General features: G+C 44.2%; 3 protein-coding genes and 3 non-coding genes across 10 annotated transcripts; 2 read left to right on the top strand and 4 right to left on the bottom strand.

Moving 5' to 3' along the window:
* Positions 1–19: 19 nt before the first annotated feature.
* On the bottom strand, positions 20–157 carry LOC114811491. The gene has a single exon (XR_003759189.1). It is a non-coding gene; the product is annotated as a small nucleolar RNA SNORA7 (small nucleolar RNA).
* Positions 158–51,914: 51,757 nt separating this feature from the next.
* Positions 51,915–110,040, bottom strand: SLC25A24 (solute carrier family 25 member 24). Its single transcript, XM_029062032.1, has 10 exons — positions 109,731–110,040; positions 78,445–78,571; positions 77,734–77,821; positions 71,802–71,913; positions 68,388–68,546; positions 67,344–67,496; positions 63,440–63,547; positions 60,529–60,696; positions 59,535–59,685; positions 51,915–54,255 (listed from the first exon to the last, which is right to left on the bottom strand). Exons 1-10 carry the CDS (start codon positions 109,899–109,901, stop codon positions 54,077–54,079), a joined length of 1,416 nt encoding a protein of 471 aa, XP_028917865.1. The 5' UTR covers positions 109,902–110,040; the 3' UTR covers positions 51,915–54,076.
* Positions 110,041–110,043: 3 nt separating this feature from the next.
* FAM102B (family with sequence similarity 102 member B) lies at positions 110,044–226,710 on the top strand. Of its 3 annotated transcripts, XR_005659960.1 has the most exons (12): positions 153,747–153,922; positions 190,390–190,510; positions 191,323–191,352; positions 193,078–193,194; positions 201,056–201,102; positions 210,666–210,769; positions 216,442–216,537; positions 217,201–217,390; positions 217,481–217,608; positions 219,044–219,113; positions 222,412–222,535; positions 223,765–226,710. XR_005659960.1 is itself a non-coding variant. In XM_039911848.1 (11 exons), the coding sequence occupies exons 1-11, from the start codon at positions 110,100–110,102 to the stop codon at positions 222,452–222,454; spliced, it is 1,005 nt and encodes a 334-aa protein (XP_039767782.1). In that variant the 5' UTR covers positions 110,044–110,099; the 3' UTR covers positions 222,455–226,710. The 3 variants fall into 3 exon arrangements, 2 of the variants coding, with proteins under 2 accessions (XP_039767782.1, XP_028917863.1); XM_039911848.1 differs by lacking the exon at positions 153,747–153,922 and adding an exon at positions 110,044–110,158 and having other exon boundaries at positions 222,412–226,710; XM_029062030.2 differs by having other exon boundaries at positions 222,412–226,710.
* Positions 123,150–123,286, bottom strand: LOC114811636. Its single transcript, XR_003759332.1, has one exon. It is a non-coding gene; the product is annotated as a small nucleolar RNA SNORA7 (small nucleolar RNA).
* An 11,956-nt stretch (positions 226,711–238,666) lies between the features above and the next one.
* On the top strand, positions 238,667–238,804 carry LOC114811597. Its single transcript, XR_003759293.1, has one exon. It is a non-coding gene; the product is annotated as a small nucleolar RNA SNORA7 (small nucleolar RNA).
* Positions 238,805–242,282: 3,478 nt separating this feature from the next.
* On the bottom strand, positions 242,283–284,007 carry HENMT1 (HEN methyltransferase 1). 3 transcript variants are annotated; one of them, XM_029063908.2, is made up of 8 exons: positions 283,902–284,007; positions 281,782–281,964; positions 271,402–271,522; positions 268,883–268,995; positions 266,134–266,268; positions 263,490–263,672; positions 245,437–245,614; positions 242,283–243,010 (listed from the first exon to the last, which is right to left on the bottom strand). In XM_029063908.2, exons 3-8 carry the CDS (start codon positions 271,510–271,512, stop codon positions 242,567–242,569), a joined length of 1,164 nt encoding a protein of 387 aa, XP_028919741.1. In that variant the 5' UTR covers positions 271,513–271,522; positions 281,782–281,964; positions 283,902–284,007; the 3' UTR covers positions 242,283–242,566. The 3 variants fall into 3 exon arrangements, with proteins under 3 accessions (XP_028919741.1, XP_039767781.1, XP_028919742.1); XM_039911847.1 differs by lacking the exon at positions 263,490–263,672; XM_029063909.2 differs by lacking the exon at positions 281,782–281,964.
* Between the last annotated feature and the right edge of the window lie 4,351 nt (positions 284,008–288,358).

The following is a 288,358-nucleotide window of genomic DNA, read 5'->3' as shown; positions in this document are numbered from 1 at the left end:
TTCTGCCCATCTCAGGTGAATTTGCAGCAGATTGCCTTCCACTTACTAGCCACTGCCCAAGCTAGGAATGGAATGGATATGCCTCTGCTTGACTCTCCCTCCCATAGTCGAGACTGGTAGAGTATTGGAAACTCTCCAGATGCGACCTTGAGAGGGGATATTTACTATTTATTCCTATGAAAAAAGCCACCTTACATCCTGCATTCACTTTCCCCAAATCCCCAATCCCATCAGATGGCTCTTCCAAGCCCTCCATCATGCCCTGCAAAACGAACACTTTCACCTCAGCCAACCACAGTCCCCTCCCATTTCAATCATTCAAACAGCCAATCAATCGCATGCATTGATTGCCTCCTATGTCAAAAGCACTGTCCTAAGTGCTTGGGAGAGTACAATTAAAGTAAAAGACATGATTCCTACTCAAAAGGAATTTATGGTCTAATGGGAGAGACAGATTACAAATTATTACCAATAATGGGAGCAAAAGGAAGAACAGTATTACAACTATTGATAGCAGGAGTAGGCTGGATATATTTTTTTTCAAGTGCGAATTAACCTAAATCAAGATATACATAAGTGCCAGAGCTCATCATTGCAACAGAAGGAGCAGAGGCGTCAGCTTTGCTGGGAGGAGAGAGAGACCTCATCTCTCTGCCGACCACCATGTTTCTCAGTGGGCCCTCCAACTGGAGGCATCCCAGGATCCAGCAGCTGAATGGCAGGCGTAGTTGAAAGTAAATATTCTTGTCTCTGCTGAGTCAAAGATTGGCACAAGCAACATGTGAACATTTCCCTGAAGGAGATGAACAGGGTTCACCTGTGTGGGCAGTCTATGAGAAAAGTTTTTTCTAAAATAAAACAACTGTTTTCGGAGGAGGGCAACAGAGAAAAACTGATCCCAGAGGTAGCTCTTAAGTACTCCCCAGGTATCACTGTTATTTCTCCATGACTACTCGCCAACTGAGGGCTAGGACTCAGAGAAAGAAGTCAGAGCATCACAGAAGGATGGGAGGTAGCCTGACCAGAGAGCTTTTTCAGTTGAATCTCACTGTTTGACCTCTTCTTCCATTTATTCAAAAGGAAGGGACAAAAAGCAAAATAAAGGCCACTGTGGAGGTGATGTGTTAACATGTAGCTATTATGTCAGATCTGATTATCTGATAGCTACCCCAGTAGTTAGCACAGACAGTGCTTGGCATTTGAAAAAACTCCTGTCAATGTTGTATAATAGCGAATAATTGTGTGGCCTTAAAAGAATAGCAGTTTTAGAGTTTCTCCGTAGCTGATTGGAGACTGTGCTCTGGGTCTGGAATCCTTGAAGACTAACCAGATTAACAAAAAGGGAAAATCCATTACCATCAATAATTCAAGAAACCAGGATTTTCAACCAATTCAACCAATTCAACCAATTCAACCAACCAATTCAACTCAGTGGTATTTACTGAGTGTTTTAAGAATAATAATAATAATGGTATTTGTTAAGTGCTTACTATGTGCAAAGCACTGTTCTAAACGCCGAGGGGGTTAAAAGGTGATCAGATTATCCCACGTGGGGCCACAGTCTTCATCTCCATTTTACAGATGAGGTAACTAAGGTCCAGAGAAGTGAAGTGACTTGCCCAAAGTCACACAGCTGAACACGGCGGAGCCGGGATTAGAACCCATGACCTCTGACTCCCCAGCCCGTGCTCTTTCCACTGAGCCATGCTGCTTTACTGTGTGCAGAATACTGTATTAAGCACATGGGAGAGTGCAATGCAACAGAGTTGATAAATTGATAAGTTGTTGTTCCCTACCCACAACAAGCTTACAATTTAGAGGGGCAGACAATCATTAAAACAAATAAATTATGAATATGTACACAGGTGCTGTGGGGCTAAGGGTGGGGTGAATCCCAAATGCCTAGAGGGCACAGATACAGTGTTTCCCTCTCCCCTGCCCAACTTTACTGAATTAGGGGTCTGTAAGACCCAGAAGAGGATGCATTCAGATTGTGTACCAGAACTTCCCAACTACAAATCTTTACCTTTATGGTCCCTTCAGAGACCCATCAAATCCCAACCATTCTCCCAAAATCCAAACTTGGTAGGAAAAAGGGCTTGTCAGAGCAGCAAGCCCTTATGTGTCAGTTTGGATACTGGAGACTTAGGAGACAGAGAGGCTTGGGAAGGGCAGGAATTTCTCTGCCTCTCACCCTGGCTTTTTGTGGTTGGGTCGCCAGAGAATTAGATTGGTCAGATGAATTTGTCTGATCAGAGAAGCAACATGGCATAGTGGATAGAGCACAAGCCTGGGAATCAGAATGGGTTCTAATCCCAGCTCTGCCACTTGTCTACTCTGTGACCACGGGCAAGTCACTTCACTTCTCTGTACCTCAGTTACCTCATCTGTAAAACAGGGATTGAGAGTATGAGCCTCATGTGGGACAGGAACCGTGTCCAACTCAACTTGCTTGTACCCTCTACAGTGCCTGACACATAGTAAGTGCTTAAAAAATACAGTATTATCATTATTATCTTCTCAGAAAAAGGTAGGCTGTTTGAAACAAGGGCCAAGTTTGTTCATTTAGAATCACAGACATTCAAGCTACTCAGTCTCTTCTTCCAGCCTGTAAGCTCCTTGTGGGCAGGGATCGAGTCTATCAATCAACCAATCATATTTATTGAGCACTTACTGTGTGCTGAGCTCTGTACTAAGCACTTGGGAGAGCTCAGTCCAATAGAATTGGTAGATACATTCTCTGTCCACAATAATCTTACAGCCTAGAGATTATCTAAATGTACATAAGTGCTGGAGGCTAAGGGAGGGAGTGAATAAAGGGAGCAAATCAGGAAGACACAGAAAGGAATGAGAGAAGAGGAAATGAGGGCTTAGTCAGGGATGGCCTCTTGGAGGAGATGTGCCTTCAATAACGCTTTGAAATTGCATAGAACAATTGTCTGTCGGATTTGAAAAGGGAAGGCGTTCCAGACCAGAAGCAGGACATGGGGAAGAGGTCAGCAGCGAGGTAGACAGAACTGAGGTACAGTGAAAAAGTTAGCACTACAGGAACAAAGAGAGAAGGCTGGGTTGTAATAGGAGTGCAGTGAGGTGAGGTAGAAGGGGTCAAGGTGATTGAATGTTTTGAAGCTCATGTTGAGGAGTTTCTGTTTGATGCAGAGGTGGATGGGCAACCACTGGAGGTTCTTGAGGAGTGGGGAAACATGGACTGAATCTTTTATAGAAAAATGATCTGGGCAACAGAGTGAAGAAAGAGGGAAGCAGGGATGTCAGCAAGGAGGATGTTACAGTAGTCAAGGCGGATAGGATAAAGGATTGTATTAACATGATAGTAGTTTGAATGGAGAGGAAATGGCAGATTTTAGCAATGTCGTGGAGGCTGAACGGACAGGATTTAGTGATTACATTGAATATGTGGATTAAATGAGAGATGAGTCGAGGATAACGCCAAAGTTACAGGCTTGTGAGACCAGGAGGATGGAGGTGATGTCTACAGTGATAGAAAAATCACAGGAAGACAGGTTTTGGCTGGGAAGATCTGTTTGGGACATGTTAAATTTGAGGTGTCGGTGAGACATCCAAATAGAGGTGGGTTGAAGGTGCAAGAGTCTACCACCTCTAGTGTATTATACTCTCCCAAGGAGGAGAAGGACAGTGAGCCAAAGCAGGACAATGACTCAAGTGGAACCCTGTCAAGGCCTTGGTGACCCACAGGCTCCGGTTTCTGGCCGTATCTACAGACGGCACTCCAACAAGTGCAGGAGCTCAGGGAGGGCAGAAGCCAGCAGCTCATGGCCCAGAGTTAGTCCAAATTTTACATCCAGGGTCTATGGAAGCTGGACTATGGAGGGAAGCTGGAGAGAAGCCCAGCCCCTGGGGGAATCGGGAAGTAACATCAGTGACAACACTGGGCAGTTGACTGCAATGTATGCCAAGAATGACCCTTCCAGGAGCAGAAAAGATCATTCCCACATCCACGGCACTTATGTACATATCTGCAATATATTCATGTATTTATATTGATGTCTGTCCCCCCTCCAGACTGTGAGCTCATCCAGACAGGGATAGTTTCTGTTTATTTTTGTATCGTACTCTCCCAAGCACTTAGCAGAGTGATTTGCATACAGTAAGCACTCAGTAAACACAACTGAATGAATGAAAGAAACAATTTCTCCAACTGGGACATTCTGCTGCTCTGCTGTTGCTCTGAATGCCTGCCCTCTCTCATCGATATCTTAAGGCCTCAGAGGGCTGCTTGCCTCCATGGACCATTGACCAGTTCTGAGTCAATGTATTCTCTCCAGTGTTGATTACTGCAAGCCTTGGATGAAAATCATGACTACCACCATTGCTCCCTCCAGAAACCTCTCCAACCCAGTCAGTGCTGGAGTCTGCTCATTTGTATATATTTTTATTATCCTATTCATTTTGTTAATGAGATGTACATCCCCTTGATTCTATTTACTGCTATTGTTTTTGTCTGTCTGTCTCCCCCAATTAGATTGTGAGCCCGTCAATGGACAGGGATTGTCTCTATCTGTTGCCAAATTGTACATTCCAAGCACTTAGTACAGTGCTCTGCACATAGTATGCGCTCAATAAGTACTATTGAATGAATGAATGAATAGATATGGCAGGCTGGTGATGATTTGAAGCTGTGAAGCCGCACTGTTCTGAAGCTAGAAAATCCCAGGGCAAGCCAAGGTCCTCAAGGCAACAGTGTGAGGAATCATCTACTGACCCTCAAAGCAAAGCTAGATGCATGCCATCATTGTCCCACTCAATCTGTGTCGGCCAGGGCTAGCTCCTCCAGAGACAGAGCGGTAATGACAATAATAATAATAATAATAATAATGACAATAATTGTGGTATTAAGTGCTTACTATGTGCCAGGCACTGTTTGAAGCACTGGAGTAGGTACAAGATAATCAGGTTGGACACAGTCCCTGTCCCACAGAGGGCTCACAGTCTTCATTCCCATTTTGCAGAAGGGGTAAATGAGGCACAGAGAAGTGAAGTGACTTGCTCAAAGTCCCATAGCAGACAAGTGCAGAGCTGGCATTAGAATCCAGGTCCTTCTGACTCCCAGGCCCTGTGTTCTATCCATTAAGCCACACTGGCTGGCTCCCTGCAGACAGGGAAGCAGACTCAGGACACATGTGGCATTCTACCACTGCCTGCCCTCCTCCCCAGACTCTGACTGGAGAGGTAAACGGGGAACATGCCTTGGGTTAAAAAAATATCACTCAGGGCTGGTTGAGCAAAAGGTCATTTTGTGAATTTACATTTATTTGCATTACTTTCTGGTGTTTACAAAGCACAGACAACAGGGAAGCACTGTAGCAAAGAGATAGGGCACGTACAAGTCCACTCACCTCGATTGGTTTGGTTGACCGGAGTCATTAGCTTCCAAGAGGAGGCTTTTCCAGTAATGTGAATTTGCTGAAAGGTTATTACAGCAGGGCTTTAACACTTAACCCCTCTTCCCGTATATCTTACCTCACTGATCTCCCTAATCCAGGCTCCACCACCTGTCTGCTGTGAGAGCTTGGGCAGGTTGCTTCACTTCTCTGTGCCTCCTTTTCTTCATCTGTAAAATGGGGAGTGACTCTGTGAGCCCCACTTGGGACAGGGACTGTGTCCAACCTGATTTGCTTGCATCCATCCCAGGGCTTAGTAATGCCAGAATTATTATTACTATTATCTCCTACTGCAATCCAGCCTGCACACTTATCTCTTCTAATGGCCACCTAGTCTCTATACCTCAGGGTCATCTATCCCTTGTTCATGTCCTCCCTCTGGCCTGGGACTTCCTCTCCCTTCATATCTGACAGACCAACCACACTCTCTAGCTTCAAGACTCTCTTAAATCCATCTCTTCCCAGGATGCCTTGTCCAAATAAGCCATCCTTTCCCCTACCTGCCCTTTCTTCTGCATCACCTACAGGTTCGGATCTGTCCCCCTTAGGCACTGCTATCCACCACACCCCCACCCCCACAGCAGTCTTTATGCAAAGCTTTTACTCTGCCATTTCTCCCATCTGTAATTTCTTTTAGTAACAGTCTTCCACTCTAGACTATAAGCTCCTTGTGGACAGTGATCCTGCCTACCAACTCTATTCTACTGTACTCTCCCAAGCTCTTAGTACAGGGCAGTAAACCCTCAGTAAATACCTTTGATTTATTGACTGACTGGGAGAATTGGAGTCCTTTGGGATAAGAACCCAGTCTCTTCTACAACCACTAGAGTGTCCAACCATAATCGTTCCAGGGAAAAGTCCTGTTATTTTGGGTGATGGTTGATGAACTAGCGAATCAGCCCAACTGACCAATTTGGGCCAGAAAGATGGCCAGGAGGTTTACTACCAGGATTCAGATTCCACAGCATCAGGCTGACCGGTGGCCGGCTTCCACTGTCTAAATCCCAGGATGGGCAGGAAGCTGTCCCCCAGCTGGATTAAGGCATTGAGCATTTAAAAGGAAATGAGAGCTAGGGATGCTCAACTTGTAAAATTGCTAAAAGCCCAGTGAAATGGTTGAGAGGGAATAATCTCGGAAGTGGGGTTGCCTGTTTTTAGCAGATGTGTTAAGTTTGAATATGTATGCACTGTTGGCCACTATAGCCTACGGATTCAGGAGCAAATGATCATGGTTAGAAAGGAGATAGGCAATACAAGAGGCTCCTCCATCTACCCTCCAGAATCAATCAATTAATCAATCATATTTATTGAGTGCTTACTGTGTGCAGAGCACTGTACTAAGCGCTTGGGAGAGTACAATGTAACAATGTAACAGAGTTGATGGACACATTCCTGCCCACAGAGAGCTTACAGTCTAGAGAGGGAGACAGACATTAATATAAGTAAATAAATTACAGATTTGTTCATAAGTGCTGTGGGTCTGGGGAAGGGATGAATAAAGAGAACAAACCAGGGCTATGCAGAAGGGAGTGGGAGAAGAGGAAAGGAGACCTTAGTCAGGGAGGGTGTCTTGGAGGAGATGTGCCATCAATAAGACTTTGAAGCGGGGGAGTGTAATCGTTTGTCAGATATGAAGAGGAAGGACGTTCCAGGCCAGAGGCAGGACATCTGTAGGCAAGAGGTCGCTGGTGAGATAGACAAGATGGAGATATAGTGAATAGGTTGGCATTAGAGAAGCTAAGTGCATGGGCTGGGTTGTAGTTGTCCCACAAGAGGAGCCAAAACAGGAGCTGACCAGCTTGCTAAAGTCACTCTCAGGAGTAAACACTTGACTAAGCTTTCCTAAAGTCCATTATCTCCCTGAGGTACCCCAGCCTTGGTCATCAGAATGAAGGCAGGTCTGGGTGTCCGAAAACCTGGGTTGGAGTCCCGGCTCCACAGCTTGCCTGCTGTGTGATCTTGGGTAAGTCACAACCCCTGGGCCTCAGTTTCCTCACCAATAAAATGGGGATAAGATAGATTGTGAGTCCCGGGTGGAACAGGGATTGTGTCCAATCTGATAACCTTGTATCTACCCCAGAATTTACAACATGGTAAGCACTTAATAAATGCCATAATTAAAATGCCATTTCTTCTTTCCTTATCACGAACCCGAGGTCAAACCTGCAGGAGCCACAGAGCATTAAGATCTGGATGAGGAGGTGGGAATTCCAGTGCCACCAAGAATGCTCTTCCTCCTATTCTGGTGGTCTTAAACCTGGGGGTAGGCAGCTGCTGTTTCTTGCCGGGTGAAATTGGTGCGGACGCAGCTGTTGCTGAGCTGATTTTCCTGGCGGGCCCATGGGATCTGCCTCAGGAAATGAGAATTTTAAGATGATTGATGAGACGTCTCTCATCTGAGGTCTCAGTACTCATCATCTAGGTAGGTAAATGGGTCACCCTTGATTTCTATTTGACAGGTGGAGAAAGGGCCGTGTGGAAAGGCAAATGGGACTTGTCTCACTACGGCCTATCCTTTAACCTTATACGTTCTATCTTAAACATGTGAGCGTGATCATCTGTTCCTGTGTCCTGTCTTATTTCAGCTGCTTTAGCTGCTCAAATATGGTAAATATATTAGGGAATCCCACTGTCTAGTCCCTCTGCCTAAAGAGATAAAACAGCATTCAACCATGTGACAACTAAAAGTACAACTCCCCCAATTCCTTCCCTTTGGTGGAAGCGGACATTTTCTCTAGAATTCCCAAGAAACAGTTTTATCAATCAACCGACCATATTTATTGAGTGCCTAAAGTGTGTGAGACACTGTACTAAGTTGGCACTTGGGAGAATTCAATAGAGTTGGTAGACATGATCCCTGCCCCCAGGGGACTTACAGTTCAGTGGGGGAGATACACACTAAAATTACTGCTAGAAGGAAGCAATAAACTAGAAAAAATATATGCATAAGTGCAATTTGTGTGAGAGGGTGAGGCTTAAGTGACCCAGAAATGCCAAAGCGGCAGATTGAGAGATGAGTGGCAGGATGAGGAGATGGGACATTCATCAGGGACAGCCTCCTGGAGGAAGTGCAGTATCAGATGGGCAGGAGGAAGGAAGAGGTCGTGAGAGAGACAAGAATGAGGCACAGTGAGCAGGCCAGCTCGATTCCCTGAATTCTTACAGCCACTGGGGCCACACCACATCCAAAGAGACAGGGAGGGCACTGAGCATTTTGTCAACTTTGGAGGCCTGTGACCCAGGGCTTGGATTAGACTCAGGCTTCCCCAGAGAACTGGCACTGGGGCAGCTCCTTGCAGCTAGAAGCAGATGAACCCACACTTTCAACTTTGCACAATCATGTGGCACTGTGTGACTCATCTACTTTTCTCAGTATGCTACCCACGATCTCACCCAAATCAGAACCATGGTTGCGAGTGAACTCTCCAGTGCCAAAATAAGAGTTGCCTGCAGTCTTGATTTAACTACAAATGCACTAGGGATGCACGGTCATCTATCAACTTGTTCTTGATTCCCCTGCCTTCATAACTAGATGTCCTTCACATATGAAGAAGATGCCACTGATAGTCAAGTTCACCTAGAAGCGTGTGTGGCTAAAAGGCCCATGCAGGATAAACAGTCTGGCCACTTTGGGCACACAAAAAGATCGACCCTTAAGGTGGTGCTGTGTTTAATGTTTGTGATGTCTGTTGTTCTCTTCTCTTTAGCCTCCTTGTTTCTCTTTCCATTTGAAGTTCTAGTTCAAAGAGAGCCATTCCCTTCTTGATGGCAGTGCTCCTCCCATCTTTTGATCACACCCTTTCTCCTTCCTGGAACTGGTGTCACACCTCCTTCAGGAAGCCTTCCTTGGTTAATTTCTTTTGTCCCCTGATCATATGCTCCCAATTCCTCCTCCCCATTACCACTTCCACACTTATGTACCCTCACAACCAACTGAGACACTGGTCAACATATCATCTTACATACGTTTTAAATGCTTATTCATCCCCTTATCCATCTTTCCAATCTGTCTTTATCATCCTAACTGTAAATCACTCTGTGTCTGTTTCCCCCATTAGGCAATAAGCTTCTTGAAGTCAGGAATTACATCTTTTGATGCTATTAATAACTGTGGTATTTGTGAAGAGCATGTTAAGTGCCACGCACTGCGGTAGATACATGATAAGCTGGTCGGACACATTTCTTGTCCCACAAGGGGTTCACAGTCTAAGAGTAAGAGAGAATTGGTAGTGAATCCCCATTTTACAGATGAGAAGTCTGAGGCACAGAGAAGTGACTTGCCCAGTGTCAAACAGCAGGCAAGTGGCAGATTCAAGATTAGAACCCAGGTCCTCTGACTCCCAACCCCGTGCTCTTTCCACCAGCTCATGCAGCTTCTCTAGTACACTCTTCCAAGCTGCTAGTATAGTTCTGTGCATGGTGCTCAATAAACAACTGAATGATTCATATACCCCAAATCCCAACTCAGGAGAAAAAACAGGGAAACTGATTGGAATGGCAATTAATCTGAAGGCGGGTTCAACCTACTCTTGGCAAACTCTATACACATCCAAGAATGATCATCAAGGACACAGAATTGAATACTGGATCAATTTCCTTGGGTAGCACACTGTCCTATGATTCAAGGATAGGCAAGCAGGGAAAAAAACAAATCAAGAAATTCTGTGGGTTCCTTGGGTGATTCAGAGACAGAATGTGGGAAGCTGCATAATATCAAAATTCAGACCAAGCTGAAGATATAGAAAACAATTGAACAGCCGACTTTCTTTACAGCTGTGAGACTTGGTCTTATCTCTGTTATATTGTGCTCTCCCCAGTGCTTAGTACAAAGCTCTGCTCTCAATAAGAGCTTGATAGTTATGATGGATTGGTTGACTGATTGATTGATTATCACAGACACCACCTCCAAACTCTTGAACAGTTCCATCAACAGCCTCTTTATACCACACTCAGCATCAAAAGCAAGACAGAATCATAAACAAGAGGTCCTGAAACACAGTGAGACCTCCTGCAGCGGAGCAATGTTCCATCACAACACATCTTCATTGAACAAGACACATTCTCACATTGTAATAGCAGAATATGAGGTCATTGAAGAAAGGGTGAACAGAAGAAACCCTTTAAGACAAGTAAAGTCAACCCCCTAACAATTAGGCAGAGCAGCAGACGGTTAGGACACAGCTGCAGAATACAGGTAACTTGTATTCTTTGGGGAAATCATGATACCAATAGAGAGAAGCAAAGCTCTAATCGGTATGGATAACACAGGCAAAAGCACATCAAATGGTGGTCTTTGAGAAGCACCAGGGCCTAGTGGAAGGAACACGGATTTTGGAGTCAGGAGATCTGGATTCTAATCCAGGCTCCACCACTCACTTGCAGTCATGTAACTTCTTTGGGTTTCAATTTTGTCATCTGTAAAATGGGATTAAATGCCTCTTCTCCCTCCCCCTTGGACAGCGAGCCCCATGTGGGACAGAGACTGTGTTTGATCTGAATCTGGTGTCTATCCCAGCACCTATACAGTGCTTGGCACATAGTAAGTGCTTAATAAACACCATAATTATTACTATTATTCTTTACATACATACACAAAGAGAAGCAGTGTGGCCTTGTGCTTAGAGCACTGGACTGAGAGTTAAAGGACCTAGGTTCTAATCCCAGCTTTGCCATTTTTCTGCTGCACGACATTGGGCAAATCATTTTATTTCTTGGTGCCTCTGTTACCTCATCTGTAAATTGGGAATTAAGACTTTGAGCCCCATATGAGACAGGGATCCCAGCTCTGCCACTTGTCTGCTGTGTGACCTTTGGACAAGTCACTTTACTTCTCTGTGTCTCAGTTACCTCATCTGTAAAATGGGGATTGAAACTGTGAACCCCAAGAGGAACAGAGACTGTGTCCAACCCAATTTGCTTGTATCCACCCCAGCGCTTAGTACAGTGCCTGGCACATAGTAAGCTCTTAACAAATACCATTAAAAAACCACAATGCAGAAAGTCAGTCAAGCATTGGTTTTTTCAGTCATACCCACACATCCTTATAAAATCTCATCATCAACAGTAAGCACTTAACAAATACCATTAAAAAATCACTTTTGAACTTCAAGGACAACTAGCCCTGTGCATATTAGTGTAACTTACTGAATGTACACCTTAATTGCTTTAGTCATGATTTTAAGGCAACTCTTCGTGTTCTTGAACGAAAAACGAGAGGAAAGCTTGTCTTGGTTTCAGAGCATTAGAGGATGTTTTTCTAGAGTTTATTGCTTGTTTCATCTCTTAGTTATCTTAATTTAAATTTTAGTTCTTGTATCCACCTACTTCCTCAGAATAGCAACTGCCATAGGACTAGTGCGAGGAGTACATTAAAGTCAGTAGAATTGGTTTTTTTGTTTCTGGCTCATTAAGACTCACCATTGTTGGGTCAGTCTAAATATAAAATTCTCTAGTCGTCAGTTTATCCACCTGAATTAATAGTGACCTACTTAAACAGGATTATTGTTGTAAGGATTAACTAACTCAGGAGAGGAATTGATTGGGTGCCAAACCTTAGTTAAATGTCATTAAATGATTCTACATATGCATGTTGGAGTAATCTCTCTGTTGATTTATGGTTTTTTGATCTTGGCTAACTGTCTTCGTGTTTTGACTTGTTTCTCTCTTGTGAAACCCTAATAAGAAACCTCCCTGTCATGTGGTCAAGTCAGTGTCCCAGAACAAATCAAAACTTCTGATTAACTCTTGGGCATGGCTTTTGGAATTACCTTCCTCACCCGCTGATTGCTGGTGTCCCTTCCTGTAGAAATAGGGTCGTTTTCTCTTTTCTTCCTTTCTGTGTTTTTTTTAGAACCGTGTGAGAGCACTTTCTATTTCCAGAGAGAGTGATTGAGGCCAGTGAGCTTCCCCAAGGCAATGAAGCACATTTCTCATTGGATGCCTGACAACAGAGGTAATTGCTTTTTTATCTCTTAAACATAGGCAGAGAGCAGGCACAGCTGGCTCCCTAACTTCCTCTGTGCCTTCAGGGAAAGAAACAGAATGTTTTGGATCCTGAGCCAAAGGACTGCAGGATGGAGGACAAGAGCCCCAATAGGAGGTTCAGGTGACAAGCAACTAGAACCCCAAATACCGCAAATTATCCAATTGCCAACTCTGGGCCTTCTCAAAGTTTTACTGGCAAAAATGAGGAAGGCAACATCTATTTATAATAATAATAATAATAATGATACTTGTTAAGCACTTACTATTTGCCAAGCACTGTTCTAAGCACTGGGGTAGATACAAGTTAATCGGGTTGGACACAGTCCCTGTCCTACATGGGGCTCACACTCTTAATCCACATTTTACAGATGAGATAACTGAGGTCCAGAGAAGTGAAGTGACTTGCCCAAGGTCACACAACAAACAAGTGGGAGAGCCAGAATCATAACCCAGGTCCTTCTACTCTATCTCTCTATCCATACAAGAAGAAGATGTATTTCCTAACCTCCCAGCTCAGAAGCCAATCACACCCCCTGAGACCCAAGGTACAAAACTGGAATTCTTCCAAACTGCTCCCAGTTTAAGTCACACTCTCTCCCTAAACTCTGTTTCTATGTGGGGGAATGAAGTGGGACGATGGAGCTCCTGCATAAAAACTACTCTTCTGGCAAAGAAAGAACACGCTGGATAAATTAGCATCTTCAGAAATAACTAAAGAAGGCTTCACTGAGATACAATATTCTCTTTTCTGCTTTCTAAAATTAGCATAAGCATTCTTGGGCAGATTTACATTCAGTGGTTTGACCAGAGGATCCATCATAGATTTCTAACTTTTTGTTTCATACCTAGAGAACATAGAGGACCTACAGACCCAGGAAAATCAGAGTTTATTGGCTTTTCCCAGCAGGCACAGCGCTGCTCTAAAGATTTGAGGGATTGGTTAATGGATGGACATAGTCACTACCTTACAGTGACTTACAGTTAAACAGGGTTGTCACAACCAACAGACAAGCATGAGAAGTAGCATGGCATACTGGAAAGAGGATGGGCCTGGGAGTCAGAGAACCTGGATTCTAATCCCAGCCTTGCCACTTGTCTGCTGAGTGACCTTGGGCAAATCGTTTAACTTCTCTGTGCCTCAGTTACCTCATCTGTAAAATGGAGATTAAGACTATGAGCACTATGTGGGATGGACAGTGTGTCAATGTGATTATCCTATATCTTCCCCAGCACTTAATACAGTGTCTGACACATAGTAAGTGCTTAACAAATGTTATTAAAAATTAAAAACGGGAATTTAAGGACACAGCAATTTCACGAATGAGTTAAGGAAGAGTTGTGGGTCATGGGTAGTGCTGGTTTGGTTAGGAAATGGGGACGGTTAATGATAGTAGAGGGAGCATTGAGGGAGGTAGTATGGCAGCAAGGCTGGTGCTGGACTTCGGTGGTTACCAGAAGAACTCTGCTAGGCCCTAAGTTCTGCTTCAAAGTCCAGCAGTGAGATTTAAGGAGTAGGACTCCTTGCTGGTCCATTAACTCCTAGGTCCTCCTAATTCTAGGGCTCCTGCTAGATTTATTCTCCTTCCCCCACTTAAAGAGTGGCTCCAAGCAGCCTACCTAGCCCACCCTAGCATGGACTCTGCGTGAGGTGGTAGAAGAAAGCAATGCTGCCACTCCCAGGGACATCTTGAGTAAAGGCTTAGAACCAAGAGGTGTAGGGCTGCCTGAGTAACCAGGCAGACATGAGAAAATGTGTTTGGAGAAAAGAGATGTGTCGAGGAACCCTGGGAGATGGGACTGAATGGGGAGTTTGTGATCATGTGCTGGACAGCTTTGATCGCAAGGGTGAGTAGTTGATAGTATTTGATCTGGAAGGTCCCAAGAGTAAGAACAGATATCCCAATCCTCACTACCGGCCCCAGCTGGCAGCATATTAGCAGTGGTAGCGATGAATGTTGGGAGGAAAGGGGTCACAGCAATTTTTCAGGAAAAAAAAATTAAAAACTTTTGGACTAACAATGCAAGAAACCCGGGCATTGAAGTGTGAAACCTCCACTCCAAGCCCCGTGCAACATGGTAATCAATGTGCGTGGTAACTGGCACGAAAACCAGTGCAATAACCAACATGATAACCAGCCCACTAATTAGATTGGTAACCAGCACAATGACCAGCTCACTCAACTTCTCTGGCCTCAGTTGCCCCATCTGTAAAATGGAAATTAAGACTCTTAGCCCCATGTGGGAAAGGGACTGTGCCCAACCTGATTAGCTCGTATCTACCCCAGTGTTTAGAACAGTGTTTGACACATAATAAGCACTTAATAAATACCATCAGCAGCAGCAGCAGTAGCTAGCGTGATCACCAGCACAGTAACCAGGATGTAACCAGGGTGGTAACCAGAGGGGTACCAGCATGATGACCAGCACGGTAACCAGTATGGTAGCCAGAGCAGTAACCAATCAAACAACGGTATTTATTGAATGCTTACTCTGTGCAGAGTTATCGACTAGGCATGAGGGAGAGTACATTACAACAGAGTTGATAGCCTGGTAACCAGCAGAGTAACCAGTAGAGCAGGCTACCATGTGACTGTGCCAGCCCGGAAGTGAGCTTGCTCAAGGGTTGGCATGAGAACGTAGTCAGGTCAGAGAAGGATGTTAACTTAATAATAAGCGGTGGGAGGAGAAGGCTGACCATAGCTTGCTGTAAACAAGTTAAAAGGAAACATGACAGAGACAGATGTGCAATACCGAATTCTTATCACCGTCGATCGCTTGGCTGAAAGGAAGGCAAGGGTTCTTCTGGGTAAATGTCAAAGGGAGCTTGTGATGTAATAAATGTTTTTATAATAAGTAACAATTGGGTAATGATTTCAAATGTTCTAATTAATTCACTGAGGGGGCAGCAAGAAGCCTGGTGTCGTGGGCGTCAAATCCAACCCTGTCTGGGGATCGAGCCACCTGGGAGTTGAAATGAGGTTCTAACAACCACACGAAGGATGATTTTAACTGCCTGTTCAAACAAATTGGAAGTGGGAAGAAGCTGAGAGCCATGACCCGAATAAGGAGAAAGTTACAACAATTCCGAACGTCAGGTGGAGGCCACTAGGTGGACATGGGATTCAGAAGTAGGGACAGAATGGAGGCAAGTCAGGTTCAGTGATGTTGGCAACTGGCTGGAAGGTTGGAATAGAAGAAAAAGGAGCAGCTAAGAAACAGTGTGGCCTAGTGGAAAGAGCAGGAGCCTGCGAGTCAGAGGGTCTGGTTTCTAATCCCCACTCTACCACTTGTCTGCTCTGCGACATTGGGCAAGTCACTTAACTTCTCTGTGCCTCAGTTACTTCATTGGTAAAATGGGGATTGAAACTGTGAGCCTCATGTATGACTTGGACAGTGTCCAATGTGATTAGCTTGTGTCTGCTCCAGTGCCTAGTACAGTGTCTGCCACACAGTAAGTACTTAACCAAAAAAAAGATTGCTTTGAAGTTTTTGTCTATGGAGACAGAGAGGTCAAGATTTTTTTTTAGCTCAGTGTTTCAAAGAACTTCCATTAATTGTAAAAACTCTGGGAATCAAAACTCTTCACATCAGTGATCCCATTTTATTCATTCAGTAGTATTTACTGAGCACTTACTATGTGCAGGGCACTGTACTAAGCACAATTCAGCAACAGATAGAGACAATCCCCGCCCATTGACAGGCTTACAGTCTAATCGGGGAGACAGACAGACAAAAATAATAGCAATAAATAGAATCAAGGGGATGTACATCTCATTAACAAAATAAATAGGGTAATAAGACTATATACAAATGAGCAAATGAGCACAGTGCTGAGGGGAGGGGAAAGGAGAGGGGAAGGAGCAGAGGGAAAGGGGGGAAAGGGGCCTTAGCTGAAAGGAGGTGAAGGGAGCTGAGGGGGGTTTATCCTCCCAGTATCCACATGGAGCGAGAAGGGGTGGAGATTATTATACCTATTTCACTCATGAGGAAACTGAGGCCTAGAAACGTTAAGTGATTTGTTTGAGGTCATCCAGAAGGCCAGAAGCAGAACCAGGACTCCCACACCTTATTTGCATTTATCTTGTGCAAGAACTTTAAAGATTGCTAAATTAAATTAATCAGTTCTAGTTTAGACTGTCTCATTTCTCTAATTTAAGAAAATGAGTCATGTTTAGAATAGTTTTGTGCAAATATTTTCCCCCAGTGTTTTAACCACGGTGGTTGAAATTTGCCTCTAATTGCTGCGTGACAGTGCAACCCTAAAATGTTACAAGACTCCCCCCAGTCACCACTCTCCTATGTATGTCCTGTCGTGTATTATATCCTCTTACCCTCATTTCACAATCCCAAGGAACTGCCCCCAAACTCCAAGCTATTTTGGCTTGTTTCATGTAAAGGCACAGTGGCAGACCATTTAAGGGGGCCCCATTTCAGGGAGTTCAAAGTGAGCTGGGCTGAGTCTACAGGGACTGAGCAGAAATGGCAGGAAAGACAACAAGATAGAGAGACAAAAAGAGAAAGGGACATTAAAACTGATCCTGGGCTTCAAGGTTTCCATCTAGTGGAAAGAGCATAGGACTGAGAGTCAGGATAAATTGGGTCTAATCCCAACTCTCTCATTTCCCTCCTGGGTGGCCTTGGACAGGTCATTCAACTTCCCTGGGCCTCAGTTTCCTCATCTATTAAATGGAGCTTAAATACCTGTTCTCCCTCCCATTTGAGCTGTGGGCCCCCTGTGGGACAGGGACCGTGACTGATCTGATTGTCCTGAATCTATCCAAGTGCTTAGTACAATGCTTGTCACATAGTAAGCATTGAACAAAAACCACCATAATTATTATTATCTTCCACGATCCAGATGATGCCCTCTGCCAGCCAGACAAGGCTGGGAATTGACCACACCATCCAGTTTCTCCAAGACAGGACAAGTCAATTTGGGAGCACGATACTGATGTCCCAAAATCTCAACAAGAACTCAGAACATCACCAAGTGTTTATGAGAGTCGCAGCCCCAGAAACCTTAACTGTGTCCCCAATCTGTCCCGAATCACATTTGAAGCTGAACGCACTCAAAACACAAGCTTGTTTGTCTGGGGTTTCACATCCCAGAAGCCTGCGGGATAGGGAGGAGCGCACACTTGCACAGGCTGAGCTGGGAGCATGAGAGCGGATCGCAGTGTCAGGGCTGTGCACTTCACCGCAGGTTTCCCCATTTAATAGTTGCGGTATTTGTTAAGCGCTTACTACGTGCCAGCCACTGTTCTAAGCACTGGGATGGATACAAGCAAATCAGGTTGGACACAGTCCCTATCCCACTTGGGGCTCACAGTCCCAATCCCCATTTTACAGATGAGATAACTGAGGAATAGAGAAGTTAAGTGACTTGCCCAAGGTCACACAGCAGATACGTGGAACCCATTAGAACCCATGACCTTCTGACTTCCAGACCCACACTCTAAACCTCTGCTTATTTAGCCAGTCAACCCTGAGCCTTCTCCCACTCCCCCTCTACCTTCCCTCACTCCTTCTCGGAAACTTGCCCTGCTCCTCTTTGCACCTCATTTTCCCGGATTAGCCCCTGGTGACTCTGGGTTCAATCCCTCCATTGGCCTCCGATAGTATTTGTCATTCTCCATTTGGTTGTTTTGGGTGAATGTGTTTGATCCAGCTGTCGTTCATGATTTTGAATCTTTTTCTTGATTTCATTTTCCTAATTATCTATATACTAATATGGGGACTTGTTCCTGAATTTGAAGAAACATTTTAAATTGCTTTTTTTATTTCAATAAAATGATTTTTTTTTCCACAGAACAACGGTATGTTATCTAAAACAACCAACTGGCATGTTAAATTGGTTCATTCGGAACATTTAGCTATTTTTTAAATGAAGCAATATGGAAAATATTGACTAAATGTTTTTCTCTCTAAAATACTGGATTTTGTTACCACACTTGGCTGGAAAATGAATTCATTCTGCTCTAATCCTCCAATAAAAACTTCCCCTCCCTCCACTCCTTTCCCCGGCTCCATCCCTTTTCCTCCACTGCCATTACCCCTGCCTTCTCCAACCCTGGTCTCATCATTTCTCTTCAGGTGCCTGTCACCCGTTACAAGCCGATAATTAATTCATCCTGCTCCAATCCCTCAGTAACCCAACTCTCCCTTCCAGAGGAGTGAAGTCCCAGCTCAGTGAGGACAGTAAATGTGACAGCTCGCCTGAGTGACAGGAGCAATAATCCTCAGGAAAAAGTCTGCCTGGATTCACCGCCTCAGCATTTCAAAACTAGAATTGCAGGCGTCCTTGGGAGGCCGAGAGTGCAGGAGTGCGGACACTGTCAAGGCAGAAGAGTCTCCCCCTTCTGCTTGATAGCTGCAGTAAAGGACCCTGCTTTCTGTTGATAAATATGGTACTTGTTAAGTGTCTACTACTTGCCAAGCACCTTTCTAAGCACCGAGGTAGATGTAAGTTAATTAGTTTGGACACAGTCCATATCCCACATGGGGCTCACAGTCTAAATAGGAGGGATTGAAACCCCATTTTATAGATACGCAACTGAGGTACTCAGAAGTTAAGTGACTTGCCCAAGGTCACACAGCAGAGACATAGCAGAGCCAGGATTAGAAGCCAAGTCCACTGACTGCGAGGCCTGTGATCTTTCCACTAGACCATGCTGCTTCTGTTTTTTGCAATCCCGCTTCAAACTCAGATATGGAGCCAAGAGGAAGTGTTCATTGCTGCTGACAGAGACAGAATTAAACAGAAAAAATGACAGAAAAAGGCAGAGTCAGAGTCACAGAAGCATAAATGGAAAGAGAAACAGAGACAGGGTGACCATGACATAGAGTCAGTGACACATGGAAACATAGACTTAAAGGAACACAGATGGGACAGGGGAAGATGAAACTAGAGGCAAAAGAGAGGAAGAAAGAGTTGCATAAACAGACTTAAACAGAGAGTAGAAATAGACTCATAGGAGCAGAGACATAAAGAATCAGAGAACCGGATACAGACAGGTATTGAAATTCAGGGATCGAGATGGAAACAGAATTAAAAATAAAGAGAAACACTGAGAACCTGAGACGCAGAAACCACCAGAGAGGAGAGTATAAGAAAAAATGGAAACATTATAAGGAGAGAGAGAGAAGACACAGAGGCAGAAACAGAAAAGAGCCAATTGATGGTATTTACTGCATTTATTGAGCAGAGCAGTATATTAAACACTTTGTACAGTGCTTTGCACACAGTAAGCACTCAATAAATATGATTGAATGAAGGAACTAAGCACTTAGGAAAGTACCCTCTAAAACCATAGCTCCTTCAAAAGATCTTCCCTGACTAAGCCTTCATTTTTCCTACCTTCCCTCCCTTCTGTGCACACTGATATGCAGCTCAGCCCCACAGAACTTATGTAAATAGTTTTATGCTCCACTACTTCCTCTATTTGCAATTTATTTTAATATCCATCATTCCCTGTAGACTGCAAGCTCCTCCTGGACAGTGATCCTGTCAAACCACTTTATGGCACTGTACTCTCCCAAGTATACATAACTGACTGATTACAGTACAATAGTGTTGGAAGACATGATCCCTGCACACAAGGAGTTTACCATATAGAGGGTCAAACAGACATTAAAATAAATTTAAGATAGGGAGCAAGAATATGTGCACAGGTATACATAAGAAAGAGCTTGGCCTAGTGGAAAGAACATGAGCCTGAAATCAGAGGACCTGGGTTCTAATTCCAACTCCACCACCTGCCTACTGTGCAACCTTGGGCAAAACACTTAATTTCTCTATGCCTCATCTGTAAAATGGGGATTCAATACCCATTCCTTATCTTAGTTCAACCGTGAACCCTATGTGAGATAGGGGCTTGCCTGACCAGATTATCTGGGATCTAACCCAATGCTTAGTACAGTACTTGCCAGATAGTAAGCACATAACTGATACCACCATTATTATGATGATTATAAATACTGAGGGGCTGTGTTGGGAGGATATCAAGTGCTTAAAGGATTCGGATATCAGTGCCTAGGCAACACAGAGGGGAGAGAGAGGAAGGAAGAGGAAGTAAGGCCTTAGGGAAGACTTCTTGGGGGAGAAGTTATTTTAGTAAGGCTTTAAAGGAGGGGAGAGTGGTGCTCTGTCAGACATGAAGGGGAGGGATTTCCAGTCTAGAGGGAGGATGTGGGCAAGGAGCAAGACAACACTGAGGTAAAGAAAGTAGGTTGGTGTTAGCAAAGCGGAGTGCGTGGGTTGGGTAGCGATAGGAGATGAGCAAGGTAAAGTAGGAGGGGGAGAGCTGATTGAGTGCCTTAAAACCAGTAGTAAGGAGTTTCTGTTTGATGTGAGGGTGGATGGGCAACCACTGGAGGTTCTTGAGGAGTGGGGAAACATGGAATAATCTTTTCTTAGAAAAGGGATCTGTGCAGCAGAGTGAAGTATGCACTGGAGAGAGAGGTCAGGTGGCAAGAAGTCCATAGAGAAGGCTGATGGACAAGGTGAGTTATGATGTGCTTGGATCATCATGGTTGCAATTTGGATGGAAAGGAGAGAGTAGGTTCTAGTTATGCTGAGAGGGTAGAACCAACAGGATTCCACAGTATTGAATGGGCGGGTTAAATGAGAGAGAGGAGTAAAGAATGGTGGTCTTGTCTACAGTGGCGGAAAAGAGTAGGGCAGGATGGGATTTGAGTGAAGCGGCGTGGCTCAGTGGAAAGAGCCCGGGCTTGGGAGTCAGAGGTCGTGGGTTCGAATGCTGACCCTGCCCCTTGTCAGCTGTGTGACTGTGGGCAAGTCACTTCACTTCTCTGGGCCTCAGTTCCCTCATCTGTAAAATGGGGATGAAGACTGTGAGCCTCACGTGGGACAACCTGCTTACCCTGTATCTACCCCAGCGCTTAGAACAGTGCTCTGCACGTAGTAAGTGCTTAACAAATACCAACATTATTATTATTATTATTGATTGGGAAAATGAAGAGTTCTGTTTTGGACCTGTTAGGTTTGAGGTGTCTGTGGCAAGTTTGAGGTGTTGGCAGGACAACCAAGTAGAGATGTCCTCAGACATAAGGAAATATGAGACTACAGAGGAGAGAGATCAAGCCTGGAGAAATAGATTTGGGAATCATTTGCACAGAGAAGGTAGTTGAAGCCTTGGGAGTGAATGAGTTCTCCAAGGGAGAGGATGTAGATGGAGAATAGAAGACCCAGAACTGAGTCTTGAAGGAGTTCCACAGTTACGCAGTGGGAGATGGAGGAGCTCGTAAAAGAGGACTGTGAAGGAGCTGTCAGAAAGATGGTGGAAGAACCAGGAGAGGACAGTGTCAGTGAAACCAAGGTTACATAATGTTTCCAGGTAAAAGAGGTGATCCACAGTTTCAAAGGGCAACTGAGAGGTCCAGAAGGATTAGGATGGAGTAGAGGCCATTGAATTTGGCAAGAAAAAGATCCTTGATGACCATTTAGAGGGTAGTTTCTGTGGAGTTAAGGGAGCAGAAGACAGATTGAAGTGAAGGTCAGGGAGAGAACTAGAGGAGAGGAAGTAGAGACAAAGCAGGTAGGCAACTGGCTCAAGGAATTTGGATAGGAATGGTAGGAGGAAGATGGGGTGAAAATGGAGGGAGCCATGGGGTAAAGTGAGGGGTTTTTTTTTTAGGATAGGAGAGACATGAGCATATTTGAAAGCATTGCGAAAGAAACATTGGGAAAGAAAGCAGCATGGCCTAGTGGCAAGAGCACAGGCTTGTGAGTCAGAGGATGTGGGTTCTAATTCTGGCTCCACTACTTGCCTGCTGTGACCTTGGGCAAGTCATGTAACTTCTCTGTGCCTCATTTACCTCATCTGTAAAATGGGAATAAATAATAATACTAATAATTGTGGTATTTGTTAAGCACTTACTGTGTGCCAGGCACTGTACTAAGCACTGGGGTGGGTGCAAGTAAATCATTTTTGACGAAGTCCCTACCCCACATAGGGCTCATAGTCTCATGCCCCATTTTAGAGATGAGGGAACTGAGGTCCAGAGAAGTGAAGTGACTTGCCCAAGGTCACACAACAGACAAGTGGTGGAGCCGGCATTAGAACCCATGACCCTCTGACTCCCAGGACTATGCTCTATCCACTTGGACTGTGAGTCCCATGAAGGACAGGGACTGCATCCAACCTGATTCCCTTGTATCTATGCCAGTGTTTAGAACAGTGCTTGGCACATAGTAAGCACTTAGTAAATGCAATTATTATTACTATTATTATTATTAATAATAGCAGAGTTAAAAGGTGGGGAGAGTGATGTAGTCCTGGCCTGCTGCTTTCCTTCTCTCTCCACACACTGAACTGGTTACCTCCAAGTCTCCTTTTTATGGAATTTATAAGGACTTAGTATGTGCCCGGAGATCAAGGAGGAAATTGGAGGAGAGGAAACGGAAACAGCAGGTGAGGACAACTCACTGAAAGAATCTGGAGAGGAATAGTAGGAGGGAGTTGGGAAAGGAAGACCTGCAGCACAAGTGGCGGTCACATTCATTTTAAGAAAGAGATAGAAAAGTCATGGGAGAGCCTGAGGAAGGGAAGACTAAAGAGACAAAGAAGAAGCAGAGTGGTCTAGTGAATAGAGCATGGGCCTGGGAGACAGAGAATCTGGGTTCTAAACCCTGCTTCGCTACTTGCCTGCTGTGTGACCTTAGGCCAATCACTTAACTTCTCTATTGCCTCAGTTACCTCATATGTAAAATGGGGATTCAGACTGTAAGATACCTCATATGTAAAATGGGGATTCAGACTGTAAGACCCATGTAGAACAAGGACTGTGTCCAACCTGACTAACTTGTATCTACCTCAGTGCATAGTACAGTGCCGGGCACATAATAAGTGCTTATAAATTCCATAAAAAGGAAAGTGTGTGGAGAGGGGAGGAAAGCAGCAGGCCAGGAATGCAAGGAGGAAGGGAGGGGGTAAGTAAGGGTAGGCATTGGAGAGTGGAGGGTGAGCTTTATCTCAACAGGAGGAAGTCCATGTAGTATATTTTGCCCAACATTGCAGCCAAAGACACTGCATGGCCAGACATCTGGGGCCAGAACTTTCCACTTCAGTTTATTTGCTATGAAAGTGCCACGGATAGCAGACAATCTAATGAACAGGATTTATATGGCATTTCCTCGGTGGCCTACTCTCAACCCTCTCCCTCCTTAGCTAGCTGAAACAACAAATTAGTCCTGCCAGCCATCTATCAGCCCTAGAGCAATCCAAGAAAGCAGAGTTAAGGATGTACTGCTTAGTCCAGTGTTCTGCACACAGTAAGCATTCGATAAATACCACTGATGATGAGGAGGAGACTGCTTATTCAGGTGGTTGGTAGTGGAAGTGGTAATGATATCTACTGAGAACTTACTGAGTGTAGGGCTCTGAACTAAGTGTTCATTTCATTCAGTAGTATTTATTGAGCACTTACTATGTGCAGAACATTCATTCATTCATTCAATAGTATTTATTGAGCGCTTACTATGTGCACAGCACTGTACCAAGCGCTTGGAATATACAATTCGGCAACAGAAGGTGTTCAAGAAGGTACAAACACACGATGCCCTCAAATAACTAGTAGGGGGAACGATAGAAAAATATGTTTAAGCAATGGACTAAGAATAAGAGAATAATGAGAAGAAGCCAGGCTATTGGAAAGAGAACAAGCCTGGGAGTCAGAGGACCTGGGTTCTAATTCTGGCTCTCCCACTTGTCTACCGTGGGACCTTGGGCAGGTCACAACTTCTCTGGGCCTCAGTTCTCATCTGTAAAATGGAGATTAAGACTGTGAGCTCTAAGTGGAACAGGGATTGTGTTAACATGATTACCCGTATCTACCCCAGCACTTGGTACAGTGTCTGGCACATAATAAGCACTTAACAGATACTATAAAAACAAATAAAAAATAAATAAATCAAATGTTCAATCAAATATACACACATCCCCAAGTGCTGAGGTTATGTGTAAGTATTTAACTGTGGAATTTGTTAAGCATTTACTGAGTGCCAAGGACTGGGCCAGATAACTGATCCCACATAGGGCTCCCAGGACAAGTAGAAGGGAGAAGAGATATTAAATCCCCATTTTGCAATTGAGGGGACTAAGGCACAGAGAAGTGAAGTGACTTGCCCAAGGCCACACAGAAGCTATGAGGCAGAGCCAGGAGTAGAATCCAGGTCCTCTGACCTCCAGGCCTATGCTCTTTCAACTAGGCTATGCTGCTTCCCGGCAGTGTGCCAGAGGCAGCTATTGAATTGATATAGTTCAAGGTGATGGTACATTAATCAGAGAAGGCATGTTAGAAGAGGGGGGATTTTTGGAAGACTGGGCCAAAACCAAAGAGTTCTTTGTCCAGGGAATCATTAAAACTGAGGTCAGCCATGCCCATCAATAAGAAGTCTAGTTTCACCTCAGTTTAGCGTCCTTTCATCGCCCCAGTCGTCCTTCTGGAAGCCTGCAGAGCCTGAGAATAGAAAATAGTCTCTGACTTTACAGTTTGTAACACAGTTTGCTTAATCTGAAATATTTTCCCCAAATTTAAATGGCATCTATACAAATTAATTTGAAGACTGTTAGTAGCTTTTGTTTTTCTTTAGACTGCCGATCCCACCCAAGTGGGAGGCATAAAAATGAAAGCTAACTTTCCTTTAGTCCTTTGTCTTCCTTTCTTAATTCAACATAATTAAGGAAGTAATTTTTAAAATTAATTAAAACTTCAAGCCCTCAGAGGTACTAGGTTGATTATTTCCAAATCCTTCCCCGAGATGGGAACAAACAGCTGCTTTCACCAGTATTTGATTTATCCTGCTTAATGCAGTCTAAAATTCCCTGAGGAACCATGAACCCAGTTGGAGATAACCAAGCCTGACTAGTGAATGAGCTTTCGGGATTAAAGACTGCAGGATCGTATGAGCCCTGGATCAATGCTGAGACAGCTTCCATCTTCCTCAGGGTGAATTGTCTTTCCAACCTTCCAGTCTTCCCTTATGACATCTTCCATCTTCTCTTAAGATGTCTTCCTTGTCCCCTTGGGTACCACCTTTTCACCAGGAGTTCAGGGGTGAGAAGTGGGAGAAGTGATATTAGACAGGGATGGGGACTGACAGAGGAAAAGTTCGAAGAACTGGTTGACCAGAACACTGCCATTTGAGATCCCATCAATCCTGATTAGAAGCTCTCAGTTTCTGCCAGAGATCTGACAGTGACAATGACAATGACAATGGATGAGCAAGGCCGGGTGTCCAGCCCAAACAGCTGTGAGAAAAATGTCCCCACTGACCTCACTGAGCTAGCAATTATACTTGTACCACTTTAACCCTGCAAAATAGGCTTTCAAGATTATATTTTCTCTTCTACTTTAATTCCTCTTTTAATAAGAAGCAAGGGGGCCTAGTGGAAACAGCAAGGATCTGGAAACCAACAGAACTGGATTTTTATCTTGGCTCCATTTGCCTGCTGGGTGACCTTAGGCAACTCACTTAACTTCACTGTGCCTCTCTTTCCTCATCCATAAAAATCAGAATAAAATATCTGTTTTCCCTCCCCTTTAGACTGTGAGCCCTACTGTTTGATCTGCTTATACTGTCTCTACTCTATTTCTGAGTATAGTGCTCAAGACATAGTAAGCATTTAACACACTTCACTCTTCTAATGCTAATCTCGCTGTGTCTCGATCTTGTCTGTCTCGCTGTTGACCCATAACCCACATCATGTGTCTGGCCTGGAGCGCCCACCCTACCCAAATCCAACAAACTACTCTCCTTCCCTTCAAAGCCTGATTGAAGGCACATCTCCTCCAAGAGGCCTTCCCAGACTAAACTCCAGTTTTCCTCATCTCCCACTCCCTTCTGCATCATCCTGACTTGCTCCCTGTGCCTTTCCCCACCCCCAGCCCCACAGCACTTAGCAGAGGGATAAAGGGGGGAGCTCAGTCTGGGAAGGCCTCTGGGAGGAGGTGAGTTTTAAGTAGGGATTTGAAGAGGGGAAGAGAATTAGATTGTCTGAGGTGAGGAGGGAGGACATTCCAGGACAGCGGGAGGACGTGGCCCAGGGGTCGATGGCGGGATAGGCGAGACCGAGGGACGGTGAGGAGGTGGGCGGCAGCACAGCACAACCCCTCTGCTCCCTCTACCCCCCCTTCACCTCTCCGCAGCTAAACCCTCTTCTCCCCCCTTTCCATCTCCTCCTCCCCCTCTCCCATCCCACCCCCTCAGCACTCTACTCGTCTGCTTGACTGTATATATCTTCACCACCCTATTTATTTTGTTTATTTTGTTTAATGAGATGTACATCACCCTAATTCTATTTAGTTGCCATTGTTTTTACGAGATGTTCTTCCCCTTGACTCTATTTATTGCCATTGTTCTTGTCTGCCTGTCTCCCCCGATTAGACTGTAAGCCCGTCAAACGTCAGGGACTGTCTCTATCTGTTGCCGACTTGTTCATCCCAAGCGCTTAATACAGTGCTCTGCACGTAGTAAGCGCTCAATAAATACTATTGAATGAAGGAATGAATGAATTTAGCCTCTGTGGGCCTCAGTCGCCCCATCTGAAAAATAAAGATAAGATCCTTCCTCTCCTTACCACTTAGACTATGTTATAGAAGCTATGTGTAATCTGATTATTTGATATTTACCCCAGCCATTAATGCAGTACTTGGCACCTAGTAAGTACTTAGTGGGTATCAATACTACACACACACACACACACACACACACACACACACATCCTTTTTTAGATGGATTACCCTAAAAAGGCTCCAACTTCAAGCTGACTCTGGGGACTTTATAAATAAAGCAGAAAAAGTTACATAAGGAACAAGTGAAGTACCTCTTTCAAGTTTAACTCTGCCTTAGGCTTGGCAGGTAGCTCGTTATGGACAGAGAACATGGCAACTAACTGTCTTATGTCCTCTCCCAAGTGCTTAGTATAGAGCTATGCATATAGTCAGTGCTCAATAAATACCAATGATTGACTGATTGATTCACTGAAGCAGGTCTGTAGCCACCTTGGCGCTCCCATGAAAGACATAGGAGCCAAGGTGATTCTACTTAGCTACAACCACCAGAGTTCTAACTTCCTGTGTTCATTCCCATATGCCAAAGGGGTGCTGTATGTTGCCCCAGTAGTATTTATTGAGAGTTTATTCTGTACATATCACTGTGACTGAACGCTTGGGAGGAAACAGTACAACTGAGTTGGTAGACATGATCCCTGCCCAAAAAGGGTCTAGAGTCTACAGGGAGAGCCAGATATTAAAATAAATGACAGATAGGGGAAATGGCAGAGAGAAAAGATATTACATAAGTGCTGTGGGGCTTAAGTGGGGAATACTGAGTGTTTAAAGGGAGCAGATCCAAGTACAAAGGTGACACAGAAGCAAGAGCAAATAGTGGAAATGAGGGCTTAGTCGGGGAAGGCTTCTTGGAAGAAATGTGATCTTAAGATGACTTTGAAAGTGTGGCGAGTGATGGTCTGTCAGGTATGAAGAGGAAAGAAGTTTTAGGCCAGAGGGAGGATGTGGTCAAGGAGTTGGTGGAGAGACAGATGAGATTGAGGTGCAGAGATATGGTTGATTTTAGAGTGAGTGTGTGGGCTAAATTGTGGCTCAATCAATCAATCAATCAATCACTAAAATAATTATTTTTTTTGAGCACCTGAACTATACTAAGTGCTTGGATGAGCACCAACAAAGCAAGGTACTCTCCTGCCCTTAAAGAACTTAGAACCCAATGCATATTTATGAAGTTGTTACTATGAGCCAAGCACTGCATTTATGCTCAGGGATAGAAGCATGGAAATCAGAGATCAGCAACGGTCCCTGCCCTATGGAGGGTTCACATATATGTAGAGCTGGTATCTTACCCCTATTTTACTCTACCCCCTCCCGGACCCACAGCACTTGTGTATATATGTACATATTTATAATTATAATTCTATTTATTTTTATTGATGATGTGTATATATCTATAATTCTATTTATTTACAAGGATGCTACTGATGCCTTTTAACTAGTTTTGATGTCTGTCTCCCCCCTTCTAGACTGTGACCCCATTGTGGGCAGGGATTGTCTCTATTTGCTACTGAATTGTACTTCCCAAGGACTTAGTACAGTGCTCTGCACACAGGAAGCACTCAGTAAAAGTGATCGAATGAATGAATGAATGAATGTTAGCTACTGGGGCACACCTGTGAGCCCCATGTAAGTTGTGAACTGGGGCGAGAGAGGAGGAAGGGAGATCAGAGAGAAGGCTGATACAGTAGTCCAGCTGGGATATAACGAGAGCCCATAGCAGTAAGGTAGCCGTTTGGGTGGAGAAGAAAGGGTGGATCTTGGCGATATTGTAAAGGTGAAACCGTCAGGTCTTGGTAACGGATCGGATGTGTGGGGTGAACGAGAGAGACGAGTCAAAGATGACACCGAGATTGCGGGCCTGAGAGACGGGAAGGATGGTCGTGCCATCCACGGTGATATGGAAGTCTGGGAGAGGACCAGTCTTGGGAGGGAAGATGAGCTCAGTCTTGCTCATGTTGAGTTTTAGGTGGCGGGCCGACAACCAGGTGGAGACATCCTGGAGGCAAGAGGAGATGCGAGCCTGAAGGGAGGGGGAGAGGACAGGGGCAGAGATGTAGATCTGCATGTCATCTGCGTAGAGATGGTAGTCAAAGCCGTGAGAGCGAATGAGTTCACCGAGGGAGTGAGTGTGAATGGAGAACAGAAGAGGGCCAAGAACTGACCCTTGAGGAACTCCAACAGTTAAAGGATGGGAGGGGGAGGAGGCGCCTGCGAAGGAGACCGAGAATGACCGGCCCGAGAGATAAGAGGAGAACCAGAAGAGGACGGAGTCCGTGAAGCCAAGGTGAGATAAGGTGTGGAGGAGGAGGGGGTGGTCGACAGTGTCAAAGGCAGCAGAGAGGTCAAGAAGGATTAGAATGGAGTAGGAGTCATTGGATTTGGCAAGAAGGAGGTCATGGGTGACCTTAGAGAGAGCAGTCTTGGTAGAGTGGAGGGGACGGAAGCCAGATTGGAGGGGGTCCAGGAGAGAATGGGAGTTAAGGAATTCTAAGCAGCGATTGTAGATGACTCGTTCTAGGATTTTGGAAAGGAAGGGTAGTAGGGAGATAGGGCGATAACTGGAAGGGGAAGTGGGGTCGAGAGCGGGACTCGCCCAGCTTCATACATCAGGCTAGTGGCAGAACTAGGATTAAAACTCAAGTCTTCTGACTCCCAGGCGTGTACTCTTTCCTGTTATTCTCTCTGGGATTATGTAAGAATTTGTATCTTCTTAGAGAAGCAGGATGGCCTAGTGGCAAGAACACGGGTTTGGGAGTCAGAAGACCTGGGTTCTAATCTCGGCTCTGCCACTTACTGCTGCGTGACCAAGTCACTTCACTTCTCTGGGCTTCAGTTACCTCATCTGTAAAATGGGAATTATGACTGTTAGCCCAAGGTGGGACAACCTCATTACCTTTTGTTTACTCCAGCACTTAGCACAGTGCTTGGCACATATTAAGCGCTTAACAAATACCATAATTATAATTATTAGGGGAAGCAGCGTGGCTCAGTGGAAAGAGCCCGGGCTTCGGAGTCAGAGGTCATGGGTTCGACTCCCAGCTCTGCCACTTGTCAGCTGTGTGACTGTGGGCAAGTCACTTAACTTCTCTGTGCCTCCGTTACCTCATCTGTAAAATGGGGATTAACTGTGAGCCTCACATGGGACAACCTGATTACCCTGTATCTCCCCCAGCACTTAGAACAGTGCTCTGCACATAGTAAGCACTTAACAAATACCAACATTAGAGAAGGCCTTCTCTTAGATATGCATAAATACAACATTCTACACAATCTTGATTTTTTTTGTTGTTGTTTGTTGTTTTTAATGGTATTCATTAGGCATTTACTACATGCCAGGCACTGTACTAAGCCTTGGGGTAGATACAAGATCATCAGATTGGATACAGTAGCTTTCCCACATGGAGCTCACAGTCTTAATCCCCATTTTATAGATGAGGTAACTGAGACACCGAGAAGTGAAGTAACTTGCCCAAGGTCACACAGCAAAAAAGTGGTAGGGCTGGGATTAGAACCCAGGAACTTCTGATTGCCAGGCCAGTGTCCTATCCACTAGGCCACGCTGAGACATGCTGCTTGTTATTTATTAACTTATTTATTCATTTTTCCATACTCTTGCTCTTACCAGTTGTACTTTTATCTTTCTTTCTGATCCCTCTATTTGTAAATAGTTTGTGTCTTCCTAGCTCGCCCATTAATTTGTAAACTCTTTGAGTGGGGGGACCAGTGCTCTACATACACATGGTACAGTGCTCTACACATACTGGGTACTTAATAAATGCCATAAAATAATACCATTAATTGATTGGTTAAAGAGTGACCACCCCTTCTCTTTTTTTTAATGCGATTGTGAAAAATGAACTCTTTGATTTATAATGAACATTGACATAGGTCTGGAAATACAGCAGCACTTTTGGGGAGATTAAGAGCTATTTTCAAACTTCTCAAAATCAAGTTAATTACATCCCATGATCTTGTTGACATAGTACCATTAACTTCAAGATTGAGATCTCAGAATATTCTCATGAGAAATTTTTCCAGTGAAGGACAAAGTTATACATAGTAAGTGTTTGGAACAAGATTCAGTGTACAGATTTTCTTATCCCTTTTATTCTTTTGAGATTTAATTATAGGTATTCCCTAAGATACAGCCATGATGTGCTACTCAAAAACATGGATATACAGTGAACAGCTTTATAATGTGGCATGTTTTCCCATAGATTTATGGATTATAAATTGAGAATCATGTCAGGACTTCTGGAAAAATAATATGAAGTCCCTTTACTGTTGTATTAAATATGACTAAACTATTGAGTAACTATTACTTTGTTAGAGTAATTCAAAGCATAATATCATAGTACTAACTAAATGAGTTGTTAGTTATTTAGTTAGTAAATGAGTTGTGGTATGATTATGAGTCTTTGTGGGTTGTAAATGTTAGCTCTGTTGACTGTGGTAGTGGTTTTTCAACTTGAGTGAAAAATCAGTCTAATTAAGATTGACCAAGAGTCTTCTCCATGTCATCTTAAGGCATAGGTTACCTTCTCCCTCTAGACATTAAGTTCCCTGTGGGCAGAGAGCTTGTCTACCAACTCTATTGTAGTATACTCTCTCAAAAGCTTAGTAAAGCACTGTAAGCATTCAGTAAATATGATTGATTTGGAACAGCTCAGCACAACTTTGAACATCTCTAGGGTGTTCAATAATACTTTGTAAATTCATCTGCTTTCTTTAAAATTTATGCAAGACTTCTTAATCCCGAAATTTTAGCTGGTGATGGAAAGACCATAACTTCTTCATCTGTTTTATCAAATTGCAATGTTGAATTGGATTGGTGAAATTCAAGGAAGTCTTCATTGGATAACGATTCCTCCGGATGAGGTGAAATGAATCCATCTACAACGGCATCATTCTTTTCTAAATTTTCTGCTCAAGAGTCTCCTCTACATCTTGAAAATATGATGCAAATTCTAATCAGAGCTTTCTCCCAGATCCATTCATTGGTGATTGTTGATTGTTTTGCCTGGGGAGGGGGAAGGAATGAGGGGGAGATTTTCTTAGTTGTAAGGTCCAACCAAAATCTAAGGGCAGTATGGTTTTATAATATAGGCTGTATTCCTGGGAGTGATGTACTTCTCTGTGCCTCAGTTACCTCATCTGTAAAATGGGGATTAAGACTGTGAGCCCCACGTGGGACATCCTAATTCCCCTGTGACTATCCCAGTGCTTAGAACAGTGCTCTGCACATAGTAAGCGCTTAACAAATACTAACATTATTATTATTATTATGTATTGTGGAATGGCTGTAATATTTGATCCCTAGTTTAAATCAATGAAGGTCCTGCAGGAAAATATCCTCAATGTCAAGGAAAGGGAAGCACTAAATATCATCTAAATATTAAATATCTTCAATATTAAACACCTTAAATATTGTTTTAAGAGGTTTCGATGTTTAAGTGAAAAAAGCCCTATAAAGTAGTATGACAAATTAGGGTAGTAAAATCTGCTAGTACCCAAACCTTTCCCTCAGTTTGCATTGTTATGTATTTCTATTAATCCTCCTCTTTGCCCATAACTTGAGGCAAATTCATAGGGGTTTTTTTGTCTCCCTCTTCTCAATGACAAGTGAGCCACCTTCTGGAGAAAGATTTTCTCAAAAGTAAAGACAGCACGGACTGCCTGATCAATCTCCATCGTAACCTCTTCTGTGCCTCCCCCACTCAATATTCAGCACATTAGCCTTGAGGGTTACTTTCCTCATGGCCCCTTTATCATAACCTTTAACTTAAGTTCATTTATATGCAGTGATCAGACTGAAATGAATGAGAATAGGGTGGGAAGGGAGTGAGAAACTCAATTTACATTATCACAAGTGATTAGAAGCCAAGAATTACCCCTGAAATCTATATTAAATAAATCAAAAAGTTCACAAGGAAAAATAAAGCTGAATTTAATCTCTTAAAATCTATTTTCCCCTAACTGGAGATCTCAGATGCATTCATTTAACACAGTATTTAGGTCGGAATGGGAGGAGGGAGGCAAGGAAGGAGAAAAGCAAAGCCCAGGTGAGGAGAAAGAACTAAGGCTTTTTGGAAAATAAATTCCTACATTTATCAAAACCAAATATTTGGTGTGACCGGGTTTTGTTTCCTTACTGTGTATTTCTTCATTTCCCATTCCTCTTTCGCATCCTTCTAAATCTGGCATCAGTTTCCAGGATCAGAACTCTCTCTTCTGGGAGCAGGGAGATTGGGTTAAAGGTTAAAACTATCTTGAGTTTGGCAGGTGAGTCCTGAGATTTCTGGGTCTACCCCACCGCCTGCTTTAAGATTTAGGAGAGATGTTGATGTCTTGAGAACCAAAGTTAACATCTTAGACAATGAGGTGGCTAATGCTGGGGGGACCATGGACCTATCCCTGCCTTGACAGGGGATGGGAAGAGGGTTGAAGAGTATGGAGGTGGAAGGAACTGTGAAGGGAAGAAACCAGGGTGGGAGATAAGTTGAGGAGGGAACAGTAACGGAGGTCCTGAGCTTAGAAGCGATCCCGAAAGCTCCGCATCTGTGGGGGGTCTGGACCTCAAGCTGCTCTTGTGATGGTCCAGCACATGGACTCCCTGTGGCACTTTCCCAACCTGTATACTGTAAGCTTGTTGTGAGCAGGGAATGTGTCTGTTTGTTGTTATATTATACTTTCCCAAACGTTTAGTACAGTGCTCTGCGATTGACTGACTGACTGACTGACCTGAACCCGATGGGCCCCACTTGACTCCAACCAGGGCCACTGACCTCTGCTTCAGTCATCCATGCTGCCCCCCAAAACTACCCAAGATATTCTCACACTTAAAATCTGTTAGTGTAAAAGTGGAAAGGAAAGTCAAGGGAGTAAGACTAGGGTATAAGAAGGTGGCAGTGCAGCCCGTGGAACCACCGCTCCTTTATGGGAAAGCTTCCCTTCATCTTTGACCTGTTTCTGACCAAATCACCACTCCAACTTGCCCATCACTGGAACCTGGCTCTCTCCAGGTGACACAGTGTTCCCTGCTGCTGTTGGTAAAGGGGACCTTATCTTCTCCCACTCCACCAGACTCACTGGGAAAGGGGGAGGAGCCGACTTCCTTCTCGCTCCCCAGTGCCACTCTAGCACCATTCCACCTCCCCCTTCTCTTTCTTTCTCTTCCTTTGAAGCCCATAACATCGACTCTACCACCCACTCCAGATTCTAATCAGAGTTATCTACTGCCCCCTCCAGGCCTCAGCTCCAACTTTTTGAACCATTTTGATCCCTTTCTCACATTCCTTCTCTCTTTCTCCATTCCTTCAGTGACCCTTGGGGACTTCAATATCCACATAGGTGTTCCCGACAACCTTTCTCTCCACTTCTATCACTCCTCAACTCTACTGACCCCTTCCCCCTCACCCACTCATCAATTTGGACACACACTTGATCTCACCATCTTTAGTCACTGTACAATCTCTACCCTCACCAACACTGAAATTTCTCTATTTGACCATAACTTCCTCACCTGCCTTCTCTCCCACACACCTGGTCCCCAAAAATCTGTCCTGCCCCACAGAGGCCTCTAATATTTTGACCTCATGCAATTATCTCAAGTCATCATAACACATTTAGCCTCCCTACCCAAACTACCTTTCCTAGAGAAGCAGCGTGGCTCAGTAGAAAGAGCCCGGGCTTGGGAGTCAGAGATCGTGGGTTTGAATCCTGGCACTGCCACTTGTCAGCTGTGTGATTTTGGGCAAGTCACTTAACTTCTCTGTGCCTCAGTGACCTCGTCTGTAAAATGGGAATTAACTGTGAGCCTCACATGGGACAACCTGATTACCCTGTATCTACTCCAGTGCTTAGAACAGTGCTCTGCACATAGTAAGCACTTAACAAATACCAACATCATTATTATTATTATTATTATTAATGACCAAATTAATGTCTTCAACACCACCCTCTCTATTGAACTCACCTCACTTGCTCCCCTAGCCCTTTGTCTATCTCATATCATTATCCCACTGTCCTGAATCACCTCCACAGTCCATTTCCTTTGTTCCTGCACAAGAGCTGCAGACCACTGCTGGTAAAAACTAGATATCTGACTTTGTCCACTTCAAGTTCATCCTGGCATGCTTTTACTCTGCCTGGCAAAATTATTTCTCCATCCTTATAGACACCCATGCCCACTGCCCTCACCAGTTGTTCCAGATGCTTAACTTCCTCCTCAAACCCCACCTCCCAGCCTCCCCCATCTCTTGCCCCTAATGACTTGACCACCCATATTAATAAGTTTAAAGCCCATGTCCCAAGCCTGTGCTTTTTCAGCCATGTCATGCTGCTTCTCGACCCCAATGCTCCCCTAGTGCTCCTCAACCTCTCCGCTGCCTTCAACACTGTCAACCATCTCCTTCTCCTGGAACCATGGCTTCACTGATACTGTCCTCTTCTGGTTCTCCTCCAATCTCTAAGGCCATTTATTCTCTGTCTCTTTCATGGGCTCCTCCTCTGTCTCCCACCCACTAACTGTGGGAGTCCCTCAAGGTTCAGTTCTGGGCTCCTTTCTATACTCCATATATCCACTCCCTCGGAGAACTCATCTGCTCCGATGACTTCAACTATCACCTCTATGTAGATGATTCCCAAATTTTCATCTCCTGCTCTAATCTCTCTTCCACTCTACAGTCTCACATTTCCTCCTGCCTTCAAGACAGCTCTACTTGGAGAGATACCTCAAACTTAACATGTCCAAAACAGAACTCCTTATCTTTCTACCCAAACCCTGTTCTCCCCTTGATTTTCCCATTACTGTAGACAGAACCACCATCCATCCAGTATCTCAAGCCTATAATCTTAGTGCTCATATATTTCATTTAACCCATTAATTCATTTAATCACTGCATGCTGTCAGTTGCTAAAATCTGCCCTTTCCTCTCCATCCAAACTGCTAACACATTATCAGGACCTTCTGATTTTTTACATGGTATTTGTTAAGCGTTTACTGTTTGCCAGGTACTGTACTAAGCACTGGGGTAGATACAAGCTTATTAGGTTGGACACAGTTCCTGTCCCGCATGGGGATCACACTCTTATTCCCCAATTTACAGATGAGGGAACTGATGCACAGAGAGGTTAAGGGACTTAATCCAAGCATTTATTCTATCCCACCTTTATTACTGTATCAGCCTCCTTGCTGACCTCTCTGCCTCCTGTCTCTTCCCACTTCAGGTGATATTTCACTCTACTGTCCGGATCATTTTTCTATGAAAACGTTCAGTCCATGTTTCCTCACTCCTCCAGAACCTCCAGTGGTTGCTCACACACCTCTGCATCCAAAAGAAACTCCTTACAATCAGTTTTAAAACATTCAATCGCCTTTCCCCCTCCTATTTCACCTCGCTGCTCTTCTACTACAGGTCTAGCCACACTCTTCGCTCCTCTAATGCTAACCTACACACTGTACCTCGATCTCATCTATCTCACCCACACCCTGCCTTTGACCTGGAACACCATTCATCTCCATATCCAATGGACAATTACTCTCCCCACCTCCAAAGTCTTATTGAAGGCACATCTCGTACAACAGAGATATAGAGAAGCAGCTTGGCTCAGTGGAGAGAGAATGGGCTGGGGACTCACCGCTTATCAGCTGCGTGACTTTGGGCAAGTCACTTAATAATAATAATAATAATAATAATGTTGGTATTTGTTAAGCGCTTATAACTTCTCTGTGTCTCAGTTCCCTCATCTGTAAAATGGGGATTAAGACTGTGAGCCCCACAAGGAACAACCTGATCACCCTGTATCTTCCCCAGCGCTTAGAACAGTGCTTTGCACATAGTAAGTGCTTAACAAATGCCATCATTATTATTATTATTATTATTTACAGGTCTTCTCAGACTAAGTCCCCCTTTCCTCTTCTCCCCTTCCCTTCTGTGTCACCATGACTTTCTCCCTTTATTCAACCCTCCCTCATCCCCACAGCACTTACATACATAACCATAACTTATTTATATTGATGTCCCTTTCCCCTTCTAGACTGTAAGCTCCTTGTGCGCAGGTAATGAGTCTACAGACTCTGTTGTATTGTTATATTGTACCCTGCCAAGTGCTTAGTAGAGTGCTCTGCGTACAATAAGCACTCAATAAATACAATCAATTGATTGATTGATTGATTGGCAACAACATAGCAGAGCAATTGTTCATCTCCAAGTTAAATTTCAATGCAACTCGTGGTGCCATATATTCCTGGAGCACCTTTTGACTCCTATTGGTCTTGGTTAGCCCAAGGTTAGTCTGGCCCAAGGCACCTACCCTCTAGATTGAAAGTTCACTGTGGGCAGGGAAAGTGTCTACCAACTCTGTCGCACTGTGCTCTCCCAGCCACTTAGTACAGCTCTGCACACATGGCTCACCTCAGATAGAGGATGAAGGCTCATCCTAGATTTTCCCTAGGCCAGAGAGTAGAAGACCAGGATGGTTCTTGGATTTTCAGTTTCTTGTTCAGTCTCAATGACAGTCAAACCCATGAGGGATGAGGCAGTCAGCACTGTTCATTCATTCATTCAATAGTATTTATTGAGCGCTTACTATGTGCAATGCACTGTACTAAGCACTTGGAATGGACAAATCAGTAACAGAGACAGTCCCTCCCCTTTGACGGGCTTACAGTCTAATTAGGGGAGATGGACAGACAAGAACAATAGCAATACATAGAATCAGGGAGATGAACATCTCATTAAAACAGTAGCAAATAAATAGAATCGGGGCGATGTACATCTCATTGACAAAATAAATAGGGTAATGAAAATATATACATTTGAGCAGACGAGTACAGTGCTGAGGGGATGGGAAGGGAGAGGGGGAGGAGCAGAGGGATATTGGGGAGAAGAGGGTTGAGCTGCGGAGAGGTGAAGTGGGGGGTAGAGGGAGCAGAGGGAAAAGGGGAGCTCAGTCTGGGAAGGTCTCTTGGAGGAGGTGAGCTTTAAGTAGGGTTTTGAAGAGGGGAAGAGAATTAGTTTGGTGGAGGTGAGGAGGGAGGGCATTCCAGGACTGCGGGAGGACGTGGCCCAGGGGTCGACGGTGGGATAGGCGAGAACGGGGCATGGTGAGGAGGTGGGCGGCAGAAGAGCGGAGTGTGCGGGGTGGGCAGTGGAAAGAGATAAGGGAGGAGAGGTAAGAGAGGGCAAGGGGATGGAGAGCCTTGAAGCCTAGAGTGAGAAGTTTTTGTTTTGTGCAGAGGTCGATAGGCAACCACTGGAGGCTTTTAAGAAGGGGAGTGACAGGCCCAGAGCGTTTCTGCAGGAAGATGAGCTGGGCAGCAGAGTGAAGAATAGACTGGAGCGGGGAGAGACAGGAGGAAGGGAGATCAGAGAGCAGGCTGACACAGCAATCTAGCCGGGATATTACGAGAGCCTGTAGCAGTAAGGTAGCCGTTTGGGTGAAGAGGAAAGGGCGGATCTTGGCGATATTATAAAGGTGAGACCGGCAGGTTTTGGTAACAGATTGGATGTCTCGGGTGAACGAGAGAGCCGAGTCAAAGATGACACCGAGGTTGCGGGCCTGAGAGACGGGAAGGATGGTCGTACCATCCACAGTGATAGGGAAGTCAGGAAGAGGACAGGTCTTGGGAGGGAAGATGAGGAGCTCAGTTTTGGTCATGTTGAGTTTTAGAAACAGCAAAGGCTGGGAAATCTGTTTGATGTGTATATATATATAATTCTATTTCTTTATATTGATACCTGTTTACTTGCTTTGATGTCTGTCTCCCCCCTCCTCTAGACTGTAAGCCCCGTGTGGGCAGGGATTGTCTCTCTTTATTGCTGAATTGCACTTTCCAAGTGCTTAGTGGAGTGCTCTGCACACAGTAAGGGTTCAATGAATACGATTGAATGAATGAATGAATGAATGAATGAATGAATCAATCAATCAATCAGTGAAGTCAGAGGATCATAATTCTAACCCCAGCTCTGCCATTCTGCTGTGTGATATTGGGAAAGTCACTTCACTTCTTTGTTCCTCAATTTCCTCATCTGTAAAACGGAAATCAAATATCAGTTCTCCCCCTTCTGGATTCTGTGAGTCAGGAACTGTGTCTGACATGATGATCTTGCATCTACCCCAGTGCTTATTATCTAGAAAGCACTTGAGAAATATTACAATTAGAGCTGTTAAGTTTGTAATTGAACCATAACATGCTTACCATATATCTATCAGTGTCTAGCTGCCCTCATTCATCAATTCTATTCTTCAACCATTCATTCAATTCATTCAATCATATTTATTGAGCACTTACTGTGTGCAGAGCACTGTACTAAGCATTTGGGAAAACACAATACAAGAATAAATGCCGACATTCCTCTCCCACAATGAGCTGACATGCTTACTATGTGCAAAGCACAGTACTAAGTGCCTGGGAGAGGATGATATAACAGAGTTAGTAGACACTTTCCCTCAGACAACGAGTTTACAGTCTGAAGTCTGAGCTTCTGAAGTGAGGTTCTATCCATATGTGTGAGAGGGACTGGAAAGACCAATGTAGGACCTATATTCCCTCCTGCATTGTTTGCGCAGAAGGAAAGATCCTTGCAGGACAAATGGAAGTGTCCTGTGCAAGGCCTGTCTCTGTTTTAAAGCTACCCCCAAGTTTTCAAAGCCTTTGAGCCAAGAAAGCATCTCATTGCACTTTGTCCTCCTTCTTCTGGGGAATGGATCTCAACATTTGCCTGACGTCTGTAATCTGGAAGTCGATGTGGGCCACAGAAGCTTAAATTACTAGTATGCTGATTTGACTTTCAGGATGTGTCATTTCTATGGAAAAGAAACGTGTTGAATAAAAGCCATCTTCCTGGATGAGTGTTACACCGAGGAAACAGTGTGCCTTAGTGGGAAGATCATGGGCTTGAGAGTCAGAGGCCATGGGCCCTAATAATAATAATAATGCTGGTATTTGCTAAGCGCTTACTATGTGCCAAGCACCGTTCTAAGCACTGGGGTAGAGAAGCAGGGTGGTTTAGTGGAAAGAGGACAGGCTTGGGAGCCAAAGGTCATGGGTTCTAATTCTGACTCTGCCACTTGCCAGCTGTGTGACTTTGGGCAAGTCACTTAACTTCTCTGTGCCTCATTTACCCCATCTGTAAAATGGGGATTAAGACTATGACCCCCATGTGGGACAATGTAATTACCTTGTATCTACCCCAGTGCTTAAAACAGTGCTTGTTTTAAGCACAGTACTCTCATTCACCCCACACATCCAATCTGTTACCAAAACCTGCCGGTCTCACCTTTATAATATCGCCAAGATCCGCCCTTTCCTCTCCACCCAAACGGCTACCTTACTGCTACAGGCTCTCGTAATATGCCGGCTAGATTACTGTGTCAGCCTGCTCTCTGATCTCCCTTCCTCCTGTCTCTCCCCGCTCCAGTCTATTCTTCACTCCACTGCCCGGCTCATCTTCCTGCAGAAATGCTCTGGGCCTGTCACTCCCCTTCTTAAAAACCTCCAGTGGTGCCTATCAACCTTGGCACAAAACATAAACTTCTCACTCTAGGCTTCAAGGCTCTCCATCACCTTGCCCCTTCCTACCTCTCTTCATTCTCTCTTTCCACTGCCCACCCCGCACGCTCCGCTCCTCTGCCGCTCACCTCCTCACTGTCCCCCATTCTCGCCTATCCTGCCGTCGACCCCTGGGCCACGTCCTCCTTCCTCACCTCCAGCAAACTAATTCTCTTCCCCTCTTTAAAACCTTACTTAAAGCTCACCTCCCCCAAGAGGCCTTCCCAGGCTGAGCTCCCCTTTTCCCTCTGCTCCCTCTACCCCCCACTTCACCTCTCCGCAGCTTAACCCTCTTCTCCCCCATATCCCTATGCTCCTCCCCCCCTCCCTTCCCATCCCCTCAGCACTGTACTCGTCCGCTCAACTGTATATATCTTCATTACCCTATTTATTTTGTTAATGAGATGTACATCACCCTTATTCTATTTATTTGCCATTGTTTTATGAGATGTTCTTCCCCTTGATTCTATGTATTGCTATTGTTCCTGTATGTCCGTCTTCCCCGGTTAGACTGTAAGCCCGTCAAAGGGCGGGAACTGTCTCTATCTGTTACCGATTTGTACATTCCAAGCGCTTAGTACAGTGCTCTGCACATAGTAAGTGCTCAATAAATACTATTCATTCATTCATTCAATAGTATTTATTGAGCGCTTACTATGTGCAGAGCACTGTACTAAGCGCTTGGGATGAACAAGTCGGCAACAGATAGAGACAGTCCCTGCCGTTTGACGGGCTTACAGTCTAATCGGGGGAGACGGACAGACGATAACAATGGCACTAAACAGCGTCAAGGGGAAGAACATCTCGTAAAAACAATGGCAACTAAATAGAATTAGGGTGATGTACATCTCATTAAAATATTGAATGAATGCTTAGCACATAGTAAGCACTCAACAAATACCAGCATTATTCTTATTATTATTACAAGGTAATCAGGTTGTCCCACGTGGGACTCTCAGTCTTAATCCAAATTTTACAGATGAGGCAACTGAGGCACAGAGAAGTTAAGTGACTGGCCCGAAGCCACACAGCTGGTAAGTGGTGGACCGCAGATTAGAACCCACAACCTCTGACTCCTTGTTCCACTAAGCCAAGCTAACCCCAGCTCCGCCACTTGTCAGCTGTGTGACTTTGGGTAAATCACTTAATTTCTCTGTGCCTCAGCAGAGCAATGGTCTAGGCCCAGCAGAGCAATGGTCTAGGCCCAGAATCCAAATGCAGTTTAGGGGCTGCAGGATTTTCCAGGTGCTGAGAAAAGGCGAAGAGAGGCTTTAGGGAACCCTCATCTCTCAAGCAGTTTAAGGAAAAGGGAATACAGTCCTGGGAAAAGCCTGCCACCTTATGGCACAGCTCGGCAAACTCAGGCCGCTTCATTTGTCTTTGGACTCAATTATGTAATAATACCAATACTAATATTACTAATAAAAATAATAATAGCTGTGGTCGTTATTGTTGTTACATAGTCGAGTTCAATGGCAGATTAATATTATTATGGCCCTTGGTAAGTGCTTACTATAGGTCAGACACTATCCTAAGTGCTGGGGTTGATGCAAGTTAATCAGGTCGTAATAATAATAATGTTGGTATTTGTTAAGCGCTTACTATGTGCCAAGCACTGTTCTAAGTGCTGGGGGAGATGGGGGCAATCAGATACCACTGATGGTGAAGTTCAACCATGAATAATAATAATTATGGTAACATTTGTTAGGCGCTTACTATGTGCCAAGAACTGTTTTAAGCTCTGGGATGGATACAAGGTAATCAGGTTGTCCCCCGTGGAGCTTAATCCCCATTTACAGATGAGATAACTGAGGCACAGAGAAGTGAAATGATTTGCCCAAGGTCACACAGCAGACAAGTGGCAGAGCTGGAATTTGAACCCATGTCCTCTGACTCCTAAGCCCATACTCTTGCCACTAGGTCATGCTGCTTCTTATATAATATTTAAGTGCCTCCTGGCTGATGTCCCTGCCTCCTGTCTCTCCCCACTCCAGTCTATTCTCCATTCTGCTGTCCGAAACATTTTTCTTCAAAAACGTTCAGGCATGCTTCCCCACTCCTCAAAACACTCCAGTGGTTGCCCAATCCAACTCCACAACAAACAAAAACTCCTCACCATTGGCTTTAAAGCAGTCAATCACCTTGCCCCCTCCTACCTCATCTCACTACACTCCTACTACAACCCAGCCCGCACACTTCATTTCTCTAATTCTGACCTTCTCATGTACCTTGATCTCGTCTATCTCGCCACTGATATCTCACCTGCATCCTACCTCTGGCCTGCAATACCCTCCCTCCTCATATCAAACAAATAATTTACCTCTCCCACTTCAAAGCCTTATCTCCTCCAAGAAGCCTTCCCTGACTAAGCCCTCCTCTCCTCTTTTCCCACTCCCTTCCTCCTGACTTCCTTCCTTCCTTCATTCTCCCTCCCATCCCCACAGCATAGACATATATATATTTATTTATTATACATATATATATTTATTCCTGTATATATTTATGCATATATAATATATCTGTAATTTATATTAATGTCTGTCTCCCCTTCTAGACTCTGAGCTCATTGTGGGCAGGGAATGTGTCCATTCATTGTTGTATTGTGCTCTCCCAAGCCCTTATTACAGTGCTTTGCACCAAGTAAGTGCTCAATAAATATGATTGAATGAATGAATGAACACCACCCCCTTTTCAGACCAAATGGCAGTGGTTGTGGAGCACACTAAGCATTCAAGAAGCAGCATGGCCTAGTGGAAAGAGCACAGGCTTGGGAGTCAGAGGTCAAGGGTTCTAATCCCAGCTCCGCCACTTGTCCGCTGTGTGACTTTAGGCAAGTCACTTAACTTCTCTGTGTCTCAGTTACCTCATCTGGAAAATGGGGATTAAGACCTTGAGCCCCAAGTGGGACAACCTGATTACCTTGTATTAACCCCAGTGCTTAGAACAGTACTTTGCACATAGTAAGTGCTTAACAAATACCATAATTATTATTATTATTATTATTATTATTATCATCCTTTAGCAAGTCTTGGGACATGGCAAGAGCTTGATAAACCCCATTGTTATTTGGCAGGGCGAGGCAGACTTCAGCATCTGAGACTCTACCTTGTCCATCCTCTACCTCCCCTGCCGAGAAGACCCCCAAGGCCCTACTGCAACATCATTAGATTGCAAACTCCTTGAGGACAGGGACATCAAGTGAATTTTGTTTCTATTGTGTTCTTCCTAATTGCTGAATGCAGTGTTCTGCACACAGTAGGTTCTCAATAAATGCCATTGATGACAAAGAAAGCAACCAGCAAGGATAAGGAATTTGATGCTGAGGCAAGCGGGCAAAACACCCAGCAAAGAATGGTGAGTGCATTGCCTACGAGTTGTGTTTAGATTGGAAAACCAAGCCTCTTCTGTTCATTTTTTTAATGGTACTTGTTAAGTCCTTACAATGTATTATCAATCAATCAATTGTATTTATTGAACACTTACTATGTGCAGAGCATTGTACTAAGTGTGTGGGAGAATACAAGAGAATTAGCAGACAGGTTCCCTGCCCACAATGAGTTCACTGTCTAAAGGGGGAGATAGATGTTATGGGAAGCAGCTTGGCTATGGGAAGCAGTATGGCTTAATGGAAAGAGCACGGGCTTGGGAGTCAGAGGACACGGGTTCTAATCCTGGATCTGCCACTTGTCTGCTGTGTGACCTTGGGCAAGCCGCTTAACTTCTCTGTGCCTATTACCTCATCTGTAAAATGGGGATTAAAACTGTGAGTCCCACGTGGGACAACCTGATTACCTTGTATCCACCCCAGCGCTTAGAACAGTGCTCATAACATAGTAAGCACTTAACAAATACCATCATTATTATTATTAATTATTATATTAGTATAAATACATAATCTGTAATATTGCTTTAAGATACATATGTACGTGCTGTGGGGATAGAGGCAGGGCGAATATCCAGTGGCCAAAGGTCACAGAGCCAAGTGCACAGATGACGCAGAAGGGAGAGTGAACTGACATTGTACTAAGCACTGGGATAGCAGGAAGATCATCAGATTGCATACAGTTCCAGTCCAATATGGGGCTCACAGTTTAAATTAGGAGGTAGTAGGATTTAATCCCCATTTTACAGTTTAGGTAACTGAGACACAGAGAAGTTGACACACCATGGTTACACAGCAGACAAGTGGCATAGCCAAGATCAGAGACCAGGTCCTCTGACTTTCACACCTATGCTATTTCTACTAGGCCATCCTGCTTCTGCTTGCTCTTCCCCATTGTGATACGCCTGTGGAGGTAGGCCTGGGTTGAGTTCCAGTACCTTTTTTTTGGCACAGTAGGAGGAGACTCTGTCTTGCCATATATGTCAGGAGAATGGAATCAACAGCTCCTGGGGTGTCCCGTGGAGGTTGTACCCAAGATCTGTGTCTGTTACAGTGTTACGTTGTACTCTCCTAAGATCTTAGTACTGTGCTCTGCACACGGTAAGCACTTAATGAATATGATTGATTGACTGACTGATCATCCCTCTTGGTTCATCGGACTTCAGCCCTTCTGGATCTCTGGCCCTCTTCTCTCATCAGATCCTGCAACACCATTTCTCCCTGGCTCCTTTCTGCCAGCCCACAGCCTTCCCTCAGAGGGCAAAGACCCAGTAGGGCTCTAAAGGTTCTCTGAGCCCCATAAATAGGTCTTTTGAGCCCCACGCTTCCACTGTGACTAGTTTAGCAAGTGCATTCCCCACCCCCCGCTGGAAACAGCCAGCAGCCAAGGTTTAATATAAGTGGCCTGAGCCCTCGGAACTTGATCTCTGGGGATCCTGGTATTTTAGGATTCAGCCCCAGCTGATTTGTGTTTCCAACTCCTTTTTTCCAAGGAATTCACACGCTTTCAAAATATCCTGAAAGCATGCTTGGAGTAAAACTGAAGCCACGGGCACAGGAGCAAAGCTGGCAGCAGCCCTCAGACCTCTGGTCTCTAGAACATGGCTTCTGGTTTCTCTGGCCTTGCTGCTTGCTTATTTATTCATCCAGGTTTATTATTGGTATTTGTTAAGCTCTTACTATGTTCCAGGCACTGTACTAAGCTCTGGAGTAGATACAAGACAATCAGGTTGGATAAAGCCCATGTCCCACAAGGAGCTCACAGTCTTAATCCCCATTTTACAGACGAAGTAACTGAGGTACAGGTAACTGAGGCACAAAAGAGTTAAGTGACTTGTCTAAGGCCACACAAGCAGACATGTGGCAGACTCAGGATTAGAACCCAGGTCCTCTGACTCCCAGGCCCATGCTCTTTCCAGAAGCGCTTTGTTCAGTGCTCTACACATAGTAAGCGTTCAGTAAAATGATGGATTGACTAGACCACAGCACTTCATTTTATATCCTGAGAGTAAGTACTGAAGACTGTGATTGCTTCTTGTAAGAAAACAATGAGTTGACACCAGGAGCTCTATAGTCATCTTGTCCCAGATTTGCTTGATCTATAACTTGGGGATCTTTGGTTCAACTTACAAAAGAAAATGCTTTCCCAGGCAAGTCACTCCTCAATCGCTTCAACCCTCTGGTGTATTGATCAATTTATTGATTAATTTAGCACAGGAATTTAATATCTACTTCTGAATGCTTGTCATACCTAGGAAGTCTTCATCTGCTGCACCCAGCTTGGACTCTTGACCCCTCCTAAAGTCATCTTCTAACTGCACTCTTCTCCCAACTGTCCCATCTCCTACCTTTCCCTTCCTGCTTTCCACTGTCCTGTAATTGTGAGGGCTACTAAGGATTTTGGAAGCAGTGAGTGGAAGGCTATATATTTGAGCCATGAAAAGCTTTGTCAGGGTTACTCCTTACCATCAGATTCAGTGTTGCCAGGTTCTTGATAAGAAGACAGCAAACATGTTTCAAGTGTCTCACTATAACTGAAATAGTCATATTTTCTGAAGCTCCAAATGGGATGGAGATAAATGAAGCATAGGCCCATTGGTCTGTGAATAAGAAGAAATGAGAAGTGTGGCCTGATGGATACAGCATGGTTCTGGGAGTCATATTTATTGAGTGCTTACAATAATAATAATAATGGCCTTTGTTAAGTGCTTACTATGTGCCAAGGACTGTTCTAAGCGCTGGGGTAAATACAAGGTAATCAGGTTGTCCCACGTGGGGCTCACAGTCTCAATCCCCATTTTACAGATGAGGTAAAGTTAAGTGACTTGTCCAAAATCACACAGCTGACAAGTTGTGGAGCTAGGATTAGAACCCACAACCTCTGACTCCAAAGCCCATGCTCTTTCCACTAAAGCCACACTGCTTCTATGTGCAGAGCACTGTACTAAGTGCTTGGGGGAATAAAGTATAGCAGAATTAGCAAACACGTTCCCTGCCCATAACAAGCTTAGAGTTTAGCGGAGGACATTAATATGAATAATTAATTTATATTTTATTTAAAGATATGTACATACGTGTTGTGGGGGTGGGGGTGGAGCAAGTAGCAAATGCCCAAAGGTCACAAGATTGATGTGCAGAAGGAAGAACGAGCCAGGGAAAAGAGAGCTGAATCGGGGAAGGCCTCTTGGGGTGACCTTAGTAATGTTCTGAAGGTGGAGAGAGTGGTGGTCTGAAGGTGGAGGGAGTTCCAGGCTAGAAGGACGATGTGGGAAAGGGGTCGGTGGCGATATAGACGGGATTGGGGCACAGTGAGTAAACTAGCATTAGAGGAGTGGAGTGCACGGGTTGGGCTATAGTAGGAGATTAATGAGCTGAGGTAGGATGGGGTAAGCTGATTAAGTGCTTTGAAGCCAATGGTAAGGAGTTTCTGTTTGATGCAGAGGCGGATGGACAGCCAGTGGAGATTCTTGAGGATTGGGGAGCCATGAGCTGAACGAATTTGTTAATAAATGATTCGTGCAGCAGAAGAAGTACAGATTGGAGTGAGGAGAGACAGGAGTTCAGAAATGAGGCAGACACAGTACTCAAGGTGGAATAGGATAAGTGCTAGGATCAGCATGGTAGTAGTTTGGATGGAGAGAAAGAGCAGATTTTAGCAAGGTTGTGAAGGTAGAACCAACAGGATTTGGTGAATCTCTGAATGGAATGAGAGAGATGAGCTGAGAATATGCCAAGATTATGGGCTTGTGAGGTAGGGAGGATAGTGGTGATGTCTACAGTGATAGGAAATATACCAGGAGGACAGGGAAGATAAGGAGTTCAGTTTTGGACACGTGTAATTTGGGATGTCGGCGGGACAACAAAGTAGATATGTCTTGAAGGCAAGAGGAAATGCGAGATCGCGGGAAGGAGAGAGGACAGGGCTGGAAATGCAGATCTGGGAATCATATACATAGAGATGGTAATTGAAGCCATGGGAGAGAATGAGCTCTCCAAGGGCGTGGGAGTAAAGGAAGGAAAGAAGGGGACCTAGAACAGAGTCTCGAGGGACCGGTACTGTCAGAGGGTAGGAGGGGGAGGAGGAGCCAGCAAATGAGACTGAGAAGGCACAGTCAGAGAGACAGGAGGAGAACCAAGAGAGAACTGTGTCAGTGAATCCAAAGTTGGATAAAGTTTCAAGGAGGGAGGGTGAGAGGTCTAGGGGGATTAGGATGGGGTAGAGGCTGTCAGATTTAACAAGAAAGTCATTGGTTACCTTAGAGAGGGCTGTTTCTGTGGAGTGAGGGGGGCGGGAGCCAGATTGGAGAGGATCTAGGAGAGAATTGGAATCAGAGGACCTGGGTCCTAATCCTGATGATAAAACGGTAACTGAAGGATGTTGTGAGGTCAAAGGAGAGGGGTTTTTTAGGTTAGGGGCTAATAGGCATGTTTGAAAGCAGCTCTCCAAGCAAATACTTCAGAAACTAAAAACATGGATTTTTTTTAGTTTCCTAAGATTCCCAGGGCTACTATTCAGAAAGCCTCCGAGACAACAGGAATTTCCACTTGATTACCTTGCCTGCAGTCACACGGACACCCACAGGATGTTGGAGTAGTGGACAGAGGTGGCAATACACCGATGTCAAATGCCAAAAACTTGGCTGCTCTGTGAAGCCAACCCAAGAACTCTCCCCTGGGAACTTCCCCAGATAGTGTTTTGGCTTTGATTTGTGTATGTGGAAAGAAGCCATTGCAATTGTATGTTTTCAAAGCCCCTGGCAATTATTTTTCCAGCTAGATGTCTTTTCGCATATGGGATTTGATGATTTTCTTGCCCAAGTCATTTTTCATTTCAATTTTCATGTCTACAGCTTTCTGAGGCCAGGACACCCAACCAACTCTACTGACCTATGCTAATGATGAAGACTGTGGTATTTGTTAAGTGCTTACTATGTGCCAGGCACTATACTAAGTACTGGGATGGATACTAGCAAATCAGGATGGATACAACATTTGTCCCCATAAGGAGTTTACAGTCTTAACCCCCATGTTACAGCTGAGACAACTGAGACACAGAGAAGTAAAGTGGCTTGCCCAAGGTCACACAGCAGAGAAGTGGCAGAGCCGGAATTAGAACCCAGGTCCTTCTGACTTCCAGGTCTGTGCTTTATCCAGTGAACGGCCCATCCAAAACATTACCATCATTATGATATTTGTTCACCGCTTACTATGTGATAAGGACTATACGAAGCACTGGGGTATACGCAAGATAATCAGGTCAGACACAGTCCCTGTCCCACATGGGGTTCACAGTGTGGGTAACATGCGATTCTAAGGAATAACCTTTCCTCTTGTAATAAATTGTCAGAAGCTTTTCTAGGAAAGCTACTCTGGTCCCATTCAGTAGGGTTTCCTTACAAGCCGGGCATCTTCGGGCTTGAAGTCACAGAGACATCTGACATCCCGCCACATACCTCCTTCCCAAACAAGTCATTTCAAAATGTTTTTCCTCCAGTCTTACTCTACCTCTGTACCACTGCTCTGGGAGCCCCTGGCTAGATGGACTACGAGTGGTGGGTAATGAAATCACACAGCAGGGAAAGAACAGAGGAACTGCCATGGAACCTAAGAAAAAGATGAGCTGATTCAAGGTAATGGGGCATGGAACCAGGCTGGTGGTGAGGTGATATGAGTGGGGAAAAAAGAGAAAGGGGAGTGTGGAACAAGTAAATAAAAGGAAAATTAAATGGCTTATCTGGGCAGCTGGGGGCAGCATCAGGATGATTTTTCCCTTGAATTCACCTTTGGCAGCTTGCAAAAGATGTTTCCTTGACATCCATCCTCAGTGCATTCTAGATATTTTCCAGACAGCATTACTAATTCAAAGTTTTGAAATTAACAAATCCAATTGCTTCAGAGGATGTTAGACCTGAAGTCCTATGAAACCCAGTGCTTAGTACAGTGCCTGGCACACAGTAAGCGAGTCAGAGGTCATGGGTTCAAATCCCAGCTCAGCCACTTGTCAGCTGTATGACTTTGGGCAAATCACTTAACTTCTCTTTGTCTCAGTTACCTCACCTGTAAAATGGGGATTAAGACTGGGAGCCCCACGTGGGACAACCTGATAATCTTGTATCCTACCCAGCACTTAGAACAGTGCTTTGCACATAGTAAGCACTTAACAAATGCCATTATTATTCCCATTTAGACTGAACCCGTCATTGGGCAGGGATTGTCTCTGTTGCTGAATTGTACATTCCAAGCGCTTAGTACAGTGCTCTGCACATAGTAAGCGCTCAATAAATATTATTGAATGAATGAATTAAATACCATTTTGACTATCACCTACTGACCCTTGTAAGTCAGAAACTAAGTAAAAAACCCAAGAAGCCAAATTATTTAGGATAAATAGGAAGCAGTTTGGCCTACTAAAAAGAACATGGGCCTGAGAATCAAAGCACCTGTCTGCCGTGTGACCTTGAACAAGTCACAATTTTTTACGCCTCAGTTTCCTCATCTGTAAAATGAGAATTAAATCCCACAGATGTCATGGGTTCGAATCCTGACTCCGCCACTTGTCAGCTGTGTGAATGTGGACAAATCACTTCACTTCTCGGTGCCTCAGTTCCCTCATCTGTAAAATGGGGATGAAGACTGTGAGCCTCACATGGGACAACCTGATGACCCTGTATCTACCCCAGAGCTTAGAACAGTGCTCTGCACATAGTAAGCGCTTAACAAATACCAACATTATTACTTAGATTTTGAGTTGCATGAGGGACAGAAACTGTGTCCAGCCTGATTATGTGTACCTACCCCAGCACCTGGCATATAATAAATGTTTAATAAGTATCATAACAATAAAAATAGATTTAGGAAAGTTTAAGAGAAATTTAGACCGCCTTTATCCACATAAATACGTCAATTCAGGATTACCCAGCTGCATGAATAGCATATGAAAAAAGGACTCCACAGGACTTTTCATAGCAAACAAAGCCTCTCTTCTGAAATAAAGTGTTAAGGGACTACCTCCCGCCTATGAGCTCCTTGTGGTCAGTGCTCTGTACACAGTAAAAACTGAAATACCATTGATTACATTGGCACAGTTTCTGTTTACTTCTTGGACTCAACTTAAACCATAAAAACCATGGTCTACTTGCATAAAGCTCCATTCCAATCCAATAGGACCTTGGAAAAGATAGGTAACATAGTCTACAGTTCTGCAAGGAGTAAGAAAAAATATCGGGGAGGGATTTAAGTCACTTGAGTCCAGAGGTGATTGTGACAGCATCACTTACAGGACAGGGTTCCAGGCTTACAATCTGGAATGGCCATAATGGTTTATTGTTTTGTTTCTGTTCGTTTTTTACGGTATTTGTTAAGTGCCAGGCACTATACTACGCACTGGGGTAGATACAAGCTAGTCTGGACACAATCCCTATACCACATAGGGCTCACAACCTAAATCCCCATTTTGCAGATGAGGGGAAGCAGCATGGCTCAGTGGAAAGAGCCCAGGCTTCGGAGTCAGAGGTCATGGGTTCGACTCCCAGCTCTGCCACTTGCCAGCTGTGTGACTGTGGGCAAGTCACTTCACTTCTCTGTGCCTCAGTTACTTCACTTCTCTGTGCCTCAGTTACTTCATCTGTCAAATGGGGATTAACTGTGAGCCTCATGTGGGACAACCTGATTACCCTGTATCTCCCCCAGTGCTTAGAACAGCGCTCTGCACATAATAAGCCCTTAATACCAACATTATTATGAGGGAACTGAAGCACAGAGATTTGCTGAAGGTCCCACAGCAGACAAATGGCTGAGCCGGGATTAGAAGTCAGGTCCTGCTGCCTCCCAGGCCTGTGCTCTCTCCACTAGACCATGCTGCTTCTCCCAGTGTTCTACTTGGACCGGGGATTGATGAGTTGGAAAAACACTTCTGACTTTTCCATTCCATTCCCAAAACAGCCACTCTTCTCTCCACTCCCTAAAAAAGAATACCAGATAATGCCTTTTTAAATTGTTTTTATTTCAAGTGATTCTGAATTTGCTGTTGACATAGGCTGTTCTTTTACATGATGAATATAAACAGCATTGTATTGAAATGCATGAAGTATACAAATCTCTTTCGACTTTTACAAAATACAAATAATGAAATGCAAATATTTTCACTATTTTCCAGCAGTCGGTGAAAAACATTTACCTTATCTCTTTGAAACTCTATTGTCCATTTTAATGGCACTTTAGAAAGACTAATAAAAAGACCTACATTTTGTTTCCTGGAAAAATTTTGGTTGTCTGATTCTTCTACATTGTCTTCTCTTATTATCCAGATGAAACACTGAAAGGTAAAACTTCCTAAATCATACACGTCATAAAAAGCTATGTTAAGACAAAAACTATATGTAAAAAGATGCTATACTAGCACACAGTCTATCCAAGTAGGAAGGTAGAGGCATGCTAAAAGTACAAAATAAAAAAGAAAAAGTAAAACAAAAACTTGTTTCAAAGTCATTAGAGTGTCAAAGCATCAGGAATCATTTACAGAAGCCTGTAGTTAATGTAATTTTTAAGTATTGTTGCAAAATCAAGGGGAGCCAACTAGAAAACTGGCTTTTGTCAAACCAACCCTGTCTCTCTGGGTTCCTTCCCAGATTTCAAAATTTGATAGAGTACGAACAATGATTACATTCAAATGCCAACTATCCCTCAAGGGCTTTACCTCTTCATCTGAGAAAGTTACATCCACTCTGATTTTAATGGCTAAATTACATCCTTCTGTTCAACAACAGCTATATTCCACAGTCAGTCTAGGTACTATCTAAATTTTGGTGCGTGGGTAGAACTGAGGTTTTAAACATTATGCATCCAATCTGATTAGCTTGTATCTACCCCAGTTCTTAGAACAGTGCTTGATACATAGTAAGTGCTTAAGAAATACCATAACTATTACTAAACATTTAAAAAAGTTTATTTCAAGGCACTATAGGCATACAACTCTCAATGGGAATGAGTTTTAAGTCACTGAAATTGCCCTATCTGTGGCATCTAGGAGTGACTTGCAACTCACAAGTGATTTGAAATAAAACACGTTTTATTAAAATATAATCTTTGGGAAAATTCCAATGCTTTGGGAGTTCACTCTGCTCTGTCATTTATAGCTTAACCTCCATACTAGTATGAGTTCAGAAAAATGGAGCCAATAAATTTAATTCAAGAAGAATGAAGGAATCATTTATCCATTAGCAAGCATCTTCAATAATCAAGGAACATATTTCATAGGTTTGCCTGGTCACAACTGATTCACTACAAGTTGTTTCAAGAAATGATTCAATAAAACCTGCTTCAAAGAAGAACTTAAAGACGGGAAAAACAGATAAATTTTTAGGTTCTATGTGGATCTGACTCATTGTACTCTTTTTTTTCCACTCCTAGATCATACGCAATAATTCTCATACAATTAGTACACATTTGCCACATTGATGATTCCCGATTAAAATTCAGAAATCATACCTAAAAACAAAGACACTAACAATATTGATACTGCAGTACAAGTAAAAATGTAAGATCATATAATGAAATGAGCAATAAAATCACCACAACTCCATTAAAAACACACATCACTGATGGAAGACTGAGGTATCCTGGTGCACAAAAGATTGATCCTTTGCACTGTATTTAAAGACGAGCAAAAGTAGTACTTTTTTGGCTAGTATTAAATTCACATACGTTAATCAATCATTCTCTGCAAAATAGATTGCAAGGTTCAATTCTTTTAAAAAATAGTTATCTGCATTCAATAGTTCTGGACAAGAGGTGAATGTTTTAAAATCTTAAACTACAATCTAAACTCACCACCAGCCCTATCGCCTTTACATTTCAGGATGGTCCAGTGATCAGAAAGTTCATAAAGAGAGGTAAATGTACGTTAAAGATTTTAACTTGGGAAGAATTTCCCAAACCTCAACTGATATCTGCTTTTAATGATTCAATTGTCATTTTGGTTTATTAAAAAAGAGGAAATTGTGTCATGAGCTGTTACCTATCCATCCTTGTAGGAAAACATTCAGCAAATTTTCCCAGAGGTCTTGTTGCAATTTTAAAAACATGAAACTTGTCACTTTGCTTCAAGCCATCTCGCTGATCCCAATGGCTCAATCCTTCAAGCCTTCAGGCTATTCCCAGATTTTGTTTCATTTTCTCATACACCACATAGCTGATGCTGACTGCAGGGAGCACTTTCATGAAGTTGGGAGTGATGCCTCTGTAGAGCCCTAGGACTCCTTCTTTCCTAATTATCCGTTGAAACAGGCCAACCATATTCAGCTGGGGAGCTCCTTCCATCATGGCTAGGAAAGAAAATGTCAACATCAAACTGGAGTTTATGATTCAAAGTTCTGCATACACCCCACCCTCAGACCCACTGCACTTATGTATGTATCTAATAATAATAATGTTGGTATTTGTTAAGCACTTACTATATGCAGAGCACTGTTCTAAGCGTTGGGGTAGGTACAGGGTAATCAGGTTGTCCCACGTGAGGCTCACAGTTAATCCCCATTTTACAGATGAGGTAATTGAGGCTCAGAGAAGTAAAGTGACTTGCCCACAGTCACACAGCTGACAAGTGGCAGAGCCGGGAGTCGAACCCATGACCTCTGACTCTGAAGCCCAGGCTCTTTCCACTGAGCCAGACTGCTTCCTATTTAAATTAATATCCGTCTCCCCCTCTAGACAGTAAGCTCATCGTGGACAGGGAACATACCTACCAACTCTGCTGTATTCAATCAGCCGTATTTACTGAACACAATATGTGCAGAGCACTGTACTATGCACTTGGGAGAGTATAACTGAAATAGCAGACACATTCCCTGCCCTTAACAAACTTATTGTACTCTCCCAAGTGCTTAATACAGTGCTCTGCACACAATAAATGCTCAAATACTGACTGATTAGGTTATTCCATAATGTACAAAAGAATAAGTATCTATGACACATGGGGAATATATCACCCAGATCAATAGCTATATAACCCCCAAGCAAGCCTAAAAACAATAATAATATTAATGGTATTTGTTTTATATGTGTCAAGCATTGTTCTAAGAGCTGGGTTAGATACAAGCCAATCAGGTTGGTCACAGTCCCTGTCCTACATGGGGCTCACAGTCTTTATCCCCATTTTACAGGTGAGGTAACTGAGGCACAGAGAAGTGAAGTGACTCACCCAAGGTCACAAAGCAGACAAGTGGCGGTGGTGAAATTAGAACCCAGGTCCTTTTGATTTGCAGGCCCGTGCTCTATCCCCTAGGCCATGCTCCTTAATAATGTCCTTATTAAAATCTCATCTTCTCCAACATGCCTTCCCCAACTAAGCCGTTATTTCCCTTACTCCCTCTCCCTTCTTCGGCACTCTTTCACTTGGATTCGTACTCTTTATTCACCCCACCCCCAGCTTTACAGCACTCATCAATCAATAAATGGCTTCTATTGAGTGCTTACTGTATGCAGAGCACTGTAATAAGCATTTGGGAGACTCTTATACAGTTGGTAGATGTGATTCTCCCATCTTTTCCAATAGTAATTCAAGAGATTTTCTGCCTCCTATCAAAATCCACCCCCTCCACCTGCACTCAGAACCCATCCCTTCGTGCCTTATCAAATTCCCTTCTTCCCTCCCTCACTACAATCAACTGTTCCCTAACCCTAACCCTCTCCAAACTCCACTGCTTCAAGTTCTCCATCAACAGTCACTCCCTTTTGGAGACCTCATTTGCTCCCATGGCTTCAACTACCATTCCCATGCAAATGATTCCCAAACCCACATCTGGGTCAAGGTGAACCAGGACACCCGCCATCTCAAGGTCAAAACGCTATTTATTGCCATTGTTCTTGTCTGTCCGTCTCCCCCAGTTAGACTGTAAGCCCGTCAAACGGCAGGGACTGTCTCTATCTGTTGCCGACTTGTTCATTCCAAGTGCGTAGTACAGTGCTCTGCACATAGTAAGCGCTCAATAAATACTATTGAATGAATGAATGAAAACGCTAATCTGTGCCTGCCCGAACTAGAAAGGTGAGACTCGGAAACAAGGGTGGTGCACCACTCCCGCGACCGGAACCACTAGACATCCCAGGCCAGGAATGTGAAATAAAGTGCCCCTTGCCCCTCATGTCAACCAAATAAGGTATGGAGGAGCAGGGGAGGAGCGGAGGTTGGACAAACGGAATCTGGAATCTCAAACGGCCTGGAAGGACATGCCACAAATACCTGTTGCCTCTAAAATTCTAGGTGTTTCACCTCATGCGAGTAACACAGGAATACAAAGTGTATTCCTTCTGAGAGGGAAACATTCGTGGGGCTTTGCCGTGTGTGTAACCACATAAGTGTATTCCTTCCGAATGGGAAACATTGATGGGTAGATGCTAGGGGCTTCATCACCTGTACATTCCTTCTCAGTGGGAAGTGTTCGGGGGCTGGGAGTTAGGTTCTTCTCCATGTACAAGTAACACAGAAGTGTATTCTTCCTGAGTGGGAAGCATTCGTGGGGCAGGAGCGAGCCACTTTACTGAGCACGAGTAACAAATAAGCGTATTCCTCCTGAAAAGAGAGTTTAATTGGCCAAGTGGAATAAATTTCACACTGTTCAGGCTTTTTGACTCCAGTCTGTCACTCTCGCCGCACCGATTCTCAAAGCGGTCCCCGCATGATGGGGGACAACATCTCCAGCCCTGACCTCTCTCCCTCCCTGCGGTCTCGCTTTTCCTCCTGCCCTCAGGGCAACTCTACTTCGATGCCCCACTGACACCTCCAACTTAACATGTCTAAAACAGAATTCCTTTCCTTTCCACCCAAACCCTGTCTTCCTCATAACTTTCCTTTCACTGTAGAAGGCACCACCCTTTTCCCTCTTTCACAAGCCCATAACGTTGGCCTTATCCTTGACTCATCTCTCTCCTTCAACCCACATATTCAATTTGTCACCAAATCCTGTCGCTTCAACCTTCCCATCGCTAAAATCCACCCCTCCTCCTCCAAACTACCATGCTAATCCACACACTTATCCTGTTCTGCCTTGATTACTGCATTAGCCTCCTCGCTGACCTCCCTGCTTCCTATATCTCCCCATTCTAGTCCATACTTCATTCTGTTGCCCAGTCCAGTTTTCTAGACAACTGTTCAGTCCAGGTTTCCCCACTCTTCAAGACCCTCCAGTGGTTGCCCATCCATTTCTGCAACAAACTCATTGATTTAAAACATTCAGTCACCTTGGACCCCTGCCAACTTACCTCACTGCTGTCCTATTACAAACCAGCCCACACACGTCACTCCTCTAATGCCAATCTATTCACTGTTCTTCGATCTTGTCTATTTTGCTACTGACCCACATCCTGCCTCTTTCCTGGAACTTCCTCCCTCTTCATATCTCTCTACCTTCAAAGCCTTATAAAGAACATATCTTCTCCAAGAGGCCTTCTGTCTAAGCCCTCATATCTCCTCTTCTCCCATTCCCTTTTGTGTCACCCTTCCGCTTGGATTTGCTCCCTTTATTCGCCCCTCCCTGAACCCCATAGCACTTATATACATATATGTCATTTATTTACTTATATTACTTTCTGTCTCCCCCTCTAAACTGCAAGTTTGTTATGGACAGGGAACATGTCTACTTAGTCTGTTATGCTGTACTCTCCCAAGCACTTAGTACAGAACTCTGTCTACAGTAAGCACAAAATAAATATGGTTGATTGGTTCATTACCCATAATATATAAATGTCATGCGAAGAGCTGTGAGTTTTCAAGTGTGTGGAAGGCCCAGCGAGTGAAAGGCAATCTGCTACAAGTCAAAACTCCCCTGTGCTGGGCAGCAGCAGCACGGGAGAGAGTCGAGGGTGGAAACTCAAGTTGACTGAGCGGAAGAAGCCAATGGTAAACCACTTCCGTATTTCAACCAAGAAAACTCTATGGATACACTTCCAGAACAACTGCAGATGGAGGTGGGGTGTTTTGGGAGAGATGTGTCCATGGAGTCGCTATGGGTCGGAAACAACTCGACAGCATAAGATAAGACAAGACAAGGAGGCCCAGAAGTGCTAAGGTTGCAGTTATCAGGGAAAGCCTGCTGGGGATGTGAATTTGGAAGAGCTTGAAAGATGGAAGAAACAATGATAGGCGGGTTATGAACTGGTAGGGAGTTACAGGTTGGGCAAAGGCATGAGCCAGAGGTTGGCAGGAGAGATGAGAAAGATCTGTACATATCTTTAATGCATCTGAATGCCTGCCTCCCCCACTACACTGTGAGCAGGGTACATGTCTACCAACTCTGTCATACTGTACTCTCTTAAGAATTATGTACAGTGCTCTTCACATAGTAAGTGCTCAATAAATATCATTAATTGATTGATCACATGATAAGTGCTCAATAAATACCATTAATTGATTGATCACGTGACCTTATGACCCAATCTAAGACTCACCCCTTTCAGAGTCTATTTATTTCCTTTAGATCTCCCTAGTGGAAAATATTTTTACGTTTATCTCTCCTGTTTATCTTGCAGTGGAAGTTCCTCATAGGCAGGGAACCTGACACTCTGTTATTCTATACTTCCCAAAGGCCTAGTAAAGTGCACCATACCAACTGGATGCCCAGTAAGTGTTTCTATTACCACTTTGTCTGGACTTGCACCAAAGTTTATGAAAATCCACATTTAAAATTTTCTCTATTTCCCCCTCATTTTGAATTTTAAACATTTCACAGGAGACTTTTGAAATAATAAGAATGCATCTGCAATAAATAAACAAGTGACTGTTCTGACCCCTAATGGGGCAGACAGATAAGAAGCAATAGCCTTCTCTTCACTGCCAGAATTGCCCTAATTATCTTGAATCTACCCCAGTGCTTATGATAGTGCTTGGCAAACAGCAAATGCCAAATAAGTATCACAGTTAATATTATTAGTATTCATACAGTTGATTAACTGCTATCTTGCCTGGGCAAGCTGAAAGCTAGTGTCTGATGCTAGAAGTGTCTGCTCTACTACCCTCCCCGCCCCACAGCACTTGTGTATATATGTACATATTTATTGTTCTATTTATTTTATTAATGATGTGTATATATCTATAATTCTATTTATTTATATTGATGCCATTGATGCCTATCCCCTTGTTTTGTTTGTTGTCTGTTTCCCCCCTTCTAGACTGTGAGCCCGTTATTGGGTAGGGATTTTCTGTTGCCAAATTGTCTTTCCAAGAGCTTAGTACAGTGCTCTGTACGCAGTAAATTCTCAAAAAATGTGATTGAATAAATGAATAAATGGAGGCGCACAGCCCAAGATAATAATAGTAATAATAATAATAATAATAGCTGTGGCATAAGTACTAGGGTAGATACAAGGTAATTGGGTTGACACAGTTCTTGCCCTACTTGGAGTTCACAGCCTTAATCCCCATTTTAGAGATGAGGTAACTGAGGCACAGAGAAGTGACTGGCCCAAAGTCATACAGCAGACAAGTGGTGGAGCCAGAACTAGAACCCAGGTCCTTCTGTCTCTCAGGAGAGTGCTCAAGCCAGTTGGCCATGTTGCTTCTAACACGATGCTTTGAGTATCCTGGCATCCTTCCAATAAACCCACTCACCTTGAGCTTGCATGCGGGTTCTCACTAAGGCCAGTGGGTAACTGGCTAACTGCCCACACGTGCTGGACATGGTACCGCATCCCAGAAGAACAAGCACCCCGGGATTTACAGAGTCTTTGGCGTAACGGTCCAACCAATTGTTCTTCAGAAGCTGCCAGAGAAACCCAAGGATAAATGGAGAAAAAGCGTCATTGAACATCTAAACAGAACGATGTGACAGATCCTGCTGTCCAACTAAGAGTTCTGCAGGGCCCCTTGCACGGAACTAACCCTGCAGACCACCTGGAAATGGTAGTTGGGATAGATTGCAAATGTTGAACATTAAACAAGCTCCCGCAGTTAGGCCTGGAAGTCTTCTGGTTCCAAGTATAATCTGAGGAGTTAACCAAATACTCTATCAAGCTCCTAGAGTTTGGATCCTGGTTATTTGAAGAGGGAGCATGGAAGGGATGATAGTAAGGACAGGGTGTGGTGATGGCAGGAATACTCAATAAATATGACTGATTGATAAGAGCATCCACAACTGACTATTCCAGGGACATGAATCTTTCAGGGATCGAGCAGAATTTGGGGGCAAAAAGCAAGGGCGGGGAGACAAAGGAACGAAAGAATAACAATGTTTGTTCTTATACTGTACTCTCCCCAGAGCTTAGTACAGTGCTCTGCACACAATAAATACGAATGACTGACTGAGCTGCACTCTGAGGCACCCTACTAGTTCTCTTTCTCAGGAGCTTCCCAGCACTCTTAAGGCTATTCCTATCGGCTCAGCCTTGGTGGTGGGGAAGAGAGAGGGAAATGGATGTTTGCTCTGGTTGAGGGAGGAGGAGAAAGGAACAGGAAAAGAGGAGCAACAAAGGTGGCCAGATCAGGGCAGAATTTTGAAAGGAGGTGCATAAATTTTAATAAAATGAATGGGGGAGTTGGTGCAGAGATGTGTGTGCGTAGATGTGAGTAAAAGAGGATAAATTTCCCATCAAGGAAATACACTCACCTCGTAAACAGCCAGGTCTATACCTGCATATGGTATGATCCCCAGGAAGTTAGGAATATAGCCTTTGTAGAAGGCTCGCAAACCTTCGTGTTTCAATATCTTCTTGGCACAATCAAACATCCCAGAGTACTGGCCAGTTTTCCCGACAGCCAGTCTAGTCTTGAGGACCTGAGCATGACAGTAGATAACACCAAGTCACTGTCAGGTGCTCTCACAAAGATTACACTGTTGGAACAACCCTTTCACTTTTACCCTCTGATGACAACTGTGCAAACAAGGATAATTGTGGCACTTAAGAGCTTACTTTGTGCCAGGCACTGTACTAAGCGCTGGGGTGGATACAAGCAAATTGGTTTGAACACAGTCCCTGTCCCACATAGGGCTCACAGTGTCAGTCCCCATTTTACAGATGAGGTAACTGAGGCACAGAGAAGTGATCTGCCCAAGGTCACACAGCAGACAAATGGCAGAACTGGGATTAGAACCCATGTCCTTCTGACTCTCAGACTCATCTCTATTACGCCACGTTGCTAGTTCAGTCAGACAGAGTCATTCTTACACAAACCCTGGTTTTAGAGTTTGCATTTCACAAAAGCGAGCCACCAGGGCTGCAATGGGGATTGGAACTAGAAGATAGAAAAACCTCATGTAGGGGCTTTTAGATGTTTGAGGGAGAAGAACGGGGGGTGGGATATGAGTTGGAATCAGCAATCCATCAACCAGTGGAATTTATTGAGCGTTTACCACGTACAGAGCACTTGACTAAGCCCTTGGCAGAGTACAGCGGAATAGCTGTCCCAATCCCTTCTCTCAAGGAGATTAGTTGCCAGAGTGCAGCATGAGGTGGGAGGGTATAAATAACAGGAGTATGCACTGCTCCCCCGCAACGGCCCCACTGAGGCTCTTCAACGAATCAGAATATGGGCCACTTTGTTTTCCATCTCAACTCTCCTATCAAAGGGAGACTGGAGTCTCTCGTTCCTTCTTCAACCTTACTATGGGGTGTATTGAGGAGGATGAGGTGGTTGGGAGAGAGGGAGTGACACAAGATGCTCTGAATGCTCCAACGCTAGAGAGAATGGGTTGTGATTATTCTAAGATGATCTATGATTCATTTCTAAATCACTTGATACACAATTCTCAGTTCAAATTAAAGTGACCATGGTCAACACTCAAATACAAAACTCAATCAGCATGCACACCAAATTCAGAAGTGGGGAAAAAAAAAAGTTTTCAAAATAATTATTCAAAGAGCAGTCCCAAAATGTCCAAACCGGGCTTGCTCTTCCACTCCCCAGGGCCTCACTTCTCCTGTGGCAGAGCTTTCTCTGGCTTCAAAGAGTGCTTCTACCCAGAGGCTTTTCAGGCTGGAAGGACGATAGCCTCCAAACCATGAAAGTATTTTAACCGTGAAACTGATCTATGCACTCTGGCTCTGGGGAAGCCACTTGGCAGTCCCTACACTGAACAAGATAAATGCAGATTGGGGGAAAATAGTTGTGGTTCAAAATGAAAGTACATGGGACCTGAAGGAAAGCAGTCTCTATGTCCAAATCAGAATTCCTTATCTTCCTCCCCTTGACTTTCCCATTACTGTAGACAGCATCACCATCCTTTCTGTTTCATAAGTCCAAAACCTTGGCAATATCCTTGACTCCTCTCTCTCATTCAACCCACATTTTCAAACTATCACTAAATACCACTGGGCCCACCTTCATAACATTGCTAAAATCTGCCCTTTCCTTAAATCATCCGAACTGCTGTCACGTTAATCCAAGCATTTATCCTATCCCATCTCGATTACTGTATGAGCCTCTTCGCTGACCTCCCTGCCTCCTGTCTCTCCCCACTCCAGTCCATACTTCACTCTGCTGCCAAATCATTTTTCTACAAAAACGTCAATACAATGTTCCTCCACTCCTCAAGAACCTCCAGTGGTTACCCATCCACCTCTGCATCAAACAGACACTGGTTACCAATGGCTTTAAAGGACTTAATCACCTTGTCCCTCCTACCTCATCTCACTACTCTTCTACTACAATTCAGCCCATACACTTCACCCCCTCATGCCAAACTACTCATTGTACCTTGATCTTGTCTATTTTGCTGCCAATCTTTCACCCACATCTTGTTTCTGGCCTGGAACACCCTCCCTCTTCATATCTAACAGATAATTACTCTCTCCTTATTGAAGGCACTTCCCCTCCAAACAGCCTTCTCTAAGGCCTCATTTCCTCTTCTCCCATTCCCTTCTATGTCACCCTGACTTGCTCCCTTTATTCACCCCAAACCCCAGCCCCCACAGCACTTGGGTACATAGCCTTAATTTATTTATATTATGTCTGTCTCCACCTCGAGACTGTAAGCTTCTTGTGGGGAGGGAATGTGTCTGGTATATTATGGTGATGTACTCTCCCAAGTGCTTAGTAAAGTACTCTGCACACAGTTATAATGTTGGTTTTTATTAAGCGCTTACAATGCGCAGAGCACTGTTCTAAGCACTGGGGTAGATACAGGGTAAGCAGGTTGTCCCACGTGAGGCTCACAGTTAATCCCCATTTTACAGATGAGGTAACTGAGGCACAAAGGAGTTAAATGCCTTGCCCACAGTCACACAGCTGACAAGTGGCAGAGCTGGGAGTCGAACCCATGACCTCTGACTCCGAAGCCCAGGCTCTTTCCACTGAGCCACGCTGCTTCCCCAATCTTCCACAGTTAAGCGCTCAATAAGTATGACTGATTTATTTGCTGGAAAATTAGCCTAACAAGATTAATCTGATTCCAAAAGTCATTTTAGAGTCGATCGTTACAACTTGCTAAAATCCAAGCAGAGGAGCTGATTTGACAGAAATGTTATGTACAACTTGGATAAAAACACCAACTTCATTGAATTTTTCAAAATGACACTTACCTCCATGGGGTAGATAAAAGTCTGTGCAGTGGCTCCAGCCAGAGAACCAGAAACAAATCTTTCTACCGTTCCCACTTTGGCACCATCTTTAGTAAGCAGCTTCTTATACTGTGTAAATAAAAATATTTAACCACACATTAATACTGAAATGGGAGAGACGTACCAAAAACTCACAGGTTAGCATTACAATCAATTAATCAATGGCATTATTGAGTACTTGCCTTGTGCAGAGCATTATACTAGATGCTTGGGATGCTTATGTCTCCCCATCCTAAAACAAACCCCCCTTGACCCCACAGCTCCCTTCAGTCACTCCTCTCTACCATTCCTCTCCAAACTAACTTGGGCGAGTTGTCTACAGCTGCCGCCTCCACTTCCCCTCCTCCAGTTCTCTCCTTGATCCCCTCCAATCTGGCTTGCGCTCCCTTCACTCCACCAAAACTATTCTGTCAGAAGTCTCCAATGACTTCCTTCTTGCCAAATCCAACAGCCTCTGCTTCATCCTAATCCTTCTCAACTGCTCAGGTGACTTTAACACTGTGAATCACCTCCTTCTCCTGGAAACCACCTCCTTCTCCTGGAAACATGTTCTAATCTTGGCTTCATTCAATTATTCATTCGATCATATTTTGGAGCACTTACTGTGTGCAGAGCACTGTACTATGCTCTTGGAAAGTACAATTCAGCAATGAAGAGAGACATACCTTGCCCACACCGGGCTTACAGTTTAGAAAGGGGGAGACATACAACAAAACAAGCAAACAGTCATCAATATAAGTAAATAGAATTATAGATATATACACATCAAAACAAGTAAACAGGCATCAATATAAATAGAATTATAGATATCATATATATACAAGTGCTGTGGGGCGGGGAGAGGGGGGTAGAGCAAAGGGAGTGAGTTGGGGCAATGCAGCGGGGGGGAGCTGAGGAAAAGGGAGCTTAGTCTGGGAAGGCCTCCTGGAGGAGGTGAGCCTTTAGTAGGGCTTTAAAGGGGGGAAGTGTGATTGGCGGATTTGAGGAGGGAGGATATCCAGGCCAGAAGTAGGATGTGGCCAGGGGTCGATGGCGGGACAGCCGAGAACAAGGCACAGTGAGAAGGTTAGCACCAGAGGAGCGGAGTGTGAAGGCTGGGATATAAAAGGAGAGAAGGCAGGTGAGGTAAGAAGGGGCAGGGTGATGGAGACCTTCGAAGCCAATAGTGATGAGTTTTTGTTTGATACAGAGGGGGATAGGCAACCACTGGAGATTTTTGAGGAGGGGGTTGACATGCCCAGAATGTTTCTGTAGAAAGATAATCCGGGCAGCAGAGTGAAGTATGGACTGAAGTAGGGAGAGATAGGAGGTTGGGAGGTCAGAAAGGAGGCTGATGCAGTAATCCAGTCAGGATAGGATGAGCACTTTCTGTGTGCAGAGAACTGTACTTGGTAAAAGCGCTTGGATTTTACTAACGTGGTAGCGATTTAGATGGAGAGCAAAGGGCAGATCTTGGCGATGTTGTTAAGTGAAACCGGCGGGCTTTGGTGATGGATGGGATATGTGGAGTGGATGAGAGAGCAAAGTGATACTCTTCTTTTTTAGTTTTCCTCCTACCTGACAGCTTTTTCTTAATCTCTTTTTGGGCTCTTCCTCTGTCTCCCACTCACCAACTCAAGGCTTAGTTCTAGGTCCCTCATATTTTCCATCTACACTCACTCCCTTGGAGAACTCACTCACTCCCATGGCCTTAACTACCATCTCTATGTGGATGATTCCCAAATCTACATCTCAGCCCTGCCACCTCTCCCCGTCCGCAGTCTTGTATTTCATCCTGCTTTCAGGACATCTCTATTTGGCTGTCCCGATGACCCCTCAAATTTAATATATCCCAAACAGAACTCCTCATCTTCCCAATCAAACTGTTCTTCCCCGATTTGCCCATCACTGTAGACAGCACCATCATCTTCCCTGTCTCACAAGCCCATAACCTTGGCATTATGCTCAACTCATCTTTCATTCAAACCACATATTCAAGTGTGTCAACAAATCCTGTTGCTTCCACCTTCAAAACATCATTAAAACCTGCCCTTTCCTCCCCATCCAAACTGCTACAATAATCCAAGCCCTGATCCTATCCCACCTTGACAACTGCATCAACCTCATCACTCTCCTTGCTTACTCTCTCTCTCCACTCTAATCCGTTCTTCACTCTACTACCAAAATAATTTTTCTAAAAAACTTTTCAGTCCACATCTCCCCACTCCTCAACAATCTTCAGTGGTAGCCCATCCACCTCTGCAAACAGAAACTCGTTACCACTGGCTTTAAAGCATCCAATTACCTTACTCCTTTTACTTTTACCTCACTGCTATCCCCTATTGCAACCCAATGTGCTCACTTTGCTCCTCTAAGACCAATCTACTCGCTGTACTTCAATCTTGCCTACCTCGCCACTGCCTTCTTGCCATGTCTTGAAACTCATCTGACAGACCATCACTTTCCCCACCTTCAAAGCCTATTAAAATCACATCACCTCCAAGAGGACTTCCCTGAGTAATCCATCATTTCTCCTACTCCTTCTTCCTCCTGCACTTAGATTTGTATCCCTTTTTCACCCCACTCACAGCACTTATGTACATAGCTGTAATTTATTTTAATAACTGACTTGCCCTCTAGACTGTAAGTTCCTAGTGAACAGGGAACATGTCTACCAACTCTGTTATATTGTACTCTCCCAAGCGCTGAATACAGTCCTCTTCATATGCTAAGTGTTCATAAATGGGAATGATCGGCTGGCTGTTAGCCTCAATGTAACCACACTTATGTACACATCGTACTACTCTGCATTTCCCCTATCTGTAATTTATTATAATGTCTGTCTCCCCCTCTATTCTGTAAGCTCCTTGTGGACAGGGAATGTGTCTACCAATTCTCCTGTATGGTACTCTCCAAAGAACTTAGTACAGTACTCTGTATCCAATAAATATGATTGAATGACTGACGGATTACAAAAATATGAATAACATTATGGCTCTGTTCTACTTAGCTCTTCAGAAAGACAAAAGCAAAAAATAATTGTGGTATCTCTTCCCACTGTCATGAAAAGCAACTTTAAAAAGTGAGCCATTTGAGAGAGCAAGAGCCTAGGAGTCAAAGGACCTGAGTTCTAATGCCAGTTCTGTCACTTACCTGCTGTAAAATGGGGATTAAAAACCTCTTCTCCCTCCTACTCAGACTGTGAGTCCCAGGTAGGAGAAGGAATATGTCCAACCTGATTAATGTGTATCTACCCTATTGTTTAGTATAGTGTTTGGCACACAGTAAGAACTTAAAGATTTAACTGCAAAATCTAATACATTGTAAAAGTTACCATGTTGTAAATACCTTAACTGCAAAACAACAGTACTTTCACATTCACTCTGTTTCAGCTTCAAATATAACTATATAATTGGCTGTAATTTCCAAGGTACGAGATTGGTCTTGAGGTCTTTTATAAGTAAGATTAGGCCTTTCTATAACATATTAAAGCTGATTCAGAAATCGATTTAGCTCTGAAATACAAAATGAGGGCTTCTTACTGTTGAACAATGACTAATGACTTAAAAGGTTTCCTATGAAAGCACTGGTTTGTGGTGATCTAATAAAACAGGAGACTTTAATGGGTGGTTTCCATTAAGAATTCCAGTTGATTTCACCAAAGTTTTAATACTTCTTTTAAAGGGTTCTGCAAACAAAAGCACATGGGATTCAATCTATGAACAGTTTTGAAGCTACAGCACAATAGCAAAATTCAAACCAGACAAAGCGGTTCTTAATGTTTGTCAACTTGTATGCTTTACACTACCTTCAGTCTCACTCTTGGAATTTTATGCAAAAGAACCTAATTCAGTGTTGATCAAATGCGCAGAAAATAATACTTTACCTGTTCATATGCCCAAAATTTAACAGCTGTCTCAGGTGCAATTTTAAGGACATTCACTCCATTTCCTCTCCAAAGGGAACGGATACCTCCTTCTTTTACCATCTGCTTAAAGCCACTAACTATATTTATTTGATTGGACTTGGAACCATGAACCTAAGAGAAAAACAAAAGGTAATATTCTGGTAAGAAGGCACACTTACTAATATTGCCTCAAACTTTCGCATACCCACCACACATGTGCAACATACTTCATCTTTTCTACAAATTTCTCACTATCTCACATGTATATTTTCAAATTTTTGCTATTCAAAAACTGTTCAATCTGAACACCAAGAAAATTAAATTATTTAAACAATTTCTTAGGATATTATCTGCCCTCAAATGTGAATAGCTACTACTACCAACACACCAAATGAGGTCAAACAGAACTAAATGTTGCTCAGGAATTGTAAAGTTGACAGTAATTTCCTTCTTTAAATGCTATTTCAACATCACTCTGTGCACATCCCTTTTACTGCCTGACAACGAATATTACACAAGAAATAGAAGACGTTTGTTGGCATAGACATTTTATTCTCTCATTTTCTACACGCCTTTCTTAAACCCTATTATGAAGGGTTCACAAGATTAGCTCACATTACTTCCTAATGACAGTGACCATTTACTATAAACAATCCTGCCTTAAAGCAAAAAAAGATTATAAAATTCATTAACCTAGAATAAATTATTTTCTTAAATGATGTGAGGTCATTCTATTATTTCTTATTTTCAAACAGAAGATTGATTTAACAATCAGTGTCATTAGGAACGACAGAGAAGTCTAAGCATTTAATGCAGTATCTCTCCAATTTCTAAAAAGAAATAAGGTTACCATGTAAAAGAAGGAAAGAAGAATCTACAGAAAAAATATAAGGAAAGAAGATGCTAAGGGATTTGAATTTGCATGTTACTTATTTGGAGGAAGAAAAAGATGGCAAGTTTTTTAAAATAGCTAAAACAAAACACGCCACCATCTTCTTCCTAAAAGGAAACTGGGCCACCCACCTGCATCATGACTTTCAGCCGATCTAATGGCGCCGTGCCGGTTCGAGAGACAGCACCAGCAACACCTCCCGCCAACAGCTGTCTCCACCACTGACCAGTTGTTTTCTCCTCCTCTGTGAATTCATCGGGTACAGCTAAGCTTTCCCCAATATCAAATACCTGTTACAACAGAAATGAATATTCCATGATATTCGTGCAAAAAACTGGACAATTTCAGGTAGTTCTTCAGAAGAAAACCACTTTGTAGGACTCTTCCAGAGTGGGATTGTTACACTCTTCGCACGTATATGGGGCCCCCCTTAAATCCTGCTCAAATATGCACTGAGTGAAAACGTTTTAAACCACCCTTTCACACAGCAGATCTAGTGCAGAATCGGTTAAAATCCTCTTGAATTATTAAGAGTTTAGAAGGGCAATCCTCTTTTTCTTTTTAAAAAACCACTATGACAATTTCCATACACTCACCATTTCAAACCTGGCACTATAGATACCACAAATGATGGGCCAGCACCCTGAGTCTGAGGGGAGGAGAGGGTCATTCTGTTAGGTACAGTGAGCCTTCTCACTTATGCTTCAGTGCAGAAAAGTTACATGCCTCTGCTAACCTACATCAGATTGTGATCACTAGGAATTAGTTCGCTAATCTTCCAAGATGCTCTCTGGATCTTAATCTCTGAGGATAGTTTGTGCGAGCACGTGCATGCATGCCTGCGTGTATATGTGTGTGTGTGTCCTTCCCATATTAAGCCCCCCTTATCGCCTGCTCACCCTCTCCTCCCCATTGCCCCCACTCACTCCCTTTGCTCTACCCTCCTCACAGCACTTGTGTATCTATGTACATATTTATTATTATAATTCTACTTATTTTTATTAATGATGTGCATATATCTATAATTCTATTTATTTATAATGATGCTACTGATGCCTGTTTATTTGTTTTGATGTCTGTCTACCCCCTTCTATTCTGAGAGCCCATTGTGGACAGGGATTGTCTCTGTTGAGGAATCCAAGCGCTTAGTACAGTTCTCTGCACACAGAAAGTGCTCAATAAATACAATTGAATGAATGAAGGGAATGAGTCTACCAACTCTCCTGTATTGTACTTTCTGAGTGCTTACTACAGTGCTCTGCACTTAGTAACCACTCAATAAATACCATTGATTATATATGTATGTATATGCCTGTAAATATATATGTCAAAATAAAATGAATTTATAATTTGGCATCTCTAATTTATATTTCATTTTATATCTTCCACTATTTGGAAATAACTAAGCATTCATTTTCATAAAAGGAGAGAGAGGAAGGCGGTGGGGAGAGGGTGGAGATGGGAAAGAGGGTGGAGGTGGGTAAGAGTGAGATGAGGAGAGAGGGGAGAAGAGAGGAGAGAAGGGGTAGGAGAGAGAGTGGGGAAGGGGGAGAAGAGGAAGGGAATGTAAGAGGGGAGAGAGGTGGAGACGGAAAAGATATGAGCGGGAGAAAGAGAGAGAACAAACTACCTAAGACTTCCTGAACTTGACCTGGCTGTGAGGGTCTCATAAGATAATCAATCAATGGTATAGATAATCAATCAATGGTATTTATTGAGGGCTTACTGTGTGCAGAGTACTGTGCTAAGCACTTGGGAGAGTAATAATAATAATTCTGGTACTGGTTAAGTGCTTACTATGTGCCAAGCACTGTTCTAAGCACCGGGGTAGACCAGTTAATCTGGTTGGACACAGTCCCTGTCTCACAGGAGGTTCACAGTCTCAATCCCTATTTGACAAATGAGGTAACCATGGTCTAGAGAAGTGAAGTAACTCAGCCCAGGTCACACATCAGACATGTGGCAGGGTCGGAATTAGAGCCCATGACCTTCCAACTCACAGGCCTGTACCCTCTCCCCCGATTAGACTGTAAGCCCGTCGATGGGCAGGGATTGTCTCCATCTGTTGCCGAACTGCACATTCCAAGCGCTTAGACAGTGCTTTGCACATAGTAAGCGCTCAGTAAATACTATTGAATTGAATGAATGCCATACTACCATATAACAGAGTTGGTAGGCATGTTCTCTGCCCCCGAGGAGCTTACAGTCTAGAGGAAGGTGTGAAGGTTTAAGGAAGTGTACATTCTCCCAGTGTCCCGTGTCCCAGACAGAAGATGAGAAAGTGAAGGAGTGACCCCAGCCCAGAAAGTCTCCCTTATTTGGTGGGGGAGATGAGCATGGTCTCTTGGGAACCAAACATGCAGGGCCAGGCGAGTATAGACCGGACGCCATTAGGGACTGAGTGAGCTCAAGCATCCCTTGGGCTGTTGGGGAGGGTTAAATGCACCCTGACATATTCCCCTTCACTTGGGTTTATTTTCCCTGGAGAGCGATAGGCCTCAGTGGGATATAAAGCCAAAACAGAGGAGAGCATTTCAATCAATGTCCAAATCATGCTTGTATGCACATTCAGGGCAGGTATTTGGAGAGGCCAGAATATCACTCAGGCCCTGGGATGTCAGTTGAGCAGTTAAAACGTCTAAGGCTTGGATGGGTGGGAACCTGCATTTTACTGGGGCTCACAAACTCTGGCCAAGGAGAGTGTGAATCCCCCAACTTGAACGAGGCTCTCCTACCCCTCTCAACAGGAGCTGGACAGCACTTTCTAAAACATCTTCACTTTTCTTTTCTTAGCCTAGATGTTTGCTCTCCTGTACATCCTTGTGTTGACTATTATCATAAAATGAGCTCATACTAGGTGCTTATCAGCTCCCCTTTAAAGAGGGCCTCAGTTCTGGTGTCTTCCTTCAGGACAAGATGTTCTTGGAACACACCCACTGTGGCTGGCCTGACCATTCAGTAAAATGACTGTGAGCCGAATAACCATTAAAGAATATTAGTCAGAGGGGTTTCAAAATTTCACTGGAGGTGGGTATGACTTCATAACGTGCCACTCAGTTGCTACAAGCAGGAATAAGATTGTACCAAAAAGGGCCCAATTTGCTTATTTTAGTTCACTTCAAACCATCAATCACACTTAGGAAGGGATTATATTTCCTTAACAGGAAGGCAGAAGGCCACTTTTTGAGAAGCAGCACAAGGTCTGTGAAGGCTCAGAAGTTTCTGGGGCAAATGGGCAGAGAAACAAAAAGGTTCAGGGCCATAATGGCCACCCGTGAAATTGGGATGAGCCTTCAATACCCTGCTACTCCCCATGACAGAATTGGGAGTGGAGGGGCAGAGAAGGAAGTAGGTAGCTCACTGTGCAGGACACATTCATAATTTAGATAGAATATATGAATCATTGTAGTAAAGTGCCTTACAGAAATACATCGCCCAAGGCACATTAGGCACTATTACTTTTAAAATTTGTAAGACTTCTTTATACTCCTGGATACAGCTCACTGCACAAATTTAACAGCCAGGAGAACACAAAGGATACTCACAGTGGAATGTTTCCAGAAGCGGACAATTTCCTCAAGGTTTGCTGCAGGATTAAATAGAAAATGGTCCCTCCATTCGTTCCAGTCCACTGACATTGTGCCATCAGCATCCATGCTGAAAAGAAAAAGGAGCACAATAAAAACTAACCTCCGCTCATAACTGAAATATCCATTATGTCAGCTCTTAATGATCAACACTCTTCCAACATTAACTGCTCTGTCCTTACTCTCTTCCCATTTCAGTTACTGCAATCCTCTTAACGTAAATGGCTGGAAACACTCCACCTTTTCTGGTTAAGATGGGCGGAAGGAAGATTGAATAAGGAGTGTCTCACCGCTTGGAATGCAGAACACTCACTATGTGGCCAGGAGAAAGAAAGACATGGATGGGGGAATGAGACACAATTTGGTGCCCGCTAGCATTTTCCAAAATTACTCAAGCAGAGAAAAATCCTAAAGTTCAGCACTGCACAATCCATTAATGCTCCCATATAGGCTCCTTCTTTACTCTGCACTACTGATGTAGGTGGCAAAGAGTGTTAGTGTGTTGTGATACAGAGTGCCCAGCAGCAAATGACTTTTAAAAAATGTAATTTACAATATCGGGCTAATAGCACTTTCTCTCAAATTCCACTATCTCTCATTGAGTTTTATTAAAGAAAGAACTGTATCATCCTTGGTCTAAGCTTGTTTCTTTTTCCCCCCAAAATGAGGTGCCAGGGCAAACATCAGTGTCACCACCTTAGACTTCCCTCGTGTCTGTCTTCCAAATAACTCACAGGGCTAAACAGAGCTTCTTTTGTGAACTATAGGCTTTCTAATTCCACTTTCAATTTCCCAGCTTCCTTTATATATTCTGGTTCTTGGAAGTTGAGGCTAAAGAAATATTTTACCAACTAGACAGTGTGTACACAGGAGTGTGCATTGTGTGTCGGTGTGTATGAATGGGGAGGGGGGGCATCTGCACACAGTAAGCGCTCAATAAATATGACTGGAGTACCAGAAGAGTGCTCTCTCTATGCTGACTGCTGCTAAGGAGAGCTAACTGGTCATTTGCATGCAGTTTATTGTACTCTGGTCACTGGACAGCACAACCCTTCCAGTGATGAGTCAGTGTTGTAATGTTCAAACTCCTGCAATGAGAATAACATTGCCCATCCTCTCCCCACCATTACAAGGTCTAGGGAAACCACCTAGAACCCTGCCGTCCTCCCACCGGGCCACGGAGGGCAACTCGTCCAGACATGCCTGATTCATGCCGGGACAAGGGGGATTTCAACAGCAGCAGCAGATGAACGTTCATCTGCAAATTTTAGAAAGCCCCTCTTTACCCCCCGACTTGTTGGATTGCAAAATTTTTTGCCATGTCCCAAACTGTTCTGCACATTTATTATTTCATCTTTCCTACTGTGCCTGTCAGCAAGCCCTCCCTACCCCAGAGTTAGGTGGGCTGGGAAAGTGTCTATCAACTCTATTATACTGTACTCCCCCAAGTGCTTAATATAGTGAAGCAGCGTGGCTCAGTGGAAAGAGCACGGGCTTTGGAGTCAGAGGTCATGGGTTCGAATCCCGGCTAGGCCACTTGTCAGCTGTGTGACTGTGGGCAAGTCGCTTCACTTCTCGGTGCCTCAGTTCCCTCATCTGTAAAATGGGGATTAAGACTGTGAGCCCCACGTGGGACAACCTGATTCCCCTGTGTCTACCCCAGCGCTTAGAACAGTGCTCGGCACATAGTAAGCGCTTAACAAATGCCAACATTATTATTATTATTATAGTGCTCTGCATATGGTAAGTGCTCAATAAATAAGATGGATTCTCAAAGTATTTAGTGCTTGGGAGAGCACAATATAACGAAGTTGGTAGAAATATTCCCTGCCCATAATGAGATTACTGTCTAGAGGGATTGAATGATTGCCCCTGGAGGACCAGGGACTATGTCTCTCCCCTGTGTATTTTTTCTCAACATTTTCTACAGTGTTCTGCCAAAATAAGTATGAATAAGTATAATTGATAACAGTAACAAGAGCAGTGCTGTGGCCTAGTGGCTAGTGCATGGGCCTAGGAGTCAAAAGGATCTGGGTCCTAATTCCGGCTCTTTCACTCGCCTGCTGCATGACCTCGGGTAAATCACTTCACTTCTCTGTACCTCAGTTACCTCATCTATCAAATGGGGATTAAGACTGTGAGCCCCCTGTGGGACATGGACTGTGCCCAACCTGAATACCTTGTATATTCCCCAGCACTTAGAACAGTGCCTAGCATATAGTAAGCACTTAACTACCATACAAAGAAAAAATGACACAGCAGGGATAATTATATAATATTTATAATGCATAAAAAACACATTAAATGCCAAGCACTGTGCTAAAACCTGTAGCTAGAGACAAGATAATCAAGATGGGAAACAGTCCCTATACCATAATAATAATAATAATAATGTTGGTATTTGTTAAGCGCTTACTATGTGCAAAGCACTGTTCTAAATGCTGGGGTAGACACAGGGGAATCAGGTTGTCCCACGAGGGGCACACAGTCTTAATCCCCATTTTACAGATGAGGTAACTGAGGCACAGAGAAGTGAAGTGACTTGCCCACAGTCACACAGCTGACAAGTGGCAGAGCTGGGATTCGAACTCATGACCTCTGACTCCAAAGCCCATGCTCTTCTCACTGAGCCACGCTGCTACCATACTGGTTCACAATCTCAGAGGAAGGAAGAGCATTTTCACAGATGGGGAAACAGGGCACAGAGACACTAAGTGTCTAGAGAAGTGTCTAGAGAAGCAGCATGGCGCAGTGGAAAGAGCATGGGCTTTGGAGTCAGGGCTCATGAGTTCAAATCCCAGCTCTGCCACTTGTCAGCTGTGTGACTGTGGGCAAGTCACTTAACGTCCCTGTGCCTCAGTTCCCTCATCTGTAAAATGGGGATTAAGACTGTGAGCCCCACGTGGGACAACCTGATTCCCCTGTGTTTACCCCAGCGCTTAGAACAGTGCTCTGCACATAGTAAGTGCTTAACAAATACCAACATTATTATTATTATTATTATTATTATTATTAAGTGACTTGCCCAAGGCCACACAGTAGGCCAGGGGCACTGCTGGCACAAAGACAAAGGTTTTCTGACACCCTTCCCAATGTTCTTTCCTCTAGCCAAGGAGATAGACGCTACTTAGAAGGGAAAGCATTAACGCAATAAACACATGTAAAGAAATGTTCCCAGGGGTTGAGGTTTGGGGAGCTGGAGCCAGTTCACACCAATATCTGACAGCTACATGATTAAAGCAGCTTAGAATTGGTTACTGTCCTGAGCTGATCATTCTGCTGAAAGGATGGATCACAGATGCACAGCCAGAATTTCACATTTCTGCAGGAAGCCCCACAGGTAGGCTGGTTCCCTTTGCACCATGCTCACGATGGTTCTACTGATCATTTTTCCAAAGTGAATCTTCCTCAGAGAGAAGTCCCAGGGGGACCTGGACCTCGCAGAGCTCCCAGCTGGCTCACACTGAGGGTTTTCCCCAGGAAGAGAAGCAACAGCAGTGACTTGTTCCAATGAGGCCAAATGGATGCCTGGAACTCCCTGCCCTGTCACACCCAGCAAGAAAGCCCTCTCCCATTTTTAAATCCCTACAAAAAATGATCTCTCCTCGAAGAAGCCTTCCTTGACTCATCTCTCAATTCCCCACCTAATTGCATTACCTACGCACTTGAGTCCATAGCCACTAAGCACTTAGGTATGCACACTCCCTAACACAGCACTTATATACAGATCTTTATATTCGGTTGCTTCCCCTACCTGAAATGTATCTGAATGTCAGTCTTCTCTGCTAGATTGTAAGCTCCTTGAGAGCAGAGATCACATCTACTTACTATTTTGCATTCTCTCAAGCACTGATTACTAGACTGTAAGCTCCTCGTGGCAGAGAATGTGTCTACTCTCCCTACCTTCAAAGCATTATTGAAGGCACATCTCCTCCAAGAAGACTTCCCTGACTTAAGCCCCCCTTCCTCTCCTCCCAACTCCCTTTTGTGTCACCCTGACTTGGTCCCTTTATTCATCCACCCTCCAAGACCCACAGCACTTATGTACATATCTCTATTTTACCCTATTTATTTTACCCTAATCATTACCCAATTTATTTTGTTAATGAAATGTACATCGCTTTGATTCTATTTAGTTGCCACTGTTTTTACGAGATGTTCTTCCCCTTGACTCTATTTATTGCCATTATTCTTGTCTGTCTGTCTCCCCCGATTAGACTGTAAGCCCGTCAAATGGCAGGGACTGTCTCTATCTGTTGCCGACTTGTTCATTCCAAGCTCTTAGTACAGTGCTCTGCACATAGTAAGCGCTCAATAAATACTATTGAATGAATGAATGAATGAATAATTTATGAATTTACTTATATTAATGTCTCTCTCCCCTTCTAGACTGTATGCTCATTTTGGGTAGGGAATGTGTACTCTCCCCAGCGCTTAGTACAGTGCTCTGCTCAGTGCTCTGCACACCACAGGCACTCAATAAATACAATTGACAGACAAATTGGAGGTAGAGCCCTGGGATCTCACAGGGAATCACCAGGGTTGACAACCTGAATAATAACGATGGTATTTTTTAAGCATTTGTCACCAGAGTTGACAACCTGAATAACAAGGATGGTATTTATTAAGCATTTACTATGTGTCAAGCACTGTTCTAAGTGCTGGGGTAGATACAAGATAATCAGGTTGTCCCACATGGGGCTCACAGTCTTAATCTCCATTTTACACATGAGGTAACTGAAGCACAGAGAGGTTAAGTGACTTGCCCTAGGTCACAGAGCAGACAAATTGTGGAGGCGGGATTATAGCCCACACCTTCTGACTCCCAAGCCTGTGCTCTTTCCACTAAGCCACGCTGCTTCCCTATGAATACAAATGAATGAGTACAGCCACAACTGCTATATACTCAAAAGACAGAAGACAAATCCCAATCACTCCCATCAACAGTGACAAGGTTGAAAGAAAAAAGGGAAACAGTTACATGGCCTGCAGTTCCTCCTTCACTCCCCTTGTAATAACCAAAGCCTCTATTCCCCACTCCCCTTCATCCAGCCTCCTTCTCCTCCCCTCAGAAACAAAGAAGCCAGTTAACCTCAACTCCCCCATTTTCTGTGGAGTGTCTAGACTGTTGGCTCGTTGTGGGCAGGGAGTATTGTTACACTGTACTCTCCCAAGCACTTAGTACAGTGCTTTGCATAAAATAAGCGCTCAATAAATACGACTGACGGACTGAATGGGGAAGGCAGGGGAAAGTGAAGAAGCCCAGGCGGACTGGGAGGCTGCCTTCATGACCACGGGGAGCAGGTGGAAGGGAAGAACTGGCAGCTCAGGGTCTGGTCAATCTCATCACCGCTAAGAAGTAGCACACAGGAGGCAGTTGAAACCAACTGGGGGTTTGGGGGAGATCATATCCCAGACTGAACCCAAGGAACCTGATACACCATCTCCCACCTGCCCCCGACTTCTTCAAAGACAGACAGGTTCTAAAGAAAAGCTGCTACAGAAGATCAAAAACCAGAGGGGCATGCTCAGTATTTAAAGGTGAGTGGATCTGCAGCTCTGATTTCCTGCCAACTACATGATGATTCAAAGTCCTCCTGTAGACTGTAAACTCCCTGCAGGCAGGGAGCGCGTCGATCAACTTTGTTATAGCATAGTTTCCTAAGTGCTTAGTACAGTGCTCTGCACACAGTAAGTGTTCAGTAAATACCACTGAATGACAGAGAGATTTTGAAGCCTTGGGCTGGGAGAGCTTTCTGTTGGACCAAGCTGGGGAAGGAAGGTGTGGCTTAGATTGACGGCCAAAGGAAATACTGATACTGATTTAAATACTGATTTTAAAATACCATGAAACCGCAAAAATAACCAACAAATAGGGAGGAAGTCTTACCTCTGAAGGATCTTTTCCGCCTGTTGCTCAGAAATATCTATACCCAATATCTTGAGAGACTGAACCACTTCTGAAGCATCGATTTTTCCTTTCAAAGAATAGAAATAAAACATTCCCAAGTTAGGAGACAATGCAAACACGAAAAAAGTTTGAGGAAACTTCACAGGACACAAAGCTGTCAAAACTGTGTGAAGCAGCAATCTCACCAGACACAGAAATTGGTGGAAGGGCCATCTATGCCTAAGTATTTCACACAGTAATCTAGACTGTAAGCTTCTCATGAGTGGAGATTGAGTCTACCAGTTCTACTGTACTCTTCCCCCAAACCCTTGATATAGTGCTTTGTACACAGTAAGCGCTCAATAAATATTACTGATGGATTGACTGATGACTTACATTTGGTTTAATTAAAAATTAGGGTAGAAATTGAATTAGCCTAATTGGTTTTTATTGGGCCCTTTAAAAAGGAATTTAAGCTTGGCACCATGGAGCTGGTTATTCAAAGGAAATGGCTCTTCTGAATCCAAATTTGTTTGACTTAAATATGGGGAACAAACCAAAACTATTCTAGCAAGAAAGTTTGATCTTTAAAACAATCATTTCATTAACAAAGATGACAGGAAATAAATGGATTCAGAGCAAGTGGTTTGCATTTTTAGGGGCAGGAGAAGAACAACATCTTAGTAATACTTCTGAATATTTGTGGCATACCATCATTGTTTTTATCCAGACTCTTAAATGCCAGTTTCATTTTTTTCTCATGATCTTTAAGGTATTTCGTAAATTCTTCAAAATCTAGCTGTCCATCTTGGTTGGTATCTCCAGCTTTAAAAATTTTCTAAAAAAAAAAAAATAAGAATCAAACAATCAAGCTTATAAATCATGCTGATGCTACAACCTGGCAATACCATAGATTTTCAGACAATATTTCCACTGTTCAGAGTGCAATGAAAGGAATGAACACAGTCTACACATACCACAGATATATACACACTTATTATTTAATATATAATAATAATGCTGGTATTTGTTAAGCGCTTACTATATGCGAAGCACTGTTCTAAGATCTGGGGTAGCTACAAGGTAATCAGGATGTCACACAGTCTTCATCCCCATTTTACAGATGAGGGAACTGAGGCACAGAGAAGTGAAATGAGTTGCCCAAGGTCACACAGCAGACAAGTGGCAGAGTTGGGATTAGAACCCATGACCTCTGACTTCCAAGCCCGGGCTCCTTCCACTGAGCCAAGCTGTTTCTCTCTTACCCAGGTTACAACAACCCGGAAATACAGTCATTATTGTTTAATACCTTAAACTCGGTTACAACAACTGTAGAAATACAAACTGTATTGTTCAACTGTAAGCTCCCCCTACACTGTAAGTTTGCTACAGGCAGAGAACTTGGCTAGGAATGTCGTTGTACCATACTCTCCCAAGTGCTTAGTACAGTGCTCTGCACACAGGAAATACTCAATAAATTCCAGATAGCTCTGACATTCTGGCTGAGTGCTGTAAGTAAATTCCTCCATGCCACAATCAATCCATTAATCAATAGTATTGCTTTCTTACTCTGTGCAGAGTATTCAACTAAATGCATGGGAGAATACAGTGGACTTCAATGACATGAACCCTGCCCTTTTATGACCATGTAATGCAATGGGAAGGACAAACACAAAATAATTTATAGAAAAGAGGAAGAAGAAAATGGAAAAATGAATCTGTAGCAAACAAGTGCTTAAACAGTAGTAACTGTGTTGTTGAGTGGGGTTTGTCTCTATCTGTTGCCTAATTGTACTTTCCAAGCGTTTAGTACATTGCCCTGCACACAGTAAGTGCTCAATAAATAATAATAATAGTAATAGTAATAATGATGGCATTTAAGCACTTACTATGTGCCGAGCACTGTTCTAAGCACTGGGGGGGATACAAGGTAATCAGGTTATCCCACATGGGACTCACAGTCTTAATCCCCATTTTCCAGATGAGGTAAATGAGGCACAGAGAAGTTAAGTGACTTGCCCAAAGTCACATAACTGACAAGTGGCAGAGCTGGGACTGAATGAATGAATGATAGCTGATTTATTCATTCATTCAATCATATTTGAGTGCTTACTATGTGCAGAGCACTGCACTAAGCACTTGGGACAGTGCAGTATAATAATAAACAGACATATTCCCTTCCCACAGTGTGCTTACAAACTAGAAGGGGAGACAGACACTAATATGAATGAATAAATAAATTATAGATAAATGTACTTCAGTGCTGTGGGGCTGGGAATGTGTCTACCAATTTTACGTACTTTCCCAAGTGCTTAGAACAGTGCTCTGCACACATTAGGCATTCAATATATACTACTGACAGACTGAGGTGGCAACTGGGAGGATAAACTGCAGAAAGCCCCGTGAAGGAGGTGAGATTTCAGTAGGCCTCTAAAGATGGGTAGAACAGTGGTCTGGAGAATTTGAAGGAAGAGGGAGTTCCAAGCAGGAGGCAGGACATGAACAATCAATCAATCAAGGCTGTTTACTGAGCATTCACTGTCTTAAACCCTTGGAGGAATGCAATACAATACAGTTAGTAGACATGATCCTTGTCTGCAAGGAACTTAGTCTAGAGGTGGAGAAAGATATTACAATAAATTGGGACAAGGCCCATGCCTAATTCCCACTTGCATATTGTCCTCCAGGGCTTAGTACAGTGCTCTGCACACAATAAGCATTCATTTAAACTACTACTACTAAAAATAGGGGAAGTGTGAGCAAGTCATTGGATGCCCCAGAGATGAAAAATGGGAATCTGTGAGTTGGTTAGCTTGATTAAGAAATCTGGAGGAGGTCTTGCCAGTTTTTCAAGATACAGAAGAGATCCCTGAGCGGAAAACCAAAGTAGTTGAACTGGGGAGGCAACTTAATTTACAAATGGGTGATGTTAACTGCATCTCACGCAAAGGAATTGTCATCCAAGGAGAGCCTTACAGAACTTTCACAATCCATTGCAAGATGCCAAAACAAAGTAAAGTCTCTCTACTGTCTGAAATCTTATATCAATTCTCAAGAAATTGACTGACTTTATAAAAATGATTGAAGACGACCCCAGTGGCGGGATCGAGATGCAAAGAGATATTTAGATGTAGTTAGCTTGCTACAAGATATATTTTAAAAAGACTGCATGACCCAGTGGAAAGAATTTAGGACTGGCAGCTGGAAGAACAGATAATGCCAGCAAAGTGATTTTGATGCAGAAGCAGGCATAAGCATCAGTCTTCTTTATTTCAAAAATAGGTACAAAATTTGGAATAGCTTTTTTAAAAAAATTTAAAATAATAATGTTGGTATTTGTTAAGCGTTTACTATGTGCAGAGCACTGTTGTAAGCGCTGGGGTAGATACAGGGTGATCAGGTTGTCCCACGTGGGGCTCACAGTTTTAATCCCCATTTTACAGATGAGGGAACTGGGGCACAGAGAAGTGAAGTGACTTGCCCACAGTCACACAGCTGACAAGTGGCAGAGATGGGATTCGAACCCACGACCTCTGACTCCCAAGCCCATGGTCTTTCCACTGAGCCACGCTGCTTCTCATATACCACTTCATATACCATATACCACTTCATCTCCCTCAGGTAGACAGATCCTAATAATCCTTCCAGAATAATACAATAGCTTCTCTAAATCATCAGAGCTTCTCTATCACAATTTTAAATTATGCACAAAGAAATTTTAACTGCACCTTTTGGTCTTGAGGAATTTCATGTCTCCAGTTCCTCTAGTGAATGTTTTTTGCCTTTGTAACCCATGCTATTTTCTTCCTCTCCTTTCTGCCTGAAGAAACAACTGCACTTCATAGTCAAAAGAATTTTTGATTGGCTAATTGTAGATTTGACTAATTGAAGGTAAAAAAAAAATTTGAATAAGTAGTTCAAATAGTAACTTTAGTAAACTGTCAAAATACTTGGAAAACTACCTGGTCTTAATGTCACGTGACTGCCAGTATAGTAGAGAGTATTTTAACTGGAAGTTACTTAATCAGGAACACCTCTGAGAAGTAATAAAGGCTCTTTCTTTTGTAATATTTAAATGAATACTCAATAGAACATTTCAACATTTTTAAATAAAGATCCCTGAAGTACACCAAAGCATTCTGGAGAATAGTTACTGTTTAAAGCTTGGAAGAAAATGTGTTTAAAAATAATATTTGAGAATGGAACTCTAGTTTTTCCCTATTACTTTCCTTGAAGCAATTAATTCTCATTCTCCCCTATCTGGAATTTATTTTAATGTCCATCTCCCTCTTTAGATGTAAGCTCTTTGTGGCGAGGGATCGTGTCTACCAACTCCGTTGTACTGTACTCTACCAAGAGCTTAGTACAGCATGCTGCACACAGTAAGTGCTCAATAAATACCTTAGATTGATAGACTCCCCCCATTCCAAGTTAACTGCATAAGGCCTTATGCACACTACCCAGAGGTTTCCCCAAATCAGCCGGCCATTATGGAAAGCTCAAAGCCTACGCTTGCCACAAACAGCTGAGGGTGGGCTGGAGCCTAGCTCGCCATTCTGGGTCTCCCACTTGCCAGTTCATTCATTCATTCATTAGTATTTATTGAGCGCTTACTATGTGCAGAGCACTGTACTAACCGGTTGGAATGTACAATTCGGCAACAGATAGAGACAATCCCTGCCGAGTGATGGTCTCACAGGTGAGCACCACCAGCACTAAAGGGGGTGCCAGGCTAGTTCATTCATTCATTCATATTTATTGAGCGCTTACTGTGTGCAAAGCACAGTACTAAGCGCTTGCAAGAGTACAACAGACACATTCTTGTCCACAACGAGCTCACAGTCTGCAGGAGGTCACAGACATTAATAAAAGTAACTTCATAAATAAATTACAGTTTTCTATATGTGTATATATATATATATATATACACATATGTGCTGTGGGGATGGGAGGGAGGATGAATGAAGGAGCAAGTAAAAGCAGCACAGAGTGGGAGGAGAGGACGGCTTAGTCAGGAAGGCTTCTTGGAGGTGATGTGACTTCGATACGGTTAGCTGCATGCTGTTATAAGGGCTGAACCAGGCTAGCCACACTTAGCACTAAGGATAATAGTACTAGCAGTAATTACTGAGTGAAAGCCATCAAACTCAGAATTTGGAGAAGTTCAACAGAAGCATTTGACACAGAATCTGTCTACAAGGAGCTTATAATGGATGAAATGTGACAAAAATATCAACAAGTATAAGAAGAAAATAAATCATCAATATAACATACATATATGTATAAAAGTCGACTAGTAGCTGCAGTTATAATTTTTATTCAGTGCCTGTGTGCACAGCACTACATAAGCACTGGGAGAGCATTCACAGGTAGGAATTAGACAGGGTCCCTGTCCCTTGGATGGGTAAAAATAAATGCATAAGTACTAGAAGCTAGTACTAGAGCACTAGAGTACTAGAGCACGGGCTTTGGAGTCAGGGCTCATGAGTTCGAATCCCAGCTCTGCCACTTGTCAGCTGTGTGACTGTGAGCAAGTCACTTAACTTCTCTGTGCCTCAGTTCCCTCATCTGTAAAATGGGGATGAAGACTGTGAGCCCCACGTGGGACAACCTGATTCCCCTGTGTCTACCCCAGTGCTTAGAACAGTGCTCTGCACATAGTAAGCGCTTAACAAATACCAACATTATTATTATTATTAGAAGCTGCTAATGGGTTGATATGATTTGGAGTGCTGATAATTATCCAGCGAAAGCTTGCTGGAAGGGGTAGAATTTAGGAGGGCTTTTTAGGGGGGCTGTCTAGCAGAGTTATAGAGAGTTTCAGGCCGAGGGGGCAGTGTGAGCAAGGGGTTGGTGGTGGGACAGGTGAGAGTGGGGTACACTTACGAGGGACTTAGAGAGGAGTGAGAAGTGCAAGCAGGGGAGTAGCAAGTGAGAAGAGTTGATTTGTACTGGGGTGAGAGGAGTTGGTCTGCACCAGGCACTAAGGACCGCATCAACCTCGCTGCACTCATTCATTCATACATTCAATAGTATTTATTGAGCGCTTACTATATGCACAGCACTGTACTAAGCGCTTGGAATGTACAATTTGTCAACAGATAGACACAATCCCTGCCCAGTGACAGGTTCACAGTCTAAACGGGGGAGACAGCAAAGCGAAACAGAACAAAACAAAAACAAGACAACATCATCAAGATAAATAGAATCGGCATTAAGGGGTACACCAGCCTCGCTGCACCCACCACTGAGTACACCCAGAACCAAGGGGTGCACATACAGGCTAGCTACACACAGCCCTAAGTGCACCCAGGCTAGCTCCAACTTGTACTTGAGGATTGCAAGCACAGGACAGCTACACCCACCACTAGAACCAAGCCCATGGCTTCACCCCCACAAGGAACAGAAGGGGAGGTGCCCTGGCTCTATGGTATTTATCCATATCCCACCTGTCCTATCCTGTTTTTTGACACTCACGCTAGGGAAAGATTCTTGGGGCTTTCAAAAATCATGGTGAGGGCCTTGTCGGTAACTCTATGAATTTCCAGGATTACAAACTTTCCTTCACATTGATTTCTGTAAAATGCGAGTCCAACATTAAAAATGCTTCAGGGTGTCTGTCAGCTTCAAATGCATAAACCTCCATCTCATCTCTCTCACTGCTGATCTCTCGCCTACATCAGTATGCCCTCCCTCTTCACATCCAACAGACGATCACTCTCCTCGTCTTCAAGCCCTTATTGAAGCACATCTCTTCCAAAAGGCCTCCCACATCCAACAGATGATCACTCTCCTCGTCTTCAAGCCCTTATTGAAGCACATCTCTTCCAAAAGGCCTCCCCTGAATAGGCCTCCATTTCCTCTTCTCTCACTCCCTTCTACAAAACCCTTGAAGTTGAATTTGCACCCTTTTTTCAACCCTCCTTCAACCCCAAAACACCTGTATACAGGGAAGCAGCATGGGTCAGTCAAAAGAGCCCGGGCTTGGGACTCAGCGGTCAAGGGTTCTAATCCCGACTCCGCCACCTGTCAGCTGTGAGACTTTGGGCAAGTCACTTAACTTCTTGGTGCCTCCGTCACCTCATCTGTAAAATGGGGATGAAGACTGTGAGCCTCACGTGGGACAACCTCATTACCCTGTATCTACCCCAGCACTTAAAACAGTGCTCGGCACATAGTAAACACTTAGCAAATACCAACATTATTATTATGTAGAGCAGCAGTGTGGCTCAGTAGCGAGAGGCCAGGCTTGGGAGTTGGAGGTCGTGAGTTCTAATCCCAGCTCTGCCACTTGTCAGCTGTGTGACCTTGGGCAAGCCACTTGACTTCTATATGCCTCAGTTACCTCATCTGTAAAATGGGGATTAAGACTGTGAGCCCCATGTGGACAACCTGATTACCTTGTATCTCCCCCCAGTGCTTAGAACAGTGTTCAGCAAATAGTAAACACTTAACAAATACCATTATTATTATTATTATCCACAGTTCATTTATTTATATCAATGTCTGTCTCCCCCTCTAGACTGTGGGCTGGAAATGTGTCTTCCAACTCTGTTGTATCATACTCTCCCAAGAGTTTAGTACAGTGTTCTGCACACAGTAAGCATTCAATAAATACAAGATTGAGAATTTCAATCTACTAACATTCACTGGAATTTGACTAAATAAGATAATTCACCTTTCCTCATTAATGCACTCACAGTCAAGCTGGTGTGTGTTCTAATTATGTAACGCTTGGTGTTCCTAGTATCACCGCTACCATACCCCTTTGTAAAAAACACTAAATACAAAATCCTACAACATCTTTCATCTGAAGAGCTCAAGCTGATTGGCAACTCTTAATTCACGTTTCCCAACACCTCCAGGAGGCAGATTATGAGAAGAACCAAGTTGTTTATTCACTTCTGAAACCCTGGTTGCTCAGACTTAGAAAGCAACAGCTGCTTAATTGTACGGGGGAGCTCTGCGAAGCCTCTAGATTTGAGAAAAGAAAAATGCTGTGTCAAAGAAAAACTTCAGGGGGGGATTCATGGAATCTGAATGTAATTACGTAGTGTAATATCAATGTGGAATTAAAAGCACCTGCCTTTCAAAGTAGATATGGAGCCTAAGGGACAGGAATTTGGTCTAATTCTACATCTGATAGTTCTGTGTTCTTTGTTGAACTCAAATGTACATAGTAACAAACCAAACAAAATCCACACCTAGAAAGACTCCATTCCCAGCTCCTACTCCCTCCCCTTCTCCCACTTCTCAGCAAACACAACTGCTATCCTGGCGTCCAGGGAAGCATAAATGGACGCAGTAGTCAGCATTTTACTAAAGGAGATGAGAGGCTCTATTTCACTGTTTCTCAGTCTGGGGGTCAGGACTTAATAATAATAAGTGGTATTTGTTAGCACTTACTATGAGTCAGGGCCTGAACTAAACATTAGATACCAGGCAATCAAATCAGACACAATCCATGATCCACATGGACCTCACAATCTAAGGAGACAGATCCCATTTCACAGGTGAGGAAACTGAGGCACAGAGAAGCTAAGTGCCTTGCCCAAAGTCACACAGCTGACAAGTGGTGGAGCTGGGATTAGAACCTACTCCCTGAGGTTCTCCTCACGCCTCATCCCCATTTTTAATGGTGAACTCTTTGAAGTCAGGAACCCGGGCTGTTAGTATTCATGGAATCTTCCCAAGTTCCAAGAACAGTGCTTGGTGATCCTCATAAATCATTGTGACAGGAAGCGTGATGTTGGGCAGGCTCAGGACTCATTCTAAATCAAACTTGGTCAGTGATTGATGGACTGAGTTCCACACCCCCCAGTAATAGCGGCAGTAGTAATAAGTAGTAATATTATTACTCATATAGTAATATATAATATAGTAATATAAAAGTTTCCACTGTTTTTAAATTTGCTTTTGTTATAGTAATATAACAGGGAGAAGACGTCAATTCACACCAAACAAGTACGCTAGTTAATCAAGCACATATGGAAGGCACTCAAACAGATTTGCTACCATTAGAAGCAAATTATTATTATTATTACTGCAGTGGTAATTCTCAATTGGACCGGAAAACTAAGGCAGCGGTCATATGTCACGGGTATATTTTTAAAATACAAATAGCATATACCCTTAGGAACTGATACGATCTCCCTAGCAAAATGCCAGTATATAATTAGCTATTCATGAGCTTTATACCAGCTATTTATACAATTTAAAAAGCTATTTGCCTAATAGCTGCTCTCCTTTATTATCAGCTTTTTTTGTTGTCTTGGCTCCATCAATCATCCTATCCTCCACTAAGATCTTAAAGGGAAAACTGTCCTAATAACAAAATTTTATTCTCTGAGAATCAATCACCTTGAAGAGATGCGCACCTCCCCTGGGCAATTTGCTAACCATCTGGAGGATGGAATCTTCTTTAAGATTTTTTCTGATGTACAGAACAGGCAAATGGAAAGTGGAATGGAAATGTATTTTGAAGATAAAATATAGCCAAGTTCTTGGGCTCAGTAGACAAGGTCTCTGTGGCTAGGCTGTCCGGCTGGGGGGTTGGAATTACTTCAGAAACTACTATGTGAAAATTAAATTTCATTCAGATTAAGACTTGGCCACTATTCCCCACCCACTTATCCTACCTTATCTACTTGCACTCTCCAGACATTCCCCAATTCCCCAATTATTCTTGACTCCTCCTAGCTTGAACTTCTAACCAAACCTCGCTCTCTACTCTCTTCCTCTCAACCCTCCTGTCTCCATCCCCTCACTCACACAGATCCCCCCCGTTTCGGAATCCCTCCTTCCCCAAATCTGATCAATCACAGCTCTCCCACAAACCCCAAATAAGATCCCACCTCTTCCAGAAGTCTTCCTTGACTAGTTCCCAGCATTCTATATCAGTAAATTCTAGCATTTAGGACCTTATTTATACTCATCCTCACCAATACTATATGTTTATTAAATTGTGTAGTCAACCACTTATTGGGACAACTCTCTACTCGTAAACATTTTTGTGTCCGTCCACCCTGTTAGAGTGAAAGCTCTTTGCAGGCAGGGAACATATTGCTTCTTGTTTTGTACTTCGTAAGTGTTTAGTACATTCATTCATTCATTCAATAGTATTTATTGAGCGCTTACTATGTGCAGAGCACTGTACTAAGCGCTTGGGATGAACAAGTCGGCAACAGATAGAGACAGTCCCTGCCGTTTGACGGCCTTACAGTCTAATCGGGGGAGACGGACAGACGAGAACAATGGCACTAAACAGCGTCAAGGGGAAGAACATCTCATAAAAACAATGGCAACTAAATAGAATCAAGGCGATGTACAATTCATTAACAAAATAAATAGGGTAACGAAAATATATACAGTTGAGCGGACGGGTACAGTGCTGTGGGGATGGGAAGGGAGAGGTGGAGGAGCAGAGGGAAAAGGGGAAAATGAGGCTATAGCTGCGGAGAGGTAAAGGGGGGATGGCAGAGGGAGTAGAGGGGGAAGAGGAGCTCAGTCTGGGAAGGCCTCTTGGAGGAGGTGATTTTTAAGTAAGGTTTTGAAGAGGGAAAGAGAATCAGTTTGGCGGAGGTGAGGAGGGAGGGCGTTCCGGGACCGCGGGAGGACGTGACCCAGGGGTCAACGGCGGGATAGGCGAGACCGAGGGACGGCGAGGAGGTGGGCGGCAGAGGAGCGGAGCGTGCGGGGTGGGCGGTAGAAAGAGAGAAGGGAGGAGAGGTAGGAAGGGGCGAGGTGATGGAGAGACTTGAAGCCTAGAGTGAGGAGTTTTTCTCTGGAGCGGAGGTCGATAGGCAACCACTGGAGTTGTTTAAGAAGGGGAGTGACATGCCCAGATCGTTTCTGCAGGAAGATGAGCCGGGCAGCGGAGTGAAGAATAGACCGGAGCGGGGCGAGAGAGGAGGAAGGGAGGTCAGAGAGAAGGCTGACACAGTAGTCTAGCCGGGATATAACGAGAGCCCGTAATAGTAAGGTAGCCGTTTGGGTGGAGAGGAAAGGGCGGATCTTGGCGATATTGTAGAGGTGAAACCGGCAGGTCTCGGTAACGGATAGGATGTGTGGGGTGAACGAGAGGGACGAGTCAAGGATGACACCGAGATTGCGGGCCTGCGGGACGGGAAGGATGGTCGTGCCATCCACGGTGATGGAGAAGTCTGGGAGCGGACCGGGCTTGGGAGGGAAGATGAGGAGCTCAGTCTTGCTCATGTTGAGTTTTAGGTGGCGGGCCGACATCCAGGTGGAGACGTCCCGGAGGCAGGAGGAGATGCGAGCCTGAAGGGAGGGGGAGAGGACAGGGGCGGAGATGTAGATCTGCGTGTCATCTGCGTAGAGATGGTAGTCAAAGCCGTGAGAGCGAATGAGTTCACCGAGGGAGTGAGTGTAAATGGAGAACAGAAGAGGGCCAAGAACTGACCCTTGAGGAACTCCAACAGTTAAAGGATGGGAGGGGGAGGAGGCTCCAGCGTAGGAGACCGAGAATGATCGGCCAGAGAGGTAAGAGGAGAACCAGGAGAGGACAGAGTCCGTGAAGCCAAGGTGAGATAAGGTATGGAGGAGGAGGGGATGGTCGACAGTGTCAAAGGCAGCAGAGAGGTCAAGGAGGATCAGAATGGAGTAGGAGCCATTGGATTTGGCAAGAAGGAGGTCATGGGTGACCTTAGAGAGAGCAGTCTCGGTAGAGTGGAGGGGACGGAAGCCAGATTGGAGGGGGTCTAGGAGAGAATGGGAGTTAAGGAATTCTAGGCATCGATTGTGCACTGCAGTGCACTGCACCCAGAGGGACTGCAATACTACAACTATACACTACTACACTTTCAATCTATTGTTTGGGAGCGCTTTGGTGAGTCACTTAATGACCTTAATTGAGCTTAGCCATAAAATGAGCAGTCCCTGGGGCTTATTAAACAATTGGTTCCTGAAAATCATCTCTTAAATCAAAAAATTGAAAACAAGAACTAATTTTTCACAGGAATGAAGTATAAATGGAAGATAAGTCATGAACCAAGGTTGGCTACCCTTTTTTTTCCAAAATTTCCAAAAACTATGTATCACAATTAAACACGGGTAATACACAACGTCAGTGAGTTTATACTGGGACAAGGACTGTGTCCGTCCCTATTTGCTTATAATAATAATAGTAATGATGGCATTTGTTAAACGCTTACTTTGTGCCAAGCACTGTTCTATCCACCCCAGCACTTAGTACAGCACCTGGAACATAGTAAGTGCTTAACAAATACAAAAATTATCATTATTATTATTAGTCAGAGGGGTTCCATACGGGGTAACCAACTTTCACTTCATTAGAATAATTAAAATAATGAGGGAATTTGTTAAGCGCTTAGTATGTGCCAAGCACTGTTTTATTCATTCATTTAATCATATTTATTGAGCACTTACTATGCGCTGAGCACTGTACCAAGCACTTATTAGTGTTCTATTATGTTCTATTAATATTCTATGCTCTATTAATAGCTGTGCTGTGTCTTCCGAGTGACTTTGCCACCACTTGTTTTTGCCTAATTCCTACCAAACCCTCCAATCCATAGCATGACCTGCTATTGCTTTCAGATGACAGTTGCCCATTTTTATTCTGACTGAATGGGGAAAATGATAAAAATGGAGAAAGTGGAGAGAATGAAATCCTCTATTCCTTAACTTTCCTTCACCAATTAGCAAAGGGATGGCATTCCCTCTATAACCCTCCTGTGCATGCCTAATAATAACTGTGATATTTGTTAAGAGAAGCAGCATGGCTGAGTGGAAAGAGCCCGGACTTGGGAGTCAGAGGTCATGGGTTTGAATCCCAGCTCTGCCACTTGTTAGCTGTGTGACTGTGGGCAAGTCACTTAACTTCTCTGTGCTTCAGTTACCTCATCTGTAAGATGGGGATTAAAACTGTGAACCCCAAATGGGGTGACCTGATCACCCTGTATCTACCCCAGCGCTTATAACTTGCTCTGCACAAAGTAAGTGCTTAACAAATACCAACATTATTATTATTATAACTGCTTCCTATGTGTAAGCACTGGAATAGATGCAATACCATTAAATGAGTCAACAGTCCCTGTCCCACATGGGCCTCACAGTCTAAGGAGAAGGGAGAATAGGTATTTAGTCCTCATTTTACAGGAAACTGAGGCATAGAGAAGTCATGTGACTTCTCCAAGGTCTCAGAGCAGGTAAGTGGCATAGCCAGGATGAGAACCCAGGTCTCCGGGCTCCTGGGCCTGTGCTTCTTCCACCAGGCCAAGCTTTTTCTCCACTGCATCTCTGACATTCCAGCTCTGGCAAAGGATTAGTGAGAGGCAGTAATCTGTAACGTGACCATGGCCTGAACCACAAGTCAGTCAATCGTATTTACTGAGCACTTACTGAGCACTTGGGGGAGTATAATATAACAGACTCATTCCATGCCCACAGTGAGCTTACAGTCTAGAGGGGGAGAATAGATCATCAGCGACCAAAGTGAATACCTGAAAGTACAACTGGAAATGGTCAGTGTACGCTACAGCACACATTTCTTAACCAGTGACTTGAAAAAAAAAAAAATTTCAATATGATTTTGCGCCAACTAAAAATCTTAGTTGGAGTAAAATCAACTCCAACTAAGCTCCAGCTCCAAATCAACTTGTAAATCCAGCAAAAGTCAGACATAAAAAAAACCCTCACTCCTAACTGCTTAATGCCATGTAAGAAAGCATTTAATCTATATCCTAACATAGTCTTTATTGTATTCCAGGGATATTTTAATTCTTGGTTTGCCTGTTAAATTGGTGAACTAGTCAGCCACACAGTACAAATAGATTCCTAATATATTCGAAGAGAAAGTTGACAATTCAAAATGGAGAAAGCAGCTGATCACTATTTCTGACATGCTGCTGCAAGTAAAGAATGTAAGTTAAACTTGTTCTGCTTGAATTAGATTTTTTAAAAATCAGAAGGCTTTGGTAGCATTAGGAAAACATTGGAGTCAGAAGAAAATAAAATGAGAAGACTTCTTTGGTTTCAAAAAAAGATAACCAGGAAACATAGGAAATACACATTTTATTCCTGAAAATGACTTCATATTTAGCTAACTGAAGTGGAGTTGAGGGGGAGGAAGAATGGTAAGGCAAGCAACCAATCAGTGATATTTATTGAGAGCCTAGAATAACTGTGAAGCACTGTACTATGCACTTTAACTTCAAGTTACAATCTAGAGCTACTCGTCCAGGACGCGTAAACTGTTATCAGTAACACACGTCTCTGAGACAGAGAGTAGATGTGGAGGCCTTCAATTCAGTACACACAGTTACACCGATGGCTACTAGAAGAGGTCTCGCAACAGAGAGCCATCCCCAAAATGCACAGTTAAGCCTGGATGGAATGCAGAGCAAAGCAGTTCAGCCGTCGACGATGCAATTATATTTAGTGAGCACTCACTGTACGCAGAGCATTGAACCTGGGAGAGAAAATACAACAGAATCGGTAGAAGCTTAGTCCACACAACAAGGGAGCAACTTACACTAATAATTGTGGTACTGGTTAAGTGCTTATTATGGGCCAAATACTATGCTAAGCACTGGGGTGGATGCAATATAAGAAGATTGGACGCATCCCCTGCCTTACCTGAGACTGACAATCTAAACAGGAGGAAGGTGGGGTACCACATAACTGTCATACAGATAAATAATAATAATAATGTTGGTATTTAAGCGCTTACTATGTGCAGAGCACTGTTCTAAGCGCTGGAGTAGATACAGGGTAATCACATTGTCCCACGTGAGGCTTACAATCTTAATCCCCATTTTACAGCTGAGGGAACTGTGGCACAGAGAAATTAAGTGACTTGCCCACAGTCACACAACTGACAAGTGGCAGAGCTGGGATAGAACCCATGACCTTCCGACCTCCAAGCCTGTGCTCTATCCACTACGCCATGCTGCTTCTCTAGCTTCTCTAAATAAAGGAACTGAGACACAGGGAAGTGAAGTGGCATGTCCAGAGTCCCACAACAGCGAATGGTAGAGCTAGAATTAGAACCCAGACCCCCTGAATCCCAGGCCCACTAGGTCTTGCTATTTCTCATATTAGTTGCACATTAGAAATATGAAGCTATTACTATTAGAGAAGCAGCATGGCTCTGTGGAAAGAGCCCAGGCTTGGGAGTCAGAGGTCATGGGTTCGAATTCCAGCTCTGCCACTTGTCAGTTGTGTGACTGTGGGCAAGCCACTTAACTTCTCTGTGCCTCAGTTACCTCATCAGTAAAATGGGGATCAACTGTGAGCCTCACGTGGGACAACCTGATTGCCCCATATCTAGCTCAGTGCTTAGAACAGTGCTCTGCACATAGTTAGCGCTTAACAAATACCAACATTATTATTACGACACACACACACACACGCACATTTGTATAGGCATCCCCCAGTCCTCTGTCTTCTTAGAAAATGTGGAGGTAATGTGAACCATCATTCTGGAGGACTCATTCATTCATTCAATCATATTTATTGAAAACTTACTGGGTGCAAACCACTAAGCACCTCATAAGTACAATATAACAATAAACAGACAGCTGTCCTGCCCACAATGAGCTTACAGTCTAGAGGATACATTTTCCCTTAGAGAAATGCTGTGTGGCTAGTGGATAAAGTACTGGACTGGGAGCCAAAGGACCTGGGTTCTAACCGTGGCTCTGCAACTCACTTAACTTCTCTGGCTCTCCTTTTCCTCAACTGCAAAATACAGATTCAATACCTGTTCTCCCAGCGTGGCTCAGTGAAAAGAGCATGGGCTTGGGAGTCAGAGGTCATGGGTTCGAATCCCGGATCTGCCACTTGTCAGCTGTGTGACTGTGGGCAAGTCACTTCACTTCTCTGTGTCTCAGTTACCTCATCAGTAAAATGGGGATTAAGACTGTGAGCCTCACGTGGGACAACCTCATTACCTTGTATCTACCCCAGCGCTTAGAACAGTGCTCTGCACATAGTAAGCGCTTAAATACCAACATTATTTTATTATTACCTAGTCTGTGAGCCTCATGTGGAATGGGAACTTTATCCATTCTGATTAACTTGTATTTCCTCAGCACTCAGAACAGTAATCATCATCATAATGGTGTTCATTAAGCACTTACTATGTGCCAAGCACTGTTCTAAGCACTGGGGTAGAGACAAAGTAGTCAGGTTGGACGTAGTCCCTGTCCCGTGTGGAGCTCACGGTCTTAATCGTCATTTTACAGATGAGGTAACTGAGGCACAGAGAAGTGAAGTGACTTGCCTAAGGTCACACAGCAGACAAGTGGCGGAGTTGGGATCAGAACCCATGACCTTCTGACTCCCAGGCCCGTACTCTATCCACTACACTATGCTGCTTCTCAGCACTTGACACATAGTAAGTGCTTAACAAACACCATTAAAAAAACATATTGTTAGGGTTGGTTCCAGACCCGGCCACAGTACGACAGCCAGCCCCACAGGCAATTAAAAATTATACTGTCGATCACTCCTTCACCGAACTCCTCTCAGTTCTCCCCTCCATCATACCCTGGGCCTTTCTTCACCCCGTACAGCAAACACGGCCCTTTCCATATTCTACCCAACACCCTGTGACCTCACCCACCCACCCGGCTTGGTTTCTTTTAGAAAACTAGAAGCTCGCATATCCCTACTCAAACAGTGAGCCACCGCCACTTTCAGCACAGGGAAGGAAAAATATATTCAACTGGGATCAATCATGTTTATTGAGCGCTTACTGTGTGCAGAGAGTATACTAAGCACTTGGGAGAGTGGTTCCCTGCCCACAACGAGCTTCCGGCCCCCATTAGCCAGCTACTTGCATCCAGCCCTGCCTCTTGTGCCCCAAATGGCAGGGAGCTTATTTGACCCAACCTTGTTTCCTCTTGCTGCTCTTTGATGGCTCAGCCCTAAGTCCCTCCCTGCAGCCTCCATTCCCTACTCTTAGCTGCTTGTCAGTGTCCATCACCATGGAGACCAAGCATCACTGCATCACTTGATCCCAGGGGCATTTCCAGCTGCAAGAAGGGACGGTATTTCCCGACATTTCTGCCACCCCCTCCTCCCCCGCCTTGCCGAAGGCAGCATGGGACAGAAGAGATCTCTGCCCCATCCCTGCTGCCTCCCTCAAATCCTTGCAGAAACAGAAAAATGCTTGAGCATTTTCTTGAGCAGTAGCATGGCCAAGTGGAAAGAGCACGGGCTTGGGAGTCAGAGGTCCTGGGTTCTGATCTTGACTCGCCATCTGTCTGCTGTTTGACCTTGGGCAAGTCATTTTACTTCTCTGTGCCTCAGTTACTTTATCTGTGAAACGGGGATAAAGACTATTAACCCCATGTGGGACAGGGAATGTGTCCAAACTGAATATCTTGTATCCACTCCAGTACCTGGCATATAGTAAAGGCTTACCCCCAATTAAGCTTGACTGATGGAGATAAGGTGAAGGGGATGGACATTTGTCTGTTCTGGGGATGAAGAAGACTGATTACCCCCAACTCCATTCCGTGCCTCTTGTCTCCTGTTGCTCCTTTTCCCTTCTACTCCAGACTGAGGAGGGTCAGGGAGAAGCACAGAGAATGTGACTAGTAGAAAGAGTACAGTTCTTAAACCAGCAGAACAGTGCTGATTGGCAGACCAGATCTGCCAATTTCCTGTTGTGTGACCTTGGCGAGTCACTTCTCTGTGCCTCGGTTTCCTCATCTATAAAGTGGAGATAAGATTTCTGTTCTCCTTCTCCTTCAGACTATGAACCCCATGTGGGGCAGTGACTGTGCTCTATGTCCACATATTGTATTCTACCTAACCACTGAAAGCAGCGGGGCCGAATGGAAAGATCATGGGCCTGGGAGTCAGAGGACCTGGGTTCTAATCTCAGCTCCGCTATTTGTCTGTATTGTGACCTTGGGGAAATCAAGTCACTTCCCCGGGCCTCAGTTCCAGTAAATTGGTAAAATAGGGATTCAATGCCTACAGTTTACTTAGACTGTGACCCATGTGGGACCTGATTATCTTGTATCCAATCAGTCAGCCAAACATATTTATTGAGCGCTTACTGTGTGCAGAGCACTGTACTAAGCACTTGGGAGAACACAATAACAGACACAATCCCTGCCCACACTGAGTTTACAATCTGGAACTTCCAGTCTATCCACCCTAGGGCTTAACAAAAGCCACAATTATTTTAATTTCTTAGTATACCGCTTATTGTGAAATAAAAGCTTCACAAATACTATTATTAATTATTATCCTCATTATTTTGAGTTTGGAAGGAGGAACAGGAGAGAGAAGCAGAAGTCCTGCTACTGTCGCTGCCATCCTATCGGGCTCTGGGGAGTGTTCCGTGCCCAGAGGGATTGTCTCCCTCCAGAAGGCACTAGCCACCCCTCCAGCTCTACCCCCTCCCCTAATCTTCCCAAAAGGAGACTGCATGGGGTTGTTCTCCTCAAGACTGAATAGAGTCCAGTGGCGAGGCGGGGATGCAGAGGTAGGGCAAGAGAAATGCAGGTCAAGGGCACTTGCATTGGAACCTTTTATTCACCCCTCCCTCAGCCCCACAGTACTTATGTACATATGTACAATTTATTTATTTACACTAATGTCTGTTTCCCCCTCTAGACCGTAAACTCATTGTGGGCATGGAATATACTTACCATAAGCAGTATGGGCCTAGTGGAAGTCGGAAATCGGTTCTAATTCCGGCTCTGCAGATTGCTCGCCGTGTGCCCTTGGATAAGTCACGTAACTTCTCTCTGCCTCAGTTTCCTCAAATGTAAAACGGGGATTCATTACCTCTTCTCCTTCCTACTTAGACTGTGAGCTCCATGCAGGGCAGGCGTTGTGTCTGACCTAATTAACCTGTACTTACCCTGGAACTTAGAAAAGTTTTGACACATAGTAGGTGCTTAATACCATAAAAAGACCTCTTTTTCATTGTACTCTCTCAAGTTCTTAGTAATAATAATAATAATGTTGATATTTGTTAAGCACTTACTATGTGCAGAGCACTGTTCTAAGCACTGGGGTAGTGAAGTGACTTGCCCACAGTCACACAGCTGACAAGTGGCAGAGCCGGGATTCAAACCCATGACCTCTGACTCCCAAGCCCGGGCTCTTTCCACTGAGTCACGTTCTGCATACTAGTAAGTGCTCAATAAATACCACTGATGGATTGACAGGGCCCCTCCTCAGTTTGGCCAAGTCAGACAGGACCTGGAACCACAGTGTTTCTTGCTTCCTTCCTCCCTTAATCCCCAGTATGATGGGAGGTGGGGGACAGAAAGTGGACTGAGGAAGCTGGGGAAGCAGCATGGCTCACTGGAAAGAGCACGGCCTTTGGAGTCAGAGGTCATGGGTTCGAACCCCGGCTCTGCCACTTGTCAGCTGTGTGACTTTGGGCAAGTCACTTAACTTCTCGATGCCTCAGTTACCTCATCTGTAAAATGGGGATTAAGACTGTGAGCCCCACGTGGGACAACCTAATAATAATAATGTTAATAATGTTGGTATTTATTAAGCGCTTACTATGTGCCGAGCACTGTTCTAAGCGCTGGGGTAGACACAGGGGAATCAGGTTGTCCCACGTGGGGCTCACAGTCTTAATCCCCATTTTACAGATGAGGGAACTGAGGCACAGAGAAGTTAAGTGACTTGCCCACAGTCACACAGCCGACAAGTGGCAGAGCTGGGATTCGAACTCATGAGCCCTGACTCCAAAGCCCGTGCTCTTTCCACTGAGCCACGCTGCTTCTCAACCTGATTCCCCTGTGTCTACCCCAGCGCTTAGAACAGTATTCGGCACATAGTAAGCGCTTAACAAATACCAACATTATTATTATTATTAGAGTGAAGGCACGGGGTTTAACAGGGAGGCTGGCTATAAGAGAGGAGGTTGCCCAGCCCACCGTGAGAGATGTCTTCTGCCTGGCTCTGCCCTCTCCAGGGGCAACAGTACGATGAACCCGGGCACGGGCCATGCTGCCTGCCACCCCCAACCTGCCTGCCAACTGCGGTGACGAGCAGCGGGGAGGGGGAGCCAGGCCGGGGCCGGGACAACCATCTTGGACTGTATCTCTCTGGTCCCCACGGGACATCACAAGCCCCAGCTCCAACCCCGCTCAGGCTCCTTCGGGGAAAGTAGGAGGCGAACGTGAGATCTGGGTTCCAACGCCACAGCTCGGACTTCTATTATGTGGCAATGATTTCTCGGATTCTAGGACTCGGGTACTAATCTCACTGGGCTTGTGACCAATTCTAGATAGAGGCCAGACATTTCAAATGATCATTTTTAGAGTTAGAGATTTGTCTAAACACTAAAATTAGATGCTTATTTTTCTCCGCTGAACAGAGGTCATGAGGAATTAAGCTTTGCAATACTGCAACCATAAAAGGTATTGAGAAGCAGCATGGCATAGTGGATAGAGCACGGACCTGGAAGTCAGAAGGACTTGGGTTCTAGGTGGCTCTGCCACCTTGTCTGCTGTGTAATCTTGGGCAAGCCACTTCACTTCTCTGGGCCTCTGTAACCTCACCTCTAAAATGGGGATTAAGATGGTAAACCCCATCCGGGACAGGGACTGTGTCCAACCTGATTACTTTGTACTTACCACAGTGCTTAGAACAGTGCCTGGACTCTATCCTAATCCTCCTCGACCTCTCATCTGCCTTTGACACTGTAGACCATCCCCTTCTCCCCCACACCTTATCTCACCTAGGCTTCACGGACTCCGTCCTCTCCTGGTTCTCCTCTCATCTTTCTGGCCGTTCATTCTCGGTCTCCTTCGTGGGCTCCTCCTCCCCCTCCCATCCTCTGTTGGAGTTCCTCAAGGGTCAGTTCTTGGCCCTCTTCTGTTCTCCATCTACACTCACTCCCTCGGTGAACTCATCCGCTCTCACGGCTTCAACTATCATCTCTATGCAGATGACACACAGATCTACATCTCTGCCCCTGACCTCTCCCCATCCCTTCAGGCTCGTATCTCCTCCTGCCTCCAGGATGCCTCTACCTGGATGTCTGCTTGCTACCTAAATCTCAACATGTCCAAAACTGAGCTCCTTATCTTCCCTCCCAAGCCCCGTCTTCGTCCTGACTTCCCTATCACTGTGGATGGTACGACCATCCTTCCCGTCCCTCAAGGCCGCAACCTTGGTGTCATCCTTAATTCGGCTCTCTCCTTCACCCCACACATCCAATCTGTCAACAAGACCTGCTGGTCTCACCTTTATCATATCGCTAAGATCTGCCCTTTCCTCTCCACCCAAATGGCTATCTTACCGGTACAGGCTCTAGTAATATCCCGGCTGGATTATTGTGCCAGCCTTCTCTCTGACCTCCCTTCCTCCTCTCTCTCCCCGCTCCAGTCTATTCTTCACTCTGCTGCCCGGCTCATCTTCCTGCAGAAACGCTCTGGGCATGTCACTCCCCTTCTTAAAAACCTCCAGTGGTTGCCTATCAACCTCCTTGATTCTATTTACTGGTATTGTTTTTGTCTGTCTTCCCCTATTAGACTGTACGTCCATCAATGGGCAGGGATTGTCTCTATCTGTTGCCGAATTGTACATTCCAAGTGCTTAGTAAAGCTCTCTGCACATACTAAGCACTCAATAAATACTATTGAATGAATGAATAGTAAGTGCTTCCTAAATGCCATTAAAACAAAACTGTAAAGCATCATGCATTGACTGAGTATAACAACATACCCTCTGGACCTATCAAGACGAACTTGTAGGACAAAGTTTACATAAATTAAAGCAGGTAAGAACAATTTCTTGTTACCATAGGAAGTTGGTGTAGCGGATAGAACACGAGCCTGGGAGTCAGAAGGTCATGGGTCCTAATCCCGGCTCCGCCACTTGTTTGCTGTGTGATCTTGGGCAAGTCACTTAACATCTGTGGGCCTCAGTTACCTCATCTGTAAATTGGGGATAACTACTGTGAGATCCAGGTGGGACAGGGACTGTGTCCACCCTGATTATCTTACCCCAATGCACTGATGCTCACCCACAGTACTTATGTACGTATTTTTACACTTTGCTATTTCCTCAATCTGTAATCTATTTTAACAACTTTCTCCCCTGTAGACTCTGAGCTCCTTGTGGGCAGGGATCTCATCTACCAACTCCATCGCACTTTACTTTCCCAAGTGCTTAGTACGGTGCTCTGCAAACAGTAAGCACTAAATAAATAATATTGATGGATGGACTACAATTCTAAGATGGAATATTGCAAGGTAAGGTGATTTCCTTGCTCCATCAGGAGATAATTTGTTGGCCTTATAATAATTATATAATAACTATAATAATAATTATGGTATTTGTTAAGACCTTATTATGTGTCAAGCACTGTTTGAAGAGCTGGGATAGATACAAGGTAAGCAGGTTGTCCCACGTGGGGCTCACAGTCTTAATCCCCATTTTACCGGTGAGGTAACTAAGGCACAGAAAAATTAAGTAACTTACCCAAAATCACACAGCAGACAAGTGACAGATTAGAACCCATGACCTCTGACTCCCAAGCCCGGGCTCCTTCCACTAAGCTATGCTGCTTCTCTTCCTTATCTCCTCCAATAGGGCCTCCCTGACTAAGCCCCCATTTCCTCTTTTCCCCGCTCCCTTCTGCATCACCCTGATTTGCTCCCTTTATTCACCCCTCCTTCAGCCCCACAGCACTTATGTACATATCTGTAATTCATGCATTTATATTAAAGTCTGTCTCTCCTTCTAGACTTTGAGCTTGCTGTGGGCAGGGAATATGTCTACCGACTTTGTTGTACTGTACTTTCCCAAGCACTTAGTACAGTGCTACGCACACAGTAAGTGCTCAGTAAATATGATTGACTGATTGGCTGTTGATCCCTAGAGAGAAACAGCTATGAAACTAATCTCAGCATTGGAGAAGCAGCATTGCCTGGTGGAAACAGCATAGGCCTGGGAGTCAGAGGACCTGAGTTCTAATTCCAGCTGCGCTCCTTGTGTGCTAAATGACCTTGGGCAAGTCACTTAACTTCTCTGTGTCTCAGTTACCTCACCTGTAAAATGGGGATTAAATTCTCCTCTCTCTGATTTAGTCTGTGAGCCCCATGCAGAACAGGAGCTGTGTCCAACCTAATTATCTTGTATCTACCCCAGTGCCTAACCCATAGTAGCACTTAACTAGTACCATAAAAAAAAAAATTGGCAACTCATTCACTCATTCCCATGCTAGCAACTGACAAGAAAGTAATAACCTTTCCATAGTTCACTGGACATGGGGGCTCTAAGAATTTCACATCCAACCACCAGGACCAGCATTTTCCTACTGAAAATTAAAACTTCCTAAAACCTTTACATATCTTGTGTAAGCATTAAATCATTTTTAAATGGCCCTAATAAAAATGGAATTTTTAATACTAATTTCTCCATTCAGAGATCCACTTTATATTAATTGTCCCCATATCCTCTGTGTAGGACCAAGAGTTTAAGATAAGCCCCGGGGGGCCGGAGACAGCCAGGAAGGGGGAAGAAATTCATGACTATGCTGGAACTTTATCGTCACCATCAACGACTGAAACGGGACCGCTCATCCCCATTGTAAGTGCCACTTCGAGAGAACTGAAGCAGAGTGAGTGGTGTGGGCCAACGCAGAGATAACCACACAAGCTTACTCTTTCCTCCTTCTGCCCTCAAATAATCTACACTCGCCCCCCGCCACCATCGCTGTGGGGTTGGGAGGGGGGATGCATAAAGGCAGCAGGTCAGGGCAACGTAAAAGGGAGCTGAAGAAAAGGCAAACAGGGCTTAGCCCAGGCCCGCCACACTCCAGCAAACCTTCAAATGTCAGGAGGTTCCCAATATAGCCTATTCAACGGCTCTACTCTTTCCTTCCGCGCTGACCTCGTCCAGACTCCTGCTCCAGTCTACAGACAGCTATGGCGGTGCCGGGGTGGAGGATGGCAGGGGAGGGCAGGAATATGAAAAACTGGGTTATGCCCTGTCCCCTTGAAGAGAACACATTTTATCCTGGAGGCCTCCTGGTTTCCACTCCTCAAAGCCCTGTCCCACACACTGACCCCCAACACACTAGAAAAAAGTCCTCGGAGTTGAGGGAGGAAACTGAAAATGTTGGGACTGGAGTTCACAAAAGGATGGTCTCCTTCGACTAATTTACTGATTCAATCCAAACCCTAAGCCATGAGTTCTCTTGCCAAATGTCTCCCAAATCTTCTCCGACTACACACACATCCCTCCGGCGGGACTCCTCGGCCTTGATCTTTATCTTACTTTATCTTACTTTTTCTGTGACAGTTTCATTTTCAGCAAATTAAAAACCAGTTTTGATCTTGACTCTTTCAAGAATATTTAAGTTCTCAGTACCCTGTCTTGCACTCAGTAAGAACTCAATAACTACCTTGACTAATTCTATTTCTGACCTCTCTGCAGAGGTCTGCAAATATTTAGCACAGAGGTGCCTTTTTTCTCCCAAGTGTATTTCCAAACGTAAAATGGTTGGTGTAAGTCTGAACTTTCCTTGTTCAGTATTTCAATTTGACCTTTCTTCCCCTCATCAGCGGCCCTTTGAAAATGGCTTCTCTACACATTTGGAAATATTTAACCACTGTCAAAAATAATAATATTAATAATAATAATAATGATGGTATTTGTTGCTCAGTGGACAGAGCCCAGGTTTTGGAGTCAGAGGTCATGGGTTCTAATCCTGGCTCCGCACTTGCCAGCTGTGTGACTTTGGGCAAGTCACTTAACTTCTCTGTGCCTCAGTTACCTCATCTGTAAAGGGGGCATTATTACTGTGAGCCCCATGTGGGACAACCTGATCACTTTGTATCCCCCCAGCGCTTAGAACAGTGCTTTGCACATAGTAAGCGCTTAACAAATACCAACATTATTATTTGTAAAGCACTTGCTATGTGCCAAGCACTGTTCTAAGCACCGGGGTAGATACAAGGTAATCAAGTTGTGCCCTGTGGGGCTCACAGTCTTAACCCCATTTTACAGAAGAGGTAACCGGCACAGATTAGTTAGTGACTTGCCCAAAGTCATACATCTGACAAGCGGCAGAGCCAGGATTAGAACCCACGACTTCTGATTCCCAAGCCCGGGCTCTTTCCACTGAGCCACGCCGCTTCTATGCATCATATCTGATTGATTTGCTTTGCACACAGTAAGTGTTCAATAAATATGTCTGAAGGAATTGATTGATAGCAGCTCTACTTGAAGAATGTACCAGGCAAGGTGAAACCCCTACAAAAATAGTCACACTTTCATTTGCTGTCCTCTGAGATATGCAAAATGCAACTTTCTTATAAGGACGTTTGGGGTGTGGGGGAAGGAGAGATCAAATCTCCAAGAAGTTCCTGTAGACAACACCGCCAGGCTGATAAACATCACCACGGTCATTCTCCGAAATCTGTAGCCTTGAGATCACAGTGGCCGAAACACGACTCAAGGGGAGGTAAAGACAGTTTCCAGTTAGATGAACTAAGACCTTCCGTTCGATACTAAGTCTGCTACCAGCTATTGAAATTTTCTACTTTAATTGAAAAGACACAGATTCTCATTTTTTGGGCTGACGCTGAGCAGAGGCACGGCACTGCCGCTGCTGCTTTGCAACTCTGACTCACTTCCTCTGGGAGGAGGCTGTGAGATGAGGAAGAGGTTGCTACGGCCCAGGCTGGCCTAGCGGACACAGCTGGACGCAGCCCCGCTGCATTCATTCAATAGTATTTATTGAGCGCTTACTATGTGCAGAGCACTGTACTAAGCGCTTGGAATGCACAAATCGGCAAGAGAGAGAGACAGTTCCTGCCCATTGACAGGAGAGAAGCAGCGTGGCTCAGTGGAAAGTACATGGGCTTTGGAGTCAGGACTCATGAGTTCGAATCCCAGCTCTGCCACTTGTCAGCTGTGTGACTGTGGGCAAGTCACTTAACTTCTCTGGGCCTCAGTTCCCTCATCTGTAAAATGGGGATTAAGACTGTGAGCCCCCCGTGGGACAACCTGATTCCCGTGTCTACCCCAGCGCTTAGAACAGTGGTCGGCACATAGTAAGCGCTTAACAAATACCAATATTATTATTATTATTAATCGGGGGAGACAGACAAAAACAATAGCAATAAATAGAATCAAGGGGATGTACGTCTCATTGAAACAACAGCAATAAATAGAATCAAGGTGATGTACATCTCATTAACAGAATAAATAGGGTAATAAAAATATATACAAATGAGTGGACAAGCACAGTGATGAGGGGAAGGGAGAGGGGGAGGAGCAGAGGGAAAGGGGGGGAAAAAGGCGCTTAGCTGAGAGGAGGTGAAGGGGGGCTGCAGGGTGAACACCTTTCTCTGCGAGACCCACGGCATGTGTATGGAGTTTTCATGCTTCCTAATCCTTCTCTGGCCTCTGCCCATTCCTTTCCAAAGCCACAAGCCCAGTCCCCTCCTAGCCTGCTCTCAAACCTAACCACCTTAGAGAAGCTCCATGGCCTAATGGCTAGAGCACGGGCCTGGGAGTCAGAAGGCCCTGGGTTCTAGTCCCGGCTCCTCCACCTGTCTGCTGTGTGATCTCGGCCAAGTCACTTCACTTCTCTGTGCCTCCATTACCTCATACGTAAAATGGGGATCAAGGACGTAATCCCCATGTGGGACCTGGACTATGTCCAACTCGATTACCTTATATCTACCCCAGTATTTAGTGCCTAGCACAGAGTAAGTGCTTAACGAATACCATTAAAAAAAACAACAACTTCTCTCTTCTATCTCCCCAGCTAGCAGTTTCTCTGCTGCCTCCCCAAGAACCAACTCAAACTCCCCACCACCCATACTCAGTTCATCTAAAAGTCGACCCTAGGGTTCGGTTATGCCCTAACTGCAAACCATGAGCTGACAGCCAGCTCGCCGAAGAACCCTAACAAGTTTTTACATTGTTACAGGATGCAATGGTGAAAATTCTGCCCTTGGCTGAGTTTTATTTTTCTTGGAACTGAACACAATAGACGTTCAATAAATATAATTGGTTGACTGAGTGTTAATTACTCTGCTTTATGCCTCGGCCCCTCTCAGAACCAATGCAGTCTATCATTTTCAGACTCATTCCGCTGTATATAAATAGACTTGAAGGGTGGGTCACCATTTCCTTATATGCACTGAGTCATTTACAATCCAGAATTTCAGTCCCTTTCATCTCAGAACCTTTCTGCCCCCTCACACCCTTTAACCCTTAGGGGAGCAGCAAGCCTGGCCTGATGAAAAGAGCATCACCACTTGCTTCCTGTGCGACCTTGGCCAAGTCACTTAACCTCTCTGCGCCTCAGTTTCCTCATCTGTAAAATGGGGATTCACTTCCTGTTCTCCCTCCTGCTTAGACTTGAGCCCATGTGGCACAGGGACCGTGTCCAACCTGACTAACTTGAATCTACCCCTGAGTTTAGAACAGGGCTTGATACAGAGTAAGGGCTTAACAAACGCCATTATCATGCACAGGATAGAGAAATCAACGCGTTGGCATCAAGGAGGAGAGCAAGCGGCCCACGCCCTCTGCCCCTGCAAACAGTCTCTGTCCACCACTTTGCAACTCCACATGAAGGCCGGGGGCCCCACCTTCCGATGAAGAGTAGAGGGGATAAAGGAGGATAAAAAGCAGGAATGGTCGTGGGGTTCGGACCAGGACCGGGATAGTTAGGGGCCCCCAAATCATTCCCTCTCAGCAGCAATGTACAGCTTCATTATTGAGGGTTGTTTTTTATTCTTTCCACGAGAGTCCCTCCTCTTTCCTCTCACACCCTTCAGTCCATGTAATAAGAAGTGTCTTTGTTTCCTTTTCTCCAGAGCCTTAGTACAGCATCCTATGTAGAGAAAGGGCTTCCCTACAAGCAAGAAAACCTAAAAGGATCTAGACTTGTCCTGACTGAAAAAGAAGGGCTGGAAAATGGGTTTTAGGGAGAGGCAAAACGGGTCTGCATAAAGCTGTAGGTGCTGTGCATTTTATTTAGCCGTCTTCGTGCGCTCAGTCAATGCCTAATTTCTTGCACTAAGAATTTAAGAGAGACTTAGAGGAAGCTTTTTGCTTGCTTTAGACGGCAAGCCCCCTCGTGAGCCGGGATAGTGTCTAACCGCTTTGCTGTATCAATAAGAAGAATAATAATGGTATTTTTTTAAATGCTTGCTATGTGCCGGGCACTGTATTAAGTGCTGGGGTGGATGCAAGCAAATCAGGTTGGATACAGTCCCTGTCCCAAGTGGGGCTCACAGTCCCAACCCCCACTTTACAGATGAGGCAACTGAGGCCCAGGGAAGTGAAATCACTTGCCCCAAAATCACACAGCAGACAAGTGGCGGCAGAGCCGGCATTAGAACCCATGACCTCCTGACTCCCAGGCCTGTCTTGTATTGTACTTTCCCAAGCGTTTAGTACAGTGCTCTACGCACATTAATCAATAAAAACCACAGCTTGATTTTTAGACTCTTGCGGGTGGACGTCTATTCTCAGGAGCGGCTCAGTGGAAAGAGCCCGGGCTTGGGAGTCACAGGTCATGGATTCTAATCCCAGCTCTGCCGCTTGCCAGCTGTGTGACTTTGGGCAAGTCACTTCACTTCTCTGTGCCTCAGATACCTCATCTGTAAAATGGGGATTAAAACTGTGAGCCCCACGTGGGACAATCTGATCACCCCGTATTGCCCCAGCGCTTAGAACAGTGCTTTGCACCTAGTAAGCGCTTAAAAAATACCATCACCACAGGACAGACTGCTTAAATTAAGAGCAGGGGTGGTCCACCGTGAACTGCACCTGGGTCTGGGGCAAGGAGGCGACTGGGGGGGTCCAGGAAGGTGAAGGAAACAAATAACTGGTCGAAAGAGAGGGGGTGGGTGTAAATTTAAGCGCTTAAATCCAATGCTCTGCATGCAGTAAGTGCTCAATAAATATTCATTCAATAGGATTTATCGAGCGCTTACTATGTGCAGAGCACTGTCCTAAGCACTTGAAATGGACAATTGGGCAACAGACAGAGACCATCCCTGCCCAATGACGGGCTCACAGACTAAACTGTGAGGAGACGGATGGCAAAGCAAAACAGAAGAAAACCTAACAAGATACCATCAAGATAAATGGAATCATGGAGATATGCACCTCATTAACAAAATGAATAGGGTCATAAATAGTCTTTACAAATATGCACAGTGCTGAGGGGAGGGGAAGGGGGAAGAGCACAGGGTGCGGGAGGGGAGGAGGAGCGGAGGGAAAGGGGGGGCTCTGAGAATATTGATGATAATAATAATAGAATAAATGGGGTAATAAACAATAGATATAAATAGGCACTAGTGCTGAGGGGAAGAGGGAAGAGCAGAGGGCGGGATGGGGGAATAATAATAATAATAATAATGTTGGTATTTGTTAAGTGCTTACTATGTGCAGAGCACTGTTCTAAGCGCTGGGAGGGATACAGGGTCATCAGGTTGTCCCTCGTGAGGCTCACAGTCTTCATCCCCATTTTCCAGATGAGGTCACTGAGGCACCGAGAAGTGAAGTGACTTGCCCACAGTCACACAGCTGCCAAGTGGCAGGGCCGGGATTCGAACCCACGACCCCCGACTCCCAAGCCCGGGCTCCTGCCACTGAGCCACGCTGAGGAGGAGCGGAGGGGAAGGGAGGACTCAGTCTGGGAAGGCCTCCTGGAGGAGGTGAGCTATGATTGAATGAATATATTAATTTGTGTTTGGTTGGCGGGGTGGAGGGGCATTTTAGGGCTGCTCCGGCCCCGCCCCGGCCTCAGCCAGTCCACGACCTAGAGGACCAACCCTCTGCTTAACAAATACCAACATTATTATTATTATTATTATTTACCCCCTAATTTTAAGCAGGGAAAGAGGAGCTTTTAGCAAACCTAGAGGACCCAGTCCCCCCACCCCTCCCGGACCCCTGGACCCACCTAGGAGCCCCCCAGCCCCGATCCTCCTCCTCCTCCTCCTGATGATGGCATTTTGTTACGTGCTTACTATGCGCCAAGCACTGTTCTAAGCACTGGGGAGGACACAAGGTGATCAGGTTGCCCCCCGTGGGGCTCACAATCTTCATCCCATTGAGCAGCGTGGCTCAGTGGAAAGAGCCCGGGCTTGGGAGTCAGAGGTCATGGGTTCGAATCCCGACTCTGCCCCTTGTCAGCTGTGTGACTGTGGGTAAGTTACTTCATTTCCCTGGGCCTCAGTTCCCTCAGCTGTAAAATGGGGATGAAGACTTTGAGCCTCACGTGGGACAACCTGATTCCCCTGTATCTCCCCCAGCGCTTAGAACAGTGCTCTGCACGTAGTAAGCGCTTAACAAATACCAACATCATTATTATTATTATTTTACAGCTGAAGGTCACTGAGGCCCAGACAAGTGACTGGCCCAAAGTCACAGAGCTGATAGGCGGTGGAGTCAGGATTTGAACCCATGACCTCTGACTTAATTCTATTTATCTTTATGGTGTTGTCTTCTTCTTTTGTTCTCTTTTGCTTTGCTGTCCTTCTCCCCCCCTTTTAGACTGTGAGCCTGTTGTGGGGCGGGGCTGGTCTCTATCTGGTGCCCAACTGTCTATTCCAAGCGCTCAGTCCAGTGTTGTGCACCTAGTAAGCGCTCAATCAATACGATTAAACGAATATTATTATTATTAAAGAGGCCGGAGCAGGCGGCCTCCCCGCAGGCCGCGTAGCCCGTTGTGGGGCGGGGCGGATCTCTCTCTGGTGCCCCACTGTCTGTGCCAAGCGCTCAGCGCAGTGCTTGCACATAGTAAGCGCTCAATCAATACGATTAAATTATTATTATTATTATTATTAAAGAAGCCGGAGCAGGCAGCCGCCCTGCAGGCTGCAAAGCCCGTTGTGGGGTGGGTCTCTCTGGTGCCCCACTGTCCGTGCCAAGCGCTCAGCGCAGTGCTGTGCACCTAGTAAGCGCTCAATCAATACGATTAAATGAATATTACTATTATTAAAGAGGATGGAGCGGCCGCCCGCAGGCCGCGCAGCCCGTTATGGGGTGGGGCTGGTCTCTGCTGCCCCACTGTGCATGCCAAGCGCTCAGTCCAGTGCTGTGCACCTAGTAAGAGCTCAATCAATACGATTAAATGAATATTATTGTTATTATTAAAGAGGGCGGAGCGTGCGGCCTCCCCGCAGGCCGCGCAGCCTGTTGTGGAGCGGGGCTGGTCCCTCTGGTGCCCCACCGTCCAGACCAAGCGCTCAGCGCAGGGCTTTGCACCTAGTAATTACTCAATCAATACGATTAAACGATTATTATTATTATTATTATTAGTTATTAAAGAGGGCGGAGCGTGCGGCCTCCCCGCAGGCCGCGCAGCCCGTTGTGGGGCGGGGCTGGTCCCTCTGGTGCCCCACCGTCCGTGCCAAGCGCTCAGCGCAGGGCTTTGCACCTAGTAATTACTCAATCAATACGATTAAACGACTATTATTATTATTATTATTAAAGAGGGCGGAGCGTGCGGCCTCCCCGCAGGCCGCGCAGCCCGTTGTGGGGCGGGGCTGGTCCCTCTGGTGCCCCACCATCCAGGCCAAGCGCTCAGCGCAGTGCTTTGCACCTAGTAATTACTCAATCGATACGATTAAACTATTATTATTATCATTATTATTAAAAAGGGCGGAGCGTGCGGCCTCCCCGCAGGCCGCGCAGCCCGTTGTGGGGCGGGGCTGGTCCCTCTGGGGCCCCACCGTCCAGACCAAGCGCTCAGCGCAGGGCTTTGCACCTAGTAATTACTCAATCAATACGATTAAACGATTATTATTATTATTATTAGTTATTAAAGAGGGCGGAGCGTGCGGCCTCCCCGCAGGCCTCGCAGCCGTTGTGGGGCGGGGCGGGGCGGGTCCCTCCGGGGTCCCACCGTCCGTGCCAAGCGCTCAGCACAGTGCTGCGCACCTCGTAAGCGCTCCCTCAATAGGATGGAATGACTCTTTCGATTGTTCTTCGAGAGGCCCTGGCTTGGGGCTGAGCCCCTCGGGCCCCGCTTCTCCCACCTCCTCGGCGTGGCGTCCGAGCGGGATGCGCAGGTCGAGGAGGGCTCGGTGCAGCTCGGCGATGTCGATGCGGCCGTCGCCGTTGCCGTCCAGTTTCCGGAAGAGGGTCTCGTAGCGGCCGCCGCCGCCGTCGGGGTCCGGGCGGGCGGCGCCCGGGGACCGGACCGACATGGCCGCGGGGATCCCCCAGGGGAGCGGCGGCCGACGCCTAAGGGAGCGGAGGCGGGAGGAGCCGGGGGCGGGGACTCCGGAGGGCGGGGCCCAGGGCGGCCTAGCGGGAGCAGCCTCTACTAGGCCATTCCCCTTGCCGTGGGCAATATTCCAAGAAATTCAACGGGCAGAAGCTGAGGTTGCCTCCCCACGGGTCCCATGTGGGGCTGGTGGTCTGCGGGTGATGCCCGTCGCTACCCAAAAGCTGCACAAGTCAGGTGGGGCCTGGGTTTCCGCCGGTTACGTGAGGGCGGGAGTGGAAGCCGCAGACTGCGGGAGCGGGTGGGGCAAATGTTGGAAGGGAGTGTACCCTCCCATCAATGGAGGGAGACTTGGAGAAGAGTCCGGAAGGGATGGGATTAACTGGAGCAGGACCTGTGGGTCCACAGATCACTGGTATGTTGGAGTTGACTGTTCTTTAAAGGCGGTTGGAGAGTCCTTGAGGGGACTGTAAGCCCCCTGATTATTCATTCATTCATTCAACAGTATTTATTGAGCGCTTACTATGTGCAGAGCACTGTACTAAGCGCTTGGAATGGACAAATCAGCAACAGATAGAGACAGTCCCTGCCCACTGACGGGCTTACAGTCTAATCGGGAAGACAGACAGACAAAAACAATAGCAATAAATAGAATCCAGGGGATGTACAGCTCATTAAAACAATAGCAATAAATAGAATCAAGGTGATGCACATCTCATTAACAAAATAAACAGGGTAATAAAAATATATACAATTGAGCGTGGCGCAGTGGAAAGAGCACGGGCTTTGGAGTCAGGGCTCATGAGTTCGAATCCCGGCTCTGCCACTTGTCAGCTGTGTGACTGTGGCCAAGTCACTTAGCTTCTCTGGGCCTCAGTTACCTCATCTGTAAAATGGGGATTAAGACTGTGAGCCCCACGTGGGACAACCTGATTCCCCTGTGTTTACCCCAGCGCTTAGAACAGTGCTCTGCACATACTAAGCGCTTAACAAATACCAACATTATTACATTATTACGAGCACAGTGCTGAGGGGAGGGGAAGGGAGGGGGGAGGAGCAGAGGGAAAGAGTTGAGGGGAGTTGAAAGGGGGGTAGAGGGGCAACAGAGGGAGCAGAGGGAAAAGGGGAAGCTCATTCTGGGAAGGCCTCTTGGAGGAGGTGAGCTCTAAGTAGAGCTTTGAACAGGGGAAGAGAATTAGACTGTGAGCCCATCATTGGGCAGGGAATGTCTCTATCTGTTGCCGAATTGTCCATTCCAAGCGCTTAGTCCAGTGCTCTGCACATGGTAAGCGATCAGTAAATACTATTGAATGAATGATTGAATGACTTTTAGATTTGCAATGAGATCAGCCCAGAGTATAAAAGCAGTAAGAGCTAAGAGATGGTTAGAATTCTCACTGTGGTCACTCTTATCCTCAGGCTCTAGGCATGGGTTGGGGGCTAGGCAAGCCCGGGACTGAATCTCAGCCCCAGTCCGGGCTTCCCTGGGAAGGGAACTGGATCAGACTTGCTTTTTGCCTTTGGGCATATATGCAGCGTATGTGCACGTAGTAAGCGCTCAATAAATACTATTGAATGAATGAATCTTTGACAACCGGGGCTGGGGGGACCCCAATGATAGGTTAAATAATAATCTTGGTATTTGTTAAGCGCTTACTCTGTGCACTGTTCTAAGCACTGGGGGAGATACAGGGTAATCAGGGTAATTCTCTTCCCCTCTTCAAAACCCTACTTAAAACTCACCTCCTCCAAGAGGCCTTCCCAGACTGAGCTCCCCTTCTCCCTCTACTCCCTCTATCGCCCCCCTTCACCTCTCCGCAGCTTAACCCTCTTTTCCCCCCATCTCCCTCTGCTCCTCCCCCTCTCCCTTCCCATCCCCTCAGCACTGTACTCGTCTGCTCAACTGTATATATTTTCATTACCCTATTTGTTTTGTTAATGAAATGTACATCGCCTCGATTCTATTTAGTTGCCACTGTTTTTACGAGATGTTCTTCCCCTCGACTCTATTTATTGCCATTGTTCTTGTCTGTCCGTCTCCCCCGATTAGACCGTAAACCCGTTAAACAGCAGGGACCGTCTCTATCTGTTGCCGACTTGTTCATTCCAAGCGCTTAGTACAGTGCCCTGCACATAGTAAGCGCTCAATAAATACTACTGAATGAATAATCAGGTTGTCCCACACAAGGCTCATAGTCTTAATCCCCATTTTACAGATGAGGTAACTGAGGCACAGAGAAGTGAGTGACTTGCCCACAGTCACACAGCTGACAAGCAGCAGAGCTGGGATTCGAACCCATGACCTCTGACTGCCAAGCCCAGGCTCTTTCCACTGAGCCACGCTGCTTGCGGCACTGCCGGCCTAGAACCGGTTGTTCCACAAGCCTCATGAATTAATCCCAGGAGGGTCAGGAAGGACACACTTCGCTCCTCTAACACCAGCCTATTGCGCCGCCATCTCAACCCTCTCTGAGTCGGCCCCCTGCTCGGATCCACTCTCCTTCCTGGAACTCCATCACCCTTCGTATCTGACAGACTATCACCCTCCCCGCCTTCAAAGCCCTACTGAAATCATATCTCCTCATTCATTCATTCATTCAATAGTATTTATTAAGCTTTCACTATGTGCAGAGCACTGTACTAAGCGCTTGTAATGGATAATTCACCAAAAGATAGAGACAATCCCTGCCCAATAACCGGCTCACAGTCTAAACGAGGGAGATAGCAAAGCGAAACAGAGCAAAACAAAACAACATCATCAAAATAAATAGAATCATGGAGATATGCAGATAAATAGAATCATGGAAATATGCACCTCATTAACAAAATAGGGTAATAAATAATATATAAAAATACGTACAGTGCTGAGGGGAGGTGAAGGGGGAAGAGCGGGGGGGGGGGAGGGGAGGAGGAGCAGAGGGAAAAGGAGGGGCTCAGTCTGGGAAGGCCTCCTGGAGCAGGTGAGCTCTCATTAAGGTTTTGAAGAGGGGAAGAGAGTTAGTTTGGCGGAGGTGAGGAGGGAGGGCATTCCAGGACAGCGGGAGGACGTGGGCCAGGGGTCGACGGCGGGATAGGTGAGAATGGGGGACGGTGAGGAGATGAGTGTCAGAGGAACGGAGTGTATGGGGTGGGCAGTAGAAGGAGAGGAGGGAGGTGAGGTAGGAGGGGGCAAGGTGATGGAGAGTTTTAAAGCCAAGAGTGAGGAGTTTTTGTTTCGTGCGAAGGTTGATAGGCAACCACTGGAGGGTTTTGAGGAGGGGACTGACAGGCCCAGAGTGTTTCTGCAGGAAGATGATCCAGGCAGCGGAATGAAGAATAGACTGGAGTGGGGAGAGACAGGAGGAAGGGAGATCCGAGAGGAGGCTGACACAATAGTCCAGTCGGGATATTATGAGAGCCTGTACCAGCATGATGGCCGTACGGATGGAGGAGAAAGGGCGGATCTTGGCAATATTGTGAAGGTGAGACGGGCAGGTGTTGGTGATGGATTGGATGTGTGGGGTGAATGAGAGAGCAGAGTCAAGGATGACACCCAGCTTGCGGGCCTGTGAGACGGGAAGGATGGTAGTGCCGTCCACAGTGACAGGGAAGTCAGGGAGAGGACAGGGTTTGGGAGGGAAGATAAGGAGCTCAGTTTTAGACATTTGAAAAGCTCCTCCAAGAAGCCTTCTCTGACTAACCTCTTATTTCCCCCCCACCCCTCCAATCACCCTCCCTTGAGTTTTACCTATCCCTTAAGTCTCGACCCCCTAAGCACTTTGATGCCCATCCTACCTCCATCTCACCACCATAACACTCATGTACGCATACTTTGCTGCTTCTCCTATAGGTCATTTATTTAATGCCTTGCAGGCCCTGAACCACTCTGAAGTAAACCCTAGGCCTCAGGGGAATGAATGGCAGATCCCAGGAAGAATGGGGTCATCATCACTATCATTACTATCACCCCAGGGCAGCGGGAGAGCCCGCAGAGACTGGGCCATGAATTAGATGAAAATATTCTTCCATTGAACACTGACTGAGTGAATAAAAATTCGGTATGTTCTTGTGAAAACATGATTAGGAAAGAAAAGAAAGGATTTATTGCTGGCCTGGACTTAAATCATTTATATTGTAATTTTAATCTTGTTAGGACGCTATTAGATTTATGCACTCCCTTTGACTGCTGCAAATTCTCTTCTCCCTCCTTCCCAGTCACAAAGACCAGGGCAGAGAATTTCAACAGATTTTTCTTGAGGCAACTCTCTCCATCTGGCACCCTGGCCTTAAAGACATGGGGTGGAGATCATCTAAAGAGGCTATAGGAGATTAAACAGAGTTTCACATGAAGGAGAGTCCTCCTTTTCCACTTCAAGTGTTCATTTTTCACTCTGCCATACTTTGGCCCACACAGACTGGAAGTACTGAAGGAGACCCAAAACAGTTTCCTTTTAGCCTACTGCATGATTTTCTTCAACAGGGAGGGTCGTCTGATTTCCACTGGTCCTCTCTTCTGTTCTGAATGTTCCATAGAATCTTTCCATATCAAGGCTGGCACTGAAATGGATCAGAAAATAGTGTCAAACTCTTCATTATGGGTATACACGATGAGCTAGCATTTAGGTTCAGAATTGTTGTTTTGAAACTTTTTCTCCTGAATATAATTTTAGTTCATTTTTATTACCTTCATTGAGAACTAGGACCTGGTGATGGGCCAATATTACATTCCACTCAAAGTAAAATCAGAGCAAAAGAAAAAGATAGAATTAACAATATTAAAATCTTGTTTCGGTAAGTTGTTCTGTTTCATTGAACCTCTTCACAAGTATCCTATCCTGGAAACAGTTTCTCTATTTATAATAATAATTGTGGTATTCGTTAAGCACTTACTATGTGCAAGCACTGTACTACGTGCTGGGGTAATCACAAAATAATACTACCTGACTACTCGTTTTGTTTTGCTGTCTGTCTCCTCATTTTAGACTTTGAGCCCGTTGTTGGGCAGGGATTGTTTCTATCTGTTGCCAAATTGTACATTCCAAGTGCTTAGTACAGTGCTCTGCATATAGTAAGCGCTCAATAAATCTGCTTGAATGAATGAAAATAATAAGGTCCCACATGGGACTGGGAGAAGGCTTTGAATCCCCATTTTTCAGGTGAGGGAACTGAGTTACAAAGAAGTTAAGGCACAGAGACTTGCCCAAGGTCACACAGCCATCAAATGGCGGAGCTGGGCTTAGAACAGAGGGAAGCAGCATGGCTTAGTGGATTGAGCACGGGCCTCGGCGTCGTAAAGGCCCTGGGTTCTAATCTCTGCCCCGCCATATGTCTACTTTGTGACCTTGGACAAGTCACTTTACTTCTCTGTGGCTCATTTACCTCATCGGTAAAATGGGGATTAAGACTGTGAACCCCATGTGGGACAGGGACCGTGTCCAACCTGAATCGCTTGTATCTAGCTCGGTGCTTAGATCAGCACTTGACTGTTCTACCTGTACTTGTACTAATTGTTGTTCTACTAAAGAAGCAGTACTTGTTCTACTTAACGAATGCCATCATTAAATACCTCCATTAGGTCCTCTGATTCCCAGGCCTGTGATCTTTCCACTAGACCACACTGCTTCTATTTGTACCCAGCACACATGTTGAAAAATCCCATCCCCTGTTTCCTTCTCCTTGGGCTTTTCAAGAGTCAGAGCTGAACCTTCCTTGACTATGCATCAGTAAAACAGTCAGGAAGAGTCATTAAAAGACAGAATGGTACCAAGGATCTGCAAATCTACAGATTCCCTTAATTCAGAAAAGAATTAGGGAGAAGTTAATTGCACCAAGGCAGGCAAACCAAACTCACCATTTTCTCCTCAGAAACCAACTCCATTGGGTTCTTTTAGCAAGCTGGGGGTCAAGAACATAGGTCTGGGCTTCTTTAGTCCTCTGAGTTCATACGTATTAACTGGAGATAGTTCATGCAGGAAAACAAAACACATGCTAGAAAAGGAACATTCCTCTCTCAACTTCCGCGGGGGAATCGGAGGTGAAAGGTCTTACATGGTGTTCACTGTGCAAACTACAAGTTTTGCAAAGATCTGAATTATATTAAATCCATCAATCAGTGGTTTTTATTGAGCACTTGCTGTTTACATAGCACTGTACTAAGTGCGTGGGGAAGTACAATACAATCAAGAAGGTAAATATGATCTCTGCCCATAAGGATCTTACTGACTCGAAGGGAAGACGCAGATTAAAATACATTACAGAGACATGTACATTCATTCATTCATTCAATAGTATTTATTGAGCGCTTACTATGTGCAGAGCACTCTACTAAGCGCTTGGAATGTACAATTCGGCAACAGATAGAGACAATCCCTGCCCAATGATGGGGTCACAGTCATAAGGTCTGAAGGGGTGAGATGAAAATCCTAGTGTGTAAAGGGTAGAGACCCAAGTATATTGGGAATGCAGAGTAAAGTTTTGTGAGTTAAAAAAAATTGACTTTAGCATGTTTTTTGAACATCATCAGTCATCCAGGAATACCGGGACCAACTCTCCCCCAGGCCCACTCTCTGTCTTATCAATTTCAGTAGCACAGAGGCTGAGGAGCTTGGAATCTTTGTTCATAGTAAGAAATTGGAGTGAGAGGACAGTCATTCATTCATTCCATCATATTTATTGAGCGCTTACTGTGTGCAGAGCACTGTACTAAGCGCTTGGAATGGACAATTCGGCAACAGATAGAGACCATCCCTGCCCAACGATGGGATCACAGTCTAAACAGGGAAAACAGACAACAAAGCAAAACAAAACAAGTAGTCTGGCATCAATATCGTCAAGATAAATAGAATCATAGATATATAAACATCATTAACAAATAGAGTAATAAATAATATATACAAATATGGACAAGTGCTGTGGGGAGGGGAAGGGTGAAGAGCAGAGGGCAGGAGAAGGGGGAATGGGGGGGAGGAGGAGCAGAGGGAAAGGCAGGGCTCAGTCTGGGAAGGTCTACTGGAGGAGGTGAGCTCTCAGTAAGGCTTTGAAGAGGGGAAGAGAATGAGAGGATAAAGCCGAAAGCTTTTCCAGAGAATATGAAGCAATTAACAAGAATATTTTTTCCTTGGCACCTCAAACACACCAGGCCTTGAAGAACTAAACTAGAATTAAGTGGAAAATAATTAATGAAGGAAATTTCTCCTTTTCCACATTAAATATACTTTGCTCACTTGAAGAGATAGGCCTTGTAGACCAAGAAGAGAATTAAGAGGGAAATATTGCATGAAGCAAATATCTCCTTTCCAGAACAGATATTCTTTGCTCCCTCAAGTAGCTAGGTTTTAAAGCCCCAGGAGAGAAGAAACTGGAAGATAATGCATACAGCAAATGAAATCTCTCTTTTTCCTACTCAAATATTCCTTCTACTCCCTTGAGGATTCATTCTGTGAGACCCTGGAGAGAAACAGCATGAAATGAGGCATGAAGCAAATCTCCCCTTTCCCATTTCAAATATTCTCTATCCTTCCTCAAGTAGAAGGACAGGAAGACCCTGAAGTGAATTCGATTGAAAATATTACAGCAAGTATATCCATCTGTTTTTACATCAATTTATCTCTCTGCTCCCTCCAGATGCTAGACCTTGAAGATCAAGGAAAGAATTTAGCAACAGACTGCTTGAAGCAAATAGCTCCTTTCCAATTCAAAAATACTCCGCTCAGTCTCCTAGCCAAGCATTAAAGACACCAAAGAGAAATAGTGCTAGGTATTGCACACAGCAAATTCATTCTTTCCCTTTCCTTCTCAAATATTCCCTCAACTTTCTCGAAGAGTTAGGCCTTGAGGACCCAGTAGAAAACTAATTGGATGAAATTAAATGAAGCAAGTTTATCCTTTTCTACCTCAGATTGTGTCCCTGCTCCCTTCAGATACTAGGCCATGAAGATCCAGGAGGAAATTGGGTCTCAGGTGGGCACCCACCATCTCAAGTTCAAACACTATACCGTGACTTCCCGAGCCAGCAAAGCGCAACTCGGAAACTTGGGTCGGGGGGAAACTGTCGCCACAACTGCAACTGCTAGATAAACAACCCAGGCCAAGAATGCAGAAGGTGTCCCTCTCTTTCTGTGCCAACCGGGTATGGAGGGGCGAGGGGGGATAGGAGATTGGACAAGCAGAAACCAGAAGCCCGAACGGCCTGGAAGGACAGGTGATAAATACTTGCCGCCTCTGACATTCTGGGCAACGGATTGCAGCAGCCGGCTGTGTGTCACCTCTGCCCAGACCGTGGTATACCCACTCTGTCTGCACCAAGTGGGGAGCTGTAGAATAGGTGAGTGTCCCGCTCAGTACTGGAGGGACTGGAAGCTAGGGCACTTCGCCAGTGAGTGTAACGTGTAAATGCTTTCCTCCCCAGTGAGAATCGTTCATGGGTGGGAGCTAGGTGTTTCTTCATGGGTGAATAACACATAAGTGAATTCCTCCCGAGTCGGAAGTGTTCGTGGCTGGATGTTAGATGCTTCACCAAGTGCAAGTAATGTATCAGTGAATTCCTCCGGAGTGGGAAGCGTTCATCGTGGGTTCTAATCCCGGCTCCGCCACTTGTCAGCTGTGTGACTGTGGGCAAGTCACTTAACTTCTCTATGCCTCAGTTACCTCATCTGTAAAAATGAGGATTAAAAAATGTGAGCCCCACATGGGACAATCTGATTACCCTGTATCTACCTCAACACTTAGAACAGTACTCTGCACTTAACAAATACCATAATTATTATTATCGTTGGGGGCTAGGTGCTTCGCTAGGTGCGAGTAACACTGGAGTGCATTCCTCTGGAGAGGGAAGTTCAATTTGTCACGTGGAAATAATTAAAATAAATGTGTTCCTCCCAAAAGGGAAGCGCGATTTGCCACGTAGAATAAATCTTGCATGATTCAGCCTTTTTGAGCCCGGTCTCTCCCTCTCGCCACACTGATCCTCAAACCCGTCCCTGCCTGTCACGTGACAAGATGTTACATGAAGTAAATTTCTCTTTTCCCTTCTTCACTCTCTCCCAACAAAGCTAGTCCTTAAACACCGAACTGAGAATGAAGCAGGAAATATTGCATGACACCAGTCTTTCTACTTGAAGTATTCTCTCTGCACTCTTGAGGAGATAGGGCTTGAAGAAAGATCCAGCAGACAATTGAGTGGCAGAAAATGCATGAAGGAAACGTATCCTTTTATACCTCAAATATTATCTACTCATTCAAGTAGCCAGGTCTTAGAATCAAAAATGAGGGGTAGATAGTGCATTCCGCAAATCTAATCTCTCTTTCAAGTCTCAAATAATTTGCCCTTCTTTCTGAAGGAGAACAAAGCTATTCTTCTCTATCTCAAATTTTTTTTTCTGCTCCCTCCACTGGGTGGAACTTGAAGATCCACGAGAGAAATGAATGAAAGATATTGCGTGAAGCAAATCTATCCTTCTCTATCTCATATTTTTTTCTCTGCTCCCTTAAGGTGTTAGGACTACAAGAGTCAGGAGAATACTAAGCAGCAGCTATTTTGTGAAGAAAATCCCTCTGGTTTCTTTCAAAATTTCATACTAATTTGAAGAACCAGGCATTACAGACTCTGGAAAGAAGAAAAGACAAGATGTTTCATTAAGTAAATATCTCCTTTCCACCTGAAATATTTTGTACTCTCTCCCAAAATAGTTAGCCTTAAATACCAAAGTAAGAATTAAGTCGGAGATAATGTGAGAAGCAAATCTCTTTCCATTTCAAATATTCTCTCAGCACTCCCGAAGTTAGGCCTCTGAGACTCAAGAGAGAATGAAGCAGCAGATATTACATGAAGAAAATCTATTCTTGCATACTTCAAATTGCCTCTCTACTCATTGGAGATGTTAGCCTTGATAACCCAGGAGGACATAAGTAAGAAACAGATATTGCGAAAGCAAATCTTGGCTTTTGGATTCAAATATTCTGTGCCCCTTAGAGGGGCTATACCTTGAAAACTCAGAAAAGAATCAAGACACAGCTATTGCATGAAGTAAATCTCATCAGTCAACTTTAATATGCTTTGTTAATTGAACTATCCAGGCCCAGTAGAGAAGTAAATGGGAGATTATTGCATGCAGCAAATCAAATCTCTTTCACTTCACGAATATGCCATTTATTTTCCAAGGGAAGCAGCATGGCCTACTGGAAAAGGCACGGGCCTGGAAGTCAGAGGACCTGAGTTCTAATCCCAGCACTTGCTTGCTGTGTGACCTTGAGCAAGTCACTTAACTTCTCTGTGTCCCAGTTTCCTCTACGGTAAAATGGGGATTCAATACCTGTTTGCCCTCCTACTCAGCCTCTGAGCCCCATGTAGGACAGGGACTCTGCCCCGCCTGATTAACTTGTATCTACCAATTAGAAGAGTCTTGACTTGCAGTAAGTGCTTAACAAATACCCTAAGAAAAAAAGAGTTAGGCCTTGAAAACCCTGGAGAGAATTAAATTAAAGATATTGCATGAGGCAAACCTATCTTTTTCTAATCAAATTTTCTGTCTGCTTCCTCAGTAATCTGGGCCTGGAAGACCATGAATAGAATTAAGTGGATGATATTATTTTGGGCAAATCTACCCATTTCTACCTCAAAATTGTCTCTCTGCTCCCGCATAGTGTAACTTTAGGGATCCTGTAACTTTAAGATCCAGGAGAAAATTAATTGGAAGATATTGCATGAAGGAAATGTATCTTTTTGTACCTCAAAATGTCTGTTCCATCAGATATGTTAGGTGTGGAAGACTTAGGACAGAATTAAGTGTCACATGTTGCATGCAGCATTCATTCTGTCATATTTATTGAGTGCTTACTGTGCGCAGAACATGTACTAAGCGCCTGGAAAGTATAATTCAGCAACAAATAGAGACAATCCCTGCCCAACAAAGGGCTCACAGTCCAGAAGCAAATCTCTCCTTCCTAATTCAACTTTTCTCTTCTCATTCAAGTAGCCAGGACTTAAAGGCCCAGGAGAGAAGTGAGAGATATCAGCCACAGCCAATCAAATTTCTTTTGTTTCCAGCTCACCTATTCTCTCTTCTTGCTCAAAGGGTTAGACCTTAAAGACCAAGGAGGGAACTGAGAAAGATACTGCCTGAAGGAAATCTTCCTTTTTCTACTACTAATTATGTCACTGATCCATTAAGGTTTTAGGCCTTGAAGTCCCTGGACTGAATTAAAACACAGATGGAAATCTTCTCTCCCCACTTTAAAAATCCTCTGCTCGGCTCCTCCAGAAGCCGAGCAATGAAGACCCAGGAGAAAATTGGAAGACATTACATAAAGCAAATCAATCCTTTTCTACCTCAAAATGCCTCTGTTTCTTTGAGGTTTCAGGTCTTGCAGAGCCTTAACTGGAGCATTATCTGGAAGATATTGCCAGAAGGAAGTCTCTCCTTTCAATTTCAAATATTCTCTGCTCATATGAGTAGACAGGTTTTAAAGGTCCAGGAGAGAACTGGGAGATATTACATGCAGCAAATTAAATCTCTCATTGTCCTTCTCACATATTCTCACTGAAAATTTAGGCTTTAGAGAACCCTGGAAGAATGGAAGGAAAGATACTGCCTGAAATAAGTATCTCCTTTCCACTTCAAATATTCTCTACTCTCTCCCAACAGAGCTAGACTTCTAAAACCCAAGTGAAAATTCAGCTGGAGATATTGCATGAAGTTAATCTCTCCTTTCCATTTCAAATATTCTCCCTGCATTCCTCAGCAGATAGACCTTGAAGACTACTGAGAGAATTAATGGAAATACTGCAGGAATCAAATCTTTTCTTTCTGCTTCAAACATCCTCTGTTCACTCAAAGAGCCAGGCCTTAAAGCCAAAGCAGAGAAGTATGTGGGAGGTAATGCATACATCAAATCAAATCTGTCCATATCCAATTCAAATATTCTCTCTTCTGACTTGAAATGTTGAGATTTAATCACTCTGGAGAAAAGCAAGCAAATGATACTGCATGAAGCAAATCTATCCTTGTCTCATTAAATTGTCTCCCTACTTCCTGGAAGTGATAGACTTTAAAACCCAGGAGAGAATTAAGCATTAGATACTGCATGAAGCAAATCTTTTCCACCTCAGATATTCTCTGCTCACTCTTGTAGTCAGGCCTTAAGGAACCTAGAGAGACAAGTAAGTAGGACTGCAACAAATCAGTAGAACATGGTAAGCACTTAACAAATGCCACATTTATTACTATTAATTTTCTCCTTTTCCTTCTCAAAAATTCTCTACTTCTGAGATGAGTTAAGCCTTAAAGACCCAGGAGAGAATTAAGCAGCAGATACTGCATGATGCAAACCTATCCTTTTCTACCTCAGATTTTCTTACTGTTCCATTGTTAAGTTAGGCCTTTTAAGACCCAGGAGAGAATTAATTGGAAGATATTACATGAAATGAATCTAACCTTTTTCTAACTCACCACATTTCTCTCTGCTTCCTTCTCCCAAGCAAGAATTTAGTGGCAAATATTGCATGAAGTTAACTCTCCTTTCTACCTCAAATATTTTCTACTTTCTCCCAGGGGAGCTGGACCTTAAAGACCCAGGTAAGAATTAAGCAGGAGTTATGGCATGAAGCAAATCTCCCCTTTCCATTTCAAATATTCTCAAGGAGTGATACCTTGAAAACCCAGAATAGAATTAAGGGCCGATACTGCATCCCTTCACCTCCCTTCTCTCCTCACCTCCCTTCTTTCCTTCTGCATCCCAGCCCTCACGCTCCGCTCCTCTGCCGCTCACCTCCTCACTGTGCCTCGTTCTCACCTGTCCCGCCGTCGACCCCTGGCCCACGTCCTACCTCTGGCCTGGAATGCCCTGCCTCCTCAAATCCTCCAAACAATCACACTTCCCCCCTTCAAAGTCCTACTGAAGGCTCACCTCCTCCAGGAGGCCTTCCCAGACTAAGCTCCCTTTGTCCTCAGCTCCCCCTCCCCCACCTCACCCCGACTCACTCCCTTTGGTCTAACCCCCCATCCCCACCCCACAGCATTTGTGTACATGTGTTGTCGTTGTTGTCTTAAGCTGTCAAGTTCTGTCCAACCCATAGAGATCCCATGGACACATCTCTCCCAGAATGCTCCACCTCCATTTGCGATCATTCTGGTAGTGTATCCATAGAGTTTTCTCGGTAAAAATACGGAAGTGATTTACCATTGCCTCCTTCCACGCAGTAACCTGAGTCTCCATCTCCCATGCCGCTGCTGCCCAGCACAGGTGAGTTTTGACTTGTAGCAGATTGCCTTCCACTTGTTACCCACTGGACAAGCTAAGAATGGAATGGTTAAGCCTCTGCTTGATTCTCCCTCCCGTAGCCGAGACTGGTAGAGTACTGGAACTCTCCAGGTGCGACCCTGAGAGGTGATGTGTATATGTACATATCTATAATTCTATTTATTTATATTAATGGCACTTTTACTTGTTCTGATATGTATATATATATCTCTAATTCTATTTATTTATATTGATGCTACTGATGGCTGTTTACTTTTTTTGATATCTGTCTTCCCCCTTCTAGACAGTGAGCCCATTGTGGGCAGGGGTTGTCTCTCTTTGTTGCTGAATTGTACTTTCCAAGTGCTTAGTACAGTGCTCTGCATATAATAAGCACTCAATAAATATGGTTGAATGAATGAGGGAATAAATAGAATTGAATGAATGAATGCATCAAGCAAATTTACCTCTGATATCCTCTGCTCTCTCCCAGAAGAGCTGGGCCTAAAGACCCATATTGCGTGGAGCAAATCTCTCCTTTCTATTTGAAATTTTAACTGCAATCTCAAGGAGCTGAGACTTGAAGACTCAGGAGAGAATAAAGTGGAAATATGGCATAAACCAATCTTTTAAACTTCTCATATTCTCGACTAACTTGAGTACTGGGAGGCCTTAAAGACACAGAATAGAATCATGATAAATATTACATGAAATAAATTTCTCCTTTCCACCTCAGATATTTCCTTTTCCACCCCAATGGAGCTAGCTTTAAAGACCAAGGTGAAAATATACTGAATAAAGCACATCTCTCCTTTCCGTTTCAAGTATTTTCTGCTCTCTTGAGTTTGAAAGCCTTGAAGACCCACGAGAGAATTAAGCAGGAGCAATTGCATGAAGTAAATCTCTTCTTTCCCTTTCAGATACTCTCTGTTTACTCTAGTACCCAGGCTTTACCAGCCCAGGAGAAAAATAAATGGGAGACGTTGCATGGAGGGAATCAAATCTCTGTTTCCATCTTAAATATTCTCTCTTCTGGCTCCAGAGTTAGAGAGGTAGCAGGGCCTAGTGGAAGGAACAGAGGTCAGGGAATCAAAGAACCTGGGTTCTAATCCCAGCTCCCTCACTTACCTGCTGTGTGGCCCACACTTCTATGTGTCTCAGTTCCCTCATCTGCAAAATAGGGATTTAGGGCCTGCTCTCCCTCTTACTTAGACTGTGAGCCCCATGTGAGACCTTATTACCTTTTATCTACCCAAGAATTTACAGGACTTAGTACATAGTCACCCCTTAACAAATACCACAATCATTATTATAGGCAACCTTCTGCCCTACTTCCCCATTCCTCCTCGCAAGTGCCACCTCCTCCACCTGTGCTTTGGACCCCACTCGCCAGCCACTGGCCAAACTAGGACTAGAATGGACACGCCTCTGTTTGACTCTCCTTCCCGTAGTAGAGACTGGTAGAGTACTGGAAACTCACTAGGTGCGATCCTGAGAGGGGAACAAATAGCACTATTATTATTAAATATTCTCTGCTCATTCAAGTGGCCAGGATTTAAAGACTTAGGAGAGAAGTATGTAGGAGATATTGCATGCAAAAACTGAAATCTCTCTATTTCCTTCTCAAATATTATTTCTGTTTAAAGACCCAGGACAGAGTTAAGTGGAAGGTCAATCAGTGTTATTTACTGAGCATAAACTATAAGCAGAGCATTTTACTAAGCATTTGGGAGAGTATAATACAGCAGAACTGGCAGACATGGGATAAATAATAATAAGGGTACTTTTTATGATATCTTTTAAGTGCTTACTAGATACCTTGCATAATGCTTACTATGTTCCAGGCACTGTACTAAGCACTAAGGTGGGTACAAGCAAATTGGGTTGGACACAGTCCCTGCCCTACATAGAGTTCATAGTCTTAATTTCTATTTTTCAGCTACAGTAGCAGAGGCACAGAGAAGTTAAGTGATTTGCCCAAGGTCACATCGCAGACAAGTGATGGAGATGGGATTAGAACCCAGGTCCTTCTGACTTCCAGGCCATGCTCTATCCACTAGGCCATGCCCAAATATTCTCCCTGATCCCTGGAGGAGTCAGTCCTTGAAGACTCAGGAGGGAATTAAGCAGCAGATAATACATGAAGCTCATCTATAATTTCCTATTGCAAAAATCTTCTCTGCTTACTGAAGAGGAAGACCTTAAAGACCCTGGGAAGAAATAAGTGGGAGATGTGGAATGTAGCAAATCCAATCCCTCCTTTTCCTTCTCAAGTATTCTCATAGCAAAATTATCATATGTTTTCAGTAATAATATTTCACTATACATTTTTATCTTCTGCACCTACTCCCTAGAAGCTTGGGGATTTCTTCAATGGCTGTTGTGGAATTTTCAGGAAATTTTGTTAATTCTCCTTTTCAATCTCGAGTATTCATTTTTCTCTCTCTATGTTGTGTATCATAAACTCCTGGGGGGAGGTTCCTAGTAACTTCTAGGAATCTGTGTAGATCCTAAATGAGTTTCACCTTTAACCACATGAAGCTAAAATCTGTACCCAGAGACCCAGCCTTAAAGGCCTGAGGCAGAACTCCTATAAGCCTCTGGGAGCTTAGTTTATAGTATAAAAAAGTTTCCTCTTATCCATCTTTTGTCCACTTATGCTCTCCACATAGTTAGTACTCAATAAATATGATTGATTGATCTCCAGATAGATCTGTAGATATATTTTTTTCATGGATGTCTTTGTTCTTTCAGTTCTCTTCATGTTGGAGAATTTGAGCCACACAGAGTATTTGAATTCCTAGTTGTAGTCGTTTGAAGGGAAAAGAAAAATCTTTTATCCTTGTTAGCTACAGTAATGATGATCCAGAATTGGCTTGGCAGTCTTTGTCAAATTTACCCAATTGATTTTCAGTGAATATTTCGTTTTCCTGACTGTGTGTGACAGGCATGTGTTGTGGCATTTCATGATTACTGACCATTATACACAGGAAAGTAAAGAAACGAGGAGATAAAATATGGCTGTGCTGGACTGGAATGCTAACATGTGGCAGGTTATTAATAATTGTATTTGTTAACTGTTTATTATTTGCCAAGCACTCTGTATAGATCAAATCAGACACAACTCTGATCCACATGAAAATCAGTCTAAGGGGGAGGAGAACAGATGAATAAACCTAATTTTATAAATAGGGAAACTGAGTTAACAGAAAAGTCAAGTGACTTACCCAAGGGCACACAGCATACAAACAGCAGAGCTAGGTTTAGAACTCCCAGTCCTGTGCTCTTTACCCTTGACCATGTTGCTTCTAGATTATTACAAGATTCCAGGATTAAGCAGGCTAACTCCCATTCATCCCAGTCCTCTGTGAAGGATTGCTATACTGTAAAAGGTCTCCCAGAGAGTGATTTGGCTTTCTACATTTTTATTTTGATGATGACTATTTATTTTGAACTTTACTATGTTGCTCTATAAACGGTTATACTTTTGAGGTTGATATATTTTAAATCCTCCTATACTAAATGTGATTAAGGGAAATTTCTGTGGGCCAAATGAGAACTAAATTGACTTGTTTTTCAATCTAGGACGTTATAAAAAGTATTTACTTCCATTTTATTAGGGCTTGAGGGTTCTCTTTTTTTGGTCAGCCAACCCCTTTTCCCACTCTGGGTATTTTATTCTCATTTTTGCAGGATCCAATCAACTTTCCCTTTTCCCAGGTTCCTGCTTTCTCCTCACTAATCTCATGGTGTTTTCACAAAGCACTAGGATGCCCCAACAGTCCACAATTTCCCACTATTTTTCTTGAGAAACTGAACTGAATTTTTTGTCCTAAACAGAATGAAAACCAAGCAAATGATATTTTCCAAACACCAAAATTCAGCCTTCCCTTTGATCATTTCTGGATCATTTCATCCCCAGGATGATCTCTTTCACTACACATCCCTCACCTGTCAAATCTGTAAATCCTATATATCTTATTCCCCCTCTTTTCCTAAAGACATTTTTTAATCATAAACTCTTCAAGGACAGGAACTACTCTTTTATCTGTTTATCCCTTAAACACTGTGCGCTAGATAATCAATCAATCTCATTTATTGCGTGCTTACTATGTTCAGGGTGCTCAGTGTCATAGCTGTAAGATTTTCATCTTTTGTTGAGGGCCCTAAATAAATTTCCCTGGCTTTTTCCATTGTTTTAAGGTAGATGTGAGAGGGCAGATGGGAATTTTGAGAAGTCGGCTGGAGCTTTTATAAGAAATAGCACACCAATCAAACAATGGTATTTCTTGAGTATTTACTGGGAGCAGAGCACTGTACTAGGCACTTGGGAGAGTAGAGTACAACAGAGTTGGTAGATATGTTCCCTGCCCATAAGGACCTTACAGTTTTCCTCACCAACCATCAAAGGCTTAGTTCATCTCACATGGAACTCAGAGGAAGAAGAGCCTTTCCTGAACTCTATTATGGGAAATTTAAGGTTTTTCTGAGTGACTGAAAATTTCAGACATTTATGAAGCAGTCACCACAAGATCGTAAATTTCTCGTGAGCAGGGAATATGTCTATCAACTTTGTTGTACTCTCCCGAGTACTTAATGCAGTGCCCTGCACGGAGTAGATGCTCAGTAAAAATGATTGATTGATAATGGAAATCCTGAGGGCTTCATATAATTTTTCCCCTAGAAAATTTACCCGTTTTGAGAAGACTTACTCTGATGAGTGATTAAACACAAATGTGGGGAAAGGTGTTTTTTTCCTGCTCCAAAGAGGAACTGTTACATATAAATTAGTAAGGACATTGAGTCACTGAAACATTCCAACACTTTGGTCTGTTTTTCTCACATAATCTAAATTAATCCAAGTTTGCTTTTCCATCGAAATGAACAATTAAGTGCTCAATAAATACGATTGATTGAATGAATGAATGGAACAGTGGAGTCCTTCCTTTTCAGGAAATATCCTTTGAGGAAAGCTATTCGAAGATTGATTTATTCAGCAGTGAGAGAGAGTGAGAGAAAAAATAGTGTTACTCTGAAAGTATTATTCAGAAACCATTCCCAGGATTGTATAAAATAATGTAGAAGCTTTGAGGAGCTTAACCAGCCAAATGTTCCTGTAATACTAGCTTCAGAGTTAATGCTGGTATCTATTTTTTTTCTGAGAGTAATTTTTTCTTATGGCGTATCTGCCTTTATTGTTTCCCTCAGACTTGCTAGAGACCCCTGTGTTCCCCCTTCTCCAAGCCTTGCTTCCTACTTGCAACTCTTGCTCTCCACAAAGAGTGAGAAGTAATACGGCTTACTGGACAGACCATGGGCCTGGAAGTCAGAAGGACCTGGGATATCATCGCAGCTCTGTCATTTGTCTGCTGTGTGACCTTTGGCAAATCATTTAATTTCTCTGTCTTCAGTTACCTAATCTGTAAAATGGGATTACTACTGCGAGCCCTATGTGGGACATGGACTGTGTGCAACATGATTAGCTTGTATCTACCCCAGTGCTTAGAACAGTTCCTGGCATATAGTGACTGGCCATGAAAAAAAAGAGAAAAAGAATCTCTCCTTATTGTCCTTGGAGGGAAGGAGAAATGTCTGAGTCAATCAGTCAGTCAATCGTAGGTACTAAGTGAGGGGGAGAGTATAATAAAACTATAAAACCGACATTTCTGACCACAATGAGCTTACATCTAGAGGGGGAAACAGAGATTAATACAAATAAATCACAGATATTCATTTATTCATTCAATCATATTTATTGAGCGCTTACTTTGTGCAGAGCTCTGTACTAAGCTATTGGAAAGTACAGTTTGGCAACAAATAATAATGTTGGTATTTGTTAAGCGCTTACTATGTGCAGAGCACTGTTCTAAGCGCTGGGGTAGACACAGGGGAATCAGGTTGTCCCATGTGGGGCTCACAGTCTTCATCCCCATTTTCCAGATGAGGTAACTGAGGCACAGAGAAGTGAAATGACTTGCCCACAGTCACACAGCTGACAAGCGGCAGAGCTGGGATTCGAACTCATGACCTCTGACTCCAAAGCCCATGCTATTTCCACTGAGCCACGCTGCTTCTCTACCCAACAACGGGATATAAGTGCTGTGGGGCTGGGAGGGGGGTGAATAAAGGGAGCAAGTTAGGATAACACAGAGGGAGTGGAAGAAAAGGAAAAGAGGGCTCAGTCAGGGAAGGCCTCTTGGAAGAGATGTGCCTTCAATAAGGCTTTGAAGCAGGGGAGAGTAAATATCTGTCAGATATGAAGAGGGAGGACATTCCAGGCCAGAGGCAGGACATGGGCGAGAGGTCAGCGGCAAGATAGATGAAGATTGAGGTACCGTGAGAAGGTTAGCATTAGAGGAGTGAGGGGTCGTGAGTTCTAATCCCAGCTCCACCACTTGTCACCTGTGTGACTGTGAGCAAGTCACTTCACTTCTCTGTGCCTCAGTTATCTCATCTGTAAAATGAGGACGAAACCTGTGAGCCCACGTGGGACAACCTGATTACTTTGTATCTACCCCAGCGCTTAGAACAGTGCTTGGCACATAGTAAGTGCTTAACAAATACTATTATTATAATCAGGAGTGAATTGTGCAGTCTGGGTTGTAGTAGGGGAGTGGTGAGGTAAGGTAGGGAGGGCAAGGTGATTGAGTGCTTTAAAGGTGCCTGAGTGCTTGAGGTAACTGAAACATTTTCACATGATTCTGTGAAATGTATTTGTGGAATATTTTAATCGACTCGATTATTTTACTAAAAAAAAACCTGAAAAGAGTCCATTCACTTGGGAAGATTTTTTTTCTTTAATCCGAGTAACATAGTCACCTAATTACCTGAGAGGTAATTTTTCTTTTTAATGTGGCATTCAGATTGTTCCTACAATGAGAAGGATTTAATTCTTTTCTCTCAATTTCATAAGTCTAATATTACCGTTTGGCCCCGCATGAACCACCCCTAAACACATATTTTCTATAAGGAATAAATTTCTTAAACCCTTACCAATGGTACTCTGTCAGTACTGAATTAACGTTCTCCTTTGATAACCGTTTTATTGCACCTTCAATTGTTGGCAATTATATTTATGCTTACTATATTTTCTATTAAAAAAGCTGAGTTTTTGAGACTGTTGAAATATTTGAAACAGTCTGGTACTAAGCCTGGTTTTGGAGAATTTCTATGGAAAAAGTTCATTACATTGATTTGCCTCTCACTTAGGAAATTATGGAAAAAATACAGCTCTACTTGGCCAAACATGAAATTTAAAAAATTGTAGAATTTCCTTTGATTTTAGTAAGGCTAGAGGGGACTTAGTTTTTGTTTTTGTTTCTGTTTGTTGTTTTTTTTTTTGTCAGACTGCCAACTCCTTTTTTTTCCACTCTGGGTATTTTATTCTCATATTTTCAGGATGCCATCAGCTCTCTTCTCCAAAAGGAAGGGAGAGAATAATTCCAATAGCCTGTTTTCTTCTCAAGAAAGTTCCCCAAGGTGTTTATATGTTTTCCTCGTGTTATCTGAATTAATTTAATTTATTTACCCAAAGCTGGCTTTGTAAAATTGAACTCTAGGTTCTGTAAGCCTGGACTCTTTCCCAGAGAGCATGAATCAGGGGATGTTCTGCGAGGAAAATATTATAAAGCTTGATTTATCCTTTTGAAGAAGAGTGAAAAAATTAAAATTAAAATTAAAAAAACAGTTTTGGCCTGACTGGATTGGAGGAAATAAAGTAGAAGTTTTGAAAGGCTAATCCATTTCCATTTCAATTCCCCCCACCCTTTCACCCCAACTCCCCCTCTTTATTCAATAAATTTCCCGGAGAGGGGTAGGAGGTGCAGGACCATTTCCTCGCTTTGCTCTAACCACAATCAGTACCAGCTACCCACCTTAACACACTGACCTAAATCATAGAAAACCATGGGGATTTTTTTTTAATTCTGTCTTTTAATTGTTTGCGATTATTTTGATGTTTAAACTTTAAAGTTAATGAAACTTTTATCATTCATTAAACACGGGAAGTTAGAGAAGCTGTGTGGTCTAGTGGAAAGAGCACTAATCCCCAATCTTGCCACTTGTCTGCTGTATGACCTTGGGCAAGTCATTTAACTTTGCTGTGCCTCAGTTTCCTCATCTGTAAAATGGGGATTAAATCCTATTCCCTCCTACTTAAACTGTGAACCACATGTAGAAAGGGACTGTGCCCTAACTGATTATCTTGTATCTATCCCAGCACTTAGTACAGTACTTGGCACATAGTAAGCACTGAGAAGTGCCATTATTAGTTTGTGGAAAATTCTACTAATATGGATTGTCTTTCTTAAAAACAGCACAGGAAAAGATGGAGAAGCCTTCATTTGGGAGTATTACTTCTCTGAATAAACTATTTGTGTAATTGCTGTAGAGATAAAATTTCACAAAAATGCTTTATGCAAGTTTTTTTATAAAATATTGATAAGGATTCGGCTCTTTTCTAATAATTTATTAAGTCCAAAGCCCTGTCATATAGCGCAGAATAAGGTGCCCCAAAATATACATTGTCCAAAAGGAATAACTTCTTAAACCTTTCCAGTGGTACTTGTCAGTACTGAATTCAAGATTTGCTTTGATGACATTTTCAACTGAGCTTTCAATTGTTGGTAATTACTCTGAGGCATATTACGGCTGAGTTTTTTAAGGCTATTGAAATATATTAAACACCCTTGCGCTAAACATGGTTTAGGAAAATTTCAGTGACTATTTTAATGGTATATGTTAAGCACTTCCTAAATGCCAGGCACTAATAATAATAAAATAAAAATAAATAAATGGTGGTATTTGTTAAGCACTTACTATGTGCAAAGCATTGTTATAAGTGCTGGGGGATACAAGGTGATCAGGATCAGCTTTAATCCCCATTTTACAGATGAGGTAACTGAGGCACAGAGAAGTTAAGTGACTTGCTTAAAGTCACACAGCTGGCAAGCGGCAGAGCCGGGATTAGAACCCATAATCTCTGACTCCCAAGCCCAGGCTCTTTCCATTGAGCCACCCTGCAGTAACAATTGTGGTATTTGTTAACCACTTACTATGTGCCAAGTACTTTACTAACAGCTTGGCTACATACAAGATGCAAGATTGGACACAATCCACGTCCTATATGGGGTTTACAGTCTTAATCCCCATTTTACAAAAGAGGTAACTGAGGCACAGACATCTTAAGTGACTTGCCCAAGGTCACCCATAGCGGACAAGTGACGGAGCCAGGATTAGAACCCAGGTCTGACTCCCAGGCCGATGTTCTATCCACTTGGCCAGGCTGCTACTCCCCCGGCTCGGCCACTTGCCAGCTGTGTGACTGTGGGCGAGTCACTTCACTTCTCGGTGCCTCAGTTACCTCATCTGTAAAATGGGGATGAAGACTGTGAGCCCCACGTGGGACAACCTGATTCCCCTGTGTCTACCCCAGCGCCTAGAACAGTGCTCGGCACATAGTAAGCGCTTAACAAATACTGACATCATTATTATTATTATTTGTTGATTTGCTGCCTTTCAGCAAGGACATTTCAGAAAAAAAAACTACAGCCCTTCTTATCTGCTGGGGGTGATGGGCTCAGCAAGGACAATGAGCTGTAACCTCTTGGAGCTTGGAGCAGCGACAGGGAGGGATTTACCCTAAAGTGTTGGTGTCCCTTAAGGCCAGCATGGCCATGAGGTGGACACGATGGAACCGACTGGCTTGGTCCAGGCCTCGGTAGTAGGCTATTGCTCATCCGTGTCCGAACGAAGGTTTTCCGGACAGGTGGAGCTTCTTGGTCCGCGGGGTCAAGGATAGGGCTGACTCTGCTCCAGAACCAACTGAGGTTTGAAATGACCCAGATCTCAGCTGTCTGTCAGATTGCAGCCTCACTTCAGTTTCTTTCTTATTTTCTTTCTTTCTTTCTTTCTTTCTTTCTTTCTTTCTTTCTTTCTTTCTTTCTTTCTTTCTTTCTTTCTTTCTTCCTTTCATTCAGTCATATTTATTGAGTGCTTACTGTGCGCAGAGCACTGTATTAAGCGATTGGAAAGATAGATTCAACCCCTACCCAACAACGGGCTCACAGTCTAGAAGGGTCTGTCACTTCATCACAGTCTGTGATGAAGGCTCCAGAAGGTGACCCAGACAATGTCAAGGCACTGAAAGAGAATTATTTATAAATGTTAATGACTTCACTTGTAACTAAGCCAGGAAGACGATCAAATTTCATGCTTCCAGGAATAATCAACCGCAGGATGAGCTCTCAGCAGCATTATCACTCAGATTTCATTTCACTGACCACAAGTAGAGGAAGGATGCTGAGTTGATGGGTGCAATACAGAAACTGCAAACCAGAAAGAAGTGACTCTTTTCACACAAAAGCTTCTTAAGGAAGAGGAGAGGAGGAGACAATAGAGAAAACAGTGGCCAGGCACGGAAAGCATTTAACATAACAGTATGGCCAGGGTTCTAATTCCAGCTCTGCCACTTTTCTGCTGTATAACCTTGGGCAACTCATTTCACTTCTCTGTGCTTCGGTTCTCTCATTTTTAAAATGGGGATTAAGAGTGTTAGTCCCACCCAATTATCTCGTACCTATCCCAGCACTTAGAACTGTGTCTGGTACATAGTAAGTGCTTAATAAACACCATGATTATTATCATTATTATTATTTGATCCCTTGATTCACCCCTCCCTCAGCCCCACTGCACTTATATACATACCTGTAATTTGTTTATTTATACTAATATCTAGCTCACCCTCTAGACTAAAAGTTCATTGTGGGCAGGGAACATGTCTACCAACTGTTATATTGTGATATTGTACTCTTCCAACCACTCAATACAATGCTTGCAAACAGTAAGCATTCAATAAATATGATTGATTGACCGATTAAGACGCTTCTCCCTCTGCAACTCACAGTGAGTCTCCCCATCCCCATTCTCTCCGTGAGTCAATCTCTTCTCTCTCCTTGCCACCTAATCTCCTTTCTTCATGGGTTTTCTACAAAACCATTCAGGCCATGTTTCTCCACTCCTCAAGAATGTTGGATGGAAGTCACCCATCCAACTGTGCATCAAGCAGAAACTCCTCACCATTTGTTTTAAAACACTCAATCACCTTACCCCCTTCTACCATATCTCTCTGATTTCTTACTACAACCCAACCCACACATTTCACTCATTTAAACCCAACATACTCACTGTACCTATCTCAACATCGACCTCTCATCCACTTCCTGCTTCTGGCCTAGAACTTTCTCTCTCTTCATAACCTACAATCATTCTCCCCACCTTCAAAGCTTTATTAAAAGGACATCTCCTCCAACAGGCCTTCCCAAACTAAACTCTCATTTCTTCTGCCACTTGTCTGCTGTGTGACCTTGGTCAAGTCACTTCACTTCTCTGTGCCTCAGGTACCTCATCTGTATAATGGGGATCAAGAATGTGAGCCCCACATGGGACAGGGACTGTGCCCATCCCGATATGTTTGTATCCACCCCGGTGCTTAGTACAGTGCCTGGCACATAGTAAGCACTTAACAAATACCATAATTATTATCATTATTATTATAATTCTCCCACTTCCTCTGGCATCACCCTTGCACTTGGATTGTGCCCTTTATTGACTCCCCTCTCCCAGCCCCATAGCATTTCTGTATGTATACATAATTTATATAATAATAATAATAATGTTGGTATTTGTTAAGCGCTTACTATGTGCCGAGCACTGTTCTAAGCGCTGGGGTAGACACAGGGGAATCAGGTTGTCCCACGTGGGGCTCACAGTCTTAATCCCCATTTTACAGATGAGGGAACTGAGGCACAGAGAAGTTAAGTGACTTGCCCAAAGTCACACAGCAGACAAGTGGCCAAGCCGGGATTCAAACCCATGAACTCTGACTCCAAAGCCCGTGCTCTTTCCACTGAGCCACGCTGCTTCTCTAATATACTTGTTCAGAGAAGCAGAATGGCTTAGTGGAAGGAGCACGGGCTTGGGAGTTCATGGGTTCTAATTCCGGCTCCGCCACTTGTCTGCTACGTGACCATGAGCAAGCCACTCCACTTCTCTGGGCCTCAGTTCCCTCATCTGGAAAATAGGGATTAAGACTGTGAGCCCCATGTGGAACAACCTGATTACCTTCTATCTATCCCAGTGCTTAGAACAGTGCTTGGCACATAGTAAGCCCTTAACAAATGCCATCATTATTATTAATATTATTATCTCTTGCTCTAGACGGTGAGCTCCTTATGGGCAGGGAACCTGTCTATCAATTTGATTATATTATGGGCAGGGAACATGTCTACCAACTCTGTTGTATTGAACTCTCCCAAGCATTTAGAACAGTGCTCTGAGAACAATAAGTGCTCAGTAAATACCATTGATGATGATGCTACTCTCCCAAGGGCTTAGTTAAGTGCTCGGCACACATTATGCACTCAATAAATTCAGCTGATTAATTGATCGTCACCATCTCCAAAGTTCATAGCTTTATAATTTTCCTTGACCCCTCCCTTTTTTTCCAGCTCCTGAATTCTGTCGGGTTTTCCTCCTCAACATTTCCAGAATCCACTCCTACTCCATCCAAATGGCCACTAGGCTGGTCCACACTCTTGTCAAATACTGGATTGATAACTGCATCACCTCCTACTTTCACTCTGATGCCAGGACTGTTTTTCTGAAAAGTTGTTCTGCAGTCCTCAAAAACCCATCGACCCATTTGCCTCTACCTCAAGCAGAAACTCCTGACCATCGACTTTAAGGCACTCAATCAGCTTTCCCCCTTCTATTTTTCCCTTTCTCTTCTCCAACAATCAATCAATCAATCAATAGTATTTATTGAGGGGTCACTGTGTACTAAGTGCTTGAGAGAGCACAGTGTAACAGAGTTGGAAGAGACGTTCCCCACCCACAATGAGGTTATAGTCCAGAAGAGAAGACAGGCATTAATATAAATAAATTATGGCCATGTAAATAAATGTCATTGGGCTGAGGGGGTTGAATAAAGGCTGCAAATCCTATGGTTACTCTCCATCTTGAAGTCTTCATTCCCCTCAGGCTGACCTACTCCCGGTGTTTCATTTTTGTTTCTCCCACCACTGACCTCTTGCTCACCTTCCCCTTCCTATCTGAAACTCCCTTCCCCTTCACATAGACAGACCACAGTTCTTCCCCTCTTCGAAGTTCTTCTGAAATCACATCTTCTCTAGAAGACCCTGCTCAATTAATTTCTGCTCTCCACCTTGTATTATCTCCCAACTGCTAGTACGGCACTTTAGCAGCACCTACACACTTAAGTATACCCAATCTTCCATAGCATTCTGTGTACAAATTTATACTTGACTAATTAATTGCTAATTCCTACCTGTAATTAATACTATTAGTTCTCTCCCCCACTTGATTTTGCGCTCCATGGGGGCAGGAGTTCCCCATAATATATATACAATATAGAGAGAGAGAAGCAGCGTGGCTTAGAGGAAAGAGCCTGGGTTTGGGAGTCAGAGGTCATGGGTTCTAATCCCGGCTCTGCCACTTGTCAGCTGTGTGACTTTGGGCAAGTCACTTAACTTCTCTGTGCCTCTGTTACCTCATTTGTAAAATGGGGTTTAAGACTGTGAGCCTCACGTGGGACAACCTGATTACTTTGTATCTGCCCCAGCAGTTAGCACAGTGCTCGGCACATAGTAAGTGCTTAACAAATATCATCATTATGTAGAGAGAGACACACACCCACTATATAAACAATGTACACAATATATATACAATACACAATATATATTGTGTATATATCTCTGATTCTATATATATAATTCTGATTCTATTTATGTTGACGATATTGATGCCTAACTACTTCCTTTGTTTTGCTGCCTGTCTCCCCCTTTCAGACTGTGAGCCCAATGTTGAGCAGGGACTATCTCTATCTGTTGCCGAATTGTACATTCCAATTGCTTAGTGAATGAATGAGTCATGTTTACTAACTCTACTGTATTTCTGCAAGTACTTATTACAGTGGACTGGAAACAGTAGACACTCAAATTCTAGTGATTTGAGTCTAGTAATACTTTGACCAGCCAATTTTTTTTTAATGGCATTTGTTAAGCACTTACTATGTGCCAGGCACTGTACTAAGTGCTGGGATAGATACAAGCAAATCAGATAGGACACAGTCCATTTCCCACATAACAATAATAATAATGATAATAATGTAGGTATTTGTTAAGTGTTTACTATGTGTCAAGCACTGTTCTATGCAGTGGGGTAGATACAAGGTAGTCAGGTTGTCCCACGTGGGGCTCAGAATCTTAATCCCCATTTTACAGATGAGGTAACTGAGGCACAGAGAAGTTAAGTGACTTACCCAAAGTCACACAGCTGACAAGTGGCGGAGCCGGGATTAGAACCCTCTACCTCTGACTCCCAAGCCCGGGCTCTTTCGATTAAGCCATGCTGCTTCTCATGAGTTCACTGTCTTAATTCCCATTTTGCAGATGAAGTAACTGAGGTCAAAGTTAAGTGACTTGCCCAAGGTCACACAGCAGACAGATGGCAAAACCAGAATTAGAAACCAGGTCCTTCTGACTCCCAGGCTTGCTGCTTCTCTAAAATGAAGGTTCCAGGTTGGAGTTTTATAAGATAAGCAAGTTGAAACCTTACAAAATCCATTCATATCGATGAAGTTTCACTTTGGCTGTAGCATGATACTTTTCCTAGAGATATAGAGCTTCTTTGCTATTCTAAGAGCTTCTTCTTAGAAATGTTCTGACCAAGAAATCTATATCTTTGATACTCTCTTGGCCAAGAAGGTCATGAAAAAGACACTTCTCCTCTTCACTGATCTGAGAATATAAATATCTCAGCAGAAATGCCTTACTGAGCAAGTAGATGCTTGGAACCCTAAACACTAGAGTGAATAATTATAGTCTAACCACTCCAAGAATATTTTTCATTTCCTAATGCATCATCATTATCATCATCATCATCATCTTTATTAATTATATTGAGTCCCTTCATGTGCATGGCACATTGCAGAGAAAAGAGGAATTATAGTTATTGTCAGATTCTGCATTCAGCCAGCATAATAAACCCAGAGCAGTGGGAAAGAAATGGCATGAATTTGAGAAGTGGTTTATAACCTTTCAAAGAAACAATACCCCTGTAACGTCGATGTTTCTTCTGAAATAGACCCCGAAACACATACTTCCCCATCATATTCTCCATGAACCTCATGCCAGTCACCCACCCAAACTCCTTTATGCTTTACCCCTTAACACATACACACAAATGGACCAGCAATATCAGGGTCAGCAGTGGATGATAGGCAGTGTGAAGCAGCGTGGCCTAGTGGAAAGAGCCTGGGCCTGGGAGTCAGAATAATAATAATAATAATAACAATGTTGGTATTTGTTAAGAGCTTACTATGTGCAGAGCACTGTTCTAAGCGCTGGGGTAGATACAGTGTAATCAGGTTGTCCCATGAGGCTCACAGTCTTCATCCCCATTTTACAGATGAGGGAACTGAGGCCCAGAGAAGTGAAGTGACTTGCCCATAGTCACACAGCTGACAAGTGGCAGAAGACATGGGTTCTAATCCCATCTCTGCCACATGCCTGCTCTGTGACCTCGGGCAAGTCATTTAACATCTCTGTGCCTCAGTTACCTTATCTAATAATGATGGCATTTGTTAAACGCTTACTATGTGCCGAGCACTGTTCTAAGCACTGGGGTAGAGACAAGGTAATCAGGTTATCCCACGTGGGGCTCACAGTCTTAATCCTCATTTTACAGATGAAGTAACTGAGGCTCAGAGAAGTTAAGTGACTTGCCCAAAGTGACACAGCTAAGTGGAGGAGCCGGAATTAGAACTCATGACCTCTGACTCCCTGTCATTTTATCTGTAAAATGGGGATCAGGATTGTGAGCCCCAAGTGGGACCAGGGACTGTGAGCAACCTGATTACCTTGTATCTACCCCAATGCTTAGAACAATGCTTGGCACATAGTAAGCGCTTAACAAATACCACAACTTATTAAGATAAAGGTAAGTGAATATCACTTCAATTAATTCAAAATGAGTTCACATATCTATTGCTACTGTCTGCCATAGTGACTATTCTGTAATCAGTACATTAGAGAAGCTTCAAGCTTCAAGGAGGAGACAGGGTTGCCTAATGGATAGAACATGGGCTTGAGAGTCAAAGGATCTGGGTTCTAATCTCCACTCCTCTGCTTGTCAGCTGTGTGCAGTTGGAAAAGTCGTTTAACTTCTCTGTGACTCAGTTCCCTCATCTGCAAAATGGGGCTTCAGTACCTGTTCTCGCTTCTGCTTAGATTTGTGAGTCCCATGTGTGACCTTGATTATCGTGTATCTACCAGTGGTTAGTACACAGTAAGCTCCTCCTCTAGACTGTAAACTCACTGTGGGCAGGGAATATGACTGTTTATTGTTGTATTGTACTTTCCCAAGCACTTAGTACAGTGCTCTGCAAACAGTAAGTGCTCAATAAATAGGATTGAAATATGATTGAATGAATGCTTGACGCATAATAAGCACTTAACAAATACCATAATTATTACTTTGAAGTTTCCCCAGAATCCATGAACCCTGGCTGAAAACCTCTGAAAGTCATGAAAAGGACCCCAGAGGGAGGCTGGGGCTCTTGAAATGAATTATTCAGATAGTCCAGTCCCCAAATATATTTTTACCCTAAATCATTTAAATACTCCAAGCCAGAAATTATTTTGATCTGAATTGAGATGACTCAGTCCTGGCCAGGAATTCGGGAGAGTAGACAAAAAGTTTGTGAGCTCCTCATGTGGACCAAGCACTGCGTCTAATCTGATTATGTTCTAACTATCCTACCGTCCAGCAGAATGCTTGGCTCAAAAAAAGCACTCAACAAATTATTATAATGGTATTTGCTTTTATTACTTATTATCATCAATAATGTTAACCAAATCTTTTCACCAGCCCTGACGTCTCTCCTCAGCTGTAACTCACCTCTCCTTTTTGCCTGCAAAACACCTCTATATGAGTGACTCCTCAGCAACATGAAAACTGAACTCCTCGTCGACTCTCCCAAATCATCTTTCACCTCTTTCCCAAAACAATTAACAACGCCACCATGAAGGGCGTCCCATAAACAGTAGTTTCGAAATAAACCAAAGGGAACACTTTTTCACCCTGTAGATGATAGGTAGATGATCTTTTTTTAATCGCAGGAATTTGTGCAGGTCTGAAAGATCAACAGGTTCGAGAGGGTTTGGTTAAATTAACGGAGGAGCAATCTGTAATTGACAACTAGAGGAAATGTAAAAGGAAAGTGAGGGATTTGATGATCCATTCCCAAATGTTCCGGTGGATGTCAAGAAGGGTAAATATCATGGTTTCTCCAAGCATTATGTTGCGTCTTTTGGAAGTAAAATATTAGATTATCCGATCTAACTTTAATTTAAATGTTCTTTATCGGTGAAACGGTGCCATGATAATATTTCATTCATTCATTCATTCAATAGTATTTATTGAGCGCTTACTATGTGCAGAGCACTGTACTAAGCGCTTGGGATGAACAAGTCGGCAACAGATAGAGACAGTCCCTGCCGTTTGACGGGCTTACAGTCTAATCGGGGGAGACGGACAGACGAGAACAATGGCACTAAACAGCGTCAAGGGGAAGAACATCTCGTAAAAACAATGGCAACTAAATAGAATCGAGGCGATGTACAATTCATTAACAAAATAAATAGGGTAACGAAAATATATACAGTTGAGCGGACGAGTACAGTGCTGTGGGGATGGGAAGGGAGAGGTGGAGGAGCAGAGGGAAAAGGGGAAAATGAGGCTTTAGCTGCGGAGAGGTAAAGGGGGGATGGCAGAGGGAGTAGAGGGGGAAGAGGAGCTCAGTCTGGGAACGCCTCTTGGAGGAGGTGATTTTTAAGTAAGGTTTTGAAGAGGGGAAGAGAATCAGTTTAGCGGAGGGGAGGAGGGAGGGCGTTCCAGGACCGTGGGAGGACGTGACCCAGGGGTCGACGGCGGGATAGGCGAGACCGAGGGACGGCGAGGAGGTGGGCGGCAGAGGAGCGGAGCGTGCGGGGTGGGCGGTAGAAAGAGAGAAGGGAGGAGAGGTAGGAAGGGGCGAGGTGATGGAGAGCCTTGAAGCCTAGAGTGAGGAGTTTTTGTTTGGAGCGGAGGTCGATAGGCAACCACTGGAGTTGTTTAAGAAGGGGAGTGACATGCCCAGATCGTTTCTGCAGGAAGATGAGCCGGGCAGCGGAGTGAAGAATAGACCGGAGCGGGGCGAGAGAGGAGGAAGGGAGGTCAGAGAGAAGGCTGACACAGTAGTCTAGCCGGGATATAACGAGAGCCCGTAATAGTAAGGTAGCCGTTTGGGTGGAGAGGAAAGGGCGGATCTTGGCGATATCGTAGAGGTGAAACCGGCAGGTCTCGGTAACGGATAGGATGTGTGGGGTGAACGAGAGGGACGAGTCAAGGATGACACCGCGATTGCGGGCCTGCGGGACGGGAAGGATGGTCGTGCCATCCACGGTGATAGAGAAGTCTGGGAGCGGACCGGGCTTGGGAGGGAAGATGAGGAGCTCAGTCTTGCTCATGTTGAGTTTTAGGTGGCGGGCCGACATCCAGGTGGAGACGTCCCGGAGGCAGGAGGAGATGCGAGCCTGAAGGGAGGGGGAGAGGACAGGGGCGGAGATGTAGATCTGCGTGTCATCTGCGTAGAGATGGTAGTCAAAGCCGTGAGAGCGGATGAGTTCACCGAGGGAGTGAGTGTAAATGGAGAACAGAAGAGGGCCAAGAACTGACCCTTGAGGAACTCCAACAGTTAAAGGATGGGAGGGGGAGGAGGCTCCAGCGTAGGAGACCGAGAATGATCGGCCAGAGAGGTAAGAGGAGAACCAGGAGAGGACAGAGTCCGTGAAGCCAAGGTGAGATAAGGTATGGAATGTATTCACATGGAACCATCTTTCCTATGCCAATCAGGAAGATGCAACTTTAATGTTACCATTGCGATAGGAGAAAGGGCATCATCACTTTTTAAAAAGGTAAATGGAGAGAGGAGGCATTTTAGAGAGAGGTATCTTATCACCTCACACACCCACAAGAGAAGCCCTCAGCTGCTCCCTCTGGCCTTCAATCCCGCCTCACTGAAGAATAATAATAGTAATAATGTTGGTATTTGTTAAGCACTTACTATGTGCAGAGCACTGTTCTAAGCACTAGGGTAGATACAGGGTAATGAGGTTGTCCCATGTGAGGCTCACAGTCTTAATCCCCAATTTACACATGAGGGAACTGAGGCACAGAGAAATTGAGTGACTTGCCCACAGTCACACAGCTAAGTGGCAGATCTGGGATTCGCACCCATGACCTCTGACTCCCAAGCCCGGGCTCTTTCCATTGAGCCACGCTGCTTCCCCTAAAGCAATTTCACTTAAACCTCTGACCTTCCAACCCTTCCCATCTCATTTTCATAGCCAAATTTGGACCCAGACTTCTGCAAGTGGGTGTAAGGCTGTTAGTTGGTTTGTATATTGACAGGGTGGAGCCTCAAGGAGGTTGAAGGGAGAGAGACCAGCATAACGGGTGGCGAGTCATTTTGTAAAAATAAATGGTACCAATATTTGCCACCTCCATCTACCTGTTCATATCTCTTGGAAAGTTCAGTGATGGATGAAGGACAAGTGTTCAGTTAATACACTAAATTTCTTGGAAGGAAGGTTGTGACTAAATATAAAACTGCTGAAATTTTCTAAAGCGTTTTTAAAAATCTATGTTTCCTAATATTATTCAAAATACCTATTTTTGAAGAACACAACATAATAATAATGTTGGTATTTGTTAAACACTTACCGAGCACTGTTCTAAGCACTGGGGCAGATCCAGGGTAATCAGGTTGTCCCACGTGAGGCTCGCAGTCTTAATCCCCATTTTACAGATGAGGTAACTGAGGCACAGAGAAGTGAAGTGATTTGCCCACAGTCACACAGCTGACAGGTGGCAGCTCCGGGATTTGAACCTATGACCTCTGATTCCAAAGCCCAGGCTCTTTCCACTGAGCCAAGCTGCTTCCCATGTTTGCCACAACTTTATGAGAAAATTTGATCTTGGCAAAAGACCTAAGAAAGGCTTATATAAACACTTAATGCTGATAGGCTGAATGATTGACTCACTTGGCTGGAAGGGACATCTAACTTTCATCCAGACTGTTTTCCTCCTTTTGGGCAGAGCGACTGTATCACTTAACACCAGTTTCATAACTTAAAGTACTGCCTTACCGTGAAAAGTAAAAGCAAAACAGTTATCTGGGGTAATTGATCAATGAATTAGGAAATTCACATTTTCAGAAAAGAAATCGATCTCTAGCTCCATAGGAAGTAGATCAAGTGAAAGTTCATGGATCATTAATTATCAGATACAAATGACAGTGACGCTGCTTATTTCAGAGTCGGTAGTTTCCAGAATTACTTAGGTGATTTTGTTGCCCAAAGAGGTTGACGAAGACCCCAAGACTCAGCTCTTAGTAGAGTATCCAGCACTTAGTACAGTGCTCAACACTTAACAAACCCCCTCATCATCATCATCTTCATCATCCTTCAGAATAACATGGCCGGGCATGTCAGAGAAGTAATAATAATAATAATGTTGGTACTTGTTAAGCGCTTACTATGTGCAGAGCACTGTTCTAAGCGCTGGGGGAGATACAGGGTGATCAGGTGGTCGCACGTGAGGCTCACAGTCTTCATCTCCGTTTTGCAGATGAGGGAACTGAGGCACAGAGAAGTGAAATGACTTGCCCACAGTCACACAGCTAAGTGGCAGAACCAGGATTCGAACCCATGACCTCTGACTCTCAAGCCCTGGCTCTTTCCACTGAGCCACGCTGCTTCAGTAGTAGTGGTTGGGGCCTTGTCTAATTCCCCGGTGCCAGTGGGGTAAAGCAAGGATGTCCATAGTGGGCATAGTTCTATCCAATTTATTCTACTCATGATGGTCCATAAACCTTCCCCCTACACCGCTGTATCTTCAGCTTCCAGCATGGCAGAAGAGTTTGGGGATTTGTCTGCTGTGTGACCTTGGGCAGGTCACTTCACTTCTCTGTGCTTCAGTTACCTCATCTGTAAAATGGGGATTGAGACTGTGAGCCCCACGTGGGACAAGGAACTGTGTCCAGTCAGATTTGTATGTATCCACCCCGGCACTTAGTACATTTTCCGGCACATAGTAAGCAGTTATCGAATACCACAATTATTGTTACGATTAAGATGTACCAGGAAGAAGCTTTGCTTCTTTTCTTTGAAGTAAAATCATAAAACTTTTATTAGGCTGGGAATATTCATCCTGGAACTTCCGCCACTGTACTGCAAGTACTGTTTAACTCAATTTGGTTTCAAGCAGCAGAAACCTTAAGGCAAATATCTGCTCTAACTAGAAAATATGCCGAGAGAATCTTCCAGTAGAGGCCAGTGAACAAATGAAAAGACTCCTAATAAGGACTTAAAAAAGGCACGGTGGAATTTTAAAGAGGTGAAAGACCGTTTTTAAGAGGAAAAATGCTGAATGTTAACCATTCCCAAATTTCACAATAATAATTTCTAGTGCTGCCTTTTAGGATGAAAAAGTTAAAAAAGAGGTTTAACCAAGCAAGTAACCTCTACAAACACTTGGGTATCCACATCCACAACCTTTGTCCTTCATTCATTCAACAGTATTTATTGAGCGCTTACTATGTGCAGAGCACTGTACTAAGTGCTTGGAATGGACAATTCGGCAACAGATAGAGACGATCCCTGCCCAATGACGGACTCACAGACTTATCGGGGGAGACAGATGGACAAAAACAAGACAACATAATCACAGTATACATACACACACCCCGTCCCCCAAAACCTCCACCACCCAGACCGTTTGTAACCACCAATCTGGGTTCGTTTGTCCTTTATGCAAATATAATTACCTCCTCTTACCAGTAATTTTATTATTTTTTTAGCATCTATCTCCTCCACTAGCCCTTGGGGAAAGGCATCATACGGCATTCATGAATTCTAGTATTGCCATTCCAAGCACGTCATATACAGTGCTCTCTGTGAACACAATGGTGGTAGTAATAGTGTTTTAGAGCTTCCTGTGTGCAGAGCACTGTCCTAAGTGCTGGGAGACAATACCCAGGTGGGAATTAGGCATGGTCCCTGTCTCTCGGAGGGCTCACAATCTAAGAGTCTAAGTGGGGAAAGGAGACTGGAGGCAGACACATCAGGAATGATAAGAGAAGCAGTGTGGCTCAGTGGAAAGAACCCGGGTTTGGGAGTCAGAGATCGTGGGTTCTAATCCCGGCTCCGTCACTTATCAGCTGTGTGATTTGGAGCAAGTCACTTCACTTTTCTGTGCCTCAGTTACCTCACCTGTAAAATGGGGATTAAGACCGTGAGCCTGGTGTGGGACAACCTGAGTACCTTGTATCTCCCCCAGCAGTTAGAACAGTGCTTGGCACAAAGTAAGCGCTTAACAAATGCCATCATCATCGTCATTATTATTATTGAAACACAACATAGGCAGATGCACAAAATAAAAACAAAATCAGTAGGGTACTGTGATTAGAAGAGCGGAAATTAGGGTTCTTTGGGGTTCAGAGTTCAGGAAACATCCATAGCCACAGCAACCACTACAGCAGCCACCAGTCTTTCCCGGAGTTTTGGGGAGGCCTCTTGCTATGGGTGTTTTTCCTTTCGCACTCGAGTGATGGAAGACAGGACAGGGTGGAATCTCCTGTTTTTTGTTTGTTTGTTTTATGGTGTTTGTTAAGCACTTACTATGTGCCAGGAACTGAACTAAGCTCCGGAGTAGATACCAGGTAATCAGGTTGGACGCAGTCCCTTTTCGGCATGAAGGTCATAGTCTTAATCCCCATTTTACAGATGGGGTAACTGAGGCACAGAGAAGTGAAATGACTTCCCCAAGATCATACAGCAGATGAGTTGCAGAATCGGGATTAGAACCCAGGTCCTTCTGATTCCCAGGCCCGTGTCCTTTCCACTAGGTCATGCTGCTTCTCCTGTTGATGTGGAGGAAAGATGGTGCCGGGTCCCAGGGAGGCAGTGCAGCCGGCTGTCAGGTGGTGGGCGGGCTGAGGATGCTTTTTCTTCTCCTCACCCAGGGTAGAAGGTGAGATGGGATGGAGGTTCCTCAGTGATGTGGAGGAGAGCCCAAACGGGGTCCTGGAGAGAAGCAGCGTGGCTCAGTGGAAATAGCACGGGCTTCAGAGTCAGCAGTCATAGGTTCGAATCCTGGCTCTGCCACTTGTCAGCTGTGTGACCTTAGGCAAGTCACTTAACTTCTCTGTGCCTCAGTTCCCTCATCTGTAAAATGATGAATTAAGACTGTGAGACTCACGTGGGACAACCTGATTACCCTGTATCTACCCCGATGCTTAGAACAGTGCTCTGCACATAGTAAGCACTTAACAAATATTATTATTATTATTATTATTATTATTATTAAGCCCTCCTCTCCTTTTCTCCCTCTCCGTTCTGCATCTTCCTGACTCACTCCTTTCATTCATCCCTGTTCCCAGCCCAGCAGCATTTATTAATAATAATAATAATAATAATAATGTTGGCATTTGTGAAGCGCTTACTATGTGCCAAGCACTGTTCTGAGCGCCAGAGTAGATGCAAGGTAATCAGTTTGTCCCACGTGGGGCTCACAGTCTTCATCTTCATCACAGTCTTCTTTAGAGAAGCAGCGTGGCACAGTGGAAAGAGCCCGGAGTTGGGAGTCAGAGGTCATGGGTTCAAATCCAGATCAGCCGCTTGTCAGCTGTGTGACTTTGGGCAAGTCACTTCACTTCTCTGGGCCTCAGTTCCCTCATATGGAAAATGGGGATGGAGACTGTGAGCCCCACGTGGAACAACCTTATTGCCTTGTATCCTCTCCAATGCTTAGAACAGTGCTTGTGTTCTCCAGAACTCCACCCTCTCTACTCATCTCGACTCTCTCGCCCCCCTTTCCCTCCGCCGCTCTCGCTCCACTAACCCACAGCCCTGGATCACCTCCTCCGTCCGCCTCCTACGCTCCTATGCTCGAGCTGCTGAGCGCTGCTGGCGAAAGTCCAAGCACCGAGCCGACCTCACACACTTCAAATTTATCCTTTCCTGCCTTAACTCTGCCCTCTCCTCCGCCAGGCAAAGCTTCTTCTCCTCCCTCATCGACACCCATGCCCGTCACCCCCGCCGATTGTTCCGGACCTTTAACTCTCTCCTTAGGCCCCCTGTTCCTCCCCCTCCCCCATCTCTCACCCCTAATGATCTGGCCACCTATTTCCTCACAAAAATCAACACGATCAGGTCTGAGCTCCCCAAAGTCACCCCTCCGCCTCTCCCCTCCCCCCCCAACAACCCCCTCCCCTACTTTCCCATCCTTCCCTGCAGTATCCTCAGAGGAGATCTCCTCCCTCCTCGCAAGTGCCACCCCCTCCACCTGCGCCTCGGACCCCATTCCCTCTCACCTTCTTAAAACCATCGCCCCTGCCCTCCTCCCTTCCTTAACTTCTATTTTTAACCACTCAATCTCCAAGGGCTCCTTCCCCTCTGCCTTCAAACATGCCCACGTCTCCCCATCCTAAAAAAACCCGCTCTTGACCCCACTTCCCCCTCCAGTTATCGTCCTATCTCCCTACTACCCTTCCTTTCCAAAATCCTAGAACGAGTCGTCTACAATCGATGCCTAGAATTCCTTAACTCCCATTCTCTCCTAGACCCCCTCCAATCTGGCTTCCGTCCCCTCCACTCTACCGAGACTGCTCTCTCTAAGGTCACCCATGACCTCCTTCTTGCCAAATCCAATGGCTCCTACTCCATTCTGATCCTCCTTGACCTCTCTGCTGCCTTTGACACTGTCGACCATCCCCTCCTCCTCCATACCTTATCTCACCTTGGCTTCACGGACTCTGTCCTCTCCTGGTTCTCCTCTTACCTCTCTGGCCGATCATTCTCGGTCTCCTACGCTGGAGCCTCCTCCCCCTCCCATCCTTTAACTGTTGGAGTTCCTCAAGGGTCAGTTCTTGGCCCTCTTCTGTTCTCCATTTACACTCACTCCCTCGGTGAACTCATCCGCTCTCACGGCTTTGACTACCATCTCTACGCAGATGACACGCAGATCTACATCTCCGCCCCTGTCCTCTCCCCCTCCCTTCAGGCTCGCATCTCCTCCTGCCTCCGGGACGTCTCCACCTGGATGTCGGCCCGCCACCTAAAACTCAACATGAGCAAGACTGAGCTCCTCATCTTCCCTCCCAAACCCGGTCCGCTCCCAGACTTCTCTATCACCGTGGATGGCACGACCATCCTTCCCGTCCCGCAGGCCCGCAATCGCGGTGTCATCCTTGACACGTCCCTCTCGTTCACCCCACACATCCTATCCGTTACCGAGACCTGCCGGTTTCACCTCTACAATATCGCCAAGATCCGCCCTTTCCTCTCCACCCAAACGGCTACCTTACTATTACGGGCTCTCGTTATATCCCGGCTAGACTACTGTGTCAGCCTTCTCTCTGACCTCCCTTCCTCCTCTCTCGCCCCGCTCCGGTCTATTCTTCACTCCGCTGCCCGGCTCATCTTCCTGCAGAAACGATCTGGGCATGTCACGCCCCTTCTTAAACAACTCCAGTGGTTGCCTATCGACCTCCGCTCCAAACAAAAACTCCTCACTCTAGGCTTCAAGGCTCTCCATCACCTCGCCCCTTCCTACCTCTCCTCCCTTCTCTCTTTCTACCGCCCACCCCGCACGCTCCGCTCCTCTGCCGCCCACCTCCTCGCCGTCCCTCGGTCTCGCCTATCCCGCCGTCGACCCCTGGGTCACCCCGCCGTCGACCCCTGGGTCACGTCCTCCCGCGGTCCTGGAACGCCCTCCCTCCTCACCTCCGTCAAACTGATTCTCTTTCCCTCTTCAAAACCTTACTTAAAAATCACCTCCTCCAAGAAGCGTTCCCAGACTGAGCTCCCCTTCCCCCTCTACTCCCTCTGCCATCCCCCCTTTACCTCTCCGCAGCTAAAGCCTCATTTTCCCCTTTTCCCTCTGCTCCTCCACCTCTCCCTTCCCATCCCCACAGCACTGTACTCGTCCCCTCAACTGTATATATTTTCGTTACCCTATTTATTTTGTTAATGAATTGTACATCGCCTCGATTCTATTTAGTTGCCATTGTTTTTACGAGATGTTCTTCCCCTTGACGCTGTTTAGTGCCATTGTTCTCGTCTGTCCGTCTCCCCCGATTAGACTGTAAGCCCGTCAAACGGCAGGGACTGTCTCTATCTGTTGCCAACTTGTTCATCCCAAGCGCTTAGTACAGTGCTCTGCACATAGTAAGCGCTCAATAAATACTATTGAATGAATGAATGAATGCTTGGCACATAGTAAGCGCTTACAAATAGAGAAGCAGCGTGGCTTAGTGGAAAGAGCCCGGGCTTGGGAGTCAGAGGTCATGGATTCTAATCCCGGCTCCGCCACTTGTCTACAGTGTGACCTTGGGCAAGTTGCTTAACTTCTCTGTGCCTCAGTTACATCATCTGCAAAAATGGGGATTAAAAAATGTGAGCCCCACGTGGGACAATCTGATTTATCCCAGTGCTTAAAACAGTGCTCTGCACATAGTAAGCCCTTAACAAATACCATAGTTATTATTACTCATCCCCATTTTACAGATGAAGTAGCTGAGGCCCAGAGAAGTAAAGTGACGTGCCCAAGGTCTCACAGCTGACAAGTGGCGGAGCAGGGATTAGAATCCATGACCTCTGACTCCCAAGCCTGGGCTGTTTCCACTAAGGCACGTCCAGAGCTGTAATTTATTTATTTATATTAACGTCTGTCTCCCCCTCTAGATTGCAAGCTCATTGTGGGTAGGGAATGTGTCTGTTTATTGTTATATTGTACTATCCCAAGCACTTAGTACAGTGCTCTGCACACGGTAGCACTTAATCAATACGATTGAATGAATAAATGAATGAAAGCAGCTTGACAGCCCGTGAGAAGCAGCATGGCTCAGTGGAAAGATCCCAGGCTTGGGAGTCAGAGGTCATGGGTTTGAATCCTGACTCTGCCACTCGTCAGCTGTGTGACTGTGCCTGTGGATTCTAATCCCGGCTGCGCCACTGTCTACAGTGTGACCTTGGGCAAGTTGCTTAACTTCTCTGTGCCTCAGTGACCTCATCTGTAAAATGGGGATTAACTGTGAGCCTCACGTGGGACAACCTGATGACCCTGTATCTACCCCAGCGCTTAGAACAGTGCTCTGCACATAGTAAGCGCTTAGCAAATACCAACATTATTATTATTATTAGAGGAGGATGCCCAGGGCCTGAGAAGCAGCGTGGCTCAGTGGAAAGAGCACGGGCTTTGGAGTCAGAGGTCATGGGTTCGAATCCCGGCTCGGCCAGTTGTCAGCTGTGTGACTTTGGGCAAGTCACTCAACTTCTCGGTGCCTCAGTTACCTCATCTGTAAAATGGGGGTTAAGACTGTGAGCCCCACGTGGGACAACCTGATTCCCCGTGTCTACCCCAGCGCTTAGAACAGTGCTCGGCGCAAAGTAAGCGCTTAACAAATACCAACATTATTATTATTAGGGCCTGAGAGCTAGGATGGGGTGGAGGGTAGTGGCAGGTACCCGGAGGAATCAGGGGTGCCATCAGGGGGTGGCTTAAATCCACACAGGCTGCCCAACGGGCACAAGGCTTGCAGAGAGCAGAGCCCCGAGAGCATCAAGAAGTTCCTCTTGGGCTCAGTTATCTCAACTGTAAAATGGGGATTAAGACTGTGTGCCCCACGTGAGCCACCGGATTACCTTGTGTCTACCCTAACGCTAAGAACAGTGCTTAGCATAGTCAGTGCTTAACAAATAATTATAATAATAATGTTGGTATTTGTTAAGCGCTTACTATGTGCCAAGCACTGTTCTAAGCGCTGGGGTAGATACGGGGTAATCAGGTTGTCCCACATAGGGCTCACAGTCTTCATACCACAATTATGATTGTTACAGTGCTCTGCACACAGTAAGCGCTCAATAAATACGACTGAATGAATTGAATGAATGAAAAGAGGCCCGACTCTGTTTTCATGGAGTGCCATCTCCCTCTTGAGTACGTAAATTGGCTAGAATACACACACACACATATATTTTCATTCAATAGTATTTATTGAGTGCTTACTATGTGCAGAGCACTGTACTAAGCGCTTGGAATGGACAATTCGGCAACAGAGAGAGACAATCCCTGCCCAATGACGGGTTTACAGTCTAATGGGGGGGAGACAGACAAAAACAAGACAACATAATCACAATATACATACACACACCCCGCCCCCCAAAACCTCCACCACCCAGACCCTTTGCAACCACCAATCTGGGTTCGTTCCTGCCTAAAGAAAAGACGATAAAAGCCATTTTCAGCACAGAGGGCCCAATCCCTGGGCCCTTTGAGAAGCAGTGTGGCTTAGTGGAAAGAGCCGGGGCTTGGGACTCAGGGATCATGGGTTCGAATCCCGACTCTGCCACCTGTCAGCTGTGTGACTTTGGGCAAGTCACTTCACTTTGCTGTACCTCATTGACCTCATCTGTAAAATGGGCACTAAGACTGGGAGCCCCACGTGCGACAAACTGATCACCGGGTGTCTCCCCCAGCGGTTAGCAACAGTGCTTGGCACGTGGCTTAGTGGAAAGAGCCCGGGCATGGGAGTCAGAGGACATGGGTTCGAATCCCGGCTCTGTCACTTGTCAGCTGTGTGACTGTGGGCAAGTCACTTAATTTCTCTGTCCCTCAGTTACCTCATCTGTAAAATGGGAATTAAGACGTGAGCCTCATGTGGGACAATCTGATTACCCTGTATCTCCCCCAGCGCTTAGAACAGTTCTCTGCACATAGTGCTTAACAATATTATTGGCACGTAGTAATCGCTTAATCATTACCATCATTATTCTTCTAGACTGAGAGCCGTTCTTGGGCAGGGATGGTCTCTATTTGTTGCCGAATTGTCCTTTCCAAGCTTTCAGCCCAGTGCTCTGCACCTGATAAGCGCTCAGTACGGTTGAATGAAAGAACGAATGGTTATCCCTGCATTGCGGAGGTCATTCATTCATTCAATCGTCGATCCTGAGCCCTTACTGGGTGCAGAGCACTGTACTAAGCGCTTGGGAGAGTACAGCCTACCAACAGACACGTGTCCCCGCCCGCAACGAGCTCATGGTCCAGAGGGCTCGGTGAGTTATTTCAGATTGGATTTTCAGCATTTAGAACAGTGCTTTGCACATAGTAAGTGCTTAACAAATGCTATTATTATTATTATAATCATTATTTTGTTTGTCCAGAGGAGAGTCATTGCTTGGGCCGGAGCCCACCCCATCCCCTGACATCACCCGCCCTATCCCCTTCATTCTATCTATTGCTATTGTTTTAATGAGATGTTCATCCCCTTGATTCTATTTATTGCTATTGGTTTTGTCTGTCCGTCTCCCCCGATTAGACTGTAAGCCGTCAGTGGGCAGGGACTGCCTCAATCTGTTACCGATTTGTCCATTCCAAGCGCTTAGTCCAGTGCTCTGCACATAGTAAGCGCTCAATAAATACTATTGAATGAATGCAATTACCCTGTATCTACCCCAGCGCTTAGAACAGTGCTCTGCACATAGTAAACGCTCAATAAATACTGTTGAATGAATGAATGAATGAATGAATGAATGAATGAAATTACCCTGTATCTACCCCAGCGCTTAGAACAGTGCTCTGCACATAGTAAACGCTCAATAAATACTGTTGAATGAATGAATGAATGAATGAATGCAATTACCCTGTATCTACCCCAGCGCTTAGAACAGTGCTCTGCACATAGGAAGCGCTCAATAAATACTGTTGAATGAATGAATGAATGAATGAATGAATGAATGCAATTACCCTGTATCTACCCCAGCGCTTAGAACAGTGCTCTGCACATAGGAAGCGCTCAATAAATACTGTTGAATGAATGAATGAATGAATGAATGAATGAATGAATGCAATTACCCTGTATCTACCCCAGCGCTTAGAACAGTGCTCTGCACATAGTAAGCGCTCAATAAATACTATTGAATGAATGAATGAATGAATGAATGAATGAATGAATGAATCCCCGGCCCTCTCCCCGTCCTGGCCTCGCCCCCTTGCCCTTCCCCGACCGGTCCTCGTTGTGGCCCCGCCCCCTGACGTCACCCGCCCTGCCTTTGGCCCCGCCCCCCGCTCTGGTCCCGCCCCCTTCTTCGGCCGACCAATGCCGTCGCTCCCTCCCCGGACGTCATCCGCCCTGCCCTTGGCCCCGCCCCCCGCTCTGGTCCCGCCCCCTTCCCCGGCCGGCCGAAGCCGTGGCTTCGCCCCGTGACGTCACCCTCCCCCCTCCCCAGCCCCGCCCCCCTGGCGCGCCTCCGCCTTGGGCCTGTAGGGGCGCTGTTGGGGCGGCGGGCGGTGCGAGTGGGCGCGTGGGCCCGGGCCGGGCGGGTGGCGCCGTGTGTCCCGGAGGGCCTCCGGGCGGCGGCGGCGGGGGCGGGGCCGAGGCCGGGGGCGGCCCCCCTCTCCTCTCCCGTCCCCCTCCTCCTCCCCCTCCCCCCGGCCCGTCGAGTCGGGGCGCCGGCCCATGGCCTTCATGATGATGAAGAAGAAGAAGTTCAAGTTTAAGGTGGAGTTGGAGCTGGACGAGCTGTCCTCCGTGCCCTTCGTCAACGGCATCCTCTTCTGCAAGATGCGGCTGCTCGACGGGGGCAGCTTCGTCGCCGAGTCCTCCAGGTCGGCCCTGAACCCCCTCCGACAGCCTCCTGCCCCCCGCCCCCCTTGCCCCCCTGCCTCCGCTCGCCTCCTGCTCCCCTCACCCCCCGACACCCTCCTCACCCCCTGCCTCCTCTGCTCCCTCACCCCCTGCACGCCTGCCCCCCTTGCCCCCCTGCCCCCCTGCCCCCTCGCCCCTTTGCCCTCCGGCCCCTTTGGCCCCCCGACCTCTTGGCCCCCCTGCCATCCTGCCCCCCTGCTCCTCTCCCACCCTGCCATCCTGCCCCCCTGCCCCTCTCCCACCCTGCCATCCTGCTCCCCTGACCCCCTCCCATCCTGCTATCCTGCTCCCCTGCCATCCTGCCCCTTGACCCTCTCCCACCCTGCCATCCTGACCCCCTACCACCCTGCCATCCTGCTCCCCTGCCATCCTGCTCCCCTGACCCCCTACCACTCCTGCCATCCTGACGCCAACCACCCTGCCATCCTGCTCCCCTGACCCCCTACCATCCTGCTACCTTGCTCCCCTGGCCCCCTATCACCCTGCCATCCTGCCCCCTGACCCTCTCCCACCCTGTCATCCTGACCTCCTACCACCCTGCCATCCTGCCCCCCCGACCCTCTCCCACCCTGCCATCCTGCTCCCCTGCCATCCTGCTCCCCTGACCCCCTACCACCCTGCCATCCTGCTGTCCTGCTCCCCTGTCCCCCTACCACCCTGCCATCCTGACCCCCTACCACCCTGCCATCCTGTCCCCCTACCACCCTGCCATCCTGACCCCCTACCACCCTGCCATCCTGTCCCCCTACCACCCTGCCATCCTGTCCCCCTACCACCCTGCCATCCTGCCCCCTGACCCTCTCCCATCCTGCCATCCTGATCCCCTGACCCCCTACCACCCTGCCATCCTGCTCCCCGACCCCCTGCCATTCTGCTCCCCTGACCCTCTACCACCCTGCCATCCTGCCCCCCGACCCTCTCCCACCCTGTCATCCTGTCCCCCTACCACCCTGCCATCCTGACCCCCTACCATCCTGCCATTCTGCTCCCCGTCCCCCAACAACCCTGCCATCCTGTCCCCCTGACCCTCTCCCACCCTGCCATCCTGACCCCCTACCCCCCTGCCCCCCTCACCCCCCGACCCCAGTGTTTCGGGCTCTTCGCCCCCTCTGCCCGGTCCACACCTCTTCTCTCCCCTCCCCCCACCTGCCGAGCCACTAAAATTGCGAATTTCATAACGATAATGATGATGGCATTTGTTAAGCCCTTAACTATGTGCCACACCCTGTGCTAAGCGCCGGGGTGCCTACAGGCAAAAGGGGTTGGACGCAGTCCCTGTCCCCCGTGGGGCTCTCCCTCTCCATCCCCATTTTGCAGAGGAGGGAACTGAGGCCCAGGGAAGAAGAAGAAGAAGAATAATAACGTTAGTATTTGTTAAGCGCTTACTAGGTGCCAAGCACTGTTCTAAGCGCCGGGAGAGATCTGTGCCTCATTTACCTCCTCTGTAAAATGGGCATGAAGACTGTGAGCCTCATGTGGGACAACTTGATTACCCTGTATCTACCCCAGCGCTTAGAGCAGTGCTCTTAAGCGCTTAACAAATACCAACATTGAGCCCGGGCTTGGGAGTCAGAGGTCGTGGGTTCTAATCCCGGCTCTGCCACTTGTCAGCTGTGTGACCTTGGGCAAGTCACTTCACTTCTCTGTGCCTCACTTCCCTCATCTGTAAAATGGGGATGAAGACTGTGAGCCTCACGTGGGGCAACCTCATTCCCCCGTGTCTACCCCAGCGCTTAGAACAGTGCTCGGCACATAGTAAGCGCTTAACAAATACCAACATTATTGTCGTTATTATTATTACAAGGGAATCAGGTTGCCCAATGGAGGGGCTCACAGTCTCCCCATTTTACGGATGAGGGAACTGAGGCCCAGGGAAGTGAAGTGACTTGCCCAAGGTTACACTGCAGACAAGCAGCCCAGGTGGGATTAGAACCCATGACCTTCTGCCTCCCAGGCCCGGGCTGTAGCCACTATGCCTTGCTGCTTCTCTCTTTCATCTCTCTGTCCCCCGAGCGCCAAGATCTGAGCAGGGAAGGTGTCTGATCTGTTGTTTTATCGTCCTCACCCAAGCGCTGAGTTCAGTGCCTCGCACACAGCAAGTGCTCAATGAGTACGAATGAATGAAAGTTGTGTCTCGTCGATTCTTTTCTCATCCTCTCCCAAACGCTTAGTTCAGTGCTCTGCACACAGCACGTGCTCGATGAGTACGAAGGAATGAAAAATGAATGAACTGCCTTCTCCCCTTCCCCTCCCCTGCAGAGCTAGGGAACAGGAATAATAAATAATAATAATAATAATACCGGCATGCTCGGCCCTTTCCCCCCAAAACACCCTCCCCCCCTAAAAAAATCCCTCCAGCAGAAAGCAAGCATATCCCCCAGGCCCAACCTTCCTGAAGGCTCACCTCCTCCAGGAGGCCTTCCCAGACTAAGCCCCCCTTTTTCTCAGCCCCCCCTCTCTATCACCCTGATTCCCTCCCTTTGCTCTACACCCTCTCCCCACCCCACAGCACTTGTGAATCTATGGACATATCTCTCATTCTGTTTATATTAATGCCTGTATACTTGTTTTGATGTGTATATAGATCTATAATTCTATTTATATTGCAGTTGATGCCTGTTTACTTGTTTTGGTATATGTATAGCTCTATCATTCTATTTCTAGAGGTGCAGTTGATGCCTGTTTGCTCGTTTTGGTGTCTGTCTCTCCCTTTCTAGACTCTAAGCCCTCCGTGGGCAGCGATTGTCTCTATTGCTGAATTGTACTTTCCAAGTGCTTAGTGCAGTGTTCTGCACACAATAACCGCCTCAGTAAATACGATTGAATGAATGGGACACATCAGTAGAACAGGCTGGCCCCTTTCTCCGGGTCGTTTTCCCCTTTGGAAAACTGGGAATCCTTGGGAAAGAAAGAATGCCTCAAATTTCTCTCCAAATTGCCAGGAGCGTCCTCAGTGCCCAACCACCCGAAGGTGCCATGCAACTCCCGCTCAGCTTCCAATCTCCGTGACCTGCATCCGTGTGTTGCTGCTACTTTTTATTGGGTTATTTTATCGAGGAAGCAACAATTACACCCCTAAGGGAGATTAGATTTGCTTATCGTTGGTTAGCATGGTTGAATTATTTTATTTGGTGGAGATGGAGGCTTTCATTTGGAAATTCTCTCCAAACCCAGCCTTGCTTTCTGTAAACTATAAGAAGCCGCAGCAGCAGTTCATTCCTTTCAAAGGGAATACTGTTGGAATGACCTCCTGAAAAGGTTAGTAAATGGATCTCATGGTCGATAAGAACATTCATCTCTAGATGAAGGTGACCATTTACAGCGGGGTATGGGGCCGCTTATGGGTAGTGAAGGAAGCCCCATTGTTTTCGTGGTTATAAAGTAGAGTGAGGATCAGCAACGCAAAATGTGACCCAAAGATCAGAAAATGTTTGGTTTTTGGTGGAATGAGGAAGTAGAGAAATTGACAAATTCTTTTGTTTTTTCAAGAAAGTCGTATGAAATAACCACAGAAGTGTCAAAGTTCTGTGGTGTATGTCGATTGCTGAGGGAGAGAAAATATTTACATTTTACTTTTTCGAAGCTACCTGTTCTATCTTTGAAAGAGTGTTATTAGAGAATGGAATTGTAGCAGTATTAAGGTCAAAGCGAAGCCAGGAAATGTAATTGTATATTTGGCTAAACTGTGGGATGTATTAAGAAATATTGATTGCTAAAATAAAAATGGCCCCAGGGTAATCTTTTTAAACTAAACTTTGATTAACAATCCCAGTAAATTATGCTTATTAATAATTTCTTCCTCTGTGCCTAGAAAAAGAATGTAACTTAAAATGAGTCAATTATATTCATTCAGTCGTATTTTTTGAGCTCTTAATGTGTGCAGAGCACTGTACTAAGCCCTTGGGAGAGTACAGTATAACAGAGTTGGAAAACACAGTCTCTGCCCACAGTGAGTTTACAGTCTAGAGGAGGATTCAGACATTAATATAAATAAATAAATTGTGGGCATATGTTACGAAAGTGATGCGGGGCTGATGGAGGGGTGAATAAGGGTGCAGAGCCAAGTGGAAATCTATATATGAGGTGATGTCTGCTGAATCTGTTATACCTTGCTGAACACTTACTACAGTGCTTAGCGTACAGCTGGTGCACAACAAATACTGCCAGTTGATGGATCCTACCAGACCTCTGTTGGCATCTTTGGTGAGAGTTCTACAGAGCGTCCAAATTGACCAGGGGAGGAAAGCAAGAATTATGTCTGGAGGAGGCAAAGAGGCTGAATCACCATTCTTTGCATCCTCATAAGGGGTGATCCTCGAAGGAGCCAAGCCCCAGGTCTTCTGATGGGGGGGGAAAGATCTAGAAGCAGCATGGCTCAGTGGAAAGAGCCCGGGCTTGGGAGTCCGAGGTCATGGGTTCGAATCCCCGCTCTGCCACTTGTCAGCTGTGTGACTGTGGGCAAGTCACTTCACTTCTCTGTGCCTCAGTTCCCTCATCTGTAAAATGGGGATTAACTGTGAGCCTCATGTGGGACAACCTGATGACCCTGTATCTACCCCAGCACTTAGAACAGTGCTTTGCACATAGTAAACGCTTAACAAATACCAACATTATTATTATCATCTGGAACTGCCTCTGAGATCTCTGGGTGCCCATCAGAGCTGGCTTCTCAATAAACCTGTTTCCTGTAATGAGGATGGGAAAGTAGGTCAGGAAAGTAGGGGTTAGGGTATTTGATAAATTTTGTAGGGGTTGGTGTATTTTGAAATTTTTCTGGTTTACGTCTGATGTCAACCTTAGTTCGTGGTTAAAAATCTGTTTGAATTTACTTCTTTGCATTCTTGTCAACTGTATCTCTGATTAAAACATTGTTTGTTAGCAGACATGGGTAATCAGAGTGTTTTGTTCTTCAAAGCATTCAAGCAGAGTCCCCTCTCCCGGCTAAGGCTTCTCATTCTAGGTATTTTAAGAAGATTCATCATTTAATCGTATTTACTAAGTGCATACTGTTTGCAGAGCACTTTACTAAGTGCTTGGGAGAGAACAACAGTAAACAGACACATTTCCTGCTCATCCTGAGTTTACAGTCTAGATGCCTCTAATTTAAGGTTACAACAATTCTCAACATTATTTCCTTTGTGTCTTCCTCCTGCAAGATCATTTTGCCAGTTTCTTTTACCCAGGATGCCAGATTGGCTAGGGTTTAGGGAAGATAGGCTCAAGAGCATAGGTGATAGAATAGGGAGGGGAAATAGGATGGGTAGGTGAGAGATTAGTTAGGAAGGGCTACCTATAGGAGATGTAATTCTGATAGGCCCCGGGTGGGAGAGGGACTGTGTCCAACCTGATTATCTTGGATTAACTCCGGCACTTAGTACAATACACATAGACAGTACTTACACACCGCAATTATTATTCAAAAATGGGGAGAGTGATGGGCTGTCGGATATGAAGGGGAAGAGAATTCCAGATAAGAAGAAAGAGATGAGCAAGGAGTGTACAGCAACAGAAATGAAAGAAAGGCCCAGTGAGTATTTGGTTTTAGAGGAGCAAAATGTGGAGGCTAGTTATAGTGGGAGAGGAGCCCCGCTAAGTAGGAGCAAGAGAGCTGATTGAATGCAGTGAGGCTGATTGTGAGCACTTACTGTGTGATGTGGAAGTAGATGGGCAGCGTTTGGAGGTTTTTGAATGGGGAGAGGAGACGTGATGAGAATTTGTTTTAAAAAATGAGGTGGGCAGCAGAGTGAAGTATGAACTAGAGTGGGGAGAGACTGGAGGCGGCCAGATCAGTGAGGAAGTTGATGCGGTAATCAAAATGTGCTATGATAAGTGTTTGAACCAGCGGGGTACTTTTGGAGGAGGAGGCATATTGTGAAATTGTTGTGAAGATAGAGTTGACAGGATTTGGTGCTGTCCAAATGTGTGATTTGAAGGAGGGAGCTAAATCAAGGATAATGCCAAGGTTGCAGCTCTGTGTGGCAAGGAGGAGGGTTATGTCGACAGTGGTGGGAGAGGAGAGGATTCGGGTGGGAAGATGAGGAGTTCTGTTTTGCGGGTGTCGGTGAGACATCCAAGTAGAGATGAAAGTAGGAGGAAATGTTGGGAGAGGGATCGGATCTCGAGAGGTAGATTTAGGAGTCATTCGCCTAGGGATGGTAGTTGAAACCGTGGGAATGGAGGAGTTCTCTAGCCGAGTGGATGTAAGTGGAAAATAGAAGGGGATCCAGTAGTAAGGATGAGCTGGTGAAAGAGACTGAGAAGTGGCCAGAAAAAAAGAACTTGAAGGAGACAGCGTCAGAGAAACCAAGGTGTAATAATGTTGAAACATAGATTTGAAGAGAAAGAGAAGCTAATCGACTAGGTGAAACTCACAGAGGAAGTTCTGCAAGTCTCTGATATCTAATTTCTGTTTGGTTCCGCTCTCAACATTTTAACACCATTGTAGCTGTCAACAGTATTTAGTGCTTGCCGACTGAATGCAGGCCTTAGGAGAGTACAGCAGAAGCAAATCATTCATCCCCCGTTCTCAGAAAACTTTCATTGCAGTGGGGAAGGTGGTCAAAAAATATTTGCTAGTAGTGGGAGCAATGGGAAGAGCAAAGAACTTAACAAAGTAGTACTGATCCCAAGATGAAGTAGCAAAATATAAAAGTGGATATATAGTTTGCCTGCATAACTATCGAGGATGGATGTAAACACCTAAATACTAAGGGCCGCTTTTGGGTTGACACTCCTTGGGATATTGGTCGTCACTAACGAATGATGTGACAGAGGGATCGGGCTCTTCTTAAGCTGGGGGACATGGAGCAAGTCCGAATAAATTGCCTGATGTGGAGCTTTCAGTTGGAAGCAGGAGAGGGAGAGATTGTTTGATAGGAACTACTTGCTAGTGTGGTGGTTCAGCTCTTAACCTCCCCTCTTTTCTCCTCACTCTTTTCCTCCTTCCTCTCTTTCCTCTCCTCCCTCCTCCTCCGGTTCCACCTCACTCAGTCCCCTAGAAGCCATTCTTTAACATACAACTCTACTGCTTACTGGAATGGACACAGTAGGTAATCTAATGCAGTTGCCAGCACTTAGAAGAGTGCCTGACACGTAGTAAGCGCTTACCAAATGCCATTATTATTATTAGCCCACTTCAACACACCTGAGAGTATCCCTGAAAAAGAATGTGTTATTACTGTAGTGACTTGTTGACTGCCGGTTTATATCTTACTCTGCATCAACTAATCTGCCTTTTATCATTGTTTAGGCAGATGATTTTTCCATAATTTTCAATTTTATTCATATTTTTTGCTTGTGGACCGATTCAGTTATAGAAAGATTTGGAAATGTCGATTTACTAGATGAGGCAAACTTTGATATTAAGGTTCTAATTGGCTCATAGGATTTTCAATGAAACAGCCTCTACACCTTTACTCTTAAACATCAAACATGATATCTCAAGTGAATTAAAAATCAGTCATATTTATTGAGCACCTACAGTGTGCAATGCACTGTACCAAGCACGTGGGAGAGTACAATGTAGTTGTTAGTAGACATGTTCCCTCCCCACAAGGAGCTTACAAAATGTGCTACATTATGAGTAGGGCAAGGTATTCATTTAAAAGATGACCTTATGGAAGAGTTATTAAAAGAAACATTGGTGCTCTTGCTAAAGCAGAAGGGAAGAATCTTGGAAAAAAATGACAAAGAGGCATTGGCATTTTCTTTAAATTTCATCATTATAATTTCAAGAAAAGGTTGTAACCTGGGCTACTCCTCATATTTAACATGGCTGAAAAACAGAACTGCTCATCTTCCCACCAAAATTCTGTCCTCCCCTTTGTCTTTACTGTCTTTGTAGACAACACTATCCTTCCTGTCATGAAGCCTGTAACCTTGGTGTTATTCTCAACTCAAGTGCCATTCAACCCACGAATTCAATCTACCTCCGAATCCTGTCGGTTCTATCTTCTCAACATCCTTAAAATCTGCTCTTTCTTCTTCATCCAAACCGCTACCACAAATGCTGGAATCATTTATCCCTCTTTGACTATTGCATCGGCTTCCTCTCTGGCCTCCCTGCCTCCTGTCTCTCCCCACTCCAGTCCCCACTTCACTTGGCTGCCTGGATCATTTTTCTAAAATAAACATTCCGACCATATCTTCCCACTCGTCAAGAATCTCCAAGTGGTTGCCCATCTACCTCTGTATCACACAGAAGCTCCTTACCATCGGCTTTAAAGAGCCCAATCGGCTCACCCTCTCCTATTTTACCTCTCTGATTTCTAGCTACGGCTAATCAATTGTATCTACTGAATGCTTACTGCGGGCTGAGCACTGTACAGAGTAGTTGGGAGAGTACAACTCGACAATATAACAGACACATTCCCTGCCCTCAGTGAGTTGATAGTCTAGAGGAGGAGACAGACATTAATATAAATAAATTACGGATATATACCTAAGTGCTGTGGGGCTGGGAGTGGAGGTTATTAAAGGGAGCAAGTCAGGGCGAAGCAGAAGGGAGTGGGAAGAGAGGAAATGAGTCTTCCAGGGAAGACCACCTGGAGGAGATGCACCTTCAATAAGGCTTTGAACTGGGGGAAGAGTTCTTGTTTCTTGGAAATAAAGAGGAAGGGTGTACGAGGCCAGAGGCAGGATGCGGGTGAGAGGTTGGCGGCGAGATAGACAAGATTGAGGTAAAGTGAGTAAGTTGGCATTAGAGGAGCCAAGTATGCGGGCTGGGTTGTAGTAGGAGAGTAGCAAGGTGATGTGGGAGGGGGTGAGGTGATAGAGTGCTTGAAAACCAAGGGTGAGGATTTTCTGTTTAATATGGATGGTCAGCCACTGAAGGCTCTTGAGGAGTGGGACAACCTGGACTGAATGTTTTTGTAGAAAAATGACCTGGGCAGCAGAATATAAGTATGCAGTGGAGTGGGAGGCAGGAGGCATTAGGTCAACAAGGAGGCTGATAGAGTAATCAACCCAGCCTGAGCACCTCACTCCTCCAACATCAACATACCTCGATCTCGAATTGTACATTCCAAGTGCTTAGTACAGTGCTCTGCACATAGTAAGCACTCAGTAAATACTATTGAATCTATCTCACCGCCAACTCCCTTCCCATGTCCTCCCTCTGGCCTGGAACTCCCTCCCCTTCACATGCGACACATCTCCACTCTTCTCATCCTTCAAAACTTTACTAATATTATATCTCCTCCAAGAAGCTTCCCTGACTAAGCCCTCATTTCCCTCTACTCCCTCTCCCTTCTGCATCACCTATACACTTGGATCTCTACACTTGAAGCACTTTTGATATTCACCCCACCCTCAGCCCCACAGCACCAATCAACATATCCATGATGTATTTTACTGTCTTCCCCTCTAGACTGTAAGCTTCTTGTGGGCAGACATGTCCACCAATTCTATCGTATTGTATTCTTCCAATCACTTAGTACAGTGTCTGCACATAAGAAGCACTTAAATGAGTCATTTCTTGATTGATTAAATTTGAAACCATTAAACCACTGCTTGGTAAAAGTAATTATGACTCGACCCCAGCCACACATTTTTAAGGAAATATAGGCTGGACCTTTTAAATGTTCTCTTTTTCAGAATATGGGTTGAGAGCTGTTCAGCAGGAAATTGTGCTCTCTTAACAAACTATAATTCCATATTAACTGTAGAGTTTTAGAAATCTGACCCACTGATAATCACAAACTTGTTCCTCCGTTAGTTTAATCCAAACTGGGCTTCTTAGGGCTAATAGATTTCAGAGCAATTTACTTGTCATCTAGAAAGTTAGCTCACAGAATATGAGTGAAATGAAAAAGTTAATTAAATGACAGGGTTTTGGGTTTTTTTGAAGTACAAGTTGACAGGTTTTGATATTTTCCATCGGTGGTTCTGAATGGATTGTTGAAATCAATTTTAAAATACTACTGAATGATTCCATCCTGGCTTTTACTTCATAATGACACCTAAATCTCAGAGAGAAAACCTCACTGTGCTCCAAAGGTGTCTTTTGAGTGAATGTACTGTTTAAGTAATCACATACAGTGAATTCTTATTGTGAAACATAGTAAAATAAAATTTGAAGACTTTTTCAGTAAAATTAAAAAACTGTAAGAATATTTTGATAGATTTCTTTTTTAGTTGTTTTTTTTTCAGTTTAAAAGTACCGGGGATTTACTGAATTTATATAGTGAAGCAGTCTGAACTCATGCACTTCCTTCCCTGTATAAGAAATTGAACAGTTTTGATTTCTTGTTTCTCTGTACTTATGGATCTGCTATTGCAAGCAGCCCTAGCTTTCAGATGTAAATGTGGCTCCCACCTAATGGAAGTGTAGAGTGCCCGTCTGTGTCTTGAATCTTTTACTTTGTAAAGAGGGTGAAGACGTATCCTTGCATTTTGCCACTGTCCTTTTTTATACTTAAAGGTTGCTGCCTTCATGCTTTAAAAAAAAAAAAAAGCCTTCTTAGAAAATGAAGAAATGCTGAGGAATAGTAAATATCAGAAAAGGTCAGAAATTCTGGAATGCTCAAAATTGCATTTTTTCCTAATTAAAGCAATCTCTTGATTCTCAGAAGCATTTCAAGGGAATGGTCACAACTCATGTGACTGGTACAGTATAACCGAGTAAAAAGGGTAGTTATGTTCTCAGGAAACACTGTCGGGTAAAACTGGGTTATGAGTCACTGAGTAACTCACTAAATTTAGGTGTAAATTGAGGACTCAGATTTTTCACAATTAAAAAAATAATTTAGAACAGTTTGTTCTTAAAATGGATATTTAAATATATCTCTGGTTTTGATTGGTGTCTTTTCCCACTATCTCTGCTTTCAGAGGTCATCCACATTTTAAACTTTGATTTTTGATTTGAGTCTATATTTGTTGAAGTTAATTATGAGTAACCATTTATACTTGGTGTTTTAAAACTATCTACAGTTTTCCACTAATCAAAACCTCACTTCTTTCTTTTCTTCCCTCTCCCTTATTCTGAATTAATATTTGACCATATTTCTAATCTTATAATGTTTGAAGTAAGGAAAACCGTTGAAGAATTTAATAGTACATAGCATATTACTGACAAGAACCCACTCTGAAAAATCAAAGCTTAGTTTTCATTTCTTCTTTGCCAATGCAGTTAAACTGTTGCCAATGCAAAAAGTGTAGCTCTTTGAAGACTAAAACAGACAAAAAGAAGGCTAAAGCAGGTACGGAGACCATAAATTGAGATGCTCTTCATCTCAGCTGTAGCACTTGAATATGTGACACCTTCAGAGTGCAGGACCTGGACCACTCATCCGATGCAGGGACCAGTTAGTCCACATCAGGAGAAGAGGGAAATTTAAAATGGGGAAGTTCAATCACTCAGTGGTATTTAGTGAGCGCTTCCTGTGGGCAGAGTATTGTACTAAGCATTAGGAAGAGTACACTACAACAGTCGGTAGGCACGTTCCCTGCCCACAGCGGGCGTAAAGTTATGAGGAGACAGACGTTGTCATCATCGTCAGTGGTATCAGAGCGCTGCCCAAAGTGCTTTCTGTCCTTAAATTCTCCTGTTGTCGTGTCCGTTCCCATCACCCAACTTCCAGGTGGATGCTCTCGTACAGTTTCCTTGCTCCTCCCAGAGGTCCACCAGCTAGCTCCAGGTCCTGCATCTTAAGGATGCCCAGAGAACCTGGGATTGAAGAGCTGGCCACTCCGTGGAGTAGAGGGACAGGGAGGCGGTTAGCTGGGGCCCCAGGAATTTGAGCACTCGATTGCTCCCAGAGCAGTGACAGCCCTCCAGAGCCCCAAACGCAGGGGAGGGCATCCCAGGACACGGGACTATTGCCCAGAACCACCCTTCGGATGGCACAGCGCTGCTTACGTATTTAGGAGCCCCCATTTCCCCACCTATAAGTTTTCTCCTGTCTACAGGGAGCAGTTGTGTGATCTTTCACAGTTATGGGGAAAGTACCCTAGAACCAGAGAGTACATTGAAATGTTTGTATAGAAAAGGTTAAAGAGAAATGCCATCTTTTTACAGTTGAGCTTTTTTAAAAATCTTCATTTAGTTCCTCTGCCAAGTTTTCCTTGCAGCTATTTGAGCAGTTTATTCTGAAAAGGTCTCTGCTATCTTTATTATTTTGGATGCGATGATATTTTTGTTGGACTAGCCTTTTTGGCACAATGATTCAGGATTTTTAAATTACAGTGTCCTTATTCCAGTTTTTTTATGCCCAAATATTTTGAAGTTGTAACAGCAGAAACTTCTGGCAAATGAGAGCAGTATCCCATTCCCTTCTTAATCAGTAAAACCCCAGTTAAAACTTTTTTACCAGTTTTTTTTTTTTAGTAACAAAGCATAGAATTTTGAGAAATCATTTTATTTTGTTAACAGAACTAGAAATCAATCTATTTTCTGGGTTTTTTTTCTGTCATTTGTTTTGCTCAATAGATCCTTTGTTTTCCCATGCTATTTTTTTAGGCCAAAACTTTATGACTCTTTTTTTTTTTAAAAAAAAAAAAAGCAGGGGAAGGGGGTAGTGCACTGTTCAGATGCAACAAAGCTCTTCCTTTCAAAATGAGTAGGATGTGGATTTTTAGGATTCTACTCATTTAACCCAATTTATAACCTCCTTTTTAAAATTAAAGTTAAAAACTAGATTACCCACGGGTTTTTTTTATAATTTTAAAAAAGTTTTTCTTTACATTTTCACTGCCAAAATGAGCTCAAATGAATTTATTAATCTATCCCAATTCTGCCATATTGAATTGTCAAATTAATGTTTTTGTGCAATGAATGATCAATTCCTTCACGGTTAAAAGAATCAACATATTTTGGAATGTATTTAGACATGGTTATTTTTAAGTGCCTCATCTGAGGAGTATCCCTTATCCCCATTCTTTGTAAAAAGTTTGCTATTTCCGAGGATAAAGGGCATCTGAGAAGTTTTTCACATCTCTTGTGTGGCTCTTCACTGTTGGTGCTCCAATATGGAGGCCTCTCTGCCATAGGGTATTAGAGTCCAGTACTCTAAATTAAATAAGACTATCTTAACATTGCTACATATGCCATTTGTCATGAGATCAAACATTTGTTTCGCCATTGGCAGCATTTACTCAGCCCGCACACTTCACTCCTCTAACACCAGTCATTGACCCCTTGCTCAAGCCTTCCCTCCCTCCCTCCCTCCCACCTTGCGTTCCCTCTCTCTTCACATCCAGCAGACCTCCATTCTCCCCATCTTCCAAGTCCAAGTCTCGACTGTATATATCTTTACCACCCTATTTATTTTGTTTATTTTGTTTATTTTGTTTAATGAGATGTACATCACCCTGATTCTATTTAGTTGCCATTGTTTTTACGAGATGTTCTTCCCCTTGACTCTATTTATTGCCACTGTTCTTGTCTGCCTGTCTCCCCCGATTAGACTGTAAGCCCGTCAAACGGCAGGGACTGTCTCTATCTGTTGCCGACTTGTTCACTCCAAGAGCTTAGTACAATGCTCTGCACAAAGTAAGCGCTCAATAAATACTATTGAAGTCCTATTCATTCATTCAATAGTATTTATTGAGAGCTTACTATGTGCAAAACACTGTACTAAGCACTGGAATGTACAAATCGGTAACAGATAGAGACAGTCCCTGCCCTTTGACGGGCTTACAGTCTAATCGGAGGAGACGGACAGACAAGAACAATAGCAACAAATAGGTTAAAATCATCTCCTCCATGAAGCCTTCCCTGACTAATCTCTCAACTCCCCACCCTATTCTTCTTCCCTCTTTGTCACCTATGCAGCTGCTCCTCCATATCTCCTAAGCACTTGGATACTTACCCCACCCCTATCCCCACACCACTTATGTACAGAGTGTTATACTCTTTTGCTTCCCCTATCTGTAATTTGCCTTAATGTCGGACTCCTCCACTAGGTTGTAAGCTCCTTGAGGGCAGGGATCATGTCTGCCAACTCTGTTGTATTCTCTCAAATGCTAGTACAGGAGTTTGCCAGTGGTAAGCGCTCAACTTAAATCAATAAATCAACGGTATTTATTAAGTGCTGTGTGCAGAGCGTTGTACTAATCGCTTGGGGAAACACAGTGTCATAAAGTTGATAAATGCAATCCCTGTCGACAGTGATCTTTTAGTCATCAGAGGGAAATAGATATTGCAGTAAATTTCAGATAAGGGAAACAGTAAACTATGAGGATTTGTGCGTAAGTGCTGTGGGGCTGGGGTGAGTTTCAAAGGGCTAAAGGGGTACACAGCCAAGTGCATAGCTGATACAGAGAGGAAGGAAGAGAGGGGAAATGAGGGCTTAGTTGGGAAGGCCTCTTGGAAGATATATGATTTTTAGGGTGATTTTGAAAATGAGGAGGGAGTTCCAGACCAGAGGGAGGATGTGGGGGCAGGTTAGGCAAAATCGAGGTGCAGAGAGTAGGTTTGTGTTTGAACTTAAGTTGTGGATTAGGTAGTGATAGGAGATCATCTAGGTAAGGTAGGAGGGCGAGAGCTGCCTTAAAATCAGTGGTAAGGAGTTTAAAGTGGGGGTGGATAGCCAACTATTGGAGGTTTTTGAGGAGTAGGGAGATGTGGGCTAATTGGTTTTGGGGAGAAATGGTGTGGAGGGCAGTGAGGAGGCTGATGCAGAAGTCGAGTTGGGAAATCTTGGATCAGCATGGTTGCAGTTTGGATGGAGAGGAAAGGGCAGATTTTAGCCATATTGTAAAGGTAGAACCAACAGGATTTTGTGACATTGATTGATTGATTGATTAATTGTTGGAAGAGTATCAGAGAGGCGTAGAAGCATATTCTAACACCTGCATCCGAGTCTGGTTGCATCTTCCAACGGGACTAGGGCCACTAGGCTACTCTGCTTTACTCCACTGCTGATCGGCAATCGATTGGACTGGGCACTCAGCTCTGATGTGGCCAACATTCTGTCAGAAAGTAATCCCAGAATCTTAATGACATTTTCAGGGCAACTAAATTTGCTAGCACTTTCCAGCACCTAGATCTACTGGTAGTGTCAAAGACTTCCATAAAGTCTATGAAAACTCTATAGAGGCTTTAGCACTGCTCCTTTCATTTTTCCTGTGTATAACATGCTGCAAAGATGATGTCCAATGTCCCAAGCTGAGAACTGAAGCCACGTTGTGATTCGGGGAATGTTTTCACGACAAGTTTCTTCAGGAGTTGATCCAGGAGTTTGCTTGTGAGAAATAGAGAGTAATGAAATGCTTTGATGATTGCTACAATCTGATCTATCACCTTTCTTGAACATGGTAATGATGGTGACTTCGTTGAGATTCTGCGGCATCTTTTCAGTATTCCATATGTTGAGATAGAAGTTGTGTAAATGAGCTGGATATTTTTTCTGTGCTTGTATGCCTCAGAGGGTAAACCATCATTACCAGGTACCTTGCAATTTTTCATGACTGACTGCTCTCAGTTTTCTTTCTTTCTCAGCTTTCTCAACAGTTGGAACAAATTCCATGTCTTTGCTTGTTGGAAAGTTTTCTGTGTTTGAAGGGCCTCATTGCCAACAATAAAACAATAAAAGGCTTGGGAAAATATCACAGTATCGCCATCTCTTCAGGATTATCCCGTGTCTATGATGAAGTTGCAGCCATTTTCACTTGGAGGTTCTGGGTGACATATTCAGGACCATATAAAACATATTTAATGATATGAAGAAATTCTGGGTTTTGTGGTGGTGTGCAGAGCTTTGAATTACTTCCACTTAGTCATTCCACCATCTCTGTGCATATTCCCTAACTTGATTTGGAAACACACACACAAACACACACCCACCCACACACACACATATTATCCATCATTTAAATTATATATCCACTTACAGTGGATGATTTAAGTTATTTTTTTGAAGAATGAAAATCCAGGCTGAAGAAGGGGATTGACAAGTGGCCAAGATTTGAGCTGATGATTTGCAATGCCCACAAATATTCACAAAAGCAATTTAGCATTATATAATTGTGGCATTAATGATGTTAATTAAACACTTAGAATGTGCGAAGCACCTGGAGAAAAATATGAGGACATTAATTTAGACATGGTCTCTGACCCACATGGGACTCACAGTCTAGGCTGTGAAAGGGACATGTACACAACAGGGGAAAAATTAACAAATACAAAAAAGAGGAGCGTGTAAATATTGGGAAAGAATAGTGCTTAAGCTCCTCAGGTTTCCAGGCAGGTCTGTCTTGATCCAAACCACCACAACCTTCCCATTATTCCAAGTATAGAGAAAAGTAGCTTCTACCTGTCAGCCCCTCCTGGAGGCTTGGGGCTTATTCCCAGCAGTGTTGGGAAGGAGGCCACCCCCATCGTATGTTTCCTTGGACACACATATCTCCGAACCCTAATTGTGGCCATCTGGTCCCGTCTTCCAGAGGGGAGGAAGAGTACCTGGTGAGCTGTTGACTTGATGAACTGGGACCTCGATTAAACAGGATCCCTGCCCAACAATTAATCAATCCATCGTATTTATTGAGTGCTTACTATGTACAGGGCACTATACTAAACGTTTGGGAGAATACAACAGAATAAGCAGACCCACTCCTTGCTCATAATGAATTAACAATCTAGAGGAGCCAAATGAATAATCAATGAGTTTGAAAGAGAAACAAACTTCCTAGCACTTTTGGGTCCTTAACTCCAGCTGGATCCTGTTGTATACACATTTATGCCCTCCCATACACATGCCCTCCCTCCACGCACACCTCTACCAGACTTCTGCTCTTCCCAAAACACTGAACCTCAGAATCTGTCCCCAATCTTCCCCTGATCGCCAACCCTGACCTTCAGCTTCGCAAAAGGATAGCCATCACCTTATACTCTATCCTGGATTCCTACTTTTTCTCAAACCCACATCCTTTGGATCGCTGCATTTGTCTTCAGGTTAATTGGGACTTAGATCAGAATCCTGGAAGGAGAAGCTCTGAATCCTTCATCACCTAACCCCTTCCCCAGAACTGGGGCACATGAACTCTCCTTCCCGTCCCTTCTTCACATTTTTTTTTTGTGAAATGTGGAGAACTACACAAATATGCTCCCTTTACAATCAGTTTCAAGGCTCTCCATCATCTGGCCACTCCTTACCCTCATGCCTCTTCTGTTTTTCCCTAGCTCTCTTGTTTTCATTCCTCTTGAGCCAAGCTTCTAGCTGTGTCTTGACCTTGACTCTCTCGCCTCTGCCCCTTCACTCTTGCTGTTTCTCCATCTCGGAACTCCCTTCCTCCCCACATCAGATAGACACATTCAGATCTCTCCTAAAATCCCATCATCTCCAGCAAGCTTTTCCCAATTAATTGCCCACCATCCTGAGCCATATCATCCCTTCAACCAACCCTAGCACTTATCACTGCTCTGCACACAGTAAGCAATCAATAAATAGGATTGACTGACTGACATTATTTACATCCCCTTTCGCATATATATGTACATATATATATATATATATATACAAACACATATTTACACACATATGAGTGTGTGTGTATGCTATATATGGAAATTGTGGCCTAGTGAGAAAAGCCTGGGTTCTAATCCCGAGCTCTGCCATTTGCTTACTCCGTGACCTTGAGCAAGTCACTTAACTTCTCGGAGCCTCCGTTTTCTCATCTGGACAATGGGGATTCAATACATGTGAGCCTCAAGAGGGACAGAGACTCAGCGGTTAGAACAGTGTTTGACACATAGTAAGTATTCATTCATTCATTTATTCAATCGTATTTATTGAGCACTAATTGTTAGCAGAGCACTGTACTAAGCTCTTGGGAGACTACAGTACAACAGAAACCAGACACATTCCCTGACCACAATGAGCTTACAGTCTAAAAGGGAGGAAACAGACACGAATACAAATAAATAAAATTACAGATATGTACATAAGTGCTGTGGAGCCGGAAGGGGGGAAGAAGCAAAAGGAACAAGTCAGGGTGATGCAGAAGGGAGTGGGAGATGAGGAAAGGTAGGGCTTAGACTGTCAAGGCCTCTTGGAGGAGATGTGTCTTCAATAAGTCTTTGAGGTCTGTGGGATTTGAGGCGGGAGGGCATTCCAGGCCAGAGGCAAGCCCCTCAAATGGCAGGGACTGTCTCTATCTGTTGCCGACTTGTTCATTCCAAGTGCTTAGTACAGTGCTCTGCACATAGTAAGTGCTCAATAAATACTATTGAATGAATGAAAGGACATGGACTAGGTGTTGGTGGTGAGATAGGCAAGATGAAGGCACTGTGAGAGGGTAAACACTAGAGGAGCGAAGTGTGCGGGCTGGGTTGTAGAAGGAGAGAAGCGAGATGAGGTAGGAGGGGTAAGGTGGTGGACTGCTTTAAAACCAATGGTGAGGAGTTTTTGTTTGTTGCAGAGGTGGATGGGCAACCACTGGAGTTTATTGAGGAGCAGGGTGATATGGCCTGAATGATTTTGTAGAAAAATTATTCGGGCAGCAGAAGTATGGACTGGAGTGGGGTGAGATAGCAGACTGTTCTGTCAGCAAGGAGGCTGATGCAGTAATTTAGGTGGGATGGGATGAGTGATTTTATTAACGTGGTAGCAGTTTGGTTGGAGAGGAAAGGGTGGATTGTGGCTGAAGCCATGTTGTGAAGGTGGAACTGACAGGATTTATTATTATTATTATTATCATCGTCATCATATAAACTTATGCTTTATTTTTGACCTCTCTAGTTGTAATTTTATTTTTGTCTCTCCAATTAAAATGGGGGCAGGAAACATATCACTTGGTTTTTGTGTACTTCCTAAGCATTTAGATCAGTTTATCGCATCAAGCGGGTACTCAGTAAACACTACTACTACTTTGTCAGCTGGGGACTCAAATGAAACCCCAAAAAGAATCTCATTGATACCTCTTGGAGTGGTTGATCTAAGCCTCTGGCTCATTTCATGTGTATGCAGTAGGGATTTTCCCTGGAGAAGCTCCCTGGTGTCATATCTCAGAGGAGAAATTCAGCTGCCCTTGTCAGCCAGACATGTAAATCAGATCACTGGAGTTGTCTTGAGGAGCCCTGATTTGGCAGACTGCTCCGTTCTTCCATCTGGGAGAGTATCTGCAGGAATCAAAGCTGGAGAGGGTGGGAGGAGGGGCATCCAGAGGTGGGAGATGGCAGTTAGAGTGGATGAGTTCCTGAGACAAATGAAAAGGGAAAACAAGTCTAGACTCTGAAGAGAGGGTCTGTGGAGTTTGGCCAGATTTTTTTTTTAATGTTACTTCTTAAGCACTTACTAGGTGCCCGTACTATACCAAACATTAGGGTAATCAATCAATCAGTTGTATTTATTGAGTGCTCATTGTGTGCAAACACTGTACTATGTGCTTGGGAGAATACAATAGAGTTGATGGACATGTTCCCTTCTCACAAGGAGCTTGAAGTCTATAGGGGGAGACAGACATTAAAATAAACTATTCATAGGAAAAAAAGTGCTTTGGAGTTAGGGGTAGTGTAGATACAAGATAATGATAATCAGGTTGGACATAGCCTTTGGCCCAAATGGGGTTCACAATCTGTCAGAGGGAGGAGGATTTAATCCCCATTTTACAGATGAAGTAACTGAGACACAGAGAAGTAAAGTGAGTTGTCTAAGGTCACACAGCAGACAAGTGGTGGTCAGAATTAGAACCCTGGTCAATCATTCATATTTACTGAGCGCTTACGGTGGACAATGAACCATAGTCAGCAGCTGGGAGAGCGCAGTCTACCAAAGTTGGTTGACATGTTCCCTGCCCAAGGGTATGGGTTTTTCAGCGATATGAAATTAAACTTTCACAATGGAATTTGAGGGTATTAAATACTTCTCTGGTGTCATATGTTAAATCTGTTGTTGATTTCTCTCTGTGGGACCATCTACTGCCTCATGACCACAATCAAAATTGGTCGTCGTCTTTGAGACCTTCAGTAATAACCTATATCATTAATGCTCTGGGCTGCAAAGAAAACTACTGTTTCCAGACTTGGATGACACTTGGCCAAAAAAAAAACCCCATCCAAATCCATGCAAAAGAATCACATTGAGGAATGTGGAACTGAATCTTTACATACCAGGGCTTTTAGTACTTATTTTTTTAACTTATACACATATTTGGAATGGGAAAACCTCTAACTTAAAATTTTCAGCATGATTTTCATGACTATTCTTTTTAAAGATCGTGAAGAATATCAGCCTGATTTCCTTCCTGAACACATCACTGGCAGGAAAATGGCAAGTCAAGGGATGACTCTCTAAGACTTAGTGTGAATGCTTTGAGGTTTTTCATTTTTAATGTAATATGTGGTCATTTATAATGTAATGTATGGTCATTTTCGCAGTGACTTTGGAAAATAAGTACTATATTGGAAGTTTTCCAATTGAAAGTGTGCTACTTAGGTTATGTTGAAGTATCTGGTTGGATTCACAATTTTGCAAATAAGTTGCATAGGCTTGGTATAGTTGATGGAGGATAACAGTTTGTTATTTAGGAATGCTGAATATGAAATTATCTTTTGCCAAAGATCTTGAACTGGTGGAGTTCAAAGATTACAACCAGGAATTTGCAGACGATAGCTAAAAATCTGGAGCTAGTGTCTGCTTTTTATGAATAATCTTCTCTATGTAACATTTGTACAGTAACCTGATTAAAAAGGGCATCTTAAAGGAGTCTAACTGAAGATGCCTTCAGAGATTCTCACCTCTTTAGGCTATCATAAATTAATCTTTTTGAACTATCTTCAAGCCTTCTTATCCACAAAATGCCTTCCATTTTGAGCAAGCCAACTTTTGTACTCTGAAACAGCTCATACATATTTTATAGTAATTTCTCATTAGAATGGTCTGAATGAAGGTAACAGATGTCTTTTGTAAGTGTGTCTGAAGATCATTTTGAGATAATAAACAGGTATATGTGTGAGTACATATCAACAAACGTACTCTATTCACACACATATATATTATACATATGTTCTTCGTATAATGCAATAATAATGTTGGTATTTGTTAAGTGCTTACTGTGTGCAGAGCACTGTTCTAAACACTAGGGTAGATACAGGATAATCAGGTTGTCCCACGTGGGGCTCACTGTTAATCCCCATTTTACAGATGAGGTAATTGAAGCACAGAGAAGTTAAGTGACTTGCCCAGAGTCACACAGCTGACAAGTGGCAGAGCCGGGATTTGAACCCATGTCCTCTGACGCCCAAGCCCGGCCTCTTTTCCACTGAGCCACGCTGCCTATATATAGATATATTTCTGTACTTATATGGAAATATTGTACCTGAACACTGAACAATCCAATCAGCTACCCATACATTTTTCCCTACCATCATGCAACAGACCATGCCAGCCATCTTGACCATATAACTACTAGATCCGTGTAACACCTCCTACCTCTATCCCAGGACCAGGACAACCATTGAGAAGCAGTGTGTCCTAATGGGTAGAGCACAGGCCCGGAAGTCAGAAGGACCTAAATTCTAATCCTGGCTCCTCCACTTGTCTACTGTATGACCTTGGGCAAATCACTTACCTTCTCTGTGCCTCAGTTCCCTCATTTATAAAATGGGGATTAAGACTGTGAGCCCCATATGAAACATGGACTGTATCCAACCTGATTAACTTGCCTCTATTCGAGTGCTTAGTACATTACCTGACATATAGTAAACACATAACAAATGCCATAAAAAAAAATTTGACCATTCCTTCCATTTTTCATGATTCTCATCCTCTACTGTGATATCTTCTGGACATTTATCCCTTATAATGAAGCCAGCTGACTCCGTGCTTCTACAATTGTCAAAAAGCTCTAGAGTCCTGCTGTCTCTAGAGGAGCCCTGGCATTAGTGAGTGAGTCTCCTGCTTGCTTCTTTCATAGCGATTAAGTCTGCCCAGATGCATTCTTCAAAGTCCCCTGCTCAGCCAATTAAGAAGGGTGCAGGCCAAGGGAAGAGTTTGCTATTTCTCTCATCTTTAGCAAATCAGATCATCCCTATTGCCAGGGCAAATGCTGGTACCTCGTCGGCCAACCTGGGAAAGACTTCCAGGAGAAAGGAGATGTTTAAAAAAAAAAAAGCAAGGAAGGAAAGGAAAATGAGATGACCTTAAAGATGTTGATCAGGAATAGCAAAGAATTGTCCAGGAGGTGAAACAGGTGCATTCACTGCTATGTGCATTCACGGCTATCAGAACAGACTTCCAAAGATAAGCAGATAAAGGCTGAGGGTGGCAGCAGTTAAAAATTTGGAAACACCTTCAGGTGATGGATTTAGGCTGTCTGATGGAGCACAGTGGCTGTGCTGCTGGAAAAGGAGAGTCGGGATCTCTCAGAGAAGCACTCTAGGGCTGGGATGTGGGTTTGGATAATAATAATAATAGTTATGGTATTTGTTAAGTGCTTACTATGTGTCAAGTACTGTTCTAAGCACTGGGCTGGGTACAGGGTAATCAGGTTGTCCCAAGTGGGGCTCATATTCTAATTCCCATTTTACAGATGAGGTAACTGAAGCACAGAGAAGTTACATGGTTTGCTCTAGGTCACACAGCAGACAAGTGGTGGAACTGGGATTGGAACCTACGTCCTCTGACTCCCAAGCCCGTGCTCCTTCCACTAAGCCATGCTGCTTCTCGGTTGGATGCATCTCTGCACGATGCCTATATATTATCCTGCTGTACACTCCTTCAATCGTATTTATTGAGTGTATACCTTGTGCAAAGCACTGAACCAAATGCTTGGGAGAGTACAATACAACAGACACATTCCTGCCCACAATGAGTTGACAGTCTAGAGGGGAAGAAAGACATTAATATAAATAAATAAATTACGGATATATACATATGTGCTGTGGGGATGGGGGTGAAGGAGCAAGTAAGAGTGGCGCAGAAGGGAGCGGGAGAAGAGGAGAGGAGGATTTAGGGACACTTCTTGGAGGAGATGTGCCCTCATTAAGGCTTTGAAGTGGAGGAGAGCAATTATCATCTGATATGAGGAAGGAGGACATTCCAGGCCAGAGGTAGGATGTGGGCGAGAGGTCGACCTGATCGAGATACAGTGAGAAGGTTAGCAACACGTGCAATATAACGATGCCATCTGGATTGGGAGCAGGTAGTGCTTTGTTCCCAGGGCAGCCAAATGTCTAAAGTTGCCATTCTCCTTTAGTGTCTCTTATACCTGTGCAGTACTTTAACTTTCTATGGACTCTACTCATGCTAGATTAGGGAGGGAAAAAAATTGGCTCAAGACCACATGCAACCAGCCAATTGATTCTACTTGGCCTACCGCTAGATCTAACGAAACTGAAAATATATATAAATATTATTGCACATGAGAAGTTTACAGTGTTGCACATGAAGTTTACGGTGTTGCAAATGTGTGGAGACAACATCAAGGGTTCTTTAATAACTTTATGCCATCCCACTGTATGGCTACATATTATGGAAAGCTAATATATTTTCTGTGTGACTCAACAGCCCACCAAAACTCACCTAGTGGTCTTCCAGCCCAAATAATTGCCACTGATCTAGAGGCTTCAGGTTTTTGGTAGATGCCATGTAGAACACAGAACCATTCTGAAGATGTCCAATAGAAGGCGAACAAATGTTAACCAAAGCAGCTCCATCTTTCCATAGAGCGTCAGCTGCTCATTATCCACATTACTGGAAGCAAATATGATGCAGGTAATATCGAACAAGGTAACAAATGAAGCTCCTAGTAGGTAGAACTAGAAGGCAGATAGTTGATATGTCTGGGTAATTAATTGATCATTCAGTGGTATTTATTGAGCACTTACTGGGTGCAGAGTACAGTACAATGGAGTTGGTAGACCTGTTCCGTAACCATAAGGAGTTGACGGTCTTGAGGGAGTCCTGGGTCAGTGGTGCCTAAAGAGAGCTGCTCATGTAGACGGGGATTTTCGTTACCCTATTTATTTTGTTAATGAATTGTACATCGCCTTGATTCTATTTAGTTGCCATTGTTTTTACGAGATGTTCTTCCCCTTGACGCTGTTTAGTGCCATTGTTCTTGTCTGTCCGTCTCCCCCGATTAGACTGTAAGCCCGTCAAACGGCAGGGACTGTCTCTATCTGTTGCCGACTTGTTCATCCCAAGCGCTTAGTACAGTGCTCTGCACATAGTAAGCGCTCAATAAATACTATTGAATGAATGAATGAATGAATGTTTTCAGAGAATGCTTCAGAGAAGAGATGGCTTTACGGTTGTTGAATATTTGAAAGTCTGCTTACATACTCCACAAAATGACACTATTTGCAAGTAATTAAGTTGGTTTCATGAAAACAATTCCTCAGTCTCAATATTGGAGTGTGGCTGTATCCAGCAGCAGAAAGACAGTGGCTGCAATTTCCTTTTTCCCCAGGACTGCTGCCTCACTTTCTAATGGCCTCCCCTTCCTCACTGGCTCCACATGATTTGTGCCAGGATTTCAGCACAGCCAGAAGCAAAGACACTTAAGTAATCTGACCAACGGAACTGCTCACTTGGCCTGACTTCCTTTGGCGGGACTGTTCCAGTCCTCCCTGAGTTTAAGAGGTCTCTCAGTAATCAATCAATCAATAGTACTTATTAAATACTTAGAACACTGTTTGACACATAGCAAGAGCTTAACAAATACTATTTTTAAAAAATGCCTTCATATTCAGAGTACTGTACTAAGCACTTGGGAGGCTACGCTAGAGTTAGGTGCCTTTCCTCAAGGAAGTTGTAGTTTAATGGGGAGAGGCAGACACAAAACTTGCGTATAGAAGAGAAGATAAAAATGGATATGTTGCTGAGCTAGTGTTCAAATAGTAAATAGTGGATATGTACAAGAGTATCATTGTGTGTGTGTGTGTGTGTGTGTGTGTGCATGCAGATTTGAGAGTTTCTATGGGCCTGGATGTGGAATAGATGTTAGTTTGATTAATGGAGAAAGTTACAAGAAAGAGACCTAACACATCTTCAGAAAGCTGCTATGTTTTCCGTTGAAATTGCTTACTTCTCTCAATATGGAGAGGAATGTCCTAGTCAGTGGGGCTGAGTGCGGAGTGAATATCAAGTGCCTAGATCGATCAGTCAATCAGTGGTATTTATTGCACGCTTACTGTGTGCAGAGCACTGTACTAAGTGCTTGGGAGAGTACAGTACGACAGAGTAGGTAGACACATTTCCTTTCTACAAAAAGCTTACAGTCTAAAAGTAGTATTTATTAAGCATCTATGTTCAAAGCAGTGCACTAAATGCTGAGAAGACATTCAAGGATTAAAACTAAAGTTCCTCTCCTTCAGGGGCCCAAAATCTAAGAGTAAGTGGGGTGCGAGAAGGGTGATCTCTCTCTCTCTCTCTCTCTCTCTCTCTCTCTCTCTCACACACACACACACACACAGCAAAACAAAAAACCAAAACCAACATAAAAAGACAAGAATGAATACTATGAGCTACAGTTCCATGCTTCTCTCCACCCAAACAGGATCGAGTTTAACAGTCACATCAACCACTCCAGAAGAACCCCAGCCCCAACGTTCTGAAATTTCACAAGTTCCTCCTTCCATGCTACCCCTGTGAGTAAGCTTCTGGCAAAGACTCAGCTCGAGAACCTGGGTTTGGTCAGCAAAGTGCCTGGTCCCTCTGGCCCTAACTCCACAAGCTGCTTCCCAGACATCTTTGGGTGAGCCTTAAAAGGAGCATCCCTGCACTTGCCAACAAGTCCTCTTGGACATGCTCATCCAACTTGTAGTAGAGAAGCAGCGTGGCTCAGTGGAAAGAGCACGGGCTTGGGAGTCAGAAGGCATGGGTTCGAATCCACGTTTTGCCACTTGTCAGCTGTGTGACTCTGGGCAAGTCACTTCACTTCTCTGTGCCTCAGTTACCTCATCTGTAAAATGGGAATTAACTGTGAGCCTCACGTGGGACTCGTGGCTCAGTGGAAAGAGCACGGGCTTTGGAGTCAGGGCTCATGAGTTCGAATCCCAGCTCTGCCACTTGTCGGCTGTGTGACTGTGGGCAAGTCACTTAACTTCTCTGTGCCTCAGTTCCCTCATCTGTAAAATGGGGATTAAGACTGTGAGCCCCACGTGGGACAACCTGATTCCCCTATGTCTATCCCAGCGCTTAGAACAGTGCTCGGCACATAGTAAGCGCTTAACAAATACCAACAACCTGATTACCCTGTATCTACCTCAGCGCTTAGAACAGTGCTCTGCACATAGTAAGTGCTTAACAGATACCAACATTATTATTATTATTGGGCTCTGAGTAATCTTGTCCATATAAATAGCTTAAAGCATTGTCTAAACAAAGCTCCTTGTGGGCAGGGATCATGTTTACCAATTCTGATTAATTGTAATTTCCCAAACACTTAGTACAGTGGTCTGCTTTGATTGGTTGTGGCCGGGGAATGTGTCTACCAACTCTCCTGCATTGGATTCTCCCTAGTGCTTATTAGTACAGTGTTCAGCACACAGTAAGCACTCAAATACTGTCGGTTGGTTAACGGATCTTTGAGAGAGATGAAAAGAAGGGTAAGAGAAAGGTCAAACTAATCTTTAAGCCTTGAAGATTTTTCTCTGATTTTAAAGAAACTTTCTGCCACTTAAGTATTATGTAACTTACCTGCAGAAAAATCATAAATCAGTTTAGTCATGCAAAGATAGACAAGTAAAAAACAAATTCAGGAAGGCCAGTTTTCTCGTTGGGAGATTGACCCTTGAACAACTACGAAGCAGAGAAGCAGCGAGGCTCAGTGGAAAGAGCATGAGCTAGGGAGTCAGAGATATGGTTTCAAATCCTGGCTCCGCCACTTGTCAGCTCTCTGACTTTGGGCAAGTCACTTCACTTCTCTGTGCCTCAGTTACCTCATCTGCAAAATGGGGATTAAGACTGTGAGCCCCATGTGCGACAACCTGATCACCTTGTATCCCCCCAGCACTTAGAGCAGTGCTTGGCACATAGGAAGCGCTTAACAAATAATAAAAATAAAAAAAAACTAAGGCACATTAAGATTCACACAAACTACAAGTCTAAAAGCTGCTATGATGTCCATCCTGTATGATATGAAACCAGGCTTACCACAGAAGGCTCATCTGGTTTTTTCAAATATAAATGACAGCAAACATACATCAGTTTTGTCATAATGCATATTTTTCACTGTATGTTTGGGCTAGAGCACTCTTAGGGAAAGTTCTTTCAACACAAGCCTCAGTCTTTTGGGATTTAGAGCAGCACACTGTTGAAAGACCCATTTGTGCACATGCAGGGGATATCAGACATGGTTAAGCCCTGTAAGACATGTTTTCTGTAATGTGGGGTTTTTCAAGAATGCCACTGCCGCCTTCAGGATATGGGGCATAATAAGGTAACAACTCTAAGCTTCTTGAAGGTGAGCACCTCACAACTTCTGAATGTCTCCTAAACATCTCCTAAACGTCTTAGTTCAACGCTCTGCACACAGTAGGTGAGCAGTAATGGTAATAATGAAAAGTGGACACTTATTTTACACGCTCTCAGTCGTTTGTATTTTAAGATTTTGTACCGTGCTAGTTAATGACTATAGCAGTATTTATCATATTTTCTCTAATGCTTTGATGATTACACTTGGCAACGACTAGTTTTATCACTCACTAGTTTTAGAAACATTTGGGGGGTTTTTTTGCAGCTTCAATTTTTTTTTTTCCTGTTGCTCTGTTTCGTTTAAGTGGCTAAGTAACGACATAGCTCATAGGAAACTGATGACTCACAAAACAAAGCTTTCACTAATGCGTCTTTAGTCTCAGTTGCCAAGATGCCTTTTTTCAGTTTATTTCCATGGTAACCAGTCGATATAACTAACTGGCAAACTTAGCTTTATGAGTAAAATATGATTGAAAAAAATATGTGGCATGCTTTTAAAACATTAGTGGGGCATAATAAACTTCACGTGTCACTGAATGGAAATGATTTTGCTACTTTGTTTTACCCGTAGTCAACTTGTAATCTTTTCTACAGTCTATTTTTTTTCTGGGAGGGCACAGTTATAGACATGAACAGTCAATCGATTGATCAGTGGCATTTATTGAGCACTTACTGTGTGTAGAGCACGATACTAAGCTCTTGGGAGAATACGAGAAGCAGCATGGCTCAGTGGAAAGAGCACGGGATTGGGAGTCAGAGTTTGCGGGTTCTAATCCCGGCTCTGTAATTTGTCAGCTGCGTGACTTTGGGCAAGTCATTTAACTTCTCTGTGCCTCAGTTACTTCATCTGTAAAATGGGGGTTAAGACTGTGATTATCTTGTATCTCCCCCAGCTCTTAGAACGGTGCTTGGCACATAGTAAAAGCTTAATAAATACGATTGTTATTATTATTATTATATTATTACAATCTAACAGATTTGGTAGACATGTTCCCATTCAGTGCCTGGTGCATAGTAAGCGCTTAACAAATACTGTCATCATCACTGATCACTGCCCAAAAGGAGCTTTCACTCTGGGGTGATATTGGAGGCAGACATTAAAATAAATCACACACCCATCAGCGTTTTCAAACGTTGCCCTCATACCAACTCAGTGTCCTCAGGAGAAGAGAAGCCTCCTAAAGACCTAAGCTTGTAATTTTGTCTCTGACCTTTTACCTAAATTTGTTTACCTAAGATCTTGGTAATTCTGATTTTATTCTTATTTAGTATGTGTAGAGCACTGTATCAAGTGTTTAGGAGAAGGAAATAATAATAATTGCAATATATGTTAAGTGCTTACAGTGTGGCAATCACTATACTATGGGATGAGGTTATGTGTTAATCAGGTCGAACACCTATCCCAGATGGGGCTCATTGCCTGAGTAGAAGGGAGATAGGTATTTACTCCCCATTTTTATTTTTATTTTTTACAGATAAGGAAACTGAAGCCCAGAGAAGTCAAGTGATTTGTCCAGGGTCAAACAGCACACATGTGGCAGAGCCAGGATTACCACCCAGGTCCTCTGATTCCCAGGGTCATGCCCTTTCCACTAGGCCAAACTGCTTCTCTCTGTTCCTGGTCACTTCTACTATGTAGTGATGAATTTAATTCATTTTTCCTCTTACCTTTCTGAACTCAGTGTTATCTAAATTGGATTTCTGCATATAACTTCCCCAGATATTCCAAATGTCATGTAGTAGAACCTTAATTCCAATAATTAACTATAAGTGATTGAAAACTTCTCTGATAAAGATATTAATAATTATTATGGCATTTTTAAGCACCTACTGTGCTTATATCTACCCCTAAGCGCTGGGGTAGATATAAGCAAATCGGGTTGGACACAGTCCCTGTCCCAATTGGTGCTCACAGTCTCAATCCCCATTTTACAGATGAGGGAACTGAGGCCTAGAGAAGTGAAGTGATTTACCCAAGGTCACACAGCAGACTAGTGATGAAGTCAGGATTAGAACCTATAACCTTCTGACTCCCAGACTCATGCTTTATCCACTATGAGATAGTAGATTCAGGTTACTCTGGCCTTTATGGTTCTTCATCTTAAGTGAAATTTTGGAATCTGCTGTGGACTGAGTTTCAGGCTAACACTGCAAGAAGGAGAAGCATCAGATGCTAAGTTTGCAGACCAGAATTCCTTTTGTGCAGCTTTTTTGTTTTAGCTAATTTAGAAACTTGGATAGTAAATTCCCTGTCAAAGTCCCTGAAGGCAGTTGCACAATAGTATATTATCCTAGGAGTGGTGTTAGCACTGAGGCAGCCCCAGGCAAAAGATATTTTGTAGCTTGGGTTTAAAGAGTTCACCTTCCCAGCTAGTTCTCTTTTAACCACCAGCTTGGGTCCCCGAAAAATGAGCTTTGACCAGAGTTGCTAAACACAACCACAACTTGGGCAGAGAGGAGATGGGAGGGGTATTCATTTTTTCAATCGTATTTATTGAGCACTTACTATGTGCAGAGTACTATGCACTTGGGAAAGTACAGTACAACCATAAACAGTGATATTCCCTGCCCATATCAAGCTTACAGTCTAAATGGGGGTCCGGGAGAGAGAGACATGAATACAAATAAATAAAATGACAGATATGATGTACATAAGTGCTGTGGGTCTGGGAGGGGGGAGGAGCAAAGGGAGCAAGTCAGGGCAATGCAGAAGGGACGGGGAGCAGGGAGGTCTGCCCGCTGTGGGAAGGTTGGGGCCTGGGAAGGACAACCCTGGATATGTACTTGCCCCTAAAAACTGTCCTGATTTAGCCCATCCCTCTATTTCTCCCTCTTTCCAGATCCTACTCTGCTTTTTAGTCTTTCCCACCCTTTCCAGTGAATACAGTAAGAAGGTTATGGGTTCTAATCCCAGCTCTGCCACTTGTCTCCTGTGTGACCTTGGGCACTCATTCGCTCCCACATCTCTATGCCGATGACACCCAAATCTACATCTTCTCCCCTGTTCTCTACTCCTCCCTTCAGGCTCTTATCTCCTCATGCCTCAAGGACGACTCCACCTGGATGTCTGCCCGCCATCTAAAACTCAACGTGTCCAAAACTGAGCTCCTTATCTTCCCTCCCAAACCCTGTCCTCGTCCTGACTTCCCTGTCACTGTGGATGGCACGACCATACTTCCCATTTCACAAGCCCGCAACCTTGGTGTCATCCTTAGAGAAGCAGCATGGCTTAGCGGAAAGAGCCCGGACTTGGGAGTCGGAGGTCATGAGTTCTAATCCCGCCTCTGCCACTTAGCTGTGTGACTATGGGCAAGTCACTTCACTTCTCTGTGCCTCAGTTACCTCATCTGTAAAATGGGGATTATGACTGTGAGCCCCAAGTGGGACACCCTGATTACCTTGTACCTACCCCAGCGCTTAGAACAGTGCTTGGAACGTAGTAAGCGCTTAACAAATACCATCATTATTATTATTATCCTTGACTCCGCTCTCTCGTTCACCCCACACATCCAATCCATCACCAACACCTGCCGGTCTCACCTTTACAATATCGCCAAGATCCGCCCTTTCCTCTCCATCCAAACAGCTTTCGTGCTGGTACAAGCTCTCATAATATCCCGACTGGATAATTGTGTCAGCCTCCCTCAGATCTCCCTTCCTCCTGTCTCTCCCCGCTCCAGTCTATTCTTCATTCCGCTGCCCGGATCATCTTTCTACAGAAACGCTCTGGGCATGTCACTCCCCTTCTTAAAAATCTCCAGTGGTTGCCTATCAACCTCCACACGAAACAAAAACTCCTCACTCTGGGCTTCAGGGCTCTCCATCCCCTTGCCCCCTCCTACCTCACCTCCCTTCTCTCTTTCTACTAACCACCTCGCACGCTCCGCTCCTCTGCCGCTCACATCCTCACTGTTCCCCATTCTCGCCTATCCCGCCATTGATCTCTGGCCCACATCCTACCGCTGTCCTGGAATGCCCTCTCTCCTCATGTCTGCCAAACTAACTCTCTTCCCTTCTTCAAAGCCCTACTGAGAGCTCACCTCCTCCAAGAGGCCTTCCCAGACTGAGCTCCCCCCCTTTCCCTCTGCTCCCCCTCCACCCCCTGCTACTCCCCATTCCCCCTTCACCTCCCCTCAGCTGAGCCCCCTTTCCCTCTGCCCCTCCCCCTCACTTTTTCCCTCCCCTCAGCACTGTGCTCATTTGTATATATTATTTATTACCCTATTTATTTTGTTAATGAAGTGTACATCCCCTTGATTATATTTATCGTGATAATGTTGTCTTGTTTTTGTTTCGTTCTGTTTTGCTCTGCCGTCTGTCTCCCCCGATTAGACTGTGAACCCGTCATTGGGCAGGGATTGTCTCTATCTGTTGCCGAATTGTCCATTCCAAGCGCTTAGTACAGTGCTCTGCACATAGTAAGCGCTCAATAGATACTATTGAATGAATGAATGAATGAATGAATGAACTTCTCTGGGCCACTGTTACCTCATCTGTAAAATGGGGGTTGAGATTGTGAGCCCAACATGGGACGGGGACTGTGTCCACCCTGATTTGCTTGTAGCCACCCCAGCGCTTAGGACAGTGCCTGGCACATAGTAAGTGTCTAACAAATACCGTAATAATAATACCACAGTAATAATGCATGTCTCCATTTGTGGGTTCAGAGGAACCAAAGCATTTTTGGGACTGTTGATAAAGGGTTTCCCAGCCTTCTGCTATATTTTTCTCTTTCGCTTCTTTGTATTTTTCACTCTTCTTTGTTTTCTGGACAGATGTTCTGCCTTTCCCAATCTCCTGACTCGCTTTCCTTCTGCACTGCTCAGCTTTTTATTGGGCTCCGGGATCCCTTGCATCTCTGATGATATCATGCCTCCAACCCACAACCCCGGATCACCTTCAGTCAATCAATCAATGTTATTTATTGAGTGTCTGCTGTGTGCTGAGCCCTGTACTGAGCGCTTGGGAGAGTACGATGCAGCAGAGTCAATAGATAACGTGCCCGCCCACAAGGAGAGGAGACATACATTTTTTAAAAATCCTGGTTATGTACTGAAGCGCTGTGGGGCTGAAGGTGTGGAGAATATCAAGTACTTAAAGGGTACCTCGCCTTGCTCCTCTAACCCCAACCTACTTACTATCCCTCGCTCGCATCTATCTCGCTGCTGAACCCTTGCCCACATCCTCCTGACCTGAAACTCCCTCCGCCTCCATGTACGACAGACCACCACTCTCCCCGCCTTCTGAGACTTCTTAAAATCACATCTCCTCCGAGAGACCTTCACTGACTAACGCCTCATTTCCTCTACTCCCTCCCCGTTCTATGTCGCCTCAGCACTTAGATCTGTACCCTTTGAGCTCTTGATATTCACCCTACCCTCAGCCCGCTATATGTAGATACCCATAATTTATTTTAATGTCTCCCTCTCTGGACTTTAAGAACTTGTGCAAGACCCTGTAAGACGCCCAGGCCTAGACTCTTTCCACTGCTTCCCCTTTCCACTGCTTCCCGATACCTGGTTCCAAGCAAGCACATTTCTCCTTGCACATTTAGTCAACAGGAGTTAAAGGGATCAAGTGATTTTGGAACTAACTATGTCCTTTGTATTCAGAAGAATATGTGGATAAGGCAACTGAAAGAACTTAGTAACTGCATAAAAAAGCCAATTGTCTGAAAGAGACTACTTCAGGCAGTCATAATTTTTGTTAACCAAATGGAGTTTGGAAATCTTGAGCAATGGTACCTGAACTTTTCAGATTTTCTGTGCTGCTCTTGTTTGATGCAAGGAACTCTATAGTTAACAGACACATGAATTCTGAAAGTTCTCATAAGAATTCTCCCTCTGGTTTTGGATCAAATTGTATACCTGCTATGAGGCTTGTCAGAAATATACTACTGAGTCAGCTCTGCCTTATGTGTTAAATATAGGCACTGTCAGTGCAGCTTTTGTACCTAAATAAACTGCAGTAAGGGGCATGTCCGGGAAGTAGTAGTGAATTGAATCGATTATACCTGTTAAATATGGTCATTTGAGGCTATTGCGAGTACAACATAAATCCTCCAAAAAAGTTGAGGGACTACTTTTAAGCGCTACATTTTTTCTGCAGTGTTTTCTCATCACTAGTCTTAAAACTAATGGTTATTTGTCCATATTTTCCTCTAGTCATGTATGGCATTTTCCTTCTGCATAAAGCAAAACCTTTCTACCATTGGCTTTAAATGCTCTTCACCAGTTCTCCCCACTTTACATATCCCTTCTCCCACTCCCCCACAGCTCACACTCTGCTTCTCCCAAGCTCACCTTCTAACTGTACCCCACTCTGTATACGTCTGACACCCCCTCAGCCTGGAATTCCCTTCTCTCCTAAATCCCCTCCTCCTCCAGGAAGCCTTTCCCAAATTGCATCAACCCATCAGCATACAGAGGGTACAGAAGGTCTCTGCCTCAGCATCCCTTAAGCCATTCTGATTTTGGGGAGCCTTTGACAAGTTGCCAAATGAATAGACCTTCTCAATGTCCCTCTTCCTGGACTGTTACTTAAGTCTCTGACTAGCTAATCGATGTTACTAGACTGTCAGTATGATAGTAAACCATATGATTCTTTTAGGTCTCATGGGGAATGGTTATAGGCCACCAGAAATTTTTGCTTGACTTCTAATATAGTCCAAAAAGCAGAAAGTATTGCATTAAGAAGTGATAGCATTACTTTAGAAAGATAAAGGTGGCCAAATTTATTTCATTGACTTGTTGAAAATGGGTTCAATCTAAAGTGCTTATCGAGGGCCTGTCGAGTGCAGAATATTGTTCTACGCACTTGAGAAGTACAATGAAAGTGAAAGACGTTGTCCCTACCCTGGAGGACTTTACGGTCTAATAGAGGAAGCATTTGGACTGACAAACTGTATGCGTACCACCAGACTGAGAGACCAAATAGAAATATAGAATGAATGGAATAAATTCATTATGCATAGAAGCTAAGAGTACTATAAGAGTAATAGTACAGGGGTGGTTGTCATTAGTTAGGAAATTTTAAAGGAAACAGATTTTCAGGAGGGCCTTTAAGATGGGGAAGAATGTGGTCTGGCCAGTTTGAAAGGGGTAGAAATTCCAGACAGTAGGAAGGCATGAACCAAGGATTAGAGACACGAGAGTGAGGAGTGAGATGCAGTAGAAAATTTAGCTTTGGGAGAGTGAAGAGTGCAAGCTGGGATATAGTAAATGAAGAGGGTGGATATGTAAGAAGAAGAAAACTGAATCCAAGAGTCAGAAGTTTGTTTGCTTCCTGGATTGATTGACTAGGGAAGAAGACAGTAGTTAGAAAATGTGCTTAACTTGCTCTGAGAAAAGAACCAAGTTCCTGATGGAAAAGGAAGGTTCAGTTTGTCTAGCCTTATTTGATGGAATTAATTTAAATAGTTGGTCTGTAGTGGTTGATGATTTAAAATGTGAGGAAATATGCTGAAATCTCCTCAAATTAGTATTTGGCTCCGGTATATTATCTATTTCATGGCCTCTGGGTAGTTGAGAAAACTAAAATTGAAATGTGGACTTCAGCAAGGAAAACATTAGACTAATTTTAAGCTTTCTAGTAGTCTAGATTGTTGTGTGGAAATTTGAGCTTTACTTCTGTAATATTACACACTTTGTGTCATTGTGGATGCAGTGCTTGTTTTAAAACAGAAGATGAATTAATGCCAAGAACAGCAAATTTATGAGGACTAAAAAAGTATTTAGGAAGTAATAATGCAAATTTTTAAATGTGTCTCTTCTTTGTGGGGGATTATATTGCATCTTGACCCCCAGTTTCTAAAACGCACATTTAGTTGGCTACGACCTGTGGGTATTTGAGGAAATTCCCTTGAGGATCCCTAGACTGAGCCCCCCTTTTCCTCTGCATCACCCCGACTGGCTCCCTATGCTCTAGCCTTCCTCCCCACCCCACAGCACTTGTGAATATATGTATGTATCTATAATTCTATTTATATTGACGCCTGTTTACTCATCTTGATGTGTATATATATCTATAATTCTATTTATACTAATGCCTGTCTACTTGTTTTGATGTCTGTCTCCCCCCTTCTAGACTGTAAGCCCTGAGTGGGCAGGGATGGTCTCTATTGCTGAATTGTATTTTCCAAACACTTTGTACAGTGCTCTGCACACAATAAGCATGCAATAAATGTGATTGAATGAATGAATGAATGAATTGGTTGAAGAATTGTATTAAGAGGGGAGAGGCTAGAGGTAGGGAGACAGTGAAGAAGCTGATGCAGTAGTCCAGCAAGGATTCATTCATTCATTCAATAGTATTTATTGAGCGCTTACTATGTGCAGAGCACTGTACTAAGCGCTTGGAATGAACAAGTCGGCAACAGATAGAGACAGTCCCTGCCGTTTGACGGGCTTACAGTCTAATCGGGGGAGACGGACAGACAAGAACAATGGCAATAAATGGAGTCAAGGGGAAGAACATCTCGTAAAAACAATGGCAACTAAATAGAATCAAGGCAATGTACATTTCATTAACAAAATAAATAGGGTAATGAAAATATTTATAGTTGAGCAGACGAGTACAGTGCTGAGGGGATGGGAAGGGAGAGGGGGAGGAGCAGAGGGAAATGGGGGGAAAAGAGGGTTAAGCTGCGGAGAGGTGAAGGGGGGGCGGTAGAGGGAGTAGAGGGAGAATGGGAGCTCAGTCTGGGAAGGCCTCTTGGAGGAGGCAAGAGGTCGGATCAGTGTAATAGCTGGAGTATTAAAGTATACTTTAATACTACAATACTTTGCAGTGTAAAGTATGGAGAAGATGGGGCAGACCTGGGAAATATTGTGGAGGAAAAGTTGGCAGGATTTAGACACTCCATTATCCTGTTCTGGGTTTTAAAATTATAATTACTGTGGTGACAAAGGTGCCTGTTTCTCCAATGGTCTGGTGGTTTTTCATTTTCCTTATTTCATTCCTGTCCCAAACCACCAAGTCAATAGTACTCTTCCCATTTAAGCTTACAGGCAAAAGATATTTTTTTAGCTCATGGACTACAGAAATTAACTGAACCTTTTTGCTTTTTTCAGGGAAGTGGTGCAAGCAAACTGTGTTCGCTGGAGGAAGAAGTTCTCATTTATGTGTAAAATGAGTGCTAGCGCTACTTCGGGCATTCTAGATCCTTGCATCTACAGAGTATCTGTGAGGAAGGTAATGAGGACATAGAATATTATTTTCCCCTCCTTCAGACCAAATTTATTTCTGAAAGGCCTATTCTAATCTTCCTAGCAGAGGAGAAAATCCTAGGGTCAGATGTGAAGGCAGAAGGACAGTGAGGAGCTTAACGTGGGATCCACCTCTTTGACCTAGCCACACCTCAGTCCTTTCTCTCATAAGGCAGATAGAAGGCTGAGTAATAACTGTGGTTTTGGTTAAGCGCTTACTATATGCCAGGCACTGTACTAAGTGCTGGTTACAAAGCAAATTGAGTTGGACTCAGTCCCTGTCCCACGCGGGGCTCCCAGTCTCCATCTCCATTTTACAGATGAGGTAACTGAGGCCCAGAGAAGTGAAATGACTTGCCTAAGGTCACACAGCAGACAAGTGGCAGAGCCGGGATTGGAATCTATGACCTTCTGACTCTCAGGACCGGTTGATGTTCTGGCGAAAGAAGGTAGCAGGATAAATGAGATCGACTCAAACCTGCCTTGTGTTTAATTTACAATATCTCCGAGAACCAGTTTTGGATAGCTGCAGATAATTCGTTGACAAATATTTTCCATTCCTAACTAGACCCCACTAAGGCTGTAACTTTTCTTTCTTGAGATAACACACCCAGGCCTTAAATATTTTTACCAGGTCGTGCTGCTTCAAATATATTTATAGGATGCTTGCCCTCCTGGTCATTTGTTTAGCAGTAAGGGTCTTTAATTGGGATTTGACAGTTGATTCTTTGTGATGATGCAGTGACTTTGGTTTCATGATTAATCTATATTTCATGGAATGTGTCACTTCTTTTGCAGGAATTAAAAGGTGGAAAGGCCTATGCAAAGGTAAATAGATTTGTTTCCTAAATTATTTTTTTTCTTTTTAGTTGCTTCCTGATCTAGTTCATGACAAGTGTTGCTCACTTCACACGGCTAAATTTATCTACTAGGGAAATTAACTGATCCATTATTCCAGATGTTCTTCCAGTCCCCCGTAGAAAGTGGTTGAGTGCTGGGCACCGACATAAAGATCTTTGCATGTGTTTCATGCTAAGTTTGAATTATGGAACTCTAAATGTAATGTTTAACCTCCATTTACTTAGTGAATTAAGTATTCAGTGTTCAGTAAATACCATTGATTGTTTGATTGTCTGGTTTTTCAATCAACTAGCACACATACATTGTTCCCAGATCCAGAGTCAAAAAATTACAAAGGAGCATTTGGGTGGCCTGTCAGTTCCGACTACCAGCTAGGTAAAATGACATAATAACAGTGCTATTTATTGGAAAAAGAAAATTCTCATCCCAGCTCCCCACCTCATCCCTGAATGAAGAGAGCTACTGAATGTTGAAGTGATTTGGGGGGAGTGACCACTTTGAGGCCAAAGCATTGTCACCCCCAGAGAGCCAGCAACCGATCTGAGAGTCTAGCTGCAAGGTTTGGGGATGAGAAAAATGGAAATAATTCTGCTTGTCTTTGTAACTGTTAATCTCAGCCAGGAAATAAACCCCATGTGTTCTAAAAACATTAAAAAACTCTCATCCTTTTATTTCAGACCTTCAGTTATGAATTTTAATCAGCTGCCATCTTGGGAAATGGTTTGCCCTATTAGAATGAAATGTAACAGACAAAGAAAGAGAATCAAGGACAGCAAGCCGCAGAACTGAATAATAATGCATTTTAAAATTATTTCAAATTTAATCAAATCAAAACTAAGTAAAGGAACTTCTGTGAAGCAGAAATTAGCCAGCTCATTTAGGAGAGAACCATTACAATGCATGCAGTCTTACCTGCAACATATTGAGCCCACAGTATGTCTGTATCTCCACAGATGGGCTTAATTCTGGAGATGCTTTAGGGTTGCAGGTCTTGGCTGGAGTGAGATGGGGCCGTCTACACCTAGGGAACCATCCTGGGAAATTCAGTTCTGTCCTGTCACCTCACAGGGATAGATCTCTCAGAGTTATAGGCCATTCGAATTTCACTGAAAGGCACTCCCTAAGCTCCAACCAGATCATCCCCCTACACTCTAGAAAAGAGGGAAATTATGGAAACAACATGCCCTACCCCAAATCCTGGTAAGGAAACCTATGAGGCCAATGAGGCCTGTGGGCAGTGTAAAAGGTTTGGAGGTTTTCTTCCTGCAGGAGCCACTTACTCATTTTTCTTTTAAGGCAGTCAGGGTACCAGGAGTAATTATAATGCCAATAACTTTTAACAAAACTGGTTACCACCAAAAAATTTATGTTCTTAATCTTAAAAAATATATTTATTAAAATGAAATTACACAATGCATGTATAGCCATCACCTAGTATGTGCTGAATTATTTAAAAGTTTTAATATTTGAAGGCTCATCTTTGCTTAAGAGAATTGAAGTAGAGATTCTCTTGTCTTCTGATATGTAGAGTGGGTTTGCCTTTGTGCAGACTTCCAATGCTTTACCCTCCTACTCTTTTCTGTCCTGAGTCCTAGGATTAATTAAGTGCCAAACAAATGAACTCAATGTGTCTGATTGTTATATGAGTAATGCCACTGACTTTTTTTTCCTCTTTAATCCCATTCCTTACAGCTGGGCTTTGCAGACCTAAACCTAGCAGAGTTTGCTGGATCGGGAAATACTACTCGGCGTTGCTTATTGGAAGGTTATGATACCAAAAATACCAGGCAGGATAATTCCATTCTTAAAGTAAGCATTTTTTTAATCTTCATTCAAAGCTGACCCTCGGTGGATTGGATATTCTGTCTTTGTCATCTGGGGGCCAGGAGAGGGAACAAAGAACTATGAGACTGTATGCTGTAAGCTCCTTGTGGGCAGGGAACATGTCTAACAACTGTGGTGCATTGTGCTCTCTCAAGAGCTTAATACAGTACTCTGCACACAGTACGTGCTCAGCAAATACCACTGATTGATTGGTGGATCAAGCAAGTCCTGAGGTGCCTTCAGTCTAGAAAGAAAAATGCATCACCATTATGTAAAGATTTGCTGGCTTTCAGGTGATGCTGGGTGGCTTAATGGAAAGAGCCCGGGCTTGGGAGTCAGAAGCCATGGGTTAATAATAATAATAATGTTGGTATTTGTTCATTCATTCAATAGTATTTATTGAGCACTTACTATGTGCAGAGCACTGTACTAAGCGCTTGGGATGAACAAGTCGGCAACAGATAGAGACAGTCCCTGCCGTTTGACGGGCTTACAGTCTAATCGGGGGAGACGGACAGACGAGAACAATGGCACTAAACAGCGTCAAGAGGAAGAACATCTCGTAGAAACAATGGCAACTAAATAGAATCGAGGCGATGTACAATTCATTAACAAAATAAATAGGGTAACGAAAATATATACAGTTGAGCGGACGAGTACAGTGCTGTGGGGATGGGAAGGGAGAGGTGGAGGAGCAGAGGGAAAAGGGGAAAATGAGGCTTTAGCTGCGGAGAGGTAAAGGGGGGATGGCAGAGGGAGTAGAGGGGGAAGAGGAGCTCAGTCTGGGAACGCCTCTTGGAGGAGGTGATTTTTAAGTAAGGTTTTGAAGAGGGAAAGAGAATCAGTTTGGCGGAGGTGAGGAGGGAGGGCATTCCAGGACCGCGGGAGGACGTGACCCAGGGGTCGACGGCGGGATAGGCGAGACCGAGGGACGGTGAGGAGGTGGGCGGCAGAGGAGCGGAGCGTGCGGGGTGGGCGGTAGAAAGAGAGAAGGGAGGAGAGGTAGGAAGGGGCAAGGTGATGGAGAGCCTTGAAGCCTAGAGTGAGGAGTTTTTGTTTGGAGCGGAGGTCGATAGGCAACCACTGGAGTTGTTTAAGAAGGGGAGTGACATGCCCAGATCATTTCTGCAGGAAGATGAGCCGGGCAGCGGAGTGAAGAATAGACCAGAGCGGGGCGAGAGAGGAGGAAGGGAGGTCAGAGAGAAGGCTGACACAGTAGTCTAGCCGGGATATAACGAGAGCCCGTAATAGTAAGGTAGCCGTTTGGGTGGAGAGGAAAGGGCGGATCTTGGCGATATTGTAGAGGTGAAACCGGCAGGTCTTGGTAACGGATAGGATGTGTGGGGTGAACGAGAGGGACGAGTCAAGGATGACGCCGAGATTGCGGGCCTGCGGGACGGGAAGGACGGTCGTGCCATCCACGGTGATAGAGAAGTCTGGGAGCGGACCGGGTTTGGGAGGGAAGATGAGGAGCTCAGTCTTGCTCATGTTGAGTTTTAGGTGGCGGGCCGACATCCAGGTGGAGACGTCCCGGAGGCAGGAGGAGATGCGAGCCTGAAGGGAGGGGGAGAGGACAGGGGCGGAGATGTAGATCTGCGTGTCATCTGCGTAGAGATGGTAGTCAAAGCCGTGAGAGCGGATGAGTTCACCGAGGGAGTGAGTGTAAATGGAGAACAGAAGAGGGCCAAGAACTGACCCTTGAGGAACTCCAACAGTTAAAGGATGGGAGGGGAGGAGGCTCCAGCGTAGGAGACCGAGAATGATCGGCCAGAGAGGTAAGAGGAGAACCAGGAGAGGACAGAGTCCGTGAAGCCAAGGTGAGATAAGGTATGGAGGAGGAGGGGATGGTCGACAGTGTCAAAGGCAGCAGAGAGGTCAAGGAGGATCAGAATGGAGTAGGAGCCATTGGATTTGGCAAGAAGGAGGTCATGGGTGACCTTAGAGAGAGCAGTCTCAGTAGAGTGGAGGGGACGGAAGCCAGATCGGAGGGGGTCTAGGAGAGAATGGGAGTTAAGGAATTCTAGGCATCGATTGTAGACGACTCGTTCTAGGATTTTGGAAAGGAAGGGTAGAAGGGAGATAGGACGATAACTGGAGGGGGAAGTGGGGTCAAGAGTGGGTTTTTTTAGGATGGGGGAGACGTGGGCATGTTTGAAGGCAGAGGGGAAGGAGCCCTTGGAGATTGAGTGGTTAAAAATAGAAGTTAAGGAAGGGAGGAGGGCAGGGGCGATGGTTTTAAGAAGGTGAGAGGGAATGGGGTCCGAGGCGCAGGTGGAGGGGGTGGCACTTGCGAGGAGGGAGGAGATCTCCTCTGAGGATACTGCAGGGAAGGATGGGAAAGTAGGGGAGGGGGTTGTTGGGGGGGAGGGGAGAGGCAGAGGGGTGACTTTGGGGAGCTCAGACCTGATCATGGTGATTTTCGTGAGGAAATAGGTGGCCAGATCATTGGGGGTGAGAGATGGGGGAGGGGGAGGAACAGGGGGCCTAAGGAGAGCGTTAAAGGTCCGGAACAATCGGCGGGGGTGACGGGCATGGGTGTCAATGAGGGAGGAGAAGAAGCTTTGCCTGGCGGAGGAGAGGGCAGAGTTAAGGCAGGAAAGGATAAATTTGAAGTGTGTGAGGTCGGCTTGGTGCTTGGACTTTCGCCAGCAGCGCTCAGCAGCTCGAGCATAGGAGCGTAGGAGGCGGATGGAGGAGGTGATCCAGGGCTGTGGGTTAGTGGAGCGAGAGCGGCGGAGGGAAAGGGGGGCGAGAGAGTCGAGATGAGTAGAGAGGGTGGAGTTGAGAGCGGAGACCCGCTCGTTGAGAGTGGGAAGAGAGGACAGGGCGGCAAGGTGAGGCGAGATGCTATTTGTTAAGCGCTTACTATGTGCAGAGCACTGTTCTAAGCACTGGGGTAAACACAGGGGAATCAGGTTGTCCCACGTGGGGCTCACAGTCTTAATCCCCATTTTACAGATGAGGGAACTGAGGCACAGAGAAGTTAAGTGACTTGCCCACAGTCACACAGCTGACAAGTGGCAGAGCTGGGATTCGAACTCATGAGCCCTGACTCCAAAGCCCGTGCTCTTCTAATCCCGGCTCCACCGCCTATCCTTTGTGTGACTTTGAGCAAGTCACTTCACTTCTCTGTGCCTCAGTACCTCATCTGCAAAATGGGGATTGAGATTGTGAGCCCCACATGGGTCAACCTGATTACCTTGTATCTACCTCAGGGCTTAGAACAGTGCTTGGCCCATAGTAAGTGCTTAACAAATACCATCATCATTATCATTATTATTATTATTATTTAACCTGACTTGAGTTACTGGGGTGATCTTTGGTGAGCATAACTCATCTCATTTCCTCACCTCACCCTCAATTCCCTGTCATCATCAAACAGAGATTTCTCAGGGAGCCATGCCAGCATTCTACAGCCCTGTTGTATTTCAAGGATTCTCCGAGAGTGCCCAAAAAGATCCCTGAGGTGAGGCTGCCTTTCTCATCAGGCATCCCAACAAAGGATCCTCAAGGCAGAAATGTCTATTGGAGGTGTATCTTGGGCTCCTAAGAGCCTTTATCTTAAATGGCATTTGTTAAGTGCTTACTATGTACCAGGCACTGTACTAAGCACTAGGGTAGATCCAAGCTAATTAGGTTGGACACAGTCCCTGTCCTTCATGGGGCTCACAGTCTCAATCCCCATTTTACAGATGAGGTAACTGAGGCACAGAGAAGGTAAATCACTTGCCCAAGGTCACAAAGTCGACAAGTGGCAGAGCAGGAGTTAGAACCCAGGTGCTTCTCTTCTCTTAGACTTCAACTTTTAAGGACATTTGCTAATGGGGGAATATAGGCAGGCTGAAGGCACTAAGGAAAAAAGTGTGTCATTAATAGCCATGGGTCTTCCATATAGTATTTATCTCCCCAGAAACCACCAGGCAGAAGGCACAGGTGATTTTTCTGTTTGTACCTGGGCCTTTATTCAAGGATTTCCCTGTTTCTATCCATCAGTGGTCTTTATTGAGCATTTACTGTGTGCAGAGTACTCTTCTCTAAGCTCTTGGGAGAGTACAATACAGAAGACATTAGTAGATGCATTTCCTGCCCATAATGAGCTTACACAAGGCTAAAGTTACCCCTGCCCCACTCTGTGGAATAATAATCCGTTGTTCGGAGAGGGCTAATTCTCTGTGGCTGACTTCTAAACAGTTACTGATCCCACACAATCCCGAAGGTCTTATCCCAGCCCCCCAGAATGCAGAAACAGGAAGAACATGCACTTCCTCAAAGAGACCTGAACCAGTGATTATATCTGGAGAGGAGGAGGGAGGGGGTGAGACAGAAATGAGTGATGGAACCATGATGATAACACTAGGGGAGGGAGAGTGAAGAGGAGAGAAAAGAAAGAAATAGAAATGGGGCTTGGCTGAAAAGAACTTTAGTCAGGCAGCCAATCGCATTTATTGAGTGCTTGCTGTGTGCGGAGTACTCTCCTAAGTGGGAGTACAGTATTACAGTATAACAAACACATTCCTTGCCCATGATAAGTTTACAGCCTGAGATTATTAATTGATATTTATTCACCTAGTATTGCTTTTACCTTTAAAACAAAAAGTCTTGTGCCTGTAATCAGCTCAGGACATTGGTCATTTGATTGTTGGAGAGAAACCAGATCTGTTAAGGAATACCTGGGTTGGAGCCTTTAATAGGCTAACCTCAACCCACAGGACTCCCCTCAAGAGGTCAGATGGGGCTAGCACTAAGCGGAAATCTAGCTGCGCTTGGACCACATTGGCCGCTCCCTTACACTTCTAATTTGGGGGCATTTTGTGCAGGAAGAACATGACACAGAAACTGGGATAGCAGGATTGCGAAAAACTTGGTACAACTTTGTGCACATGGATCACTATTAGAGTGGCCCGTTGGAACAACAGTTCTTTATTAAATGGCAAGCTCTCTGCTCTCTGTCCTCCGCGCAGTCTTACAGACTCAGACCCTAGGGGCTCATTCAGAATCAACAATGGGGAGTGAAATGGGAAGAAAAGGGGGAAGCATCTGAATATCTGTTACTCTTTGAAGTGGTGATTGTCCTATTTTTTTTAATGGTACTTGTTAAGTGCTTACTATGTCCCAGCCATTGTGCTAAGCACTGGAGTAGATACAAGTTCATCAAGTTGGACACAGTCCCTGTTTCTCATAGGACTTCACATGCTTAATCCCCATTTTACAGAGAAGGTAAGTGAGGCACAGGGAAGGGAAATGACTTGCCCAAGGTCACACAGCAGACAAGTGGCAGAGCCGGGATTAGAACCCAGGTCCTTCTGACTCCCAGGCTCTATCCACTAGACCACGCTGCTTCTCTATATGAAACAAAGCCTCTGACAACCGAGTGTGTTGTAAAGTTAATTGGAGTACCGCTGTTCTGTCTCTTAAGTGGATTGGAGAATGGAGAGATCTGTGTTAATTTTTATTCTTGTGTACATTCAAAATGGAAACAGCAAACTCAAAGGTTTAGGGGCCATGACCTGCCTGCCAAGCCCAGAGTCTCAGGGCTACGAACTACCCAACTGACCGACTTAGAGTGACTGCAGATGCCACTCTTGGATTCTCAGGCACATTTGCCAACCTCTGCTCCACAACCATACGGCTTTGACTACCATCTCTACACAGATGACCCGCAGATCTACATCTCCGCCCCTGTCCTCTCCCCCCTCCCTTCAGGCTCGCATCTCCTCCTGCCTCCGGGACGTCTCCACCTGGATGTCGGCCCGCCACCTAAAACTCAACATGAGCAAGACTGAGCTCCTCATCTTCCCTCCCAAACCCGGTCCGCTCCCAGACTTCTCCATCACCGTGGATGGCACGACCATCCTTCCCGTCCCGCAGGCCCGCAATCTCGGTGTCATCCTTGACTCGTCCCTCTCGTTCACCCCACACATCCTATCCGTTACCAAGACCTGCCGGTTTCACCTCTACAATATCGCCAAGATCCGCCCTTTCCTCTCCACCCAAACGGCTACCTTACTATTACGGGCTCTCGTTATATCCCGGCTAGACTACTGTGTCAGCCTTCTCTCTGACCTCCCTTCCTCCTCTCTCGCCCCGCTCCGGTCTATTCTTCACTCCGCTGCCCGGCTCATCTTCCTGCAGAAACGATCTGGGCATGTCACTCCCCTTCTTAAACAACTCCAGTGGTTGCCTATCGACCTCCGCTCCAAACAAAAACTCCTCACTCTAGGCTTCAAGGCTCTCCATCACCTTGCCCCTTCCTACCTCTCCTCCCTTTTCTCTTTCTACCGCCCACCCCGCACGCTCCGCTCCTCTGCCGCCCACCTCCTCACCGTCCCTCGGTCTCGCCTATCCCGCCGTCGACCCCTGGGTCACATCCTCCCGCGGTCCTGGAACGCCCTCCCTCCTCACCTCCGCCAAACTGATTCTCTTTCCCTCTTCAAAACCTTACTTAAAAATCACCTCCTCCAAGAGGCGTTCCCAGACTGAGCTCCTCTTCCCCCTCTACTCCCTCTGCCCATCCCCCCTTTACCTCTCCGCAGCTAAAGCCTCATTTTCCCCTTTTCCCTCTGCTCCTCCACCTCTCCCTTCCCATCCCCACAGCACTGTACTCGTCTGCTCAACTGTATATATTTTCGTTACCCTATTTATTTTGTTAATGAATTGTACATCGCCTTGATTCTATTTAGTTGCCATTGTTTCTACGAGATGTTCTTCCTCTTGACGCTGTTTAGTGCCATTGTTCTCGTCTGTCCGTCTCCCCCGATTAGACTGTAAGCCCGTCAAACGGCAGGGACTGTCTCTATCTGTTGCCGACTTGTTCATCCCAAGCGCTTAGTACAGTGCTCTGCACATAGTAAGCGCTCAATAAATACTATTGAATGAATGAACCGTACATTCTCTTCCCAGGCTGCAGTGAATAGGAGGAGCCCCGCTTCCCAGCTAGGGGATTCAGAGGCAGAGGGAGACTAGCTGTTTAACATAAAAATGCTGGACATGATTATTGCTTTGTGAAGTTTAGAATATGCAGGAATCAAAAGAATGAAGTCCTAAGTGGTGTACACAGGCATTAAGTACCAAAGGGAATAGGCAGCTCTACCTTCAGCAATGATCCTCATTTCAGTAAATCAATCAGTGGTATTTTATGAGTGCTTATTATGTGCAGAGCCCTGTGCTAAGCACTTGGGAAAGTACAATACAGTAGAGTTGATAGATGTGATCCCTCCCCACAAGGAGCATAGAGTCTCCAGTCATCTATACTTTTATCATTAAGGGCCATTATTGGGTATGAAAGCACTCTGATGGGTGCATATCCTGTTCCTTGTACCAAAAACCACATTTTGGAGCAGCCTGGCTTATCCAATTGAGATGGAAATTTAAGATGGACTATAGTAGGCAAACTGCAAAAAGATCTGGAACTTAAGGAAAGACAGCCTTTTTGCAAATATTTATTGCTACACAAAAGTTTATTTCAAGTTACCTTCATGTATAATATGGGGATGCAGAAAATGAAAGATGCTGAGGGCAACTGACAACATTTTGGAGATAATCTCTATAAATATATGAACACTTCCCAAACATTTTCTCAGAAAACTTATTTTCTTTATTAAAATTGATGGATACAGTTGATCCATTTTTTCCCACAACCGTAAGTCATTTATTACAAACTGAATAAGGAAATGAGTTCTTATCTTTGAATGAAATTTTGAAACTTGTCAAATGTGTACAAGAATGAGCCCTATAAGAATACAGTGGTAATTTAAGTCTTACTGTAACATAGAGTGGACAAATTTAAAGAAATTTCTCCTACTGGATGCTACTTGTTTTTTCTTAACGTAATGATTTATCATCCTAGGTTTTTATCAACATGCAGCTCATGTCAGGGGACCCGTGCTTTAAAACGTAAGTATTCCCACCGTAGCTTATGTTGAGATTTATAGAGGAATATTGTTTGGCTCCACTCTCTTTAACAAGTCTCACTCGGATCACCATTCCAACTCTTTGTTATATTGTTTTATTGTACTATCCCAAGCGCTTAGTGTAGTGCTCTGAACTCAGTAAGCACTCAATAAATATGACTGACTGACTGGACGGACTGAAAGCTGCAATTTCTATTCCGGTAGCATTTAGTAAGAGCTGGCCTGCCATTTCCTCTTGCCTCCAGAATGTCCCTCCAGCACATTAACCTCATAGCAACATTTACCTCATAAAAGACTCCCCCAAGGTGTGGCCGTAGATACCTGCTGGAGGACTAGGAAAGAGATATCTTCCTCCCTAGACTTATACTATTCAGAACAGTTCAGAATGGTCAGAATCCCCGTTTTTTAAGGTTTACCATAAACATTTTCATTGGGTTGATGAATCTTTTAACCCTAGTACCATTTTCAAAATCCTTTTTTCCTGAGTCTCCCCACTTCTGACAAGTACACGGATTTAATAGCCCCTTAAACTTCCGGCAGCCATTCAGACTTCTTGCCTGCAATGGTCATCTTGGTGGGTATATCAATCTGAGTTTCTCGGTTGTGTAATGTCATTCTTTAAATCTTAGAAAGAAAAGATTATAGATATAATTAGAAAGTGTGTACCATATAGTGAATGTTTGAGATACATTTTATAGCTTTATTACATCTAGTCAATTGAAAACAGCAGTCTTTATGTCAATTTAGGAAACAGCTTCCGTGTTGTTTCCCACTAAACCCTCTTGAATACATATAGATGATAAAAAAAATTTTCAAAATAATGACTATATCCAGTAAGGTGTTCCTGCAGGAATTTCACATTCTATGATGATATTTAAAGTGTGAGCTATATACAAAAGATTTCAGCAGTTGATACCCATGACAAATAAATCTTGCAAGAGAGTAATTCTCAGAAGAGCTTCAGCTGTCTATTTTCACAATAGCTGAAATAATTCAAGTAGGTAAAAAAGGAGGACACATATCACATGCATAGAAATATTTTTGGAAGTATTTAGCTTGGAATGCTAATCTAGAACTACTTCTATCAAATGACACTGTACTTCTTTTAGATCATAAAAGACTATCCAGAGTGTAGCTTTAGATAGCTGCTAAAGGAAGTAAGGTATCTTCTCCATATAATTTTATTATCCTCTGGAGCCTGTCGTTTTCAGGAATCATACATCTACTCAGCATGAGACGTAGAGGGGAAAAGGGATTCAGCTGACAAAATGGCATTTATCCGATAATTATGGAAATGATGAGGAAAGGATTTTCCCCATTTTGGGCTAAGTACAAAAAGAAGAAATGACAAAACATAAGAGTTAACTGTGATAAGGTTACTTTCCTTAGGAGGAGCTGTCAAGTGAGTTTTTGAATAGTAAGATTGTTCTGTTATGTTCAGATGTATGTGAGAATCTATTGAAAATGTAAGATTAGGTGGTAATACACTTCAGGAAGAGAATAAGGAGGAGGTACACTGACTAAAAGTGGAGAAGGCTAACAGATTTGTAGATGGCATGCCCTCGGAGAAAAGACGTTAATATCAAGACAGTAATAAGGGTGTTTATTAAGCACCTATTAGCACTATGATAAGTGCTGGGGTAGATACAAGATAGTCGGATCAGGCAAGGCCATGCCCACATGAACTCACAATATAAGAGGGAGGGAAAAGCACACAGTTTATCCCCTTTGCACAGATAAGGAAACTGAGACCCAGAGAGGCTAAATGATTTACCTGAGGTCACAAAGCAGGTCACTGGTCCAGCTGGGATTAGAATTTGGGTCTTCTGATTCCCAGGCCCAAGTTCTTTCCATCAGGTCAGACTTGCGGGGGCGTTTTGGTTTGTGTTACATCTCTTAGCCGGCACCAGTTTAAGAGGGATGAAGCTGGTGTTGTCCCAGAGCTGCCAGTTTTAAGGGGCCATTGTATTCATGCTAAATTCCCTCACTGTGCCAGATTTAGTTGGCTGCTATAGGACCCGCCCCTAACACTAGCTCAAAAGCAAATAATATTAGCAAAACATTAATCTGGTAGGAACAGAGTAGGCCTTTAGGCAGGAGTGAGGGCATGGCCAGCTTTCTTATGGCAACTCAGGGCACACTGCCCCTTAGAAGTATGACCTAATGACTAGAGCACTGGCCTGGGTGACAGAAAGACCTGGGTTCTAATCCCGGCTCTGCCACTTGTTTGCTGTGTGACCTTGGGCAAGTCACTTAACTTCTCTCAATTACCTCGTCTATAAAACAGGGATTAAGATTGTGAGTCCCATATGGGATAAGGACTCTGTCCAACCTGACTGCCTTGTATCTACCCAGCTCTTAGTACAGTGTCTGGCACATAGTAATTTAAAAAGCCAATTTAAAAAAGAAAAACTATCAGAGAGGATGGCCTCAGAGAAGTAGGAGTTGAAAATTTGAAGGGACTCCACCTCCCCCTGCCTGAGACTGAAGCAGCCTGTGTGAAATCCAAGTACCTTGGGCAAATCACTTAGCTTCTCTGTGCCTCCATATCCTCATCTGTAAAATGGGGATTAAATCCTACTCCCTCCTACTTAGACTGCAAGCCCCATATTGGACGGGGACTGTATCTAATCTCCTTATTTAGTATCTACTCCAGTGCTTAGTACAGCGCTTGGCACTTAATAAGTGCTTAACAGATACCAAAACAAACAGATGGTTTTGTGAAAGCGTGGCATAATTCCCATAGGCCAACCAACATTTTGACTGATTTATTCAGCTCTTTCTATTTTAGATTTAAATGAATAATTGGGTTGAGGCTTTATTAGAGTTCACCGACATGAGAAGCAGCGTGGCTCAGTGGAAAGAGCCCGGGATTGGGAGTCAGAGATCATGGGTTCTAATCCCGACTCTTCCATTTGTCAGCTGTGTGACTTTGGGCAAGTCACTTAACTTCTCTGGGCTTCAGTGACCTCAACTGTAAAATGAGCCTGAAGACTGTGAGCCCCACGTGGGACAACCTGATCACCTTGTATACCACCCCCAATGCTTAAAACAGTGCTTTGCACATAGTAAGTGCTTAACAGGTACCACCATTATTATTATCATCCAAAGAAAGTTGAATTGAATTCTGCCATAACATGTGTTATCATTACACATTTTGGCTAGCTAGAATACTGTTGAGGAATTTGGGAACAGTCTTCAGTGGGCATGTATCTGGATGGAACGTCTTGTGATGTTAGAAGAAGCAGTGCTTATCAATCAGTTGTATTTATTGAGCGCTTACTGCGTGCAGAGTACTGTATTAAGCACTTGAGAGAGTACAAAACAACAGAATTAGCAGACGTGTTCCCTGCCCATAGCGACCTTACAGTCTAGAGGGGGAGACAGATATTAATATGAATGAATAATTTGTAATATATAATTTAAAGATATGTGCATAAGTGCTGTAGATTTAGGGGTGGGTGAATATCAAAGGTCTAAAGGCCAAAGATTGAAGTGTATAGACGACAGAGAGAAGTGCGTAGCTTATGCCACCAAAGTTATGCCACCAAACAGTATTCCCAATTTGATAACACAGGGGTTGCTTCGTGCTAAGCCTTTCATTAAGGAAAGTCACACTGTTAGCACTCATCGTGTCTGGTGCCATGAACATGTGAACAGCCGTTTCTTCTACACGATGGCATGCTGTGTCCAAGCATTCCCTATTTTTCTAACAACATTATAGCCAAAAGCATGAGTTATGATAGAATTGAAGATACTAAAACATGATTTTCATTCATTCATTCAGTTGTATTTACTAAGCACTTACTGTGTTCAGAGCACTGTACTAAGCGCTTGGAAAGTAAAATTCACCAATAAAGAGACAATTCCTGCCTACACTGGGCCTACTGTCTAGATTGGGGGAGAGAGACATCAAAACAAGTAAACAAGTAAAGTATCGATATAAATAAACAGAATTATAGATATATGCACATCAAAACACGCAAACAAGCATCAATATAAATAAGTAGAATTACAGATAATGTACCTCTACATTAAAGGGAACTGACTCTATATAAAAGTAAACTCAAAGTCATTAGTTAATGGTATAAATTTGAAGATTAATTTTTTTCTGGTGGAATAATATACTCCCCCCTCCCTTCCCCTCCCCTCAGCACTGTGCTCATTGTATATATTTTTATTGCCCTATTTATTTTGTTAATGAGGTGTACATCCCCTTGATTCTATTTATCTTGATGATGTTGTCTTGTTCTTGTCCGTCTGTCTCCCCCGATTAGACTGTAAGCCCGTCTTTGGGCAGGGAGTGTCTCTATCTGTTGCCAAATTGTACATTCCAAGCGCTTAGTACAGTGCTCTGCATATAGCAAGCGCTCAATAAATACTCTTGAATGAATGAATAATATATTTAGCTAGCTAAGATCACTGATATCATTTAAGATTAAAGAATAAATTTTAATTGCATCGATATAACCAATTTAGAAATCCTACTAATCCCATCGTGATTTTAGTAACTATGGATTTGTTAAGCACTTATGATATGCAAAACACTGTATTAAGGGCTGGGATAGATACAAGATTATCAGTTCAGGCAGAGTCCCTGGACCATATGGACTCTAAAAGTCAGAAGGAGAAGGTGAAAGGATAATTATTCCACATTTTACAGGTGAGAAAATTGAGGCACAGAGAAGTTGTGACTTGCCCAAGCTCACACAACTGGCAAATAGCAGAACCAGGATTAGAAACCTGGTCCTCTGCTCTTTCCATTAGACCAGGCTTCTTCTCATAAAAAACAAAAATAAGTTCTCCGATCAGTCACATTTATTGAGCACTTAGTGCAGGGCACTGTACTAAGTGCTTGAGACAGTACAATATAACAGAGTCGGTGGACACATTCACTGCCCACAAGGAGCTTGCATTCTATAAGGGGAGATAGACATAAAAATAAATTGTAGATACGTACATAGGTGCTATGGGGCTTAGGGAGAGGTGAATAAAAAGTTCAAATCCAGGAGCAAGGGCAATATAGAAGGGAGAGGGAGTAGAAGAAATGTGGGCTTAGTCAGGGACGGCCTCTTGGAGGAGATGTGATCTTAATAAGGGTCTGAAGGGGAGAAGAGTGATCGGATGTCAGAAATGAAGGGGGAGGGAGTTCCAGGCCACAGGCAGGACATGACCAAGGATTGGGTGACAAGTTAAATTGAGATGGGGTTATATTTAATAGGTTGGTGTTAGAGGAGTGAAGTGTATGGGTTGAGTTGTAGTAGGAAATTACCAAGGTAGCATAGGAGGGAGCAAGGTGATTGAGTGCTTTAAAACTGATGATATGGAGTTTCTGTTGGATGGGCTACTACTGGAGGTTCTTGAGGAGTGAGGAAACTTGGACCAAAAGCTTTTGTTTTGTTTTATTTTTAGAAAAATGATCCTGGCAGCAAAGTTATGTATGATACAGAGTTGGGAGAGACAGGAGGCAGGGAGGTCAGCAAAGAGGCTGGTGGAGTAGTCAAGGTGGAATAGGATAAATGCTTGGATAAACCTGTAGAAGTTTGGAGGAAGAGGAAAGGGTGGATTTTAGTGATGTAGTGAAAGTAGAACCAACAGGATTTGGTGACAGTTTGAATATGTGTGTTGAGTGATAGAGTTAAGTCAAAGATAATGCCAAGGTTATGGGCTTGTGAGAAAGGGAGAATAGTGACTACTTGTTTTGTGAGCCTCTTGTTGGGCAGGGATTGTCTCTATCTGTTACCGATTTGTACATTCCAAGCACTTAGTACAGTGCTGTGCACACAGTAAGCACTCAATAAATATGATTGAAAGGTGCTGTCTGCATTTGATGGGAAAGTCATGTGGAGAACAGAGTTTGTGTGGGAAGATGAGGAATTCTGTTTCGGGCATGTTAAGTTTGAGGTGTCATCGGGACATTCAGATAGAGATGTCCTGAAAAGCAGGAGGAAATATGAGACTACAGAAGAAAGAGATGCATATTTGGTAATCATCTGCATAGAAATGGCTGTTGAAGCCATAGGAGCCAGTGAGTTCTCTAAGCGAGTGCATGTAGATGGAGAATAGAAGGAGAGCCTTCTGACTCTTAAGGGACTCCCACAGTTTGGAGGTGGGAGTCAGAGGAGGAGTCTGCGAAAGAGCCTGAGAATGAGCAACCAGGGAGAGAGAGGAGCAGAACCAGGAGAGAACAATGTCAGTGAAGCCGAGTTTGGATGTTTCCAGAAGAATGGGAGGTCCACAGTGTCAAAGGCAGCTGAGAGGTCAAGGAGGATTGTGATGGAGTAGAGACCATAGAATTTGGCAAGCAGGAAAAAAATGGTGACCTTCTGTGGAGGGAAGGGGGTAGAAGCCAGATCTGAGGGAGAATTGGAGGAGAATTGGAGTCAGCCGTCATTGCATCCAGTGATTACAACCAAGCAAACAAACTGGTATTTTCTAGGTGTCCAGAGTGAATATCATCTTGAGTATTTGTTTCAGTCTGTGACTGCCCCAATTTATCTGTGCTTTTTGTAGTCCTTTGGGATAAATGGAATTGGCCAGAGTGATTGTGCTGCTCCTCTCGTCCACTGCACACTTCCAGCTGTATCATAAGTAACAAGGGGGGATCCAAAAATACAAAATATAGAGATGGTTTAGTGGAGGCATATCTGAATTTTTCTCCTAACCTTAAGAATGAATCATTTTCTTCTCTCTCCTTTTTGAAATTCTTTAGATAAAAGTTCACCTCCCAATGAATAGGAAAACAGTAAGAGTTCAACAACTTAAAAATCATTTTGCATATCTTTTCTAAAATGCTAGTGAAAGGAAACCATAAATATCTGAATCACACTACAAAAAGGTTTTCATTTGTTGCCTAGAATTCATTTCCAAGTTAGAAGTTACCAAGGAAAAAGTGAAATGTTAATAAAACCAGATATAAAAGATACAGAGTATCAGGACTTAAATTTAGTTAGGAATGCAAACTGAATTGAGCAATAAATGGAAGTTAGAGGAGATACTTTGTGGTACTGTTATATGATAGAAATGCATATATTTACTTCTTGAGTCATGAGATTGGTTAAAATATGAGTCATTGGTTTACTCACAAACAAATATTCTATGATCTGAACCCAAGAATCTGCCCAGTCAAAATTCCTCCCAAATCGGACACAAGTTCTCAGGATTCCATCTACCAGCGCTTAGAACAGTGCTCTGCACATAGTAAGCGCTTAACAAATACCAACATTATTATTATTAATTCTTTCTCTGGCTTTAGTTTCCATCTTCTCATTTGTGAGAGATTTTTGACCTTCTCTTGAATCTTCTGTTTCTCTTAGATTTTCTGAAGATAACTCTGGCACAAATCATCATTTTTAAAATTTGTGATTAACACAAGAATTGTAGACTTTGAGTTTAGATCTGTGTCACCAGATTACCTCCAGTTTGGAGAGTGGCAACTTTCCAACCTATTTGAAGACATTCATCTTATTGAGTGCTACTGCCCCTCTAACTCTAATGTTGAGGGGTCTATGCTAGGTCTGATCAAGTCTTCACACCCCAAGACTCCACTCAATCTAAACGTGCCTGAGTTTTCCGTAACCCAACAGCCTCAGCCTTTCCCACCGTACTAAGGCCCTTCCCCAGCTAGAGAACCCCAACATTACAAAGTATCCCTTCTACCATTCAGTGACATGGAAAATTACCTCCAAACTACCACTGAAACCAGTTGGGGATCAGTTATCACTTCTGCTCCTTGCCATGCAGGGGACTTCCTGGCCCCTTTCCTAATGATGTGGTTTTAAAAGTGATGCAATAGCCAAGTGATGGCTGGAAGTAAAATTGCAAGGTGGTATGGTGGAATCCCCAGCTGATGACCACTATGCTTTTGCACCCCATCCTCTCCTGCCCCTCTCTCCCCTCTCTAAACTTTCCCTCACCCGCCTCCTTATGGTTTCTGACTTCTTGTCCCTTTTCACGGCAGCTCCCATTTGCCTTTTCCTATTCCAAACTCCCTACAACCGTGCCGCTTTTTTGCAGTTATTCTTTGCTTTAATCCTGTTTTGCCAAGGCTGCCCCCCTTCTCTGGCTGTATCCCCTGGAACTAACAGAGTCAGGAGACCCTGGCCGCCGCCGGCTTCTTACCCTGCCCTAGCTAGGGCTGCCCCACTGGCTGTGGTGGTAAAATCAAAAATTGGAAGGATAAAGGGGTGCACCAGGGAACTGAGGGAAAATGGGAAAAACTTTTCATAGCCATGATTTGGGGAGAAAGAGAGGGAAGTGTAAAGACCACTGACGGGCCAAGGATTAGAGAGGATAAGGAGTGGGGTAAAAAGCAGACTTATCTGTTCATCGGCTGGGGAAACAAGCATGGGATGACAGAACAAGTTTATTTTCGTTTGAAGTAAAAGTGGCTCTGCTGTTGTGGAACCATCATAAACAAGAATGTGGTTACCTAGAACATAATAAATGAAAACCTTTGTATTAAAGAAGGTACAAAGCATATTACTAATACTTAAAATAGATCTGGATATTAGGTAAAGGCAGCACAGACACAAGCAGCATATAGTTAACAAGTAAGGGATCTTTATTATTCTAAACATCATCAGCACTGAGCCCAAAGAGGACAAAATAAAATTCAGTTACAAAATGGGTTATTTCATTTTCCTGGGTTTTAGTAAACTAGAGTTCCGCAGTTGAGTTGATCATGTAAGAACAATACAGGCTCTCCCCCAAACACATGCCCATCCAACTCTGTGCAGCTTTCTCCAGATTTTCTGGGATTCCTGCTTGCTTTGTAAATCACCTTTTCTTGTAGCCCAGAACCCAGATACAAATGTGTGAACCGATATTGGTTCATTTCCTGCAGTGTCACATCCTGGTGGAATAACTTCCATGAGCTTCCTGCTGATTTTTCCATTTAAAGCAGGCAAAAGTTTGGGGCTAGCAAAAAACACACATTTCATCTTTCTAGAATTCTGTTATTAGTATAGGTCTCCATCTTCGGGAAACCTAAGAGCATTTAAGAAAATAAAAATCTCCGACACTACTGAATGTAAACTCATCCATCACAACCTCCCAGCTGTGTTATACCCCTCTAAAGTTCTGAAGAGGCAGGAGTGCCAGAACTTTTTTTTTTAAAGCCTATCGAAGAGGCTTAAAAGGGAGGCAAGGAGGTGATAAAATACCCAACAGGTACTCAGCACAAATTGGGTGTCAATAAATGTTAGCAGTGAGCTATTGACAAGGGGGACCACCACCAAGCATGTTTCTATCCCTTCAGACCCAGTGAAACTTCCGTGACTAAGCAAGAAGGCACGGCCTTCAGTTTGAGAAAAACCCTCAACTACTGCGATGCGTGGCATTGCATAGTTTAGTCTTTAAGCAGATTCATAAGCTTCACATAATGGTGAATGCAGCCATTTGCCAATTTATACGGGTGACTCATACATCACATACATCACTGCTCTTCAGTCGGGTTGGGCACGTGTTCGTTTCTGTTGGTAATTTAGAAAGTTCATAGTCCTGCCCATCAAACACATTTGAATCCTTACGGATATTTCCTTATAGGCCTCCTTCCACGTCAATGTCTCTACCAGTTGCTGGTGAATCAGAATCTCTACATGAAGACAGAAAGGGTGGAGAAACTCTCAAGGTTCATCTTGGAATATCAGGTATGGTCCTCCCTTTCACTTTTCAGGAACTATGCCTCATTTTACAGTAGTACTTGAAAATTGGGTAGCTGTTTTTTTTTATGATATTTGTTAAACACTGTGCCAGGCACTGTACTAAGTGCTGGGGTAGATACAAGCTAATCAGGTTGGACATAGTCCATGTCCCACATGAGGCTCAAGTCATTCATTCATTCAATAGTATTTATTGAGTGCTTACTATGTGCAGAGCACTGTATTAAGCACTTGGAATATACAAATTGGCAACAGATAGAGACAGTCCCTGCCCACTGATGGGCTTACAGTCTAATCGGGGGAGACAGACAAAAACAATAGCAATAAATAGAATCAAGGTGATGTACATCTCATTAACAAAATAAATAGGGTAATAAAAATATATACAATTGAGCAGATGAGCACAGTGCTTGGGGGAGGAGAAGAGAGAGAGGGAGGAGCAGAGGGAAAGAGGGTAAAGAGGGCTTAGCTGAGGGGGGGTGAAGCGGGGGATAGAGGGGCAGCAGAGGGAAGAGGGGAAGCTCAGTCTGGGAAGGCCTCTTGGAGGAGATGAGCTCTAAGTAGGGTTTTGAAGAGGGGAAGATAACTAGTTTGGCAGAGGTGAGGAGGGAGGGCATTCCAGGACAGCGGGAGGACGTGGCCCAGGGGTCGATGGCAGGATAGGCGTGAACAGGGGATGGTGAGGAGGTGGGTGGCAGAGGAGCAGAGCATGCGGGGTGGGCAGTAGAAAGAGAGCAGGGAGGAGAGGTGGGGGGGCAAGGGGATGGAGAGCCTTGAAGCCTAGAGTGAGAAGTTTGTTTCGTGCGGAGGTTGATAGGCAACCACTGGAGGTTTTTAAGAAGGGGAGTGACATGCCCAGAGCGTTTCTGAGGAAGATAAGCTGGGCAGCAGAGTGAAGAATAGACTGGAGTGGGGAGAGACGGGAGGAAGGGAGATCAGAGAGAAGGCTGGCACAATAATCCAGCTGGTTTATTATGAGAGCCCATACCGGTAAAATAGCCGTTTGGGTGGAGAGGAAAGGGTGGATCTTGGCGATATTATAAAGGTGAGACCGGCAGGTTTTGGTGACAGATCGGATGTGTGGGGTGAATGAGAGAGCCGAGTCAAAGATGACACCGAGGTTGCGGATTTGAGAGACGGGAAGGATGGTCGTTCCATCCACGGTGATAGGGAAGTCAGGGAGAGGAAAGGGCTTGGGAGGGAAGATGAGGAGCTCAGTTTTGAACATGTTGAGTTTTAGGTGGCGGGCAGACATTCAGGTAGAGACGTCCTGGAGGGAGGAGGAGATACGAGCCTGAAGGGAGGGGGAGAGGACAGGGGCAGAGATGTAGATCTGTGTGTCATCTGCATAGAGATGATAGTTGAAGCCATGAGAGTGAATGAGTTCATCAAGGGAGTGAGTGTAGATTCATTCATTCAGTCATATTTATTGAGCGCTTACTGTATGCATAGCACTGAACTAAGCACTTGGGAGAGTACAGTATAGCGATAAATAGACACATTGCCCACACAATGGGGGAGACAGACATGAATACAAGTAAATAAAATTACAGGTATGAACATAAGTGCTGTGGGGCTGGGATGGGGAAAAGAGCAAAGGAACAAGACAGGGCGACATGGAAGGGAGTAGGAGATGAAAGGTGGGGCTTAGTCTGGGAAGGCCTCATGGAGGAGATGTGCCTTCAGTAAGACTTTGAAGTGGGAGAGAGTAATTGTCAGATTTGAGGTGGGAGGGCGTTCCAGGCCAGAGGCAGGACATAGGCTAGGTGTCGGCGATGAGATAGGCAAGATGAAGGCACAATGAGAAGATTAGCACTAGAGGAGCAAAGTGTGCGGGCTGGGTTGTAGAAAGAGAAGCGAAATGACGTAGGAGGGGACAAGGTGGTGGACTGCTTTAAAACCAATGGTGAGGAATTTTTGTTTGATGCAGAGGTGGATGGGCAACCACCTAGTTGTTTGAGGCTGAACACCTTGGGTAAATGCTGTTTGGATAACTGCAACTCTAATGTTTCTTATAAGTCCAGTAATAGCTACTTGTCTGTTTTGGTCAAGTAACTTAACTTCTAAGCAGCGTGGCTTAGTGGAAGAAGCATGGGCTTAGGAGTCAGAGGACATGGGTTCTAATCTCAGCTCCACCATCTGTCTGCTGTGTGACCTTGGGCAAGAAGCTTAATAATAATAATAATAATAATAATGGCATTTGTTAAGCACTTACTATGTGCAGAGCACTGTTCCAAGCGCTGGGGAGGATGCAAGGTGCTCAGGTTGTCCCACGTGGGGTTCACAGTCTTAATGCCCATTTTACAGATGAGGTAACCTAACTGAGGCACAGAGAAGTTAAGTGACTTGCCCAAAATCACCCAACTGACAAGCAGCTGAGCCGGGATTTGAACCCATGACCTATGGCTCCCCAGCCCATGCTCTTTCCATTGAGCCACGCTACTTCTCTAATTTCTCTGTGCCTCAGTTACCTCATCTGTAAAGTGGGGATTAAAACTCTGAACCCCCCATGGGACAACCTGATTGTCTTGTATATACCCCAGTGCTTAGAACAGTGGTCGGCACATAGTAAACACTTAATAAATACCATATTAATAATAATAAACAGCACCACCATCCTTCATGTCTCACAAGCCCTTAACCTTAGGCATTATCCTTGACTCCTCTCTGTCACTCAGTCTACATATGGAATCCATCACTAAATCCTTTCAGTCCCACCTTCACAACATCACTAAAATCCGCTCTTTCCTCACCATCCAAATTGCTACCACGTTAATACAATCACTCAATCTATCCTGCCTGTATTACTGCATCAGCCCCCTTGCTGACTCCTAACCTCCTGTCTCTCCCCACTCCAGTCCATACTTCACTCTGCTGCCCTAATCATTTTGCTACAAAAACATTCGGGACATACAACATAAAGGCCGTTGGATTTGGTAAGAAGGAGATCATTGGTGACCTTTGAGAGGGCGTTCTTAATCTCCATTTCCCAGATGAGGTAACTGAGGCATAGAGAAGTTAAGTTACTTGACCAAAACAGACAAGTAGCTATTACTGGATTTATAAGAAACATTAGAGTTGCCATTATCCAAATAGCATTTACCCAAGGTGTTCAGCTTCAAGAGATGCTCTACTATTACTGCATCTTGCCCTCCTTCTAGCTGCTGCTGCTGCTGCTCCTCTTCCTCCTCCTCTCACTAGCCTCCCTCAGCTCTCTAACTGCCCAGAACTCTAGGCTAATCCCAAATCATCCCCAATCTGAAAAATGCCTGAGGAGTTGAATTTGTTGAGTATCACTAGAGAAGTTCAGTGTGATGAAGGGTTAGACTAAACCCAGTATCCAAGCTGTGGTCATGACCTGCAATTCCAGACTGGCCCAGAATTCAGGTGGACTCTCTGGGAAGGTGAGGGTCAACATGTCATTCACCTGCCAGCAGCTCTTACCTCCCTTGCTTAGCTGGGATGAGGATGGCCTGCCGCAGGACTCTGAGCCTCTGAGGATACTGGGTTCCAAAGACTTTCCAGTAACATTCAATGATGGAGGCAGGACGCAGCTAGGTAGACACCTGCCCCCAGGAGCAGGCAGGCAGACTTGCCTGCCTGCAAGCACCAGGGCTCCGTGTAGTGTGGTTTAGTGGAAAGAGCACAGGCTTGGGAGTCAGAGGACATAGGTTTTAATCCTGCCTCTGCCATTTGTCTGCTGTGTGACTTAGGGCAAGTCACTTACCTTCTCTGTCCCTCAGTTACCTCATCTGTAAAATGGGCACTAAGACTGTGAGCCCCACACCGGACAACCAGATTACCCTGTGTCTACCCCAATGCTTAGAACAGTGCTTGACACATAGTAAGCGCTTAACAAATACCATAATTATTATTATTATTTAGATTTCTGACAGTTGCAGAAGCTGGTCATTCATTCATTCAGTCATATTTATGGAGCTGTACTAAGTGCTTGGAAAGTACAGTCCGGCAACAGATAGAGACAATCCCTACCCAACAACGGGCTCAAAGTCTAGAAGGGGGAGACAGGCAACAAAACAAGTAGACATGCATCAATAGCATCAGAATAGATAAATAGAATTATAGATATATACACATAATTAATAAAATAAATAGAAAATAAACATGTACAAATATACGCAAGTGCCGTGGGACGGAGAATGGAGTAGAGCAGAAGGAGGGAATAGGGGTCAGTAACTACCCAGGTAGAATTTGGCCCCAATCTGGATTTTGTATATCCAGGATTATTTAAGTGAACACCGCTCTAGTTGCAGTGTCACAAAATTGATCTCTTTCCACCCCATTTATTAAGGAACAGTCATTACAGAAGGAGTCACCAACAGCACCAAATTTAAGAATTTTGTCAGAGTTATCTCTGAAGAAAACTCCACAGCACCCAGTACGGAAGAAGAGTTATTCCTCTATTGTCCAGGTTGTCAAACTACTCCCAGAATGTATCAATCCTCTTTTTTGCAATTTTCCTTATCCTTCCTTTTTCTGCAGTTCTCCTGCCAGCCTTTGGTTAGTGCTGTTAGGAAGCACGCCACTTCTATGATAACCATGCTATCTAACACTATCCAAATTGGGGAGGGCCATGACTAATGTTCTCCTCTTCTATGAAGGGTTTCAGGATTATCAATGACTCAAGCTAGTTAACTTGTTTTTCTATTCATTCCTAAAGCTTTTATCACCATGCAGATTCTCAGGGTGGATCTTGGGTGGAAAATTTGAGAGCACTGCAAATTTTGCCTCCCAGAAATATGAAACTACACCTCCTAAGCCATCCCAGTCTGCGCTTTAATCTAAAAAGACTGCAATTCCCAAAAACCATATCCCAAAGTAAAATTGTCCACATTTTTTTCTTCCACCTTTACACCCTCTCTCAGGACCAGAAGTGCCCTGTGGGACTGCTGGGTGATAGACTCTGGTCAAGAGGCAGCGGATGTGACCTAGGCATGATAAACCATAAAATACACCTGTGGCTGATTCCAAGGAAAGGATGCCACTTCCTAAGCCATCAGTTCTCCCTGAGATACAGTACCAATCAGAGGGAGCCACCCTGTGGGGGCTGTACAGGGCATGGTCCTCAAGGGCTGGCACCACGGGGTTGAATCCATTAACTTCAGCCCACAATTTTTCATGCAGAAAAAGTAGCGTAGTTACCCTGACTCGTGCTTGGGTTTGGAAAAGAATTAGAGGAGGAGCAACAGCAGCATTGTGGCGGCCTTGGTAACAAGACTTAATAATAATGATAATTATGATATGGTCATTTGGACTGCACTGCACGTTCAGGTGAGGAAGAAGCAAATGGGCAGGCGGTTCCAAGCCAGGGGCAAAGTGGATTGTTCCTGAAGACCAGAGCTGAGGCACTGAACTGCTTCCTTCCCTTGCATTCCTCTCCTCTTTCCTTCTCATCCATTTTCTCCTCCTCTTCTTCCTCCCCGGCCTTCAGAGTTCCACCCCCACACTCACCCCCTTCTTTTAAATGGAAAATCTATGCCACTGAGCCTGGCTTTTTCTTGTCAGCCTCTCATCCAGAAACCACATCTCCACTCGTTTTTTGAGATATGAAGCAATGCAAGCCACAAGGATGAAGCCTTTATTTTAAAAACCCAACCACGTTGACCTTGGTGCTATTTACAGATTACCATATGTTGCAGATCTGTCATCAAAGAGCGCATCAGTCCCAGATGAACTTGGAGCCTGTGGACATTCCAGAACATCAAGCTATGCAAGCCAGCAATCCAAAGTGTCAGGTAGAAGTTAGCAGCGATGTTGAATTCCTTAACTAGTTATTTACTCTTTTCCTTCACTTACCTGTCCATCTAGTGAAACCCTTTTCTCCAGTTAGCACTCTTAATTGGTTTCATGAAAATAGTATTAAGCAAAAAGCATTAGATCTAGTTTCCCCAAAGAAATAATCTAATACACGAATGATGTGTTTGTAAGGTCCAAAAACTGGCCAAAACCAAATAACTTTATTTAAAAACACGATATAACCCCATGATCAAACAGCAGTGCATACATGTAGTAACAAAATGTTTCGAATTTGATGTCATGTGTACATTTCTAAATAGTTCATTTCAAAATAATATGTTTCACATCTTATGCTACCATACTGGAGCCATTTTTGTCTATGCTAAATGGGTCTTCGATTAATGCTAAACCCAAGTGGACTTTAAACACTCTTATCAAGTTAGTCAAGCTAGAGAGTGTAAGCCAAGGTAAATTTTGCAGGTTATTTCCAAGTGTGAGACCAATGTAAGAAATACCATTAAAATTCAGTAATGCTAACATGAGAAAACACTGAAAAAAGGACAGTTGTAATGATGAGGTGGCTGTACTGGGCATGGAATGTTGTGTAATAAATGTTATTTTAATGTATCAGCATTTTAACCTATTTAATTTTTCTCTGATAGGCTATAGCACGTGCCACTCAAGGTCATCTAGTTTCTCTGAGCTTTCCCATAGGAGAAATACTTCAGTGGGAAGTGCATCAACAGGAGTTGAAAGTATCCTAGAGCCATCTGAAGAAACCGAGCAAAAGGGAGTTGACCCTCTCCCCGACGTATCTGCCAGACAAGATGCATCTTCAGAAAAACTCAGCAGGTATAGTTTGATTGCTAGTAAAAAGAAATATTTTATTTCGGCGATATTAAAGAAAAAGAAGAAACGCGTGAAATGATTTTTTTTTTTTAGGCACCCAGTGAAGCAAGACTCGGTGGAGTCTCAGCTGAAGCGGGTTGATGCCACTAGAGTGGATGCAGATGACATTGTGGAAAAAATATTGCAGAGTCAAGACTTCAGTTTAGACTCCAGTGCAGAAGGTAGCTATCTTTGTGTTTAAAATAGAAGCTGTCACCATGGGTGTCGCTTTCTCCAAGTGCTCTCATGGCTCAGAGATGGTCTGAGGTGGTAGGAGAGGCTGAGCGGGAAAAACATAGGTGGATGCAGGGAACAAGTTCCCAAGCCCCAGGAATAGTCTGCATGAGGATATAGGAAAGTGAGTGAGTATGAACAAGTGTATGTTGGGGAATAAATGTGTGTGAACAGGTTCGAGAAGCAGCGTGGCCTATCACTTCGCTTCTCTGTGCCTCAGTTACCTCCTCTGTAAAATGGGGACTAAGACTGTGAGTTCCCTCTGGGGCAGGGACTGTGACCAACGTGATTATTTTATATCTGCCTGATGCTTAGTACAGTGCCTGGCACGTAGTAAGTCCATAACAAATACCATTAAAAAAAAATCAGGTTGAGTGAGTTGGTGAGCCTGTATGTATTTGAGAGTGGATGTGCAGTGGGCTTATATGTTTAGACACATGTACATGCATCCCCAAGTATGTTGGTGATGATATTATTGATTTGGGACCAGTCCCCAAGTGCCCTATTCTGGGCTTCAGCAGCCATCTGTGCGAAGAGGAATCACAGATGCCAGCGGAGCCACTTGTGAATCTCCAGCTCCATGGGTCTTCACGACTCATTTCTGCTCATTTTCCCACCCCATTCCCTTTTCTGCTTTTCACTCTGATCCCCCTGAGGGATAGGAACCACCTGTATCGTAATTCCTAGCACTTAGTTCAGTGCTCTACACACAGTAAATGCTTAATAAATCCTATTACTCATACTATCAAAATTATCCATATTACTATTATGGAAGCACCCATCCCTCCTCCATCCATATCCTTTCCCACACCCTGCCGAGCTCCTTTGTCCAGCCTCTCTGTGCCTTGCACTGCAGCAAACTTCCCCCACTCCATACTCACACCAATCCCCGCACTCCCAGCCACTGTCACTTCCCATTGCACTTTGACAGCACCATCCTCCCCTCCTGTGGCGATCCCAAACCTTTCCCCTATTGTGCCCTGGGTTTTTTGCTGGTGTCTCTGCCTGCCCTCAAACATACACATCTTTACTTTTGTTTCATCCCCGTGAAACTTGGGTTTGAGGAAGACAGAGGACCTTAGAAATGATTTGTTTATATTGTTTCTACTCCAGTGCCTCATATAGTGCTGAGCCCAAAATTAGTGCTTAGTGAGTGCTATTATTATTAGAAATTCAGTAAAAATTACTGTAGAAGTGAAGGATGCCCATTTTGATCCATAAATATATATAATTAACAAAATGGGAATTTAAAGGTATATGATTTCTAATGGAACATTTAAAGGTAACAATATTGTTTGAAATCATGTATATGTATATCTATATATGTGTGTGTGTGTGTGTGTGTGTATATATAAATCATTGTATTTGATGTTTGCTATTTAGAGGAAGGTCTGAGATTGTTCGTGGGTCCTGGAGGAAGTACATCCTTTGGAAGTCACCATTTACCAAATAGGTATGCATTATAAACAGCTTCTTATGAAAATAAGCACTACTTTTGTCAACTTTCACAAATGCCATATTGACATCTAAATGAAAAATATCTCTTTTAATTTAATATAATTTGAAGTTATATTTACTGTAGATTACTAAAGCTAATCTACTCAGGTGTATAGTTAGTTAATTTATTGGTAAAGAGACAGGAGAGCCCCAGACAAGATATGGTGCAAAAGGAACTTACAGGAAATGTTCAAAATCCTCATGATCTCCCTTCTCTGCAAAGAAATGTCTACAAAAATGAAAGATAAAATTTGGCCCTTTGCCAACTTTTTAACTGCATTTCCTGCAGCTCCAAGTAGCTCCCTGCCTTCTTTACATACTCTGCAAATTAGTATGGCTGATCGGTGTCTTCAAATGAAAACTTTTTCCCCCCACAAAGAAAGCAAAGAGAGTTCTCCTCTGAGATCTTCAAACTTAAGAAAAGTCTTAAGCCAAACTTCCCCAAGTGCTATTCCTTTTTTCATTAACTCCTCATTTTCAGGACTGGACGGGTCACCATAATTCAGAAATCACACAGCACTGCCCAAATGAGACCCATTTGGAGTTGTCAGGAACTGAAATGAGTTGTCAGCATCTGTCGTCCCTCCTGCTGTAACCGCCATCAGTTCCCCTTAAAGAACTAATGGACTAAACTGCCACTAGTGAAGTTAGCACAGGGGACAAGTTTATCTAACCCCAATCCCCAGCAAACTGCCACGATCAACATGATATGCAGTGGAGGGTCCCTTTGTAATCCTGGCACATCCTCTATCTGGTGACTTCTAAGTGTGACGACCCAGAGTGTCTTAATAGGGAAAGTCAGCAGTTTCTAGAACTAAGTGGAACTATCCTTAACCTTCCTGGTATCTAGGGAACAAGCCATCATCTGGTCAGGTACAGCCCAAACCATCCATTCTCACTCAGGCGAAGTAAAGAAGTATTTAACCTTTTACAGTGAAGAACTGAATCACAATTGAAAACAGTAATCCTTATATGCTTGAAAATCTGAGCCAACTATTGACCGTTCCACAAATCTTCTTCTGGGTCAAATATTCTGGGTCTAGGAAGCCTTACTCTCTGTTGGAAAATTTTACAGAGGTGGACTAAATCAAACTGAGGGTCTTAGTACATAAAAGCCACACCTCAGATAGGCCAGGATGTCCAATATTCTGATCTACTGTGGTCTCTGAGCATCTTATTTAGTTCTTGAGCAATGCAGTTAACATCCCTCTCTTTACAGAGACATTTCTGAAAACTCTACAAGTTGTCCACTAGGCCCCATTGAAAGCGGCGTGGCTGGCCTAGTGGAAGAAACACAGGGCTGGACAGATCTGAGAGACAGAGGACCTGGGTTCTAATTCTGCCTCAGCCACTTGTCTGCATTGTCGTGACTCAGTGGAAAGAGCACAGGTTTTGGAGTCAGAGGTCATGGGTTCTAATCCCGGCTCCGCCACCTGTCAGTTCTGTGACTTTGGGCAAGTCACTTCACTTCTCGGTGCCTCAGTTCCCTCATCTGTAAAATGGGGATTAAGACTGTGAGCCTCACTTGGGACAACCTGATTACCCTGTATCTATCCCAGCGCTTAGAACAGTGCACATAGTAAGCGCTTAACAAATACCAACATTGTAATTATTATTATTATTATCTTGGGCAAGTCATTGAATTTATCTGTGCCTCAGTTGTCTCATCTGTAAAATGGGGATTAAGACTGTGTGCAGTCCAATTATCTTGTTTCTACCCCAGCACTTAGTATAGTGCCTTACACATAGTAAGCACTTAACAAATAATAAACAAATGAATAAATGCAAATTCTAAGTTTTTCCAATTGTCTAGAATGTAAAGTCCAGCCCAACTCCCCAAAGTCTATGTACTCTATGCCCTGAGATTCCATATCCCAGCAGTACTCCAGTCTATAACAGATCCCCCTGCCATCCACATTAATAAGAGGGACCTAAAGCTTAAATGTTACTCTTAGGCCTAACACTAGAGAGCAAGAAGCAAGGTGGCTTAGGGAATTGGGCTCTAATACAGGCTCTGCATCTTGCCTGCTGTATGGCCTTGGGCACTTAACTTCCCTATGCTTCAACCTCTTTTTATGTAAAAATGAAGATAACATATCTGTTATCCTCAGACTGTGCACCCAATGTGAAAGTGGAACTATGCCTGATTTTCTTCTTTGCTTAGTACAGGGCTTGGCACATAATGAGTGCTTAACAAATATGAGATAGTAAAAATTATGTCACCGCTGATTAAAAACTCTTACTTCAGCAGGTTGGACTTTCCCAGAAAAAGCCTGTATTGGTCAGCTCAAGACATCCCCAAACTTAACTCCTTATCTTCCTACCCAGCCTTCTCTTCCCCATGACTTTACAAGCACTGTAGACAACACTTTCATCCTTCCCATCTCACAAGCCCACAACCTTGGCATTATCTTTGACTCATTGCTCTCCTTCAGTCACCAAATTGTTGTTTCTCCCATTACAACATCTCTAGAATCTTCCCTCTACATCCAAAGGCTACCATACTCCTCCAAGCGTTTGTCATATCCTATTTCCACTACTGCATCAGTTTCCTCGCTGTTCTCCCTTTCCTCAAGCCTCTCCCCTCTCCAGTCCATACTTCGGTCTGTTGCCCAGATCACTTTTCTCAAAAGTCATTTTGCGCCTGTCTTCCTCTCATCAAAAACCTTCCATGGTTGCTCATCCATCTATGCAGATAGAAACTTCTCATAATCGGTTATAAGGCTCCATCAACTCTCTGTACTGCTTGACCTTGCTCTTTCTCCCCTACAACCAAGCCCGCACCCTTCACTTCTCTACCAACAGTCCACTTACTATGCTTTGTTCTCATCTCTCTTAATAGCGAGTCCTCACTCCTGCCCTTCCTCCTGGCTGGAACTCACTTCCCCTTCATATCAGACAAACCACCACATCTCCACATCACATTTCCTCCAGGAATCCTTCCCTGACTAAGCTCTCATTTCCCCACCTATTCTCCCTCCCTTCTGCGTTGCCTATGCCCTCGGGTCCATACCTCCTAAGTGCTTTGACAGTCACCCCTCCTTCTCACCACTTATGAACATTCTCCTTTACTCCGTTGCTTCCCCTATGTGTAACTTATTTTATAGTCTCCCCTCTCGATTAATTGTAAGCTCCCTGAGAGTACGGATCGTGTCCACCAGCTCTGTGGTATTCTCCCAAGCACTTAATACAGGGCTCTGCACACAGTAAGTACTCAGTAAGTACTACTGAGTGATTCTTTGTCCTTGTTTCAGAGTGGGTTCTGGAGCTTATGAACAAGTTGTGATCAAGCGCTAGAAGCCTCAGATTCATGAAATGGAGATTACCGGTGAACTTTATACATGGATAATTGGACCAGATCATTTCATCTAAGCTGAGGTGAAAAAATCAACTTCTGAAAATCGGATAACTTCCTTGCAGCAAAAAGCAAAACAACATTGATCTGTTTTGTTGGTTTCAGTGCTTCCTGCCAAGAAAGGGCAGATGGCACCCCCCTGCTTCAGGGGTAACAAGACAGTGTGGAGTAATTTGGACCTTATAAGTGTAGCGGCCGTTGCTATGAATCTCAAATAATGTTGGTGCAATATTTCCTTTGTACTCTCTAGGTATGAACCAGTAACATCAATGTGGGTTGGCAGGATGACGGCAGAAATTATTTTCTCTCTCTCTCTCTCTGTATGTATGTATGTACATATATGTATATATGTATATATACATATATGAACGTAATGTTTACGTGGAAGTTCACAATCAGTTCTAATGTGCTATTTGAGATTTGGGTAGAGGAAAAAGATATTCAAATTTTCAGTCAGGAAAATATAGTTTCAATCTTATAAATTCTGCCAACACTATATAGATGGAGCTTTTCATATATGTATTTCGGTCATGTCAATGTTAAACTGACTAATCCCTTTTTCATGTAATGACTGATAGAAAATGTGGATTATGCTTTAGGAAAGCACTATTCTTCTGCTTTAGAAATGTACATGGAAAACTGCTAGCAAATAATTCTAAATTGAAAAAGCAGTGAACATAAAAATGCCTACGAAGCTCAGTGACATATGTTAACATTATTATTACTAGTGGCTGATAGATGTGGCAGCCTGCTAATAGCCTTTTGTGAATGATTCAGAATAAGCCCTTGAATTTAACGTTGTCAAGTAAATCGTCTACATTAAAGGCACCTTCAGAGAGCCAGTTTGTTGATTAATAAAATGTGCCGCTTTCAGGTGCATAAACTTGGAGCAAGAAAAATTGTTGTCTCAGAGGTCAAGCATCCTTTTTCCAAAATCCAGTTTCATCTGAGACTGAAAACACACTTGTGATTGGGCCCAGCAGAGTAAACTGGACAGCTGTTTCTCATTCCTGACACGAACAGCTGATTTTTCCAGTCAGACCTCCACGATCACATATATTTCTCTTAAACCTTATCTGAAGGTGCCTTGAAGAAAGTGTAGCATATCAAACTATTTTAAGGCAGCTTTAAGGACCTAGGAAACATCTTGATGACTGGCTGTTTAATTTATTTAACAGAAGCACTTTATGATTCTGCAGCCTTGTCAGGCTGCACCTTCCATGAAAAAGTACCTCTCCTTTTGTCATTTCAGAGTCACAAGACCACTGCAGTGTGATGCGACTTTGTGACCAGTAATTCCCGGTCTATCACTTTCAGTCCTGTGTCTGACCCAATGTGTCCAGGAAATTTGCACAGATAGAATTGTTTAGTCTAAAATGTTTTCATTTAGGCAGTTAGGAATAATATGAATATTATTTACTTTTATTATTTTCATTTATAAATGAAAGGAGTTCTACGGGGAATGATTTGGCTAACTATCCAATTTTAATGTAGACTTCCCAGCTGGAGGCATGTTAGCAGGTCTTGTTTGGACCTTCTATTTGTCTAGTACACTGATTCATCAACTTGCTCTGAACTATTCAAAATTATTTTTATCAACCGACTACATTAAAATAGTGGCAATCTTCTGACATAAAGCATTTTTTAAGGTTTGGATCCTTTTACAGATTTAGCTGAATCTTTACTTATGGTCCTTTGGAAAAATAATCATTGTTGTCACTGTTTTGGCTGGATGAAATCTTTGTTGTGATTTGGTGGTGGTGGTGAAGGCATCACTGACTACACAGTGTCAGAAAAGGATAAATGTTAAAAGCTAAAAGATTCTTATTTAATTGAAAAATATAATGTAAGGTTTGTTTTTTATTTGAAGCAGTTTCAATTGAATACTGTGTATTAAAAATTGTTTCTGTGGCCTCAACTACTTTTAAAAATAGTGAACTCTGACCAAAGATTGAAATTACAGAAAACATTTGTAAAGCTCAAAATTTCATAACTAGGACTAAATGCAGCTTACATAGATATAAAATGCCAATATTCCCAGATGATATAATAAAAAGTATGGCTAGGATAAAATGCAAATAGGTTAGTAATCCTTCCTATTTCCATAAAAACATTATTTCCCCATTGCTACTTGTTGCCCGATGAATAGATTTAAGCAAACCAAAAAAAGTTTTTTCCAATCCTATTGAAAATGTTATTTAATATGTTGATATATCTATATTTTTCCCCAATGAAGTAGAACTTTGATTTCATGTTTTCTTCCAAGCTAGTCAACATTCTCACTTGCTCTAACTGTTGCACATTGGGCTATTTATGCCTTTTTGAAAGCCTCCTTAAATTCTTCTTTTCCAAGAGGTTAAATACAGTCCTCTGCACCCACTAGGCGCTCAATAAATACTGTTGCAGATAACTGACTAAAGTTAGTAGTCATAGTGTTCAATAGAAGCTGGGAACAAATTTTTTCCTACATTTTTAGATTTGGAAACATTAAAGGCAGATTTCAAATGCTAAAACAGAAGCAAGTGACCTAGACATTTTTGAAGAGGAAAGCCAATTTTTTCCTGATTCTGTTCTAAACAGAGAGGAAACTTTCTGTTCTGTTTCAATAGTATCATAACATTTTAAAACAGGGGAAGGAAATCTGGAAACTAGGGAGAACTCCTGAAATAACATCAGCTCGCAAAACATCAAAGTGGTCACTTGCCTCCCAAGTGTTAAGTCCAGTTACCAAAACCAGAAAGAATGGCAATTGACTGGATCTCTGATGTCTTGTTTCAAACATTAATTAGACCCGCCCTCCATCCTTCTTTTCAAATATGAAAACTTGTAGGTAATTCCCCCATGAGCTGGTCCCGAGTGCCAATGTGATCTTTTTAGAGGATATTAATTTTGAAGAGTCACAATCAAATCAGTAGATATATTCTCAGAGTAGTCACGAATAATCTCAAACGAGGATCCTCTGTTATCTCCCTTATATACACACTTGGCCTTCAGGTAACTAAATTATTTCCCGAACAGGTAGCTCTATGGCTTTTTAAGAAACTGCATAACATCCTTCTAAGAGACATTCAGTGGGGTGGCAATTAAATTTCACTAGTCATCAAGAAGTAATTTCACACACTTAGAATTTCCATGAGCTAAAAAATACGCTGAGTTGCACTAGTGAATGTCTAAATAACAGCAGTAAGCAATACAAGAACTGATTGCAAATCATAGTCCTACTTTATGGCTAAAAAAATGTTTTTCTGACAACCCTTGGACATTCTAGGCTTTGGGTCTAAGCTTTGAGTGATAAGATGCAGCAACTGACCAGAGGGAGTCCCGTTCCTAAACTGGTGGTTGTCTTCCGTTGGTTATTCAAATTTTAAATGCCGTGATACACCGGTGAGTGAGTGCTCTTGAGTCAGATTTCATTTAGGTGGAGTCAAGTAATTTGAGCCAGTACCTTGTCCCAGTAGTTGTGTACGAAAGCAGGTGAATGAATTCAGGCCAGCCTTTCATTGCCTATCAACTCCACTTGTACTGACTGCACCGAGTGAAATCACTCACCAGTGATACATGTGTGGGAAGAAGCCAAAAGTGATGGAATGGCACAAAATAAAGTCTGCAGGGCCTAGTTGGCGATTTTTTATCTGGGTAGTGAAGAAGAAAGTGAAGTATAAAAAGGCTGCCTTGGAAATGGGTTTCCAGATAAAAGTCATTTTCCAACTTGAGTAGCACACCAGGATGGCCTGATCAGCTCTAGCGGTCCCTAGGGTTAGTTTCAGAGCAGAGAATAACAAAGCTGCCAAAAAGCTCCTAGTTCTGGTGGCAGTTGGAGTTTTTCCATTTGATTCCTACAGGATAGCCCATCTCATCCTGAAGTCAGCTGGCCCTCCTTCCTCCTGTACGTAGATCACCTGAGTTTGATGCAGTCGCTGGGATTACCACACACAGGTAAACCCAAAGAGTGAGATGTCTTTACTGCTTATTGTGGCAAATAATTATCCAAAAGCTATTTCTGAAGTGATTCCATAAGTGTAGCCGTAGTCTTGGAAAATGACCTTCACATTTGAATATGGGATTTTTTTGTGTGCAACCTGTATAATAATTATTCTGGAAAAATGACTTTTTTTAGTAAAAGCTTATTTTTTTTATTGTAAAGTATTTGTAAAAGTGAGTCTTTTGTTTGATTAATAAAAATCATGTCTTCAAGTTTTCTTTGTTTCTAAAGTGGAATTTGGGGAGAAACTCATATTAGCATTACATTTTAATGATCTTCATAATTACTTGTTGATCATACTACTAATTAATGTTAATAAGGGCTTACATGTATTCATTCATTCAATAGTATTTATTGAGTGCTTACTACATGCAGAGCACTGTACTAAGCAACTTGGAATGTACAATATATGCCACGTAGATGAGATAAACTGTGGTACAGCCCAGCAATAGAACCTAGATCTCCCAATGGATGCTTTCAGTAAACAGAAAAAAAAGGCTCACCCAATCAACTTAAAATCTAGATAACAAATAAGTACACATGAAAGGAGGAGCAGTATATCAGGTGAGTTGAGGAATTTGATGCTTGGAAGGGGCCCAGGAAAGCACAGCATTCAGCAACATACTGGACATCCGTAATTTAAGATGTTCAAGGTAGGCAATAGCACTTGAGCATTTCTAAATTTACACAGTTTGAATTTACAACATAACTTTTATGGGCACTAAGTTTTGGGGCTGGTGGGGCGGGGTGGAGTAGGAGAGCTATGAGGAAATAGACAATCAGAAAATCGCCATTTTCCAATCTGTTGAAATAAAGTTGGCTACCTATCGTGGAACTTTCATGACAATATAAAACAGCATTAGCATAGTTATATTACCCATTTTTATGGTATTTCTTAAGCCCTTACTATGTGCCAGGCAACTGTTCTAAGCGCTGGAGTAGGTACAAGGTAATGCAGGTTGGACAGTCCACGGGACTCAGTCTTCAACCCCCGTTGTACAGATGAGGTAACTGGAGGCCCAGAGAAGTTAAGTGAGTTTCCCAGATCACATAGCAGACGCAAATGGCAGAGTCAGAATTAGAACCCAGGTCTTTCTCAGGCCCTTGCTCTAGCCACTAGGCCATTTATAATTAAATATACAATTCTGGGTAGATTTGATAAAAATAGTACATATGATCTTAGGGGATCAATCCCCCTCTATTATAACATTGCTCCCTATATGAAAATTGGTTCTAACTCTTGTTTCGATGCAGCAGTTTTCTCAATAAGTCTGAGGGCTTCTAGACTGATGTAATTGCAGTGTTTGGGACTAAGCTTGTTGCGGTCAGGGAAGTTGTCTACCATCTCTGTTGTACTTTCCCAAGTAGTACAGTACCCTAGACACAGTAAGTGTTCAATCAATACCACTGATTGAGCAGGAAAAGAAGTCGTTCAATTTTATTTACCTTAGTGAACGTGAGAATCATTTGAACAGATATGTAATGCAAACTGGAATACTCTAATGAGCAGCAACAGTCTTCTTTACCTCCAACATGAAACTCCATTTTACCGCAAAAGCTCTTCTACGATATCATTGCCTAGTGGGGCACATCTGCTCTATCCCAAACCTGCACTCTCCTGAGCCCTTCGGGCCCCTCCTCCAGACCGCAACTCAAAGAAAACCAGTTTTGTACTTCCACTCCAAAGCAGAGACTGGGATCCCTTTTTTCACCATAACTGACATTTAGCAGTGAATGCTCCACGGTCTTGCATAACCACTCAACCCAGCCTCCTGACTGGATTATGATGACCTCAGTTGTCCCTTCTTCCTGGATCTGAACCATGGTCCAGGCCTCAGGGCAAAATAGCCAGCCCTGTTTCCTTCTCAAAGACACCTTTCCTTTGCCATTTGCAATGCACGGCTGTGGCTCTGAGTCAGACCTCTTCAGATTTGAACAGAGGCAGCATAAACAAGCGTCTCGAGAAGCAAAGCCAAGGCAGCTGTGTTCCAAGCCCTTTTTCATTTGTTTCTCCTCCTCAAGTTCCACTTGAGCCAGTAGTTGTTTCCCCCAGTTACCAGCGCATTCTCCATCTTATCCCTCACTTACACTGGAAACGTTTTCCGGCCTGATTAACACTGTATGAGCGAGCCCAGCTCAAACTACCCAACTCTTGTCTGATCAGATTCTCTCTCCCAGTAAATAAAAATGTTCCAAAGGAACCCGAGGATGTCCATTTTCAATAGTTACTTGAGTAATATCAGCTTTTGTAAAGGACGCAGTCACCAGCGCTTTATTTTTCTTGAGATAACATTTGAAGACTATAGAAAATTGCCCCATTTTTCTGTTTAGTGAGGGTGAGTCATACTCTGTCCAGATTTTTATAATCATCAGTGGAGACTTAGTAAACACACTCTTGGCAGATAAAAACAGACGTAGGATTAAGCAAACTATACAAGAAGTCAAGGGGGACGTGGATAATAATTGGAGTATTGTTCTATGAGCCAAGCAGTGAACACCGGGATAGATACAAGATAATCGGGTCAGACATCTATCCTCTGTGCTGTTGCAGCCTAAGACAGTGTGACTGTCAGTATTATTTTTGCTGAAGCCGAACGATGGAAACAAGAACAGCTTTTGTTCGTTTTAACTTTCTGCTTATTCTGTGATTTCACGTGATGGACGGCAAGGGGAAGGAAGGGGTGGACAGGGAAAGTTTCTAACCAACTCTCAAGCATTCAGCACAATGCTCTGCAAACAATAATCATAATAATAATAAAAATGGTATCTGTTAAGTGCTTACCATGTGCCAGGCACTGATCTAAGCACTGGGGTAGACAGAAGGTAATCAGGTTGTCCCACGAGGGACTCAGTCTTAATCCCCATTTTACAGAAGAGGTAACTGAGGCACAGAGAAGTGAAGTGGCTTGCCCCAGGTCACACGAGTGGCAGAGCCAGAATTAGAATCCATTTCTTCTGACACGCCAGTAAGCACTGAGTAAATACCATAGATTGATTAAGAAGGTGAGGAAAAGGATCCTTCTGATCCTATCATCATTCCCTCAGGCGGGGGTCTCTACTGATCCACACACCTGCTTTGTCAATGGGGGTGTGGGAAGGAGGGAGGGTTCTTGATCAATTCATCCAATATGTGGCTCTTTTGTGGGGGACAGGAGGGTTCTGCCTCTAAAGGTCTTCCTCCAAACAACCAACTCCTGGCCACCCCTTGTCCTAGGGTTCTGTTTCTTCCCCATTCATCCAGGAAGCAGGACATCGAAGATCTGTAGTCACACATGGGGCCAGCTGCAAAAGGGGTCCTACCCCCTCCCCTAGCTCAGGCAGTGGCAGTTCTCCAAGTCCTACTCCCAGAGCAGGTTGCGACCCCTTAAGGGGCAGGGGGCCTGGGACCACCCCCTTCAGGCCAGCTCTGCTAGCTCCTCCTCCTTACTCTTCCCCCTCCTCCTCCTCCTCCTCACTTGTATCCTGATTTCAAAATCTTTTTGAAACAGGAAGTTCCACGTTTCATATAGTTTCCAGATTTTAAATAGCCTTGGACCCTAAGTGAAAGCACAATTCATGATTAAAGTTGCAAGCAATCAGCAGCAGTAGATTAAATCAGAAATATTGTAAATGTATCTGCAAGAGCAACCACTTCTTATAAATGCTAAAAAAATTCTTAGAAAAATTACTTGTGTATTTTTTCATTCCTGACTTGGCATCTCCTACTCCTCTTCTGAATTTTTTAACATTAGTGATATCACTCCGCTCAAAATCTCACCTCTTCTCCAATCTCCTTACTGCATAAATATTCTGAAACAGGAAACCATAACCTACAAGTTATAGCAACTGCTGGAGAGGAGCTTAGTGCAAGTAATGAGGCTGATATTCAGTGCTACATTTGCCAGGCAAAAAATGCAACTGAGGCCTCAAAGTGTATTTCACTTTCCCCCTGACTTGTTCCCTCCCTGACTGCTATTTGAAACTATTCACCTTCCAGTGGCTCCTTCCCCATGTTCCCCCTCTCCTAAAAAGACCCTCCCTTGTCCCCCTAGTTCCCTCCAGTTATTGTCCCATCTCCCTTCTACCAATTCCTCTCCAAATTCCATGAGTTAGTTGTCTTCACCCACTGCCTCGACGACTTCGCCTCCATTTCTCATCTTGATCCCCTCCAGTCGGGCTTCCGCCCCCTTCACTCCACTGAAACCACCCTCTCAAAGGTCACCAACGATCTCCTTCGTGCAAATCCAACAGCCTCTATTCCATCCTAATCCTCTTCGACCTCTCAGCTGCCTCTGACACAGTCTACCAACCCCTTCTCCTGGAAACATCATCCAACCGTGGCTTCACCAACACTGTCCTCTCCTGGTTCTCCTCCTATCTCTCTGGCTGCTCATTCTCAGTCTCTCTCTCGGGCTTCTCCTCTGCCTCTCACCCTGTAACTGCGGGGGGGGTAATAGGGGGTGGGTCCCTAAAGGCTCAGTTCTGGGTTCCCTGTTATTTTCCAGGGACACCCACTCCCTTAGAGAGCTCCTATGGCTTCAACTGATATCTCTACGCAGATGATTCCCAAATCTTCTTCTCCAACCCTGACCCCTCGCCTTCTCCGTAGTCTTGCATTTCCTCCTGCCTTCAGGACATCCCTACCTGGATGACCCCCCGACACTTCAAACTTAACATGTCCAAAACAGAACTCCACATCTACCCACCCAAACCCTGTTCTCCACAAGACTTTCCCATCACTGTAGTCAGCAGCACCATCCTCCCTGTCTCACAAGCCCATAACCTTGACAGTATCCTCAACTCATCTCTTTCATTCAACCCACACATTCAACATCATGAAATCCCGTGTGTTCTACCCTCACAGTATCTTCAGAATCCTCCCTTTCACTCCATCCAAACTAACACACTGATCCAAGCACTTATTTTCTGCCTTTACTACTGCCATCAGCCTTGTTGCGAACTTCCTGCCTCTTGTTCCTCCCCACTGCAGTCCATAATTCACTCTGCTGCCAGATCATTTTTCTGATAAACTGTTCAGTCTACATCTTCAAAAACCCCCATAATAATTATAATGATAATCATCATCATAATAATAATGTTGGAATTTGTTAAGCGCTTACTATGTGCAGAGCACTGTTCTAAGCACTGGGGTAGATAGAGGGTGATCAGGTTGTCCCACGTGAGGCTCACAGTCTTAATCCCCATTTTACAGATAAGGTCACTGAGGCACAGAGAAGTGAAGTGACTTGCCCACAGTCACACAGTTGACAAGTGGCAGAGCCGGAATTCGAACCCATGGCTTCTGACTCTAAAGCCCAGGCTTTTTCCATTGAGCCACGCTGCTTATAGCGCTTTCTACGTGCCAAGCATTGGTGGGGGCTCACAGTCTTAATCCCCATTTTACAGGTGAGGTACCTGAGGTACAGGGAAGTTGAGTGCCTTGCCCAAGGTCACACAGAAGACAAGTGGCGGAGCCAGGATTAGAACCCACATCCTCTGACTTCCAGGCCTGGGCTCTTTCCACTAAGTCACGCTGCTTCCTCCAGTATCTACCTCCATATCAAACAGAAGCTTCTTACTGTTGACCTTAGGCACAACCATTCATTCATTCAGTAATATTTATTGAGTGCTTACTATGTGCAGAGCACTGTACTAAGCGCTTGGAATGTACAATTCAGCAACAGATAGAGACAATCTCTGCCCAATAACAGGCTCACAGTCTAAATGGGGGAGACAGCAAAGCAAAACAAAACAAAACAACATCATCAAGATAAATTCATTCATTCATTCATTCAATAGTATTTATTGAGCGCTTACTATGTGCAGAGCACTGCACTAAGCGCTTGGAATGAACAAGTCGGCAACAGATAGAGACAGTCCCTGCCGTTTGACGGGCTTACAGTCTAATGGGCGGAGAGAGACAGACAAGAACAGTGGCAATAAATAGAGTCAATGGGAAGAACATCTCGTAAAAACAATGGCAACTAAATAGAATCAAGGCGATGTACATTTCATTAACAAAATAAATAGGGTAATGAAAATATATACAGTTGAACAGACGAGTACAGTGCTGAGGGGATGGGAAGGGAGAGGGGGAGGAGCAGAGGGAAAGGGGGGGAAAAGAGGGTTAAGCTGCGGAGAGGTGGGGGGGAGCGGTAGAGGGATTAGAGGGAGAAGGGGAGCTCAGTCTGGGAAGGCCTCTTGGAGGAGGTGAGTTTTAAGTAGGGTTTTGAAGAGGGGAAGAGAATCAGTTTGGCGGAGGTGAGGAGGGAGGGCGTTCCGGGACCGCAGGAGGACGTGGCCCGGGGGTCGACGGCGGGATAGGCGAGACCGAGGGACGGTGAGGAGGTGGGCGGCAGAGGAGCGGAGCATGCAGGGTGGGCGGTAGAAAGAGAGAAGGGAGGAGAGGTAGGAAGGGGCAAGGGGATGGAGAGCCTTGAAGCCATAGAGATACACACGTCATTAACAAAATAAATAGGGTAACAATATATACAAATACGCACAGTGCTGAAGGGAGAGGAAGGGGGAAGATCAGAGAGCGGGGGGGACACACACAATGGGGAGGGGAGGAGGAGCAGAGGGAAAGGGGGGGCTAAGTCTGGGAAGGCCTCCTGGAGAAGGTGAGCTCTCAGCAGGGCTTTGAAGAGGGGAAGAGAATTAGTTTGGCAATTCTGTTCCTCCTACCTTACCTACTTTACCTCACTGATGCCCTACTACGGCCCAACCTGCTCACTTAGCTCCACTCCTCACCGTACCTTAACTCGTTTGTCTCACCACCAACCCCTTGCCCGTATCCTCCCTCTGGTCTGGGTCCCCTCCCCCTTCATGTCAGTCAATCCACCACTCTCCCCACCTTTAAAATCCTCCTATCAATCAGTGGTACTTATTGAGCCTTACTACTAATAATAATTATAACGATGATGGTATTTGTTAAGCTTTTACTATGTGCCAAGCACTATTCTAAGCGCTAGGGTAGATACGAAGTAATCAGGTTGTCCCACGTAGGGCTCACAGTATTCACCTCCATTTCACAGATGAGGTAACTGAGGCACAGAGAAGTTAAGTGACCTGGATGGCAAGGTTACTCAAGGTTGCCTGGAGGACTAGGTCTCTCCAGACCCATCCTGCTCCATGAGACTATGATTTAGGACTGCTAAGAGAAAGACAAAGTTGGGGCATAAAATCACTCTTGGGAAGGTATGCCAAAGTAAAAAGTAATATTCTCCCTGCCTTCCACAAGGTGTTCAGTACTTATAAATACTTATAAATCTATAAAAGTTGATCTAAATTACCTTATTCAGGTTGGACACAGTCCACGTCCCCCACAGGGCTCAGAGTGTTAACCCCCATTTTACAGATGAGGTAATTGAGGCACAGAGAAGTTAAGTGACCTGGATGGCAAGGTTACTCAAGGTTGCCTGGAGGACTAGGCCTCTCCAGATCCATCCTGCTCCATGAGACTATGATTTAGGACTGCTAAGAGAAAGACAGAGTTGGGGCATAAAATCACTCTTGGGAAGTTATGCCAAAGTAAAAAGTAATATTCTCCTCGTCCTCCACAAGGTGATTAATACTTATAAATACTTATAAATCAACTTACAAATCAACTTAATAGTTTATCTAAATGAAGTTAATCAGGTTGGACACAATCCATGTGCCCCACAGGGCTCACAGTGTTAACTCCCATTTTACAGATGAGCTAATTGAGGCACAGAGAAGTTAAGTGACTGGCCCAAGGTCACCGAGCAGACAGGGGGCAGAGCCTGGATTAGAATCCAAATCCTCTGATTCTCAAGGACGGCTCTTTTCACAAAGGCCTACTACTTCTTTTCAGCATGCACCATTTTTTGCCATTGCTGAGGGTTGGGTACACGGCTCAAGGACGTTGCCTCTGAAATGGCGATTCCTAGAAGGCAGGGATGGTGGGTTCAGCAGCTTGCACAAGAGCTAATAAAAAAACAAAAACGATCCTTTCTCTGTGGCTACTCCCTTTAGTGGCTCTCTTACTGCCCATTCCTCTATCCCAGGCCTTGGAAAACGAGATGTAGCACATGGAGGAGACCAGGGGTGGGCAAGCCTCAGGTACTGGAGAGGAGCAAAACAAAATCATGATCTGGATCACAGCCACACAATAAAAAAAAAACCACAACTCCTTAAGTCCTAAGGAAAAGAAAAGCAGGCACTCTGGGGAGGGAGGGCTGGCAAAGGTAGGCATTCCCTGGCAGGGTGGGGCAGAGGGGAAGGTGGTGAGCAAAAGGCAGTGGGGGCAAGGGGCGGAAGGTGGGGCTTGGCCCTGGCAGCCAGACCGACAATAAAATTAAAGCGCTTAAGAAGCAGTGTGGCTTAATGGAAACTGACAGACCTGAGCAGTATAGCTCTTGAATTCCTAGCTATCAGTCTACCTTGGGGTTGAACCAGGATGTCTCGTACACCTTACCGGACAAGTGGCATAACATTCATTCATTCACTGATTCAATCGTATTTTTTGAGCACTTACTGTGTGCAGAGAACTATACTAAGCGTTTGGGAAGTACAATTCAGCAACAAATAGAGAACATCCCTGCCCACGACAGGCTCACAGTCTAGAAGGGGGGGAGACAAACATCAAAACAAGTAAACAGGCTTCGGTGGCATCATTATAAATAAAAAGAATTCGAGATATATACATAATTAATAAAAATAAAGAGAATTATAATTACAAATATGTACATATACACAAGTGCTGAGGGGCAGGGAGGGGGGTAGAGCAAAGGGAACGAGTCTCTAGCTAGGTTTGATTGATGCAGGGACACTGGGAGAGGGGACTTAGCATGCAGGTGTTTCTTTGTTGGAATTTTTCCCTGGGTTTAAAAAAGAAGCATTTGACCCTCTGGATGGCTTGTTGACTCACCTGCCTGTGGGGCAGGGGACAGAAGCAACGTGGCCTAGTGGACAGAGTACGGGCCTGGGAGTCACAAGGTCCTGGGTTCTAATCCTCACTCCGCCACCTGTCTGCTGTGTGACCCAGGGCAAGTCACCACTCTCTGCTTCTGTTACATCACCTCTGTAAAATGGGGATTCAGACTGTGATCCCCCTGCGGAACAGGGACCATCTCCAACCTGATTTGCTTATTTTCACCCCAGCACTTAGTACGGTGCCTGGCACATAGTAAGCGCTTAACAAATACCATGACTATTATCATTCTTCTTATTAGAAGCCTCCAGGAAGGGACCCCTAGCCCTCTCCACCTCTGCTTCCTGCAGCCTGGTGCCCCCAGTTCTGGTCGTGTGAGAGGGGCAGATTGGATGAGCCCCCTGCCACTTGAGCCCAGATCTCCCTCCTCCCTGAAACCCCCTCATTGGCTCCCAGCCCGAGCACAGCAGGGCAGGAGGGAAGGAGGAGGGTGCAAGCGAGTAAGTTACTATTGTTTCCTTCATCCTGGAAACTAGATGCTCTCCAGGCTTGGGACAGAGTAAGGGTCACGGGGCAGCAGTTGGTTCAGAACCTGAGCAGCTGGGCTAAGCCAGGCCTCACGGTAGAGGAATCTACACACAGATTGTACTCTACAATTGGGCAGGATTGTGATCAATCAGTGGTATTTATTGAGCACCTGCTGCGTGCAGACCACTGTAACAGGTGTTTGGGAGGGTACAGTAGGCCAGAGTTGGCAGACACATTCTCTGCCCACAGTGAGCTTACAGTCTAGAGGGGGGCTAACAGTCTAGAGGACTTACCGTCCCCGTCGCGCTATGTGATCCATTCAATCGTATTTATTGAGCACTTATTGGATGCAAAGCACTGTATTAAGCTCTAAAACCTGCACCGCTAACGACAAAGTCCAGTCCGGCTCCCCCAGCTATGCTCACTCCCACGAGTCTTGATGGGGATGAAGACCACCCCCTAACCCTTGGAATGGGGTGCTCTGCCATAATAATGCCCCTAGCCCAACAAGGCAGCTTGGCAAATTTTCCCACTTTGGCAAAACGACCCTGTGGATAAGGTGTCTCTTTTAATGTCCTGCAACTAATCCCAAAGGAGCAGAGGGAGCAGCCACGTGCCCCGGCCTTCCCGCTGCACCTACACTTAATAATAATGTTGGTATTTGTTAAGCGTTTACTATGTGCCGAGCACTGTTCTAAGCCCTGGGGTAGACACAGGGGAATCAGGTTGTCCCTCATGAGGCTCCCAGTCTTCATCCCCATTTTACAGATGAGGTAACTGAGGCACCGAGAAGTTAAGTGACTTGCCCAAAGTCACAGCTGACAAGTGGCTGAGCCGGGATTCGAAGTCATGACCTCTGACTCCAAAGCCCGCCCTCTTTCCACTGAGCCATGCTGCTTCTCAGCAACCATTCCCCGCCAAGTCAGTCTGAAATCTGCCACAACTGCAGCACACTGCAGTGAGGCTCAGCTCTTACAAATAAGTCAGACTGGAACATACCTTGCAACACTTAAAAAAATTTAAAAACCCCAAAATCCAGAACCCTGGTCCGGATTAAGTTCCAGTTTGCCTCTATCACTGAGTTGAACCACGTCTCTCTCTTCAAACAACACACCAAAATTTGGCTGAAATTTCACTGCTCAATCCAGGAAAAATGCACAATAGGTGGGGCTACGGGCACTAAATGTGCAGATGTTAGATAATGGGCCTAAACCCATCTCCAGAGGTCTGTCCCCTGTGGACTTGAGCAAATCTAGACTGTGAGCTCTTTGGGGGCAGGGATTGGTTCTCTTTATTGCTGTGTTTTACTTTCCAAGCGCTTAGAACAGTGTTCTGCACACAATAAGGGCTCATTAAATATAATTGAATGAATAAATGGTTTGATTCCTGGTGGCTCCTTAGGAGAAGGCGCCACCTTCTGGCCACATGCTCTCCAGCAGCCGCACACTATTCCAGGAAGGAGGGTGTAACAATGATGATGATAATAATAATAATAATGTTGGTATTTGTTAAGCGCTTACTATGTGCAGAGCACTGTTCTAAGCGCTGGGGGAGATACAGGGTAACCAGGTTTTTCCTCATGAGGCTCCCAGTCTTCATCCCCATTTTACAGATGAGGTAACTGAGGCCCAGAGAAGTGAAGTGACTTGCCCACAGTCAGCTGACAAGTGGCAGAGCCGGGATTTGAACCCATGACCTCTGACTCCCAAGCCCGGGATCCTTCCACTGAGCCACGCTGCTTCTCAATAATAATTAATAATTAATAATAATAATGGTATTTTTTAAGCACTTACTATGTGCCAAGGACTGTTCTAAGCGCTGAGGTAGATACAAGGTAATCAGGTTGTCCCACGTGGGGCTCCCAGTCTTAATCCCCATTTTACAGATGAGCCACCTGAGGCACAGAAAAGTGAAGCGGCTTGCCCAAGGTCACATAGCAGACATCTGGCAGAGTCGGGATTAGAACTCATGTCCTCTGACTCCCAAGCCCGTGCTCTTTCCACTAAGCCATGGATTAAATATTCACACCAGTGCAGGCTGGCTCTGCCGCACTCATGTTCTGGATGACGCTGAACAGACTACCTCCGGCAGGACCAATTGATAGTATTTACTGAGCGCTTACTGTGTGTGGACCACTGTACTAAGCGCTTGGGAAAGTACAAGCCCTAAGAGACTAAGCCCTTATTTTCTCTTCTCCCTCTCCCTTCTGTGTCACCCTTGCACTTGAATTTAAACCCTTTATTTACCCCTCCCTCAGCCTCAAAGCACTTATGTACTTTAAAGAATAATGCTAAGTGCTTACTGTGTGCCAGCACTGTACTAAGCACTAGGGTGGTTACAAGCAAATCGAATTGGACACAGTCCCTGTCCCCACATGGGGCTCACAGTCCATCCCCATTTTACAGATGAGGTAACTTGAAACCCAGAAAAAGTGAAGTGACTTGCTCAAGGTCACACAGCAGAACATGTGGTGGAACTGGGAAAGAACCCATGACCTTCTGACTCCCAGGGTTGTGCTCTACCCACCGTGCCATGCTATGATTTATTTATATTAATGTCTGTCTCCCTCTCTAGATGGTAAACATCGTGGGCAGGGAACATGTCCACCAACTCTGTTATAGTGTACTCTCCCGAGTGCTTAGTACAGTGATCTGCACCAGTAAGTGGCTCAATAAATACAACTGATTGTACAACAGAGGTCGGTGGCCTGTCTCCATAGGCTATGGGCCACATTTATGGCCCTGGGAAATGGGTTGGGGTATGAAAAGTTGCTCCCTCTCGGGGTCACACCTGGAGAGTTTCCAGTCCTCTACCAGTCTCGGCTACGGGAGGGAGAGTCAAGCAGAGGCCTGTCCATTCCATTCCTAGCTTGGCCAGTGGCTAGCGAGTGGAAGGCAATCGGCTACAAGTCAAAACTCACCCGTGCCGGGCAGCGGCGGCAGGGGAGAAAGTCCGAGGGCGGGGTGACTCAAGTTTACTGCGCAAAAGGAGGCAATAGTAAACCACTTCCGGATTTTTACCAAGAAAACTCTAGGGAGACGCTACCAGAACGATTGTCGATGGAGGTGGGACGTTCTGGGAGAGATGTGTCCATGGCGTCGCTATGGGCTGGAAACGACCCGACAGCATAAAACGACAATAACGACAAGCTGCAGAGCTGTCAACCTCCGAAGAGACTGGCCTGATGCGAAGGGCTTCTAACCCTCCAGCAGTCTCTCTCCCCATCCCGCCCCACATTCCCCTCAGGCCTAATAATAAATAATAATAATAATGTTGGTATTTGTTAAGCGCTTACTATGTGCAGAGCACTGTTTCTAAGCGCTGGGGGTAGATTACACGTGAGGTTTGTCCCATGTGAGGCTCACAGTTAATCCCCATTTTACAGATGAGGGAAACTGAGGTACAGAGAAGTTAAGTGACTTGCCCAGGTCACACAGCTGACAGGTGGCAGAGCCGGGGTCGAACTCATGACCTCTGACTCCGAAGCCCAGGGCTCTTTTCCACTGAGCCACGCTGCTTCCCATACTGGCCTTCATTACTGGAGAACCAGGACACCCCAGTCCGTTAGTCAGTCCAGCCCGTGGGGTCACCCGAAACGAGGTCATTATGTCTTCTAGGGTTCTTCATTTGTCAAGGACAATATCGGCTGATCCTGGAAAGAGAATGGATCTGGGGAGTCAGAGGACCTGGGTTCTAATCCTAACTCTGCCAAGTGATTGTGGCTGTGTGACCTTGGGCAAATCATTTAATTTCTCCGTGACTCAGTAACCTTATCTGTTAAAATGGAGATTAAGGACTGAGAGCGTCTATATAGGACAGGGATTGTGTTCAACCTTGATTATCTTATTTCTACTTCTTAGGCAGTGCCTATTACAGTAAAGACTATTTAGTGGTGTACACACACACACACACACACACAGCTCTCCCCCTCTCCCCATCCTCCCACACCCTCCCAACCACCACCAAGTTTTGGAGTCAGAGTTCATGGGTTCGAATCCCGGCTCGGCCACTTGTCAGCTGTGTGACTTTGGGCAAGTCACTTAACTTCTCTGTGCCTCAGTTACCTCATCTGTAAAATGGGGATTAAGACTGTGAGCCCCACGTGGGACAACCTGATTCCCCTGTGTCTACCCCAGCGCTTAGAACAGTGCTCGGCACATAGTAAGCGCTTAACAAATACCAACATTATTATTAAGGGTATTTAGAAAGGATTGTAGCAGGACAATCCTTCATCCCCCAAACTCACAAACTATTCAATCAATCCCACCAGCTATTCCCAACCCTTCTCACTCTTGCTTGGGCCAGAAGTGAGGTCTTCTCTGCTGACAACCAAGCAATAACAATCTAACAAAACCACTGCCATTTTCAGGTTTTATTAAGCCCGATTACATCTCGGCCCTGACTAGCGGGTACGTTACTGGCTTGCTAGCTTGGAAGGGATAACACACATCCACATATCCACATTTGACAGTTGATATTCTCCAAAAATAAATGCTTTATTTGAGAAATAAGTCTCACACTGAACAACTGGAACAGTGCTCTCCAGAAAATGCCAAAGAACCCAAACCGGTTGTAAAAAAGAATCCTAAGTTCCCCATAAAATGAAGAAGGAAAATTAGCAAAATCTTTTCTGCTCTCATGAACCCAACAGGAAAAACATACCGCTGGCCTCCTATGTTTACAGATGGATGCGGTCTTAACTTTGAGACTGAGCTCTATCCCCATGACCCCCATCTTGCCATACTCTGCTGTCTCGAACTTCACGACCACATCTGTTCAAATCGGTGGTTCAGTTCAAGAGGGGGGCTGAGGAGGAAATTAGGAATTCATCTAAAATGTCTGCCTCTAATCAGAGAGGAGCTCTCAGCTGGCTTTTTTCTTAAATGACATCATCGCCCCAGAGGATAGGACATAATGACCAAGCCAAGTCATTAAGAAAGCCATGCCTACACTGGCTGAAAAATGTTGTCATATACTTTAAGTACTTCCTGCTTAGTTTCAACAAATTATGCAAACTGGGTCAAATTATAAAACTGACAGATGGAATGCCAAGGACATGGCCTCCAATGTTGAGCATCTTTTAAGCAGCAGATTTTGTACAGCCAGACTGGATGCAGCCCTAGATATCTGCAACCCCCACCCCCGGCCACATCTGCCAATGTGCGTAAACTACAGAATGGTTTCACCACTGAAACTTTTCTTCTGAAAAGGACTTTCTGGACCTCCCTTGTAGGACCCTAACAGTTGCCTGTGTTGGCCTTGCAGCAGTTAAAGATCTGGCCCCAGATTGTTTATTTTCCTCTCGTGATTTCTGGTAGAGAATGTTTCCTCTCCAAACCACCGTTTTGACATGTCATTGAGAAAACTAGTTTCACGTTTGCCGATTCACTATTTGACCAGCTGAAAAGTTTCAATAGTTGCCATGGGCTGGAAAACAGGAAAAAATAAGATTTTCAGACTTCCCATTATTCCTAGGAGAGCCAACATTATTTATCCTTCCTATTACCCTCCTTCATATCATCCAATAACTTATATGTCTTGGCGATGAGGTGGAAGAAAACTTATTTTATTGCTGCAGAAGTAAGCAACAAACAAGAACCAAGTTCTAAGTGCAACCTGGGCCAGGGAAAAAAACTCAGTCAACATCAACTATCCAGGTAATCCAGGTAAATACATCCCTGAGATTTGATCCATTCATCTTTATGCTGCATATATGTTGCAGAGTGGGTCTCCAAGTTCTTCCCAAGTCAAAAGAAAAATAGGACAGAAAGACAAACAAAAAACTACTTTTGGCCAATGCTAATCTCCCCTTTTGCCTCTCTATTGTTTTTTTTTTTGTTGCTTACAAACCTTTTCTAAAGGTTATTGCTGGAAGCCTCCCCTGATTATTTTTCATTACTGGTCTCTGGCTAGAAAGATAGGATTATAGATTCGACACCCATGATGATTTCCCATCAGTTTTCTCTCACCCACAAAAATAAAGCTCACATTCTGTGCCCAAGTTCTGCTACTCGGCCACAGGAACATGCTGCGCTGTTTTTAGAGTAGAAATGAGAATCAACGTTCTAAGTCACAAGCCATTTGCTTTCAAACTAGCAGTAACATTGCACAGAACCCTGGAAACTGAGCCTGGTCCCCTTCAGCTGGGGGGAAAAAAAAAGTTTTAAGGCCACATATTCGGGCAAAATACAGGTGCCCTAATAATGACCGTGCAGGTATGGGTTGAAGGGGCCTAAGGAAACCATGCAACCCGATGGATCAAAATACCAAAGGCCTAAAGAAACACCTCTGTGCTAATTAAAACTGGTTCCATGATAATTTTTCCAAACTCCCCATTCAAAAAAAAAAACCAACTACCAAGTGAAAAAAACGCTCTGGAAACAGATTGTGAAACCTCTTTAACTTTAGTGAGCCATGACCAATTTAAATATGCCGTTTATTGGGTCTAACTCTGTCCTCTCATCTGAAACGAAATACCCTCTGGCCTAAATAGGGGCCACTCCTTCTGCAGTCCGGAGGCTGCAAAGAAGGTGATCGAGTGCTGCTTTATGGAAACCTGTTTAAATTCAAAATCAGCAGTTTGGAGCTGAGGTCCCCACCGTTGGCAGCTCAGATCTCAGCAGAGACAAGGCGTTCATTCCCAGAGTTTGTGGAAAGGCAAAGGATGAGCCGCTAATCATTCCAATCGTGTTCACTGTGATCATCAGTGTTCACCATCACTGCTGACCCGTCGCTGCTCAGGGCTTCGCTGTCAGCAAGGAGTTTTTGTAGATTCTCCAAGGTCCCGCAGAGTCGTTGCACTTTGGGAAAAGAAAAGAGCTTAGCCAGAGGAATGTAAATTACGTCCCCAGTGCAGAAGGGTTCTGGACCCTCCTCCAAGGGTGGACTGTCCATTTTGGTGAGGTCCATGTTCTTGCCAAAAAGAGGGAGTCTCTCCAGGGCCTGGGTTCTGCATTGAGGCTCATCCCAACCTTCCTCATCAGCGCTATAATGATCCAGCTTCAGGCTGTCCATAAGATTTTGCTTCAGTTTTTCAGCTTGGAAAATAACTTCATTAACCACCGCAAACTTCAGATATTTTTCATCCTTCAGGCTGGGGTACACTGTGGTAAAAATCTGTAGGAAATGCAAAAATCAACATATTAAACGTGACTCTGGGTCTGGAAAACTGTATTTGAAAATTCTCTATATTTTATCTGTCTTCTTAAAACTCTAGCCAAGAAACTGTGTGTCCTAATCACTTTTGCACCCACATTCTCAAGAAGCCAGATAGGGCTCTCTCTGAACTTTGGAGCGGTGCAATTTCTTAAGCTCTTTGTGGACAGGGATCACATCTACCAACATGCTGTACTGTTCCAAGCACTTAGTACAGCACTCTTCACACTTCAGTAAATACCACTGATTAATTTAAATCCTCTGAAAAAAAGGAAATGGAAGAAGCAATACATTTTCTTCACGGTTTTTCCTTTCACCTTCATACTATGCTTAGTGACTTATCTACAAACATTAAATAGTCAAATTTGATTTTATTAAACTGAATTGATCTATAAGGTCAAGAGGAGAAGGATTTAACATGGTATAAAGCAGGGACTTGATGGAAGAGCTAAGAGAAACAATAGTTCTGACAGAGAGAAGGGAATTTGAAGGACAGGAGGTAGATGGTTCTCACAAAGAAAGCATACAAGAACAAAAGCACAAAGAAAAAAGGTCACAAAGAAGACCTTTGGGGCTGCCCGTCCCTTGACTGGCCTCTGACAGAAACTAGGGCGACGAGGAAGGCAATTCACAGTTTTCTACACAGGGCTGGCTCACTTCATTTGACTACTAGGGAGCAGTGTGGCCTAGTGGAGAGAGCATTGGCCTGGGAGTGAGAGTACCTGAGTTCTAAAACTGGCTCTGCCACTTGTCTCTTGTGTGACCTTTGGCAAATGACTTAACTTCTCTGGCTCTGTTCCCTCATCTGCAAAATGGGGATTCAATACCTGTTCTCCCTCCTACTTTAGACTGTGAGCCCCATGTGGGAGCTGATTTTCTTATAATAACAATGATAATAATGTTGGTATTTGTTAAGCACTTACTATGTGCAGAGCACTGTTCTAAGCGCTGGGGTAGATACAGGGTAATCAGGTTGTCCCACCTGAGGCTCACAGTCTTAATCCTCATTTTACAGATGAGGTAACTGAGGCACAGAGAAGTTAAGTGACTTGCCCACAGTCACACAGCTGACAAGTGGCAGAACCAGGATTCGAACCCATGACCTCTGAATTCGAAGCCTGTCCTCTTTCCACTGAGACATGCTGCTTCTGTTGTCTTCTCTTATACCTACCCCAGTGCTTAGTACAGCACATAGTAAGCACTTAAGCATCCTAATGACTACATATTCTGCCCACTGGAAACTGCAGGCGATGGGAAGGAATGACCATTCATCATGTGTCCCACTCCAGGGAAAAGAAAGGCTACTAAAACTAATGTCTTCTACTTGTGACTACAGGATACAGCTCTCTTACCTCTCTTCATAGTCTATAATAGAGTCTAAGCCCCTGCAAGATCATTGGCTCCATGAGGGCTGGTATCTATTTTCTAACTCTACTGCACTCTCCCAAGTACTCAGTACATTGCTCTGTCCACAGTTTGAGAAGCAGAAGAAGCTTCTAGTGGAAAAAGCCCGGGCTTGGGAGTCAGAGGTCATGGGTTCTAATCCCGGCTCCGCCACTTGTCAGCTGTGTGACTTTGGTCAAGACACTTCACTTCTCTGTGCCTCAGTAACTTCATCTGTAATACGGGGATTAAGACTGTGAGCCCTACGTGGGACAACCCGATTACCTTGTACTACCCTAGTGCTTAGGACAGTGCTTGGCACATAGTAGGTGCTTAATAAATATCATCACCATTATTATTATTATCTCAATAAATAGGAGTGATTCCTTAAAGTGGGTACATATATATATATATATATATCTGTATGTATGTACCCTTAATAAAAATGCTCCTGGAATCAACCAGTGAGCTCTCTCCCTACTTAAGTCTAGAATTTCCATTCATCCTCTCTATTTTTCCTGACCTAATCTTTTATGATGAAAAGTTACACATCACTCCATTTGTTCCACAAACCGACTTACTCTTGGCACTGTTAAATATTAATTTAGCCCACTAATTGGTCACTAATATCTTAACCGCCAAATCACCAAATCACCTCAGGCCTGACTAGGGATATTACTTGGGCAATTGGGATTCACATAGAAATGTCAGGCAGGCCAACCAAAATTTCCTGTGTGACTGTATAACTGCATTTTCTGCCTGGAAATTCAACAGTGTTTTCAAAGGCAAAATCTCTCTGAGGACAGCTTTCAAAGTTATCTTTTAAAATGAGTTTACTGTATCAATAACAGACAAAAAGCAAACCTGCTGACAATATGGGATATATTTATAGAGAGAGAGATAGCTATACATATATTTATACACACACACACGTGTATATATATATATACATATGTACAAATGTGTACATGTAGAAATTGGATATGTGCTGTTCGTATACTCACAGTTTTGTAAGCGCGCTCTGCATGTTTCTCATGTTTGACAAATTCATCCTCTTCTGTTGAATTCCTCATAAATACACCTATTTGTGTACAAAATCCAACATCCTTATTTCCACCAGGAAGTGTCCCAAGTCCAGTGAACTCCACTGAATAACCATAGTGATCTGCTGCAGCTGAAGCCCTAAAAAGGGAGAGAAATCAATTATCCCCATATTTTCACTCATCTATTTATGACCAAGAAACCTAACCGCTATTTCACTAAATGAAAGAAATAGAAAGAATCTTCCTGGCTTGTTTAAAAGTAAGCAACAAACATCTAGGAAATATTTGTTGGAAAAAGCTCATTTATTATTGTGTCTATTTTGTCAAATAACTACCCTGCAGTACATGCCTGTAATGCTCCTATTCAATGCGAAATATTGTACAGCTGTTGCAGAAGAAACTCAGATCTGCTAAGTCCATAGCATCAGCATATCCAAGGAAATTACCGTGTGAGAGCCCAAAGAGAGGAATCATATGCAAAAGTAAGAGAAGAGACACTTCGATGGCATGCTATGTACAGTAGGAAAACAAGTATCATTGGCTGTCATAGCTCCAACGTGACAACAGAAGATAGAAGGTACTCATGTAAATCAGTTTGAGATAAGGTAACCTATTTTAAACATAAATGCCACGCTAGTCCTTAGACACAGGGAAAGCCCCAGGAAACCAGTGGCGACAAACAATGGACAGACTACATATATTTCAGCCTTTCCTGCTACACTTCAGTAAAACTGCCGCAAATGAGAAGATAACTCTAAGGAGTCATATGTCTGCATTTAACAGTACAGCATTCAGTACCTTTTTTATTTCTGCCCATTTTCAAGAGTGTGCCTGAGTTGAAAGATGGGAAATTTCTCATAACTACTGTTTCACTTCATCATTTTCCACGAGAAAGAATTCCAAGTAAAATCAAATATGTGATTCAAGGATCATTTTCTGGCTGAAAAAAGATTCAGTTGAGTGTATTCCTCACATGAAGAGCTGTGGTAAGTCCTTATCTTCTAAAGTTTATCAAGAGTAACACTCAGTATAATTGAAACTCTTGTTCTAGTCCATAAAGGTAATCTTATCCTCAGCCCAGCTCTCCAGGAGAAGGAACTATTTAACTAGGCAAACAGAATAATCCAAATTACACTTCCAGTCCTCTCATATATCCAAACATATTCATTCACAAACTCAAAAATAAATGGTTTTCAGGTACAAGTGTTAAAACAAGGATACTTGAAAGGAAGGCTGTTTTATTGGCTGAAGATGGACAAGATCTCAATTAACTTTTGCTATATAAAAACTGGTCTGGAAACAGACTGCCTTGATAAAGAAAATGGAAATACTGATTTCATTCATTCAATTGTATTTACTAAGCACTTACTGTGTGCAGAGCATTGTACTAAGTGCTTGGAATCTACAATTTGGCAACAGAGACAATCCCTGCCCAACAATGGGCACACAGTCTAAAAGATAATAATTGTGTATTTAACTCCCAAAGTCACACTTTCTAAAACTCAATGGAGAATACAGGAAATCAAATAGAATATATTCTCATGGTATTCTCAGGGTCAGGACTGAGGGTTTTGAAGACATGGGTCCCACTGTATAAGATAATAATAGTAAGAATAATTAGAATAATAATTTTGGTATTTGTTAAGCGCTTACTATATGCCAAGCCCTGTTCTAAGCGCTGGGGTAGGTACAGGATAATCAGGTTGTTCCACATGGGGCTCACACTTTTAATTTCCATTTTACAGATGAGGTAACTGAGGCACAGAGATGTTAAGTGACTTGCCCAATGTCACACAGCAGACAAGTGGCAGAGCCGGAATTAGAAGGTAAAGTGGCATGAAGGGATGGAATTTACTATTAAATCAAGGCTCTTCCTCCCCGTCCCTTGGACCCCTGAGATCCAGCTTTCCTCACAGGGGGTCTCTACGGCACTGTTGTCCTTAGACTACATCCTGGATCTCTGGACTGCCTCAGCCCTGTCTCTCTCCCCCATCTTTCAACTAAAAGGGGTTTCAGCTGGGAGCAGTATCTTCTTCACGCAGAAACGGCAGGCTTTCATTCTTCTAATCAGTCACTCACATGCAAGTGTCAGAATTCTCCAATTCTGTTATAAGAAGAGGCCTGAGTCTCGAAAGAGAGCACATCTTACGGGGAAATCACAATATAGAAACCAGTGACTCAATAGGAATTAATGGATTACGAAGTAGATGGTATGAAGAACTCTGTAGGGACTGATTCATTCCATCAGTAAATAAGACTGAATGAATGGCACATGGGCTTGGGTCAGCCTGAGGGCCCCTAGCCACCCAGGCCAAAAATAACGCTGGTCTGGCTTGAATGGGACTGGTATTGCAACACAACTCCATTTAAGGTGGCCATTCAATCAATCAATCAATAAAACTGTACTAAGTGCTTGGGAGAATACAACAAAATTATTCACCTGGTTGTATACCAGACAGTTGAGGGGTTTTTTTTAAAATGGTATTTGTTAAATGCTTACTATGTGCACTTTACTAAGCACTAGGGTAGATGCAAGCTAATCAGGTTATTCACTCATTCAAGTCATTCAATCGTATTTACTGAGCACTTACTATGTACAAAGCACTGTACTAAACTCTTGGGAGAGTAAAATACAACAACTGACACTTTCCTGACCACAAGCAGCTCGCAATCTAAAGGGGGAGATAGATGTACTGTGCTCTGCATGTAGTAAGCACTCAATAAATACTACTGAATGAATGAAAATTAATATACATAAATAAATAACAGATATATACATATATGTTGTGGGGATGGGAGGGAGGATGAATGAAGGGAGCAAGTCAGGGTGATGCAGAAGGGCGTGGGAGAATAGGAGAGGAGGGCTTGGTCAGGGAAGGCTTCTTGGAGATGTGCCTTCAATAAGGCTTTGAAGTGGGGGAGAGTAATTGTCTGTCTGATATGAGGAGGGAGGGATATGAGGTTAGACACACCCACTGTCCCACATAGGGTACACAGTCTTAATTCTTCTTTTACAGATGAGGTAACTGAGGCATAGAAAAGTGAAGTGACTTGCCCAAGGCCACAAGACAGACAAATGGCAGAGTTGAGATTAAAAACCCAGGTCTTTCCGACATCCAGGCCCATCCTCTATCCACTGGTCCACATTGCTTCTCAGCTAGTTTCAGTTTTCATCTAGTCTGCCCCATCCAGGTTGCACAGAGCCTCGGAGGCCTTTGGGTCCAGTATTTTAAGAACGCAGTAACCTTCCACCTCAACTTCTGCCACCAATTTCCACAGCTCAGAGTCGACACCCACCTTCAGAGGGTCGTTCAGGAAGGGGAGCACAAGGGCTCTGGAGGAAGGGAGGGCACCTCCCCCCAGCAGGAGAAATGCTCTATATTTAGGCAGACTAGGACAGTCAGCCAACCAAACGTTGACTATGACATCATGACATTACACTGTGTGTCTGGCTTAAAGTCACGCAATGCCACTTGCATTTTAGTGTCCAGTGTCCAGGAGGTTCAGTTTACACCTAACATTAAGGGTTTTTACTTTCTAATCTTCATCGATGTTAACCCTCAGCAGAACTGAATTGAAAGTCCTATTCTGTTCATCGTAAACCAAGCCCTACTCCCATTGAACCCTCTAACTTTTACACTCAATTAGGGACCTACTGGCAGTTGGATCTCGATGACTCTTCTAAGGTAAGCACAGAATTACAATGGGGATACACCACAGTTGACAGTAACTGGGAATTGAGACTATATAGCCCAGAATATATTACAGAACATCGCCAAAGTAACTCAGTCAATTGTATTTGAGTGCTTACTCAGTGAAGACCACTCTACACAGTGCTTGGGAGAGCAGGATATAACAGAGTTGGTAGATATGTTCCCTGCCCACAAGGAGCTTACAGTCTAGAGGAGACAGGTATTAAATTACGTAACTGCAGTGGTGCTAAGCGTGGGGTGAATAAAGGGTACACATCCACGTGCAAGGGTGATGCAAGAGGGAGAGAGAGTAGGGAGTATGAGAGATTAGTTGGCAAAGGCCTCTTAGAGGAGATGTGAATTTAATAAGGCCTGGTGTCAAAGTAGGATATGAATCCATGGCTCCATGGGAGACTTGCACAGATTAACCACTCAGTAAATATGATTAATTGATAAGAAGGCAAGCCGGGGGGGGGGTGAATTTCCCACAGCTGCTAGGCTCCAGGCCCAGGCCCTAAAAGTTAGGCGGGCCCAGCCAAAGGCTCCAATGCCGGAGAAGCGCACGTGTACACCAGACCGCCCGGGAATTCCAGAAAATCACTCAAGAACAAATCAAAGCACAGTTGCAGTAAAAGTTTTAAAACATCAATGAAAACAGCTCAATCTAAAAACAATATCTCTGTGAATAAGACCAAAAATAAACACTTGCAATGTGAATTTTTCAGAACGCAAATCTATTTTATTGCAGCAGCTGGAAAAGAATCTTAATAGCTAATTTCAGGAGGAAGAATTATGTATACATGTGCATCCTGGAAGCCAGAAAAATACATCCAATCGATGCTTCTACAATGCAAGGTCTCTGTTCTTGAAGAACCACATGTTATGGGGAAATCATGATCAGTAGGAACTAATGGGTTAGGGAGTACGTGATAACTTCCTGACTGACATTTTTCAATACAAATTCTTCCTATTAGTGTTATGTTTCACCATTAGCAGGATGCCTTACACCCCTGCCATTTGTGATTTTATCAAATCAAATACTATGAAGGGGCAAGAATACAAAATACTGTGTGGTACCATCTTACCAATTCTGTGATAAGTGCTCAATAAATACCATTGATTGACATTATGTAGACGCTGGGAATCAAAGGAGCATCACACTATTGACACTATTCACAAGCACACAATCAACCGTTCGTTCACCAAATCTAACTACATCAATTTCTTGATTATGTTATGAAATGAACATTTCCTAGTTCTTCCATTCTGTTCTATCCAAATCACATAACAAAAACCCACATTATGGAAGAACGGGATGTAGAGCTATTCCTTTCTGCATTTTTAAATGGCTCTAAAAATTACTTCCCAAAGTCAGTTGTTTGGAGAATACTTCATTACCATAAGCAAAAAGTACCAAGTTTTCCAGCATCTAACATGAAAACCAAGACTTTGAGTTAAAACTTTGCCTTTGCTCTAGGATTTCAGCCCCAAAGCCCTTATGCTTAAATCCTTTCATTCTGACATTTTCTTCCATCTGTAATTATTCTGTCTCCTATACTTTCCCAAGAGATGAGTACAGTGTTCTATATACAGTAAATGCTTAATAAATTGGGGGGAGGGGGAGGGGGAAAAAAAACTACCTGAACAACAAAATGGGGAGCAACAGAAAACACTATTATATAAACTAATGAATTGAAATAGTTTCATTCAAATCAAAATTTGCCATACTGTAAAACGATATAAGCCTTAATAACAATGACACCGTATTTGTAATCGACTCGGGAAAGTCACTGGCAATTCAACTGCTAAATTATTGCAAATTTATAGAAAACAAAACCAATCTTTTTGGAGGTGGATGTCTTTAATTAATTTTTAATGAGACAATCCATATTTGTGACGGTATCCATATGTATAACTACAACCATAGAAGACTGTGAGCCCGTTGTTGGGTAGGGATTGCCTCTATTCGTTGCCGAATTGTACTCTCCAAGCACTTAGTGCAGTGCTCTGCAAAGTATGCACTCAATAAATACAGTTGAATGAATGAATGCAAATCAAAAGAAATAAAAAAGATATTTCAATCAATCCATGGTATTTATTGAATGCTTTCTATATGCAGAATGTTGTACTAAGTGTGTGAGAGAGGGTATGATACAGAAGAAAATGGTAGACAGGTTCCCGGCTCTCCAGGAGCTAGTATTTGTGGGTAAACATTGCAATTGATTTTGAGTGTTGAAGGACAACTTCAGGGTAAGCTAAAATTGGTCTGTCCTCCTGCCCCACATTCAGAACTGGAAGAAGAAACTTCCGGATTCCTCTTTGAACTCCAAAATGAATCCCAGGTATCCCCTGCCTGCCTTCTCCATTATCCCAAATATTTTGGCATCTGAACATTTACGATATCAGACTAGGTGGACAATTAGCAATGAAGTCTCCCACCATGAATGATGAATAGTCCTCGTTCCAGAGATTATGGAACCAAAAGAACTTAGTTGTATGAACTGGACTGTGTTACTGGTTTGTCCAATCTTGTTCCTCCTGTAGACTGCAAGCTCTCTATGGGCAGGGAATGTGTCTACCAACTCTGTTACACTGTACATTCAATTGTTTATTCGATCGTATATATTGAATGCTTACTGCATGCACAGCACTTTAATAATAATAATGTTGGTATTTGTTAAGCGCTTACTATGTGCAGAGCACTGTTCTAAGCACTAGGGTAGACAAAGGGAATCAGGTTGTCCCCCGTGGGGCTCACAGTCTTAATCCCCATTTTACAGATGAGGTAACTGAGGCACAGAGAAGTGAAGTGACTTATAATAATAATAATAATGTTGGTATTTATTAAGCACTTACTATATGCAGAGCACTGTTCTAAGCACTGAGGTAGATACAGGGTAATCAGGTTGTCCCACGTGAGGTCTCACAGTCTTCATCCCCATTTTACAGATGAGGTAACTGAGGCACAGAGAAGTGAAGTGACTTGCCCACAGTCACACAGCTGACAAGTGGCAAAGCTGGGATTCGAACCCATGACCTCTGACTCCCAAGCCCAGGCTCTTTCCACTGAGCCACGCTGCTTCTCACGCTCCTTTACTAAGCGCTTGGGAAAGTAAATTACAACAATAAACAGTATACTGTTTGTACTCCCCCAAACGCTTAGTGTAGTGCTCTGCACATAGTAAGCGCTTAATAAATACAATTGAATGCTGAGCCCCAAGTACAACCAGGGAGTAGATGGGCTGGGGAATAGACATATAGGTTTTTTATGGCATGACCCATATGGAGCTAAAGTGAATGCACAGTTTCATGCCAAAGCTGTGCTGAAGTGCCACGAACCAGCTAGCAGCTGGCTCAGTACCCATGCTGCACAGATTTGCCAGGTATTTTTCAGGATTCCTGCGGGCCTGTCCACCTTGGCCAATGCCCTGTGTGGGCACGACGCCACCTCTAGCACTTACCCATCCTCTCCCATCATGAATCTATGTATATTCAACAGTACATTCAATTATTTGATTCCACTATTTGCAATTTTTTTCTTTGCCTTCCCCATTAAAATGTAAAGTCCCTGTGGGTACGGAATGTGTCTTGGGCTTCTGTTGTCCTTTCCTAAACGCTTAGTACAGTGCATTTCACTCAATGGCGTCTCAGTAGATAAACCTTACAACTCCAACATCCGACACTGATGACATCAACAGGCTGGTAGAGGAATAGTACTAGAACTCTGGACTCCAGATTCCCAGAGCAGTGTTCTTTCCAGTGGGTTAACAGTAGGACTCAGATTGCCAGAGGAAAAAAGCTAACCGAAAGCAAAAACAAGTGCAGACAGTGAGGTAGAGACCAAACTCCTTGCCAGTTTCACCTACCAGCACTTAAGGAATCTAAAAATCTTGCAGAAGCACAGCATCCTGGAAAAATGTCTGTGTCACTAAGGACAAAACTCAGTCTGATAAAATATTTTTGCTTCATTTAATGTCAGCAACTCTGAGAGGGAGTTATTTGATTTGAATTCCAGTATTTTGTTTTAAAAATATTTCTTACAGTTAAGTTACAAAAACAGCCGGAGATGATTACGATAACCAAATGCCAAGGATAGCAAAGTCAGACTATCAGTCAAATACACCTTACGTTCTGCTCTGGACCATCACCAAATCTGGATACTCCTGAATCATCAGGGTTTTTTTTTCCATGCAAGTTCTTAAAAGACATAGAGTCGCAGATACCATTCTAGGAAAGCTAGAAAGCACTGCATACAAAAAAAAGCATGCCAAGCCATATTTAACTATCCCAACGGGACACCCATTAGCAAGCTGTTTCCCCAGTAAACCAGATCTTCAGAACTGCAGCTCTGGTTTTGCTTAAATATCTTCAAGAAGAAATAGCTACTTTTACCTCAATCATGCTGGGCTCCTCTACAAACTGTCAAAGGGTTAGAACGTTCTCCATGCACTTCTTTAGGCTTTGCTTTAGAACTGGAGTGCAACAAAACAGCAACCTGACATTTAACAGGGGGTGAAGGAGTCGGTCAGTCAATTGCATTTGAACACCTACTGTGTGCAGAGCACTGTACTAAGCGCTTGGGGGAGAGTGCAATATAACAGACACATTCCCTGCCCACAACGAGCTTACAGTCTAGAGGGGGAGTTACTCCTGAGTGATGAGTCTCCTGAGTCTTGTTTCTGATCCTGGAGTGAGGTCCAGAGAGATCTGCTGGATGAGAGATCTGTTTGCCCACCTCCCCATGGGTAACGGCTGTCACCTGCATCACGATGCCTGTGCCAAGCTGCAGACAGGACTGTACCATGGCCCGACCTGAGGCGCCCCTCCCTTCACCAATTTCTTTCCCTTCTTACCCGTCCTGGCCTGGCTTCTCTCCTGCCTCTACCCTGACCCACATCACTCTGCCCCAAGTAGACAGAAGGGTAAGCAAGTCAGCCAAGTACATAGCCCACCCCCACTGACCTGTTCCTTCTCCAGGACTGTCCAGCCAATCATTTCAGGGGATCCTTCTTGATGGGGATTGAGAGGGACTGCCTGCCTCCCAGGCCCCCCAGACTCACTCTGTTCCCTGGTAGAGAGGGGAAAACAGAGCCAGGGAGAGATGGAAAAACTGACTCGGGAGGGAGGGGGATAATGGGTTGGGGGGAAAATCCCAGCAGAACAGAGAGTGCCGATCCACGGAGAGGGTGGGAGGGGGCAGATATTCTGACTCAAGAGAATCAAGCAGTAGCTTCGGTGGTAGTTAACTGCTCAGCACTTGTAACGCAAGAACTTGAAAAACCACCATGAGGATTCTCCAGAGATCAGTGTAATAATCATATTTATGAACTGCTAACTGTAGGCAGAGCGCTGCATTAAGTGCTGGAAAAAAATATACAAGTGGGAATTAGACAAGGTGTCTGTCCCTAGAGGGTCTTACTGCAGTAAAACTACATTTACAGTGAACTTTTACAGTAATTCATATTGTGATTTGGAGTCCTGCATTTAAGGAGTCTGGAAAGCGTGCCACCCCTTAAACTCCGAGAGTATATATAGTTTTCAGAGATTTATAATTTCAACATAAAATCAATAACACGACCACAGGTACTTCACCATGCCCATTTTTTCCTGCCAGAGGCTTTTGCTGGGGCCCTTTATCTTAGAGTCCTATCTGCAGCTGTGGAACTAATGCTCAATAATAGAAGTAGCAGGGGGTTTTCAATTTCCTCTTCCCTGCCACCCTGGGCCAGGCGTCTTATCTACCAGGACCTTAATCCCTCCCTAGTGAACCAGAAATCCAGCAGCTTTAAAAAAAAAAAAAAGTAAATCTTGTCACCCTGACCATTATTACAACCGTAGACTATCCTAAGATCGGCTTTGGAAAGTGCAGACTGGGATCAATTCAGCCACAAGAGTCTGATATGGGGAATGACTAATGGCGGGGTAAGAGTAGGGGAGCAGCTAGAGAGGTATTCCCCCGCCCCCGACTCCTGCCCCGCTGCTGCCGGACCCCAGGCTGGGCAGAGCCGGCCGCTCGGTTGGTCTGCCCGCTGCCCCTCCCCAGGCTGTGGGCTACTCCATCCCTGAGATATCCATTCATGGCCAGTAGCAGCAGCAGCAGGCCTGGGGGACAGCCAGCCCAGCTTCAAGCCCCACCTGTCCCTCCCCAGAGGGTGAACCTTTCAACACTCATCCAACCGTGGCAGCCACGGGCTGAGGAACAGCTAGTGGGCAAGAAGCCAGCCTTGGAGAGGGTGGCGATGAGAAACACGGCCAAGTGGCGCCAAGCCATGTGTACGGCCATACTGACTGACTCTCCTGTAGGCCCGGGACTAGATGATTTTCCAAGCGTCCCCAATGTGGCGTACGGTACCACTGCATCACACTTCAGGTGACACCCGAGCCATATTCCTAATTTCTCTTTCCTCTTTCCCTTACCATCAAGTCCCTCCCTTGTCCTGCAGGCAAAGGCTCCCCCAAACTCACCCTCATACACAAATTCACTTGAGAGCCCAGAGCAATTGACTGGCAGGAGCTGGCCTCTGGCACATATTAATGCGCGGGTAAGGGTTTGTGTCTGAGTGCTTTTAAGGGACTATTGCTCCAGGAGTTGTGTACAGCTATGTGCAGGCCCCAGATATCACTCTGGTTAAGAGTCGCTAATGGGGCTATTAGCATGCTTGGCCACCAGGGCCAAAGATTTGCCAGGGAACAGCTGGCATGACACCCTCTGCCCCACCCCCAAGGGGAACCAAATGTTTTGGGAGCTGGGGAATGGGGTAAACGGGGAATGGGACTAAGAGGAGGTGATTCTCCACCTCACTTCACTTCTGTCGGAGCTGGAAGCTCTCCCACCTTCCTGACCTATTGAAATCAAACTCAGGGTCTTCTGAGTCGAGTTGGCTGGGGTTGCAGCAGCAGGTCAGTAAAGGAAGGAGGACATCTTCCCCTTGACTCTATTTATTGCCATTGTTCTTGTCTGTCCGTCTTCCCCGATTAGACTGTAAGCCCATCAAACGGCAGGGACTGTCTCTATCTGTTGCCGACTTGTTCATTCCAAGCGCTTAGTACAGTGCTCTGCACATAGTAAGCGCTCAATAAATACTATTGAATGAATGAATGAAAGGAGGAGGAGTGGTTGATGAGGGAAAAGTACATTCCATCTGGCCATGCTGAGGGGTCTCTTTTGGTCAGGGTGGGGGCTTCAGTGGTAATGGCAGCTCATAAGGTGAGGAACGGCATTACGGGATGTTTGGAGGGGTGGGTGGGGGGGAGAATTAGCTCAGGGCTCTTTTGATCCAATGGTAATCAGGCCCTGGCCACGTGCAGACTTCCTGACTTCCTGGAGCTATAGGACATCAAACTGCTGTTGGACATCAAACACTCTAAGCTGAATATGTGGCTCCTATCAATCAATCAATAGTACTTATTCAGTGCTTCTTCCACGCTTGGGAGAGTACAACAGAGGTAATAGAGAGATTCCTGCTCTCAAGAGCTTTACAAAATAGCAGGGGAGACAGACACTCAAATAAACTACAAGTAGAGGGGTAGCCACAGAGTTTAAAGACTCCTAAATAAATGCTATGGGGGTGGGAGAGTCAGAAGAGCTGAAATGGCAGTAATGAGAGTGGAAAAGGATGGGCAGATGGAAGAGTAATCAGGCAAAGCCTCCTGGAGAATATGTGATTTCAGAAGGACTTTAAATATGGACAGAATAATAATAATGGTATTTGTTAAGCACTTACTATGTGTCAGGCACTGTACTAAGAGCTGAGGCTCTGTACTAATAAATGCGGTTGGTCCTCTGGTTGTGAAGGGAGAGGGAGTTACAAGCAGAAGGAAGGGCATAAGCAAGAGGTTAACGGAGAGAGAAAATAATGAGGCACACTGAGTAGGTTGGCGAGAGAGGAGCGAAGCGTGTGCAAACTGGGATGGAGTAAGCTCTTAGTACAGTGCTTTCCTCACTGTAAGTGCTCAATAAATATGATTGAATGAATGAATGAAAGGAGCAACAACAAGTAGGGAAGGGAGAGCTGACTGAAGCCAGTGTTCACTCAGGAGTTTCTACGTAATATAGAACTGACAACCAGTGGAGGTTCTTGAGGACTGGTGAGATGGGCACAGAAGATGTTTTAGGAAAATAATCTGGACAGAGCAAAGTACGAATTGGAGAGAGGAGAGATGGGGAGGCAGGACAATCTACAAGAAGACCAATGCAACTGTTGAACAGAGAGATGACAAGTGCTCGAACCAGCCTGGTAGCAGTTTGGATGGAGAGCATTCCGATTCTGGAGATATGAAGAAAAAAACAACAGGATTTGGTGACTAACTGTATATGGGGATTTGAAAACAAAAATAATATGTAAGTGCTTACTATGTGCCAAGCACTGTTCTAAGCACTGGGCTAAACAGAAACTAATCAGGTTGAACACATTCCCTAACATATATGGAGCTCACAGTCTAAGTAGGAGGGAGAACAAGTATTTAATCTCTACTTTACAGTTGAGGAAACTGAGGCACAGGGAAGTAATAATAATATGTTCAACTATGAGAGCTGACATGCTCTCCATGGGAAAGAGTGTAGATTGAAAATAAAAGACCCAGTAGTGAGGCTTGAGGGATTCCCATATTTATTCATAAGTTTGTCATTCTTTCATTCGGTCATATTTATTGAGCACTTACCGTGTGCAGAGCACTATACTAAGCACTTGGGAGAGTACAATACAACAATAAACACATACATTCCCTGCCCACTATGAGCTTACATCTTAGAGGGGAGAAGACAGACATTAATATAAATAAATGACATATCTTCATAAGTGCTGGGCGGTTGGGAGGGGGGAAGAACAAAGGGAACAAGTCAGGGTGAAGCAGAAAAAGATCCTCTCTGATTTCCCATCCTCCTGTCTCTACCGCTTCAGTCTATACTTCACTCTGCTGCCCGGATTATCTTTCTGCAGAAATGCTCTGGCATGTCACCCCCCTCCTCAAAAATCTCCAGTGGTTGCCTACCAACCTTCGCATGAAGCAAAAACTTTTCACTCTTGGCTTCAAAGCTGTCCATCACCTTGCCCCCTCCTACCTCACCTCCCTTCTCTCCTCCTACAGCCCAGCCCACACACTCGGCTCCTCTGCCACTAACCTCCTCACTGTGCTTCGTTCTCGCCTGTCCTACCACTGACCTGGAATGCCCTCCCTCCAAACATCCGTCAAACTAATTCCCTTCCCTTCTTCAAAGCCCTACTGAGAGCTCACCTCCTCCAAGAGGCCTTCCCAGACTAAGCCCTCCCTTTCCCTCTGCCTCTCCTCCCCTTCCCATTGCCCCTATTCCCTCCCTCTGCTCTACCCTCTTCCCCTCCCCACAGCACTTGTATATATTGCCATTGTTTTTACGAGATGTTCTTCCCCTTGACTCTATTTATTGCCATTGTTCTTGTCTGTCCATCTCCCCCGATTAGACTGTAAGCCCGTCAAACGGCAGGGACTGTCTCTATCTGTTGCCAACTTGTTCATCCCAAGTGCTTAGTACAGTGTTCTGCACATAGTAAGCGCTCAATAAATACTATTGAATGAATGAATGAATATATTTGTACATATTTATTGCTCTATTTATTAATGATGTGCATTGATCTATGGTTCTATCCATCTATTTTGAGGGTAGTGATGCCTGTCTACTTGTTTTGTTTTGTCTGTCTCCCCCTTTTAGACTGTGAGCCCGTTGTTGGATAGGGATTGTCTCTATCTGTTGCCGAACTGTACTTTCCAAGTGCTTCATACAGTGCTCTGCGCACAGTAAGCGCTCAATAAATACGACTGAAGTGCATTGAATTAAGTGGGAAAAGAGGAAAGAGGGGCTTAGGGAAGATCTCTTGGAGGAGATGTCGTTCAAAAGGGTTTTGAAGATGGGTAGAGTAATTGTCTTTTGGATTTGACGCAGCGTGGCTCAGTTCAAAGAGCACGGGTCAAGGGTTCTAATCCCAGCTCCACCACTTGTCAGCTGTGTGACTTTGGGCAAGTCACTTCACTTCTTTGTGCCTCAGTTCCCTCATCTGTAAAATGGGGATTAAGACTGTAAGCCCCAGGTGGGACAACCTGATTACCTTGTATGTCCCCCACCGCTTAGAATAGTGCCTGGCACATAGTAAGCACTTAACAAATACCTTTATTATTATTATTATTATTTTTATTTGATGAGGTAGGGAGTTCCTGCCAAAGGCAGGACGTGGGCCAGGAGTTGGTGGCGAGATAGATGAGATTGAGGCACAGTGAGACAGTTAGCATTAGAGGAGTGAAGTGTGCAGGCTGGGTTGTAGTAGGAGAGTAGTGACATGGGGTAGGAGGGGGCAAGGTGATTGAGGGCTTCAACTCAATGGTGAGGAGTTTTTGTTTGATGCAGAGGTGGATGGGCAACCACTGGAGGTTCTGGAGGAGTGGAAAAACATGTACTGAATGCTTTTGTAGAAAAAGGATTCGGGCAGCAGAGTGAAGTAAGGACTGGAGTGGGGAGAGACAGGAGGCTAGAAGGTCAGCAATGAGGCTGACGCATGCAGTAATCTAAGCGGGATAGGATGAATGATTATATTAATGTGGATAGAGGGGAAAGAGTAGATTTTCATTCATTCATGCAATCATATTTTTTGAGCGCTTCCTGTGTGCATAGCACTGTACTAAATGCTAGCAAAGTACAATTCAGCAATAAAGAGAGACAATCCCTGCCCACAGCGGGCTTACAGGCTAGAGGGGGCAAGACAGACATCAAAACAAGTAAAAAGGCAACAATATAAATAGAATTGTAGATATAGACACATATACATAAGAGCTGTGGGGCAGGGAGCAGGGGGGAAGAGCAAAGGGTTTTAGTGATGTGAAGGTGGGACCGATAGGATTTAGTGATGGACTGAATATGTGGGTTGAAAGAGAGAGGAGTCAAGAATAACACCAAGGTTATGGGCTTCTAAGACAGGAAGGATGGTGGGGCCATCTACAGAGACTGGAAAATCAGTGGGTAGGGCACGTGTCTACCAACTCTATTACACGGTACTCTTCAAAGCCCTAACTACAGTACTCTGCAAACATAAATAATATAATAATAAATAATGATGACTGTCACCTCTCAGGGTCATACCTGGAGGGTTTCCAGTACTCCACCATGGAATATGGAAGGGAGATTCCATTCCATTCCTAACTTAGGCAATGGTTAGCGAGTGGAAGGCAATCTGCTACAAGTGAAGACTCCCCTGTGCTGGCATGGGAGCGGCATGGGAGAGAGTAATAATAATAATGTTGGTATTTGTGAAGCGCTTACTATGTGCCGAGCACTGTTCTAAGCGCTGGGGTAGACACAGGGGAATCAGGTTGTCCCACGGGGTGCTCACAGTCTTAATCCCCATTTTACAGATGAGGTAACTGAGGCACCGAGAAGTTAAGTGACTTGCCCAAAGTCACACAGCTGACAAGTGACCGAGCTGGGATTCGAACCCATGACCTCTGACTCCAAAGTCCGTGCTCTTTCCAGTGAGCCACGCTGTTTCTCTAGAGGGTGGAGGCTCAGGTTTACTGCACGGGAGGAGACAACGTTAAACCGCTTCCATATCTTTACCAAGAAAACTCTATGGATACACTACCAGTATGACTGCAGATGGCGGTGGGGCGTTCTGGGAGAGATGAGACCATGGCGTCGCTATGGGTTGGACATGATTCGACAGCATAAGACAACAACAACAATGATGACTGCCTGATTGATTTAGGGTATGGGAGCTATAGGAAGAACTAGCAAGAGACCAAGAAGAAGAGAGATAGAAGAATCAGAAAAGGACTGTGTCACAGAAACCAAAGCTAGATGGTGTTTCCAGGATAAAAGGATGGCCCACAGCATCAAAGGCAGCTAGAGGTTAGGGATTATTATGATGGACTAGAGACCATTAGATTTGGCAAGGTGTAGGTCATTGTTCTTGTGTCCCTTATCCTCAAAATACCCTCTCAACCCCACGGCTCCCTCCAATTACTGCCCCATCTTCCTCCTACCATTCCTCTCCAGATTCCTTGAACAAGTTGTCTATACCTGTTGCCTCCACTTTCTCTCTTCTAATTCTCCCTCTGATCTGGTTTCTATCCCCATTCCCTCCACGGAAATTGCTCTTTCAAGATTCACTAATGATCTCTTTCTTGTCAAATTCACTGGCTTCTCAATCCTAATCTTCAACCGCTCAGCTGCCTACGACACTGTAGACCATTCCCTTCTCCTGGAAACATTATCTAACCTTGGCTTCACCAACACTGTCCTCTCCTAGTTTGCCTTTTATCTCTCTGGCCATTCATTCGCAGTCTTTTTATAGGCTTCCACTCTGCCTCCCATCATCTTAACTGTGGGAATCCTTCAAGGCTCAGTTTCGGGTCCCCTTCTATGCTCCGTCTACACCCACTCCCTTGAAGAATTCATTCACTCCCATGGCTTCAACTACCAGCTCTATGTGGATGATTCCCAAATTTACCTCTCCAGCCCTATCTTTTTCCTTCTCTAAACTCACATATCCTCCTGCCTTCCGGACCTCTTTACTTGGATGTCCCAATGACACCTCAAACTTAACATGCCCAAAACAGAACTTCTCACCTTCCTACCCAAATACTTCTTCCCCTTGACTTTCCCATTACTGTAGGGAGTACCACAATCTTCCCTATCTCACAAGCCCATAAACTTGGCACATTATCAACCCATGTATCAATCATTTATTGAACACTTATCAAATCCTGTCAGTTCTACCTTCACAACATCACTAAAATCCACCCTTTCCTCTCCATCCAAGCTGCTACAATGCAGATCCAAGCACTTTTCCTAGCCTGCCTTGACTACTGTATCAGGCTCCTTACTGACCTCCCTGCCTCCTGTCTCACCCCTCTCCAGTCGACATTTCACTCTACTGCCTCGCTTATTTTTCTAAAAAAACATTCAGTACATATTTCCCCACTTCTCAAGAAGCCTTAGTGGTTGCCCATCCCCCTCCATATCAGAGTCCTTATTATAGGCTTTACAGCACCTCAATCAACTTGCCCCCTTCTATTTAACCTCGCTGATTTTCTACTATAACAACCCCTTATGCTCACTTCATGCCTCTAACACCAACCTACCCACTGTACCTTGATCTCGTCTCTCTCACCACTGACCCATCGCCCACATCCTGCCACTGGCCTGGAATGCCCTCCCACTTCATATCCGACCATCACTCTCCCCACCTTCAAAGCCTTATTGAAATCACATTGCTTCCAAGAGACCATCTCTGACTAAACCCTTATTTCCCCTCTCCTCTCTTCTGCCTCACCTTTGCATTTAGATTTCTACCCTTTAAGCATTTGATATTTACCCCACCCTCAGCCCCAGAGCACTAACATACCTATCTGTAATTTATTTTAATGTCTGTCTCCCCCTGCAGACTAGAAGCTCTTTGTGGACAGGGAACATGTCTACCAACTCTGTTATGTCATACTCTTTCATGTGCTTAATACAGTGCTCTAAACACAGTACATACACTGCCTGATTGCAGAGAGAGGTTTCAATCGAGTGGAGAAGGCGGGAGCAAGACTGAAGAGGGTCAAAGAGGTAGTTGAAGGCAGGAGGTGTAAACTGGGGCTGGAAGCTCACTGAGGCGAAAATTCTAAGTGCCAGTTCTTAGAAGAGTTTTTCGCACATAGTAAGTGCTTAAAAAGTAATATTATTACTTCTACAACCTCAAGGGAATCATGTATCCTAACTCTATATAATGTACTTTCCCAAGCACTAAGTACAGTGACCTACACATAGCAAGTTATCAATAAATACCACTGATTGAAGATAAGCAGCAACAGTAGTAGATGAGAAGCTACAGCGAGTTTAGGTGGGGTTTTTACGTGGCATTTGTTGAGCACTTACTATGTACCAGGCACTGTACTAAGCACTAGGGTATATATAAGATAATCGGGTTGGACACAGCCCATATCCCACCTGGGCTCACAGTCTTAATCCCCATTTTATAGGTGAGGTAACAGACAGAGAGAAGTTAAGTGACTTGCCCAAGATCACACAGGTTGGGTTGTAGGGGAAGAAGAGCAGTAAGTCTCTTCCTCTTCCTCCTTTTCTTTCTCTCCCCCTCCTTTCTTTCTTCCCTTATCCTTCTCATTATCTCCCCTTCCCCTCAAAGCCCGTGCCCCTCAAAACTTTCCCTGGTGCTCCAACCCCTCAGGCCCCAAGTTGAAAGTTGGAACCCTTGATTCCCCTAGGTAAGAAGAATAACTTGTTCGCTGTAGTTGAAATTGCATCAAAAACTGTAGCTTTAAACCTAAGTGTAAAATAATAGCCTCATCCACACTCACCAGTTCTGAAATTGGGTTCTGTTCCATTCAAATTTGTGATTGGAGTGTCTGAATAATTTCACTCCTGGGAGCAAGGGATTAAATTCTGCATTAGGAGTGCTGATTACAACCATGGCTGGAGTCATGAACCCAAACACCGCTTCCAAGAACTTGGGCAGCTCTGTTGACTCCAGGTGTTCTATTCTGCAAAGGTTAAGATTGGAGATTAATGGGAGAGTATTATCCAATTTCTGTACTTTCCCAATTCAATAAAACCTCTTGTGTTTGAGTGCTACATGGCTGGCATTACATCACTAAGTCACTACATGGTGGGATTTTTTTAAACTCATTTACTTATTTCTTAAGGTTCTTTAGCCCGCTTTCCTCCTTATTGTAGATAATTGCCTGTGGCTGTTCCCCGACCTCCTCTTACGATCATGAAGGATCAGAACTGACTCACTTGTTTCTCTGTCTCCCCATGCACCCATGCCGTCCCCTGCCTCTTAGAGGTGCCCCTTGCAGCACCCATCCCTCTCAAATAAATGCCCAGGAAATGCTCTGTAGATGGCACGGTCCATTACTATTTCTATTCATTAATCCATAAAGATAATTAACCCCAAAGACACAAACTCACACTGAAATCAACAGCAACTAATGCTCTCAGATATTTACTATTTATTAGAACTGTGGTTTAAGGCAGAGATGATTTCCCACGATTTTCTAAACTGGACTTTGTTATGGAGAGCTGAAAGGATATGAGGCTAAAGGCTTTGAAAATATTTCTTGGGCTAGCCTTAGTAGATGAACCAGTACGTTTGTCAAAAAACCTCTCATTTCATTCCTCTTCAAACTCTTAACTATCCAGAAAGAATTTCAAACACATGCAATGAACTAAACTTACTGGTTAGATTTATACAGCATATTTTCTAAAAAGCTTCTATCAGGAGAGTGACGAGTTATCAAAAGTTTTTCTTGTGGGCTGCAAGTGCTCAGTAATCATCAAATATGTATGATGACATTTGTTAAGTGCTCACCATGTGTCAATCACTATTCTAAGCACTGGGGTGGATATAAGCTAATCAGGTTGAACACAGTCCATGTCCTACATGGGGCTCACAATCTTAATCCCCATTTTACAGATGAGGTAACTGGCACAGAGAATTGAAATGACTTGCCCAAGGTCACAAAGCAGGCAAGTGAAAGGCCGGGATTAGAATCCAGGTCCTTCTGACTCCCAGGCCTGTGTTGTATCCATTAGGCTATGCTGCTTCCATATGCGTTCCAGTATCTCCCGAGGCCCCGCCATCCCTAGCAGCCTGCAACCCTGAAACTACCAGCTACAGATCAGTATCTCGCCAGACCTCACCCTCCACGGCAGCCTGCAAACCACTGACTATGGCTTTTCCAGAAGTATTGGCCTATGACCCACTTTGGAATGGCCGAGCTTGGATGAAGTAAAGGAGCCACACCAAAGTCACTGTTTCCAAGCTCATTCTTGCTCCAGGCTCCCTTGCTGCATTCTGGGAAAATCTCACATAGGACAGAGGCGCTGCTCATGCCAATTTGTGTGAGCATAAACCAATCCTACAATTTACTTCATTTCATCTAACCTGGTACACAATACTTCACCCTTAACATTTTTCATAAGATATCAGAAAAGTTTACTAATGCCTAATTGTGTCCTTAGTCATACTAATAATAATAATGTTGGTATTTGTTAAGCACTTACTATGTGCAGAGCACTGTTCTAAGCGCTGGGGTAGATACAGGGTAATCAGGTTGTCCCACGTGAGACTCACAGCCTTAATCCCCATTTTACAAATGAGATAATTGAGGCACAGAGAAGTTAAGTGACTTGCCCACAGTCACACAGCTAAGTGGCAGAGCCGGGATTCAAACCCATGACCACTAACTCCCAAGCCCGTGCTCTTTCCACTGAGCCACGCTGCTTCTCTATGGATCTTCAGGTCACATCAACTCCAATGTGAACTGTGTTGCAAACTTCTAATCACAGAATCTAGTACAGGGACAATAGATAAGTCATATTTTACAGGCGGGAAAACCCAAAGAGAAGAATCAGTAGTAGAATCTCGCTTTTTTGGTAACTAACTTCTACTTAGACTTCAGTCAAGGCTCCTCCTTAATTACTATAAAAAAACATTTGACCCTATTCTAAAGCACTGTGAGAAAAAGGTAATAATAATGTTGGTATTTGTTAAGCGCTTACTATGTGCCAAGCACTGTTCTAAGTGCTGGGGTAGACATAGGGGAATCAGGTTGTCCCACGTGGGGCTCACAGTCTTAATCCCCATTTTACAGATGAGGGAACTGAGGCACAGAGAAGTTAAGTGACTTGCCCACAGTCACACAGCCGACAAGTGGCAGAGCTGGGATTCGAACTCATGAGCCCTGACTCCAAAGCCCATGCTCTTTCCACTGAGCCACGCTGCTTCTCTAATGCAATGTAATTGCATTACCTCTAATTACCTCTAATGTAATGTAATTACCTCTAATGCAAGGTAATGCAAGATATGGTCTAGAAATAATAAATCTGAAGCATGAAATTTCCCCTTGATTTCTGAGTAATGCCAAAAATTTCTTTAATGATGTGTGTGTGCATGTAAATACACATATGTTTATTTATGCATATATGTTTAATACTCACAATTCAATGCAAGTTATCAAATCAAATCCAAGCAGGCAGGAATCTTTCTCCACAACTGAACCTTGATGTAAAGTAATGGTTAAAGTTCTCTCGCTGGGTTGCAGATAATCTCCAGGAAGGGGAGTCAGTCTGTGCCTGAGAAAACATTATTTTTCAAAAAAAAGACCCTTTGGAAGAAATATTCAAATCTCCTTAGGTTTTGTTTATCACATAAAAAAACTCATTCGATCTTAAATCATGGTACACATTTAACAAGAGTAAAACTAAACGGTATTTGTTAAATGCTTACTATGTGCCAAGCACTGTTCTAAGAACTAGGGTAAATACAAGGTAATCAGGTGGTCCCACGCAGGGCACACGGACAAGTGGCAGAGCCGGGATTAGAACCCACATCCTCTGACTGCCAACTCTGCACTCTTTCCACTATGCCATGCTGCTTTTCTTATTATGATTAAATAAATCAATTTCATTTACATCCTCTACCTTAAAAACTGAAGAGTAATAGTCTAGGAAACCAACGCTAATAAGCAACTCAATCAGGAGCAGCTTAAAATAGTTTGGCCACTAATAGGCATTTAGGTGGTAATTTTTGAAAGTCTCAATGCAGCTATTTAAGACCAACCACAAAAAGAAATTGCAACACCAAAATGATTTCTGTTTTCTGTTGTCTACTGTCTTAAAAGGACAAAAGAGAACCCGCTGCTAATTGGTTGAAGCCACCATGTAAGGTTCATATCATGCCTCGCCTTGCTTTCCACGTGATGTCAAAAATTTTTATACTATTTAGTTCTCTCAAAGTCCGGGTAAAAAATGATTGCAAATAACCTTTCACTGTAAATCCAAAGGAAGAGGGCCATCCAGTAGAGCCCTGAATGAAATGGTGGGCCACAAAATAGTGGGTCATAGACTGTTCGACTTGGACCAACCTATAAAACCCCTCACTCGCTTCTCCTATTTGCGGCTCCTGGCAAGTGCGATGGTTATGGCACCCTGCGTCACAGAGTTTGCACAGAGATCGATGACCCTGGTAACTTCCTGGCACAACTGTACATTTGCACCTTGCCATGCTTCTTCCTGGGTCCTCAGAAGAAAGGTCAGGAATCTATCAGACCCACCCAGGAGTTGGGAAGGTCTCTCTCTCTACCCCATATCCAATAACTTGTCTTCTTCACACAGTCAAAACTGCCTCCAATGAACTTTTGAATTGGTTTATTTTATTCTTCTTCCACATCCTTTTTGATCTACCTACCTCTCCATTTATTGAGATAGATGAGGTTGAATTTAAAAATGTAGATTTACCAAAGGAGTTCTTGTCCTTCCCTCTCTTAATAGATATTCCACAGAAAATCATAAATCAAGTATTCTTAAAACAGTATCTAAATGCGTGACACAACACTGACCCTCTCTCCAGCATCAAGTACTAATTTAACTTTTTACATCTTTGTACTCCTGAAACATGATAGTTGTATTCTTGAAGAACTTGATGTACACAACTTCATTGCAGTACTCACACTCTGTCACCTCATGCATGTGCACACCCATTTTTACATATGCTCCTTCTAATTGTGCTGATTTGCAGGTGCTCAATAAATACCACTGATTGATTTGTGGATAACATTCTATCAAGACAGACATGTGTGGTGGATAAACACTCCCTAATTCTGTAATAGAATTCCAACCAAATCATGAAAGGAAAACACAGGCTCCCTGCCAAAAATGGCTGTACATTCCTTCGGAGGAAATTTTTTAAAAACCCACGTGGAAAAAAATCAACCAATTTACTCTAGACAACAGCCTATCCCATTTATTTCAAAGCCAGAAAACAAATTGCATAAAGGAACCCAACAGTTATGCAACTGGTACAAAGGTCCTACCCTTTGAAGAAACAGGTGAAAGGATCAAAGTTTAAAATTCAGGCTGCCATGATGGTATCTGAGCTATAAAAACACAATACTTTCCATTCCTATAATATGTCTTTGTTATTTCAGTGCAAAAATGTGGCTCAAATACGTACTGACCGTGGATAGCAGAGTACAGTTTTTTCAAATTATTTTCACTTAAGGAAATTATAAAATTATACTTATAAAAGTTTTGCAATTTAAATATACAAGTGCAACACAAAGCATATTTATCAAGGTAAAATATCAGATTAGGAAACAGTTATTAAATTCTATACTCTGAACATATAGCAGAATGAAACTGTTTAAGACAAATATAAATTGAAATACAACTGAGAATACTGTAGCATGTTAATTATGTCATTTGTTAAGCACTAACTATGTGCCAAGCACTGTATTAAGCACTAGGGTAGATAAGAATTAAATCAGGTCAGATGCAGTCTCTGATCCACATGGGATAAACAATCTAGAGAAGAGGGAGAACGGTTATTGAATCACTTTCGGTGACTGAAGATTAATACTGTTGATAAGAAATGTCAACACTTCAAATTTTAAGCATTCAATTTTAAGAGGTAGATGTACTAAAAAATTATATTTATTAATCAATCTTAACAATACCTCCATTAAGTTGGTTCATGTTGCTCCATTTTACGATGAAGAAATTCAGAGACCATGCAAATCGACCTTCTTAGGGAAAGCTCAATTTCTATAATTCTCCTAATCTTCTAAATACAAACCTTTACAAAATAAAAGCCTTCTCCCTCATCTCAATAATGAAAAGTCCTGTACACCACTAAGTTGGACTAAATAAACAGTCCTCTTTCAGAAAGGTAATTACAAAAGTGCTTTACATTTTCTCCTTCAACACATTCTCACAGATATCCAATCCGGCAAGCACCTCGATGCAACTGCAGAATTTCAGCATCCACAATAGTGAACAGTCGGCACATCCTAAGTCTGCAACCTGTAAATTAAAAAAAGAAATGGAACCATGTCATTCTTTATTTTTAAAAGCTATCATCACATAGTTTCCTGTTCAGATAAAAGAAGTCCAAACATGAAGGCTTGGGGCTAGAAGTAGAAGTTAACAAGACGTAAATCAGATTCCTAATGAAACTCTGTTATCTTTTAAACAAGGAAAAAAGATGAATTAGCATTAAATGATAAAAACAAGTTGGAGATGGCTTGTAATATCAAAGGAAAATCAAGCATTTTTTTCTATAACTGAGGCTTGACTTCTCCCTAGGAAACTAAGAGCTTTCTGAGACATTCAAGACTCATAAATCTCATAAATATTGCCCATTGTGTCTGTAACTGTCGTACACTGATTTGAAATGCCATAAGGCAAAAAAAACTGCAGTAGTTCATTTTCCTTAACATGGCTACCTCAAGATATTTTTCTTTAAATGAGGATGAATAAAGAATAGGAGCAAGATTAAATATCACTAGTATTATAATACTGAGATGAATATGAAAAGATAAAGTACCTCAGGAGATTGGTAATGGATGTGGATGACATAAATGACCAATTCATATTTAGAACAGGTTTGCAGTATGTCAAGAACTGATGGTCTTGGTAAACATCTTCTGACCTGAGGAACTACATCATGATCTCGATTTCGTTTCCAAAAGAGGTATGCAGTGCAAAGCCAACAGGAAATCTGAAAATGTGGCAGTTACACTACATAATATACCCGTTTATTATAATGTGCATTCATTAGCTTACTTCTGTGGACTGAGGTGATTTGAGGTTGTCATCGATGCCTCAGTATTTCTGTCAATTTTATTTTCCAAGTATTTTCTTGCTAGGCCTTGGGTCACACCTCAGCAATAAGTTTGTCATGTGGTGTGAAAATAACTCAGTGCCTATGCAAAAATGGGGTGAGCAGGCTGACAACTACAAAGGGACGAGGGCTGGTGCCCAGGATGAAGGCGTCAGCCTTCTATCTGACACCACAGCATCCCGGAGGTAATGAGGAAGGCGATTAGGAAGCCAGGAGTGGGACGGGGAAGAGGAAGAGTTCAAGAAGAGCAGCAAACCTCAGCTCTGGCCCGGTGAGCAGGCTCAGAGACCTTATCTCCCGAGTCTACAGCTCACCTTTCCACTTATCTCTCAGGAGCTTGCAGCTTTCCAACGATAAGAGGGAACTAGAAGACCTCCATTGGGCCTCTGGGGTGCGAGGCCCTGGCCCCCCACAGGCTTATGGCTCTTGCCGAACTACTCAGGGGACGTAGCAGATAAGGGCAATAGGCCAGCAGCAGCAACGGCAATTCTTGTGAAACCTCGTGTTAAGGAAATCTCATGCACAAGCATCAAACTCAAAAACACAGAGTAAGGTTGAACTGAATTCTGTCTAAAGAAGGTGACAAAAACAGTTGCAAATGATGAAATGGCAAGGGAATATCTGAGCTCACAAGGGAATATCTGGGCTCACAACTGCACCCGTTGCTGACTCAAAGTCAGATAAGAGGTGTCGCTGATGGAAGCGCCAAGCTCTGAGACAGACTACATGAAACTGCTTGGCAGAACACGTCCGACCTTATTGTGCCCATTACTTCTGTAGAGCCAGTCCCGCTCCAGCATTAACTATACTACAAAGTACAGTATAGTTAGTACACAAGACTAAATTGAAGGATGAATTTTTCAGTTCAGAAACCTGGACCTTTCTGATATGTCTGCTTGGCAAGCAATTTGGGACTTTATCAGACAATGACTCAGACGTCAAAACAAAATATACTCACTTCTCCTATAACATCCTTGAGGAAGCCGGATTTATGGAAAATGTGGGTCAAAATATGAGTTTGATATTTTCAGTGTCACGCACTTGTTTATAACCATAACTGCTATCTATTCTATCAAGATAGATGTGCACTGTTGAAAGAAAATTCTGTAATTCCCTAACAATATGCACAATATGCACTCCAAACTGCTGAGTGATAACATGTATTATGAAAGTTTTAAAACTCTCTTCTCTTACCAAAAACAAGCACTAATGAGATAATACTAAGAAATGGGACTGTGGAATAATGTCCAGAAAACTATCTGACTCTAGAAGCTCAGTTGATATTTCTGAATGCTTATAAGGTACGCAATGCAATATTTTTGGCACATATTAGACATTTGGTAAAGTTCTTGCTCTTGATTTATTTTCACTTGGTGATTTATTTTTCTTACTCAATTCAACTAAACCAACTTGGCATAACTGAAAATGGGAACACTGTCCCAAATATAACCAAACTCTCTGGAGTTGTGGTACTGGAGTAATTATCATTTATTGCTACACAATTTCACATTTTTCTGCAATACTGTATCTACATTAGAGTTTATCTTCCCCTAAAAAACTTAGATATTTGAAAAAGAAATACCAACCTTTTTGGGTTTGTGCTTTACTACTAAATCTTTAATAAACTGGTATCGCTGCTTGTATAATGGAGGAATGAACTTAATTATCTCTCCATCTCGATGATTTTTATCAACCATATTGTCAATACTGAAAGTTAAAAAAAAAAGTTATTTTTCTAAATAAATTCAGGATCTCAGAAAACAAATTACATTTTGCTCTTATCTCTCTCAGTTGATTATAAAATGACTACAAATTCTTGCCCATTGTGAGCCTAGTATTGGTTTAAATATATTAAGAGTTGTGTTAAAACATCCTTCCTACTCTTTCACAAGACTCTTTTTGCTGCTTCTTTCAATAGTGACTTTCAATAGTTTACTAATTTGAACCTTTACCTCAAGTAGATTTTATTAATCTCATACCTTTAATAGAATCTATTGAAAGTCTGAGTGCCGAACACTGTACTGACCACTTGGGAAAGTACAGTAAATATACATATACCTGCCCTCAAAGAATTTACAATCCACAGACCTAGACGCTATCAGTTTTGATATTTGACTAATTCTCATTATTAATTTTACTCCAGGTATAGTAACAAAATATGCAGAAAAGTGATATTAAACAATCAAATGGAAAAGAGGTTCCATGAAGAAATAATTGGGTATAGTCTAGAGACAAAGGAAATTTTAATAATTGTTCAGTGTATGAAGGGGTTTTATGACGATGCTCACTATCCTCTGAGGATTAAACTAAATGAGGAAATAATTTCAATTAAAGCATGATAGATTTTGATTGGGTTGCCTAGTATGATAGTAGGTTGTGTAAAGCCTAGTAGTAGAATTTAATAACTGTGGTATTTCTTACTATGTTTCAAGCAATGTACTAAACACTTGTGTAGATACAAGATAATCGGGTCCCACGCTGAGCTAACAGTCTGACGAGGGAGAATAGGTACTGAATCTTCATTTTGCTGATAAAGGAACTGAAGCACAGGGAAGTTACGTGACTTATCCGAGGTCATACCGCAGAGAAGAAGTGCTCAATAAATACGACTGAATGAGTGAGGAGGTGGATTAGAACCTAAATCCTAAAGGACCTCAATGTTGATGAATAGGTCACCAACGATCTCCTTCTTGACAAATCCAATGGCCTCCACTCCATCCTAATTCTCCTCGACCTCTCAGCTGCCTTTGACACTGTGACACCACCCCCTTCTCCTGGAAACGTTATTCAATCTTGGTTTCACTGACTCGGTCCTCTCCTAGTTCTCCTCTGATCTCTCTGGCCATTCATTCTTAAGTCTCCTTTGCGGGCTCCTCCTCCCCCTCCCATTCCCTAACTGTAGGGGTTCCTCAAAGTTCAGTTCTTGGTCCCCTTCTATCCTCCATCTACCCTCACTCCTTTGGAGAACTCATTCGCTCACATGGCTTCAACTACCATTTCTATGTAGATGACTCCCAAATCTGCATCTTCAGCCCTGATCTTCTCCCTCTTCGCAATCTTGCATTTACTCCAGCCTTCAAGAAATCTCTACTTGGATGTCCTGCCATCACCGTAAACTTGAGTCTAAATCAGAACTCATCTTCCTACCCAAATCCTATCCTTCCCCTGGCTTCCCCATCACTGTAGACAACACTACCATCCTTCCTGTCTCACAAGCCCTTAACCTTGGTGGTATTCTTGACTCTTTCTTTCAACCCACATATTCAATCCATCACTAAATCCTGTTGGTTCAACCTTCATATCGCTAAAATCTGCCCATTCCTCTCCATCCAAACTGCTAGCACGTTAATTCACTTATCCATCCTATCCCACCTCAATTTCTGTATCAGCCTCCTTGCTGACCTCCCAGCCTCCTGTCTCCGGCCCCCCCCCCCCCCCCCGTCCACACTTCACTCTGCTGCCTGGATCACTTTTCGAGAAAAATATTCAGGCCATGTTTTCCCACTCTTCAAGAGCCTACAGTGGTTGCCCATCCACCTCCACATCAAACAGAAACTCCTTATCGTCGGCTTTCAAGCGCTCGGTCACGATGGCCCCTCCTACCTCATCTCCCTACTTTCCTTCTACAACCCAGACCGCACACTTTGTTCCTCTAATGCTAATCTTCTCACTGTGCCTCCATCTCGTCTATCTTGCCACCAACCTCTGGCCCACATCCTGCCTCTGGCCTGGAATGCCCTCCCTCTTCAGATCCAAGACAATTACTCTCCCCACCTTCAAAGTCTTATTGAAGGCACATTTCCTCCAAGAGGCCTCCCCTGATTAAGCCCTCTTTTCCTTTTCTTCAACTCCCTTCCATGTCACACCCTGACTGGCTCCCTATATTTATTACCCATCCCAGTCCTACAGCACTTATGTATACATTCATTCATTCAATAGTATTTATTGAGCACTTACTATGTGCAGTGCACTGTACTAAGCGCTTGGAATGTACAATTCGCACATATTATAGAAAAGCAATGTGACAGTGGAAAGAGCACAGGCTTGGGAGTCAGAAGTCGTGAGTTCTACTCCTGGCTCCGCCACATGTCTCTGTGTGATTTTGGGCAAGTCACTTCACTTCTCTGTGCCTCAGTTACCGCATCTATAAAATGGGGATTAAGACTGTGAGTCCCACGTGGGACAACCTGATAACCTTGAATTTATCCCAGCACTTGGAAGAGTGCTTGACACATAGTAAGCACTTTATAAAAACCATCATTATTATATCTGTAATTTATTTATTTACATTAATGTCTGTCTCCCCCTCAGACTGTAAGTTCATTGAGGGAAGGGACTGTGTCTGTTATAGTGTTATATTGCACTGTCCCAATTTCTTAGTAGAGTGTCCTGCACACAGTAAGCGCTCAATAACTACAACTTACTGAGTAGAACCCAGGTCCTCTGGATCCACGCCCGTACTATTTCCACTAGGCATGCTGATGTGCATAGCACTGTACTAGATGCTGGGGAAAATACACAGATGTGAAATAGTCACTGTCCCTGGCTCCTTAGGAGCTTACAATCTAAGACCTAGCAGGGAGGAGGTTGGCAACAGACACAATAAGGCAAGTTGAAATGAAACTATGAGAATAAATTTGTCAGGAGCAGCAGGATTTCAGGCTCCTCACAACTCAGACTAACAATCACGGAAACCACTACTGCAGTTTTCTCAGTGTTCTAAATGGAGAAAACGTTGAAGAAGTTGTTAAGAATCCTTCTGGGACGGTGTAGGGGTGATAGAAAAAAACTCGGCAACTAGCTGGGTAAAGAACCAAATAGACTACAAAAAATGTTATGGAATCCCTATCCCTGAAGGATGACTATTCATCATCATCATCACCAATATTTACTGAGCCCCAATTATGTGCCCATTATTGAACTAGGCACTTCGATCTGGGCATGTCACTCCCCTTCTTAAACAACTCCAGTGGTTGCCTATCAACCTCCACTCCATACAAAAACTCCTCACTCTAGGCTTCAAGGCTCTCCATCACCTTGCCCCTTCCTACCTCTCCTCCCTTCTCTCTTTCTACCACCCGCCCCGCACGCTCTGCTCCTCCGCCGCCCACCTCCCCACCGTCCCTCGGTCTCGCCTATCCCGCCGTCGACTCCTGGGTCACGTCCTCCCTCGGTCCTGGAACGCCCTCCCTCCTCACCTCCGCCAAACTGATTCTCTTTCCCTCTTCAAAACCCTACTTAAAACTCACCTCCTCCAAGAGGCGTTCCCAGACTGAGCTCTTCTTCTCCCTCTACTCCCTCTGCCATCCCCCCTTTACCTCTCCGCAGCTTAACCCTCTTTTTCCCCCATTTCCCTCTGCTCCTCCCCCTCTCCCTTCCCATCCCCACAGCACTGTACTCGTCCGCTCAACTGTATACATTTTCGTTACCCTATTTATTTTGTTAATGAATTGTACATCGCCTTGATTCTATTTAGTTGCCATCGGTTTTTAAGAGATGTTCTTCCCCTTGACTCTATTTATCGCCATTGTTCTCGTCTGTCCGTCTCCCCCGATTAGACTGTAAGCCCGTCAAACGGCAGGGACTGTCTCTATCTGTTGCCGACTTGTTCATCCCAAGCGCTTTGTACAGTGCTCTGCACATAGTAAGCGCTCAATAAATACTATTGAATGAATGAATGAATGAACACTTGGGAGGGCAGAAAAGCAGAAGACATATATTGTAAAAGCACTACAAGACTGAAACACCAATAAAGCTGCAGTTAATGCTGCTTTCCCTTTGCTATTAGGCTGCTCTTAAACACTTCTACTGGTTTTTCCCCTCATATTATGGCTAATTGAGTAATCTCTAAACCATTACAAAAAGTCACTAAACACAGAAACTAGAGTCACAAGGGAGCTAATCAGTCAATGATAATGAGTGTTTACTGTGTGCAGAGCACTGTACTAAGCATTTGGGAGCGTACAATAGAGTTGGTAGCAACGTTCCCTGCCCACAAGGAGCTAACATTCTAAAGGGGGAGACAGACGTGAATATAAAGACATGTCCACAGGTGCTGAAAGCAGGATGAAGACCCGCTGTAAAGACAACACAGAAAGGGGAAGGAGTAAGGGAAATGCAAGCTTAGGCATGGAAGACAAGACTTCTTGGAGGAGATAGGACCTTAATTAGGTTTCATAGGTGGGGAGAGTGGTGATCTGTTGTATATGAAGGAAGAGGGGATTCCAGGCCAGAGGGAGGATTTGGGCAAGGCTCCTCTGCAAAATAGAAGAGATTAAGTTAACATTGAGTAGATTGCCATTAGGATGAGGGCTGGTTTGAGGGCTAGTTTGTAGTAAGAAATCAGTGAGTTCAGGAGAGAAGCAGCGTGGCTTAGTGAAAAGAGCCCAGGCTTGGGCGTCAGAGGTCGGGGGGTTCTAATCCCAGCTCTGCCCCTTGTCAGCTGTGTGTCTTTGGGCAAGTCACTTAACTTCTCTGTGCCTCACTTACCTCATCTGTAAAATGGGGATTATGACTTTGAGCCCCACGAGGGACCCTGATTAGCCAGTGCTTAAAACAGTGCTTGGCACACAGCAAATGCTTAACAAATACCATTATTATGCTTATTATTAGGAGGGAGGATAGGGAGAGCTGATCGAGTGCTTTAAAGCTGATGGCAAGGAGTTTTTGCATAATGGATGGGCAACCAACTGGAGGTTCCAGAGGAGTAGGGAGATGGGGACAGAATGATTTTTGTAGAAAAATTATTTGGGCAACAGAGTGAAGTATGAACTGGAGAGGGGACAGTTAGGAGGCAGGGATGTCAGCAAGGAAGCTGATGTGGTAATCAAGGTGGGATAGAAGTGCTTGGATCAGCAGAGTAGCAATTTGGGTGGAGAAATAGTAGATAAGTCATGTCAGCAAGGAGGCTGATGCAGTAGTCAAGGCAGGATATGATAAATGCTTGGATCAGCATAGTAGCAGTTTGGGTGGAGAAATATTAGATAAGTCAGTGGTATTTACTGAGCACTCACTGTGTGCAGAACACTGTGCTTAATGCTTGGGATACAGAGTTAGCAGATGTGTTCCCTGCCCAGAAGGAGCTTACAGTCTAGAGAGGGAGACAGTATTAAAAATAAATTACAGATATGTTCGTAAGTGCTTGGAGCTGAGAAAAGGGTTTCAAGTGCTCAAAGGACATGGCTAAGTGCATGCTCGGTACAGGAGGGAAGAAGGATTAGGGCAAAAGAGGGCTTAGTTACGGAAGGCCTCAGAGGAGACGTGATTTTAATAAGGTTCTGAAGGTGGGGCGTGTGGTGGTCTATCACATATGGAGGTTAGAAAGAGGATGTGGGAAAGGGGTTGGTGGCAAGATAGAAGATATCGAGGTAGAGTAAGTTGGCATGAGAGGAGAGAAGTGTGAGAACTGGTTCTAGTCCTAGAAAATCAGTGAGGTGAGGTAAGAGGGGGCACAAACTGATTGAAGGCTTTAAAACGGATGGTAAGGAATTCTTATTCGATGCAGAGGCAGGTGGGCAGACACTCGAGGTCCTTGAGAAATGGAGAGATGTGGACTGAAGGAGTTTTTTTTAGAAAAATGATCAGGGCAGCAGAGTGAAGTATGGACCAGAGGGGGAGAGCTAGGAGGCAGGGAAATAAGCGAGGAGGCTGATGCAGTAGTCAAGGTGGGATAGGATAAGTGCTTGGATCAGTTCAGTAGCAGTTTAAATGGAGAGGAAAGGGTGGATTTTAGCAAGATGATGGTAGAACCAACAAGATTTGGTGACAGGTTGAAAATATGGGTTGAATGAGAGATGTGTTGAGAACAATGCCATGGTTTGGGGCTTGAATAATAATAATAATAATGTTGGTATTTGTTAAGCGCTTACTATGTGCAGAGCACTGTTCTAAGCGCTGGGGGAGATACAGGGTAATCAGGTCGTCCCACGTGAGGCTCACAGTTAATCCCCATTTTACAGATGAGGTAACTGAGGCACAGAGAAGTTAAGTGACTTGCCCACAGTCACACAGCTGACAAGTGGCAGAGCTGGGAGTCGAACTCATGACCTCTGACTCCGAAGCCCAGGCTCTTTCCACTGAGCCACGCTGCTTCCCTAATAAAAGGAGAGTGGTGTGTATGGTGATGGGAAAGACAGAAGGAGAAAAGGGTTTGGGTGGGAAGAACTATGTTCTGAACACAGTTTGAGGTGTCAACGGGACATCCAGGAAGAGACGTTCTGAAGTCAGGAGGAAATGAGACCGCAAAGAAGTAGAAAAGCCAGGGTTGGAAATGCAGATTTGGGAATCATCCACGTGGAGAAGGTAGGTGAAGCCATGGGAGAGAATGAGTTCTCCAAGAAAGTGGGAGTAGATGGAGAAGAGGAGACAAAGAACTGAGCCTCCAGGGCCTTCCACTGTTAAGGATGGGAAGTAGAGGAGGAGCTTGCAAAATAGACTGCAAATGAGTTGCCAGAAATAGGAGGGGGGAACGGGGAGAGGACAGTGTCAGTGAAACCAAGGCTGGATATCGTTTCTAGTGTCAGAGGCAACTGAGAAGTCACGGATTAGGATTCACTCATTCATTCAATAGTATTTGAGTGATTACTGTATTAAGCGTTTGGGAGAGTACAATACGAGAATAAACAGATAGATTCCCAGCCCACAACAAGCTTACAGTCTAGAGGGTTGGAGACAGACATCAATATAAATAAATTACAGATACATATGTAAGTGCTTTGGGGTTGGGAGGAGGGAAGAACAAAGGAAGCAAATCAGGGTGATGCAGAAGGGAGAGGGAGAAGAGGAAAGGAGGGGCTTAGTTAGGGAAGGCCTCTAAGAGGAGATGTGCCTTCAATAAGGTTTTGAAGGAGGGGAGAATAATTATCTATCGCATTTGATGAGGAAGGAGGGCATTCCAGGCCAGAAGCAGGAGGTGGGTGAGGGGTCAGTGGTGAGATAGGCAAAATCGAGGCACAGTGAGAAGGTTAGCATTAAAAGAGTGATGTGTGGGGGCTGGGTTGTAGTCGGAGAGTAGTGAGATGAGGTAGGAGGGGCCGAGATGACCAAGTGCTTTAAAGCCGATGATAAAGAGTTTCTGTTTGATGTGGAGGTGGATGGGCAACCACTGGAGTTTTTTAAGGAGTGGGGTGACATGTCCGGAACGCTTTTGTAGAAAAATGATCTGGGAGTGGGGAGAGGCAGGAGAATACATTAAAGGGCTTCTGATTTGACAAGGAGGTCATTGATGATCTTAGAGAAAACAGTTTCCATGGAGTGAAGGGGGTGGAAACCAGATTGGAGGGGATCAAGGAGAAAATTGGAGAAAAGGAAGTGGAGGCAGCAGGTGTACACAGCTCGCTCAAGGAGTCTGAAGAGGAACAGTGTGGGGGGATGGGTCGAAACTGGGGGGAGCTGTGGGGTCCACGGAGGGTATTTTTTAGGATAGGGGATACATAAGCATGTTTCAAAGGGGGTAAGAAGCCGTTGGAAAATGAACAGTTGAAGATAGTGGTCTGGGAGGGGAGGAGGGGTATGTGTTTTGATAAGATGTGAAAGGATGGGGTCACAGATACAAGTGGAGACGGTACATTTTGAGAGGTGAGAGATCTTCTCTTGGGATACTGTCGGGAAAGTTGGAAGAGTCAGAGAGAGCGCAGGAGGAGGGAGGGCCTGGAGAGGAACAAGGGAGATTTTAGGGAGGTCACGCCCGATAGTTTCATTTTTGACAATAAAGTACATAGCCAGGCCATTAGGGGAAAGGGATGAAGAGGTGAGGGAGCGGGGGTTTGGAAAGGGAGTTAAGCAACTGGAACAGCTGGCTCAGCAATGGGTATTGGAGTCAATAAAGATGGAAAGTTGTTGGGCAGAGGAGGACAGAATTAAAGCAGGTGAGGGAGAAGGATGGGGTCAATCGATCAGTAGTGTTTACAGACCGTTTAAGGTGTGCAGAGCATTGTATTAAGTGCTTGGGAGAGTAAAATATAACAGAGTTGGGAGATGTGTTCCCTGCCCATAAAGGGTAGCCAAGTGTCTAGATCTCCACCAGCTTGGTTCTGCAGCTCGAGCAGAGAAGCTGAGGAAACGTATTGTGGAGATGATCCCGGATTGCAGGGTAGTGGTATGAGATTGGCAGAGAGACGGGGAGTAAGGGAGTTGAGTTCAGTGGAAAGGGAGTGAGGAAGGTTTCGATTTGTGCAGAGAAGGTAGTTTGCATGAAGGCAAATGGGGCAGGACGACACTAGACAACTAACTGGAGAGGGTCAAAAGGTAGGAGGTCTCTGTGTCGATCAGACAGATTTGTGGGGAGTGGCTGTGAGAAAGAAAAGTCAGGTGAGGAAGCTGTGGTCGGATGGAAAGACTTCAGAGTTGGTAAAGGTACAGATTGTACAGTGACTAGAGATCATGAGATCAAGCCTGCGTCCAAGCTGGTGAGTGGGTGAAGTGGAGTGGAGCAGAGAGCGAGAGGAAGGGGACAGTGGAAGGGTCATCAAGGACATCCACAGAGATACTGAAGCCCCCGAGGCTCGATGTAGGGATGGAGTAAGAGGAGGAATGTGAGAAAAAGGATCAAAATGGTTCAGAAAGTTACAAAAGGGTCCTAGGGAGTGGTAGATGATTGATTCTATTTATCTTGATATCTTGATTCTATTTATTGCTATTGTTCTTGTCTGTCTCCCCCAGTTAGACTGTAAGCCCATCAAAGGGCAGGGACTGTCTCTGTTACCGATTTGTCCATTCCAAGCACTTAGTACAGTGCTCTGCACATAGTAAGCACTCAATAAATACTATTGATTGAATGAATAGATGCCAGAAAAACATTGAGAGATGTAAGAAAAACCAAACAGGCACAGGAGAATGACGAAAAACAGAAGGGGAACTGTAGTAGAAAGAAGTCGGGGAGACAGAAGCCAGAAGAGAGCGAAAGGCAGATAGGACACAGATATATCACTGAAAGGGGTCGAAATGCTTCCACACTGCCCATGAGAGAAGAGGCTCTCACCCCTCCCTGAGGTGATCGAGCCAGAAGTTTACCCATTTTGGTGAACTAGAGCTCCACCTCGCTTGCTATAATGGGCAGAGTGGGTAACAACTACCCAACCCAAAACACTAAAGGGATAAAGCAAATGGCTTTGCCTTCCAGTCCCAGTTCTGGGATGAGAATGGAGTGCGGATATTGATTTTGCCATTCAACTGTACTTCGAATTTATAGAACACTTTCAATTTCTCAAACCACTTTCACCTCAATTCCATCTTAGAACAACATTCTGTGTGATTTTACTGACCCTACCTTGAAATGGGGAATGATGCTATTCCCATTTGTTAGCGTTGTGGGTCTAGATGTTAGCTGTTTCTGGGTTTAACTTTCCCTCTAGGTGGCAAACTTCTTGTGAACAAGGATTCCTTACATCTTTAAATTATATATCATAAATAATAATAATAAATTATTCATATTAATTCTCTCCCTCCTCTAGACTGTAAATTCATTGTGGACAGGGAACATGTCTGACAACTCTGCTGTATTGTACTCTCTCCGGCACATGGTACAGTGCTCTGCACATAGTAAGCACGCAATAAATACCACTGATTGATCGATATATTACCAAGCACACAGAATGTTACACAAAAAGCAAATGCTCATCAAATGGGTACAAAGAGATAAAGATTAAGTCAAGGCAAATCGAGACCCCTGGCTTCCTGATTACGACCCATACAATTCGCACTATACTACATAGCCGTGTTTGAGTTGAAATCATTTCTACACATTTAAAAATCCTGATGGAAAGTTTACTTCGAAATCGTTTTGACTGAACTACTCAGTTTACAAATACCGATTTCCAAATCCACACCCAAAAATTAACGTACCTGCTAAAACGCTACCTGTCATGGACAATGAAAATACTAAACTCTCCTAATCAAGCTTTAAAATAGAGTTCAAACCCACTTTTCCCCTTTGCTCTCTCCACTTCTGCGTGTTATTCTTTCCTTACCTTTCTGCCCTCAACTCGGATCAAGAGCTGATTTTTTTTTTCTAGCGAAGGATGAAAATTGGGTTTGTGAAGATTGAGAGTGATGCAGAACTAATGAGCTCCCTTCGGAGCAAGGAGTACAGGGATTAGATCCATGATCGACTTTATTGCTGCTATGTGCAATTCTCCCAGGGACAGCTTGTCCTACAAGGAAATGCATAAAATGCAGGTTGGGCGTTCCCACAAAAACCACAAGATTGACCAAAGGTGTTAACGCTCAGGTACTCTGACCTCAGTAGAGAGAGATCTCCGTGTGTGATCCCCATCACACAAACGCTGTTTGGGGAATACATATCTACCAACTGTTGGAGTGTGCTCTCCCAAGCACTCGACACAGCTCTGCACATAGTAAGTGCTCAATAAATACGACTGATTAAACCAGGAGCTTTAAGGGCGGAGAGAGGCCGCCTTTTCTGGAGCAAACCTCCAGAGGGAAATGGAGGGCATAGCTGAGTTTAGCCACAGTGTGAGCAAGGAGGAGGTCTCGACCCCCAGGTCAACATTGCTGGCAGTGAAATCGGGTTGTCGCAATAATAGCCAACAGACAACGGCCTTGCTTGAGGTTTGGCCAGTCCACAAGGGAGCCGGGCAACTAACCGTTGGCTCACCTCTTCGCAGAAAGGCCGGCACGCAGAAATAAAGGTGTCCTCGCAGATATTTCCTGGCCTGGGACCTATGGAAGGGTGGAGGACCGGGGGAATAGGGAGAGGAGGAGGAAGAGGGGAAGGAGGCGGACACCACTATTATATATAGAAGCAACGTGCCTTAGTGGAAAGAGCCCAGGCTTGGGAGTCAGGGGTCATGGGTTCTAATCCCAGCTCCACACTTGTCAGCTGTGTGACTTAGAGCAAGTCACTTCCCTTCCCTGGGCCTCATCTTAAAATGGGGATTAAGATTGGGAGCCTCAATTGGGACCACCTGGTAAACTTGCATCTCCCCCAACACTTGGAACAGTGCTTGGCACATAGTAAGCGCTTAACAAACACCATCAATGAGGGTTTGAATAGTGGGAGAGAGATTGGGATTAGAGGGGGGTAAATCAGAGAAGCAGCATGACAGTGGAAAGAGCCCGGGTTTGGGAGTCGGAGGTCGTAGGTTCTAATCCCTGCTCCGCCGCTTGCCAGCTGTGTGACTTTGGGCAAGTCACTTCACTTCTCAGTGCCTCAGACCTCATCCGTGGGGATGAAGCCTGTCCCCACGGGGGACACCCTGATCACCTTGTATCCTCACGTGGGGCAACCTGATGACCCTGTATCTACCCCAGCGCTTAGAACAGTGCTCAGCACACAGTAAGCACTTAACACATACCAACATTATCATTATCCCCCAGCGCTTAGAACAGTGGTTTGCACATACTAAGAACTTAACAATCAGCATGGCTCAGTGGAAAGAGCCCCCGCTTGGGAGCCAGAGGTCATGGGTTCAAATCCCGGCTCTGCCAATCGTCAGCTGTGTGACCGTGGGCAAGTCACTACACTTCTCTGGGCCTCAGTGACCTCATCTGGAAAATGGGGATGAAGACTGTGAGCCTCGCGTGGGACCACCTGATCACCTTGTATCCCCCCAGCACTTAGAACAGTGCTCTGCACGTAGTAAGCGCTTAACAAATTTTACTGCCATTGTTCTCGTCTGCCTGTCTCCCCCGATTACCTGTAAGCCCGTCAAAGGGCAGGGACTGTCTCTGTTGCCGACTTGTCCATTCCAAGCGCTTAGGCCAGTGCTCTGCACATAGTAAGCGCTCAATAAATACAAATTGAATAAACAAATACCAAACACCTCCATTATTATTATCTACACGGGGGGGGGGCAGCTAGAGTCATTTAAGTGGATGAGCTCCCTGAAAAAGAAAAGGAGGGGAGGAAGAGGAGAATAATAATAATAATAATATGTAATATTATTATTATATAGAACAAGAGCGACGGGCTGAACGAGGTCAAAGTGGCCACAGCCTTGCAGCCACCCACTCCCTCCTCCAGGCCACAAGGACCTGCTGTTTGGACAACCCCCCGCCCACAGCTTTCCCCAGCCCGATTTCCCAGTGCCCACGGGTGTTGAGGTACTTATCGTCCACTTTTCCTTACTTTTAGTTTCCGGCTCGTCCCTATTTTTCCTATCCTTTGCTCCTCCCCTCTTCCCTTCCCCCGCCGCCCAGGGACCGGCCGCAGAGGCCCGGGGCTCGCGCATGCGCGCCCGCCGTTTCCCTGGCGGCCCCTCGGACGGTCCCCGCCCTCCCCGGCTGGGCGCCTGCGCATTGGCGCTGGCGCGAGGACGGCTGCCGTTGGCGCCCCCGCCGTGGCGGCCAATCAGAGAGCGAGTTGGGCAGGGCCCGCGAGGGAGGGGTGAAGAAGGCCGAGGGCCCTGTGGCCCTCAGTGCGCCGCCATTTTTATTCATTCATTCATTCATTCCTACTGAGCGCTCACTGTGGGCACAGCCCTCGCCTAAGCAGTGTGGCTCAGTGGAAAGAGCCCGGGCTTGGGGGTCCGAGGTCATGGGTTCCAATCCCGCCTCTGCCACTTGGCAACTGGGTGACTGTGGGCAAGTCACTTCTCTGGGCCTCAGATCCCTCATCTGGAAAATGGGGATTACACGTGGGACAACCTGATGACCCTGTATCTCCCCTAGCGTTTAGAACAGTGCTCGGCACATAGTAATAATAATAATAATGTTGGTATTTGTTAAGCACTTACTCTCTGCCACTTGTCAGCTGTGTGACTGTGGGCAAGTCACTTAACTTCTCTGTGCCTCAGTTCCCTCATCTGTAAAATGGGGATTAAGACTGTGAGCCCCACGTGGGACGACCTGATTCCCCTGTGTTTACCCCAGCGCTTAGAACAGTGCTCTGCACATAGTAAGCGCTTAACAAGTACCAACATTATTATTATTATTATTATGTGCCGAGCACCGTTCTAAGCGCTGGGGTAGATACAGGGTCATCAGGTTGTCCCACGTGGGGCTGACAGTCTTCATCCCCATTTTACAGATGAGGTAACTGAGGCCCAGAGAAGTGAAGTGACTTGCCCACAGTCACACAGCTGACAAGCTACTTCTTATTAAGTAGTAAAAGCTTAACAAATACCAACATCATTATTATTATTATTACTAAGCGCTTGGCATGTGCAATTCAGCCCGCAAGGAGAGACCATCCCTGCCCTACAACGGGCTCACGGGAGACACAGAAAAACAAAACAAGCTCTGTGGCTTGGTGGAAAGAGCCCAGGTTTGGGAGCCTGAGGTCAGGGGTTCTAATCCCGCCTCTGCCACTTGTCAGCTGGGTGACCTTGGGCAAGTCACTTCTCTGGGCCTCTGACCTCCTCTGCAAAATGGGGATTAAAAGTGAGAGCCCCACAAGGGCCAACCTGATGACCTCGTATCTACCCTAGCGCTAGTGCTTGGCACATTGTAAGCGCTGAACACATACCATAATTATTATTACTGTTAAGTAGTCAGGTGTCAATACCATAAAGATAAACAGAATCATAGATCTATACACCTCGTTAATAAAATGAGGTAATAAATAGCAGCGTGGCTCAGTGGAAAGAGCCTGGGCTTGGGAGTCAGAGGTCATGGGTTTGAATCCCGACTCTGCACCGTGTCAGCCATGTAACTGTGGGCAAGTCACTTCACTTCTCTGTGCCTCAGTTACCTCATCTGTAAAATGGGGATTAACTGTGAGCCTCACGTGGGACAACCTGATGACCCTGTATCTCCCCCAACGCTTAGAACAGTGCTCTGCCCATAGTAAGTGCTTAACAAATACCAACATTATTATTACAGCGCTTAACACATACCATAATTATTATTATTAAGTAGTCAGGCAGCAATACCATCAAGATACAAACATAGATCTATACACCTCGTTAATAAAATAGGGTAATAAATAATATATACAAAGAGGCATAAATGCTGTGGGGAGGGGAAGGGGAAAGAGCAGAGGGCGGGAGAAGGGGGAATGGGGAGAAGGAGCAGAGGGAAAGGGAGGGGTCAATCTGGGAAGGCCTCCTGGAGGAGGTGAGCTCTCAGTAGGGCTTTGAAGAGGGGGAGAGAGTTAGTTTGGTGGATGTGAGGAGGGAGGGCGTTCCAGGTCGGCAGTAGGACGTGGGCCAGGGGTCAACGGCAGGATGGGCACAAACGAGAGACCGTGAGGAGGTCAGCTGCTGCTGCTGGCCAAAGAAAAGTCTAGGGAAGGAGGATATGGGGCTGTGCCGGACATAGTCCTTACTCTCTGTTTGCCTGGAGGCTAGATTCCAGTTATCCAGCAAAAAGAAAAGCAGTGAGGCCTAGTGAATGGGAGCCAGCTCCTCCCCTTGTCTGCTGTGTGATCTTGGTCAACTCACTTAACCTCTCTGGGCCTCAGTTAACTCCTCTAAAATGGGGATTAAGACTGTGAGCACCACAGAGGCCTAATTATCTTGTACCTACCCCAGTGCAGTGCCTGGCACATAATAACCACTTACAAATACCCCCCAAAAGACCAAATCTGTAGTCTTACTACCGCATGCTACTAAGTGAGATGACAATATAGGAAATATGGCCACAGAAGTACTGTCAGAAATCGCTATTATTCGGTTGAATGCAGGCCCCCGGAGAAAACAAACCAAGCATCAGTCAATTGTATTTATTGTTTACTTGCATGTAGAGCACTGAACTAAGCACTTGAGAAAGTAGAATATAACAGAGTTGGTAGACAAAGTCCCTCCCTATACAGGGCCAAGCAGATTCTTCCTCTTTGATTACTGCTTTGTGAAATGGATCCTTATTGCCATTTGTTTGTAGGCAGTTTTCTTCCAAAGGCCTTTCCCTGATTAATCTCTCATCTCCCTATCCTATATCCAAGCCCAACTGCCGCTTCACTTCAATTTCACCTAAGCACTTGGGTATTCACCCCCAAAGTCTTTATCTCCATATCTCTATACTCTATTACTTCCTCATACCTGGACTTTATTTCAGGGACTGCCTCTCCCACTCGATTTTAAACTCCTTGAGGGATGGGATCGAGTCTGTTGATTTTATTCTCCCACGAATTTAATACTCCGCATACAGAGTTGTCTTATGTATTGTTATGTATTGATGTCGACTTATGCTGTCGAGTAATGCCTGACCCATAGTGACGCCATGGTGCTTGATAAATGCTACTGCTTAAAAGTGGGGGAAAAGAGGAAAAAGCATTAGAATAGTTGGAGAGAGATAGAGATTAGAGAGGTAAATTTGTGAGTCATCTACACAGAGGGGGCAGCTAGAGTCCGTTAAGTGGATGAGCTCTCTGAAAAAAGTGTGTGTAGAGGGAGAAAAGGAGGGGGACCAAGAAGAGATCTTGCAGGACACCCACCTTTAGGAGATGCAAAATGGAAGAGGAGTTGGGTAACTGTTAGGAAATCAGGAAATGTCTCCTGACATCGTCCATCTTGATGGAACACAATGCCTATTGGAAAAGATGTTGGGTCATAAGGAACAGATCTTTACATTGTAGGAGAACTGAATGTTTCTTCTCGATATTGCTTCTGCGCATTAATACTGAGGGGTGAAGGGGAGAGGAAACAGATTTAAAGGGGGAACTTCCTTAAGTTTTTCTCACTCATAACTGTTGTGTCACAGTAGGGAACAGTTTCACTCCTAGGAAACTACACTTAGGGTAGTGCATCAGCATTCGTTCACTCATTCAATCATATTTATTGAGCTCTTATTGTGTGCAGAGCACTATACTTGGGAGTGTACTTGGGAGAGTATAATACAACAGATACATTCCCTGCCCACAATGAGCTTACAGTTTAGACCACGGGGGGCAGACATTAATATAAAAAAAAATTAAGAGTATGTACATTAAGTGCTGTGGGGCTGGGAGGGGAGAAGAACAGAGGGGACAGGTCAGGGCGACAGAGAAGGGACTGGGAGAAGATGAAAGGTGGCGCTTAGTCAGGGAAGGCCTCCTGGAGGAGATATGACTTCAGTAAGGCTTTGAAGTCAGGGGGAATAACTGTCTGTTGAACTTGAGGAGGGAGGATGTTTCAGGCCAGAGGCAGGCTGTGGGAGAGGGGTCAGCGGCGAGATCGAGGCTCAGTGAGCAGGTCAGCGTTCAGAGGAGCGAAGTGCACGGGCTGGGTTGGAGTAGGAGAACAATGAGGCGAGGTAGGTTGGAGACAAGGTGACGGACTGCTTTAAAGCCAAGGGTGAGGAGTTTTTGTTTGATGTGGAGGTGGATGGGCAACCCCTGGAGTTTTTTGAGGAGAACTTTGGAGAACTGCCATCGTGCAGGATGGCAAAGAGAATGGGATAGCAGCGTTAATGACGTCTAACTGCTCCCGTCCTCCCCCTTTCGCCCTGTGTGGCACCGGGCGGCTCTTCAGAACCCATTTCACGGGAAGGCGCAAGAACTCCGCAGAGGTTGAGGGGTTGGTCCCATTGCACCTATTGACCCCAAACTAATAATAATAATAATGTTGGCATTTGTTAAGCGCTTACTATGTGCAGAGCACTGTTCTAAGCGCTGGGGTAGATACAGGGTAATCAGGTTGTCCCACCTGAGGCTCACAGTCTTAATCC

This window comes from Ornithorhynchus anatinus, chromosome 4 (assembly GCF_004115215.2).
Source record: "Ornithorhynchus anatinus isolate Pmale09 chromosome 4, mOrnAna1.pri.v4, whole genome shotgun sequence".
Taxonomy (NCBI): Eukaryota; Metazoa; Chordata; class Mammalia; order Monotremata; family Ornithorhynchidae; genus Ornithorhynchus; species Ornithorhynchus anatinus.
This window is presented reverse-complemented; position numbering and strand designations above follow the sequence as displayed.

Excerpts from the sequence above, each read along its gene's own strand:
- SLC25A24 (XM_029062032.1), bottom strand. The coding sequence starts at position 109,901 with ATGTCGGTCCGGTCCCCGGGCGCCGCCCGCCCGGACCCCGACGGCGGC. Across the intron at positions 77,822-78,444 it reads TCTGGATAAAAACAATGATG|GAAAAATCGATGCTTCAGAA; the intron begins GTATGCCACAAA and ends ATTCTTTGAAAG. Across the intron at positions 63,548-67,343 it reads AATTTTGGGCATATGAACAG|TATAAGAAGCTGCTTACTAA; the intron begins GTAAAGTATTAT and ends TTATTTACACAG.
- FAM102B (XM_029062030.2), top strand. The coding sequence starts at position 153,774 with ATGGCCTTCATGATGATGAAGAAGAAGAAGTTCAAGTTTAAGGTGGAG. Across the intron at positions 190,511-191,322 it reads ACAGAGTATCTGTGAGGAAG|GAATTAAAAGGTGGAAAGGC; the intron begins GTAATGAGGACA and ends CTTCTTTTGCAG. Across the intron at positions 217,609-219,043 it reads TTTAGACTCCAGTGCAGAAG|AGGAAGGTCTGAGATTGTTC; the intron begins GTAGCTATCTTT and ends TTTGCTATTTAG.
- HENMT1 (XM_029063908.2), bottom strand. The coding sequence starts at position 271,512 with ATGGTTGATAAAAATCATCGAGATGGAGAGATAATTAAGTTCATTCCT. Across the intron at positions 245,615-263,489 it reads AGAACCCAATTTCAGAACTG|GGCTTCAGCTGCAGCAGATC; the intron begins GTGAGTGTGGAT and ends CTCCCTTTTTAG. Across the intron at positions 243,011-245,436 it reads CAGAGCGCGCTTACAAAACT|ATTTTTACCACAGTGTACCC; the intron begins GTGAGTATACGA and ends CATTTCCTACAG.